Below are 237,187 nucleotides of genomic sequence, written 5' to 3'. Positions count from 1 at the left end.
AGCTTGTTTAGCTTATACATTAATTCAGCACTGTCTATGCTCTGAATCATCTATTATATAAGTTGTTTTGTTCATTTGTCTATTAAATACAAAGGCAATATTAGTCTACTCTATACCACTGCCCTACAGTAAGGAAATCTTGATTCTTCCACCAGTGTCCTATTTTTAGTCCTATTGTTGCTAGCAAGAAATAAGACAATAAGTGCTGCTACTAGTCTTGAGCACAACTGTTAAAATTTGTAGGTGTCAGCTTCAAACCCTCAGGTACCTGGCTTTTTCCTAGCTCTGGAACATGATTGATTCTTTTATTAAATCAGAGCCGAGTCATTAGTGCCCATTTCTGGTCCAAACAAAAATGACTACACAGCAAGATGCCAGCAAAAGATTGTATGCTGGAATAAAAGGGGCATTTAACCCAATTCTTCAACACTAAACACCTGGACAGAGACTAAATGTACTATTATTAGAACAGTGAGAAGCTTCTGGGACAACATGGCTGTTCCTTGTTTCCTTTGAATGTAAGAGCAATGAAAGCTGAAGATGTGTTCATAGTATCTTCTTTATTTACATGTACCCAAGCAGAGCCTCTTGGAAGCAAGCAGACTCTTAACCAATTTCCCCAAAGAGCAATTTGAACAGACCCTCAGCCCCAAGACTGCACACCCAGCTGAATCCAGCAAGCAACTCTCCAATCTCTGTCATATTTCAAAATGAAAAGTGCTACTTCTCTTGCACACCTGCAAAGCACAGGTCTCAAAGCCCACCTCTGCCATTGAATTATCCATTCAGGAAATCCTCCACAATCATTAATCAACATTATGAGTCTTTTGTGAGGTTTCTAACCACTCATTCACTATGAACAAGCCAGCCAAAGCAACTTCTTAAACGATAATGGAAGAGAAAACATATTTGGTGAGAGCTTTTCTTAACCACAGTGCATAACACATTCCCATGCTGTCTGCTCTTGGGATTTTTTTTTAAGACTGAGGGATGCAACGGAGCAAAAAATGTTAATTTGGCATTTTCAACTCAGTGAATTCAAGCAGGCACTTTCCCAAGCGTATTAAATGAAGGATTCTTTTTAGGAAACACATTTTTACATATTTACCAAGCGCTTAGGAAATAATTTTTTTCAACTTGTATTGTTGCATTTACATGAACTGACATTTCAAGTTGCCATCTAAGGATCCTCAAAGGGTTCCCATACTTTTACGAGTTATGCAGGAGGAAAATTAAAAGCCCCAAGATACAGTTTCTCTTGACACTGGAACTTTGTGCTGGGAAAACCAAACCTAGAGAAATTATTATACATTTCTTGTATAAGAAAATGGCAAAGTTGTCCTTGCCATTTTCTTTGAAAACAAACCAAAAAGACAACAAAATCATTGTACATTTAAAACTCACGCAAATCTAAGTCAACTGCCTGCCAATATTTACTAGAATTCTGCAATTTACCAATCCCTGTGAGCCCATATGCTATAGCAGTGTTTAGAGGACTGGATTAGGAGACCAGATTTTAATCCCTGTTTAGCCATGAAGTTCACTGAGTGACCTTGGGCCAGTTGCTGTCTCACAATCTGTCCTACAGTATTTCAGAGTTGTTAGAAAGAAGAAAATTCGGATGAGGACAACCAAATACACTGCCCTGTTCTTACTGGAGGAAAGACTGGCTAAAATGTATCTCTTGTAAACATTTTAAATAACTAAATTATAACACTGCACGGGACTGCAAATCCTGCTCACTCCACATATTCAGGGTGTAGTTAATGTGGTCCTAGCCTCTTCAAAAGCTGCAGAAATATATTTGCTGGGGTGCTCTGCTGGGGTGACTTGCTGTATCACTGTCTAGTTTAATTGTTATTTGTATACATAATGTAAGCCGCCTCAAGAACTTTGATTAGCAGGCGGGAGATAAATATTCCTAAATATGAATAATAATACATAACGAGTATAATGGTGATGTACAATGCTATATATGTTTTTCTTTTTACTTAAAAGGGTAAAGGGATGCATTAGGTAAGGTAAAGGTAAAGGGACCCCTGGCCATTAGGTCCAGTCGCAGACGACTCTGGGGTTGCATCTTTTTTTTTACTTATTTTTACTTATGGGATAACTAAAAGCCAAGACCAAGCTTTGGGGTATATGAATGAGATGCAACATTACAAGAGCCAGTGTCTATTTCCATAGTGAGGCTATTCTTTCCTCTCCTCTTCCCTCCAGACCCCTGTATATCTCCAAAATCTGGTCCAGAGAGTTGGGGGTCCTCTGGAATAAATGGGGGAGGGGTGCACAGGGGTTGCAGAAGAGAAGCCAGGACATTTGCTACAGGTAGGTGTTAAATGGATTGTATGATTATGTATACTGAAAAGTGTGATCATTATAAGGGGGGGGGGAGCTTCAATGACTCCCAAAAAGGCCACTTTCTCTCAAGTTAGTTCTCTCCAGTGCTTTTTTTCTGAGGGGACGCAGGGGCAGCGGCGAAACAAGCCGATCAGGCGCCTGGGGAGGCGCACGTGCCCTGCGCCCAGGGGCAGGGTCAGCCACCGGCCATGGGGCGAGGCGAGCCAGGGCAGGATGCTCCATGGGGCCTCCGAGGAATCTACTGCCTCCTCCCACTCAGCCACCCTACAGATGAGGGGGAGGCAGCGGGTGAACTGTTTGGGGCAGCGGAGAGCCTGCGGGCACTTAAGCACCATGTCACTCCCAGAAGAGATGTGTGGCTTGGGCGTGCTGCAGGCCCCATGGTGAGTGCCGCCCACCATTTTGTCACACACACCCCTCAGTGGTGAAACCCAGGGCAGGTGGCCCCACTGCACCCCCTTCCTCCGCCCCTGCACAGGGGGACGCATACCCCTAAACATTTTATGAATCTTTGTACTTTTATCCATTTGCGTTATTTATTTTCCCCAATTTGAACTATAAAATGGTGGTTTTCATGAGAGTACCCCTAAACATTTTTTAAGAAAAAAAAGCACTGGTTCTTTCTGTTAGTTTGTCCTGTATTTATCCTGGTCCCCTTTAATCTTCTCTTATGTTTTCTAATGCTTGCTTTCAAGCTTACAACTGCAGCCTGTTCCTTCTCATCTCCCACTGAATTAATAAAGAAAAAATATACTATAATGCTCCTCACCATCTTTTGAAATTTAAAAGGAAGGAAAGCAAATAATGACAATAAAAGCTTTCAGTGGTATCGTTCCAATTTACTTGGCATCTACTGCTATAGCATAAACAGAAAGTAGAATTTCATGACCCATGTATAAGGGGAAAGCACACCACAAACAAATTTGCTTTGAATGGTGCCAGGTAACCAGTTGCATTTACTTCAAATTCCCCAGTGAAAAACTGAATTATCTGCAGTATTTCTTTAGTGGATTTCAAATTTATAAAGGCAATCCTAGAAAATGGTCTTTATCCATTTAAAAGATTATAGGAGTTGTGGCTTTAAAAAGCATCTCTGCCTGTATTGTACAGAAGCAAGCAGATCAAATGAAAACTGTGCCTTTGAGCATTCTGGCTAAAAAAAATCAGTGGCTAGGATTTTCTGTACCTTGAGCATCCCAAATGACACAAGTGGGACCATGAGGGAGATCAAAGGTTGCTTTCTGTAGCACTACCCTTTGCTCAAAAAGCATTTGTTGCTTTTTCTCCTTTCTGTAGAATCAATGGCTCCATGCTGCCTGACATCTCATGCATCTAGATTCACAAATGCACACTTTAATTTACTTATAAGGAAATTCACAACTTGTTCCTTCCACCCTCGGAATGCCAACAGAAGTAGCAGCATAATAGACCCATACGGCTATGGGGGCATGAGTCCCAAAACCAGGCCTCTGACAGCTGGTCTCTGCAACTCCAGGATCCCAAACATAATGTACTGTGTTCTACTGAGAGGCGAGGGTGTCTGGTAGCCTCTGTGATCTGGTAGCCTCTGAGACCCCTAGAAAAGTAACCCATGAAACATGAGGATACGATGCAAGAAGAAAGCATCCCCCCCCCGCCCCAAATACATGCAGAAATGGGGAATGAGGCCCACATAGCTTCATAAAACCAGGGTTTGTGGCTCACACAGTTCGTACAACAGCCCCAAGGCTTACAAGGACTTAAATTACTTTTAAAATAAAAACTGAATATTTCTTTTAAGCTTTACATAAATTAATGCTCCTTTAGAAAAAAAACATGCATTATTTAAAATAAAACTTCTAAAGCATAACAGGAGTTTAAATATAGTAGCTACATCTGCACCCACATAGAGTCAGCAATGATGTCTGTATCTCTTGGAGCAGCTTTCCTGACATAATTACTTCTGCATTTTATTAATATTATTTTAATTGGAGTCTCTGATCACTTCAGGTTTGCAAATATCTTTGCAAAGAGGGTACACGGTTTTGTGGTTTGTAAGGGCATGAACTTGTTCTTGTGAGACTAATTTTAGGTTTTAATAAAGAGGAATAGAACAGTCGGGAAATGAATGGGACAGCTAAGATGTCTAGCAATGGGATTTAAGTAATCTCTGAGTTTCTGTTTCCACAGCAAAGGAGCAACTGCAGGGACAGCATGTCCTGATGAACTTTTGCTAACCTGTGCAGAACAATCCTATACATGCCTACTCAGAAGAAAGCCTGAATTACATAATTGTGAAGTTCACGCAAGCTATGTACCCACTCCTTCAGAGGGAGTATAACCCCATCAAGAACAAGCAACCTCCCCTCTGGTCTAGTGAATCTGGTCTAGAGAACCACCCACTAACCGTGCCTCAGCATTATCTGGATTGAGCTTCAGTTTGTTGGCTCTCACCACCCAGTCCATTACAGAGGCAGAACAAGGGTTCAACACATCCACTGCCTCACCTGCAGATGTAGAGAAGAAGGAGAGCTGTGTGTCATCAGCATATCGCTGACAACGTACGCCAAACTCTGGATGAGCACACTCAGAGGTTTCATGTAGATATTGCAAACAAGGAAAGAAGAACATATAAAAATGCCAACATACTTCAAATCCTTTTCATAGAATCATAGAGCTGGAAGGGACCCCAAGGTCATCTAGTCCAACCCCCTGCAATGCAGGAATCTCAGCTAAAGCATCCAAGACAGATGGCCATCAAACCTCTGTTTAGAAACCTCCAAGGAAGGAGAGTCCACCACCTCTTGTGGGAGTCTGTTCCAGTGCTGAGTAGCTCTTACTGTCAGAAAGTTTTTCCGAAGGTTTAGTCAGAATCTCTTTTCTTGCAACTTGAAGCCATTGGTTTGAGTCCTACCCTCCTCTGCAGACGTTCCAGCTTGTCAACATCCTTCTTAAATTGTAGTGCCCAGAATTGGACATGGTATTCAAAGAATTGATGCTTTTGAATTATGGTGCTGGAGGAGACTCTTGAGAGTCCCATGGACTGCAAGAAGATCAAACCTATCCATTCTGAAGGAAATCAGCCCTGAGTGCTCACTGGAAGGTCAGATTGTGAAGCTGAGGCTCCAATACTTTGGCCACCTCATGAGAAGAGAAGACTCCCTGGAAAAGACCCTGATGTTGGGAAAGATGGAGGGCACAAGGAGAAGGGGACGACAGAAGACGAGATGGTTGGACAGTGTTCTCGAAGCTACCAACATGAGTCTGACCAAACTGCGGGAGGCAGTGGAAGACAGGAGTGCCTGGCGTGCTCTGGTCCATGGGGTCACGAAGAGTCGGACACGACTAAACGACTAAACAACAACAACAACATTCAAAGTGTGGTCCGACTAAGGCAGAATAGAGTGGTACTATTTCTTCCCTTGATCTGGACGCAATACTTCTGTTGATGTGAATAGCATGGAAAAAAATAATTTTATTTAACTTGGGGAAAAAATAAAGAGAATGTGATTCCATGGTAGGCTTTATATGCAATCCACATTTATTAGTAATAAAATGTGTCTTCTTCAAGGTCATTAACTCCGTTATTCACAGAGTGTTTCAAAAATGGTTAACGCTAGTCACTAACGATAGAGAAAAAGGAAAGATAAATAGAAAACTGTCAAAATTATCATAAATCACTGTTCTATAGCTGTGGTTTTACTTCCCAGGGGCTGTCAATGAGTACCTTTCAAAAAAGAAAAGAAAAAGCAGCTCAAATATCAGATAAGAAGAAAGGAATAACCTTTTAAAGAGATCTACTGACCAGAAGAAATCTATGATTTCAGAAAAGCATTCAGAAAACCACTCCAAGGATATTTCATTGCCTCTTAAACCTATTTTCTGGGAGGGCACAGCCACTAATAGGTTTTGGTGTTTGGGGGTATTAATTATGTCCTACAACACACACAACAGATCTCATGATGCAGAGCCATTTAAAAGGGACGGGAGATCTCACAGGGCTTCTGCATCTTTAACAGCTGTGGAGAAGAGGACATTTCATACCAGGTGTAGCTTGCTGGGCAAGCTAGCCTCTTTCACACCTGAGCACCCTAATATAGGGGGCAGCAGTAATGATAAATGAGGGCAGGAATGTTGTCTGAATGGGACAACAACACTTTTTAAAGTGTTGGCACTAGGAACGGCGGGTCATCACTTCAGGCAGGAAAACATCTTGGGTAACATTGTTCAAGAGCATCTGTTGTTCAGATTATTATATTTAAAAAGCAAACCAATGCTCTAAAGATAGACTTCTCTTCTGTAAGTTAAAAACGAATATGGGATGTTGGCAAACAATTCTAGATAGTGACTAAAAACAAGGGTTATCAGCAAGAGGGTTAAGAGTGGGCTTGCAAGAATCTTACATGTGTTTATTTACTTTAATGTACATAGAAACACACACGTCCAACTAGTCAACAAGAGGTTTCAAGTGATCTTTGAGACCACTCTGATTAATACTGTAATACTTGTCCTCTCTGCATTTTTCTGGAGGAGAGCCCTCCTGGGCAGCCAAGATGAAAACTGCTTGTTCTGATCTCATGATGTTGCTCTAAACAGCACATATACAAGAGTTGCTGGGAACAACACTGGGAAGCTAGTGGGCAGATATTTAGCACAATAATAGAGAAGTGCAAGAAACTGATAGATGAAGTGGATGCATAAAATAACAACCATGCCAATCATAGAGTTGGAAACTGATCCACTGAAGAGCTCTACCAATGGTACAGGTACATTCCCTACCTCTATTCAGATATTTCCTCATGGAGGATGTAATTGATTAAAACCCACCTGCTTCCAGTTTGCTGAAACTACATCCATCTCAGGATGGTCTGTCGCCATTGCTGATCTGCGGGGGAAACCTTGGTCTCCAGTGACTCGGGGGGGGGGGTGAGCTGCACGAGTGACGCGGCCCCCTGGAGAACCCCCGGATCGTGCTTTCCAGGAACGTGGATACCCAGCAGAGCCCCATAGAGTCTCACTCGCTGCCCGGTAAGCCCCTTTTTAGGAGCGCCGAGAGCAGACTGAGCGGGACGGAGCCTTGGGTAGATTCGCTTCCTCTGAGGTGCAAAGCTCTGTGCTGGCGACAACTGTGCGATAGATGCCTCTTAAGAATAATTTGGACTTGTGAGTAAACCTTTTGATTGGGCTAAAAGAAGAATTTGGACTTGGGAGGGGAATTTAAAAGAAAACGTAGGTCGTTCCCCCCCCCCCCCGAGATACGAAAATGCAGTTACCGAGCCTGCAGCCATTGAGCTGGAACGGGACTCTGAATTTCTTTAAAAATTAATCTGGACCCCTTCCCTGTGGTGGCGGAGCCAAGGGAAGGAGAGTTTATTTTCTGTTGATATCTGCAAAAATTGGAAGTGCGTATTAACGAGCCCACCGGTAACTTGGGGGCAGGAAACTGGAAGCCTTGACTAGCCGCCATTGTGACGTCAGAGACTAGGGAAGTTTTGGATTATTGTGAACTCTTGAATCTTTAAAAGAAGATTTAAATTAATGGATTTAATAGGATTTGAGTTTTAAGAGACTTTGGAGTTGAAAAGGAAAATTGGAGTTTTTATAAATTGGACAAAGGAACCATTTCAGAGGGCAGTTTGGAAGTGGAATGTAAAAAATATCGCACCGTCTCTGACACAGCAGCCCACATGTCACATTGTAACATGAGAAGACAAAGGATACAGCCAGTCAAAACAACAAGTCATGAGCTGAATAAGAATTGGATACAAAGTATATTGGAGCAAGTTCAAGAAGTGGTGGTAGAACTGCATGAGTACAAAAGACTTACAAAGTCATGGATTGAAACCCAACATCAATTTCTTCCCAAAGACAATTTTGAGTCACAGGCTGAGGCCATAGAAGATAAGAATATTAAAGCATCAATGGAGAAAGAACAAGAAGAGCAACAAATTCTGAATGAAGAGCAATCTGTGAGAGAGGTTGCACAGGATACATATTACAACCAGGGAGCTCCAATTCAAGAGAAAACCCAGGATCCTGTTCTCCCAGTGGGAGAGGGAGAGCAGGTTCTTGGTAAAGACAATCAAGCAGTGGCAAAGGACAAAGATGTGTCCTGGGTTCGAACCTCCCTAGTGAGAGAGGGGAGGCAAGAACCAGGCGAAGGACAAAATATATGGGGGGACAAGAAAAAGGAAGAATTGGAGTGGGGTTGGGATAAGGAATGGGAACAGCAGAAGGAGGGGTGGAGAGAGGGGGGTGGGCTGGAGTGGTCAAGAGATGGAGTGGGCTGAAAGCTACAAGGCAATGCAATTAAGGGACGGATTAAATGGTCTGAAATTGGAATGTATGAAGGAGTTGGTCGGGGCATCCAGGGAACTGTCATCCAGGGGAAGGAGGGGGGCCCTAGAAATTGTAATAGGTTAGAAAGGAGGTATTAGATTTGGTAAGGTAGAATATTTTTTAGAGAAAAATAATAGGCTAAGGGGAGTATCTAGAGGGTGTATATATATATATATATAATTGGAAATTAAAGGCCAAGAGGAATTAGGTAAAATGTCAAAGTTATTATTTAAAGATTTTTATTCAAGTTATTATTTTAAGATTTAGATTGATAGTAATGGATTTGTTTAATTGTGAAAACTGCTAAGGTGGGGTATAAATAGACTCAGGAAGGGTGGGACGGGGAAGTCGAAGTTATGACAAAGTTATTAAAGTGAGATTGGTTTTTCTTTTTAGTATTTTTCTTTTTCTTGTGGTTTTTTTAGTTTTTTCTTTTTTTCTCTCTTTTTTAAATTCCTTTTCTGAATTTTTTATTGTATTATGATATGATATGATGTGATGATTTGTAGTCTTAAGCTGAAAATCCTAATATATTTTTAAAAATATATATGAAACTACATCCATCTCAGATGTTGTTTCTCGTTGCTTCTCTTCAACACCATGTAATAGTGCATAGGGTTCAATTGCCATAAATACTGCAAACAGTCAACAACTTGTAGTAGCTACAAGTCACAGGTCTGGCTCCCTCTGGAATTATTTCTGTGGACACCATACACATACCCAAATAGAGTGATGATTAACGAGGAATCCTAATCATGGCAAGGGAACAGTGAGGTGGAGCAGAACAGTAGTTCGACCATGGCACCCCAAGCCCTGTTGATCATACTGGACCGAATGGAAGGTGTGGAGTGGAAACAGGTTTGTAATTTTTCTTCTGCATGAGCAACAGATTGTTGCAGCAGCACAGGAGAGCAGTACATCTCTGGCTCATCCTAACTTCCTCCAACAGAAGGATAATATTGCTTGGTAACTGATCTCAACAAACATCTATTTTTGTTGCAACCAAATGAAATATCCCAAAATATTTCCTTCCCCCCCCCTTTTATTTATGGCCAAATCACACATTTCTTTAAAAGTATGATAGGCAAATTCCAACTTTTAAGCATCTTCCTATTTCATTCAAATAACAGCACAATCCTCCATACCGTCCTCTTAATACAAAACACATTCCATTGAGCTACACTGGGCTTGTTTCTGAGGAAGCATGCATAGGATTTGCACTGTAAGCCTTAACACTTTACTGAAAGTGGGCCTTCACAGTTTGTGATCCACTAAGGCACTGATGGGGAATCTATGAATGCCACATAGGCAGTATGCATTTAAAAATAACCCAGAGATGCATTTCAGATAAAAGGACACATTCTACTCATGCAAAAACACACTGATTCCAGGACTGTCCATGGGCCAAATTTAGGAGGTGATTGGGATGGATCCAGCCCCCGGGCCCCATTGTTTGCCCTTAGCTGGTTTAGCTAGTTCATGGGTAGAACTAGCTAAACCAGCTAAGGGCAGCCAATGGGTCACAAATCTTCATTGAGTTAGGGACTGTCTTTCAAGACAGGCGGATGCCAACTGAGCGCATCTTTGTGCAATTTAAGATCCTGCCATCACAAGGCATGTGGCATTTTTTGCCTAGGTTTTGGCCAAAGTAGAGGCTAATTGGACAGAGCTGGCAGACTTTATAGCATGGCTTTCTTTTTATATAATTTGTTTTGCATGATTACGGGAGTCATTTGACACCAGCTTTTGAAGTTTTGGGTGACAGATGGATGATAATTGTACATGGTGTCTGTACTGTATTTTTATTTATTTCATGGCCTATTGAATAAAATTAATTTATTCAGTAGGGTTAATGTTACCAAACAGATTTGTAAACTGGAGCTGTGGTTGAGATCTGGGTTGGATGTCTTAATATAAATTTCTTCATAATAAGAATACATTTTTGAAATCCTTTTTGAAAACATATTTAAAATAGAACAAAATGAATAGGAAGACTGAAATTAAGTTCTTGATTTGGTTTAATTATCAAACATTCCTGTATATGCATATGCTGTTTATATCTCTTTTCTGTGAATATGGACGATCATAGCAACATACAAATGACATACCACAAGCCTACTCTTGAATCTTCACTGTCACAATCAAATCAGAGAAAGATGAAAAACATGTCCATCAAATCCTATTTTCAAAGCCCACATATTCCCTAGCGATCTGGTTTTATATTCTCAGACCATAAGAAGGCTGGATGACAGCTAAACCACTCTAACAAGTATAAATATGCTTTCCCTCACTTTATCATTTGTGATCTCTGTTGAACCTCTAAAAGAAACAAAAAACACATACTATTTGCAGCTACCTAATACAGTTTCACAGAATCCATTTTTGTTTGAATTCCATTGAATTTTAGAAGAAAAATGCCCACAATGCTATTTGCAATTAATTTGGTGGGAAATTTCACATTAATTATGTAAGAATATGTACTATTTCTGTTCCAATTTCTTGATGTGTGGAGTTCGGGGACTGGGCTAGAGCGGGGACACAAAGTTGGCAGGGGGTGGTGAGATGTAGAGTCCTGCTTCAAACCATAAGTGCCATAAGTGAGCATTGTGCAAATAAGGCTAGTGTCATAAGCCCTGTGGCTCCATTGGGTTCAAGCATGGCTTGCATTATGAGCTGACAGGACACCAAGGACAGGGAGGAGGATCCTGGTAAGGTATACACACTGGGACAAGCTGAAGATGGGGAGGGGCAGGTTGGGGACTTATGAGGTACTCATGGGACAGCAGAAGACACCGAGGGGGTAGCACAGACAGTTCAGGGGAGTCAGGGGGAGAAGACACATTACCAGAACCAGAAGTACCCCCATCTCCGCAAACACGGTGGGCTCCGAAGTGTCAGGAACATCAGGAAGTGCACTCCAGGAGACTGAGGCAAGCAAGGGAACACAGCTCAGCCACTAGCGGACCAGGTGAAGGTCATAGGACTCGTTAGGTCTGGGAGGAGATTGTGGATTAGGTTCAGGGCAGGTGAGGATCACATGCTTCATCAAGTTGAGAAGCACAGGTGCTCAGCTGGAGAAAACACTGGTCTGTAAATTTATCAGGACAAGTTATTTGTTTACTGTTGTAGTAATTATGTTCATAAAATTTACCTTCTGTACTATGAAAATAAATAAAACCATTATTTTAAAAAATAAAAAAGATTGGGTAGGATTAAAGGGAAGCAAAGCAGAAACTCTTTGTCTGCTCAACTTTCTCTGTTAATGTACCACAGCTTGGCTGCTTCAGGAACGCAAGTGGACTATGACTTCAGGACTGACGCCAGGTGTTCCAACACAGGTTCTTCTGCAGAGGCAGTAACCTGACCTTACCAATTGTCTTTGGACGTTGCTTGTTGCATTGGACCTGACTGTTTGGACTGTCTGACTACTCTCTAGCGTTGTCTTTGGAACTGTGTGCACTATCAGGACTTACCTCTGGGGTATGCAGGGGTTCAGAACAGCTTGGCAGACTCAGGTGGTTGAAGAGGATGAAGAGGAAGTAGGAGCAGAGGTGAATTGTGGGAACCGAGGATGACTCCTTTCTGCCCCTCCTGTGGAGTAGAGAGCCTCTTTGGGGGCTGAGGAGGGCAATGACCAACTACTGGAGATGGCTTAGTGGGAGGTGGCAGAGGCCGAACTGGAGTCAGGAAGGGAGGGGGCAGCCTAGTCACAGAAGACCAAGTGCCACCTTCAGAGATGGGAACAGACTCACCCACCAGAGAGAGTGTGAGCTTATGAACCCAACATTCCTACAAGGTAAGAGAGTCTGATGAGAATATTGTCACCTTGTCTTTAAAAGCTTGGTGAGTGGCACATGAAAACTCACTGGGGCATCTTTATTGATTCCACCCAGTTTTGCCCATCTCCTGGACTCCTACTTCTAAACCTGCTGCTAAGTTATGCTGTTCCTTGCCTGAAGAAAGTTCTCTGTCTACCTCACAAGTATGAGCCTCTGTCGTCGTGTTTTGGGCAAGAGTCAGGACAGCTAGACTGATACTGCAAGTAGAAAGCTAGTATTTCTTCCTTTCCCTTCCCTTGCAGTGCATACTGCAACTTGTGAAGAAGGTCTTGGGTCTTCTGCCCTGCTTTCGCCAGCGAGTTGAGAGGTTGGGCTGAGGAGTGCAAGATGGCTCAATTCTCTTCTTCGTCGCATCCTCAAAGTCCCTTCCCACCTGGGCTAGGAATGAGGGGGAGGCTGGTGGCAGCAACCATATAGTAACACCCAACAGGCAGCATTGCAGGGCTATTATGCAGCAGCAACAGAGGGGGTGTGAGAGGCTACTTCCCCCAACTTCATGTTGCAGCATCATTACATGAGTATTTCTCTGCCAGTGCATCATGTGACTGGCTGCTAGGGAAGAGGAACACATACTGTACAACTTCAAGAACACAGGGCTGGTTGCACAACACATTATGTAGGAGGAACTGGACTGGGGGCTGCCATTTGGGAATCTTCCTTATGTTCCTGTAACATAGTTCTGCTGTCAACCACAGCATCAGACTCTATTCTGCTGGAGCAAAGGAGCTTCAAATGGAGACTGCAAAATGAAATCACTGGATTTTAACACATAAAGTGTCTCTGTGCCTCCACTTGTGGATTGAACTGTGACAATGGGTCATTATTTTTAGCACATTATATGTGTTAATTGGTTTAGCAATGACAGGACAGCTGTGTCCTCAAATACTGCTTTGGGAATGACCACTGTTAAGTATGTAATTATCATTGTCTGTTCTTTCCTGCATTTTGTTTCCCTCTGGTGTCACTTTTCACAATCACCCCATCCAAGTTCATGAATCTGATGAAGTAGACTGTAATAAACTTGCCATAATATATTCTACAATAAATTAGCTAGTCTTTAAATTGCCTCAAGACTCTAATGTTTTTGCTCTAAAAGACTAACATGGCTACATGGCTAACATGTAGTCTAAAACATCAGAGGGCAATAGCTAAGAGAGGCAGGATTAGATTATATAAATCCCAATGGATTTTGAATGCATGCTTCCACAGAGGCAGGTCTCTGCAAATATAAGATTTCTCAAGGCAGGATCAAACTCAACAGGTTTCTGTTTTTCCAAGGTGTGACGAACAGAATTAATTGACTCTTAATAACATTTCAAACAAAATCAAATACACTATTTTAAAGAATAATAACAACAAAATGGAAGAAACTTTCTATTCTACTAAAAACTTGAGGCACATTTCTATTCTTGTGCTTTCTGCTCTTTTGACTCTCTGTTTCTCAGTTTCTGGCAAATGTCTGCCCTGCTCCCATATCACAAAAGACAATAGCAAAGGCTTTTACTTGTTAAGTAATAGATCTTTATTCAGGAATGTACTAGTATAGGCTCAGCAGAAGCCACAGGGTCCAGAAGTCATCATTCCAAAGTATGCGAGTAAGACAAGATCTCTCCTCTTCAGGGAGGGGAGACTTTGCGGTCTGGGACCCGCTCTACGCACCAAGCAGGGGGGCGTGTTCAGCCCCCTGCTTTACCTATACCTTCTGCCGCACTCAGGCCCCTGGCTGCCCAAAAGCTGCTGCTTTTAAAACAGCGCGGCAGCATCGGTATCTCCCCTTCTGCTGCTGCTCCTCAACGGATCTCCTACCCACCCTCCCTTTAGGTCTTCCCTTAGTGTGTTTGCTTTGACCTTGCTATGGACTTTGGTTGGTCGCCTTTGGTTGCCCAAGGGGCCTGGTAGGAGTTTTTTATCCAATTGGCTAATTGGCACCGGCCTCTTGGTTTTTTCGCCTACCTCGTAGCAATTCGTCACAACTTTCTTTCGGTATTTGGTGGTAGGCATTGGAATATGGAGTTGTCTGGTTGTGGCCATCATCCAACCCTCCTCTTATAGGGGTATCCCCTTAAGGGATCTGGTGGTCGTGGATCCTGTCCGACGCCCTGCTGGGGGCTAGGGCCATGGCACGACCCCCGGTGACACCAGGGGGAGCTTTCAGTTGTATTTGCATCAACAGGCTCCTTCCTCGGGGTGCTAACCTGATTTGACCCCCCACAGAGCGGGGTGGAGTCATGCTTGCTAGGGAGTCCAATGCCTAAGCCAATACCTCTCACTTGTGGACTTATTTTACCCATTAACTCAAATACCATGTGTCACTGTGTCTTTATTTCTCGCAGGGGGCGGGTCGGGTCCTCGAACTGCAAGAGATTCAGAGCTGAAGGAAACCAATGACAATGTCTCAACAGTTGTCACACCCGTCCCTTCCAGCTTTTAAAGCCGAGGTGTGGTGAGCTCACTTGTGAGACTTAGTGACAAGACTGTGCCCTGCCTCTCTGACTGCAGGAAGAATTCAACATAGCACTCTCATTCTGCCAGCACAAGCATTTCAGCTTGCTAGATGAAACAGTCTCCCCTCTCCTCCCTCTGCGCACTGCTTTGGGGGTTCTCCCAAGCCCCCCCAAGCCAATTTGTAGCAGGAGAGAGGAAGCCTAGTTGCACTAGCAGAACTCTGCTAGCAGAACTTGTTACTTGAATCTGTAAAGGCTGATCGGACCTCAGGGGCATAGGGAACCACTAGAAGTGGTGATCAAGGTGGCACATAAGGAATCATATGATCCTTATGGTACCATCTGGATGGGCTTGCCAAGAAAAGCAGCTTTGAAAACATACTGTTAAATAAATATCCAACCACCAGTAGAACCATCTTTTGTACATGCAGTGGTGGCCATTCCTCATTGGGACTGGCCGGGCATAAAGCAAGAAGCCAACGGTATTGTCCTTCACAGCAGGCACCACATTGTCTCAGGCAGCCTGCTGGAGAAGAGAGTGCCCTGCCTACTTTTATCTACATGGAGAATTGTCTTCATACTGAGAGGTTCTTTCTCTTCACAAACTGCCTGATCCTTCTAAAGGGATCAAGGGCTGGATCTAGACACGTCAAATACTGTAAGCCAGGCATGACCAACAGGTAGATTGTGATCTACCGGTAGATCACTGGACGTCTGTGGTAGATCACCGGTAGATCAGTGGCTCCCCCCAAAGAAGCTAAAAAAATTTGGCTCCCCTAAAAAAGCTCAACATCTTTGCCCTGCACCCCTAAAATGACCTGAACCACCAAAACAGGGCTTTCTCTTCCTAAAAAAAAGTTCAACGTTGCTTTCCTCTTCCATAAAGAAGCTCCACAACATTTATATGAACCCCACCCCACCCAACATGGGCCTTCCTCCTTCCTAAAAAAAGTGCAACAACTTTTACCTGAACCCCCCAAAAAGGGGGTAGATCACTCCCAGTTTTTAACTCTGTGAGTAGATTGCAGTCTCTTGGAGGTTGGCCACCCCTGCTGTAAGCGATTCAGTTAAATGTGTTGTGAACTCATACAAGGAGATCCAGTAGGGAAAGACAGGACCAATCTAGCTGAGTCCAAGGACTAAACTTTGGACCTTCTTCTGCAGGCAAGGTTGAGTATGTGCTCTACCATTAAATGATGAAAGAAACACTGGTGGTATCTTGCAGAGTTTATTCCTCCAAGGTACTCTTTCTCTTCTGAGGTCAGTATTGGTCACTGCCAACCCTGACATAGGACAAGAAAAGGGGTCCCATTTACTTTTCTGGAACCCATCTGACTAAATTCAACCATCTGCTTATTTTTCCTGTCCTTTCCTCTGAAGCCCTTTTAAAGTCCTGCTCTGCTTCTGAAGCTAGTAAAACATCACTCACAGCATGTTGTCAATATGACCCATTTCTGCCACCTCTCTCGAGTAGACAATTTTCTTTTTGGGTAAGATCTATTTGATGTTCTCTATATAGATTTGCTCCCCACATAGCCTTCGCCAAGAGGTAGACAATTGTGTGTCTGCAATGGGTAGAGAAGAACCACACCCCACTGGAGCTGAATCAGATAGGATTATTATCTTTTATTCACATTAAGAATGAGAATTGTGCTTCTGGAGCTGGTCTTGAGACAACCCAAGCATATAGGTCCACACTACAGAACTTGAACCTAAGTCTTGATCTCCTTCACTCATCTTACAAAATCTCCACAAGGACTGTTTCATAACAATATACCCGGCATGGCCAACAGGTAGCTCGGGATCTACCGGTAGATCCCCAGGACGTTTCTGGTAGATCCCGGGTTGATTGTGGGTTCCTTAGTGATCGCAAGCCTAAAAGAAAAGAAAGAGCTCTCCCCCTAAAAATAACCCCTCAAGAACTCTTGTCTCTCCCCCACAAAAAAGCTCAATAACCATGGGCAACTGCAGGGAGAGCTCCTTCCCTCTTCCCGATATTGAGCTCACCAGTATGTGTGTGACTATGTTAGTGCGTTGCACAGAATGGCTGGATTGCTCCCCGTCCCTCTTGCCTGCCTAGAGCTCAGCGGCTCCTCCTCACTCATGCCGGCAGAGAGGGAGGGGTGTGTGAGAGCCACTGGGAGCCAGAGAGAGAGAGAGGTGGGTGGGTGGGTGAGTGGGTGGGTGCCCCTAGCTGAGGGGGTGGGGGGAGAAAGAGAGAGGGAGGGAGGTGGATGGGTGCCCCTAGCTGAGGGGGTGGGGGGAGAAAGAGAGAGGGAGGGAGGTGGATGGGTTCCCCTAGCTGATGGGGTGGGGGGAGAAAGAGAGAGGAAGGGGGTGGATGGGTGCCCCTAGCTGAGGGGGTGGGGGGAGAAAGAGAGAGGGAGGGAGGTGGATGGGTGCCCCTAGCTGAGGGGGTGGGGGAGAAAAAGAGAGGGAGGGAGGTGGATGGGTTCCCCTAGCTGATGGGGTGGGGGGAGAAAGAGAGAGGGAGGGGGTGGATGGGTGCCCCTAGCTGAGGGGGTAGGGGGAGAAAGAGAGAGGGAGGGAGGTGGATGGGTGCCCCTAGCTGAGGGGGGAGAAAGAGAGAAAAAGAGAGAGAGAGGGAGGTTGATGGGTGCCCCCTAGCTGAGGGGGTGGGGGAGAAAGAGGGGGGGGGAGATGGATGGGTGCCCATACTGAGGGGGTGGGGGAGAAAGAGAGAGAGAGCAACATTCAAACATGACAGATGAGCACCTTAAGGATTCCCTGAAGGATTCCCTAACACAGTACTCATCTGATATTGAACAGTTGGTTACCAAAATTGTGATGCAGGTTTAACACTAATAATGGATGAAGGCATGTATTTTTTAAGAAATCTTGATAGGTAGGTTAATGGAGTGGGTAAAGGAGTTTGTGCGGCGTACAGTTTTGTGAGTGCTTTTATGCAATTCTCTCCCAATAAATCTCTAAAAGTTTCTGTTGTCCCCCGTAAGAAAAGTATTTGGGCAGTGCTCCCCCCAAAAAGGTTACCAAATCTGGTCACCCCCCCTTTCCTTCTCCCTAAAAAAAGCTCAACAACTTTGAGCCGAACCCCAAAAAATGGGGGTAGATCACCACCAGATTTTAATTCTGAAAGTAGATCACAGTCTCTTGGGAGTTGGCCACCCCTGCAATATACTAAAACCTTGCCCAAAGAGTTTGAAAATAAATGAATACCATTTGGCCATAAGGAAAATCTAGAACACCTGTGAGAAGTGTGTTGAGAAACAGTCTTATAAATAGTGTATTTTCTTTTTAAGGTAGACAGATTTCATCTTAGTCATCATCATCTGTCTGATTAATTTGTTACTTGCAAATGAACTGTGCACAAAGTGCACTTGTATCCAAGTAATGCATCTGAAGACACTTTTTTTTGGAATAGAAGCATATGATTCAGCAGGTTCTTCTGAGAAGGTTTCACACACACACACACACACACACACACACACACACACATATATATATACAGAATCTAAACTTATAGACTTGCTCACTCTATGTGATTACATCAGATCCTGATGGAACTTTACAACAATCTGGCCTAGCTCTTGCAGAGGCAATGTTGCAGAGCTTTCACTCTCTGGTCTGATGCAGAATTCTGGGTGCATCTCACCTCTCATTCAAGTCTTTTATTATCATTACTCGTCCTTCCTTAGGAGTGCAGAATTGAGCTACCTCCTCTTTAGCTTCACAGCAACTCTGTGGAGTAGGTTATTCTGGGGGGAAATGACTGGCTCACTGTGCCTTGAACCCAGAGTTCACCAGTCGATGTCCAGTACTAAACCACACTGCCTCTCTTTCTTTGTTGTTTTGCATTGTTTAGGCTGCAAAATAGTGGTAAGTTATATGTCTAATTAAACACATAGTCTAGTTGTGCACAGACAATTATAAATAAATGCATCCACAATTTCCTGTTGATATTCCTCAGAGACATTTACATTTAGCTATTTTCCTTCTTAATGGGGGAGCCTGGATAGTTCAACTGGTTAAGAATGTGGTGCTTATAATGCCAAGGTTGCAGGCTTGATCCCTGTATGGGACAGCTGCATAGTTCTACATTGCAGGGGGTTGGAGTAGGGACTCAGCTATATTAGTAAACAAACAGTGATTTGAATGCGCTATAAACATGCAACACCAGGTGGTGCCAGAGAGCAGGAAATTTTAAAACACGATTTCCCATAGGGATTTTTAACGATCTAATTTCTGACTTATTCATAGCATTTCCCCCCTGTGTTTAGATCCACCCTAGATAATCTTCAGGGTCCCTTCCAACTCTACAATTCTATGATTCTATTTATGCATCCTAGCCCCTGAATATATTTTGTCACAGCCATCTAGTTGCAGGGGCCTTTTAGCAGGTTGTTTGAAAGTGTTGTGCTATTCTGTTATTTAAGTGTCTCTGTGTTGTCTTTTAAATTTTTTAACAAAGGTTTTGATGTACAGTAATTTGGAGGGCTATGTTTACATACATTATTATTATTTGTTTCTGTGTCCCTCCGCTTTTTGGTCCACGTGCGTCTCTCTGCAGTGCTATTTCTCATGGACACAGATCTGTAGTGTTCATATGAACTACACGAGGATATATTTAATAGGGTTTTTTGTGGCTCTGTGATACCTTCATACAGATTGGCCACAGGCTGTTGCATGGGTCGTGTGTGTTCGTTTATGCTTTTAAAATATTATTTCCCTGAACAACAAAGCTGTCTCTACAGGTGACCAACATTCTAGCTCTCTTACTTGGCCTTTAGGATACTGTCCAAGAGTCTAAGAGTTGACATTAGAGCTGAGAGATACTAGTGCTGGCTGCCAGAATATTTATATATACACATACCCACAAAAGCGCTTGCACTTGGGTTATATATATTTTTGGGAGGGAAATGCATTTACTTACCTTATATAAAACCTTACATTATGTAAAATATAAAACCTCCTGTGAAATGTACCTGAGAAATTAGCTTATCTGATATTCAGTTGCAAACCCTGGTGTGTGTCCCTGTTTTTTTCCTTTTCTCTCCCTAAAAGTGTAGTACTGAATGCAGTTTCACTACCTTCAAATCCATCTTCTTCCTTGCTATGAGATGGTTTAAAGCAGCCAATAAGCCACGCCTGGCTATGTAAAGATCACTGGAACTGAACAAATTAATGAGCTCTTGAGACGCCATATTATAGCAAGATAATGATTTAGCTGAAGTTTCTGGATCACACCCTGGAGAACTAAAGTATATTTAAGGCCTACTGCTGTGCTCCCAAAACTGTGGCATGTGAAGTGATGCAGAATAGTCTGCCGTATTTGGCAGCACTGATGATGGTGGCTACAAAGCTGCGGCCACCACAAACCTGCTGGGTTTTTATGAATCTGACCTCTAGTACTGGCCTGGCTGGGAATGACTCTGAAGTCAGAAAGAGACTCAGGAAAGACACATATGGCTTGAAGAAGCTAAAGAGCCAAGAAATAGCCAGTGGTAAACATGGTTTTAGGGACCCAGGTGGTGCTGTGGGTTAAACCACTGAGCCTAGGGCTTGCTGATCAGAAGGCCAGCGGTTCGAATCCCTGTGACGGGGTGAGCTCCCGTTGCTTGGTCCCAGCTCCTGCCAACCTAGCAGTTCGAAAGCACGTCAAAATGCAAGTAGATAAATAGGAACCGCTACAGCAGGAAGGTAAACAGCATTTCCATGTGCTGCTCTGGTTTGCCAGAAGCGGCTTTGTCATGCTGGCCACATGACCTGGAAGCTGTACGCTGGCTGCCTCGGCCAATAATGCGAGATGAGCACGCAAACCCAGAGTCGGTCACGACTGGACCTAATGGTCAGGGGTCCCTTTCTTTACCTTTAACGCCAGATGAGCACCGCAACCCCAGAGTCAGGGGTCCCTTTACTTTACCTTTATACATGGTTTTAAGGCATAAAGGTAAAGGTAAAGGCGCCCCTGACCATCAGGTCCAGTCGTATCCGACTCTGGGGTTGCGGCACTCATCTCGCTCTATAAGCCGAGGGAGCCGGCGTTTGTCCGCAGACAGCTTCCAGGTCATGTGGCCAGCATGACAAAGCTGCTTCTGGTGAACCAGAGCAGCGCACGGAAATTTATCTACTTGCACTTTGATGTGCTTTCGAACTGCTACCGGTAGGTGGGCAGGAGCTGGGACCAAGCAACAGGAGCTCACCCTGTTGCAGGGATTCGAACCGCCGACCTTCTGATCAGCAAGCCCTAGACTCTGTGGTTTAACCCACAGCGCCACCTGGGTTCTTAATGCATAAGAACGCCAAAAAAGCTATTTTGGATCAGACTAAACATCCACTTAGTCCATCCTGTTTCCCACAACAGGACCTGGTCCTACAATGGAGGGGCTGGCAGCATTAGCACCCTAAGGGCCTTGCTTCCCTCATAGCCACAGCCTTGGATTCAAACAGGAATCGAACATCACTCTGACTCTCTCTCCAGCTTGCTGCTTTTCCCTCTAACTCACATCACTGCAAAACTCTCTGCCCTCAACTCTTTGTCTTTTTAACTACCTGCCAGTTGAGGGAGAGGCCTCACCCATTTCTTTGTTCCCCTTAATGGCCCATCACCCACAAGATTCCCACATCAGGAAACTAGTGTGGCTCTCTGCATACAGTCTACTACTCCTTTTCCCCAAACTCCTAACAATATACCGTACTGTAATTTCTGAGGTGAGGAAACCAGAAACGTATGCAGCATTCCAAATGTGTCCCTACTATAGATGTGCATTATGGTATTGGCAATTTTATTCTCTTTCCCTTTCCTAATGCTCCCTAGCATGGAATTTACCTTCATCACAACAGCTGCTGCATACTGAGTTGATATTTGCAAACAAAAATGACAGAGAGGGACCCTTGAGACATCCGTGTGATATTACTGAATCTCTTGAGCCTGAAACTACACTCTCTCCCCTCCAATCCCCAAAGAAAACAATTTGGCAAAAGAAAGTATCAAACAGCTCACACCCCTACACATCTCTACTCAAAAGTCCCATTGTACTCATTGGGGCTTACACTCAGTTATAACTGTGTGTAAGTTTGCAGCCTAAAGAATGGAAGAGTACATTTTAACATTAGGAAAAATCAAAGGCTCCAATAATGAAGAAAGCAAGGAAGAACACCAGCTAGTATGTGAGACGTTGACATTTGTCAAAAAAGATTGCAGGAAGGTCGGCTGGGTACAAATGTCCACATCAAGATAACAAGAAACAGAACACCAGTTAGAGACAGTCAGTATGGGAAGATGAGATCAGATATAGAGTGCAGTCTAGCTCTTCAACATTGGGTAGGGACTGATGTCCAGTGTTGGAAGGGAGGGTGATAGGCTATTCTGCTTCCCAGGGGTGCTACCAGATAGAACAGATGCTCCTCATGCACACAACCTTTTCCCAGTATCCACAATACGTTACTTGCATAAAAAGGCCAACCTGCATTTAGTTCTGGATTTACCCTTTCTGTTTAAACAAACAAACAAAAAGAGTTGCCAATGACCCATTTACAATATTAAGCCTTCATGTTAAAGCACACCAGGTTACACCCAGCAGATGAGCAGAGGTATTTCAAATTCTACTCAAATTCAAATGGGATTGCAGAGAAGATGGGTGGGGTTTTATTGTGTGGTTTTTTTGCATCCAGACTTTACAGTGGAGGATGTAGGGCTGTGCCTGAACTAACTTTCTCAGGAAGGGAGTCAGAGGAACTGGGGAAATATTGGTGACAAGAAACTTTATTAACAAATTAAAAACTGACTCTTTGCCGGGTCTAGATGCTATTCGCCCAATAATTCTTAAATAACTAAAATGTGAAATTGATTATCTCCTAACAAATCTCCAAGATCAGCCTCTATACCTGAGGGCTGGAGGAAATTGGCAATGGAACACCAATTTGTTTTAAAATAGAAAAAAGTTATCTAGAAGAGATCCAGGAAATTACAAGCTGGTTGGTATAAGGCTGTCCCAGGAAATCTGGTGGAAAGTATTATTATATATAGAATTACCAAGCATATAGAAGAACCAGTATGGCTTCTGCAAGATACTTGTTAACCTTTTAGAGTTCTTTGAGAATGTCAACAACCATATAGATAGAGGTGAGGCATTTGGCATTGTGTACTTGCACTTTTAAAAAGCTTTTGGTAAATTACCTCACCAAAGACTCTAGAGTAAGCTTAGCAGTCATGGAATAACAGAAGAGGTCCTCTTATGGATCAATAACTAGTTACGGAACCAGAAGAGAGCAGGAGTAACTAGGTAGTTCTCCCTATGGATGGATGCAGAAAGTTGAGATATTGAGATGTCCTTTTTAACTTGTTCATTAACAACCTAGAGTTAGAGGTGAGCAGAGAGGTAGCCAGGTTTGCCGATAACACCAATGGTTCAGGAAGGATAAAATAAAAGGCGATTGCAAGGATCTGCAAAGAATCTCTGCAAAGTGGGCAAATGGGCAGTAAAATGGCAAGAGTGTAATTCAATATAAGCAAGCGTACATAAAGTGATGCACGCTATTGCTCATTTGGTATGTTGTGAGCCACTTCGGCCACAGTTTTGTGGGTAAGCGGCATACAAATTTAAACAAACAAGAAGTTCAGTGGAGTATTTTTAGCAGGAGTGTTGGACCCTTTTGAGCACAAGAGTCACATTCTATCGTGGACAACTGTGGGAATGTTAGGGATGTGGATTATATAATAATAAATAATAATTTATTATTTATACCCCGCCCATCTGGCCGGGTTCCCCCAGCCACTCTGGGCGGCTTCCAAAAAAACAGAAATTCTAAAATACAGAAATCCATCAAACATTAAAAGCTTCCCTAAACAGGGCTGCCTTGAGATGCCTTCTAAAGGTCTGGTAATTGTTCTCTTTGACCTCTAGTGGGAGGGCATTCCACAGGGTGGGTGCCACTACCGAGAAGGCCCTCTGCCTGGTTCCCTGTAACTTGGCTTCTCGTAATGAGGGAACCGCCAGAAGGCCCTCGGAGCTGGACCTCAGTGTACGGGCAGAACGATGGGGGTGGAGACGCTCCTTCAGGTATACCGGACCGAGGCCATTTAGGGCTTTAAAGGTCAACACCAACACTTTGAATTGTGCTCGGAAACGTACTGGGAGCCAATGTAGGTCTTTTAGGACCGGTGTTATGTGATCTCGGCGGCCGCTCCCAGTCACCAGTCTAGCTGCCGCATTCTGGATTAGTTGTAGTTTCCGGGTCACCTTCAAAGGTAGCCCCACGTAGAGCGCATTGCAGTAGTCCAAGCGAGAGATAACTAGAGCATGCACCACTCTGGAGAGACAGTCACTGGGCAGGTAAGGACTCAGCCTGCGTACCAGATGGAGCTGATAAACAGCTGCCCTGGACACGGAGTTGACCTGTGCCTCCATGGACAGCTGTGAGTCTAAAATGACTCCCAGGCTGCGCACCTGGTCTTTCAGGGGCACAGTTACCCCATTCAGGACCAGGGAGTCCTCCACACCCGCCCGCCTCCTGTCCCCCACAAACAGTACTTCTGTCTTGTCAGGATTCAATCTCAATCTGTTAGCCGCCATCCATCCTCCAACCGCCTCCAAGCACTCACACAGGACCTTCACCGCCTTTACTGGTTCTGATTTGAAAGAGAGGTAGAGCTGGGTATCATCAGCATACTGATGGACACCCAGCCCAAACCCCCTGATGATCTCTCCCAGCGGCTGCATATAGATGTTAAAAAGCATGGGGGAGAGGACAGAACCCTGAGGCACCCCACAAGTGAGCGCCCAGGGGTCTGAACACTCATCCCCCACCACCACTTTCTGAACACGGCCCAGGAGGAAGGAGCGGAACCACTGCATGACAGTGCCCCCAGCTCCCAAGCCCTCTAGACGGTCCAGAAGGATGTTATGGTCGATGGTGTCAAAAGCCGCTGAGAGATCCAGCAGAACAAGGAAACAGCTCTTACCTTTGTCCCTAGCCCGCCGGAGATCATCGACCAGTGCGACCAAGGCAGTTTCAGTCCCATGATGAGGCCTGAATCCTGACTGGAAGGGATCCAAATGGTCCGCTTCTTCCAGGCGTGCCTGGAGTTGTTCCGCAACCACTCGCTCAATCACCTTGCCCAAGAATGGAAGATTTGAGACTGGGCGATAGTTGGCCATATTGGCCGGATCTAAAGATGGTTTTTTAAGAAGCGGTTTAATAACCGCCTCTTTCAGCGGGTCTGGGAAGGCTCCCTCATGGAGAGAAGCATTTACCAACCCGCGAAGCCCATCGCCCAGCCCTTCCTGGCTAGCTTTTATAAGCCAGGATGGGTGTTATCAAGCTTCCAATATCAGCAGAGTGACATTCCCCTTTTGTGCGCAGCAAAAGTGTGCGTTCAGGTTTGTTAAAACCTCTACAACATTATACTTCCTGGCAAATCCCCCTTTTCCCTCTTAAAAGAAATACACGACACAGTGTTCATAAAATAAGATAGCGTTTACTCACATGACATCCTGAGTTAACAGCGTAATCTCAGAAAGGCAGGCTTACGTAGAAAAGTTACAAATATATACATTTGGAGTCTACTTAGTAGAGTAAGGCTCCATCTGGTCTCTCTCTTGGTAGCAGGCCGAGAGGGAGAACCATCCTAACTGGAGATTCTCTGGAGATGTGTTCCCATTGAAGAAGAGATGGCTAAGAGGGAGAATGGCTGCTGGCTAGGGGCTTTTATCTGCCAGCTAATCCATCTCATCTGCATGTCTGGAGGAACAGGAACTGAACTTAGTCAGGTGTTCCTCCAGGTGAGTTCCTCTTAGTGGACACTCTAGGAACTATTGTGACTTGTCTGCCCCAGTGTTCCATCCCACAACAACTTTTGGTGGCCACATGCAAGTGAGGTATGGCACCAGAGGCAAAAGTGAGTCCAGCAATTTTGCACAGTAGCTTACAAGTATGCTTGAGGCTCCACTCCAATCTCCATCTGGGTAAGTGAGAGGCATTACCACAGTTCAAGGACTCATTCCAGCCAGGCAAAAACTCTTGAGAAGGGCACAGAGCAGAGGTGTGGACAGGGGATAGGTAGCCTGTGTGTTGGTGTGGCCTGGAGAGTGTCTTAAGAGAGCTCCAGAGGGCATGAGAGATTCTCTACCCCTGGTGCATAGAACTGAAGCCCATTTCCAGGGAAGGACCTGGCAACCCTTAACTTTCATGGAAATGAGTTGGCAAAGAAAGGTTCTAGACATCATCAAATGACACTGTTCCTTTTCATTACTGTGAAGTCATCTGGATTTGGCTCAAAAAGGAGGCAGTAATAGAAAGAAGCTTGGATGAACACTGGTTTGGTCACATTACAAACACAGACATTCAAATAAGCCAGAGAGTCTGACTGTTAGGCAAGAGAGGATGAAAAAGGCCAAATGAATATGGACTGAGATAGAGGGATTGATCTAGAAAGCTAGTCAGGAATTGGCAAGTACCCTGTTTATGTTAAAAGGACAGATGGTCACAATGATGATTTCATTATTTTCACAAATGTATTTTCTAATGCTTCAGGATAATAGCCAAGCTGTCTATGCATTTGTGGTTATGAGACCAAGATTTTAAAGAAAGGTCAATTTTCCTTTAAAGGGTTTTTTTTTTACTTTTCTGAGGGTGTCTCCTGTTAGTTGTCGCTAAAAAAAGGGCATTGCATTGCTAGAATTATCCAATCCAGCATGTCAGTTGTTATGTTGATTTAGCTAGACATATTCTGCATGCTTTAAGTTGCCATATATTTCCCAGCTGTTGTTCCTGATATTTTTTTATTTAGTCTACAGAGAGCTTCAGCATTGTCAGACAAGCCCTTCATTCTGAGTGTCCCCTGCAAACAATAAAGGATCACACTATGCTATGTGATCAGAAGATTAACTTGCTATAGTGCCAACTCCTTAGAATGCAGATGCACCCTCCATCCGAGCAGTGTGCATGTTGATCCAAAAGCAAAAAAGGCACGCCCGTGAATTTTATTGACAAAAACAGAATTACTGCTATATAAATTCTAAAGGTCAAGATGTAGCACTTGAAAAGCAGGAATTGAATTTGTATGACAACCCTTTCTGTCAGATTTGGTTCTGAGAAATCTACATTAATCCCCATGATGGTTGATCAAAGTATATATATATAAAATCATTTGTCCCACAAAATACAGAAGGTTTCGGACTTAAATAAAGGGAAGTTCCACTGCAACCTTTTGTATATGATATAAATTTCTCAATTATCAGGACAAGCACTTTGGCCTCAGTCATTTATTCAGTTTATGGTCTTAACTGGGGTTCTGTGGTACATACTCCCTGATCTTCTCACTGCATGCAAAGTTACTGTCATCTGATTATCACTAGTCAGGTATCCAGGGCCTTATTCCCAGCTGAAGGAAACTGACAGTCTGAGAGAGGCAAGAGGAGCAAGGGAGAAGTTTGCATATGCCTGTACAATATATTGGCTTGGTATGAGAGTTGTAGCAGAAGACCAAGTATGACATAGAAAAGAGAAACTAGTAGGTCTTCAGAACGCAGCTCAGCTTAACACCATAACTCAGTGATGGGCAACCTTTTGAGCTCGGTGTGTCAAAATTCACCAAAAAAACGAGCATAACTCGGGTGGTATGTCACTTCGAGAGAAAAACCCCCATAATTTCTCGATATTTATAGTTTAAATAACAAAAATGTATAATTGTAATATATAACTGTATTTAATAAACCAAAAACTAATTATTTAACCAAACCAAACCAAAACCCCCTTATTTACCGGTATCACAAAGTGCCCAGAGTTGTTGAGCTTTTTGGGGGGAGCTGCTGACAAAAGTTTTGGAGGTTTTTTTGGGGGGTGTGTGCAAAAGTTGCTTTGCTTTTTTTGGGGGGGGGGTGCCCCAAAGCTGCTGCGCTTTTTTGGGGGGGGAGAACAGAAATAAATGACGAATAATACCTTTGCTGGAACTAACACGCAGCACCGACATAGTCTGCCAAAGCACCAGAAAAACAGCACTGAAAGGGTTACAAAACCAATCTCTGGCTACCAGCAACAACAACAACAAAAAAGGATCCGGGTTTTCACAGCGGAGACAAGCTGTAGTGTGAGTGGGAGAACAAATGGGGGGGAAACAACAACAACAGCGTGAATGGGCCGATGGGGTGCGTGCCAGCAGTGAGGGCTCTGCGTGTCACGTCTGACACGCGTGTCATAGGTTCGCCATCACTGCTTGGGAGCCATCAGGGCTGTCAAATCGGAGGTAGCTGTCAAATATGGAGGTGATTTTGGCTTTGCACGTGGTAGGTTGTCTTGTCCTCTTGCCCAAGAGAAACGGGCGAATTCCTAAGTTTTCCCTTAACTTGGCCAAATAGCCCCTTGGGCGTTTAAGGGGGGGGCAAGGGCGTACCCACCACGGGGCAAGTTAGGGCAGCTGCCCTACTCTAGAAGCAGGGCTGGTGGGCAGAGGCGGAGTACAGCCCGGCGGAGCGCGAGTTCGCCATTCCCGCCGCACCGCGCCGCACCCTTCCTCCAGCTCCCTGGCGCGCCCTCAGGCAAGGCCAAGCGCGGCGGGGAACCAGAGAGCGCGGTGCGGCGGGCGGGAACGCTGAACTCGCGCTCCGCTGGGCTGGGCTCCGCCTCCACCCACCAGCCCTGCTTCTAGGGAGGGGCACAGCCCAGCGGAGCGCGAGTTCGCCGTTCCCGCCCACTTTGTGGCCCCTCCCCTTCCGTGCCTTGGCCCCTCCCCTTGCCCCCCCCTAGTTTTGATCCTGGGTACGCCCATGGGGGGGCAGTAATCAACGTGGGGGCAACATGTTAAACCACCCTTCCTTGCGCGGCCCCGATCCAACTATCCCTGCCCTGCCTCCGTGGCTTGCGATGCATTTATATAAAGGCCAAACGTACATGCTGAACCAAACATAGTACCAGAACCTCAGCCAATTCCACGTGGGCGATCATTTCTGGCCACCCTTTGCTTTGAGTTCTTCGCCGGCTCCTTGCTCTCTCCGCCTTGTCCGTGCGCGCTCACACACACACACACACACACACACACACACACAGAGAGAGAGAGAGAGAGAGAGAGAGAGAGAGAGAGAGAGAGAGAGAGAGAGAGAGAGAGAGAGAGAGAGAGAGAGAGAGAGAGAGACGCGCCTTTGGAGCAAAGCAACTCAGACAGCTCTGGCGTGTTTGTGAGAGAGGAAACTCTGAATTTTTTCTTCAACTGTTTCGCCCTTAAACTTGGTGGGGGGTGGGGTGGGGATCCGCTTTAGGAAAGACTTCCTGACATTCGCAGTCGAACCAAGGGCGCACCCCAGTCGGCTATCTATCTCGGACGACGAGCTTCCCCTGGAGATTGTTTTTCTCGATAGTACTGGCAATTTGTTCAGGGGACACTACGTGTGCGGTGGCGCGGCGCCTCGGAGGTGGACTTGCACACAGCAGGGCGACATCGTGCGATCCGGAGTCACCCCCTCCCCGGCGCCTTTCCAGCAGCAGCAGCAGCAGCCACCCACTCCCGCCACCCAGCACCACCCAGCTTGACTGGCGGAGTGCGGGCTGGGCTGCGAGGAGAGGGGAGGTGCTGGTTCAGGCTCCGTCTCTTCTCCCTTTTTCCCCTCCTCTTCCTCCTCGCCAATCCCCTTTCCCTGCGGGAGAGACCGGTTTGCAAGGACAAGGAAGGCTCTCGAGTGCGGGGCAGACAAGGCGAAAACACCCGCCCCCCTTCCCTGCCCCGCGGTAAAGCCGGGCAGAAGCGCCAACCAGCCAACCAGCCAGCAGCCCCGGCCGCGCCACCGCCCTTTCTCCGCCAGGAGGCATGAGCACCTGCGACGCCAAGGAGTATCTGGCCAAGAGGGAGATCCCCCAGCTTTTCGAGGTAAAAACTCCCCTCGCCAGCCAGTGGAACCCGGCAGCCACTCATCTCTCGCCTCTGGACCCTGGGTGGAGCAAGTTCCCCCGAAGTCTAGGGGAAAGGGAGAGTCACAGGATGGAGAGGGCGAGGTTGTGGGATCTAGGGCAAGGTGGGAGAGCACGGAGCAATGACAGCAGCTCGGCATATTGAAGGGGCAAGGCTTGTTTCGAAGGGAGCAATGTCACTTACTCCAGACTTCGCCTCTGACCTCTTTCGCCTTCTTGTTGCACAGTTTCCCAAGATCTAAAACGATGGTTGCGGTCTTTGCCCCTTCTGGCTGGGCACCCGTGATTTGGGCGACATACGAGACCCTACAGGCAGAGAGGGGAATTGGGGTAGTTAGTACGGCAGGGGGAAAGGCATCCTCCTACCCCTGTCTGCTTGTTTTGGGTATCCAAATAGATGCCTTCGCTTACAGAACAGGTTGTGCATCTTCTCAGCCCCCTGCCTGCTTCCTTTTGCCTTGCCCACCTACCTGATTCTGCGGAGCAGAGGGGAGCTAACATTGTCCTCCCACTCTACTTTTAATGGATCTGGAAGCTTTCTTGCCTCCGGTTGCCTTGGCTTTTCTAGCTGCTTGTAAGGCAGCATTGATCCGACCTTGTGAGATGTGAATATGTGTGGAATTGGTGATCAGAAAAGCAGGAGGCAGGAATGTGTCATTTCCCATGGCATTCTCTGAAAGCTCTACATATCTTGACTCCAGGGTGAATGGATGGAGCATTCAGTGGAGATGCTGCTGCAGTTTATTTTCTCCTAGGTTATTTTCTCCTCATGTAGCCATGAATGTGGCTTCCTGCGATCAAACTGTGATATTTAAAAGGGAACATGATTGGGTAGCTAAAGTGAAAATACAAAGTCAGTTGCTTGTGCTACTTGAGACCTAAAGGGATTTGGTCTCAAGCATGTTCATCTGAACATCTTGGCACACTTAGGGTCGCAGTCTCAATTCCAAAGAATATTTTCATTGTCATTGAGTCAAATCTGTTTAATGAGAATTTTTAACCATAACATAAATTCTCCCTTCCCTCTGCTGGCGTTTTCATTTGTCTCATGGAATTCTTACTTTAGGGGATTCTCTAAGAAATATTTCTTTCTTTTCAGCAAATGACTGAAAATAACTAAGATGAATGCTGCATTTGTGAGTTGTTTAAATGGGTTAATTATAACTAACCCACTTGTAGTATCTGAACATAACAGTAAATCACAAATGCTACGTGCAGAGAAGTTTAGAAAACTATTAGAATTTTTTATACAAACACTATTTTTGTGTATTCAGTTATAGATTATAAATAGTAAAATTATTGATAAAATAGTTCTGGGGAGTGCAGTCCTATACATGTCTACTCAGAAAGTAGCTCAACTGAATTCAATAGAAAGTGTGTATAATAGTCAAGCTAACACCCTAATCGTTTCAAGGTGCCTATGGTATTGCTATGCTATTGATATGTTTTTAATCATTATACAACATACATGTATCTAATATCTAAATGCCTTACAATCTATATTCTTGCTCGTTGTCACAAAAAAATCAGTATGATAGGCCACTCTTACTCCCATTTAAGTGTTAAAAACATGAGGCAGTGGGATTACATGGGAGCTTTTGATGTTTGATACAGAAGGACTTAATTTGTGCCAGGACAACATAGTTTCTGCTGCAATTAAAAAGTTGATTCTGCTATGTACATTAATTCACACAAATGAAGGACATTTTGATATATTTGCGTGTTTTGCAAATATCCACTCATTATTTGTTCTACCTTCTGGTCATAGAGAGGAGTGAGAAACTAAGTAAGGGTCTACAGACCTGCCCAATAGTTATCTTGCTCAATTGTCTTACTATTCACCTATGCTTCTGATGTTTCTCTACACTTACGCTGTAAGGGCTGGAAACTTTTAAAAACAAATGCAAACAGGGACATTGACAGGATGTTGACTTACACACTGAATAGCAGAATACGCACAGGCTTGTTCATAATAGTTAGCATGAATTGTTATACAGATTTGACATAATAATTTGACAAGTTGCATTGTAGCAATCAAACAGTTTTGGCTGGGATGTGTGTGTGTTCTTTCCCCGCCATCCCTGTGTCTATCTATTATTCTCTGCAACATACCGACTTCTTATATACTTTAATGCAAGCTAGGTTCCATAGTGGAGGAGGATGTTAATCAATGACACAAGTTTAAACTTTTTTAAAAATTCAGTTTTTAAAATTCCCTTTGATTAGCATCATGCCCCCACATTTTGAATTTGTTGCCCAGGATATCTATTATCTTTCTGCTGGCAGCTGTCATCAGGAGATTTGAAGCAACTCTCATCTCGCTGTACCATCTGAATTGAGTCTGTGGTGAATTGACGCCTGCAGACACTCATGGTCTGGATGTGGGTCAATAAACTAAAACTGAATCCAAACATGAATTTTGTTTGGGATGGGGGGGCGGTCTCAAGACCAAGAATTGGTAGGACAGGCTGTTCAAGACAGGCAGTCCTCTTGGAGGAATAGATGCATAGCATGGGGGGTACTTGTGAGATCATCATTGTTACTTGAAGCCCAGGTGACCTCAGTAGCTAGAAGTGCTTATCCTCAAGGTGTCAACAAGTGTACTGATTACCTGTTTGTCTTCTGGGCAGGCAGAAGGCAGGACAGCAAAAGGAAAAGTAGGCTCCCTGGGGAGATAGAATGGAATATGAGAGAAGGGGGGAGGCAAATGGACATGGATATACAGATTATTATTATGATTATTATTAGATGACTTTCACACAAAAAGTGTCTCAAAGGAACCTGCATATTAAGCTACAAATAATATCAAAGGCATTAAAACCACATTTTAAAAGTCATAAATGAGAGAATATCTAAAAAAAGGTCATGCATCCATGTTATTTATTTATTTAAAGGCTTTAATAAGCCCATTTAATATTTTTAAAAAATTATAAGCAGGGACAAATCCTACCCACCCCACTACGAGATTAAGCATTACAGATAGGCCAATGCGCTCCAAATTAACAACCAAATGCCTGGGTAAAGATAAATGTTTCAGCCTGGTGTCTAAAACAGACAGTGATAGTACCAGGTGTGCTTCCATGGGGAATGTATCCCACAAATTGGGAGCCACCACTGAAAAGGCCTGTTCTGATGTTGCCACCCACCCTTCAGTTACCAGCATGTAGACAACAGAGGTTAGACTAAGCCTGTCTAGATAGGCTTGCAGCTGAATCACTAGCTAAAAGTGATGGAAGACAATTTGCACCATCTAGGCTATTTGACAGTAGTGGATCCAGAAGTTGTCCCAGGCTTTGCAGCTGCTCCTGTAGGGGGAAAGCACATTCACCACCACATCTGGAAGTGTAAAAGAGAAATAGAGCTGCATGTCATCAGTATATTGCTTACAGTACATCCCAGATCTCCAGATGATCCCACTCAGTGACTAATGTGGTCAGTGGGAGACCCCTGTGGGACCTCACATTGGAGCCAAACAACACCCCCCATTCTTATCAGTCATGAGAGGCAAGGTGCACAGCTCATTGTCCAAACCAAGCACCTGGTCTATATCCTCAAGCTGTACTAACTGAAACTCATCCAACACAACAGGGGCAAGGAATGCTTTGGATCCCTTTTAGATTCATCTGCTTAAAACCAGATTTGAGGTCCCGGCAGATGCAAACAATTTAATATTCAAAATGCTTTGCAAACAAGTCACAGCATGTTACTGTGTATTCTGCACCTCCTTTGGGCCAGAATGTTTTGATGGCAGACCATCCTAATAGGCCCTCACCCCTGTGGAGGGGGAAAGCTGCTGAAGGCCTAAATCTCAGCTGGAGTAGAGCCAATCCAACCATGAAAAAGGACTGATGTTGCAGTCCCACCCACAGTGAGACCCACCTTGCCAGAATTCAGATTGCTGGCTGGCGGGATCTCCTGTCACACTATGCAGCCAGCCAGAGATTTCCCAACTGCTGGCTCCCAGCCAGATGTTGCTCCTGGGGTGCTTGGGCCCCAGCACGGCTGGCCCGTAACCACTGCCCACCCCTGTACCAGGGAAGTGGCCATTACTATCCCAGATTACGCACTTTCTGTCCATTCAAGACAACCAGATTCAGACATAGCTGCCAAGATTTCCTTTTTCTCACGAGGAAGCCTATTCAGCATAAGGGAATTTCCCTTAAAAAAGGGGATAACTTGGCAGCTATGGATTCAGAGCGTGGCCTACCACATGCCTTGGGTTGACCTTTATTTATTGTACACAAGATACACCATAGTTATATCTTATGCAGTGTTTATGGGACAGATATATTCTTTGTACATATGAGAATATGTTTTGAACTTTAAAGTGCAAACTGTTCTTTTGAACTTTTCCGAAGAGGGTTGTGGTGATATCGCCCCTTTAAGACTGGTTTATGGCAATGGGTTAGAACAGGCATCCCCAAACTCGGCTCTCCAGATGTTTTGGGACTACAATTCCCATCATCCCTAGCTAACAGCACCAGTGGTCAGGGATGATGGGAATTGTAGTCCCAAAACATCTGGAGGGGCGAGTTTGGGGATGCCTGGGTTAGAACCTCAGAAAAAATGAGCTTACATACAGCTAACTCCCATTAAGGCTTCAAGGCCGGTGTCACAAGGTAATTGGGTGGTCTAAGTTCCCATAAACCTGGATTGGTGGGAGCTCTTGGCAGCCAGCTAAGCCAAGGTCAGTGTCTGTTTGGGCTTTTGACAGCATCTTGTTCCATTGCTCTGCCTACTGAGATTTAAGTGTGTTTGTTAATTAGTTGGATAAACTAGTGTTTGTTGTCTTCTTACCTTCTGAGCTATTTTTATCTGTGTAATTATTTATCTTTATCTGTGTAATTATTTCTACAAGAGAATTTCTCTCTCTCATAGGCTTTTGCTTTAGTAAAGCTGGTGTATGATTTTATGAAATTTGGTCTGGTCTGAGTTCCTGAACCCTTTAATTTTGACCACGCTTTTCGGACCAAGGGTCATCCACAACAAGGCTGCTACAGTGCTATGAGTAAACCTGCCAGCTTTAGTTTTGAGGCCACAACAGTTTATCTCTACTTCACAAAACTGTAACAGCAGTTATGTAAAGTGGTTGTTTAACAGATGTTGCCACATCATAAAAATGCATTAGGTTCTTCAGGTCACATATTTCTGGAGTTGCACATTTTTCTCTGTGTGTTACAGAGCACATGCATTTACCATGGAGCCTTTGTTTACTATGACAAATAGTGTGATTTACAAAGTGTTTACACATCTGTTCAAGTGGACAAACTGGCCTTATGTGAAAAGATGTCAGTAACACGCAACAGTTTAATTCTTTTATATCATGGTGACTTGAGCAAAATAAATCCGGGCTCACTGATCACTTCTCACTGTTTACCGTACACATCAGGGGTGTTTATATTTCAAGAACACCCTGTAGTTGTGATTTTAAACATACTTAAACCATTCAAACATTCATGAAAAGATTTGGCACTATCCACCAGGACCATATTGCTTTGGAATGCAAATGAGGAATCCTGTAATTGAACTATATCTCAAATCAGAAAGCTCCTGCATGTGGAATATTTACCCGATTGGGAAGATAATGAACCTATTCATTAATGTATTTATAATCCACATTTTCATAAAATATATCAATCAGCAAAAATAAAATCAGCAAAAAAGCATCCATGAAAACATCATTAAAAACATCAAACATCAATGATGCAGCATTCCCCACAGAGGAAGGATCTAATATGCAAGATCTTTCAAATACAAATTGCCAGCTGCCTTTTAAAGTGGTATAGCCCGTAGCCAACACTACTACAGTACATGCTTTTTAGGGATAGGAAGGTGATACCCAAATCATGTATTTCACAGAATTATATGATTAGAGGAGATCTAATGAATCATCCTGCAAGGATGTTCCTCACCAACATTCATGAATTCATTCAGTAACAGTGGTTTTTTTAAAAAAAAAATGTTGATGCATTTACTGTTGTATGGAACAGATGCTCTATAAAATGGGTATAATTTACTATGTCATTGGTGGGTAAAAAATGAAGTGAAACAAATAGAAAACATCCTATAATTTCCATTTATTTAAAATATTCTTCCAGGCATCAAGCAGGGCCATAGTGATGCCTTTAAGCAGCTTTTGTTGTCTATGTGATGAGTTATCCATATGTCTAATAAATCTAAATATAGTCATAATTGGAGTAGGCCTATTGAACGTAATGGGTATTACATTTATCATGACTAAAGTCCCATTGATTTCAGTGGTTCTTTTCTAAATGTGACTAAGTAGGAAAATAAATAATCAGGGAAACTTATTCCATAACAAGATAGCAAGTCTTGAAAATGATTTGCTATTCTATCACCAAGTGCTTCATTATACCGTATAATACCACATGTATAAAGGCACTGTGGGTTAAACCACTGAGCCTAGGGCTTGCCGATCAGAAGGTTGGCGGTTCAAATCCCCGCGACAGGGTGAGCTCCTGCTGCTCAGTCCCTGCTCCTGCCAACCTAGCAGTTCAAAAGCACGTCAAACTGCAAGTAGATAAATAGGTACCGCTCCGGCGGGAAGGTAAATGGCATTTCCGTGCGCTGCTCTGGTTCACCAGAAGCGGCTTAGTCATGCTGGCCACATGACCTGGAAGCTGTACGCCGGCTCCCTCGGCCAGTAAAGAAGATGAGCGCTGCAACCCCAGAGTTGTCCGCGACGGGACCTAATGGTCAGGGGTCCCTTTACCTTTACTGCTATCTGGGTGGGGAAGGGGATTTCTGAATTTTTATTGTTGTGTGCTTCAGCAATTTTATGAACCTAACAAAATATTGCACATAAGCCTTGGGGCGGATTTAAGAGTTCAGCCCCACTGAGTTGGTTGAAATAAATAAATAAATAAATAAATAAATAAGGGGAAACCAACTCATTTGGCAGTTTTGTACCTTAGCAGTGGTCCTGTAATACCCTAATCTACAAATTGATTTAACTGGTATGCTTGGATTGTTTCCAGGGTAGTCCTATTTAAATCAGTGGCATTTAACTTGCTTAGCTTTGTTGATTAAGAAGGCCTATGAGTACAGGTGACCATGTGTTCATTGGAAGCATTGCTTAATGAAAAATGTGCATTTTTCATGCTTTTCCTAAAAGCAAAAGGCAGCTAATAAATCAAGTCTTCATGTGCAGCAATGTTATGTTTCATAAGTCACACTTGTAATTCTAAGAGGCTTTTAGTTTGCCATAAAATGGAAACCTAAAATAACAAGGAAAAATGGGATTGGTATATAACAAAGATAATTGTTAGACTACAATCTTGTTTTCAACTTCACTGGCTTATAAATCACTTTGGGGCATTATGTTTCAGAGTTTGCTGAATGGATTAATGTGCTACAAACCCGATGATCCAGTCGAATACCTGGAAGGGTGTTTACAAAAAGTGAAGGAGCTGGGAGGAACAGAAAAAGTAAAATGGGACACTTTTGTCAGTCCAGAAAAAAGGACACTACCTGCACTGAATGGCAGCCAGTCAAGAAGATCCTTTTTCAGGAATGGTAAGATTTATTTTTGTATTAATTTTATGTTTCAGCTTGGATTCAGGTGACAAGATGAGTATAATGGGTAAGACACTGTATGATTGAAGGTGGTGGTGATGTGGGTGCATTGAACATTTAATGCCTTAGCGCATTAATTAGTTGTGATGTGATTATGATTTGCTGCCTTGTGGCTTCTGTTAGTGATATGTGGCCACATTACACAAATGGGAATCACACCAAATATAAATCAATCAACAGCTGTAGAAGGATCCATCTTCATTTCAATTTTGATTCTAATTTAGATTTACAGTATTGCTGAATAATCTTTAAGTAGATAAGTCTGTAATTCTATGCACTTATTTGGGACTAAGCCCCATGAAACAGAGTGGGCCATATGAATAAGCAGGAGTGGTGAGCTGAGGCCTCCAGATGTTGCTGGACTCCTATCATCCATGGCCATAGTTCTATGCTGGCTAGGGCTAATGGGAGCTGGAGACTAGCAATACCTGGGTGGGGGACAAGGAGGTAAGTGAGTGAGACCCATGATTTCTGCAGAAAAAATATGCCAGATTTGTTGGAATTCCAGTTGGAGCAGTCTTTACAGTTGGAGGAGGGAAATAATGTTTCTTCCTACGTAGCAACTTTCTCGCAATGAGAAGACTTATGATCTGCATATCTTCAGTTGACTGGTATTGACCAATCTGAGGAATTGTGGTGCTTTCTAAAGTTTGCTAAAGCTGTATAAAGAAATACTTATTTACGATGGGCAAAAGTGCAGAAATTGGAATGCTCTGAAAAGCCTTACTAGCGCCAAACATAACAAACAAATACAAGCAAGTGTATTTTCTCAGAAATGCCCAATGCCTAGTCATCATATACAATAACCTGATTGGCATTGCTGATATAATGAATATGGATTAGTTAGAACACCTAGAAAGCTGGGTATAAATCAGCTTGGATTTTAAGCCATTCCAAAAATCTGACTGGGATAACATACAATGGATACATAGGGAAAGTACCTAATTATTTTGCTGTTGTAAATGTTCCCATAAAGCTACTAGAATTCTATGCAATTTCTTGCTGTAGTTTCCCCTAAGCAATTAAGGCATTTCATGCCTTTTATGTGTTAAAGGCAGTAATTAGATTAAAATGTACACATAATGTGTGTGAAAAAAGCAACTCTGGTATGATGTCTTAACATAACTTTAAAATCAGACTTACAAAATAACTATAAGAAATTTATCAGCCTGGATGGGTTTTCAATTTGCCCACCTGCCTATATATGCTACATGTGATTCAACAACTGGAATAATGGGGTTTGGCAAGCTTCTTACCCAAGATGAATTGTTACTTGCTGTAGACTAATTTGCAAGGCATATCTTTAAGTTTCATATAGACAGCATCTTACTTACTAAACGAAACTGGAAAAATGTATTACCTTAATGTGCCAGTTGCTTGAAGTCCATCTAGGAAGCCCCAAATAGCAGGGAATTAAATTTGCAGGAAACCACTCACTCTCAGGGGCTTACTTCAAGCACAGAGTTGCTTAGTTTTAAACTTTGTGATGCCCAGTAAAAATTGCAACCTGTAGCTTCATGTGCTTTACTGTCTCTTCAGTATGGAAACTCTGTTTTATCCCTAGAGAGAACTCTATCTCTATTTCCTTAGGAAGCCATGGCAGTTTGCTTACCTTTGATAAACCATCTGTGATTGTCATTTAATCTCCATTTGTCTGCTGGATTCGCAGAACACAACAAACTAGGTATCGAAAGACCGCAGCCAAATATTTGGATATTGTAGGTTTCAAATTGTGTGGCATTTGTCAACTCTTTTTTCTGACCATTCTACAATGTGCTTTAAATTTACGGCATGTGTGTACATGGCCTTTCTTCCACTTTTCCTTAGGTCAGCTCTCCTTCTGGCTTCCTCCTTTGCCTCTGTTCATCACTCTCATGGCCTAATTTTCTTGGTTCAAGGGCAAAGAAAATTTTCCTTGTTCAGTCTGAAGCCATGGAGAGCTGCTGTCAGTGTGGACGTCACTGAGCTAAGTGGACCGGGGTGGTGGTGGTCTGATTCAGTATAAGCCACCTCCCTGTGTTTCTTTGTTGCCATCTTTGGACCCCTCCTGAAGCCCACACCTCAGCAGGGAGCCCACTGCCAATGTCTGGCCTCCCCAGGCCAGCTTCTGCTGCTCCTTTGCAGCCTCTGCCTGTCCATATACCTCCTCTAAGCAAGAAAGCTGCAACAAAGAAAAGGAGCAAGACTCTCTGCTCATCTTGCACACACTCTGTGAATTGGGGCCTAAGCGAGAGGCTGAGCCAATAGGCCACAATGGCAGCTGCGAGGAAGACTGTGGCCCACTCAGGGCCTCTTGTCCGATGGCTTCTCAAAACTACCTCCTGGAACTGCCTGCCTCCATCGGCTTCTTTTGGCCTGTTGGCTGCTTATTCTTCTGACACCTGTTTTGCTGGGCCCATGTTACTTTACGCTTCTTTTCCCTAGGCCAGGAAGCCTGCCTTGTTTATCTTCCTACTGTTGTGGAAGATTGGTCTAGAGTGGCTTCCAAGAGGAATGTTCCTTTTCATGGTTTGATTTGATGGGAGGCAGTTTTTTTTTAAAAAAAATTAAACTGATAATTGTTTCAGGTACTACAACATAACCGTTTGCCGTGAGGCATCTTTATATTCCAGCCGCAACCAGCTGGAACTGGTTCTGTGAGGAAAACGTAAAAAGTGGTATTTTACTCAGAGTAGCCTGATTGGCGTCAGCGGACCTAACTTAATCACATCCATTAATTTCACTAGCTCTGATTAAAAAATTAGTTGAATCCCACCCAAAGTTTTCTTAAAGGGACAATTTACTTTTCTAACAGCTTGAATGACGTGCAGTGCCTGCCTGTGAGACATTAGAGCAGCCAGTGCCTTTGCTGCCACTGCAAACATTAGCTTACTGCATTCCAGTACAGAAGGATTGAAATCATTATCTGACTGTATAAAAAATAAGATGCCCCTCATTATTGTTTTTAATTATTTTTTAGGCAGCCAGAATTTCATGCCAACAGTTGCATTGTTAAAATATTCCTGATTTTCATTACTGGTAAATGTAAGAAGAGTTCCGGTTTTCATATTTCCTTTTCCTTTCCTTTCTTTCTTTCTTTTTACTGTTATGAAGTGCTCCCAGACAATCCCAACTTTCCTTACCGGCGGTATGAGCGACTTCCTCCAATCCACCAGTTTTCCATAGAGAGTGACACGGATCTCTCAGAAACAGCCGAACTTATTGAAGAATATGAGGTATTTGATCCTGCAAGATCTCGACCTAAGATCATCCTTGTCATAGGTAAGACGGCAGGAAGAACAAATAGTTTTGTTGGATTAAGTGTGGATTTTTTTTTTTTAAAAAAACCATTTATCCAGTGGATTAACTGCTTGAAATGCGCATTGATTCATAGGATAACTTTGGAGGATGAGGGTCAAGTGATGTAGGCAAATTGACTGACCAGCATAAGCAAAGAATTGTTTGGAAAGTCATCATACCTGCCAAGTCTCTTGTGGACGCAACTTCCGGTGTCGCTTTGCCCATCTATGGGCACCGAAAATGGCCGGCGCTGGAAGTCGCGTCTACACATGTCCGGAAGTGCGTAGATGCAACTTCTGGTGTCGGCGCCGGCCATTTTCTGGTACCCATAGATGGGCAAAGCGGCACCAGAAAAATGGCCACCGACAGGAACCAAAAAATAAGGGAGATTAACGGGAGAGGAGCTGAAATAGGAGACCTCTGGGAAACGGTAAGGAAAAACGGGGGTTTCCCAGGAAATACGGGGTACTTGGCAGCTATAAAAACCATATTCAGCAAGTTGCCAGAATGTCGAAGTGTTTTTGTTTTGTTATTAGTGCCAGGGATGTAATAGGCAGAAGTCGCAGTGCCTCCAGCGTCTCCAGAATAACCAAAAAGCCTCTAAAAAGGGGAAACTATCAGACTTCATACCCAAACTTTTGGGATACCTGGGATAGTTACACACTATGTGCTTCCTAATAGCATTCCTCTTTCTGATGCTCCATACAGAATGGGCTGTTTCATTTTTATTTGGTAGGGGTCAAGGCTGCAACTGGGAAAACCCTTCAGGGGAGAAAGCATTTCCTCACCAAATATGGGGGGCAGTGTGGCACCCCTCCCTCCGCAAAGTTTCACCACTTTCAAACCTTTCCCTTTGAAAAGAGAAGGGAGCAAGTTGGTTATTTGGAGAGCAAGCAAGGGAGACTTTGAAAAGCAGTGACATTGGCAAGAAAGTTTTTCAATCTCCTGGTCTCCACTGATGGGAGAAGCCTTTGTTTTGTTTGCCATTCTTAAGGGTTCTGTTCTCATCAGAAAGAGTTCTTAGCTCTCCTTAGCTCAGTGGTTTTCAGCCAGTGTGCCGTGGCATGCAACACTGGCCTTCCTCTTTCCTTCCCTCCCTCATCGGGTGCCCTCTTGCATCTCTGCCTCCCAAAGGCATGCAAAGCTGTTTGTTGCAGCTGCCCTTGCTACAAGGTCCCCCAGGTGAATGGGGCCTTTGGGGCTGACCAGGGGAAGCTTCCCAGCCCCCAGTGTGAGGAGGCACCTCTCTTTGGGGCAAGGGGGGCAGCTCAGAGACCAGAGGCGGCGGCAGCGGCTGCCCGGAGGACTCCTAAGGAGAGGGATAGGAGAGTAGGCTGAGGGAACACTTTACAAGGGTATTCAAAAAAGGGTGAGATGCTGCCAGCTATGCAGGAAAGAGGTGACATAACTGGGCTCCTGAGCCCCACAGGGGTGTTGCAGAAAGAATGTATCAGGGGTAGGCAACCTAAGGCCCAGGGGCCGGATGCGGCCCATTCGCCTTCTCAATCCGGCTTGTGGACGGTCCAAGAATCCGCGTGTTTTTACATGAGTAGAATTTGTGCTCTTATTTAAAATGCATCTCTGGGTTATTTGTGGGGTGTAGGAATTCGTTCTCTTTTTTTCAAAATATAGTCTGGCCCACTACATGGTCTGAGGGACGGTCGGTTGAAAAAGGTTGCAGACACGAGGGAGCTATGGACTCAAAAAGGTTGAAAACCTCTGCCTTAAATGTTAAAAGAGCAATATATTTAACCCTTTCCTGAGGCTGCAGCTCAGTGTTAGGTGCTAAGAGGAGGATGAGGGATTCCCATAACAGGTGCTTGAACAACACATTTAACCTAACAGCAGTGTAGAGTGGCATTGCTTACCTGACTTTCCAGTGTCAAGTGTCTCCACCAAATACTGAGACTGGGAGGGATGAGGGGCCAGGTGCATTGGATTGCCTCCACTGCCACACCTGTACAGTGCTCCCCGCTGCCTCACCCTTCTCCCTATCTGCAAGTGATGTGCAACCTTAGGAAATGCCACCCTCCCTGTGCTGTCCCACCAGTAGCTTCTGATTTAACCCTTGGTTGTAGCAGTCAGGGAAGGAAAGAAATGAAAAGGATTCCCAGGACTATTGCTTGAGTAGTGCATTTAATTCCCATGGCTGCAGTTCAGTTGAAATCACACATTTTGTGCACCATTAACAAGTTTTTTTCTCTGTGGAACCCCTTGGGTTGCTTTGTAGCACTCCAGGGTTCCATGGGATGCAGTTTGAGAAATCTCCTATTGTGCAGCTAATTAGCAGTTTGGAGAATGTTACATTCCACATCTTTGGGAAAGATTTTGGCAGACTGGCACAGGTGGTGGGTAGTTTGCAATGAATCTGAGAAAACAGAATTGCTTTTTTCCCTTATAAATAATAGGTGGCCCGGGAAGTGGAAAGGGAACCCAGAGTCTGAAAATAGCTGATCGCTATGGATTTGAGTACATATCTGTTGGTGAATTGTTAAGAAAGAAGATCCACAACACAAGTAGTAATCGAAAGTGGAGCCTGATTGCCAAGATAATTACCACTGGAGAGTTAGCCCCACAGGTACAAACATGGCAATATCATGTTATTCGCTTTGCACAAGATTTTTGTATGCATTCTTAATATATACTATCAACAAACTAATAAACCTTCTTGTGCTTGTTTTTCACACTTCAAGGAAACAACCATCACTGAGATAAAGCAGAGATTAATGCAGATTCCTGATGAAGAGGGTATTGTTATTGATGGATTTCCAAGAGATGTTGCTCAGGCTCTTTCCTTTGAGGACCAAGTAAGATATTTGCTATTCAAGACAACTTAACGAGTTTAAAGAAAAATATGATAAGCTCTTTTTGTTAAGAAGCTGAATGGCAGAAAAACTAAATACTGTATTATTACTCTTTTCAGATCAGTAGGCATTGCCCCAAATTCATTGTAAATGCTTGATTATATGCAGATAAAAGGTTGTTTTCTTGACATACATTTTGGGAATATCATGATCCCATGCTCTTCAAAACAACCAGAATTCTGTCATGTATTGAACAATGACAGCACTTCCTTTCCAAAGGGAAGAAAAAGAGCCTATTTAACAAATCGTATTTTTCATACATTCCTGATTTTAAAAGCAAAGAGAAAAGGTTATTCCTTAATGGCACATTTTCAATGCTCATTAGGAAGAGCACAATTTCACCAGCATATTTTTTTCACAGAGAGAGGCAGCCTCAAGGTTATTATGGGCTGCTGAACTAGAATACAGCATTCATACAATAGCTTTTGTAAGACAAACGTGTTAGGTAATAGTACACCTTTTATTGAATTAGCTTTTTGTGTGATCTCAAATTTTGCTTTAACTCTGTTCACTTTGCTATTACATTTTTATTGTGCTTGAAAAAGATGTCTTGTGAAACTTGCTTGTCTTATCACTTAAGATGCCGATTCCTTAACACCTAAAATAGTTATTGAAAGTGATTTGTACTGCAGGACATATTGACTAGAGAACATCTTTGTACAAGCTGCTTTTGCAGGGAAAATGACTAATTCATGTGTAGAACAGATTCTTCAGAGTTTGTCCTTATTTTGAGCTCATTGGGATTCAATTCTGACATTTCATATTCTTGACCAAAGGCTACCCCAAAATACATTTTGAGAAATACAGTTGTTTAGTAGGATGCTTCATTAATGTATATGAAAGCAAGCCAAGTGCAGGAATACTTGTGATGAGTCAGATGGAACATAGATTCATAGCTGTTAATTTACGGATTGGAAAATAAGGGATCAGCAGCCTCACCCTGTAGCGCGGCACCGGAAGCGGCTTCCGATGCCTGCCTGCCCGTGTCCGCATGTCTGGGCACCGGAAATCGCTTCTGCGCATGTATTTGGTATTTGGGTTATTTTTGTTTTTGAGGATTACTTTGTTTGAAAGTTAAGTTATGAAAATCAGTGGTGAGGAGGTTGCGTGCTTTGGTGCTTAGAATCATAGAATTGTAGAGTTGGAAGAGACCACAAGGGCCATCCAGTCCAACCCCCTGCCGAGCAGGAAACACCATCAAAGCATTCTTGACATATGCCTGGTCTCCTTGCCCTTTTGCTAAAGTTGAAGACGTGCTTAACTCATCTATCTACTTAGCTGTTTGTCTCAGTAATTTGTCACTCAGACTGAGACACTTCATCAGCTGGGCCTCCCCTCAACTTCCTCATGTTCATAGATCCCAGTCAGACATGACTTTTTTGAACTCTTGTAATGTAGGTGCAACATACGGTAGTCTTCAATAGCAATTCATTTATTAGGCAAATAAATAAATAAACAAACCAACAAACCACTTGATTTTTAAAAATCTCCATAAAGTGTCCAGATAAAAGTATAGAAGACATGTCCAAAGCTATGTCAATTAAAAACAAACTTACATTGAATAATCATAACTAAATACAAACATAAAATCTGTAAAGCATTAAAACAAATACAAATAAGTGCCATTTTTATTTTATTAATGGTGGTACCATGGATAAGTGGTGCACAAATAAACAGTAAACAATAATCTTAATAAACTGAAACAGCAATAGGTTGGCATCATAAAAATTAATATCATAGATCTAAACAGGCAGCAGAAAGCAAAATAAAGCATTTTATATTCCCCATGTACGTTCTTATGTGACACACAATGCTTCTGTAATATCTATAGGGCACCTAAGCAGCTAGTTAATTGAAAAAGATCTTTGGATTCCTGGAACAGTTTTGATTAACTCACATATAATTTCTCAAAGTCTGAATTTTGATTTGTCCTTTCTTCAAAATCATTAGGTAAACAAACACTTACTTCTCCAGCATAACACATTTCAGAGAGTTAGCAAATATTAGGAAGCTCTTTAAATTCCAAATGCATGTTGGAAAATGCTGAGAAAGAGGTCTGGCTTAACATTTACCTGTCCTCCAAGCTGAAAGCCAGTGAATCACCTGCAAGCAAGACTAGCATATTAAATACCATCCTCTGCTCCAGTGAGGCCCTCTTCAATGTCAGCCAAGCATTCTCAAGTGGATGTGGGCTGACTATAGTTTTATAGCACTTTTCTTCAAAAGTTCTTACTCCAATCCCCCCATTCCTGTGTTACATTCATCCATGTAAAAGTCTGTATATCATAATGGGCTTCAATTTATTTACTGCTGCTATAGTTATCCTATATAAATGTGAGTGCGAAGAACAGAGGGCCCATTGTGAACCAGACAGCACGCAGCAGTTACTTACAAAACGATAAATTTTAGGGCTAATGAGGAGAAATAAACAATCTGTTCCCCAGTTTTTTAGGCAACACTGTAATAGAAAATATTGACAAAACCACAAGCCAGAGCATACTCCAATCTCCTAGTTCAGCTCCCCGAGGAGAGGCATGCTGCTTTGACCACTCTAACATATCATCTCGCATCATTTTTATTATCTTCCCACTTCTATGAACACATGGAGTTTCTATATCAGCAACTTTCCCTGTTCACCTCAATGACATAAGACAGCTGCAAGCTTAAATTCTTTAATGCATGTAGACTGCTCTATTCACTGTAGTGAACAAGGAAACCTTAGAAGGCAGTTTTTACCACAACCCCACACATGCAAGGAATCATTGACTAGGGCGTATGTCTGCATGAGTGGGACTGAGCAGAGTTTTTCCCATGCCATATATCCTGTTGGGGCAAGACTCTGTATTTACTATAAAATGAATCCCAGTTACGTAGGCAAACTACAAGGGAAGTCATGGCTTCTCATATTTATTCACGGCAGCTGTCAGCCTCTCTCTCCCCTGTTGGCAGCTAATCAGAGAATTTAATATTCCATGTCTGGATGGATTCACAAATTCATATCAACTGATTTATCAGTTGATGACTGCAGTATCAAGTCTTGACTTCCAGGCAGGAAAGATCTAACAAAGATCAAGCATCCTAGATATGAACATAAGAGTCGTCCTGGATCAGACCAGTGCCCATCAGGTCCAGCAGTTTGTTCCCACACCGGTCAACCAAATATCTGTGGGACTCTCACAAGCAGGGTATGAGTATAGTAGTGCTCCACCACTAATGATCCCTAGCAGCAACTGGTATTCACAGGCATATTGCCTCTGATATTTGAGACAACATGTAGCCATCATGACTAGTAGCCATTGATTGCCTTCTCTTCCATGACCTTTAATATTATTTCACACCATCTCCATTAATCATTTTCAGTGGAAATATTAACATATTCAGCTCACAGTTAACAAGTGCAGAATAATCAAATCCAGCGATGTATATGCAAAGATGAACTGATCCAGTTTGTTCGTAAGATAAACCAGAATGTCCACTTTGAGGGTGGTCATTTTATTCCCCCATATTTTATTAGCGGATATTATTTTTCTGGTCTGGCCCTTCTAAATAACTGAGTAGGAGTACAGTAGTTTCCTTAAAATGTATTTATTATGCATTAATGGCATTTATATACCACCCTGTAATTCTCTTGGTGGCTTATAATAAAGATTCTCTGAGTTGCTTACATTAAAGGTTGTGGGCTATCCACCTGTTTCTAAATTTCTCATCCAAATTTGAAAACAGTGGGAGTTTTAAAGTTTAACTAATTAGAAGTAATTGGTTGCACATAGAACATATAACTTACATAATTGCTAAGTATCACTACAATAAGCAATTAGGAGGAGGCTGGAAGCTTCTGTCTCCATGTTTATTAAGCATAGTTTAGCACTATGTCCAAAAGCCTAAGTAGTGGTTCATCTTAACTAAGGTTTATAGAAGGAAGACAGAACCATGGTTTGAAGCTGGCTTGTTTAAAGCATGGCTAAGAGACTATCCACAGTTTATCCTGCCTTGGGTGCAGGACTAAATTTTGATTAATCAGAAACTGAAGCAAACACTTCTGAATTCTTCCAACCATGCTCAAGGCTCAAGGTTTAGCACGGGCATATACAAATTCGGCCCTCCAGATGTTTTGGGACTACAACTCCCATCATCCCTGGCTAACAGGACCAGTGGTCAGGGATGATGGGAGTTGTAGTCCCAAAACATCAGGAGGGCCGAGTTTGCCTATGCCTGGTTTAGCAAGTCTCCCACTGTGTATCATATTGTAAACATGTAGAAGCTCCAACAGCTATAGTTATCCCTTTCATTGTTTTAGCTGTTCATTCTTTGGATTGTCATTTGATTCACCAAAGGAAAATGTCACCAATTTGAAATACTGAAGACATTAAGCTTATTTTAAAACGAAACAGTGACTAAGAAGGGATATATATATATGGAAAAGTGATTCAGTGGTACATTGAATGGTAACCTTTGCTGTGTGAATGCAAAATAGATTCTAATTTTTGCAGTGACTCCATTAATGTCACTGTTCATGCAGAATAGGAATATAAATGATAATTTATACTTGCTTAAGGAAATTTACTACAGCATGGTAGTCATTATAATTTCTTCTTTGTAAGCAATATCCTTCCCAGAAAGGGCAATGATATCTCAAATGCAGAGGTAAAACAAAAAACACCTTAGAAAGAAATGGAGTTCCATCTCTTGCCACACACAAAGTGTGCTTTCTTTTATTTTTGCTAGCTAAGGCATAGTGAAGACTTCAAGGACATACATCTCTGAAGGTGGAACACAGCAATTCATTATGGATGTAGTGTGATCTGAGAATAATCTACAGGTGACACATCTATAGGGCTATGTATGGAAAACAGGCCCGGCTCTAGGTGTAGCCCCGAGCCGGTAGGGGGGGGCGCTCGCGGCGAAGCGACGCGGAAGCCGTGCTGCGTGCTGCGAGGGCGACGGAGCGATCTCCGTGCCTCAGCACCAGGGCGCCCGACCTGCTTGAGATGGCCCTGATGGAAAATGTTTTGTGCCATTCATTTTTGTGTAAAGGTGAAGCTACCATGTGAGCACTGCAAGCATAGCCTTTCTTTTCAAAAAGAATTTGCAGTTGTGGCATCTAAAAGAAGGAGGCTTAATTCAGTTCCATTTTAGCTTGATGGTGAAGAGTCATTTTGGAGCAGCATCTCTGCAGGTGCCTTTCTGCAGCATGCATATCTTTGGGCCTGTACCACAGTGGGTTAATCTGTAGTGGGATGATAAATGCAGGGTCCTGCCTTGCAGCAATATGTCAGACTACATGACCTGCAGCATTCATGGGCAACCTGTGGCCCTCCAGATTTTGCTAGACTACAATTTACATCATCCCTGACCAGAACTGACCATGGTAGCTGGGCTTTTGGAAGTTTGGCTACAACATTCACAGCTTCCCCAACTACCCTGTCAAATAAGCAGCAAAATTATTAACCTGAACATCTTTTTATATTAAAAAAATGCTGGGCCTTTTAATTGTTCTTTGGAAGACCATTTATGGCTGCTAGTTTTTATCTGCTATTTTACTTCTCTTGACCTTTTGTAGTATTTTATTGTTACAATTATTTTCTTATTGTTTGCTGTGCTGTTTGTCAACATAACTATCTCCAGGGCACCTCACACTAATGCATGTTATTCATAAAATAAATAAAAAGTCTGAAGTGCAAATTGCAGTTATAAAACAAGAGTGGGATACAAAATGTATCTATACACTCCTACTCCAGATAACTAGCAGCCTATCTATATACAGATGCAGGAAACGTGGCTGACCTTATCACTACTTCCTTCCTATACAGATTTTTATTTTCTTAATGTGCATAGGTTACTTGAGAAGCAGCCAAGTCACTAAAACAATTCTAGTTTACAAATAGTTTTAAATCCAAACTATGTTATTAATGTTGCTTGTGTCAAGACTCTGAAGTGACGAGGACACCATATTGTGGACTGGAAAGACTTTCCTGATCTGAGCCTATTGCTGGTGATCAGGGGTCCACTGAACCTGAGGCTGGCAGGTCTGAGACCCATCGAACCAGAGCCAAAGCTGTTTTGGACGCATTGTTCTGAGCCCCAAGAACTGCAACACTAGTCCAACAGTGCAAAGGGTCATGGGGCACAGAAGTGCCAGAGTGTTGGTTGGCCCTTTAAGAATTTCCAGTTCTTCAAAAGGGGCAGAACATAGAAGCAGTATAGCAAGTCCTTAGTACTGTAGTGCTGTGAGCAAACACTCTGCCTTGCCCCATGGGCCTTCACTGAACCAGAGCAGGATAATTTGCCTTGAGTGCAGGCCATTGTTTTCAAAACTTGCCAGTGCAGGGGGGCTGACCTAAATAAGGATAGATGAATTAACACTTGCAACTTGAAGTGGCTCCAAGCTTGATTCTACAATTCCACTGGGGAACAATTGGAAGCTTTCCCCCCAATGCAAAGTGCAGGTGTGGGGTAGTGGAGGATCTGGAGCAGGGGCACAGGGGAGGAGGCAAAAAATATGTTAAAAACAACAACAACCCTACCCCTTTTGCTACAGTTCATGCAGCCTGCCCCTTCTCCAGAGAATATTAGCACTGTTGTGTAGCATATTCTGATTTTTCCAGTAATTCCTGTAGCTTCAGTTTTTATACAGGTTCTAAAAACAGTTTTGTGTGAAGTCCAAGTGTGTTACTTCCTATTCATTCCTATTCATCTATCTGTCTGTGTCACAGAAAAATAAATACATAGCAAGTTTTGTCTTGATGGTTTCTACTCAAGAATGCAACGCCCTGCTGTTTATTCTCTGTACTGTTCTCAAAGGTTTTCCTGTATGCATTATCAAAGTAAGCTTTAGGCCTGCTGTACAAAAATTATTAAGAATTCCCATTGATTTTGCCTGCTAAACTGAGAACAAAGGACATGATTGAAGGGGGAAAGGGTTACAAAAAGTAGTCAAATCAGATTAAAACAGTTCTTCTTAGCATCCCATGAATACTTTATATTCAGTAGGGAATGAATCGATGATACTCTGAAAGTGCTTAACAAACAATGGATTTGGATGAATCATGAGCCATGACAACTTTCTTGCTCGGCTCCCTAGGGAATTATTGTTCCTTTCACAACTGAAGAAGTGAAAATGTGTCAAAGAATCCCAAGTTTTATGATGCTCTGTAACATAGGTTATATTTATTTTGGGAGTTACCAGCTTTATATACTATTGAATCACATTTTCATAGGATTTAAGACTCCAGCATCCCTTCAGCTCAAGCCTGTGAATGAAAATCCAATGTTAGTTATCTCAAAATACACATTTCTGCATCCTTTCGAACAGAATTAACACTTTGCAGGTATAATTCATGGAGAGAGACACTATTTGGAAAGCCGCGCATTACACTATTGCAACCAGAGTAAGACTGTGTATCCATTATCAGCATAAAATCCAGCTAGGTTGTTCCTTTTTCTCAGTTTGGATCAAAGCTGGTTTGGGGAAAGGGGCATCAAAACCCAGTACAGTATTTCATAAGGAACAACAGGATAGATATGGAGTGTGGCTAACGTTTTGTGTATACTGACTCCCAAACCAGTGGTGGGAATGAACTGGAGGTAGAGTAAATAGGAGTTCTGTCAGACCTAGCACACATAATTAAGGCTGTAACAATGGCTCCGTGACCTGTGCTCCTATAATGGGCACAGCTGAGAAACTTCTTGGGCAGGCATCTCCTATTGTGTTGTCAAAGAGTGAGCCAATGTTTGGCCATTCAGTAGTAATAATAATGATAACAACAACAATTTATTATTTATATCCTACCCATCTGGCTGGTTTCCCCAGCCACTCTGGGCAGCTCCCAACAGAATTAAAAGCACAATAAAACATTGTGGCACTCCTTCTGATTGTGACCTCTTATTGGCCCATTTGAAGCTGCCCTCTTTGGCGGGAAGAACGCCCCTCAATCCTGCTGGGTGCTAACATGTTCTGGCTGCCGAGGATGGAGGTGGATCACAAGGGGCCGCAACCATCACCCCACCCCTGTGGAAGCGGTGAGCAGCCATTCTAGGCCATTTTGTCTTGAGTTACTGAGTACAGTACCTGGCAGCTGGCCCTGCAGCCAAGAAGATAACCTAACCAAGCCTTTTGACCTTCCATATTTAAAATCTATTTTCATTCTCAGAGCCTCCCCTTTCTTTTGAAATATCTAACAAAGTGGCTTGATGTGTGGATGGTCCTGAATCCACCCATCACTAATGCACTTTTAGTACATCAGTGACAAGTTGCAGAATGCATCCACGAAAACACACATGTCCAGTGGGGCCCTTTCTGGATTGAATCTCTAAAGGCTTGTTTACTAACTCCTTCGATTCCCTTCTGTATTGGTTTTGTGTTGGCTTCTATGATGTTACTGTTCCTGGTGTATAATGATAGGAACCCACACATACTGTTAATTAATCTGAAACTGCAGGATGCCAATTTTTCAAAGTGCTTTGTTATGTCTAATTAGGGCCATGTACACATTACTGGCTTAAAACGCAGCAAGGTCATTCTTTTTCTCAATTTGGATTAAAGTTGGTTTTAGGAAAAATTAATCAAAATGCAGTATTTCATGAGAAACAGTAGGATGGATGATTTTATTTATTTTATTTATAAATATTTTTATTTGTTGTTTAAAAATGAACTCAAAGCAACTTACAAAAACAAAGATTAAAAATAGATATAAATCAAGAATACGAAGAACCTAAAATGCTCACACTACTGTGCACAGCAAATATAGTTCAACCCCACTCCACTAAAAATATGCAGATAATTAAACTCCATAGGCCTGGGTGGATACAAATACTTTAACCTGGCAGCTAAAAATATACTGTTCATGCCAGGCACACCTCCCTGGGGATGGTATTCCAAAACTGGGAAGTCACAACCTAGAAGTCCTCTTCTAGGGGAGCCACCCTTTGTACCTCATCAGAGAAGGTGAAGATCAAGAACATTGGGTCCAGGTTGGTTCATGTGGGGAGACGTGGTCCTTGAGATATTGGGGCCCTGCACTGCATGAGACTCTATAGGTCAAAACCAGCATTTGGAATCAAGCCTGAAGAAACCAACAATATTTATAAACTTCTATAAGTTTCTGGTCAGACTTGTTCCTTCTATTTCCTGTGTTCAGATGCTAGTTATCTAGCCAAAACATTCCCATCCATTCCACAAGAGGAAGGTATCAGTAAGCTCCCCAAGATCTGCAGAAGTGCTAAAAATGTTTCAAAAAAGATATACAGTATAAGGGTTTGGGTCGTTTCATGCCTCCAGGGATTCTGTTACAAGCATAAAATAGAGGGAATGAATGTGTATATGTATACACACACTCACACACCAAGCTGTATAAATTTACGCAGACTGATATATATAAGCCGTAGACAGGGAATAAGGCTGCACGAGGAGGCAGTGTAAATGTGATACAAACTTCTCTTGAGTTAATTATACACGTTAATTCTGAATGTGTTCCCCTTTGTAATATTAAGTAACTTATGCCAGCAATCCACCCCCTTTTTAAACACTTCCTTTCCAAATTCTAATAACATTGACGTTGCTCTCCATAGGACATCCTCTGTGCCATATCCTCATCTTCCCAATTAAACAATGTGAACTAAATTGGGGGAGGAGGACAGTTCAGGGTGTTTTAATTATGTAGTTAACTAGGTTGTGCTGTCCCCTGCCATGTACACTTTAACCGTCAGGCAAATTATGTGCGACAGATGCCATATTAATAGTTTCAAAGAAAATAATTACTCCCACCATAGACAGTGAAAAGTAAATATCTGTCTTAAGACTTTAACACAACAATTATGCTGGTAGAAGAATAACAGTTAAATTAGGGTTGTTTATGTCAGCTGTGTATTATTATGAAGAAACTTTATTATTGAGGACAGGAGTGTCATAGTCGGTGATGGATGCCTTTTTGTTTAAGTGACAAGATCGCATTTCTGAAGCTTTATGGGTGTTCCTCTCTACCTCTTCCTATGGTGCAGGTCACACTGAATATTAATTTGTGTGCTCCTAGGCAACAAGTGGTATAATGTCCTATGGTTTCCATACTAGCTGGCACTGAATTTACATGAGAAAAAAGGCTCTTAAATTGACAAAAGAAAGAAATTGCATTAGAAAATTAACTTATATATATATATATATATATATATATATATATATATATATAAAAACAAGTTACAGCTCTGGAATTTTCTGCCATGTAATAGTACCGGTAGTACTCTATGGGTGTGGGGCAGAGAGAGAAAAAGACACTCTTCTCTTCTGTCTGCTTGCTCCCACTGTATACCCTACAGAACTAATTTATAAGTCCTAAATTGCTGAGGAGAATGACTCTAGTTAAGAATGTTATAAGTAGCAAGCAGACAGCATACTTTCACGTGAGAAAATACTGAGGTTTTCAGGATTCACAACTAGTTCTTAGACATGCTCAATTCTTGTCCTTCCCTCACAGAAATGAAACAATTGCTCTCCAAAAGCTAAGGTGAATCAGTCTACTAATTTTAATATTTAATTCATTGGCATAATATCTCCACAGATCTGCACCCCGGATTTGGTGGTGTTTTTGTCCTGTTCAAATCAGCGGCTGAAAGAGCGACTAATGAAGCGTGCAGAGCAGCAGGGGAGACCCGATGATAACCTCAAAGCTACGCAGAGACGCCTAACGAATTTCAAGCAGAACACTGTTCCATTGGTCAAATATTTCCAGGAAAGGGGGCTGATCATGACTGTAAGTCTTCAGTCAATGTATATGCTTGGTAGACAAATTGTAAGTGTTGTTGAATTCCATGTAAGTAGAGGCATAGCATTATAGCTAATGTAATGTAGGTCTATTAATTTCAGGTCTATGTTGATTAAATACCACCACACATATTCAAAAATAAGCCTTTAAAAATGCTTCTTTCTCTCTAGAAAAAAAAACACATAGTCATGTGCCTTTTATCTTACATTTGGAGACTTTTAAGATTTTCATTCATTTACAGAAGTATGTATCTTTCCATTCCAAATATAGGTAGTCTAGGTTTTGTAATGCTTTCTCTATCGTAGATAACTGATAAGGCTCCATATAGCGTAGAGCTATTCTGATGCTCTTTCTGTAGGAACAGATATGCACATTCATAAAATATTATTAGAAGTTTGTCTTTAGAAATCATTTCCCACCTTTGGGGAAAATATATCAGTATATTTCTGAAGCTACCTGTGGTTATTTTGCATTCTAAAATAGCTTTTGGGTGAAAATAATCATGGAACTTCTGGGAACATGTAGAGTGGCACTCTGTATTGGCTGGCTCAGAACTATAAAGGGTGCATCCTTTTCAGTTTTGCCATTGATTCACGTGTAGTTTCTCTGCTCAGTTAGAGAAAGTGGTAAAGTTTGTTTCAAGGCAACAATGTCATTTATTTGAAAAACCCTTGGGAAAATGAGTCTTCAAAATCTCAGAAAAACTTTCCATGCTATGCCAGGGCTAGTGATTCATCAGTTCTTCACTAGTATAAACTAACAGCATTTCTTTTGAGTCACTCAGGATGCATACTAAAGTGGCCTGGATAGCTCTTGCTACCATTTCTGAGATGAACTCTGCTTTCAAAGTAAAGTGACATCTATGCACCTTTTTTCAATATAAAAGTATACTGCAATGAAGTATACACTTAGGGCAGTGATCCCACACACTTACCTCATTGAACTTAGTAGCACTTGCTACTGCATTGGATTGCATAGTTAGCATGTTTCACTCTGTCATCCAAGAATACCCAATGTTCCCCATACTGCATGTTGATAGACTTCGAATTTATGTCATCTCTGGCCATTGGCCATACTGGCTGGACCTCATTGGAGTTGGTGACCAAAATCTAAAAGGCCACATTTTCCTACCCCTTTCATTGTAAACATATATAATATTATGGAGTAACTCCTATTGATTTTTAAAAAGTGATTTCTTATGTTGCCTGTGGATGAAGTAATAATTTTATGTAAGTTTCAGACTTGCTTAAAAATCTTTGTGAGGACTCTTTGTCACAGCCATTCATCTGATAAATATTTCTCTAGATGTTGGAAGTGAATGAATTTCATTTGTAGGCTCCATCAAAGTACAGTACCATCTTAACATTTACAAAAGTCCACTTAAGGACACTTTACATTTATGACTATACCAGGGGATTGTGTGTAATACCAATTTTATTGTGTGTAAATGTTAGGAACCCACAATTGGCATTGGGTTTCCAACTCTCATACATATATATGATATTTACACATGCATGTATATCAATGGTGTGTTTGACTACATCTGTGTAGGTTAAATTGCATACGAGAACTGGCACATATCAATCAACAAATGGAATGAACTGTAAGGCTTGGGGATGTCATAGTCATAAGACTATTGGATTTCTATAAAAGTTATGTATGGCAAAAAGCCCACAACTTGGATCCTAAAACAGTCTATTTTCACTTTTCTCTCCCCCCCCCCTCATTGCACTTGAAAGGGTTATATAGCTTATCTAAGTAATGTAACATCTGCTTGCCATTGCAATAATTTCCTGCAACAATTAGGGTATTATCAACTACAGCCAGAAGGTTAAGAAAAAAAGAATTGGCAGGTCTTTACAAGCTACTACTACATACTTGGCAGCTAAAACATCTCAAGCAAGAGAGGAACTGGAGCCATAATGTAGAATATTTGTGTGAGAAATTAAAGGAAACAGGAAAGAAATAATAATGTTGATCTAGTGCGTAAAAAGAGGTTGGCTTGCAGATAAGTAACTTCCGTTTAGTTATTGCACAACAATTATTTATTTATTTATTTATTTATTTATTTATTTAAGGAACTTTAGCATTGTACAGCAAGCAACTAAACTGAGCTCAGGGAAATATTATTTGAAAAATAAGGTGATTGCATGGCAGTTTTAGAAGGATTTAAAGAAGGGAGAATGATCTTCTGGGCGAAAGTATGCCCTAGAATATTTGTGCTCTGACATAGTGCAGTGGGGGATGACTTGTATAATTGGGGCTTCTGTGATGGGGGAAGAACTGTAGGGACACTGTCAGCACAATCTTGTCTTGTGGAAGGGCTTTTGTAGTTATCCCTGCATGCCAGTCCCGTCTTAAGTACCGTATCACCTGCCAAAGAAGGCAAATCTGATTCCAGGGTCACAACAGAGCTTTTCTGCTGTGGTGCCTAATCTGCAGAAACATCTCCCTGCCTGCCACTCACACTCAAAAACCAAATCTCCTGAATTTTCAGCACCTTCTGAAAATCTGTTTACCCCAGCATTTGTTGGTCAATTGTTACCAAGTCGTTGAGGGGTTGTCTCATTTATTGTGATTCTGTTGCATTTTATTGTATTCACTTTATTTCTGATATTTTATCACTTGTTCTGTTGTTTGATTTGTATTCTTACTGTGACATAAAATATTGCAAGTAAATCAATCAATCAATTTTTCAAGTATCTATCATCTATAGAATGGGGAAAACCAGAGATCTGTTCAAGAAAATTGGAGATATGAAAGGAACATTTCGTACAAAGATTACCATAATAAAGGACAAAAGTGGTAAGGACCTAACAGAAGCAGAAGACATCAAGAAGAGGTGGCAAGAATACACAGAGGAATTATACCAGAAAGATATGGAGGTCTCATACACCTCAGGTAGTGTGGTTGCTGACCTTGAGCCAGACATCTTGGAGAGTGAAGTCAAATGGGCCTTAGAAAGCATTGCTAATAACAAGGCCAGTGGACGTGATGATATTCCAGCTGAACTATTTAAAATTTTAAAAGATGATGCTGTTAAGGTGCTACACCCAATATGCCAGCAAGTTTGGAAAACTCAGCAATGGCCAGAGGATTGGAGAAGATCAGTCTACATCCCAATTCCAAAGAAAGGCAGTGCCAAAGAATGCTCCAACTACCGCACAATTGCGCTCATTTCACACGCTAGCAAGGTTATGCTTAAAATTCTACAAGGCAGGCTTAGGCAGTATGTGGACCGAGAACTCCCAGAAGTGCAAGCTGGATTTCGAAGGGGCAGGGGAACCAGAGACCAAATAGCAAACATGCGCTGGATTATGGAGAAAGCTAGAGAGTTCCAGAAAAACGTCTACTTCTGCTTCATTGACTATGCAAAAGCCTTTGACTGTGTCGACCACAGCAAACTATGGCAAGTTCTTAAAGAAATGGGAGTGCCTGATCACCTCATCTGTCTCCTGAGAAATCTCTATGTGGGACAAGAAGCTACAGTTAGAACTGGATATGGAACAACTGATTGGTTCAAAATTGGGAAAGGAGTACGACAAGGTTGTATATTGTCTCCCTGCTTATTTAACTTATATGCAGAATTCATCATGCGAAAGGCTGGACTAGATGAATCCCAAGCCGGAATTAAGATTGCCGGAAGAAATATCAATAACCTCAGGTATGCAGATGACACAACCTTGATGGCAGAAAGTGAGGAGGAATTAAAGAACCTTTTAATGAGGGTGAAAGAGGAGAGCGCAAAATATGGTCTGAAGCTCAACATCAAAAAAACCAAGATCATGGCCACTGGTTCCATCACCTCCTGGCAAATAGAAGGGGAGGAAATGGAGGCAGTGAGAGATTTTACTTTCTTGGGCTCCTTGATCACTGCAGATGGTGACAGCAGTCACGAAATTAAAAGACGCCTGCTTCTTGGGAGAAAAGCAATGACAAACCTACACAGCATCTTAAAAAGCAGAGACATCACCTTGCCTACAAAGGTCCGTATAGTTAAAGCTATGGTTTTCCCAGTAGTGATGTATGGAAGTGAGAGCTGGACCATAAAGAAGGCTGATCGCCGAAGAATTGATGCTTTTGAATTATGGTGCTGGAGGAGACTCTTGAGAGTCCCATGGACTGCAAGAAGATCAAACCTATCCATTCTTAAGGAAATCAGCCCTGAGTGCTCACTAGAAGGACAGGTCGTGAAGCTGAGGCTCCAATACTTTGGCCACCTCATGAGAAGAGAAGAATCCTTGGAAAAGACCTTGATGTTGGGAAAGATGGAGGGCACTAGGAGAAGGGGACGACAGAGGACGAGATGGTTGGACAGTGTTCTCGAGGCTACGAACATGAGTTTGACCAAACTGCGGGAGGCAGTGGAAGACAGGAGTGCCTGGCGTGCTATGGTCCATGGGGTCATGAAGAGTCGGACACGACTAAACGACTAAACAAACAAACAAAATCATCTATCTATCATCTATCTATCTATCATCTCTCTCTCTCTCTCTCTCTCTCTCTCTCTCTCTCTCTCTCTCTCTCTATATATATATATATATATATATATATATATATATATATCATATATCATCTATCTCCCAGTCAGGCGGAGATACTACCATACTACATAAAGTGTTCATGCTATGTATTTCCATGACAAGCTGTAAGATAAGACTGCCTCTCTATAAGAAAATTAAATAAACATGCTTTACTCCTTTTTTCCACAGCAATTTTTCCTTCCTAGAATTATACTTGCAAAACCCAAACAATACCATTAAATTGCAAAATACATTTGGTAGGCATTACTTCTAAGAATATATTTCCAGCAGTTATACATTTCAGTCTGCCAAGTAAAAGCCACGGAGATGGCGTTAGATTTCCCCAAGGACTCTCACTTCTCCTCAGCATTTCTTTGTGAGCTCTTTTTGGGAATATGAGAGCATTAGGCCTTTTAGTAATTCCTTTAATGCTATTGAACAGAAATGTGCATTATGATTTCTTTGTAATGTCACAAAAACCTATTTTGCTCTTGAAGTCTTGCTTCAACTTTTACAGATAAATCTAGCCCAACTCCTTCCCTTTAGTTAAATTTCAGAGTTTTTCTTTCTTTCTCATTTGGGATTCAGCATTTAAACTATACAGGTTTTAGCTCTGATTTGTGATCCCTCTGAACGCTATTTATCTTTTAAAAAGCAAGAATAAATAAATATACCTTTACTGTTCGGATAAAGGAAGCTGTAAGATTCTTGGAGGTTTTTTTAAAAAGTAAAGAGTGCATGTAAAAATAAATGAAACGCGACAGAAAACAGATGAAGAGAAAGTGACTCAAGTGAATGCTGAAAGTTTGACACTTTCAAAGAGGCGAGTAGAGATTGTGAGTTACCAAGTGAAATGAAACAATGTACTGTCTGCCTGTCTTGCTTTGTTTTGCCCTATCTCAGAACAGGGCACCAGTGATGGGTTGCATTTGTCTCAGGGCATCACATGTTGGGCAGGCCAGCCTTCATGGCTGGTAAGATAGAGTTGGCTTTTATTGACATATGTAAGAAGCAACACGCATCCATTTCCAGTGAAGATCATAGGAAAGGCTGAAATGTTTCCACCAAGAAGACTTCATATTAAAACTCAGATGATACATGCTGCGTTGTTGGGCTTAGAAAGGGTGGGAAATAATGTAGTCTTGGGTTGTTGGAAAGTTCCAATGAGTGAGTGAGTCCTGTTCAGGCTCACATTTCACTTCTGCCACAGCCAGAAAAGTACCGTAGACTTTTCAGCTGTTTATACAGGGTTAGGATGCACAGCATTAAGCTCTTAGTCCATTCTCTTTCATGACACCCAAGGAATGCCCTTCTCGTTTTTACAGCAGGAGTAGGCATCCTGGAGGGCACCACATTGGTTACCTCTAGACTTACAGGGTTAGCTGATGCTATGACAGCATCTTGCTCACCTTTGATGACGCCAGTACATAACTTGAGTCTAATGTACATACTTATTTTTGGATATTCCCAGTGCTTATCCGTGCTCTTTCCTTTAGCCCAGCTGGGTTGTATTTTATCAGTCCTACAGTCTGTTGGTATTGCTGTGCTGATACTTGCACCAGACCTTGAAGATTTGCCACCTGTCAAAATACACAGTATTGAGCTAGATGGATCATTGGCCTTTATGGCAGCTTTATAAGTTCATGGCAGTCTTCTGAAATGGTAATTCATCCACTACCTCCTCCTAGGTTTCTGCTTTCATACTGAGATTTCTTTTGTCCTCTGGGAAATTTGTCTCAGCTTGCAAACTTTTCTTGAGCCTTTATACAAACACTGAAGCCAAGGATTGATTTGATTGTCTTCTTTTATTAATGCCTCCCCTATTTCTCCCATCTGCTAGTGCTGTAACTTTGCAGTCCTGTTTTGTCTTGTTCTCTGCAAGTACTGGACGTTTTGTATGAATTTTACAGGGTTCAACACATGACTCCTTTTTTCATTAAAAGTTCTTAACTTTTCACTGCCCGTTCAGTTTATTACTCACCTTCCCTTAATCTGAAGGTCTAGTATGCCATTTTCTTAAGTGAACTTTTGTACTCTGGCCATATAAAGGCACCAGAGGGAGCACTCTAGATTGGCTCTGCTGCTTTGTCCATGCCCCCCTGTCGTTGCCACTGCCCCCAGCCGCCTACAGCTCTGTGCCAGTTGCTACTGCTAAAACCTCAGTTCCTACTGAATTACTAAAAATTGCATAGGATGCAGAGCTGACTTTGTTATCGTGTAGGAGATTGATATTGGCAATTCTGCTGCAAAAGTCTGGAGCAACTGCAAAATATTTTGGGTGTTCAGGAGATCGTTTCTGCAGGTCAACAGAATCTAATCCAGGCATCCCCAAACTGCGGCCCTCCAGATGTTTTGGCCTACAACTCCCAAGATCCCTAGCTAACAGGACCAGTGGTCGGGGAAGATGGGAAATGTAGTCCCAAACATCTGGAGGGCCGAAGTTTGGGGATGCCTGATCTATTCTAACCCAAAGCAGGCCTGTCATTGCCATGAGTGAAACCAGATTGGTTCTTTTGTAGTTAAAGTATGAGTTTAAATATGATTCCTTGGAAGATAATACAAGCAAAATTTATTCAGAGTTCTCCTTCATTACTTGTTATTTGTGTCCTTCGGCGAGGTGCAAAAATTCATTTTCTGATCGAACTGTGAGATCTTTAAATCCTGCACATATGATTGCTTCTGTTCTTTTGGGTTCTTTGTTTACCATTGCTATTAAACGGGGAGGAAAATAGCTCTCTCCTTATCTTTCTATTCTTATTGTGATAGTTACAGAGATTTTACTTTTTATCGCTGATAACATTACATTGAACATTCCTTGAATTCAACATGACTCAAGCTTGCACTGGCTGTGCATATACTACCAGGCCAGGTTCACGGTTTGTGTATTAATCCCTTAACAACTTGGGTCTAGGATACTTAAAGGCTGCCTTATCCATTATATCCCTTCTCGATCATGGAGGCTTTAGGGGGAGTCATTGCTCCCTTTAGGGAGAGGCCATTGCTAATGGCCACCCATGGCTCAGGTGCACAGCTCATGTCAGCTAAAAGCCACATGTTCAATACTGTGGACCCAATTTTGGTCCCCTGCCTGTTGAATTCTGACACCAATTGAAGACTTAAAAAAAAATCCAGCAAGTATTTAAACTGAATTCTGATTTTAGTTTAACTGAATTTTATTGCATCAAGTTTACTGTACACTGTTCAGAGACAAATATAATTAGGCATATATAATTTTAATTAAGCAAATATAAATTATTATTTAAATTGTTGATATAAAGTAAAAAATAAAGGCAAAGCAAAGCTGTATCTGTATGAAGTATCTCCCTTCCCTCTTCACTACTTTCCAATAGTCTTTTCCTTTTCCAATTATAGGATTTATCTGTCAGCAAAACAAAGGAGGTCTACGGTACCACGAAGGACAAATTGAAAATTGGTTTTTCCTTCTGTTTTGCCATGTGTATTTAGAAATACAGTTGTTGTTGCGAGCAAGAATAGAAGCTTTTGAAGCTTTCTTCACTAATTAGCATAAAACACTCATTATCTCTGGACTCAGCTAGATTGGTATAGAAAAAGTGTTTTATATGCGTTGGATATCCAGAAAGGAGAGGAGGAGAATGGCTATTTCAATTCCTGACTCAGCTCTGCAGTGAGGTGACCTGCAACATGGGAGCTATGAAATAACTCTCAAGTGGCAAAACGTTAGCTTCTAGCTACTGTATTTGCAAAGTGCTAGCTCACGTGGAACAGCAGAGGTGTTGAAAGCATGTGCTATGTATGAAAATACTCTACAAAACATGAAATTGCCATCAACGGTAATGGCTTTTTTAAAAAACAGAAAGACTGACCATTCAGAGCATAGCTGCCAAGTTATCCCTTTTTTAAAGGGATTTTCCCTTATGCTGAATAGGCTTCCTCGCGAGAAAAGGGAAAACTTGGCAGCTATGATTCAGAGTATTGAAAACAGTTGAGCCACATTTTCTTTTCTTGATGTAGATTCATTTATGGAATGAGATGTATTTCCATTAATACTTAAACACATTAAGGTTCTTTCCTCAATACTTTTGAGATACTGTTTCCATCTCTGTGTTCATCCAGTTATTTAAATTGCTTGTTAGGCTGTCAGCTTGTCATACAGGGTTTTAATTTCCTGCAGGCTTTGCTAATTTACTGCCTGTACAACTTCAGTTTAGCTGTCTTTGTTGAACTCAGCAAGGCTCCTCATAATTAAAAGTCAGAAACTACATACAGTCTTGCATTTCTAAGGTTAATAAATACGAATGATATTTTCATTGCCATATTCTGTTAAACTAATTAGTTAAGGTCTTGAGCACTCAATGCTTAAATTCACTATTTGATGGAGTATGGAAACATACACCTATACCAAGAATAGTGTAAACCATCCATTTACGTCATAACAGCTAGAATTACTTTTGCTATCATAAGTGCCCTTTTCCAAGCCACTATAATCACAAAAATGGCTGCTGAGATCCCTAAGTACCAGTAAGTGGACAGTTCACACCAAAGTTTATCTATGTGATTGTATACCTAAGTTAAGTGTGTCATCAAATGGTGAAAATAAACACTGGGGCTTATTAACTATAAGAAAACAGATATGGATTTCTAGATTGTGAAATGGTTTCAGATCCTGTAGTGGCAACATAAATTCGACTGTGTACACACCATAAATTTATAGCACATTTAAAGCACATCACTTACCTCAAAGAATCCTGGGAACTCTAATTTGTTAAGGGTGCAGGGCATTGTGCTCTGAGGGGTAAACCATGGTTCCCGTGCATTAAATAGATGACATGTAAATTATAGCAGTCTAAAACAGGACTAGGAAACCATGAGGGTAGGGAATACAGTCTACCAGGGCTCTCTGTCTGGACCTCAGGAATCTTACCTATTTCTTTACATTTATTTTATTATATTTATATCCCACCTTTCTGCCTAGAACCCAAGGCAGCACATGTGTAGTTCTCAGGCAGCCACCCATCCAAGCACCAAACAGAGCCATACCTGTTTAGCATCGGCAAAGTGGTGGCCTCATGTGCTTTCAAACTATACCCTTCAGACCAAGCCATGGGAATATATAGTGTGTACCCACCTTCTTTTTCCCAGCAATGTGGCTGGAATGTGTCCTTAAACTGATAATAGTTTTAGTAGTAGTAGTAGTAGTAGTAGTAGTAGAAGTAATAATAATTTATTACTTGTACCCCGCCCATCTGACTAGGTAGCCCTAGCCACTCTAGTTGGCTTACAACAGAATATCAAAGAACACAACAAAACATAAAAACATTAAAAGCTTCCTGATACAGGGCTGCCTTCAGATGTCAGTGCCACAACTTTCACTCCCTTTCCTGAGACTGCATTTTATTAACTCAGAAAGAACACACTCTCTTTAGCCTAATGCAACATTTAGTGTTGTTCCACTGGAATTGTTACCAGTCTAGTGGTTTACAGGGAAAATGTTAACTACCTAATCTCTTTCCCAATTTCATTTTAATCTTTCTACTGTGCTTTTCTAGAACCACTTTTCTGTTACAAAAACACTCGTTTTGCTAAAGAACAATGATTGCCTTATTCTCAGTCGTTACTCTCTTCCTACATTGTCCACAATATGATCATTCTTGCCAGATACACTGTAAAAATCGCAATGTATTCAGCATGTATGAGACAGCAGTTTTACAAGGTTGTTTCTCTTTGTGATTTTCCACTTCCCTCTTTAATATGCCTACTGCCAAGCATTTCCATCTTCGATGACTTCATCTCTCACTGAATTCCATGTTCATGGCAGTTTATGTGCCTTCAATTCCAGATTGCTCAGAATTTCCCTTCTTTAGGTGTCTTGAAATATTTGAGGGCTGTTCCCTTTTGACGAAGTCACATTTTGGTTCAGGGCTTATGTAGGTACTTTGCAACAAGAAAAAGGAGCAATTATATTTGTGGTAATTTGCAATATAAATTTACAATAAACCAAGAGCCCCTCTACACATACCATTTACAGTGCTGCAGCTGCTATTTGTTTCAGTGTTTTTTGAAGCTAAATTTGTATGTCGATATTTTATGGTATGTGATTGCCCTGTTTCTTGTCCACGCGAACTAGTAAGTGGTCAGAGTTATGAGCAAGGACACAGAGCAGTGATAGTCCTTAAAAACGGGGTTTGTGTGTTTGTGATACTGGGGTATTTAACACCTGTTATTCCAGAATTAGGGTTTTTGGGGGGGTTAGATGGCAAGAATTTCTTGAATTAATTGCTTTGGTCTGAGATATGTCAGAAGAGACTGATGAAAGGGGGAAAGTGTGAAATGGAAGTTGCTTAGGCCTCCAAAGGCCACACAAAATGTGGGAAATAGCATAAAACAGCTTCAACACAATGCAAATATTGCAGAACTATTTCAGATCTTTGACCAAAAAAATTTTGGCTAAAGAAGAAAAGATGTTTTGATGACTGCAATATTCCACAATAGTGATGGAATAATAACAAGGTCGTATGGAAGCGTGCAGAAAATCTTTAAAAAGCCAGCAACAATAGTGCTACAATTTATATGTCTGGAAGGGACACAAACCTCTTTTCAGAAACTCCACAATATAGGTTTCCTCCACCCCATCCACTGTACAGAAGAATTGTCTACTGATGCTTTCACTAATGCCTTAGCCTAGCCAATCTCTTTTCTGTTGCCTTGATCAAAGCACAGACTCTTTGAATAGCTGTATAATTCCTGGCCTCTTGTGGTAGAGCACGTAAGAAACCAAATGTAATCATAACCAAAATTGTTTTTGTTCAGTCAATATGAAAACAATATTCCATAAGTACTCCGGATGGCATTAAGTGGCCCGGAGCAACATTTTATGTTTACTTTTATGTTTAGTTTGCCTATTAAATGTGCAGAATCCATATATATATATATATATATATATATATATATATATATATATATATAATATGAAGGAAATTTAGCTGAAATTACAAAGCACTGCATATTTTCCCCTCACTGTCCCAATGCTAAAATTTGCCTCACTTGTTTCACTTATGACTATCAAAGAGCTTGCATTAGGAGGAAAGGGTATATACAATACAGGAGAGGCAATAGAAAATTAAGCACACCAAAGAGGCTCTGCTTTAAACTGTGTATTCTGCGAGCGTTTTATCCATTAGCTCTCAACAAGCTTCCTTTCCTCTTAGTTCTAGTGAGACATGCTGTGTTATATTGCCTTTGATTTCTAGAGTTCAATGCTGTCAAGCCACTGAGAAATTATGCAGTTTTCCACCTCCACAATAACAATTACAAGGAATGTAGTAACTTAATCCAATCACATTACTCCACTTTTTAAACAGCGTTACTTAAACATCTGAAGCCCTTCCCACACTTATGTTCCCTTTGTACCATATGATAAAAAGACAATATGTGTGATCCAGCCAAAGTTAAGCACTCTGAATTTCCATAGATACAATGGGAGCGTATTTAACATTTACAACATGCTTTACTTTCCCACTTAAGTCAGTGGGACTTTACATTGCATACCTACTGGCTTGATTGTACTTTTGATTAAAATAAAATAAAATACATTTAGTATGTACTTTTGGTTAGACAAAAATAACCAGCCAATTGTTCTAGATCAGCCTTTTTCAACCTTGGGTCCCCAGACGTTATTGGACTACAACTCCCACCATCCCTGACCACTTGTCTTGCTAGCTAGGGATGATGGGAGTTGTAGTCCAACAACATCTGGGGACCCAAGGTTGAAAAAGGCTGTTCCAGATAGTTATTGGCAATAAAAAATGTTCAACATGAACTGAAGAATTAATGTAAATAATGATGAAGTAATGTAGGCTATATTGTGGTTGGGTTAGAAATTTGCATTCCCCCCCCCCTACAGATTGTTTAGCTTTTGTAGCTTGAACTCAAGGTGGGGCTAGAAGTTATTAGCTTCTTAACACTCTCCCTGCCCACAGTTTTTAATACCCCCCTCCAAGCTGACTTTCAAAGGCAGAAGTGAGTCCAGCTATGGGATAAATGGTTGAGAGGCATTTGTAGGTGAGAATCAGCTGGTGAAGTAAAGATTTTGAACACAGGAGTTGTCCTCGGTTGAGTCAGGCCAACACTGACTAGAAGTGGCTCATCTGGTTATATTGGGAATCCTTCACAGTCCTACCTGGGCAGGGATCAAACCTGTGACTTCTGTATGTATACAGTAGCATGTGTTCCACTTTTGATGTATTGCGCTTCCCATTTTTCAATCCTCATATCTTTGCAAATTCAGGGATTGTAGCTATTCTTAGCAGAGAAAAGGAGGCATTGCAAAATTGGAATACAGAATAAAGATCCAACTGAGAGATGGTGTATTGCAGCCTTACAAGATATCAAGTTTCCAAGCTTTCAGTTTACACTGTTGTTGTTGTTTTGTATTGTCTCAGAAATAAGCCCTTGGACCAAATACAAACATTGCTATAGGGAAACAAATCCAATTTTCAAAGTCCATAAACTTTTTAAATGCCCATTATCTTTATTGTATTTATGAACCAAAAGGCAATATAACAAAATAGTTTAAATTGAGAATATGATTCAAGAAGCATAAACATAAGTTTGAACAAAAAAAATAGGTCTAATGTATTTTGGGGCATGAAAATGAACACTGTGGAGCTCTTGTAAACGATCTAGACATCAGTTATGAACCTGCAGTTAATATTTTTAAGAAGCAATTGTAGTTCGGTTTAAAAATCTTTTAATGCCTTTCTTCACTGACATAGCTTACCTAAAGGCATATAATCTGAAGATTAGGTTTTACTGTTGTAACTAGTAAATAGAAACAAACACAGCCAATAGCAGAAGGGCTGGCATTATCCTGCTTAAACAACCAAAGCTTGGAATTGTTAGCAGAGGAACATTTTGCTGGATACATACAAGGGAAGTGTGCTAGTTATTCATGATGGAACTGCATGGTATTGCAGTTCCATATATTAAGAAGCTTGTTTCTATTACCAGCAGCTGCACATAGGTTGCTGCATTTGTGCATTGAGGCTTAGCTGACATAAGAAATCTATGAGCTGATTGCCTATGTCTTTTTCTTTGCTTGAAAGTAGATTCAGGGGAGCTCAGTTTGGACTTCTCCAAAGCTACTGTTAGCCCCCTAGGGGAGGGGTGGAAAGGGCAGATACTATGGAGACTTATTTCAAATACTGGGCACCTGCCTTTTCCTCCCTTTATGACCAAGGGCAGTTTAGAAGATTCTGATAGAGAAAATGGCACTAAGATTAACCCCCATGCCCCAGCACTGTGATCCCAAGTTCAAATCACCCTTTCCCAATGGATGCTTCTAAGTAAAGAATAAGACATTGGATGATCCAATCACATCATGTCTAGTTTACCCCAGAGAGTTTAAGAAAATGTGCTTTGAAAAAAACCAATTAATGAATATTTTCACATGTACCAGTTTTTCCAGAGTAATTTATGGCCCCTCCCTTTAAAAACACCTCATTTTCTCTCTGCAATGCAATTCTTATATCCACTTTCTTAAATTCAGTGATCATTGAGTAAGGGAGTACAGTAATTACAATTAATATGGTTTTTTTCATAAGGAGGCTCTAACCCATGCATCCCCAAACTTCGGCCCTCCAGATGTTTTGGACTACAATTCCCATCTTCCCTGACCACTGGTCCTGCTAGCTAGGGATCATGGGAGTTGTAGGCCAAAACATATGGAGGGCAGCAGTTTGGGGATGCCTGCTCTAACCAGTTATTTCTGTCTGGAATAACCAAAGTAGTTACCTTCAATTGAACAGGCAAACTACCGGTATCTTAGGTAACCTTGTAAGCATTTGCCTCCACGAGAAAGCGATCTGACAGCAATAGGTAGATTGACCTACAAGTCAGTAATGGAAGAGATAATCTTTAAAGCTGAAATACCATACTTACTTACCTTGGAGTAAATCCTATTAAACAGGGAGGCTTACTTCTGAATAGACATGTATAAGATTGGGCTGTATAATATGTGGGGCATAAGCTGTTTTGCCTGATTAATTTGTGCTGCAAGTACTCTATTCAAGGTCCTGGGTTCACATATTGGGTACAGCTGGGAAACCAATGGCTGTTCCAGAGGCCACTAGATTAAACTCAGACTGTACCTTTTAGGGGCTATATAGCTCAGTAGTAGAGCACTTGCTGTACATAGGTTCCATCTTCAAGAAAAACACGTCAAATAGCAGCATCAGGGAGAAGGTTTGTCTGAGACCAGTCTGCTGCCAGATTGAACCATTAGACCCTTGGTCTGGCTCAGTGTAAGATGACTGACTGCATTCTTATGTGACTCCAGTACATTTAGTACACCCTCCTACATCTAGTTATTATTAGCTGTCTTGGAAAGTTAAGGATTCAAAATAAGGAGAGAAACTATGCTGAGTTTTAATACCTATACCACTTTCCTCCACCACTGTAATTCCCTTGGCCAAGACACATGTGTATATACTGTCCACTTCTATTATAGTTACTGATGACAGCCTGAGGGACAGAGCAAAACAACTTGACTAGTGCATCATTGGCAGTGCTGAAAAAAAAGAAACGACAATGCAGAACTTAAATGTCTAAGAACTGATTCAGGGAGGAGAAATGGAGAGGAGTAAATAGATTTCTTCTGTCAAAAACACTCAGCACAACTATCATTACATTTTAAAAGCAGTTAAAATGCAGTCATAAACCAGATTGACAGCATGGCCCTCCTCCTTCATTTTTTATCACATAATACTAACTGGTCACCCACTCAACACAAAGCAAACCTTCTCATTACTCACATATTAGCCTCACAGCAAGAGAACTTCCAATTAATCATGGCAGTATTTCTCAAGAGTATTTTGGGGTGGGGTGGGGGGAACACACAGCACTCATCCAGTTGCTGGTTTGTACAGAGCAGGAACATGTTTTAAAACTGGTTTAATGAACAGATTTAATCAAAGCAGTGTAGACCAACCCTGTTCATATTTACTTGAAAGTAAATATTGGTCCATTGCTCTGTGGACCTCCTATGTAAGTATGCAGAGGATTTCATTTCATTTCGGTGTGCTCAGCTATGCCTAACTCTGCATAGGATGGGACTCTAAGCTGTAGTCCTTCAGATACTAGGGAGACTTATTTTAAATTAACAAGTGGTAGGATGCAGTTGTAGGATGCAGTGGTAGGGACGCAGGTGGTGCTGTGGGTTAAACCACAGAGCCTAGGGCTTGCCGATTCGAAGGTCGGAGGTTTGAATCCCCGCAACGGGGTGAGCTCCTGTTGTTTGGTCCCTGCTCCTGCCAACCTAGCAGTTCGAAAGCACGTCAAAGTGCAAGTAGATAAATAGGTACCGCTACAGCGGGAATGTAAACGGCATTTCCGAGCGCTGCTCTGGTTCACCAGAAGCGGCTTAGTCATGCTGGCCACATGACCCGGAAGCTGTCTGTGGACAAATGCTGGCTCCCTCGGCCAGTAAAGCAAGATGAGTGCCGCAACCCCAGAGTCATCTGCTACTGGACCTAACGGTCAGGGGTCCCTTTACCTTTACCTAGGATGCAGTTGTCAACTACTATGCATCTGAGAGGACCAGTTTTATTCAGTGGTCCTTAGGCATCGCCTGCTTATTTTTGAAGCCAATACTCTTTCCCAGCTCTATTTGGAGATGCAGGGATTGAACCAGAGGCTTCTGCATGCAAAGCAGGTGCTATACCTCCGGGCTATGGATCCAAAGCTTTAACTGAGACACAACTCATTATTTTAGTCTCTTACCAATCGTGATTCATGAAAGATTGCAAGTTTACATTGACACAATGTTACGTGTTTGCATGCCTAGATAAAGAGATAATAGATGAGGAATTTGAATTTTTGGAGCATGTGTATATAAGAAATGTCACCAGCATTGTTTTGGATTATGTGACCACTATGTTAATAGGACTGGAGAAATGTAGTTGCCACCGGGTTAGGATGAATGCAGCTTAGTTAAATGATAATCTAACGTCATCAAGCAAATTATTAAACTACCACATAAGAAGAACTGATAAGAGTCAGTTCCTTAAATTATTTTGTGAATTAACTTTTAGAGAGAATGTATATGTACCGTTACAACCCAAATATTATGTTTATTATTTGTTAAATTGGTATACCGCCCTATACCTGGAGATCTCAGTGTGGTTCAGTGCACAGAATTCCAATATAAAAAACACAAAATACATAATACAACAAAAACAAAGACAATTCAATGACAAACCTACCTATACGACGCTGACACAAACCTCACACAAACACTATGTGAAAGAATGAAAGTATGCTACCCCTCTTCTCTCCCCCCCCTCTTCTCCCCCAACCTTATACTGTATACAGTATTAAAGTCTCACATCAAATATGACTGATCTATAGAAAGGACTTTATGATCTGAAAATTCAGTTGATTTTGGTTACTTTAGTAACCAAGGAAAATCTTTAATAAAAACATTTTTTTAAAATAACCCTCCCTTCCGCAGCACATTTTAAAAGGGCAAGGAAAGGGAGGGAGCAAGCCACCTAACTTGGCATGTGCTGCCAGAAAATGAACATTTTTAGGTTTCCTCTGTTATTTTGTTACTTTCAAAATATCAAAATAGAGGCATCAGAACATAAAGGTTAAACCAATTTAAAATGTTTATAAAGGTTTTCAAAAACAGGAAACATTTATTGTAATGGTATTTCTGGACCATGGGACGTGGGTGGCGCTGTGGTCTAAACCACAGAGCCTAGGGCTTGCCAATCAGAAGGTCGGCGGACTGGGTGAGCTCCCGTTGCTCGGTCCCTACTCCTGCCAACCTAGCAGTTTGAAAGCACGTCAAAGTGCAAGTAGATAAATAGGTACCGCTCCGGTGGGAAGGTAAACGCCGTTTCTGTGTGCTGCTCTGGTTCGCCAGAAGCGGCTTAGTCTTTATATATATATATATAATTTTTATTCATTTAATAATTAAACACAACCAACAACAAATAAAACAAACATATCACAAACATAAAACAACATAAAGAAAACTAAAATACAATAATCATTTTTCCTTTCACATTTTAAAAAGGGACTTCCTTGAGTTCCCCCTATCTGTGGTTCATTTCTACTCATCTTTAGCAATTCTACTTCTTAATTTTAAATCCTTCCAATTGATATTTTCTCAATATAACAACTTATATTGACCTACATTGGCTCCTACGGTAGTACGTTTCCGAGCACAATTCAAAGTGTTGGTGCTGACCTTTAAAGCCCTAAACAGCTTCGGTCCGGTATACCTGAAGGAGCGTCTCCTCCCCCATCATTCTGCCCGGACACTGAGGTCTAGCGCCGAGGGCCTTCTGGCGGTTCCCTCGTTGCTAGAAGCCAAGTTACAGGGAACCAGGCAGAGGGCCTTCCCGGTAGTGGCACCCATCCTGTGGAATGCCCTCACACCAGAGGTCAAAGAGAACAACAATTACCAAACCTTTAGAAGGCATCTCAAGGCAGCCCTGTTTAGGGAAGCTTTTAATGTTTGATGGATTTCTGTATTTTAATATTTTGTTGGAAGCTGCCCAGAGTGGCTGGGGGAACCCAGCCAGATGGGCGGGGTATAAATAATAATAAATTATTATTATTATTATTATTATTATTATTATTATTATTATTATTAAACATAATTCTTAAACCTGCAATTTCTATACTCTTCTAAGTCTACTCCTACTAATCAATTTTACAATATTTTTAAAATACATTTAAAAATCTTTCCAATCTTCTTCCACTGACCCTTCTCCCTGGTCGTGCAGTCTCCCGATCAGCTCAGCAAGTTCCATATAGTCCATCATTTTCATTTGCCAATCTTTAACTGTTGGTATCTCTTGAGTTTTCCAGTTCTTAGCTAGCAATACTCTTGCCGCTGTTGTGGCGTACAGAAAGAAGGTTACATCTTTCTTAGGATTTCTTTTCCGACTATACCCAATAGAAAGGATTCTGGTTTCTTGATAAATGTGTTTTTCACCACTCTCTTTAGTTCATTATAAATCTTTTCCCAGAAATCCTTTACTAACGGGCAAGTCCACCACATGTGATAAAAGGTCCCTTCTATTTTCTTGCATTTCCAACATTTATTATCTTGATTATGATAAATCTTAGCTAGTTTTACTGGTGTAAGATACCATCTATACATCATTTTCATTATATTTTCTCTTAAAACATTACACGCAGTGAATTTCATATTCTTCCTCCACAACCTTTCCCAGTCCTCCATCATAATATTATGTCCCACATCCATCGTAACCTTTTTTTGTTTGTTCATCTTTCGTGTGCCAATCCAGCAATAACATACATTCTGGAAAGAGTTTTTGTTTTTGATTCTAACAGTTCCGTTTCCAACTTGGATTTTTCTACTTAGAAACCAATATTTATATCCATTTTAAACACTTCATTAATCTGATGATATTGGAGCCAGTCATCAAGCTTATTCTTCAATTGATAATTGATGTCTTTAACTTAAACTGGTCTCCTTCTTCTGTCAAAATAGAAGCGGCTTAGTCATGCTGGCCACATGACCCGGAAGCTGTATGTCGGCTCCCTTGGCCAATAAAGTGAGGTGAGCGCCGCAACCCCAGAGTCGTCCGCAACAGGACCTAATGGTCAGGGGTCCCTTTACGTTTACCTTTACTACTATCTGGGTGGGGAAGGGGAAGGGGATTTCTGAATTTTTATTGTCATGTTCACATGACACATCTACACACTGCAGCCAACACACTAACATTTCACGGCACACAGTTTGGAAATCTTGGCTAAATAGTATTAGAAGTATAACAAAATTATTTAGCCACCATTATAAAATAAACCAATTATTTGGGGGGATGTTGCTTAGTTAGACACAATTCTTTCAAAGAATTATTAACAGAGTTCAACTGGAAATATTGAACTCTTTTTGGATTAATGCTTCTAAAATTCAGAATGTATTTATTACTTAATGACTTGGCCAGGTTTTATTGTTCATTTTGAAAGCAGATGAGATAAACAAGAGATGGCCCTATAGTTTAGTGGCCTTTCACATGCTGCAATTGTTGTGGTTTAATTCCAACCAGGAATGGGGGGGTCTCGTGAGTCCCACCAGCCCCAGCTTGTGTGGCCAATGGTGAGGAATGATAGGAGTTGTAGTCCAAAGGCATCTGGAGGGCAACAGACTCCCTGTACCTGATTTAAACATTTGGTAAGCTGTTGTAAGAGAAATGTACTTGAAAGTCATTCCAGCCAAAGCTTGCTAACCTATTTTCTTTTAAAGTAATGCAGGACAGGCAATGACTGAGTTTATGATGCAGCTGCCAGAGACGGCTATTCTCTGTAATAACAGGAAAGTAGTGACTCCATAGTGGGAGAATATGGCTCCATGGTGGGAGAATTGGAGTGGAAATACACAAGATTGTTCCTGTTCATTTGTGAAGTGTTGCAGAATATGATCATATCCTAGCAACACCTTAATATATGCAAAAAGGAGGGTTAAAACAAACAATTTTGCTTAGTACTGCTGCTAGCAACTATAGTAAAACTAAAGCTTTTTTTAAAAAGCACAAGACATTGCTTTAGACTGAGCACTCGTCTGTCTCTTCAACAAAGCTAGGCTTCAGAGTGTTGGGATTAAGGTCTGCATCAAACTGCACAGTGGAGTGTTAGCAGGAAAAGCAGGAGAGGCCCACTAAAATATAAATGAGCTGCTTGCCCTTTGGATTCATTCTTCATGAAACGAAACATTAATCCAAAATGAAGAACGACCTCAGGTATGGGGGTTCTGCCAGATGGAGTCAGATGGAAATTAGAGCTGCTCCAAGCTTGGTGGGCAAGGCAAACACAGGAAGCTAAGGGGTATTATTTTTGTCAGATGAAAGCTTACACAGCAGAGGACATGCATAGACCAGCAGCCTGATCTTGGGCAATTTTGCTTTGTGGAATGAATGAGACTTACTCTCAACTAAGTGTGCTTAGGGATTCCGCTTGAGAATAAGTAGGAGGTTGACTTGGGGTGGATTTATGTCCTGCTTCCTCCCATTCAATTCCTTGGAAAATTACTTTGACATTCTATGCTCCCTGTCTGACAGAAAGTGAGAATAAACACATTCCCCATCAGTTTGAATCTGAATTGCTCATTGATTGTTTTCACAGTGATTCTTCTGTTCACACTAGTTACTTAGAATACTGTTAAAAATGTGAAAGGTGTGATCTTTTGAGACTAGTTACCTGAAAGTATGACATTGACTATTTGTGCTGCAAAGGTTTATATTTTATTTTTTCATCTTAGTTTATTTTTTTCTGTAAGATTCATGTATTATATGGATGGACGAGCTTCAAGCTTGTGGGATCTATTTGTTTGCTTACTAGAGCCCTAAGATCCATCAGCTGGAGGACAAGTGTTTGCATAGGGACTCAGTGGGGGAGACATTCACTTAAATAATGGTAAAGAGGACATCTGAATACAACCTCCCCTAGGATTTTTTTAAAAAAAACAAATGTGAGTTCTTAGTTTTTCACATAAAAATTCACATATGGCTCCCCCCCATCTCCCTTCCCAAATTTCTTCATTTCAGTAGCATTTAGTCTTTATTTTTTATAATTTTCATTTATATACATTACAACAATTATTTAACCAAGTTTTAACATTTTCAAATTTGACTCCCTCCCTCCTCTTTCTACGGTTCCTTACATTTATTTTCATCCTTTCCTGCATACTTCAAATTGCCTTAATTTATTCTTTTAATCGTCTACTCTCATATATATCTCATATATATTTTTTTTAAACTGCAGGTTTTTACAATAATCCTGCCAATGTCTTGATCTGTTTATAGTTTGTTTATAAATACTCAATAAACCACTTCCATTCCTTCTAAAAAGTTTGTTGTCTTGATTTATTATTCTTCCGGTAAGTTTCGCCATTTCTGCATACTCCATTGATTTCTGCATTCAATCTTCTTTCATCAGGACCTCTTCATCCTTCCACTTTTGGGCAAATAACATTCTTTAATCGGTGCTTTTTCTGGGTATACTCAAGGGCATGCAGTACCAACACCCCTTTCCCCCCCCCAAATGGTAAAAGTGTGGCATTTACTGTAATAGCTTCATGGTGAGTACCAGCACTATTTTTTCTTAAAACAAACAAACCACTGTTATCCTTAAGGTAATACCTGGTGGTCACAAACCTTTGCTGTTCTCCTTCTGTCTACATCAGCCCCCGCACCTTCCTCCCCCAGAATACAGGAGCTTCTACTTTTATTTTTTAGAGGGGGGCACAAATAACTTGATGAAATCGGTGTGTGGGGCCATTCCTAAAGTATGCTGCCCATTGTGGTGGAAGGAAATGAAAGAGGGGGTTTGTGCTGGTTATAATGGATAAAATACAACATGTTCCCCACCTTGTATGGGCAAAATAGAAAGATTTCTTCATGAATAGACATATTTAATTTTGTTATAATATAAGTTTCTTTGGGAGCCCGCTGAACAAAACCAGTAAGGTATAATGGATAGAGTGTTCAACTTGGACCAAGGAGATCTGAGTTCAAATTGCCACTTTACCATGAAGCCCAAAATAAAATCATTACCTTTCAGTCTAACTTATCTCACAACATTGTCGTGAGAATATAATGGCACAATCGCAATGTAAATCATTGGTATCCTTAGTATATTCTTGGGAAGGTAGGTAACAAATTTAAACAATATTACTATTTGGGCACGTATTGAAAAATATATTATTCATATCAATAGCTTGCTATATTGTCATTTGAATCTAATGGCACCAACAATTGAAAAAATAAAGGAATATACCTGCTCCATCATTTAAATAGATAAGGAATGACTCAGAGAGAGGCAGGACAAGGGCTGTTGGGAGCTTAATGGCTAAGGCTTACATTTATTGTACTTCTGTAAACTGGCATGGGATTGCATTATTATGTCTTGGTACTTCAGCAATGCAAGAAAGCAAAACAGGTGTGCAGGCAATAATATAAGGATGACAATAGTAACTGCTGCAATGCCTCTGTCAGTGGATAATTGTCATTTGTTCTTGAAATGTTCTTTTCCCCTCTATTTGGAATCATGGGGCACTATGCGCCTGAATGATTTTCTGTAGCAGTGTCTCTCACAAGTCTACTCAGTTGGTTCACTACAGTACGTAAAACAGAAGTGTGATTGATGTGTTTTGTTGTAGAGAATAAAGGAAGCCAGTGCAGATTCTACTGTGGTTCCATGCTTCAATGACATTTGGTATTTATAGGAATATTCCTCCTGGCTCTAAAAGATTTTGCATAATACCATAACATTCAGATAAATAACCTAACCTATTTTGGAATGTCTGATTGTCTTCTGTTTTATTACTAGTTTGATGCTGAGAGAGATGAGGAAGAAGTATTCAAAGACATAAGCATGGCAGTTGACAACAAACTGTTTCCTCCTAAAGAACCTGTTGAAAGTGAGTTGATTATTAACCCCCAAATACTGTAGGCCCAGCCTTGCTTTCAAAATGTAACATATTTTCAAGATCAAAATATATTAATGCTTCAAAAAGTATATTAATAAAAAAGTTAAATGTCATTGTTTTTAGGGGGTTGCATGTCTATTAAGTATGCACAAATATGTGACATTTTCTGAGCACTATTAATGTTCTGTTGATATACAATATATAATGTATGAGACAGGGATGGTTCATATATTCCCAAATTCATACTTGAAAAGTGCTACCATAAAGGGTTTTTAAAACCACATTTGGATCATAATCTGTTAAGTGATCATCACACATTACAGTGTATAAGGATGAATTGGCCCATTTCTCTCCTGAATATGATTTCTGTGTAAGATTTAGCAGTGTGCAAAGCAGCCCACAATAGCAGGGACGCGGGTGGCGCTGTGGGTTAAACCACAGAGCCTAGAGCTTGCCGATCAGAAGGTTGGCAGTTCGAATCCCCTTAATGGGGTGAGCTCCCGTTGCTCGGTCCTTGCTCCTGCCAACCTAGCAGTTCAAAAGCACGTCAAAGTGCAAGTAGATAAATAGGTACCAGAAGCGGCTTAGTCATGCTGACCACGTGACCTGCAAGCTGTACGCCTGCTCCCTCGGCCAATAACGCGAGATGAGCGCCGCAACCCCAGAGTCGGTCACGACTGGACCTAATGGTCAGGGGTCCCTTTACCTTCTTCACCTTTAGGTGAAAACCAAATGGCCCGTGCCAATCTGCCAAGTTGAAAAATTCCTACCAGGCCCTTGCCACAAAACAAGCGACCAACCGAAGTCCCAAGCAAGGCTAAAGCACAGAAAACCAAAGAGGGCGGGTGGGCGGGTGTTCGGCAGTGCGAAACAAGTGGCTCTAACACGTTGCGCTACTGTTTATAAATCCTCCCCCTCCCCCAACCCACAAATCAATCTGATTGGGTGTCACAACTGGTGTGATCGTGGGACCGCCGCAGAAACAACCAGGCTATGCACAGCCTCTGGATGCTGTGGGGGCCCCAAGGTCCCATGTGCAAGCAGGACTCTCCTTGAAGAGGATCCCATTTGTCAAAATTAGTCAAACTATCATTTTAACCTCTACCTTTATTTTATTCAAACTATTTCTTCTGTCAAACAGAAATAAGATCTTAAAACGAAATCCTTAATTATGATTCTTCCTTTCCTTTTAGGGTGAGGGAAACCTATAAAAAGCTGGACAAAATAATTAAAAGCCAGAGAGCCCTTTGCTTACATCAAAGATTTTAATAAAGCAATATTTTAACTCAGTTACCTCCACTACTAATTTAATTTCTTCCTGCAGTGTATCTATTCCAACTTGCAGACTTTCAACAGAATGTTTTTGTAGCATATCCAAGCCTTTGCATCTTAAATTCCAATACTGTAATTGGTAGGAAAAAATGGTTTTTTAAAGGAAAAAACTACTTGCAGTCTTCAAAGACAATAATATATTCTTATTCATTGTTGCTTCCTAACGTATAATAAGGCTGTTGCTAAGGGCAACAACTTGTCATGAAATTCTGCAGTTTAAATATATACTTTTAAAAAATGAATTAGAAATACCTGAGGATAAGAATGAAGCACTTTTATCATTCTGATGCCAATCAATCTATAATAAATTGTTGTCTTAACAAGACAGCATCTTTCTGTCTTCATAATTTCAAACCACTTTTCTAGCATTCTGTGTGTCAATACTTTAAACTTTAAAGCTGTTTTTACATATCTCATTATATATTTGTCCATAAACAAAAAGGGCATATAGATGAGCAGTATCTCTCTTGGAGGTTATTTACAGTAGTTTTTCAAATCAAAAAATGAACAGATAAGATATAATTGAATACATTCCTTAAAGAATTGCTTTCAAAACCAGAGTATAAGCTACAAACAAAAGTAGTGCTGAACTGTGTAGGGCAAAATAAACTGGCTTTGTGTCAGGCAGAAATACACGTGCCAGTGATCATGAGTTCCCAGATGTATGGTTTCCAAGATTAATAAAAGGAGAATAAGCACTTACAGCAAAGGATTACCATGAAGGTGGAATGGTTACTCTTTCCTATCCCTGCCCATTTCCCCCACTGCAACTTCACCTCCGTGGTGGGCTTCTGGCTTGGGACTCCAAAGTAATAGGGACAAGTAATCAAAACAACCTGGAGAATATTTGCAACAAAATATTAGTAGCCAGGAAAAAGTTCAGCTGACTAGGTAAAGGTAAAGGGACCCCTGACCATTAGGTCCAGTCGTGACCGACTCTGGGGTTGTGACGCTCATCTCACGTTATTGGCCAAGGGAGCCGGTGTACAGCTTCCAGGTCATGTGGCGAACCAGAGCAGCACACGGAAACGCCGTTTACCTTCCCGCTTAGAGCGGTACCTATTTATCTACTTGCACTTTGATGTGCTTTCAAACTGCTAGGTTGGCAGGGGCTGGGACTGAGCAACGGGAGCTCATTCCGTCGTGGGGATTCAAACCGCCGACCTTCTGATCAGCAAGCCCTAGCCTCTGTGGTTTAACCCCCAGTGCCACCCGGGTGGAGAGTAATTATATATTAGAAACCAGGAGCTGTTGATACCTTTTTTCAGAGCAGCAGACTAGGGAGAGGCCCCTTAAGGAACACCTGGTCCATTATAACTCCCTTTGTTGCAACTGCATTTGAAGGGGAGCAGAGTCAGAAGTAGCAGCTGGATATCAGCCTGGGAGAGGAATCCTTGCTACTACATAGAAACAGATTGACCATGTGAAAAAGAGGACAGGACTCTTGCACATTAATTGTTGTGTAGGAGAGGGAATTTCAGCAGGCATAGCTGAAGGAGATAGGGCCAGTGAGTGTGTCAGTATATTTGAGGATTGTTTTCTGTTTGGTTTGTGGACTGGAATCAAACCTTTACTATCCATGGTAGATAAAGACAATTTGGGAAGCAGATCGTGCAGTTAAGGTGAAGTGATACAGTTATGGTAAAGCGATCTGTTTTAGATAGTAAAAGGTGATGAAGGTGATAGATGACAGCAGGCATTAGTGTCTGAATGGTGCTGCAAGATGTCTTAGAAATGTTAGCCCTAGCAGGGGAAGGGGAGTCCATTTGGTCCCTTTTTCGGGCAGCGACATATCTTGGCCTCGCTGCAAAGCAGGTCCCAAAATGTTGAGGAGCAGGGGTACTTTCTACATTCTTTCCCTTTTCACATTTGAACTCGTCTGACAAGAGAAGCAACATTAAAGCATGATAAGGAGTTGTTTGACCGAAGCATCTGTTCATGAAGATGTATCCTTGGTGACAAGCGTTCTGCAGCTGAGAAAGCAGGAGAGTGCAGAACGAGGTTTATGAAGGAGTGTTAGAGCTCCAAGCATGGCATGCAGCAATGCATGAGAACTAGCCCAATGCTCATAATGGTTGGCTGGATGAAGGAGGCTAGAAGGTTCCACACAGCAGGAACAAGAAAAAAATGATCCTAATTTTCAGCACAAACCTTAAGTGTGATCCTATCTGAAATGGCCTCCTTTTATGTCCTTTTAGGGAACTGATTATTTTGATAAATACGAAGCGGCTTGATTGAAAGAAAACTACATACTGAGAAAAATGGCTAACGACACAGAAAATATGTTCACTGTCTAAATTGACCAAAATCTCCTTCCTGACCCCCTGAAGCTATGCATATTTTGACTTGTACAGTCTTTACTTCTGTAGAGTAAAGCTGAGAACACAAGCAGTTCCCCTTGGCGATCAATGAGAATACTTTTTTTTAAAAAAAAGCCTTTCTGTGCTTCGCTACAATTGGAACTAAGTTTGAACAGTAGAAAAGCAGCCTGAAAAGTAAGAAAGAAAATTACCTTCAAAACTTTTATTTCTGTTAAAGATGTGAAGCACGTTAGTTATGAAATACATTATACAACCCAATGCGTGTTTACTTAGGACGGTGCAGTCCTTCAACCCTGGGTTGATAGGGACTGAAGGTAGGGTGTTACGTATTTTGCTCATCATCAGTCTCCACTGACAGAGCAGAGCATCACTAGTATATGTGGAGTGGAGTGGGGCTGTAAATCATGACATACATACAACCGTACATACAGTGAAACCTATCAATCCTTTTTCAGAAGAACCCTTTCTCTTTCCTATTTTAGGTCCTGGTGAAGTTGACCTTAATCTCACTGTGGACCTTGGAGATATTGCTGATAATGAATTTGACTTTGAAGACCAGGTAATGGATTTTATCAGTTAAAAGCTTTCTCTCATTCATATCATCTTTTAGGTCACTTGCTTTAGCTTCCGTTTTTCTCTTAGGTTGTGTTCACACCCCCATTTACTCTGCACCCAGTGTGCTCACAACACTGGTTTCCAAAGTGGTGCGTGCAGGACATTAACCACAATCCACCTCTGTTGTCCTTTAGTTTCTTACAAAATACTGCATTTTGATACATTTTCTCCCAAACCAGCATCAATCAAAATTGAGAAGAAGAATGAACCGGCAGTGCTTTAAGCAGGTGATGTGTACACAGCCTTAGCCTCCTTGTACACTAAAGGATAGACTACTGTGATATAGAGGGTTAAATTATTCATGTGACTACTTAAATTATTTCATTGTTCAACACACTGTTACAGATTTTTTTAAAAAAAAACTTGTGATATTTCTTAAATATAGGGGTGAAGGCAGACATATATTCTACAAATGATGGAAATAGTTGTGTAAACCACTTTTAATGTTGTTTTATGTGTACAACATAATAGATGCAGAATTCAAAGCACTTCCACCACACTTCAGAATGTATGTCATTCTTCATCACAAACATATTGTTATTATTCTGAACAAACCTAATGCTTCTCAGTACTGAGTTCCTATGTTCTTTGTATTCTTTTCTTTTACAGACTCCCCTCAGTTCCAAACAAATTTCCCCTTTCATGTTGCGCGATTTGTTCTGGTTTCTGAGGGGAAACACTGTCAGTTTTTATAGGCCAGTGAATTTTCAGAACACAAGGTTCACTTTCAATTCTTCCGCACAGCGATTGCATTAAGGCTACAGTCCTATACATACCATACTTACCTGGGAATGAGCTCCACTGAACTCAGTTGCACTTACTTCTGGGTAGACATGGCTAGGATTGCATTATTTCAGTCTATACCATCATCCCTCTATTTCCCAACTTCACCAGGAGGATGTTGTCGCTTATGGCCAACATTATATGATCCAAACACAAAAGGGAGGTATCAGTAGGCTTGGGGGGAAATTGTAGAAGAACAGGAAAAAAAATATTGGGGAGGTGTAAAGCCCTTGAAAAACAGCCCCATTGTTGCTTTTCTTTTTCTGTTGTTTTCCTGGAGTTTGCCAAGGTGCATTGTTAACAGAAGGATGTGCAACTGTGTGTTTAGATGTGCAAGGATTTAGATGTGCAAGGGATTCACTTAAGAACATTACACCATAAACAGCGATCTGTTTTTCAAACTGCCTTCAGTTGGTTATTATCCAAGGAACCCATGCCTTTCTAAGGAATTGCTGAATGCATTAGGTCGGAGGGAGAAAGGTTGTTTTCTGCTGCTCCAGAGAAGCGGACACGGAGCAATGGATTTAAACTGCAAGGAAGAAGATTCCACCTAAACATTAGGAAGAACTTCCTGACAGTAAGAGCTGTTCGGCAGTGGAATTTGCTACCAAGGAGTGTGGTGGAGTCTCCTTCTTTGGAGGTCTTTAAGCAGAGGCTTGACAGGCATATGTCAAGAATGCTTTGATGGTGTTTCCTGCTTGGCAGGGGGTTGGACTGGATGGCCCTTGTGGTCTCTTCCAACTCTATGATTCTATGAAGACTGAAAAGTAGGGTTGCGATATTCCCAAAAGTGAAAAACTGGATGGAGTTATTGAGCTTTATTTGGGGGGGGTGGCAGTGGGGTTTTTTAAATCAGAGTTGTCGAGCTTTTGGGGGGCTTTTCTTTCATTTTTTAAAAATAATTTTTTTTAAAAAATGAAATAGTCCAATTTGCCAAACGTCTGGGTTTTCTCGGACATTTTGCTGATTCAGCAAAAATCCGCCCGGACACCATTTTTCTGAGCGATCCCCAGACGTATGGCAGCTCTAATGAAAAGTGGAGTAAGAATTCGTAACATATGGTTGGCTCCAGAGCTTTCATAAGTAGGACTCTGCACATAGCTGCAGGAAGAAGGGGGAACTGGCAGAAGTTGCGGCCTCTTCTCACTCTCCATCCAGCAGGATCTTCCACTGGATCTTTACCCCTTCTGTTTGAGGAAGGAAGACCTCTGTTTTCAGAACCTCAAATCTGGATGCAACTTGATGAAATTATCTGGGAAAGGAAATGGGAACCAGAAGGCAGTGTAGAATTTTTCTAGTCGTCCACCAGTGACTTCACATAAAATTGAAACGTTGCTAAAGCTGCAGACAGTAACTTTACTTTCAAACACTGGAAGTTCAAAATAAGTGGGCGAGAACATGAAATTACCAGAGCTATGCTCAGTTACCAGCTTCACAGAATACATAACTTTACTAAAAGGGGCAAAGCCTAGCTTTGGTGGTCAATGTCTTTATTAGTATTCAGCTTTATACCCTGAACCTTGCCTTACCTTCCATTAGAAAAAACTTCTACTCATCAGTGGCGAATATGTAAATATATTTGGGGCACATCTCTTAGAAGTAGGTGTACAATTCTGAACCTTACAAGTCTATCATTGATTTACTTCTTTATTCATTTTATGTGTTACATTTATATACCACCTTTATCTTCCAAGGATCTCAAGGTGGTACACACAGTTCTCCTCCTTCCCATTTCATCCTCACAACAACCTGGGGCAGTTTTTCCTCAGTGTATGCTTTCTGTAAAAAGAACAATAAAAAAAATCAGTTTCACATGTTATTTGTCAAGAGGGCAACTACTTTCGTTGGTTTAGATTCCTAATGCATTTATTTTGAGTATACATTTTTCTTGCATGCTTCCATACATGCAAAAAGTTTGACTTGCATTTTGCCCAGGCAAAGAGGAAGAATACTTCTTCATCCAGAATGTTCGGTTTAGAGTATGATGCCATGGAACATTGTCGTACAATCCCTTCCACCCATTGAAAGATGGGTGTGATGATGACCGCATGGGCAAGTCCTGCTTCGACACTGTATGCGCTGACAGGCTTCCGGGTTCAGCGCCAGAGCCGATCGGCGGGGTTTCGTCTCGTATCCGAGACGGCCCGTCCCTGCTAGGAGTGGGGAGGGCAGCGAGAGCGACGCTGCGCCCCTTAGAACCTCGGGAAGGGCGTCCCGGGGGCAATTTGCTCGGCACAGCCCAAATCCGGACTCCCCAACTCTTCGGTTAGCTCTAATAAGAGCTCCGGAGCGAGGAGGGTAGAAGTCGCGGGGGCCATTTTGAGCGGCAACGTTATTCTAGCAGGGAGAAGCTTCAAGCCGAAGGCGGAGAGCGCTGGATTCTTCCGAAAATAAAACGATTGGAAAAGACTGTAAGTAACCTCATGATTTGGATTATAAAACAATTTGGATCTGGGAGAGAGGGGAGAAAAGAGGAAGCCACCCCCCCCCCACGGCAACAAAAGAGACAGTAAATAGAAACCCGAAGCCGTAAACAGAAGATTTGTAATTCAAAAGGATCCCTCAAAGGCATCAAAGAGAATCTCCCCTTTGATGCAGGGTGAAAAGGGGAGAGAGATTGTGGTTTATGACTGCCCTGCAGCAAGAGGTAAAGGCTAAGAAAAACCTTTTCTTTCCTCGGGAGCCGGCAGCCCAGACAACCCAGTGAGTTGATCAGGATTTATAAGTCAATTTTTATTCCACTTTGTATTTCTGGACTTTGTGGAATTTCTTTTTTGGTTTAAGTGCTTGTGAAATGTGAGTTCGAACTTTACTGTTAATAAGACTTGAAGAATGCAGCCAGCTTGTTAAAATGGAGTCGAGAAAATAAACTGTGATCATATTCCACCCCACGTGACAAGTTTTGACCTTGGCAGGATTGAATTATGTCAACAAAAAAGTGTTCCCCTGAGTTCCAGCGGTCTGTTTTGACCTTAATGTGGGAAACAAGAATAGAGCTATGTCAAGAGGAGACACGACGGCAAGAGTTACAGCAAAAATTTCAGATGGTGATGGCGGAATATGATTTTTTAGGAGATGAAGCTTTTGACACTGAAAAAGATGAATGCGAGAATGACAATGATGATGACTGTGATTCGGAAGGAAAAGATGAAGATGAGGACTGTGATGATCCAACACAAAATGAAGCACACCACGAAGAAAATGATGACTTTACTCTACAAAAAGTTGGATGGAGTGCCCTGCTTTTGAGGGGGGCACGATTGGTATTATTGGAACTCCAGAACGCCCACAGGGAAGAAGAAAAAAATATGCAGAGAAGAGAAGAAATCCAGGGGTCCTGTATGGTGGCCTGGATGGCAAAAGACTGTAAACAGGGGGTGGGGTGAAGGGAAAGTGATGTTGTGATTATAAGGATGGATTAACAGGTTTATAACTGGTCTGCTGATATTGGAATTTGCTGGATTGGGGGGGTGGAGCCGGTAATCGGGGATGTAAGGTTAAATTGAGAATAGTTATAGTTTTAAAAGTGAATGGATTTTGGAAAATGTGAAAATATGGAGGCTTATAGAGGGAGAAAAAATTAGGCACGGGAAGAGAAAATGGGAGTTTGATTTTTCAATGATTTGAATATTAGATGAAAATGTTAACAATTGATTTATAAGTTGTATAAGATACAAAGGTGTATTTTTATAAAGTAAGAAACTGCTGCAGATGATAAAAAAGGGATGAAAACCGGGGAAGGGGGGGAGGGGAAGCCCACAAAATATGGTTTTACAACTATGAATGCAAGAAAATTTTTTCTGTTTTGTATTGTTTTTTTTCTTTTTTTTCTTTTTTTGCCCTTTCTTTTTTCCCTTTTTTCCTATTTCTATTTTTCTCTTTTTTTGGTATGACAATAGATGGTTGGATGGATGGCCTCATGCGTACTGCCCTGGTTTGCTGGAGCTCCCTGGTGGCAGGGGGGGCCTTTGGGGTCAGGGGAGGGGGAGGAGGACTGAAATCCAAGCATAAAATGGACCATCTCTGACTGTTCACATACATGGGATACTTCTGTGGCAGGGGAGGACTCATGTGGGTGGGTAGGAAGGAGGTGGAAAAGGTGTTTACGTATGTACCGTCTTTTTTGTTTTTTTGTATTTTGTAAAATTAATAAAAAGTATGTATGCCGCTGACATGCTCCTTCAATGTACATGTGCAAGAAGGAATTATACTTGCATGCCAATGTATATGTGCTCCTCCACATGTGGACAGGCTGGGGCCCAATTTGGGTCCCTCTTTGCATAGAGGTGCTCTGCGCATCAGTATGTACGTATAACACCTGATGTAGCTCGAACTTTGCAGGAGAATGACAGGTGGTAGGTTAGCGTCACATCATTATAATTAGAATACCACCTGTTTACAGCCTCTGTCTGAATGAAACCTACTTGCAGCCTTTATATGAGCAATAGTAAAAACCCTTTCCCATGCTAACAGCAAATAAAAGTGCCCTATCTTCAAAGTTTGCTGTCGTTCCCTGAGTATATTGTGACTGTAACAGAAACTGAATGCTCCACTGATTTTCTCATTACTAAGGGCCATCTTCAAACTGTGAATTGTCCCAAGCACTTTTCTGCTAAGAATATCAAACAAGGAGAAGATGCGTATCTAGGTATCAGTGTGCCATATGTAGCTGAGAGTAGATAAAGCACCTGTCAGAGAGATGGGGCCAAGGGGGTTAGGTTTCCAAGCAACCATGTGCAGCTAAGGAGCTGAAAGCTAGCAGATATTATCAGAACACTTTGACAGCCAACGGAAGCTAAAGGCATCCATATGTTAAGCACGTGATGCTTTTAAAATATCAGCAATAGCAAAGCAGCAATTCTTAAACTGTATGTGGTACAGTACTACTACTAGTTACTGACAGGTTTAGCTCGTTTTCTTATGTAATGGCCATCATCTTGCTCCTTTAGAGGTTACAAGTACTTTCTTATGTAAACTAGGGCACATTTCCTCCCAGAACATAGTGCATTGGTGTGCATTGAAGGCCATTCCAAGTTTCAAGAGAAGCTTATAGAGCAGCATGGAGAATTCTTTCAGGAAGTTTCTCTGTGTACATGTACTTAATGGCGGTATCTTGGATTATAGCCATCATAAGCAACTTCTAACACCTGCCATGTACTCTCTATATAGTATATAGTATAGCTCTCTAGTTTTCACAACCTCATTGTTTATTTTCACAACAGCAGTTATCTAACCAGAATGCAGACCACATTTTGACTAGAAAATAAAACCCCCAGGGGACACTTATTAATGACAGCCAAGACAAAATACCTTTATAAATATATTATAAGGCACTTAAAAAAAACACCAGACCCTGTCCTGGAATACTAAAAGATGGTAAAAGAGCTATTAAAGTGCATAACCAATCTGTTCATCTTAAGTTACCATGGGAACTGGCAAGACAAAAAAAAAGAATTCTATATGCAAAGAACTATAGTTTGCCTTGGAGAAATTCTGTTTTTAATTTTACTTAGGCATCATAGTTTTGTGGGTTTAATATTTTGGGAGGATGCCTTTCCTGCATTTGCATTTTTGTTTTGCTCTTATTATTTATTTTATTTCTATACCGCTTTATATTTATAATGCTTTAAGGGTATTATAAAATGGGGCGTATCTGCTTTTCAATAATGACATCTTCCATTTGAGAGTTTGTTAGCAAATAAAGCATCATGTGGAATGAGATCTGTGCTTGAAATTTAGAATGAGAGATTACATACCAAAATAAGTTTTTCTAGTGGTGTTTGAGGTGATATCTTTACAGCATTGTTAACATTTACCACCACTTAGTGCCCTTCCTATATGGTTGTCTCCTGCACTTCATTGGTGCAGTAATGAATTGATGTTCTGATCCTGTGCATAGACACATAGTTCCCACATCATCACCTCCCTCTGCAAGAGAGCTACTGACACATGGCATAAGTTGCACAAGCATGACCCAGGCAATCCAGCATGATAACATACAAAGTTACTGGTGTGATGTAGGCTCTGTACACACGACACATAGCACAGTTGAAACACTTTGCCCCTTCAAAGAATTCTGGGCACTGTAGTTTACCTCTCACAGAGTTATAATTTCTTGAAACTCTTAGCAAACCACAGTCCTCATACTTCTTTGAGGGCAGAAATGTGCTTTAAAGGTTTACTATGCAGGGTCGGTCCTACGGCAAGGCTGGGTGGCGCAGAGCGCCGGGCCACCAGGGGGCGACGTACTGCGGCGCCCGCCAGACAGCCGCGCTGGGAAATGGGGCGCGGAGGGAGCTTCGCACCACGGCGCCAGGGCACCAGATATGCTTAAGACGGCCCTGGTAGTATGTACTGTACGCAGCTATGAAGGAGCAACTTGAACTACCTTTATGTCATGGTTTTTGTGGGAAAGCTGTTACTCCATATGACTCAGTGTCTGAATTAGGTCTAAAATAGAGGCTAGGGATCTTGAAGAGGAATAGCAGGAATCAAACAGTGACAGGGCAGAGAGCCAGGGGAATAATAGAGAAAGGGTAACAGAATGAGAAGCAGTCAGTTTGTTGGAAGCTAGTGTTTGTTTGTTTGTTTGTTTGGTTGTTGATGTGGCCATTTCTACAGGATCTTCTGCTTTTGAAAAATCCTATTATCTTATTTTTATTTTATTTTGAGCATACAAATAAAAACCACTTTTCTTCTATCATGGAACTCAAGGCAGCTCTAATGGTTTCCCATCCAGACAGTGACTAGATCTAGGTTTTCATAGCTATGGTGCCTGTATCAGGACCGTCATCCTATGGCCAAATAAAATGTATTCAGATGGCAAGATGAAACTATTGTTTTAATCCAAAGTTATCTGTAGAATTAGAGGTGGTTGTTATTTAACACAGATTTTTTTGTATCCTTCAAATGACACAATTATTGAGCTCAGAAGCATAATAAAATCTCTGCCTAAGGCAGACCTCCAACTATTTCTAGAACTACTAGCAACTAAATTCAAGCAGCTTTTCACTGTTTTGAAGTCAAATGCCCATGGGATTTGCTCTTATTATAACAAAACAAAACACATAGCAATGGGATACTAAATACAGATCTGTAAACAGCAGACTAAAAGTAATGGATGAGTTGAATGATAGAGAAAGGAAGCTATAAAACAGAGGAGGGGATGACTGAGAAGGCTAGGTTTAGAGAAAAGCCATTCTGTATTCTTTTCCAACTTAATAATGGAGGGAAGCCTTGGGTGCCTGAAAAATAGATTGGAGAGGACTGCCCTCATTGTCTGCTCTCATGAACCTGCATACCTAAATTTGAAAGGTGTATACAAAAGTGAAAGTAGAATAATGGACATTTATTTGCTAATGCTTAAAACCAGGGACCCAGGTAGCGCTGTGGGATAAACCACAGAGTCTAGGGCTTGCTGATCAGAAGATCGGAGGTTCGAATCCCTGCAACGGGGTGAGCTCCCGTTGCTCGGTCCCAGCTCCTGCCCACCTAGCAGTTCGAAAGCACATCAAAGTGCAAGAAGAGAAATAGGGACCGCTCCGGCAGGAAGGTAAACGGCGTTTCCGTGCGCTGCTCTGGTTCGCCAGAAGCAGCTTTGTCATGCTGGCCACATGACCCGGAAGCTGTCTGCAGACAAACGCTGGCTCCCTCGGCCTATAGAGCAAGATGAGAGCCGCAACCCCAGAGTCGGACACAACTGGAACTGATGGTCAGGGGCCCCTTTACCTTTACCTTTACCTTTACAACCTCTGTTCAAAACAGATCCATACAAGGTTTCTGCAAACATTGCATTTGTTTTGTGAATTTAGTTATGAGTCACACAAATCACCACTACTGACACCTCAGGGTCCCTTCCAATTCTACAATTCTATAATTCTATGAAACCAGCTATAACATCTGAGTGGTTGTATTTCATCTCACCGCAACATGTGTGACTTGCTCTCATTGTCTGGTTACAATAAAAGGCAACTCAAATTTCATGTGGCAGTTTAAAAAAGGCAGTACTATAAAGTATTTATTGTTTGTAAAAGTAAAGGGCTGGTTTATGGCCAATAGAAAAAAAATTCTGAAGCTTAAAATTTATTTTGTTATTAGGTAGCCAACAGTTCTTCTGCCATCCTCATCATCAGCATAACTGCAAAGACAGAATCATATCTATGCTGTTATTGAAATTGCACAGTTTACTATATACTTTTTTTTAACAAGGTCAGCTAAAGCTCTTGCTTCATACTTAATTTTTCATTTCTCTCCCTCTTTCTCTTTCCTTCCCTCATGTGTAAGCCTGAGGACAAGGCCTGTGTCCTTTTATTTTATGTACCTTCTTTGTTTTTGTACATGCTTTAGAATAATAGAAATAATAGAATTACTAGTAAATCAAGCCTAGCAGTAAGTGTAGACAGAACTATTCTTTTTATGGACGCTACTTCAGCTATTGGAGGAGAAAGTGCTCTGACTTTATGCTATTTTCAATAGCATGTTATCTATTAGTCACATTAAGGAACAATCATCAAGTTTTTTATAAGCCATTAGAAAGAGAGCTTGCATGAGAATGGTGAGAGCATGAGACACTAATTGCCCTTGCTTGTGTGATTTATACAAAGTTATATTTCTTTCACAGCTTTCCTGTTCAAAATTAGAATCATTGGTAGAACCAGGGTTTTATGTCTACCTTCAAAAGAAAAACATATACGGTCACAACATTAGGGGGAAACTATGGGCCATATTCAACTTAATCTTTGTACTAGAGGAACCCAATGCAATGATGCCTGCTATCTCCTTGGGCTACATGCCCCTTGTGTCCTCCCCAGGTCTGCTCCTGTCAGGAGAAACTCCCTACCCAAACAGCAGATTTTTTTTGGGGGGGGATAGAGGGAAGCTTCACTGATGGAGCAATCTCCTTAGCACTTTGTTGAATACATCCCTGTGCATTCCACTGCAAAGTGTCAGCTGGAGTTCATAAAAATGCAAACACAACTGAACAGATAAAATTATCCTATTGAAAACTATACAAATTAAGACTTGGAGAGCACCATAGTCACCCTTATTTTAATGTCAGCCCCTAGAAATTTTGTAGGCTGCATTAGTAGTGCCTGATTGTTTTGGTCTGCAAGGAGAAAAGTCACTTAGAAGTCAGATGTTTGTCTTGGATGAAATGATGATAATAATGATGTTAGCTATTTTATGCATGTGGTTCCATATGCAAATAGCAGTTTTAGCGAAAGATCAGTGCATGAAGCAGTGTTTCAGTATTTCCACCTGCACACAGACAAACACAATTTTGGGATGGAATTCTCTTAAAATGTTGAAGGCAGTACACTCTGTCATCTGTATTTTAGAATGGTTAGATCTTGTGGATTCAATACTGTACCATTGTATCAGGAAGACTAGGTCAGAAACTACCATACCAGGGACCTAAGTTTCTTAGAGCAGACAGATTGTTCAGTATCAAATAGGTGCCGCATCAATAGATTCCTTGCTTTGCTAGAATGGTAATGGTTGTGATGAAAAGTCAGAACAACATTGCCTTAAATTAGTGGCTTTCACCCAGCTTCTCTCATGTAAATCAATTATAACTTAGGGAAACTAAACAAAAGCGGATAAATTCAACTGAAGGAAATACTTAAATATTCTGAAATATTTCAGCCTGTGTGAAAATAGAGAGATAACCAGTTTCTGCTAAACAATCAGCTTTTGAAACACATCCTGGTATAGAAAAAAAAAGGTCTAAAGTGTTTAAGAATCTAGGTTCAAGCACTGGTATAACATTTTAACCTTTTGTTCAGAAAAATACATTAAAATTATGATATTCTGTGTAGCTTTTTTTTACCACATATTCCTGTTGAGCTAACCATGCTCGATATGATTGAAAAACTATGCAAAAGTATTTGAAGACACTAGGTGGTATAAGACAAAGCCATATTCGGAGACATCCCTTGGGTATTAATGAACTTAGATTAGTCACAACTAACCTAAGTCCATTGACTTCAGGGGGTCTGCTCTGCATATAACCTAGCCACATGCCCCCCTCTAACTTGTTCAATTACCTGTTCCTCCCAATTCGGTTTTATTCGAGAGGCAGGGAGTGACATATAGAGAACTTTGAGTTTTACAGTACAGTGGTACCTCGGGTTAAGAACTTAATTCGTTCTGGAGGTCCGTTCTTAACCTGAAACTGTTCTTAACCTGAGATACCACTTTAGCTAATGGGGCCTCCTGATGCCGCCGCATGATTTCTGTTCTCATCCTGAAGCAAAGTTCTTAACCTGAGATACTATTTCTGGCTTAGCAGAGTCTGTAACCTGAAGCGTCTGTGGTAACCCAAGGTACCACTGTACTTCACCTCAAGCTTTCTTTTTGACAGTATTCAGAAATGCTGCCAACAATTTTCCAGGGCCTGCTTTTATCAGGGACTGAACACCACCATCTGTGTACAGTACAGCAGAAACAGTTTTTGTGACTGACTTGGGCACATGATTACAGGAGATGATAAAAATACAACAGTGTTGTTGACATACAGATTGAACAGGATAGGTGCTTGTGCAACCTTGATGAAACCCTTTTGAGGATGGCAGAGAAGCTATCCTCTCTGACGTATTTTGTACCTTCAGACATATATTATTATATTAAAAAATAATTATAAGATGAGTATTTTACCTAACAACAGCAGAGTCCTATCTCAGCTTTCATAGTCCGTATATAGAATTTATTTTTAATTGTTCAGTTTAAATCAGTTTCTTTGATTCAAGAAACCTCTGGGCAGTCCTTTGTGGTTTTGCCAGATTAATTGCTTCCACACAGAAATTGCCAAGAGAAGAACATCACAAGATAGCCTGGCCCTTAGTTCTTAGAGGGCCAGGGGGGAAGGTCAGTCCGTGAACTCCAGTTGATAATGTTCAAATTGGTTGATACGTTTTTAAAGAATAGTACTGCTTTCAACTTCATAATACAGCAGAATGCAACCATACAACATGGTTGACCTAGAAACATCATTTTTTGCACTTTTTTGTGGGATGCTAATCATTATGCACACTGACTGCCTCAGTGCCACTCAATTGCACTGTAATAGACATGCTGGAATTTCTGACACGACACACACTGCAGTCATGCTCTGCAGCAATAAATAAGTATACTCAGCAGAAGTTCATTTGAAGGTGCTGTCTCAAAAAACAAGTACAGGACAGTGCAGTGGGATTAGCATTGTGGCCAATATGTTAAAAGGGTCTTTACTATTGATAAGAATAGATAATAGATGCTGATGCATGAAGATGTAAACCATAAATAACATTTTCCAATATGTTAATTGACAGGCATTTGACCAGTTATGCCTTTCTGGACCTGAGAATATGGGAGGTGAGTTTTACCAGCTATCCTTTAGACTACTGTAATAAATGTTGGCAGAACGTTCCCTGCGTCTGTAAGCCACAATTCATGAGAAATTTAGGCTGCATTGGAAGATCACACACTGCAGCTTCCACACTTCAGCATAATTATATTGTATTGTGGAAATTGGATGACTGTGGTTTTGGGTTGTTTTTTTTAAGATACAGTATATGTTTTAATGTATTAATCCATTGATTGTTGGTGTATTATCAGACAATGTTGCACATCACCCTGAGTTCCCTCAGGAGGAAGGGCAGTATATAAATATAGTAAATAAATTTGAGACAGTATAATATAATAACACGCATAGCAACCTTTAGAGCACACTGTTACATCAGACTGCTCCAGCATTAATACCAAGAGTTCCGTAAAGGTCAGAGTTGTGGGTGTCAGGATATGCACTTGTTGATGCCCAGTGGGACTTCCTAATTTGGCTAAAGAAATTAAGGATAAAATCTTGGTTCCATTCGAGCCTTCGAGGCTGCTTATGTTATAGTAAGTCCCTTTCCTTGTATGCAGAGGGTTAAGGTTTCTTCTGAACAGCTGTGGTTGTGCCTTTGCTTGGGTAAAGAATGAACTTCTGTTCAAGAAAAGAAAAGGCTGTTGTGTATAGATCTCTTTCGATACACTTGTCTGGAATGCAGCTAGTGACCAGTGAAGTCTGGATGTCAGACTGAACTTAAATCAAAAGCACCCCCCCAACACACACACACACACACACACACACACACACACACACACACACACAAATGTGACCAAATGAATATGAACTCTGACAAATGTAAACAAAGCTTTTTTAAAAGGGAGGCACAAACTACGAACTATTCTTAACTCAAGAACGCTTTATTCATAGATGGTCATTTTTCATTTTAATATTTGGTGCACACACAAAAGAGCTGTCAGTGTTCTCATGCATTAAATATGTATTTTATCACAGCTACAGTAACAGCTATAAAACTATGACTGTGAACTGTTCCTTCAATAAAAGAAATTTCTAGTTAGAAATACAGTACAAGCTTGGTGGGATTTTTTTTGTTTTTTAAAAAATATTTTAGCTGCATTTGTATATTCACTTGTCTGGGAGTAGTTCCCATTCAATTCAATGCTTCTGAGTAAGCATAAACTTATTATAAAGTGTGATAGATAAGCATAAACATATTGTTAAGTGTGTTATAATTATACACAGTTTTATATGTAGTGACACTTATTGCTAGAAGTCTTTCCCCTTCTTTTCTACTTAATTTAGGTTTTACAGAAGACCTGAAGAAATCAAAAATAATTTTTGTAATAGGTAAGTAGGAACTTCATAAACCACTCTCCCATAGGCAGCTAGCATTTCTGTTTACAAGTGCCCACCACCACATGTTAAAAATTATTCTGGCAGCTACTGCGAAATTATAGATCTACAGCTAGTTTAGATAATTAGGCATTTCCAAATGCTGGACTCTTTAGTGGTGGCAGCCCTCACCCTCACCTATCTGGGGGCAATACTTACATCATACAGTAGATGAATGAAACAAACTGCATCTGTTGGGGAATCGTATACATAATTTCTGAAAGGGGACCGTTAATTACATCCTAAGGGACATGTCTGGAACTTGTGTCATAACAATTTCCTGTGCTATTTCTAGAAAAAGAGGTGCTGCAACTCACCACGAACACCTCCCTTGTTCTCTTATAATGGCAGTGGCACCCACCTGAGAGATGCCGGAACTAAGTTCTGGCTGGGGAAAAAAATCCCTGACAATTTTCATTATACTACATTTGTGGGAGATGATGGGTGGTTTGAGGATGAAGCATGAGAAGGAAACAGAGAGCTTGTGCGGGGGTTTTCTGGAGGTTCTATATAATTATTCTCCCCCCCCCCCCGGAAAAAAAGTTTCCATAACTGGTTAAAAAAATGAATGCAATAGTATTGCTTTCTAAAGCCAAATTTACTCTGAGTTTATTGCTAAGGTGGTTAATAATTTCAGAAGTGATTGTTAGTAGTATTAATGGAAATTGTCATGGCTTGCAGGATTGGCCCCATATAAAACAACCAGATTAGCTCTTTTACAATGCAGGAATAGGGTATATTGAATTAGAACCAACCATCTCTCTGAACTATTTACACTGTGGGCGGCTTGACTACTCTAGGTTAAATTTACAGGAGAATTGTGACCATGTTGTGTCATTCCATAAATAGAGCATAGCTATTTATTTATTTTATAAAATTTATACAATGCTTGATTGTTAAAAAAAAACAAAACCTCAAAGTGGTTATGAAGAAAGAGTTATTAGTAGGTATTTTGATCAGTCCCCCCCTCCCCCCAACCAAGGCTGGCTATACGTTATGTTGCTTTTCAGCATTCCACATTTTTTAAAAGACAGAATCCAGACAGATTGTCCATGAATCATAAAAGTAAATATAACTTCATAACTTTTTCTGTGTTGTTATACAAGAGTGAGATACTCCACATGGTAGGTTTTTTTAAATAGCTAATAGGCAATGAACTTAGAACCAGACCCCAAAGTTTTGTTTTGCTATAAAGAATAGTTACTATATTAGTATATTAGATCCAGAGAATGAGGTCCAGTTCACACATGCATATGTATCTCCTGATTATTCAACATCGGATTGTTACCTGATGTTGGAGTTTGATATCATAACTATTTCTGTGGTGTTTGTTCTGCTTGCACACATATGGTAACTGTCACTGGATGCTTCAGTCATCACAACAGGCCTGCGACTCTGTTTGCTGTTAGAGAAAATGTCAAGATGGGCTTGCTTTGGTTGGAGAAGGCATGATTCAGAACCTAACTTGCTTCTTTCTCAAAATGCACCATGTGGCATTCATGCTAAAACTCTCAACTGTTCTTTTTTTTTTTGCTCCTCACACATTTCCACCACGATGCATCAGGCATACAAAGTCCTGAAAAGATGGGGAAGTTGCTATGGCAATTGCCAACACATTGTAAAGGGGGGTGGGAATATGCATCCCTTTCTTTGGAAAACACCTGAAATGCTGTACTATGCAGGAGAGAAGAATGGTCCTGGCTTTGCAGCATATTTTGTGTCTCAGAATGGAATGGGGGAAATGTTTCACTGGAACCATGTTTGCATTAGTTGGACGAAAATAAATACACATCTTTAGCAAGTAACTCGAGAAATTTCACCAATGAAATGTGATCCTGTCCCCTCCCCCTGCAAACTGTGTTGCATTTCTGCTTTAACTGAACCAGACTTATTTCCTTCTGAGTGGACGTGCACTGTTATTCTGTGAGCAATTCTGGCATGCATCTCGTGTGACTGGCAATTGCTTTTAATATCCAGATTTTTTAAATTGTTGTCTAGAGCAATCCAAACTCCACCCCACCCCCCCACTAATCCGGCATGGCTTTGGAGTGGCAGGGCCTTGGTCACACCTGCAGCCCCTGCTGTGCCCAGCAGCTGGAGTGCAAGGTGGGGGAACAGGCAGATCACTGCACCGGCCCAGAGTTGGGGCAGTGATCAGCCCCAATGCCATCACAACTCATGATGGCAGCAGGGCTAGCCAGCAACAGAGCATATGCCCAGGCTGCCCACGGCGGGCACGCTCCCGAGGGGGGCAGGGCGCGGAGGGTGCCCTCCCAGGTGCGGGATAGCCACTTAGGTGCATGGAGCAGTGTGCGTGCCCTGCAGCCAGGAGCTGAGTGAGCAGGCGATGGCAGACATTTGGCACGCTGCCTCCCCGCGACTCCCAAGTCTCCCCCGATCTGTCAAAACAAAGGAGGAAGAGGGGAATGCCACTGGCAAAGCAGCGCAGCTCCCCCCCTTTCCCTGACGGCTCGGGGTAGGCTTGGGAGTCATGGCCAGGTGGCACGCCACACATGTCAACCCCCCTCAGCTAAGACACCTGGGGTGGTCCACCCCCACAGCCCCCCTTCCCCAAGGCTGGAAAAGAGACACCTCTGCTCAACTGAACACACTGTTACCCAGTGCAAATAGGGTTTGGATTGTTTTTGTAAAATATTAAACTGCAACAGTAGCTATTTTGGCACATGGGCCATTTGAAGCTACCAGAACTCTTTGCTATGGTGACAGGCCCTGGGAATGCTGATGGCATGTGTTGCCATAGCAACTCACCAACTTGTTGCTGTCAACCACATTTTTAGAATGTTCTAGAATCAGCTTAGAATTAAAGTTCTGCTTTTTTGCCTCTCTAGTCAATCCTTGCTGGTCAGTTCTGGCCATTTCTCTTTGTTCCTGGTCTTGTGCATAGTTCCACATATCATAATGCACTGGAAAAATTGTAGCGCCAGTGCGGTGTACTGGTTAGACAGAGTATTAGGTTGGGATCTGTGCACAGCTTCTTGGGGCAGTCGCAGTTGAACTTCCCTTATTATTTATTTAGAAATTTCAATGTCTCCCTCTTCCACTGTTAAGCTTTTAATGCAGCTTACAGTATAGAAAGAACAATACAGAGATAAAAAATCCCAATGAAACTCAAGTAGAATAGTACAAGAAAAGAAAGGAGAAAAGATATTTCATTGAATGCTTAGGCAAATAAAGCAATTATAAATTGGCAAAGCTGGCGCTGCACAGACAGGATGCTACCAGAAAAAAGCCCTGGCACCCATTCCTCCCCAATTCCTCCCCACCACGGGCCCAAGCAGTAAAGGAAGTGGCTGTTTGAGCAAGACATCAGAAGCTAGTCTCAACAAATAGCTAGGTTTGTACAAGAGAAGGCTGTCCTTCATAAACTCTGATCTGGAGCCATTTAGAGCTTTATAGGGCAAAAAAACACTAGAAGGCAATGGTTTTTTTAAAAAAAATGCACATTTAAATTTAAGATAAAACAGTTGAGCAAAAGATTTCTTAATGAGATGCTACTTTAGGAAGAAGTTTTAAAACTAAGCTGATAAATATTCTTTCCCCCTTCCGGATGTAAAGGGAGAGGTGGGCTAATTAAAAGATTTGGCAGTAATTAACTGAAAATGCAGTCTAGGAGCCAAATAAATTAGGCAGCTATCCTGCTATTCCAGTCTAAGGACCCAGTGTAAAACTTGAAGCTGGAAGCGCAAATATAAGAGAGCCAATTATAACAGGCACATGTGTTCACGCACACAAATACAAATGTTCAAAGCTTGTGTATTTTTCCCTACTGTTTTTTTGTTAAAGCCCACACCAGAAAAGAGGAGTCGATTTCCCTCCCACTTATGCCTCTTTCCCCAATCAGCCAAGAATGCCTGAGCAGCATCACAAACTGCAAGCCAAAACAGAACAAACGCCTAAATTGGCATCCAAGCATGGTGGCTGTTGAGCTGCTATCCCAATCCCAGTCCCGATCTCAGTGTGTATGTAGGTGCAACTTCATTCCCAGAAATGTAGTGCCGATAGACCACATCTGTGCTTGGGTATGTGTGCTGTTAATCTTGTGTCCTGGGAGGGGAAAGGATTTGCCTTCACAGTTTAAAAAGTATCCTACTTTAGGAGTTGGGCTCAGAAAATACCTGCATGCACAAGGGCACACATTCCCAGAAGCCAATTCCGAACTCTGCAGTTCTTTAAACTGCTGAGGTGCAATTCCCCCTCCCAATGTCTCAGAGAACATGAATCTCAGGATGGGGAGGAATTGACCTGTGGGAATGTGCCCCCTCTGGTAGCTGCATATTGGTCTGTGTAAATATTTGCAGTGTAGTGCAAAGGCAAGAAGCAGCAGATCCTGTCAGTTTCGCGGGCCAGGGTCCCCCCCCCCTTATAAACAAGATTTCCCTACATGGTTCAGGAGTCCTCGCATCTAGGGATTACCCATGTTTTATGCACTAGTTGCATCTGTACACGCAGCATTCGCTTTACAAATGTCAGTGGGACCATCTATTACTAAAATAATTCCAATATAATTAGAAAGTTTGGGCTGGGTGCCCATCAATATGCAGACGATACCCAGCTCTACCTCTCTTTTAAATCGGTACCAGTGAGGACAGTGAAGGTCCTGTGTGAGTGCCTGGAGGCGGTTGGAGGATGGATGGTGGCTAATGGATTGAGGATGAATCCTGACAAGACAGAAGTACTGTTCTTGGGTGACAGGGGGTGGGCTGGTGTGGAGAACTCCCTGGTCCTGAATGGAGGAACTGTGCCCCTGAAGGACCAGGTGCGCAGCCTGGGAGTCATTTTGGACTCACAACTGTCTGTGGAGGCGCAGGCAAATTCTGTATCCAGGGCAGCTGTCTACCAGCTCCATCTGGTACGCAAGCTGAGACCCTACCTGCCTGCGGACTGTCTCGTGAGAGTGGTGCATGCTCTAGTTATCTCCCGCTTGAACTATGTAGTGCAGTGCACTCTATGTGGGGCTACCTTTGAAGGTAACCCAGAAACTACAACTAATCCAGAATGTGGCAGCTAGGCTGGTGACTGGGGGCAGCCACTGAGACTATATAACACTGGTCCTGAAAGACCTCATTGGCTCCCAGTACATTTCCAAGCACAATTCAAAGTGTTGTTGACCTTAAAAGCCCTAAACGGCCTCGGTCCAGTATACCTGAAGGAGCGTCTCCACTCCCATCGTTCTGCCTGGACACTGAGGTCCAGCGCCGAGGGCCTTCTGGCAGTTCCCGCACTGCGAGAAGCAAAGCTACAGGGAACCAGGCAGAGGGCCTTCTCGGTAGTGGCGCCCGCCCTGTGGAACGCCCTCCCATCAGATGTCAAGGAGATAAACAACTACCTGACATTTAGAAGACATCTGAAGGCAGCCCTCTTTAGGGAAGTTTTTAATGTGACATTTTAATGTATTTTTAATCTTTGTTGGAAGCCGCCTAGAGTGGCTGGGGAAACCCAGCCAGATGGGCGGGGTACAAATAATAAATTATTATTATTATTATAAAGTTATTGAAACCAAAAGATTAGATCTTAATATAGGAGCTGTAAAGGACAGAATATATGTAGTTTTCACAGAATGCTAATAATTCACACGAGTCATGAAAGGATCTGGAGTTCTTTGAAAGCTTTTTCTGGATGATCAAAAGTTATCTGTGCTTTCTTTCTTTCTCTTTCTGAAAGTATTTCCAGTGAGAAATTAATTGAGATGCTGTTGAACCAAAGGGAAGATTAGTGAAAGAAACTTTTAAAGCAGCCCACAAAGTCATCGGAAATATTTTTTTCTTTAAAACCTGAACTGGGCTATCTGTCAAGACAAGCTTGCTCTTTGTTTGAGAGAACAGGCTGTTTTGAGATGAGTTTGTTCAGAAAATATTTCTTTCCTTCTGCTGCTGCTTTCCTATCTCTTAATGATCAGGAGCCTGAATCAAGGAGTCAATAGTGATTCACTCTCAGCTGTTCTGCTTGGCAAGCATCCATTATGGACCAGCCGCACAAACTCAGCACCTTGCAAAGGAGGATATGCACAACTCTTGTCATTTTATGCATTGTGGCCTTGCCTGCTCCCAACACAGAACTCCATAGGAAATCATTTTAACAGCGTGCATAGCCTCCTAACAGAAGATTTCTGGAGAGTGTTGGGTGATGTTTTAGTAGTGTTAGTACAATCCAAAGACCTACTCTTGGATATTTATTTATTTAATTCTTGGAAATATTGCATTCCCACTTATAACTCCGTAATTGGGTTTATATGCTGGATGCTCAGTATTTTTAAGAAAGTAAATCTATTATCTTAGTTACGAAGTGCAAGGATTAAACAGTTGTACGTACTGCAATGAGAACCTGTTAATACTGCACATGGGTTCACCAACTGCCTGTTGCTTCCTTTCTGTTACCTAAAGCACAAGGGCATATTATTAGCAAAATCAGTTTTGATTGCTGTGGTCTGTGTAGATGCTTTTGTTGTGATTTCCCCTTTCTCGTGTGAAAGGGGCCTCAGATTTCTAGCACAGATGGGTATTGAATAAATAGAACATCATTTACCGTAGTTAACTGAACTACCGGAGAGCTATCCCTGTTTGCTATGCAGAGAGGTTTTCCTGGGTGCATATTTTCATGTTTGCCTTATTGATCACATGCATATGTTGGATGGTCTTGGGTCTAAAGCAGAGGATTGGGGTTTAGCCTTCGGGGTTTTCTTGACCCATGACCAACTGCAACTGCATGTTACAAACACTCAACAGCACTTTCCCCACCACACAAACCAGTTTCTTGATATGAAGCAGTGAGGTGGCTTAGCCTTAGGGGAAGGGGTTGCTTAAATATTTCTTTACTCACTGCTTCTCCACACCAGGTCAGAGCTATCCATGAGGATATAACAGAATAGCACCACTTAATCACTCCTTTAATAAAAGTATCACTAGGATGTTGATATAAGCAGGTATGCTTCTAATGGTTTACTGTATCATAAATCAGAGCCAAGGTTCAATCTAGACCACAGAAGGGAAGATAAGCAGAGGCTACAGAGTTTATGGTAGGTGGACAAAACCTCTCCTCCACTTCCTTTGCTTTGGAGAACAGCCAGAGCACAAATAACAATATTTGCAAACCCTGCAACACCTTTTATGTCTGTGGGCTGGCTTTTGCTGCGTGGGTGGAAAGCTGCAATAGAAGAGTGGGAAGATTTAATAGCTAATTCATTAATGTCACTTGAGCCTAAAAGACCCCCAGGGTTTCTTACAACAACTAAAACACAATTCAGTACAAATATCAATATGATACTATTAAAAAAGAGAGTTTACAGAGCAATCTTAACTCTGTGCCTGGGGAACAGCCACTGTTGTATCCAAAGTCCTGCCAACCAGGGGAAGAAGGTGGAATTTATTTGTTGCACCAGCTTCAGGCTTGGACAGCTGAGGGGCGTGAATCAGGTCCCTTACCTGGGAATGGGGCAGCATAAAGGATCCAGAAGATCTTTGGCTGGCCCATCTCTGCTTCTGCCAGTGGGAAGACCCCTGGGTAGAGGTCAGTTCTGCATTGCAGCAGAGCCTCCCCACCCCCCAGTAGTTCCTTCTCCCCCACCCAGCCATCAACATCAGAGGGTTAGGATGGCTCCCCTAATAACCAGTTTAAGTCTCCTTCATGGGTATGATTTTTTTTCCCACAGCAAAGAGGCTCAAATTAAGCATTAACTCATCAAAATCTACAACATTCAATACAGTACAAAACACATCAAACAAATTCAAATAGGACAAAATAATCAGTTCAGCAAGCATCAGATAAATTCAGTTACTATAATGAAATTATATATAATGTAACAAGAACAGAGCTTAATCAAAATTAACAGGCAATAGTCTAATCTAGACTATTGGTTGTAGCCTTGCTGCACTCCAAGAGACTGCAGTAGCCTTATTTAAATAAAGTTCAGAGCACAAGGAAAATGCTTGTTCTGGCTGCTAGTTTTCCTCTTACAAGACAGCATGACTGAGTCTCAGCTACTTAGCTTGTATATGAAGCAAGAAGTGAGGCATTAATTGTTGGTGTCTTTTATTTCCCTAGTGGCCCATTGTAATCTTACTGCCATTTATCACAAATGGCCCTCACCAAATGAGCTGCTCTGTCTGGGCCCAGAGCTAGGATCCACTCATAGTCTACCTTGTGAAAAAAAATGTGTTAAGGCATCCTCAAAAGTTATCGCACACATCACAGGAGGACAGCTTCCTTAACATGCTTGCTTGGCATGTCAAAGCTTCAGTCAGCATCATGGCAGCTTCCCAGCCAGCTCCTCTTCTTCATCCTTTTTGCAATTGTTTCTCTGCAATTGTTTCCTTGCAAAATAATAATATAGGAGAGAGCATGAAATGTATCAAAAACCAATACATGTTTCTACTTCATTTTAAATGTTAATCCGCCGTTAATTTGATTTCAGTGTATCATTTCTCATCCTTCTTACTTCTGTGCTCTCCTTTGTTGTTGAAGGAACTAAATCCAAGGGTGCGTTGCAAAATGTATACTACAACAGCATAGTATTCTATTGATATTTCAGATTCAGGTGAATGTCGTGACGAGTTTATTGGTTGGTGGTCATTATTCACACACTGCCATAGGAAGGAAATGCCGTATCTGCAACAGATTTCCAGCTGAGTTAAATCTTCAGAGCAGATGTATGCTATTTATTATTCATGCTTTAGTAGCAGCTGGAGACTGTTGTGCAGACAACAGCTAGTCCTCAATTCAGTTTGCAGGACTATGCTCACACAGCAGCATACCTGACAGGGACATCATACAAGGCCACCAGCAACCCGTTGCTTTTGCATAGACATCTTTATTTAGTGGTCTGCGTTCCTGAAACTTGCAAAGGAAACCAGGAGTGGCATCCGAATAATATGTCGCATCAGTGCAAGAATTTACACTTGCACAACTTTTGCCCTGTCTTGCTCCACCCCTCTTGCGTATTTTCTAGGGGTTCCCCATTTCAGCTGGCCTTAGAGTCTAAACCAGGCATCCCCAAACTGCGGCCCTCCAAATGTTTTGGCCTACAACTCCCATGATCCCTAGCTAACAGGACCAGTGGTCAGGGAAGATGGGGATTGTAGTCCAAAACATCTGGAGGGCCGAAGTTTGAGGATGCCTGGTCTAAACCTATGCACGCTTACTTTTCCTGGGTTCAACTTTCTAGTGGATACATGTAGCAGTGCAAGCTTGATTTTTCTCTAAGTAGGAGCTTTCCAAATGGGAAAGAAGAAGAAAAACCATAAAAGGGATCCTAGAGAAAGACAAGAGTCCCCGTGTCTACAGACTCCTTATCCTTAAAGTGGAGGGAAGCAGAAGATGCTGGCAAAACTGAGTAGGTATAAGGAATGCATCAGTCCTGTCATGTGACAACAGCATTCATCTCAGTCCTGCTGACCTTATTTTTAGTCAATTCATCCATCTTTGACCTCAAGCAATTCCAAGCAAGAGGGGGGTGAAAAGCTTTTAATAGAACATAGAACCAGTTTCAAATCCCCTTTGATTTATATTTCTTGAAGAGGTGGAGAAGGTATTCCATAACTGAAAAGTTGCATATGCTTTGCAGAAACAAAAAAGAAATGAGAAGGAAAGGTCAATTCCACAGCACTGACGGAGCTTTTGAGCTTATTTTAATCACATTGTGGATAAGTATTTTGGGCTCTTTTCTAAGGTACAGGTTATTATTACTGTAAAGGAACTGGCAGAGGGAACAAAAAACATGAAATAATTCTGTCTATTAGATCTTGTTTCTTGATTATCAGGTTCCTCATTTTCCAGAAGAGAAGAGGCAAGTTTTCACGTCTAGTCTTTGTAACAAGACATGCAGTAGGTAGCAATTAGCTGTCTCCTCTCTGCTGGTCTCCTTTTCTCATCTGGGCACTTGCAATTATTGGTTTTCTTATTACAATGCATCTGTCCAAGAGAGTAACGGGCACCAGCAGCCGCCCTATATAACCACCACATATAGACACAGTGACCATCATTTCTCAGCAAGTGACTAGTATTTATGGAAGTGTGTATGTGATTTATCACAAGTAAATGTATAAAAGGCAGTAATCTCTCCTCTGCTGGAACATTGTAAAACTGACATATGCAATAATTTTGCTCATGGTAATTATTGAGTAGACGTGTTTCTCCAGAGACGAGAATTGAGGTACCATAGAGAGTTACATAAATACAGCAGGGCAGTGTTTCCGCAGCTTGAATGAGCCCATGGTGACTGCCTGCCTCCGGGCCACCAGTCTCTTCTTCTGTCATCCATTCTGTTCATTGTTAAAATCCTATTTTCAAAATGGGTGGGAGGCCGGAGGAGCTGTCATGAGAATCATAGTCATTTTATTTATGTTCCACATTTTCCGCAAACACATTGTGCTCACAAGAGATGCACAATAAACGGACAATTTAAAAACAATAGAGTAAATACAAATTACGACGCAGTTTAAAGTTTGACGATTAGCAGTATAGTTAAAACGCATCAAAAGTCGGTTAACAACATCCAGTACTAAAAACACCAATGCTATACCCACACTCAATTCAGCAGTTCCTATGAAGAGAGCTAGCAAAAGATGCATAGCCCACATCATTCTAGTTGTAAAAAAGAGTAAGTTAAAACTAACAAAACTGAGCTGTCCTTTGCAGCAGCCTCCTGCCATGCCAAGCCAAACACCCTTTTTAAAAGCCCTATTTGGGTCTAGATGTGCACTCTCACACATTTTCACTGGGTTGACAGTCAGTAATGCATGTCGTGTTTCTTCCTTGTGGTTCGTGCTCTGAACAGTGTATCAGGCTGTTTACTGGGATTCACCTGCAGCAGCAATACTTGGCGCAGCTGACGAAAACAGTGATAGCGGCAGATTAGTGTCAAAATTAAGGCAGCTTTGCAGATAGGTTTTAAAAGGTTACTATTATTTGGAGTCTGTCAACAGCCTGGGTGTGTTAAGGGTGAAATAGGGGAAGGAAAGAAAGAAAAACTATAGACTTGTCTTATTATCATCAGTTTACAAAACTGCTTGCCTGGCAGCTATTCTTATTTCTTACAGACAGGCAAGTAGCTGTTTACAAGCCTGCTCTAGGGACCTCTATTTAGATATTGTTTGGGGCACTGGTATAGGGTTTTTTTTAAAAAAAAAAAAGTTTGATGGGCTTCAGTGGTTCAGCAGTTCAGGAGAGCTTTATTGCACCACTCCAAACACCATTTCGCAGCATCTTGTTTTTTGCTGATCTGTCTCATGATGAATTGGGTTGAACTGTCTCAAATTTAAGAACTTGTGTTTGCTCACAAAGGTGGCCCAGGCTCTGGTAAAGGAACCCAGTGTGAGAAATTAGCACAGAAGTATGGATTTTTGCATCTGTCGACGGATGGTCTCATCCAACGTGAAATGTCATCATTATCAGAAAGGAGCAGGATCATCAGAGATAACCTGGAAAGCGGCAAACTTGTACCAGGGGTAAGCTGTGATCCGGGGAGGTGATGGGTCTGACAAAGAATCTGTGCATCACAATGACACAAAACCCAAAGAAGCAAAGAACATTTAGTGCAGTTATGACTGCCAGCTGTTTGAAAGGATGTCAGGAATGGATTGTGCAGTGGGGCTGGGCCATTTACCTGACCTCCCTCTGTCCAAGTCACAGAGACAGAGAGGAGCAGGGGCGATATAGTGACAGTGCAAATGTACACTGAAACACTGGATTGGCTTCGCCAGTGTGCTTACACCACATTGACCTTGCTGCTGCCTTGCTTCTCCCCATCTTCATCTGACTGTGCAGTAGTGACTTGGCCAGAGGGAGATCAGGCAAGAGATTCAGCCCCACCACATTCTCTGCTACTGGAATAAGTCCTCTTTCCACAACACCTTTCAGAAGATCATTTGTTACTAGCCAAAGATTCCTTTGGCACCCTAAAATTCAACCACAGTATGGCACAAAAAGCATCCTTACTTCAAGGCATCATAGGCTTTTTTCCCCTCCTCACAGATTTAAGCTATTTTAGATGCTCTCTCAGCATACTATATTTACAAAGGTCCCATGTTGAGTCAGCTGTTAATCCAGCTCTGACTATGATGAGATTATTTTTTTTAAATCCAGTAGTTTGGTAACTAAGCACTTTACTTCCTGTGAAAATGTGCAATGAGGATGTTGGCGCATCCTCAGCTGGTAAGGGTGGGGGCATAGCACATGGGCCTGACTAGGATTGGGAGTTTTGTCTGTGTCTCACTCCAAAGCACTGCAGTGTCAAAGTGGTTTCTAAACAAAAATCATTTAATCTTCTTCCATTAAGGATATTGTTACGGATCTCCTGAAAGAAGTTATACTCGCCAATATGGGAGGCACAAATGGGTTCCTGATTGATGGTTATCCCCAGGAGATGAAGCAAGGAGAAGAGTTTGAGAGCCAGGTGAACATTTATTATTATTATTATTTAAAGATTTTATGTGCATTCTTTCTTCAGGATGTGCATTCTCTCTTTCTTCAGGATGTAAAGTCTTTCCTACATATCAATTACATTTGTTATGAGACATTAATGTTGAGTACAGTATAAGGTTAGGGAAGAAGCAAGTAGAGGAGAGGAAGAGGAGTGGTGAAACTTATATTCTAGGTGAGCATTATCACAGTGTGAAGGGAAAGGCTGCAGCTTAACAGCCGAGCACTCGCTTGGAATGCAAAAGGTTCCAGGTTCCACCCTTGTCTTCTCTTGGTAGGCCATGGGGAACACTTCCATCTGAAAACCCTGGAGAGCCACTGTCAGTCTGGGTAGATTGGCCTTCCCTAACCTGGTGCCATTCAGATGTTTTAGACTACAACTCCCATCAGCCCACCCAGCATGGCTGGGGACCACACTGAGCATGAGAGACTGATGATCTGGTTCAGGAAAAGGCATTTTCCTATCTTCTAATTAGGGCTGCCAGGATTTTTTTCCAGCAAGGGATCTGTGCCTCGTACTGCTCTGCAACATGCCAAAATTCATAAAAATGATGTCTTAGTATGCAGAAACTCTGCAGGAAAAGCTCTGCCTGCTGAACTCTTGTGTTTAATGTTCATACATTGCATATCACTTTTTATGCAGAGGGGCAATCAAAGCACGCAAAATATCAGTTTAGGAAAGCACCGATACAAAGTATTTAGAAAGCGATACATATGCAGTGCAGTTTATGTTTGCCATAGAATTGTTTAAAGAAAGTAGAAACCCAGATATAAATATATAGACAAAGACAGTGAGAAAAAGCATTGAGCTATTTCATTACAGATCCATGTTTTCCATTCACATTTTGAGTTTTCCCTTTTGCTGATGGGAGAGCTGGAACCCAATAGCTCTGCTGCATCAGGGCCTTCTGATCCAGTCCTCAGGTCGCACAGTGGCCAAACAGATGTCCATGGAAAGCCTGCAAGCAGGACCTGAGCATCCTTCCCACTTTTGTTCCCTGATAACTGGCACTGATAGCGTTATCCTCCACAAATCCCTTGTCTAATCCCTTTTAAAGCTGTCCAGTAGGTAGCACATTACTTGCCAGCTACTTCAAAATACCCTAAATAATTAGCTGAGATGGGTTGAGGGAGATGACGACATACATATTCCCTCCCCTCAGCAGCTCCGTTGAGTCTTATCTCTGTGCACCTGATGCTGACGGGATTCCATTTAATCCTTTAATTAGGAAATACCAATGAAGAGTGTTGTTATTATTTTTACATTGTCACAAAGCACTTTTTGTACAAAGTACTGAAGATTAATCCTGTCATTAGAACACCAAGAGTCATGGGCTTCACTTCCTCATCTTGGCAAAAATGGCCTCTTCCCCTTAATTAAGCGGCTCCAGGATATTATTAAATTGTTCTCTCGTCATTGTGATGTAACATTTTAAAATATGGCATAGTTGATTCCTCAGTTCACACCAACAGTGTTATTGTGTCAGAATAACTCCTCACTAGATCAGAGACTAATTTTTGGTACACTGGTGCCTCCTTGTGTATGAAATGAATTATGTTATCGTCTGCTATATAACACTGCACGGGAAGGTGTTTTTCCATTAAAACATAATCTCAGGGCTGATTTAGATGTTGCATTTTTGCAGCTTCAAGAGTCTCTGCTTCTACACTAGCTATTTTAGTTATTATTTTCTCAAACAGCAGCTTCAAATGCTAAATGGGCAAGCTTCTTTTGAAACAAACAGGAGTCTACAACATGGCAAGGGGCTCAGCTAGTTGTAAGAATCCTTTTACTTTACATAATATTCCACAAACCTAGAATCAACAAATTGTAGTTGAAAGGGACTCCAAGGGCCATCTAGTCTAACACCCTGCAATGCAGGAATCTCAACTGAAGCATCGAAGACTAGGCCATCCAACCTCTGCTTAAAAATGTTGAATGAAGGATAGTCCATCACCTGTTGTGGGAGTCTGTTCCACTTTTGAACTGCTGTCAGAATCTCCTTTATTGTAACTTGGATCCATTGGTTTGGATCCTAGCTTCTGGAGCAGCACACAGCTTGCTGCATCATTGCATGTGACAGCCCTTGAGATATTTGAAGATGGCTATCATATCTCCTCTCAGTCTCCTCTTTTCCAGGCTAAACATACCCAACACCCTCAAAAGGCTTGGTTTCCAGACCCTTTATCACCTTGGTTGCCCTCCTCTGCACACATTCCAGCTAGAGCTAGACAATATCCGTCTTAAATTGTGGTGTCCAGAACTGGACCTTGTACTCCAGATGGGGTCTAAGGCAGAATAGAATGGTACTACTGTTTCCTTTGATCAGGACACTATACCTCCGTTGATGCAGCCTAGAATAGCATTAGGGGTTTTGGGGGGTTTTTTGTTGTTGTTTTTTTGCTGCTGCTGCTGCACAACACTGTTGATTCGTGTTAGCTTATGGTCTACTAAGACCCATAGATCCTTTTCACATGTACTAGCAATACAGCTGCCCCATCTTATATTTGTGCAACTGGTTCCTGCTGCCTAAGTGCAGAACCTTACATTTGTCCCTATTGAAATTTATTTTGTTAGTTTTGGCCCAGTTCTCCAATCTATTAAAGTCATCTTTAATCCTGAGTGTCTTCTGTGGCATTGTCTTCCCCTCCCAGTTTGGGGTCATCTGCAGATTTGATGAGCATCTGCTCAATTCTTTAGATTGTTCTTGAGTCACCTGTCTGAATCTCTCCTACAAAATCCACGTGGATGTTGCATTCTGACCTCATTCCCATGAGGAAGAATGATATGCTGTGATCAGCTCTTATATTCAGTCAATTTTCTCATTTTTTCTCCCAGATTGGCGAACCATCTCTGATGCTCTGCATGGACTGCTCCTCTAAGACAATGAGCAGCCGCCTTCTGAAAAGAAGCCAGAGCAGCCAGTGCTCGGATGGCAGTGAAGAAGCCATCATGAAGAGCATCCAAAATTACTACCAAGCAACGGAGCCTGTGATCACCTATTATGAAAACAAAATTCCATTGTATAAGGTAAACCGGCTAGGGTTTGGAAGTGGACTATGGTACCACCTTCTTCTGAATACATCCAAAAGGCTAAGAGTTCATTCACATGTGCTCTAAGCTTTCCAAGAGGCCAAAATCCTCTCCTAGGTTTGCACCAGGGCGTATGCACCAACCACACTGTTCAGTTCGAATATTGGTTTGGCACTTTGGAAAACATTTTGTCATGGCCCAAAGCATTTGGGAGGCTGCCTGGTTCCTAAGAGCATATGAAGAACCCAGTGGGATCAGGCCAAAGGCCCATCTTGTTCTCACATTGGCAAGCCAGATGCCTGTGGGAAGCTCACAAGCAGCACCCTGAGTGCAGAAGCATCTTCCTCATCTGTGATTCCCAGCCACTGGGATCCAGAGGCATAAGGTCTGATTCCCCTTCAGTACTAGAAAATGAGGAAATAGCTGTAATTTTTTTCCTTTTATGACAGAAGTGGGTAACATTTGTAAGCATGCTGGCCCACCAACTTACAAGCAACTAGGTCTTAGGATTTTTGTGTTGGGCACTTTAGAAGTTAGGGTGGTGGTTGTTGTGTGTTTTTTAAGGAAACATCTTGTTTATTTTTGGTAGCTCCCAACCTCTAGCATAGGGGAAGGCAGTCCCTTAGGTAACTTGGTTCCAAGTTGTGCAGAGCTTTAAGAAAATCTTGAAAATGGCTCTATTGCCTGTTAAATGGCTCAGTACTTAATATACTCAGCTGACTTCACTAAAGCACTGAATAATGCCCTATTGCAGGACTGTTCAAAAAGGTCACGCACGAACATTCTATCCTGAAATGAATTTCATAAAACTTAACTAAAAATAAAAACCAGGTAAGCAAACTTTTGTTTTCTAGCTCACAGGGCATCTCGTGGCTACTGAGCATGCTCATTCCTCTTCAGGCTGTTTTGGTTTTGCCCTTATGATTTTTGTACTTCAACAGAATTGAAGGTTATCTCAAGCATGGTGCTTGTTCTCGGCAGCATTTTGACTAATCCTGTAGGCACTCACCTCCTGAATTTGCATTAGAGGGAATAATTATAGAATACCAGAATGGTTTCCTTTTTGAGCTTCAACTATCTGATGCAAAAAAAACAATATCTTTTTTTTTTAAACAGATAAATGCAGAAGGGACACCAGAAGCGGTTTTCCTGGAAGCATGTGCTTCTGTCGATGCTTTTCTGAAAAAGGAAGGAACGGCACCATCTCTTTCCGTGTAATTGCAATGCTTTCTATCTCATATGCACAGTCGGTGGTCATCAAAAATGCTGTCTAAAGCCACAGCTGCTGCCTTGAAAGATTAGTGCGTATTGTAAACTTTGAAAAAAAAAATCAAATCTGTATAACCCATACAGTACAGTAACATTCAAGTACTGTATGTTGTCTCTCATATGGTTTGCACTTTGCAGGTTAAAAAGCAGCATGGTAAACAACAACTCTAATTCCTAGAAATCATGTCTTGCATTTCATTATTACCTGGTATACTATACAGCATCCGAGTTTCTAGTTAACTGACAGTCAGCAGAACTGACAGAAATGTTTTGTTTCTGTAAACGAACAACTCAATTCTGAGACTATTCAAGCTTGCTTTTTTTTTTTCTTATAATGCTTGAAAAAATCTGTTTTCTGACATTTTATCTTACTGGTGGAACATGCCTGCAGTTAAGTTGCAGTCATTAACACAAAGCAGCAGAAGTTAAGAAATCTTCTGAAAAAGTGGTATCTTATTATACAACGTAAGTAAAATGTTAAGCAGTTAACAAATATGATTATGGAATCAGCTGCTGTGTCAACACCAAACTGGGTACAAACAGCCTATGTACTTAAATGTGATAATGTAAGGATATTGCGGTTTGGTTAAAACAACAACAAACCAGTGCCAAAATATTGCTGGTGCACTTAATGTATAAGCACTTATAGTATTTGAGTGTCAAAATACATATGTTGAGATAGCTAACATGCACCCTTTAAAGAATATGGGGGCATCACATCAATACATGTTGTTTACTGTTGTTTGACAAGTATTTCAACTGTAAATCTCAATTTTAGGTCTTTCATTGCCTGAGGAACGTGTGAAAGAGATGTGTTTTACTCAGCCTGTGTTTATAAATCTGCAAGCACTCTCTTTGCACAAAACACAATGGGTTGAGCCAAAGAAGATTGGGCAGGATGCCACAGATGCAGTGATGCTTCCCTGGCTCCCCCTCCTCACTAAAACCCCCGAGACACCCTAAAATTGACTCCTGATGCAGGATGAGACATAGGAGCTCAGGGAAATTAGAGGATGTTGGTAGGGGTGCCTTGCAAACGTAGAAGTAATTTTCCACTCAAGTCAAGGTATCCCTGGATACAAGTAAAATTGATTTCACAAATAAGTAAAAATGCTGAGATTTTCTGAACAAGATAAAAAACGTATTTGATTTCTTTAGAATTGGCTCCTACCTTCTCCTGGACCATCTACTATTTCTTCTTGCATGATTCATCTCTCTGTCAACAGTTGCATTTTGAAGCAGATTTGTATTTTTCAAGCTACTTTTCTTGTACTGAAGATGTAAAACAAATAAAATGTATGGACAAACACTAGGAGTAATAATTTTTTACTTTGCACTTTTGGTTTCATTAAACAAAAGCAACCATCCAGAGAAGGTTTTAAATATTTTTACTTCATTATCTGCAGATCCTTCTGCATTTTTCAACTTGCTTTAAATTTGCACAATAAACGGTTTGCTACTCTCTGAACTATCAATTGAGCTTTTCTTTTCCCTGAAACTGTGGATGTTCCTGATTGTTTCAGCCTTTTTACAAATATTTTCTGGAATTTTTACTAATGCAATATTATGGCAACTGCTGTGGGAACAAGTCAAGGCATGTGGGAGCAGTTTGTCAGGACATATAAGGAAGCACAGCACTAAACTTCATTGCAAATTTGAAGAAACTCATATAAAACATTGATTTGCACATTGATCTCTGCTACTTAACAAGGTTTGGGGAAATGACCACAAGGTTTTAAAATTCCAAAATAGGCCACCCTCATCTTGGTTTCATTTTATCTTTCATAAACCTTCAATGTACACGAAGTTTGTTACGTCTGGATTATCGGGGGGGGGGGGGAATAGTCAGAAACTTAGTCCCCCCACCCCCCAAAAAGCTGATTTTAAAATCTATCAAGATCATCCAAACACACTTAGACAAAGCTTAACTACCTATTCTATATGGCTTTGATGGGTATGCTGCTAACTTACACTTTCTGTAATATGCAATTTGAGCATGTACCCGGGCTTCTTAGAAATGGGTGTCGTCATGTAACAAATAAACCATTTATTTAATTAAAACAAAAGATCAAATAAGAGATTTAGTTGTGTTTCGCCCATTAGTTTTCCCCAGCTGTGTTTGGCACACCATGAAATCCCACAGGAAGTGTATTAGGGTGGGTCCAACATCAAATTGGCTGCCTTGCTTACAGAACACCTGCTCAAAGTGTGGTGGCTTACAGAACCAATCCCTTTTCTGAATGACACGGCTAATATGGCAACGGATTTCCCCCACACCAGAAACTTTGAATGTTGCAGTGTAAAAGAATTATCAAGGCTGATGGGTTACACCATTTGCATATGTAAAAAGGACATAATTTATATTTGCATAATTGGTTATTTGTCTTTCCCAAAGCAATTTGCCTTTGCTTTTGTTAAAGAGAAAAGTGAAATACATCAGGTGTATTCTTTTCCGTTATATATATTTTGGTTTATTAAATTTCTCAAAGAATGAGATATGCTTACAGACGATGTGTTATACTGCTCAGTCATTAGAAACGGTACTGCATCATCTACTCAATATATTTAAAAAATGCTCAAGCTCCTCTAACAAAGAGTGATTACACCTAACAAACACTGTGAAAATTAACACTGTGAATAAACAAATCAAAACTGCTATCAAATGCACCAGCCAATTCTTTGTTAGTTATTTACTGCCATATTTAAGTTAAACATGTACTCGAAGTCATTCTGAAAATTCAAGTTTTTTTTAAGCAAGGGGAAATCTATTACAGTTAAAATAATCATTATTTCTGAATCACAAGTTATACATGTCAAAATGATATATTAGCTAAAAATATGTAACAAATATTACAAAGCTTTTTCGATCATTGCTATATTTAGGCTACTAAAGCGTACCAAAATGCTTTTCCTTTTTACGCTGCAATTATAATACTGGGGGGAACGACTGCATCATAGTCATAGAGAAGCTACATGGAAGTATTACTTATTTGCTTGATACCTTCTCCCATGTAGTCAATCCAATCCAGTGGTTTCTTAAAGACATGGTAATTCTGACATGCACCCCAATGCGCTACGCCATTCATTTTAAAAGTATACAGTTGTGCATGAGCATTAACACATGTGCAAACCTACATCCTCCATCAAAGTGAACAGAGTAGCACATGCACAAAAGGTCTATCTCAAGTGGGAACAAACACGGCTCAGAACTGGGGTGTGCCAGGATCAGGGTATTTGTGCATAATCTTTGAAGAGGCTGCGTAAATAGCTGGGCAAAGGCTACCAGGACACACTGAGCCCCTTAAGGGGATCAGATGTCCCTTGAGTTTAAGAGCTAAATTATATTTTCAATTCTGAATGTTGGTTCGATAGTCAAACCTTAGAAAAAAGTCACAGTAAGCATTCTATATATAAACAGACTGTATCCACATAGTTTATTTCTCACAGTTCTCCTGACAATTGAACATTATTTAAGAACATACTGTATACACAGATAAGAAGAAACATACAAAATGTTTTAAATGATGCACAACAAAATCCAGCAGTATAAAAGAATGCATGTGAACCTTTGCTCACTGCTCAGGCTAAATTTAATCACTTGTTTAAATAGTAATAAAAATACAATCTTTCATGGATCTTGTGCATACTACAAAAGAGGAAAATTATTCCCATATATGATTTATATTAGGCAGTTTTCTTTGATGAGTTGCAATAACAACTCCAAATACAGAGGCAGAAGGCTGTGTATTTTACTTTATAAGAGTTAATGTTGGGTATTAGAGACTTTTACACAGTTACTACCACTGGCACTTTTCACCATATTTTTGTACACATCACATGGTCATTTTATATAACATTACATTTAAAAATATATTTGCGTGACAATTTTATAATATTCACACACCATGAGCTGGTTAAGGAAGCAATGCCACTGTTGCCTCCTGTAGTGCTTCACTGTTGGTAAAAAATTTTTTTGTTGTGGTAAAAAGAAAAAAAGAAAATGAAATGAAAGTAAAGAAACATCAACTTGATTAAGCAGCTCCAATTTTATAAAGGCCTATTACCGACCATCACAGAGACAGTGATTGTTTTAAGAATACGTTCTAGACGCAAACACTGTCTTAGGTTAAAACACTGCCTAAAGAAGTCAGTTTTCTGTGCTGCAAACTATTTTCACAACAAAACTGCAAACTACTTAACTGTTTTTTAATGTATGCAATTCATCATCTCTGCATCTCCTAGTAGTTCTTTGGACTATCTTTAATGTGTGCTTTCATTTCTGGCCACACTTTTGCAACTCCTCTCTTCAGATTAAACCAACTTACACACACACACACCTGCCCCAAAAAACTAACGCAGTGAAAAGAAAATCTCCCCCAAAAGCTTTCCGCACGCTAGGAATGTTCAACCTCTGTTCAGTTATCTAGTATCATGACAGGTCAGAGAGCAGGATTTTGATGAGGGCACTCGGAACGCTCTCATGCTGAGGATGACATTCCTTGGAAAGCAAACGTCTTCCCAAGGTGGACACAGAATCGTCAAGAGTGCCACAGTTGGTTTTCAGAGAGGATACTAAGCTTCAGGTTGCAGATTTGCTTTCCATGTCATCTATTTGCAGGAAAGTAGTTGGGGTCAAGGTAATTATAAGTGGGGCCTTGGGACATACAGTAGTCTCTATCTAAGAACATTTCTGCTCTGTACATAGGCTCCAATCGGTGACTTTCCTTGTGAATGTCTGTTTCATGCAGACTGAAAGAAAAGGAAGAAGCATTATTTGTTAAGTATGAAATTCCACACAAAGAAATCCATGGGTGAATTCCATTTGTCAAAAATTCTCACACTGAACATTTGTAAAAAATGCCCTACAAAATATCATAATTATACCCTATGCATACGATATTTTATCCTCAGCGAATTTATATAACTTTCTGGCACGCATTTCATATCACGATTTAAAATTGGGGTGGTGGTGGTTTGAAATTACATGTGATTTTAGTCCTCTACTCAGAGATAAGGCCAGGCACCCCCAAACTGCAGCCCTCCAGATGTTTTGGCCTACAACTCCCATGATCCCTAGCTAACAGGACCAGTGGTCGGGGAAGATGGGAACTGTAGTCCAAAACATCTGGAGGGCCGGAGTTTGGGGGTGCCTGGATAAGACCCACTGAGACAAATATGCACCGGATTTCCGTCTTAAGCTTACTGTCAGTAATGGTCATGGATGCATGTTGCTTACCAGTCAGAACAAGAATCACAGAAATCCAAAGACATTTCTGGAGGGCAGTCTCGGCAGTGCCACCGAATGCCTTGAATGGGATCGATTCCACAGTTATCGCACTGAAAACAGATTCAGGAGAGAACACTCAGGAAAACCATTTCCAAAAGCAATTTCCAAAAATGTAAGACTCTACAGGTTATCATTCTCTACGGAGAGGGCATCAAAAGTTGTAATTTAAGGAATATTTTCTCACCCTCAATACTGAAAGAACACATAGGGGAATATAACTGGCTGAGAGAGGAAATAAGTTGCTGTGCCTAAGAGCCAGGGGTGTAGTGTGGGGTGTGTGTCTGTGGGTGTGCGCCAGGGGGTTCGTGAGCACAATTTCTGAAGGGGCATGAACCAGGCGTGACCATGCAGGCACCCCCAGCACAGCCCAACCCAGTGCCCCTCTCTGCCCACAAAGGCCACATCAGTTGGCAGGGCTCCCCCCTGCACGGGCAGGCAGGTGACTCAGTGCAGCCCTGCGTTGCTCCAGTGGGGGTCGCTCTGGTGGTGTGGGCGAGGCTGGCACACACACACACACACACACACCCCAATCTGGCGTGCACCCACCCTGGGTACTGGCAGTCGACGCTAAACTGCTGCTAAGAGCTAGTTGCATCATAAACAGATTTCTCTAACATCTCCCCTTTCAGAACTATGAGGTAGGTTGCAATGCAACTATTATAGTTATTGGTAACTAGCTCTACAAACAGCTCAGGATCACCTACGAACGTCATCGTTTCATCTCTGACAATGTTCAAGGGTGGAAGCTTTTTCAGAAATATCACTGCCAGTGCAATCTTACTTAAGATTAAATAATAATAATAGTAATAGTACAGTAATTAAATTTATTACCTATCCTTCACCAGCAGTTCCCAGGGCAGCTTACAACAGTCTGGTGCAATATAACCAGTTTCTAACATGAAGGCTAGGTCCCGAAAACAGCTATACTTTTTCTCAATCTCTCTTCAGGTAAGTTTTACTCTGCTTGCATGGACCACTCTAAAACACTTACGCTTGTTCTCATCCAATGACACCGCCACCCAAGTTGACTAAAGCAGTGGCAGGAACTGGCTGAGAGTGGGTAGGAGAGCTCCCACTTAACCCTCCAGCTTTACTAACCTTAAAGCCTATGTGTTGCACAAAACCACTTTCGGCACGCATGTGCTGCAGTTTCTGCTTCTTCAGCTTTTTTAGTTCAAGCAGCTCTTTATATTCTGGTAATTCTCGATATGCTACAGGGATACTTTCTTCATCCTGTTAAAGAGGAGGGAGGGAGGGAGAATGAATAATATTAAGAATCCAAACCATTTAAGCAGATCCACAAATAGCTTGCTAAAGGAAAACAGTATTTTTGTTATTTTTTTGCTCTCTAAGACAAAATTTAAGAATAGAAATGTTAGAATGGCTTCATTACTGAAAATACATTTCCCCCTCTCCCTCTTAAAAATTTACATGAACTTGATTTTTAAGTTATCAGATTCATTCATCAGCTCTAAAAACACTTTGATGGCTAGGAATAGGAGAGAAATGTGGCTGGAAAGCTTTGAAGAACCATTGAGACAGGAAGAAACAGAATGTCCCCCGAAGGCAGAGATGCAACCAAGACAGAATGAGAAATTCTAATAGGGTATTGCATGACTTCTAATGTAATCTTTGAAATGTGATAGAGAACAGATTTGTTTTCACTAAAGATAAACCTAGCAAACAAAATCATTCAATACAGTTCTACAATCTGAAGTGCAGAATAGGAGAACATTTATGAGATTTATTTTTACCCTGACTTTTGCCTTTAAAAGCCCTCAAGATGTCTCATAAAACAAAATCACATTAAACTTGGATTTGTGTGGCTTTCGTCAGCCTCCTGTTCTATGTCCCCTTCCCAGGGTAGGCAGGACAATCTCTGACCAAAGTTGCCTATTACAAAATAAAAAAGTAGCCCAGCATGTACAAATGCATGGGAAGTAAGAACAGCAGTAGGAGAAAAGAGGATGAAGCAGAAAAGTAATGTTCTGAAAAAAGCCACCTGTCTTGCTAAGGGAGCCCTGAGAAACAACACACTTTGTTCTCCCTGATGGCAGAGTTCAATGGGGCTTATGCCCAAGTAAGTGCACAGAGGACCACAGCCTTGGAGATGCTGTGGCAGGTACATCCAGGAGACGCTACCTGTGAGGAAGGCCTCCTCTGGCTCCTCACGAGGGTGGGGTGAAGCAGAAGGGGCGGGCTAAAGTGGCCCTAGGACTATAGCAATGGCCTAGTTCACTTTTTTCTTATAGAAGCAGAACATCCAGACAGAAAATAAACTAATGCCATGAATGAAAACAATGTGCCTGGTCAAGCTGGAAAGATCACACCTAACCATTTCCAAGCTGAGAAGTTGTGGAAGATAAATTTCTTTATCTGACTACTGTTTACACTTGCATGCCACAGAATCACTGTAGGCAATCCTCACAGTAAAATTAGTGTCATCTTCTAATTACAGAGCTGTATCTGAGGGATGTGAATTCAAAGCTCTAACCGCTGAGTTATCCTGCTTACCAACCACAATAAATTCTTTGGAAATCATTCATTTGGCAAGTTCAATTGCAAAATGAGTACAATTTACATTGATATCTATGGGAATGTTTCTAATCTGTGATTTATCTGATCTCTCTCCCGCTCCCTCCAGTTTCTTCCTGAAATGGCTGCAGCCAACTAGCAAGAAAGAGACAAAAGGAAAACTGGTTTGTCTGATCCCTCCTGCTCCCTGATTTGTCTGATCTCTCTCCCCACTTCCCCCCTGCATGGTTTCTTCCCAGAAAATCAAGTAAGGAAGTAGGCAAACTCAAGCTGTTTGGATATCTGAATCTGTAGTGTGGTATAGCAAGTTTTGGGCATAATTCTTTATGTTTGGATAACTGAATTTTCGCATAGTGGGTGGGCAGATAGCAGGACCTGCATGTACAAAGAAGATCTGTCCTTGTCTGTTAAATAATAATAACCACCTCAGAAATGTACCAAGATGCTGACGATTAAAGCGGCAGTATTTTCAGCTCTCGCATGGGGGTTTGGAAAGGAAAGGAAAAATAAACAGATACACCTTTACCCAACACTTTTGGCACCGAAAACCTGTTCCTATTATATTGAAGATTTTCCTTTACTCAACACAGGCATTCTTTGAGCTGTCTTAACTCTCAGGACCTTCATGCATAATCATCTACTTAGAATAAAAAATATACCGATGATTCCTCCTCTGCCGCATTGCCTAAATGACTATGAAAACTTGATCTGTCATCATCTTCGTCCATATATACGGGAGGTTCATGGGATGTCATGAAAGTTGAGGGCTTGAAGAGATGTTTATTCAGAGGATGTTGCCTTCTACTGGAGGACTGCAACAGAAGAACACACCATCTATGACATGGTATTAAGAAACCACCATTGTAACATTTTAATGGTATCCAATGTGTTCTCACCATCAGTTTGGGAAGCTGTATACATACAGCGTTAGCTACAATTCATATCATGTAGTTTCTTGTTAAATACTGCATTTTGATGCACTTCCCCCAAACCAGCTTCAACATGAATTGAATACTCATCAGGAAAAGGCATCCTCGCCGTGTCTCGGCCCACTTCTGTGGACATTCACAGGCAATTTAGATACACATCAAACCGCTGACGAGTACAACAAACAAATGGTGTGTGAAATGCAATGAAAAAGAACCACCACATTACTTCTAATTTTTATTATAAAGACATTATTAAAACATATGGTCAAAACGCTGATGAATTCTGAAAACAAGAAATTGTTTTGCCAAAAACTGGCTGAAAATCTGATTAAGTAATTAAGTGAAATAGAACACTCCCGCTTCCCTGTTTACAAAATCCCACAAATAAAATGATTTGTGTAAGCGATCAACAAGGCAAACATGGTGCTTTAAAGCAAAATGTTTAATAACTGGTTTAAAAACAGAATTTAAGTAATGAAGATGGGAAAGTGCCACTATGTAGGACCCAAAGCCCCACAAATCCACAGAAGGAAGGTCCTCTCAGTCATACTAGCCTAGAGGTGGAGCACCAGAGGGTGAGGGGGTGAGGAAAAGGCCTCCGCCTTCTACCCTGGCTGGGCACAGTATGAAACTGCAGATCTGCTGCTCTGATATTCCACTGAATGTTCACTTTAAACCATTCGTTGGATATTTAATGGTAGCAGCCAGGTTGGTTATCATCAGATTTTGGGAAGGGATTGAAAGGAGAAACCAAATACAAGCTAGCTAAAAACAGCAAGGTGGGGAAAGGAAAAAGTACCATGGATAAATTTGTGTTGGAATGGTACAGTTTTATTACACACATGAACAAGACATGCAACAGTGGGCTTTCAACCATTATCTCTTAAACAAACTATGGTTTAATGTGAATACACAGCATATTGGTGACACACTACTGAAAATTTCCCAGTCCTCTGCTTCTATACCACTAGTCAAGAGTCTCGAAAATTAATCCCCCCAGATTAACTCTGAAAATTCCCTGGTTCTATCTGTCTGCAATTTGGTGGGTTTATTGCCCCAGCACACCTATATGTCTGTAAATTTCAGTCTAATTGTCCACAAAACACTAGGTAAGATGAAGTGATTCCTTTTTTAAGCCATCTGCTACAATTGCAATTGGATCCTTCTGAAGGTATCCTTCTGAAATCTGTTATGATTCATGGCTTAAAAAGGAGTGATCTTGTCTCCAAATTGCATCTAATTCCCACCCCCCTCAAAAAAATAGTTGATATTTGGGTTTTTTTAAAAAATCATAATGGTGTCCGGCAAAAAAGCCCCTAGACCAGTCTGAAATTTGGCACTCTTTGACCACTATGGAAAGGCTACACTTTCTGAAAATTTCTTCCAAAGCAGGCAGGCAGGCAAGCAAGCAAACAAAAAAAAAGTGCTGGTAAAGCACCATTCATGTTTTCCACAAATGTATTTGCGGATTGAAGTTGAATCCTGACAAGACAGAAGTACTATTTTGGGGGGACAGGAGGCGGGCAGGTGTGGAGGACTCCCTGGTCTTGAATGGGGTAACTGTGCCCCTGAAGGACCAGGTGCGCAGCCTAGGAGTCATTTTAGACTCACAGCTGTCCATGGAGGCACAGGTTAATTCTGTGTCCAGGGCAGCTGTCTACCAGCTCCATCTGGTACGCAGGCTGAGACCCTACCTGCCCGCGGACTGTCTCGCCAGAGTGGTGCATGCTCTGGTTATCTCCCACTTGGACTACTGCAATACGCTCTACGTGTGGCTACCTTTGAAGGTGACCCGGAAACTGCAATTAATCCAGAATGCGGCAGCTACACTGGTGACTGGGAGTGGCCGCCGGGACCACATAACACTGGTCCTGAGAGATCTACACTGGCTCCCAGTACGTTTCCGAGCACAATTCAAAGTGTTGGTACTGACCTTTAAAGCCCTAAACGGCCTCAGTCCTGTATACCTGAAGGAGCGTCTCCACCCCCACCATTCAGCCCGGTCACTGAGATCTAGTACCGAGGGCCTTCTGGCGGTTCCCTCATTGCGAGAAGTGAGGTTACAGGGAACCAGACAGAGGGCCTTCTCGGTAGTGGCACCCGTCCTGTGGAACGCCCTCCCAGCAGATGTCAAGGCAATAACTAACTATTTTACCTTTAGAAGACAACTGAAGGCAGCCCTGTTTAGGGAAGTTTTAAATGTTTAATGCTGTACTGTTTTAATATTCGGTTGGAAGCCGCCCAGAGTGGCTGGGGAAACCCAGCCAGATGGGCGGGGTATAAATAATATATTATTATTATTATTATTATTATTATTATTATTATTATTATCTAAACACCAGAAACAGATGTGGAATATTCTCGCAATTACCTTTTTGGAGTAAAAATACAAGTTTGGAGTTCTGCCTGGAACTGGAATACCAGCCTTAGTCAGTTTTATAAAATACTTTTGCACTCTGCTGGCAACCTGAAAGAGTAACAACAGATTTTAAAAAATACATATGGGCACTAATTCTAAACATTAATACCAATTTGTAAGCTATGTTTTGTATTTAAAAAGGTAAAAACACGAGAGATGGATGACAGCTGGTAATGTTACCTTAAACATTTAACAGAGACATAGTGAATATTATCTACTCTACAAATGTGCCACTCATAAGTTCCTAGCTGCCATGCTGCTCCATACACTTAAAGCCATGCCCTCTTCCCTATTCAGAACACTTCACACTCCTCTTCAAATCCATCATCAAGAACAGCTTCATTTGCAGAGCCCTTCCAGAGCTCTGTTTGCCCACTTGTCACTCACTTTCCCAGATTGCTACTACCGTGTTTCTCATAAAATAAGACGTACCTATAAAATAAGCCATGGCAGGATTTTCATGCATTGACAAAATATAAGACATACCCCCAAAATAAGCCGTAGTGGTGGGAGCAGGTCTGGATGGCGCCATGGAAGAGGAAGATGCCTGTCAGCGCCCGGAACCGGATGCTGCCGCCCCTCCAAAATGCCTAGCAGCCCCGACCCCACAAGAGCCGCAGCGCGCGCTGCGCCCTGACCCGGCGGTGGGACCCGGCAAGAGCCGCAGCGCGTGCTGCGCCGAGCCCTGACCAGGCGGTGGGACACGGCAAGAGCCGCAGCATGCGCCGCGCCAAGCCCCGACCTGGCGGCGGGACCCGGCAAGAGCCGCAGCGCGCACCGTGTGGAGCCCCGACCCGTCAGGACGCAGCAAGAGCCGCAGCGTGCGCCACATGGAGCCCCGAGCCAGCGGGACCCAGCAGCGCGCCCTGCTGAAGCACCAACAAAGCGCCCAGCAGCGCAGCAACAGCCAGTTCCAGGCGCCGAGCCGCAGCAGGAAGAGGAGGTAATTAAAAAAAATAAGACACCCCCGGTGAGTGAAATAAATATAAGACGGTGTCTTATTTTATGAGAAACATGGTACTCCTTCTCCCCAATCCCCCACTTAATTTTGTCTGTAACTTGTATAAAGACAGTGCCACCTCCATTTTCCGCAATATCTGCCCCATATTGCTCGTGCTTAAAAGCAATTAAATAGTGAACATACACAGTTGAGATACCAAAAAGTTATGGAATAAAGCTTTTTAATTTGCTAAATTAGCAAAGTAAGAGGTTACAGATTAGTTTTCATTCTGTCCTTCCTTCAACAAGATCAGAACAATGTATATTTAATTCAGGATTATTCTCTATAAATTCCTATTTAATAGGATACCAATATTTTCAGATTATGAGGAAACCTATTTAATGAATGTATTGTGGCTAGGAAAAGATCTAGGACATAAAATGTCTTAAGGGGGGAAGGACTAGGAGTTCCTAATATAATGCTACATTGCATTCATATCATAGGGTATTATTGGTCGCCTCTTAGTTGTGAATCTGGTTACAAAGAGAAAATATGGTTAAGTACTATTAAATTGTACTTTGCTCATCAGCAAAAGATGGGCTTTGGGGCTTCTTTTTGAGAAAGGTATAGAAATTTAATGAATAAGTGAGGAAAACGCACATTTCAAATAAAAAAAATATTCTAGATGTGCCTTCAAACTACAACATAAACTCTGGGAGATCATCTTTATTGTGATTTAGTGGTATGGATTCAACTCTAACTTTAATCAAAGGAGATAAATGGATTTTTTTCAGTCCAGGATAAAAATCCTTTTCACACATTTATAATTTTACTCTAGGTGCAATGCAACAACCTGAAAATCTGCAATTTGCCATTTTTCATGTACTTTTCAGACAAAGTTTACTAGACAGCTGGTACCATTAGAGGATTTTTTTGCCACTGATAGCATAACTAACTTGTGGGCAGCTGTCAGTCTCATGAGACAATGGAGTGCACCTCCAGGTGTGAAGTCAAACTGCTGCGTTAGCAGCACCTAAGTGACCTCCCTGGGGCGCAAGCCAGAGGAGTGTGCAGAGAGGTCCTGCTCAGACATCCCCCCTTGGCATATGTGATCTAAAGGAATGCAGGGTAATGTGTTTGGTACCAGCTTGGCTGCAGGAGTTGTTGGAAAGAGGTGTACAAAACGCCGTACGTCTTAGGGATTTGTGTAGGGTTCACGCCTTACCCTTTTCTTCTCCTGAAGATATCCCCCAAGGCAGCGAAGGGTTAGGACCAGAGTTTTCTTATTAATACCTCCTAATTCATTAATTAAATGGAAAGAACAACAAACTAATAATACTGGTGTTCAAAAACTAGGTTCTCAGTGGATGTTATATAGGAATATAATTCTGAGGCCTCTGTGCTATTCATATGAAAGAACTCTGGTAAGGTTTAGCTTTGATAGTAGCTCATTACTGGGAAGAGACACAATGATAATTTGAATAGATTTTGTTGAAAATATGGTTCAAGATAAAATTGATTGCCACCCACTGCTAGTCTTCTCAGCACTCCAGAAGAAATTGTATAACCAATGACACCAACTCTTAGCAAAAGAAACAGATGAGAGTCTGTTGGGGCAATGAGAAGAGAACTGAGCAGGAAGGCACCTGTTGCATTTCTTGAAGCTTGTACACCAAGGATTGGATAACCACCCCTAGCTCTCTGGCTTGTTTTACACAGGCACAGAACCCACCTGTTGGACTGCACAGACCTCAAACGAGTGTTGCTCCTTATTACCTGCTTTGCAGTTCTGTTTCCCAGTTCATCAGCTATTTTCTGCCATCGCCGAGATTCTATTTCTTCTGGTGGATACTTCAGGAGTAGTAATTCAAGCTTTTTCTGAAGCAACCATAAAGTATGTCATAAATACCAATTAATGTTTCACAGAAGAGCGCTCCACTTATTCATTAATGGGGGTAGGCAGGGGTGGGGAATACAATGCAAAAGCCAAATGAACATTATAGAATTGTATGATTCTGCTAGCCTCGTTTTCCATTACCTGCTCTTCTGTACTCCACAGCTGATTAAAAGTTTCAGGTTTGGTCTCATCACAAAGTCGCCCTCTTATCATCTGCTTAAATACAGTACATAACATGGAACAAGACTTTAGAGAAGTTCATTTAACTGGATTTAATTCAAGCAAAACCAGAGTTTGCTCAATGAATGACAAAGCAAATCATCTAATTTTTCACATTAAAATAACTATTCCTAATGGCAGGTATTTGAATTCATTATAACTATCAAAAATGATGTTTTATAAAATCCTGAAAATAGCTTCTGTCTTATTTTTGGTAGTATTTACCTGCGGACGATTGTTTGCTGAAGCTTCTGGACAATCACTGAAAGGCAATACAGAGTATGAAGTGGCCTCTCCATCCTTTCTGAGATCCAAAGGACTTTTTGGTCTTATAGGTAAACCTACTGAAAATAATAGAAAATAATTATTAAAGAGCATTAGAGTGCCCCACCACCATGACATAGTTATTTATTTACCTTTATCAAAAATAAGTTTTGCTCGTCTACTGTTACGCTTTCGGTTTTTGAATTCTCTTTCAAAATTCCCAAGGCTTGTAGTATATTGGTCCCAGGATATCTCTGGCAGCTGAACAACTCTCTGTGGATATGGAAGCCCTACGTCAACCTGAAAAAGTCAAAATTAAGAAGAAAAGGGTTCACAAATACACACAAAGCACACTTTCAAATGATGCAATATGAAACTAATATGAGCCTATTTTAAAGTAAGCCATGTTTTACTGTATTTCCACCACATTTTAAAAGGAACTCATCCAACAGTAATACAGAGGAAAGCATATAAAATATGTAGGGGAATGGGAAATGATGGCTTGTTGGAGATCATGTTTAAAACAGTTACAGTCATCTCCTCTTACTGTCTTTTGTTAGCTAAATAGAAAGCATGATTTCCCACCAAATTTTAGTCTGTGAGCAAATATAGCATATTAAGAGAGACAGGGAGGAGACCAGGAAATAGAAATTAAAGAACATACCACAGTTGGTCAAAAACATATTCAGAATGTGTGTGGATATTTACCCCCACAACTCACTCACTATATGTTCTTCCCTTAATAATTCAATTGTAATCAATGGCAGTTTGTTCCACAAAAACATCTATAGACTGGCCTGAAACAGACACTTCTGCTTTCTCATGACTGCATCATACAGCTCAATTGCTAGTTCTCTTTGCTAGGACATCTAAACTTTCTCTGCAAAATCAGAAGTAAATTAATTGTCAATGACAAGCAGGAGGAGTTATAAAGCTGCAGCATACATTCAACTAGGGGTGGCAAATGACCCCAAAACAGTGTTGTGGGACATTAGTGTGAGCATACAACCCATTCCCCACCTTCAGATAGCTTTCAGTGTGAACCAAATCCTATGCATGAACACCTGGTCACATGGAGATGTTGCATTTTTCTCTGCAGAAATTTTGCAATGAGAAGCCTGCTTCAAATGTTCAGTCTAAATATGTGAGGGCAAGGGGAGCAGAAAGAGACTACCGGTTAGGTGTGTGTACCACCGTTACCTGAAAATCCTGAACCATGTCAAGAGTTCCCATTCCCACCACACTCGTCCTTTTAGCCTTTAGCACAGAAGTCTGCAAGGGGCTTCCATTCAGGAACCTTACAATCGGGAACCCTGATAATATCGATTTCCTGGTTGAGGGGAGGCATCTAAGCACATTCAGCTGAACATTTCTGCAAGTTCACTGCAGATCACTGTGCTAAACACTAGGTCAGGAGTAGAGGAATGAGGGCCAGCAAACATGCCTCTGGCCTCCTACGCTTTTTGACCTTAGTGTGCCCAGGCTGTAAGATCAGGAGTGAAGGGCTGAGTTTACACTGAAAGCTATGTAGAGAGGGACATGGATGTGGGAGGGCATAAACCCCATTTTCTACCACAATGTTTCAGTGTCACCCCTGGATGAATTGTAGCTGGGGTGTTAAGGGACCCTTAAAAACCCCAACAAGCACTGGCGCTGTCTATAGCATGAAAGGATATGGAGGCCACTGAACATGTCACTGATGGTTGAAGGGAGGTATCAGGTCAGGAGAAATGGTTGCCTCTGCGGAGAGTGGTGGCTTTTATAGACAGTTTAATTGAAACTGCCAAACAAACTGGGAGTTGGGCACAGTATGGAGAATTTCATACCTTGGCTACCTGAGTGCATGGGAGGCTCTGAATCAGAAGAACCAGCCCCAAGTGGGGAATTTGGGGAAAGACAAGTTAAGGGAAGAAGAATGGAAACTCTTGCCCTTATCTATCAGATCTGACAGGCCCTCAACCAACATTACAACCTCATTACAAAATCTTCACAAACACAGTTTTGAACAAATAATGTATTTGAGAAGGTAACAGACTCAAGAAGACCTAGTTGCCTGTGTCTTATAGAAAGGCCATGTTTTCCCCTAATTCTACCATTTACACACACTTGTCTGCAGGAGATGAATTATTCGTTATCAAACATCTCTCAGGAGTGCTTACAAATTCCCACTGCAATACCTTCTTTTGGAGACTCTCCACAAATCCAATGGGATCTTTCAGCGCTTCTCTCTGGTGTCTGCCTAAACTCTCAAGATCTTGAACTGCTTGAGTGCGCTGAGCCTCGAGTACCGCAATCGTCTGTAAGAGTCTCTGATAACTACAGAGACAAAGGGAAACAACTCACTACAGATTTCTATGCACAATAACCAAAGCAAAAGGAGGGGGGAAACCCCAAAACCTCAGCACCCAGCACACTTATCTGAAAGACTCAAACAAAGCATATTATTTTAAACAGGACTGCATATATTAAAAGTAATTTTTAAGTACACCAATAGAATGTGTGTCAGAAGTTCTTTTTTAAAAAAAATAGTGGTAGGATTGACTGCTTTATAGAAATGCCAGCAAAAACACATAATGAGTATAAAAAACTGGATGCTGAGTAAGCCACAAAACAATGACTTTTTCTTCTTGCTGCACAGTATGTTTATTTCTACCTACCACTATAAATATGGTTCCAACATACTAGACTAGTATCACTCTAATACCTGAACAAAGGAAGTATCTAAGTATCTATCTACCGGTATCTTTCTTATCTATTGTAGTCAATGAGGTTAATCTAAGTTAATTTTCCCCCACTACCACAAATATACAGTACCACAAAACCTTGCCTGGCAAAAGGTTTTGGCATAGCTAGGGGGTGGGGCAGACTAAGTGAGCAAGCACTGGGCAGGCTGTGGACTGAGCCCCATCTGAAAGCGGTCCAAGGCCTACTGCAGGTCTCAGTCCACTGTTTGTGTTTCTTTTAATGATAAAGCATCCTCAGACTCTGTTATTCACATTTGCATGGATGGTATACTTCACTTTTCAGTGATGCAATTCATGTCGATATCTTATTTATGCTGAAAGTTATTATCTCTTATTTCTTTTGCTTTGTCTTACCAAAGACATGCCTCAAGTTCCTTCCTATCTGCATCATTAATGTTTTATATCTTCAGTATTATTGTGAGTGTATGTGTTCACATCCACACAAATGCAGAGTTCTGACATGTGTCAGCACTGAGGTCCAGCTCCAAGGGCCTTCTGGTGGTTCCCTCACTGCGAGAAGTGAGGTTACAGGGAACCAGGCAGAGGGCCTTCTTGGTAGTGGCGCCCGCCCTGTGGAATGCCCTCCCACTAGATGTCAAGGAAATAAACAACTATTTGACTTTTAGAAGACACCTGAAGGCAGTCCTATTTAGGAAAGTTTTAAATGTTTGATGTTTTATTGTATTTTTAATGTTTTGCTGGAAGCCGCCCAGAATGGCTGCGGAAACCCAGCCAGATAGGCAGGGTATAAATAATAAATTATCATCATCAACATCATCATCTATATTAAGATATTATTTCCTAAAGCGTAAATAATGAGTTCTTGCTTACACTGCTGTCTCACAGAAAAAAATTCGGTAAGTCTTTTGCATTGACATCTTAGGAGTTCATACATGCTCGCAGGATTTTATTTTTTTAGCAGAAGGAAAGCATTGTTTTTGCTTAGCGATACTATTAAGCACATTAATAAAATCAGTACTTAACTGGCTTAATAGGCACAAATCCCAAGAGGATAAATGTTTTTCTAACAATATGTTAGACAACAAGCCTTGCAAATACATATTCACAGAGGGTAGCTACTTTTTATAGTTTATACAAACATATACAACTCCTGTGTGGGCAGGCCTGAATAATTATGACATTGAAGCAACAGGAAAAGAAACTTATATGTGCATAATTGTTCCTATATATAATTGTCTAGGCATATGAGAAAACAAACCCAACAGGGAATGCATACCTAATGGTGCAAAAATGGAATATTTCCGTTACTATTGGAAAAAAATCAATATATTTACATATTAGGCTGAATACTCAGGAATCTTAAGTGTGTTCATTGTAGCTAGATAAACATGAAGTACTTCCAGCTAGAAATGTTTTATGCAACAATTTGATTTCTATCTCATGTGAGAAGAAATATGCTGACATTTGAATGGTTTTCCCAGACAAGCTACTGGGCAAGTCTTTGCCAAGGGTAGTTAATTTAAATAACTAGATAAATTCCTAGTATAGGCATTTACTTCCTTCCATAGCGAGAGCAGTAAACAGGAAAGGAAAAAGTGAATCACTAATGGGAGATCCTGAAATTGTCTGAATGTAGGATATGCCTGATTTTCACACTGGACACAGAATAATGAGAAGAGGGGACTAAGAAGAGATGGCAAAAAATAGCCAGTTCTGGATATCCATACAAGGTTCAATCCTTACAGAAAATACTGTCTTACAAGGTCTATATGGGAATTCATGCACAGCCTCTCTACATGCACATTGAATTAGTTACTCACTAATATTTGCACAGGGGTTTTGCACACAGGGATTCTGAAAGCAATCTTAGAAGTAACACCATCTTCTTTGACTGCTTGTTATGAGCAGTACCACAGTCCTCAGGTCTAACAACCCATGAAATGATCTATGGTAGTAAAGATTTCACATATGTTTTGCATTTTTAAGTCTTTGCCTTTTAAATATTTGAAAGATCATATAGTCCTTTTTTACAGTCAAAATTCCAACATAGTTTGCAGTGGAAGAATTAGTTTCTCAGCTGACTTAGTTCAATAAACTATTTTATGTGATTTATATTTAAGCTGTTGTGGGTTAAGCGGTCTATCATGCAACTTTATTTTTACAAAGCAATCCGTCAGTCCAAATAATTAAAATCTGTTTATAATTAGTCATTTTCATTATACTAATAATTTCAGATTGCCCCAAGGGCAGATAGAAAATGTGTTTACTTCCTGGAGCCAAAGAAGACAGCTGAATCTACACAGAAGCACAAGGCTACATACCCAGTAGGCATTCATACATAATTATTAATAATAATAATAATAAATTTTTATTTATACCCTGTCCTCCCCAGTGAGTCAGGCTCAGGGCAGCTGACATCAATAAAATTACAATAAAACGTAAAAGAAAGAAAAACAATTGATTAAAATGCAGATTAAAATACAATTTAGATTTTAAAATGGTTTTAAAATGCAGCCTCATTTTAAAATGGCCCAAATCAAAACCCAAAGGCCAGGCGGAACAGCTCCGTCTTGCAGGCCCTGCGGAAAGATGTCAAATCCCACAGGGCCCTGGTCTCCTGTGAGAGATCGTTCCACCAAATTGGGGCCAATACTGAAAAGGCCCTGGCCCTAAGTTGAGGCCAATCTAGCCACCTTATGGCTTGGGATCTCCAAAATATTGTTATTTGTGGACCTTAAGGTCCCCCGCGGGGCATACCAGGAGAGGCAGTCCCGTAGGTACGAGGGTCCCAAGCCGCATAGGGCTTTAAAGGTCAAAACCAGCACCTTAAATCTGATCCCGTACTCCACCAGAAGCCCGTGCAGCTGGTAAAGCACTGGATGAATGTGATCCCGCGGCCATGAGCCAGGGGACTCTTGAACTATTTATTGCCACACCTTGGAAGCAAGGTGGGCCGGACTGGATCTTTTGGCCAGGTTGCTACAGTAAAGTAGTGCTTCCTTTAAAATGTTCTTACACTGCTGTCTACTGTTTTGTGGACCCAGGCACAGTGAGGCAGAGGTGGAGTGCACAGACAAAAGAAAGGGAACAGGAAACACATGCTAGATTCAAATTAGGCCACAACTTTAATGATTATAGATGCAACTGGTTCAGCATAGGCATTGGGTGTGTATTGCAAAGATCAACCACCCTACCTGCTGGTGATGAACCATTGAGGTTAACAACAAATTAGAAGTCCCCCTGCAGTGGCTACCACATATGGAGAAACCCTAAGTGATCCCCAGTGTGGTGTGGCAGAAGAGGAAGATTGCAGAAAAGTGTGAAAGCATCTCTGTAAGCAGAGATTTTCCACAATCTTTCCTCTTCGTCTCCCATACCACATCCAACCCCATTCAGCAGAGGAATTGAGAAGCCTTTCCAGAAGACTGCCTGGGAGAGGATGGGGTGGAAAAGTCACTTTCCACCTCACCCATGGGTTTATCTCTGGATCCACCCCAAATATACATACACACACTCATATGTATTGAATACTAGTAACCTCATTAGTATTCTAAATAAAATTCTTTTTTAATCCTAGGCAGGGTTTTCAATCTTACAATTGTAACACAATTAACTTTTTTGCCAACACAAAAGCTAACAAACTTAATCTCAAAACATTATTTTGAATACATATATATTATGCCATTCCACCACACGTCTGCGACAGGTGGATCACATAACAATTAAATACTAATGCAACTGAAACAAAGTTTAAAATACAAAATACTTAACTCACCACAACTGCCTTTTCTCTTAAGAGAATCAAAATCCTGCCAACACCAAAAAAGAACAACCATACATTTGTAAGGGCTGCTATGAAATTGCATGGACTCATAAAACTACTGCTATATTATCAGCAGCACAACTGAATTCTATGCTTCACTTTCTGATTCATATATTTATGTAAGGAAATATCACAACAGGACATTTAAATAAGTCTTTTTTCTGTCTCATCATGATAATAGATGATAGATGAAAAACCCATTTAAAAAATGCTAAACACTATCTCCAACAAGTAAACGCTTCAAAAAATTTCTTCATACTGATAGTATGAAGTTAACCTATCAACAGCAGAACTGAATGCCCACTTTTATAAACCTTTGCTTCTCTAGTCAAGAAAAATAAGATTATCCTCATTCAACATTAACAGAGTAAAGGTAAAAAGTAAAGTACCTCTGGACAGTTAAGTCCAGTCAAAGGCGATTATGGGGTGTGACGCTCAGATAAGACTCTATATTGTTAAAATATTCATACTTCATAAATCAGAAGTTAGGGTATAACCTGTTTTGAAAATGCAACATATGAATGTCTATTTTAATTCTTATTATGAGACCAAGCGTATTATAAATTTAAAATGGAACAAGCATAGCATCTTTTGTAATACACTAACAGGCTAATGTGACACATTTAGTGTTTGTTCTGATAAAGCACAGAGATGGCTCACTTAGAACATAAGAGTCATGAACTTCCTGCATAAGTTTATACAAGGCACATCCTGTATCTCAAGGGAAATGTTTCATTATTTTTTAGTTGATTCTGCTATTTCAAGCAATTATTTTGTTTCCTGCTGTGGAATCACATTATTAATTGTGTATACAGTACTTATTAATTTAACACACTTTAAAACCGAGACTGGAGAACAATAAGCAACGAGATCAAGGTAAAACATAAAATACAATTTGTGGAGCATTTTAAGAGGATGATAAACCACTGGTACCAGGACATACATAGTGTTCCTGATCCCTTTTCCATGTTTGTGAGACTGAAAGCTCCCAGTAGGCTCATTCACCTCTCACACCATTTTCTATCACACCAAAATCCCTTCCCTCATTCCCTTTTCAGAGATGACTTTAAGGTTGCATTCATGATAATAGCAACCATAGAGAGCTCAAAATAAGAGATGAAAGCATACACATGATTAGAGGTGGGATGTTAGAATTAACACCAGTATAGACATAATTCTGAAAAGAGAAGTGAGGGGAAGTTGCACACAAGTGGTAAAGGTATGTAGAAGCCTATGGGGTGTCAATAATTTCCTAACCATAGTTAGAAAATCAATAACATTATGTCTGAAGTCGGTTTTCAAAATTTAGTAAATATATATCAGTTCCAGTATTTTCCAGACAAGCATTACTGGTTATCGGAAAAATAAACCTGTTAAATGCATGTCTGTTGAAGAAACATTGCAAATTGGGCTAGGGTGGGTTGGGAGCAGAGCTCGTCCAGGTGTGATTCTGTCAGTTTTGCTCAGGAGGAAGTTGGGTATTTAGTCCCAAACCCTGGAAGAATGCTACACTCCAGCACCAGCACTTGTAAACAAGAACTGGAAAAGGTGTTTAAAAGTGATATGAGCTGGTGAAGAGCAGAGCTCAATTCCAGGTGTAGTGGTCTCTCTGAACTCAAAGAAATTTAGAGAATGATTCAGAATATAGAGAGCAGATATATAACCATCCAAAGCAGGCTGTTGATCAAGGCAACATATTTATGTGATATTTACTATTCTAGAGTCTTTTAACACTTTAGTCAGCAAACTAAGTTGGACTTGCCTTTGGGAACTTTTAGTAGATAAGTGGAATAAGAATCAGTCATTATTAGTCACAATAGATAACTTATTCCAAAGCTTTTTTCCTATGAGAAGATTGGCTTCATTAGACCCAAAATGAGAATCCTGCCATCCCCAATTATTTAGTTCTGCTATTGCATTTTGTTCATTTACTTATGAGAAACAAAGTACTCTGAACATGTTTAAAACCATTATCCTTTTTATTACTTCATGTGTTTCAAAGTGAATTCTGGCACACACAATTGGTTCTAGAGTTGGGTTATTGGGAAGGAGAATCTTTGAAATTAATCCAAGAATGAAATGAAGTAACAAGTCTTCTTCAATTTGCTATTCTTCACACACACACACACACACACACACACACACACACACAAGTTACTTTTACAAAAAAAGCATCTTTTTTCCATCTAGAGGAAACAAAATCAGAAAAAAGGATTTGGCCATAAAAAGTACACACATTTTATTCTTTTTGCCTTCTACAGAGCAGCCAGAGCTGTTGTAATGGAAATATTCCAAAAAGTATTTATGTATAAAAAATACTTCTATGGTGATTTCATTAAAAATATCAAAACAGTTTACAACAATTATATCTATACAATAAAAACCATATAAAAATTTAAAATCACAGATAATCAGCTATTACAAAAGATGTATTAATTGTCTTCCTAAGCCTAGTGACATAGAAAAGTTTTCAGCAAATGTTTAAAGGCTAAAATAAAAGGTGCCTGCTTAGATGGCTATGAGATATTAATCCATATGTATCAATGTATCTAAAAAGCAACAGCTACCATTTATCCAACCTTTTAAACAATTCAACAATATCCCATTCCCGGGCAAGGTACTAGAGTATCTCAGGCTCTAGGGGTTTCTGGATGAGATGGAATACCTAGATCAATTTCAATCTGGTTTTAGGCCTAGTTATAGGACAGAAGCGGCTTTTGATATGCTTCCCTTGTTTAATCCCAGTGTATGTCCCAGTTCGTTCTGCTGGACCCTCCTGGGCCACCTTAATGGGATAGGATTTGGAGACACTGTTCTTTTTCTTCTTCTTTTATTATTAAAGGTTTTCTTGATTTACAAAGATATGTGCAATGCCTCTCATAACATTTTTACAAATCAGTTTCATTTATTGAGACATTGGGAAGAAAGGGAGGAAAGGGGTAGATGGGGGGAGGGTGGGTGGGTGGGGTGGGGTGTCTATGTTTCTATTTTGCTTAATATATGTGGGATTTTTTGTCAGTGTTGCTTGTGTAGGTTCTCTTGTGTTGCTTTGGTGGTGAGAGATGCTGGGGTTGGCCTAGGATATGGTTGGAGACACTGTTCTAAACTGTCTCGGTTATAAACTGGTGTGCCATCAGTAATGGAACTTAATCCAGACAAGACAGAGGTACTCGTGATCAATCGGAAGCCAGAACAGTGAATATGGATTCAGCCTGTACTGGATGGAATAACAACTGCCCTTGAAAACTCAGGTTCACAGTGTGGGTGTGCTTCAGGATTCAGTCCTGAGCTTGGATGCCCAGGTGGCCAGAAGTGCATTTGCAGTTAAAGCTAGTGCACCAGATACACCCACTCCTGCAGATGTCTGATCTGGCCAAAGTAAGACACACACCTTATTTGCATCGTGTTTGGATTACTGTAGCACACTCTACGTGGGGCTGCCTTTGAAAAGTGCTCATAAACTCCAACTGGCCCAAAAAGCTGCAGCCAGGCAGTTAACAGGGGCCCAGTTATATGGAACATATGACTCCCTTGTTACAATAACTCAGGCATCCCCAAACTGCGGCCCTCCATATGTTTTCACCTACAACTCCCATGATCCCTAGCTAACAGGACCAGTGGTCAGGGATGATGGGAATTGTAGTCCAAAACATCTGGAAGGCCAAAGTTTGGGGATGCCTACAATAACTCCACTGACTACTTTCAGGCACTGGTCTGCTTTCAGACACAATTCAAAGTGCTGGAGTAAGGTTTAGGTTAGCAATAAACCACCTGGTGTCAGTGAAGTTAGCTCTTTATTCAAATAAACCAAAACAGCCCAGCCTAGTGATCACAGCTACTCTGCCCAAGAGGCCTTGCCCCAATGAGGCAGTTGCAAGGACTAAAGGTCCCTACCTTCCCATTGCTCTCTAAGGCTCCTCCCCTGGTTACTTCCCCAGCAGCCTAAGGTTCTGTCAACTTGTCTCTCTTTGTTGTGCCCTCTTCATTTCTCTGCATATTCTGAGAGACCGGGGGGATAACTATTATCTTTCATATGCTTTTAGCTTACTATATTTTTTCTACTTACAGGTAGGTAGCCGTGTTGGTCTGACGCAGTCAAAACAAAATTTTAAAAAAATCCTTCCAGTAGCACCTTAGAGACCAACTAAGTCTCTAAGGTGCTACTGGAAGGATTTTTTTATTATATTTTTTCTGTGTTGTTTTAATTTGTGTAAGCCACCTTCAATCCCAGTCTGGGAGAAAAGTGGGATATAAATAAATATAAAATCATCAACAACAAAGGTATACCAGTAAACACACAAATCCCTTGGTGACAGCACAATCATCAGATATACAAGTGCCAGCTTCACCAAAAGCAATGCTTTTGGCTTGGAACAAATTTTCAACTTTTATGTGTTGATTGAATATGTGCCAAACAAAAACAAAACAAAAGTTTTTTGTAAGGTGCAACACTGTTCTTTAAAAAAATAAACATAAAAACAACTTCACTTTGTCAACAACTGTTAACCACTAAAATATCTCTAGCACACAAACAAGGTTTGATATGGCCTTTCAGTCCACATCTGACTTCTAGCAGTTCATTTCTGTTTCAAAATTATGCATTCACTGAGAAAAGATCACAATGGGGAAACATCCATTTACAGAAAACTTAACTTAAAAATAAGGTCAAGCTGTGAGTATGTTTCAAATTCTTATGAGGAAAAATAAACTGCAGCCAATTGTTATTGCAGTTATTTCCACAAAACGTTAACAGGAAAAAAACACTATTCTAATCCAATTGCTTTTATTCAAAGCACATTATCTAATTCCAGCAGTAAAAACATCCATTTTAAGTGATGTGACTCCAAAAGTAATAGTACAGTCACTGATCCCAGAGATTAGAGACAATCATCTGCTACTTCTGCGTCACAATGTTCATATAGTTACAACTGAGTGTACAAAACCAGATTTTTTGCTAGTAAATTATCATGTTTCTCTTTTCATCAGAAAACTAGCTTTTTAACTGGCCTTTAATACTTTAGCTATTCAGTACCCAGAGTGCAACTAAATAAACTGTGACAAAATGTTTAACTCCAAGAACAAATAGGAAGAAATTCTTAACATACTCCAAATCTCAAAATTACATATTAATTCAAAGTAACTTAATATTTCTTGTTGCATAAACAAGGTCTTGGGTTATTTACATATGTGACTACTCCATTATACAGGGGCCATCATTTAAGATCCACAAGCTAAACCTCTCTCTCCCAGCTGACATTAACTGTCTAAACCACTACTCATCTAGACCACAAAGCCTACCACACTTTGCTACTTCATCAACTTTGCTACCTCATCAGCCTCCTGCACCCAGCAAAGGCTAAATGTGGGCAGGGGGGCGGTTAAGAATAATTCACTGTTGGATGTTTAGCTGTTGAGGATTCACATGGAAAAGCACTATCTATATACCTTAAAGGTTATATGAGTTCACAAACCTTCCCAACCTCCACCTGTCAAAATGACAAGCAATATATTTATACAGCTAATAATGTATTAAACCTAATTGATGAACCATATTATTTTATTGCGAGAGGGATTCATATACGAAGCCTGATCAGCAGAAGTTCTGTTTGCACAAATGGGGACTTCCACTTGTGCAGGGGGGCTCCCCCTCTCTACACCCCACTGCATGCACCCCAAAATTGACTTGTGGACGTTGAAGAACCCCAACAGCGCACAGGGAGAGAGACGGGATTGTTTCATCTGTGCAAACTGAAATTCACAATGCTGAATTCCATGCAACATTACTAGATTTTACAGATGAGAGTTTTAGAGTAAGTTTAGAAACTGCTACAAGGTAAATTAGCAACGTAAACCAGGTTACTTAATTTGAAGCTTATATAGATTAATCTCTTTTGCAATACTGTGTAACTGCCATGGTAACTAACTGACAATTTATACACCCTGCTATGTACACTAATAACACTATTCTACAGAATAAATTGTATTTAGCATACTAATAAAATGAAGTTTTCACTCAAACGTTGCAATAAAACCTGAAATGTAAAATTCTAATTCTGAATTAGCTTTCAAAAACAAAAACAATGAAATTTTACACTGCAATTCTATACATGTCTATTCAGCAATAAGACCCATCAAGCTAAATGGGGCTTGCTTCTAGATAGACAGATATAAGATTGCAGCCTTAAAGTCAACTTCCTGCTATATTCTCACACTAAAATAATATACTTAAATCAGTTCTTGCAGAATTAAAGTGTCTTCTAAAGAAAACTATTATTTAAATGAAAGGCAGATGTAATAGTACTTGAAAAACTACGGGCTTGAATAACAAACAAAAAGCAGAATCCATGGTTACCATAGTTACACATACTCTTTGTTGTGTTTCAATGCCACATGATCTGATTCAAAGAAATACACATCAGGCTCTTCCTCTTCATCTTCTACAGCATGAAGATTGGCACTCTCTTTGGCAGATGGTAGGGATCCAGTAACAAGTCTAGCCTCTGGGGGTGGTTTACTTAGTCCTTCATCTATATATTCCCCGGAATCACAACTTCTCTCTTTCTCATTCAGAATATCTGTTTTTACAGAAGACCCATTGATATTGGTAATACTTGATTCTACATTCGTTTCAGCGGCACTGTGATTGTTCTCCTCAAGCTGTCCATTTTCTCTACATGGAGAGTTATGTTTAGTAGGGCTACCTTTTGCTGTGCCCACCCTCCATGGTGATGTTCTCAGTGTGTATCTGTGTTCTTGAGGTTCTGACACAGATGCAATTTGAGTGGAAACACAGTCCAAAACAGAAACTGATGGTTCAGGTTCACCTGAGACTGATGTACTGTCATGACAATTGCCCAGGTTGCTGTTGGTTTTTTCAGACTGTTCTTTTGAGGCACTGCTATCACCCACCACGTCTACTTCCTCCTCAGAATCCCTTAATAAAGTTGACTGGATTTCAGAAGAGGACCCCGTACCCGTACCTGACTCATGTGCCTGATTAGTAGTTTCCTCAGGCAAACAGTTGTTTAGTTGTTTGTGGTCCTCTAATGTTAACTGTTCTTGTGAATTTGTGCAAGGCACACTGTGGTCAACAAAACTGTCCTCTTTATTTCTGTTGAGAAAAAATGATGAGTGGGCCAATGAATTTCCATTTTCTGCAACATCTTTTTCCTTAGATGAACAGGAAACAACATTGTTTTGTGCAGTATTCCCATCAGGCTGACAGTTCTCACACTTTGCAGCATTTGGACCTCTCCCATCAACTCCATTGACAGTCTGACAACCTGCAAGTTCTTCGGATACTGAGAAACTGTTAATTTTTTCTGCACAAGCATTCACTTTTTTAACTTCCCTTTTATCACTATCGTCCAATATAAGACATCGACAAGCTCGTTTAGCCCCTGGAGTGACTGCAACATTGTCTGGTACTGAACTCTTGCGTTCCAATCGTTCCTTCCCTGTTTTAGAAGACAACACTTCTTCTGAACTGTTTTGTCCCTCTGAACGCAGGCAGCGCTTAACTCGCTTTAAAACTGGTGAATGAGGTTCCCCTTGTTTCTTCTCACAATTGTCCACAATTTGTTTCTCAACACTATCCTTTTCTGAAGCCGATAGTCCCCTTTTTCGAGGGCTTACCCATGATTCCCTAGAACTTTGCTGTTTCACATCGTTACTTCGTGCACTGTTATTTCCCTTTTGAGTCTGCAGAGATTCTGGTTTTTTCTTTGGTGATCTTGATCTTACTTGTGGAAGAGAAGAAACTTCCTCTGGATGAGCGATGCTACGATTTCTTAAAGTTCGGCCACAAAAATTTTCATCCAAACCATTTAACCCTACTGTTGATCTTGTGACACGAGTAGATCGAGAAGCAGCCATACTATGGCAAGTCCCTAAAGTATGTTCCTCATGATCCACTCATTCCGAAACCTTCAAAGAAAGGTAAATAAAACAATGAGAAAAAGCATTGTCTGTAGTAGAAAATATGCTAACATTTCAATTTTATGACTAAATAAGGATCTCTATTATGGTAGTTTCCTTGTGACAGCAGGGCAATCATCTAAATTTCTTAGCATATGTTAACACTAACTGCTCAATATTGACATTACTATTTATATAGCAGAGGGTCAGAAAAAGGTTTTGACACTAAAGCAGGTTTATAAAATGTAAATCACTTTCTTTCCGCTAAGCCAAACAGAAATGTTACGGTACAAAAACCATTGTTTCTGGCATTAAATGAACAGGAAGGATTTCTAATGCATTTGGAGAACATACAAAAAGGTCCTATCTAGTTTCAACAGTATTTTTCAATTTATAATTTAAAAAAGGACTAAAAATCTACAACTCAAGCAGTGGATCATCTACTTCTACACTCATAACCCAAAAGGATATCCTACGACTAAAGCAGGAGTTGAAAATTTTGTCCAGAGGCATATTGCATGTGACTCCTTGTGCCTATGAGTCCTATGCTGTCCTATGGTGTAATATAAGAAGCCTAAGACCATGTGGGATATCCTATCACATCTTTTCCTTGTGCCAAGGTCAATCCTTGGATAACTGAATTAATGCTTGTGTCAGGAGGAGCTGTTGACAAAAACAAATCAACAAGTCAACAGTGAATGAGTAGAAGATCATACTGTATATGTCTCTAAAACTTGTCTACTGAAAATAGAAATAAAGACTGTGGGAAAATAAAGCAAATGGGGCTAAATAAATTATGCACATTTACTCAGCAGTAAGCCTCATTAAACTTCGTGAAACTTGCTTTAGGGTAAACCTGTACAAGATTGGACTGTTACTATTTTATACCACGGTCTCACTCTAAGTTAAAACGGATAAATATCAAGATGTACTTAATTGATTGAGTCCATGTACAAAACAACTGCACTAAAAACCAAACTTAATGGATGAAATAATTTAGCAGGATAACACTCAATCATAATCAAATGGAACATCAAGGTTTTTTTTAAAAAAAAGCCTAGGAGAAACTAGGACTGGATTCTAAATTCCACTGACTTCAATATCTTATGGAATAAGATGGTAGTTTCTGCTTCATTTTCAGAAGGTTTTATAAGCTAAATAATAAAAACATATTAAGCAACAGACAGGCTCCCTAAACCACTATTGACTTATAAATACCGGTGCTAGATTTATAAGAATTTTGGAATAATAGTGGAAGTAACTTATAAATTTAGGGATCATGGATCTGTACACAGACATAAGCAAAACCAAATTCTAATGTAAAATAAATTATATCCACTTCTAAACTGTCCAAGCTTTAAAGCCATTTCCTATTTTTTCCCATTAAAGAGATGGACTGCTGGGAAAACAAAAGTTGAGGCTCATGATTTCGATCTATATGATATAACTACTCTCATACCCCTTTTCAGGAGAAAAAACTGTGATGAATTATGTCCTTTTAGTGGGAACGAAGTAGGCCCTACAAAAACAACAACAACCCTTGTATATGAATGCAAAGAAAACAGCTAATATAACTCCTTGCAAAAGAAAGGAACATTTGTTTCAAATTATCCAGTTATTTAAGTGTTTTAAAGGAGTATTCTGCTCATCAATGTAAACATGCTTCAAAAGCAAATTCTAAAATACTTAATGCAAATATTTTATTTGGGAGGATGAAATGTTTGTGTTCTTATCTTCCAGAAAGCCATGATATCAAGGAAGCAAAGCCTAGATGAGATAATCCTAAATGTCTGGTGCACGAAGCAGACTATATGGCAAGGATGGACAACAAATGACCCTCCAAATGTTGCTGGACTATTACGTTAACTGGAACTGGTGAGAGTTCAACAACATCTGGAGGGCTACAGGTCCCCATCCCTGCTACATGGAGTCTAACCACACATGGGGAATATTCTTTGTCCGTAAAACTTAGAATATACATTATTCATGAAAATTTGACAAGGGATTCTGAACTAAAGTTACTGGGTTTGGCTATAAGCAAATGCTACGGTGTTTTGATCAAGAAAATAAATTGTTGTACACTTCAAATAGTCTACCCTTAGTAATCAAGCTGTAACTGAATTGGAATTCTGGATTTATCGTGTCACACCTTTCCAACCTTTGCAGTCCCACAACCACTGATGCATTCCATGAAGAATGTAATGACACAGGGAAGACAAGCGTGGCCCAGCCATCTGCATGGTGTTGACTTCTCTGCCAGAAGAACACTTCACTCTGCTTTATAATTGCCAGTTGTCCAGCAACTGCAGGGCTGAAGGGAAGCATAATCTAGCCTGATCCATCAGTCTAAGGACAACTGGGATGTGTGTGCATTGGGGAGGGTAACAAGATACCATCACCACATATAGGCTACCATTAGCCAGCTTCAGGATCTTCATTGCAGAAGCCAGGGCACAAAGATTCAAGTAAATCTCCAAAGATGACATAATTCCCCCATGATAGTCCGTTTTGGAAATGTGGAAGAGACTAGTACGAAAATGAAGTTAAACCCCACTTTAAAGACCCTAAAGATCATCTAGTCCAGGGGTTGTCAACCTGGTCCCTACCATCCACTAGCATGTGTGTCAGGATTCTAGGTGGGTGGTATGGGGTTCTATGGCACAAGCTGAATCCTCCTTCCATCGAGCACTGGTGGGCAGTAAGGAAATTTTACTATCAAGAAAGATGCATTAGTGGGCGGTAGGTATAAAAAGGCTGACTCTAGTCCAACCCTCTGCAATGAAGGAATATGCAGCTGTCCCATATGTGGATCAAACCTACAACCTTGGCATTATCAGCACCATGCACTAACCAACTCTAACATTACATAGCAAAGAGCATGTGAAGGTTCTGCCCTTAGAACCAACTGTTTCCTTCTTTTATTATAATCCATTCTTTTTGAAAGATACCTGATAAATTTAAAGTCTTGGATTGCTTTCTGTCCATAAGGAACAATGCCCAAGTAGAGAAACGATGTGGAATTTATAGGGAAGCTCTATGACACAGAACTGGCAGATACTGTATTAACCAAATTAAAATAAAAACTAGTTTTCATAAAAAGTTAAGACTATACCATAGTAATTCATATTCCACACAATTATATTTTATGAAGGGCTGGTTCAGATATGTTGAGATGTGAAATAACTATCTCCATGCAGGTGTTCTTGGTATAGATACACCCATAAGCAAGCAGCAGCATGTGGATTCCTATGAATCCATAAGCAAGCAGTCACATGTACAGTAATTCCTATGATTGCTAAAAGTATTTCTGAAGCCGTCACAATCATGGCAATCTCAGCAATCATGGGTAACAAGGTACATACATACTGTATCTTCATTTCACAATGTAGAAAAGCACAAATCCCTAGACATCTGTGCAGAGGTAGGTGCTACACGTAATATTTCCCTGAATGGATATAATCGTGTGCTTGATACAACAGTGCTCTCTCAATTACATAATCTTGTTAATACTGTCTTCTGAATCAGCCATTAATTTTCAAAATACTACTATGTCTCCAAAGTAGATGCATCTCAAGCATTTAGTAGCAGAGGGATGCAAAAGACTTAGTTTTTAAATTAAATTATAGATAAAAATAAAATAGAAAGTGGTGACAAAAGAGTTTTAAGTCACCAGCCCTCGAATATTATTTATTTATAAGCCAATTACATATGCTGCTACGGGTGTAAACTGGAAAACCGGTCCTGTGTGCAGAGCAACTATTTTCCTTGGACAAGTAGCTTCCGTAACAATCTTACATGCAGAGAATCATGCAGTCTATGTATGTGGTGCAATGGCTTATGCAATGGCCTGCACATCAATATATAAAAAGGCATGAGCACTATTGTCTTGCACACAAAAACAACACTTTGGATCAAGCCTAGGTCTTCAATTAGTACCAGAGACAAAAAGCAGGGTAGTGTGACATAATAATGCTAAGAAAGCAATACGAACCACATCCAACAACTTCCAGTTCCCAGGAGTACACTCTGCGCCAGGTAACTAGTGCCACCTCCCAGAATTATAAAGCATAGCAGGCAGCCTACTACAGAAACTGGGTGTAACATATGTCTGAAGTTGTTACAGTTGTACCTCGGGTTACGAACACCTCGGGTTACGAACACCTCGGGTTATGAACTGCGCAAACCCGGAAGTATTTTCGGCCACGATCGCGGTCTGCGCATGCGCAAAGCGCGAAAATAGCGCTTTGCGCATGCGCAAAATGGCCGTTCGGGTTACGAACTTTTCGGGTTACGAACTGCGACCTGGAATGGATAGTGTTCGTAACCCGAGGTACTACTGTACTTTGCTAAACTTCTCTACAGTATACTCAGTCTGTTCCAATACATTTTTCGTTGTACAGAAAAGCTCAAAATGATTTTAACAGCCACAAGTCTAAAAATCCTGGCAATGTAACTCCTTTCTAAAAAGTGACTAATCTCATGCAAGAAATGCAGCCTTTCTTCTTAACATACCATGCCTTTAAATATTAGAGTTAAACAGCAGGCAATACAGATTATCAATTATGATCCAAACAAATTAAAGCTTATACAACGCCATACACTGGGGATCTTCCTTGGGATAGGTATAAAAAGAGATTCTATTTCCACTAAAAATGAAACAGAACAAAGATAAACAGGTTGCCACCTTAAGTAAATTATGGCACTATGTAGATTGAAGAAATATCTGGATTATATTACATTGCATTATAAATTCTAGCAAACAAGTGAAACCTGAAACAAATTTTTCAGTGCATCCTCATCTCCTAACAGGAATGATCCAGGCAGGGGTTCTTGCTAGGCAGGCATGACCTCCTCCAGGATTCCAAAAGCTACAAAGAGCTCCTAACTCAGGGCATTCCTCTTCTCTACTAGTCCTGTGCGATATCTGGTTTTCAACATTTTGGTAGATCACTAGCTAAACATCATCATACAGTGGTACCTCGGAACTCGAATGGCTCCATTCTCAAAAATTTCAGCTCCCAAACGCCAAAAACCCGGAAGTGCTCCGGTTTTCAAACGTTCCTCGAAACATGAAAGTCCGATGTGGCTTCTGCTGTGCAAAAAACAGAGCTGTCGGCCAATCAGAACCTGTGCCTTGGAACTTGAACATTTCGGAAGTCAGACAGTCTTCCAGAACAGATTACGTTCGAGTTCTGAGGTACCACTGTATACTGATATATCATGATTGATGTCTGAAATAAGGATGTAAGTATATAGAGGCAAACAGTAGAGCTGGGTAATACAGTCATACCTCGGGTTATGAATGCTTCGGGTTGCGGATCACGCCAAACCCGGAAGTACCGGAATGGGTGGCTTCCAGGTTTCGGCGCTAACGCATGCGCAGAAGTGCAAAATGACATCATGTGCATGTGCAGACGTGCCGAATCGTGTCATGCGCGTGCGCAGACGGGGTGCTTCAGGATACGAACGCTGCGGGTTGCGAACGTGCCTCCCGCATGGATCACGTTCACAACCAGAGGTATGACTGTATCTGGTTTTCAACATCGCAATTTATCACCATGTCTGAAATAAAGATGGAGCTATTCTAGAGGGACTGGCTGGCCTCATGGTTTTCCTGCATCGTGATTTTTGCATAGTGCATGTGTGTACACACACAGAGAGAGAGAGATTTATGGTATATTGCTGGGGCAAAAATTATGAAACTGATATAACTATATAGACTTCAAACCAGTTTTGAATGATATATTGATATATCGCCTAGCCCTATTCTCCACCATACACCCACACATTTTATTTTCCAACTGGTACAGTGGTACCTTGTTTTGAGTCTGGGATCCATTCCAGAGCCCTGGAAGCCTCCATGAAAGGGACACTCGACAAAGCGCCGCTCTGTGCATGCGCACAGAGCGGTTTGCACTTCTGTGCATGTGGCAAACCCAGAAGTAGCCTGTTCCGGTACTTCCGGGTTTGCTGCGGACGTTCGCCGAACGTATTACTGTACTCAATTTCCAATGGTTTCTGAGCATGGGGTTGGAGTTTTCTGCCCCTTGGTTCTGCATGGTTCCCCTGAGCATGTCAATATATATTCTCCTTGTTTTTCAGTGGACCCATGTTCCCTCCGTATCTGTCAGCACTCACCACCTGAGTTTCAGCGGCATGCAGAGTCACTGATTAACCCAGTGATTTACAAAATACGCGAGTTTACTTGCACCGATATATATACACAGACTCCTAACATGTTCCAAATAGTTAGGAGTACTGCAGAAGTCAATCATTTATTCTATACTAATGGTCAACAATGGTAATTCAATATTATTATTATTTTTTTAACAATGTATACAGTACTTTTTCACAAATGTTCAAAGGCAGTTTACAGAAATCAAGATACCACAAAATAAAATAAAACTACAACCTAAAAACAAGACAAAATGTCTAATTATAAAATATCATAATTATTTACTAGAGGATATATCACATCCCAGGGGTGTCTGGTTTCAGACTTCAAAAGATTCACCCATACACTGGAGAAGAAAGTGGTTCATAATACTAAATATTCGTTCATTTTTTATACATGTAGGTTTCACTACCTGAACATAATGCGTTCTCAGGAAATTGTTTGTTGGGTGAGCGTTCGCATAATGAGTCAATTGATTCCTATGTAACAATTTCTAATGTGTCCCCAACCACTAAATTTTGACCCCAAAATGACAAGAAAATCTGGGAAAAACCCAGGAAAACATTCTGAAACTTTCAAAATGCAAACAAGGAAGGGAAAAAAATGCTCTCTTATTTTTCTGAGTTCTCCCCCTCCCTCCTTCCCACCATGGTTTCTGCTGAAATGGCTTCCGAGGACCAGCAAAATGCAAAAAGTTAATCTTGTTTAAGACTGCTTACAGTCCTGCATGCAGGTCTGGCTGTTTGGATATCTGATTCTACAGCAAGTTTTGGATACTAATTGCTTGTGTTTGGATAAGTGAATTTTTGTATAATATGCATTTGGATAGCGGGACCTGTATGTATATGTAAGTTGACAGGTGTGTGTGTGTGTGTGTGTGTGTGTGTGTGTGTATGTGTGTGTGTGTGTGTGTGTGTGTATATATATATATATATATATATATATATATATATATATATCGTATCACAAAATGTTTGGTGTTTAAATCTAACTGGTCATTAGAATAAATGCAGTAACATTTAAAAGATTTAATTGTACAATAAACCACAATAATTTTAAACAAATATATTTCAATTATTTCCTACCATTGCAAAAATGAATAGAATATGAACTTCTCTTCTGAGCTTTGAGGAATTCCAGTGTAGCTCCACTAAGCTTAATAGTCACCATTGCTAACGTCCATGATGCATGCCAGACATCATTTTCAAGCAATTTACATTTCTTTTAACAAGGATACTGTAAAAAAGAGACAACAGAATTAAGAAAAAGTCAGTGTATTTACTCTCCATATGGCATGGCATACGACAACCTTCAAAGTATTCACTCTTTCCTATTTGCAAACAATGTAGGTTAAAAAGGAGTATTGGGGGGGACTTTTTAGGATGGTTCTACACTAACCTACAGGGCCAATTCCAAAATGTGGTCCCATGGGATTTCTGCTTTACCCCACAGCATATTTGCTGATCCCACAAGGTTCCATCTTATCCCCATGGTGTTAAATATCTATTTGAATCTGCTAAGTGAAGTAGTTCAAGGAGTTGGAGTGTATTGCCATCCATTTACAAATGATACAAAGCTCCATTTGACATTCTCTTCAGAGCCTGGTGGGAATAGACAAGTGTCTGGATGCAGAAGTAGAATGGGCGGGGGCAAACAAACTGAGATTCAATCCAGATAAAACTGGCAGAATTTGTAAGAGGTTCCTCAGCCTGAATGAGTGGGATTCAACACTGCCTTAGAATGACCAAGGACCAAGGCTGAGGTTGCCACTAGAACCATCATTTTCATTGAAGGTTCAAGTGGCACATGTGGCACTGAATGCCTTCTAACAGTTTAGGATGGTATTCATTAGGACATCAAATGCAGGCGGATAATCTAGTTGATAATCCACTAGTTGAAAAGCAGTGCTCTATATTATCACAATCATGCTTTAATTGTTACAGCAATCAGTTAGCATGGATACTTGGTGTGTGGCGGTATGGGTATGGGTATGGGTGTATTTATACATACAGTACATGTGTTTTTTCCTAGAGTGAACTTGTTCAATTCACCAAAACACAGTATTTTTATCTTCCTATTACATTTATAATAGTCTTAAACCAACAAAAACCTCTCACTACAGGAGAAAAACATGGCATTTGGCCTCTCAGACTATCACACAAACAGAAAAGCAGTTATCTCTAGCAATATCTTTAGCAAGGAGACCAAAATTCCCTGCAATTCCTCTAATAAGTAGCCTCATTAGAGAGAAAGCCTCTCACTATCATATGACTATTCCCAGAGAGACTCTTGCCAAAGATACTATCATTTCCTAAGTGGTGTGAAATATACATAAATCACAGATTTGATAGTTGAGGAGGAAGCATTATTTTTTCACATGTCCATAAATGGATTGTTTTGATTCTGTTTTCCTTACCACCAATTAGCAAAGGTAGCCTCCATGCTACCTAGAGTAGCATAAATACTGTACATTGCTGCCTCTAGTTACGTACTTAATTCATTCCGGAGGTCCATTCTTAACCTGAAACTGTTCTTAACTAGAGGTGTGCTTTTCCTCTTGCTGCCACTGCACCGGCACACAGTTTCCATTCTCATCCTGGGTCAAAGTTCTCAACTCAAGGTAACTCTTCCAGGTTAGTGGAGTTTGTAACCTGAAACATTTGTAACCTGAGGCATTTATAACTCGAGGTAACACTGTAAATCACACAACATGGCATTCCTTGTATTGCTAGTACAACAGGTTCCAATATATTCACCCCAATAATGTGTAGAAGGCTTTCTCCTCTTTTCAGTATTCAGCATAGTCAAAACCATGACTAACAAACTTCCTGCTTTTATCAGACATATCACAGGTAGCACAAACACCACAAATTTGTGCCATGCCAGGACAGGGGTATGGCATAGAACTAAGCCAGTATTCTACTATCCCAGTGTACCTCTCCCTGCTCCCCAGCCAGGCCCGGCTCTAGGTGCAGTCCCGGTGGCGCGGGGCGCCAGGCCGGCAGGGGGGCGCTGCACGGCGAAGCCGCGCGGAACCGTGCTGCCGCTGCGAGGGCGGGGGCACCGGAGCGATCTCTGCGCCCAACCTGCTCGAGACGGCCCTGTCCCCAGCTTAGAGACTAAAGGCAAAGCTACATCAAGGCATATGGGGCTACCCAAGTACACAGTGCGCACTAGAACTGTGTAAGTTTGGAAATACTGTAATAAGCTACAGTTCTTGAAAGTCATGTGAGTTTTTAAAAACACCCTTTCTGTTACTTCTCAATTCATTTAATATGCAAAAGCATAACTTGCCTAATTCAACAGGTATTTATTACTTTATTGTTGTTGTTTGGAAGGGGGAAATCCCTAGTTTTCATGCTTCATCAATATGAAGAGTATAGATAAAGTAAGGTTTGCTTCATCACCTTCAAGAGCAAGAGTCTACAATATTCTCCTGGAAGTAATGTGCATAACGGTTGCTGGCAAAAACTTGATAACTACATTTTTACACCAAGTCAGATGAGGAAATAAGTTGTGAACTGTCAATGGATGGTTTTGGTTTACAACTAACATGGATGGCCAACTTGTGTATTCTCAAGAATCACTATTTTATTTATACTTAATGAATTTCTAAATCAGCCCAGAGAAGCTCATTGACAGGATTACAACCAATGCCTCTTCTATATATCCTAAGGTAAAGAGCAGCCGTTACTGGAAGAGTTTATCTATATAATCTATTATTATAATCCAAAAATCAGAACCTGGAAAGACAACAGATGAGAATGGAACAAATCAAGGATCGGGAACCTAAGTGCATCACTTTTGCTTTTGTACCCACTGCTGGGCAAGATAGGTTTATACAGGAGTAATGGTGGGCTGGGATTAGTCACATTCTGGCAATGTAGCTGGCACTCCTTAAGATTGCCTGGGGGATTTTTTTCTAAAATATGCTCATCCTATGGTAGTGCTCTGTTTCAAAAGATAGTTTTGTGTCATACATTCTAAATGTGAGAGAAGGAAGGGGGAAAATAAACATTATTTGCCATAATAAACCAACATAAGAAATCAATCATCCAAATTCCACACACTTTAAAAGTTGAACTAGAGTTTAATTCAATTCCAGCCTCTTTTGCCAGAGACTCAATAGTATAGTTATACCTCGGGCTACGGCCGCTTCAGGTTGCATTTTTTCATGTTAAGAGCACGGCAAACCCGGAAGTGTTTACTTCCAAGTTTTGCTGCGCACGCATGCACAGAAGTGCTCTACCGCGCTTTTGCGCATGTGCAAAAGCGCTGCTCTAGTTATAGACTTTCCATGGTGCAAATGGCACCCTGGAACGGATTGAGTCCATAACTAGAGGTACCACTGTAACTCATTTGATCTTACAAAACATCTAAGTATTTTTTAGTTACATTTTCATGCCTTTGTGTGATTCAGTGGGCATTTATGATTTTTTAAAACTCATGTCAAAGTTTCACTTTCAGCAATGTTATCATAACAAACTGGCTATTCTTTGTTTTGCTTTGTATTTTCCCCAAAACAAATGTAAACGTATATGTAAATGTAAACCAACATAAGAAATCAATCATCCAAATTCCACACACTTTAAAAGTTGAACTAGAGTTTAATTCAATTCCAGCCTCTTTTGCCAGAGACTCAATAGTATAGTTATACCTCTGGCTACGGCCGCTTCAGGTTGCATTTTTTCATGTTAAGAGCACGGCAAACCCGGAAGTGTTTACTTCCAAGTTTTGCTGCGCACGCATGCACAGAAGTGCTCTACCGCGCTTTTGCGCATGTGCAAAAGCGCTGCTCTAGTTATAGACTTTCCATGGTGCAAATGGCACCCTGGAACGGATTGAGTCCATAACTAGAGGTACCACTGTAACTCATTTGATCTTACAAAACATCTAAGTATTTTTTAGTTACATTTTCATGCCTTTGTGTGATTCAGTGGGCATTTATGATTTTTTAAAACTCATGTCAAAGTTTCACTTTCAGCAATGTTATCATAACAAACTGGCTATTCTTTGTTTTGCTTTGTATTTTCCCCAAAACAAATGTAAACGTATATCAAATAGCCATTAGCAACGTTCTGAGAAACATTCCTCACAGGTGCAATATCATAGCAAGGGAACACACTGACATTTTATTGACATCTTTTAAGATACTTTAATATCAAACTTATTAATATTAGCTGAGACTCTGGAGACCTATATATGTTTTCAGAAGGCTGAAATCCTAAGTACAGTTACTTGGGAGTAGCTTCCATTAAATACACAAGCTATAAAAAGTTGAGAGAACAATGCAATAGCCAAGGCCAAGAACTGCTGCAGCAACAAATAACTACTTAGGATAGAGTACAATAACTTGTTTATGAAAATTATACAATGAGAGCTACAAAGTGCTTTTCTACAGTACAAAGTGAAATAAAGAAAGCAAAAATATCTTGTAGGAATTGAAGCCTAACCACCACCAATCCAAACATTTTCAGTGAACCTGGGTTAAGAAACATAGGAATTATTATATGCATTTGTATGTAACCTTGCATTGGCTCCTAAAGATCCACTCTTCCACAGAAAAAAGAGTGGGAAAAGAGCAAATTGGACTGAAGAAGTACGGTAGGGGAATGAGATACTTAACACCATCTCCCCTCTCAAATTTCTTCCCCTATTCTGCAAGGTGAATACTATGTGTGTTTGCAAAGAAAAACATATCTAGAACAATATTGTGTTGGTGGGTCAAACTTAGATAGCATACCAACACTGTATGACACTTATTTAAAGAATTCGGCTAGCTTTTAGAACTCTAGCATTCTCAGCATTCCACTATATCAGGCATCCCCGACCTGCAGCCCTCCAGATGTTTTGGCCTACAGCAGAAATAGAACTGCAGTTACTGGTAAGTATACTTGCTAATGAAGCTACTGTAAAAGGAATGCAATCTGCAAATTCAAGTTGAACAAAAAAATTGTGCTACTGAAATCCAGTCCTCAAAATACTTAATTTGCAACTAATATGCAACATGTGCGAAAGTTAAAATACATTGCAAAGAGAAAATGAATTATTTTGAACTTCCCTCACAAACTTTATATAAAATTATACTAGGCATATTTTGTTTGTCAGAGGTAAAATCCCAATCCCAGGAAACAAAGATCTCAAAAGTACAAGATAATACAAATGATCTTGTTAAAAAAATCACATTAAAACTTGTTAGGGGATGGAGCAAAAGAACTGTTTGGGGGGGGTAGTGCTTAAAAATGGAAAGTGTAATGCTGGTGGTCAACAAAAGAGGTTTTAGGACTCTCTCAAGGCACATCTTAAAAAATGTAGTATGAACACAAACAACTGGGAAACACTGGCCTGCAAGCGCTGCAACTGGAGAACAGCCTTTACCAAAAGGTGTCATGGACTTTGAAGACGCTCGAACTCAGGAGGAAAGGAAGAAATGTTCTAAGAGGAAGTGGAAGGACATGTGGATCCAGAATTGACCTCCACAGTCACTTGCAAACTCACTGTTAAGACAGTGTTCATGAAAGGTATAGTAATCTTACTCGGCTATGAGTAAGAGCAAAGGAGATTAACAATCCAGGACAAACCGGGTTGACTGTGCAAGTTTACAGAGGAATGCACAACCCTGCACAAGCGGTACCTAAAACAAAGATTTGTAATGAATCGCAGCATGTACTTTGCAGGCAAAAACCCATTTCATCAAAGAAAATGGTGTCTACAAGTAGAACCATGTGGCTCTGCAGATGTTCCTAGACTCAGATCAGGCTGTCAGCATGGCCAGGGAGTTGTAACACAGTAACATCCGCAGGGCCACAGGCTCCCATCGTCTTCTACTTAAAATCTACTGTGGGTAATATCCTGCTCGGCAGTCAACAGCCAGTGCTGCAAAATATGCTTTCATATTCAATAATGTACTCTGTCAATCTGCTTACCTTTGCTTTTTCTAGAATACCTTATGGCCTTAAAAAAAAGTTTGATAACCAAACTTGTGAAGCAGTGCAGCAGAGAACAGGATTGGCAAACAGGGCTCCAAATTAGGGGATGTTGCGTGGTGTTTGTTTTGCTGGGTCTAGTTTTCCTAAGGAACTTCCCTTGCAGGCCAAATTGTCTCCCAAAGATGATCGTGTCAGTTACAAGTCCGTTAGCACATAACAGCCAATACTATAAGATACTCAGCTAAGGCAAGTGGGAAGTAGCTACCGTATGTGGTCCTGACTAAGGTATTTTGAACCAAAGGTGGGTATTGGAGGTGGTCGAACTTTGCGGGAAGAGGTTACATGGAACAGTTTTAAAGGGCTGAGGAGCCAAGTGGGCTGACCCAAGAAGCATCAATAAAAAGGTGGTATGGGGGCGCCCTCAAGACTATGTGGGAACCTGTGGTGAGAACCTAAGACGCGGGGGGGGGGGCGCCACGGAGCGTCAGTTTCGACTGTGGGAAAGGCGCAGGGGGGAGGGGAGGAGCCCGACGCGCACAAAACTCTCGCAGGTCTAACTCCCCGTGACGTTCAGCCCCGCCCCCACGCGCGTCGTCGGACTTAAAGAGGCCGGGCCTAAAGGAGCTCACGGCGCGCCGCCCCCTCTCTCTCTCCCTCCCACCCACCTCGCTTCCCGGTTGCCCGTTACCATTATTACCCATCACTCTCAGCGCAGCGCCGCCATCCTGCCTCCGGCCAGCTCCCACGGGAACTAGGGCTGACCTCGCGAGAACTCCCACCTCAACGCGCGCACAACCCTCGCCCAGACTCCTGCGAGCCCAACATGGCGGAAGCGTCGCGCACGTGTCCGCGTGTCCCAGATATACTGTATATACACAACAGCGCCCGCAGTACGCCGTGCGCGCTCCCCCGCGCACGTGGAAGATGGAAGAGAGGGAGAGTAAAATGGTCAAAGGCTGAGGGAAAGGAGCGGTTACGTCGACGCGCACGCGCACGACGCACCCTTCGGTTCAGCAGCTGAGATTCGAACGAGGCGCGCGAGCCGCCTCCTCTCCCGCTCCCGCACGCGCAGGTCACATGGGGATATAATACCTCCCCCTCCTCCTCTTGTTCGCGCTCTCTCCCTCTCCGCGCTCCTTCTCCCGGTCCCCTCCCCTCACCCGCTGCACCATCCGGGTCTCTCCAGTTTCACACCCCCACCCCCCGCGCTCGCCCCGAGGGAGGCGGCCTGACCTGGTTGCTGAGAGACGCGAAACTCAGCCCGGTGGGACCGAAGCAGCGGCTTCTTGCTCACTTCGGTCCCTCTCGGCGGCAGCCGCATCAGACGTCAGCGCTCGCTCGCTCGCTCATCCGCCGCCCCCCCCCTCACACACAACCCAACGGCCGCTTGACTCCCTTCAGCGCCGCGCGGCGGCGGCTCCGCTTCCGCTTCCTTCTCTGTCTCCCTCCCTCACCCGCCTCCCCCCCCCAGCCCCATTCCCTGCGCAGCCCGCGAGTGGGGGCCGCTCCCTGCAGCTCCGCCTGCTGGTAAACGCTGGGAGGCGACAGAGGTGGGAAAGAGGCTCGGGACGGAGCCGCCCTGGAGCCGGTGGGATGAGCGGTTGGGGCTCTTCGTAACTCTTGCCAGTGGCCTGTTTTCAGTATTACCAGCCACCCCCACCCCCCAAGAACCTGGAAGCACCCCAAGATGGCAGATATTTGGGGCGAGAATCCTCCCACTGCGCCGCAGTTTTGTATCCACCAGAAGTCTCTCTTGGCCCCCCCCCCCGCCATCAGGTGGGTTATGGAATGGGATGGGTACTTTTTTTGACGAAAATGGGGCAGAGGCGTCTCCTACTATTAACATAGGAGCCGAAATATGTTGATAGGCATTGCCATTCATATAGTGTGCACGCACCCTGTCCTGTGTGACGGGGCTTTCCTCCCCCCTACCCCAATATTTTATTCAAGTTGGCACCCCTGTCCATGAGCCACTTCCAGTGGGGCTTCGTTGAAACCGAAGTCTCTGTTGCCACAAGGGAACATCTGGTTGCTCATTTAGGCAGGCACAACTGGAAATCACCCGCTGATTTGAGAGAAATGCCTGTTTTGGATAGCTCCGTAATAACAGGGAATGTTGCCAAAATGGTGATGAGATGATGCTCGCCGCTTTATTGCAGAGTTAGATATTAACTAGTTTGTCCCGATTAACCGGCTCTTATTGTTTGGGATTATGAAAGTCCGGGTTTAAAGTACTTGGTGTCTGCAAGTTGGTGTCTGCAAGTTTTGCCCCCAGAGGAAATATTGCCACATGATATAGAATCATACAATTGTAGAGTTGGAAGGAAGCACAAGGGTCATTAATAATAATAATAATAATAATAATCTAGTATTTATTCCCCAGCCACTCTGGGCGTCTTACAACATAATGTACTGTATTTTTCCGTGTATTGGAAAAAGGTTTTTTGACTCAAAAAATCACGTCAAAAAACAGTGGTTGTCCAATACACTGATAGTGGCATGGGGGGGGCAAGCAAGGCGCCACCAGCCACCCCCCAAAATAGGGGGGGCTTATACATGGGGGTGTCCTATAGACGGAAAAATACAGTATATAAAACATAGTAAAATATCAAACATTAAAAACCTCCCATTACATGTTGTCCAACCCCTTGCATTGCAGGAATCTTTTGCCCAATGTGGGGCTTGAACCCACAACCTCGAGTTTCATGCTCCTATTGACTGAGCTGTCACCAGTAAATGGTGGTGTATAGCAGGGGTCACCGGCCTTTCTGGATGAGTGGCACGTAGAGTATTGAGGGAGTGCTGGGAGTACCTGTCACAAAATACTACCATGGTGAAGCTTTTCCCCAAACTGTATTTACATACTGTAAGAGTTTAAGCTGTTGAACTCCTGCCTGCCAGGCACCTCAGGTGTGTAATTTGTTCCACCATAAAATTAGGTGGCCTCACTGTTAAGTTGCACATCATCGCTCCCAAAGTAGCAATATTGATCCTATCAGCCTGAAAGTGAGGCAGGACTTCTAACCTGGAACCATACACATGCACCTTTTACATGGGTTGCTACCATTTCAGCTACTTTCTGCTGTTCACATAGATCTAGCTATGCATCCTTCTGTAGTAGAATACCCTCTTCCAATAATTTTTTCCCGTAACAATTGAAATTAAACAACTGTGTTTTTCAGGATTTGTTAATACATTTCCAGAAAAACAACTATTGAATTTTACAGTTAATTCAGTTGTTAAATACAGACCTATCTACAAAAAGGGTGTCAATGCAACTCTAGTGCTGTTCTGCTGTTGCTTTCCTCACTTATGAAGTTTTCTGGTTTTAATTAGAACAGATGGTCACAGAGAGTAGAACTAGACATACTGGGCAGTATCCAGCTAAATAGCTCCACTACTGCAAGAACTTTGCTGTTTGATAAAACTTCACCTCTCCATGACCCCCCCAACTGTTCATTAAATATTTGCTGGGGGGGTGTCCTCCCAACCCTCCAGAGCAGATTTAGGGGGTGTGCAGGAGAGAAGGCAGGGAAGTTCCATTATACTGTACAGCTAAAAGTTAGCAGAGTGGTTTTATTGGATAGCGTCTACTTCAAATAGCTCATGATTTAAAAATACACAGTGACTCTGTGACACTTGTTTGGCTGCTGCTTTTGTAGGGAAAAACCTCACACTACAATACTATATCACTTTAATTTATTTAATATAGATTAGATATTACTGGGCAATAGAAAGCAAGGCATTACATCTGTTGGGACATTTAGTTAGAACATGCATCTACACTTTGCATCAATCTGTTTACTCTTCCTCTCTTCAGATTGCCTCTTTACTAAGGAACTTCATTGTTTGTATTTATTTGTCTGAAAAGAAGCTATTGAAGTAGCCTTTAGAATGGCAGAAGTGTGGTACTGTACTGTGACCCATACAGCTCTCCCCACCACCACCAAATATACTGTTACATAAATGAAAAACCTAGCATTTGGGGTTCCATGACTTCAAACACACAAAATTGCAGGTTGAAAATGCAAATTGCTATGTTTGGATGCTGATGAACGCTTGTGTCATGAAATTAATTAATAGAAGCTTTGATGCTTACAATAAACCATTCTGGCATCATTTTAGTCTCTTGTATTTGGTCTGTGTTCTCATTCAGTAGTATCATCTACCTAAACCAATTCTACTTTAAAGTCAATAAAAAAGTATGCATTACAACTTTTTCTTAGTTCGCTAAATACAAAATTAACTCTGACACACTGTCAAAAATCAAAGGATACTTTTAAACAATAGATCAAAGTTTCAATTCAAATTTTGATTCATAGTCACTGTTTAACCCACAGAATGAAACAGCATTTTAGCAAGCATTAAAGAGTAGGCTTGGTAATAGGATTTGATCAAAAATCTTGTGCCTGTTTTTGTAGATACTTGGCCCTGGCTAATGATGAAGGAGTGCAATATTTCAGTTTGTTTGATCTACCATTTGAAAGTCGGGGAGAAAGGAGAGGGATGTGTTGCTATGGCAACAAGGACATCTGGATTTTAAATACCATATTATACAGAAATGTACCCAGAATAGGTAAAATAGGTTAAGGTAGAATAGGTTAAGCCAAATAAGGAATTAATTTTCCTGAGAAATCTTCATACATTGTATGATGCACAGATAACCCAATAATCCTAAATCTTTTTTGGTCATATTTAAAAATAGCAAGCACATCTCAAATTTCATTTTATCAAGCCTAAAAGATTTATGAAGCCATTTATTTAAGCAAATGCTTCTGGCTTCATGAATTACTTACACCCAAAGCATTTGGGTACATACATAAATTACTATCTACATTAGATAAGGCAACTATGTTTTGCAAATAGTCATAGTATTTGCAACTGGCAAAGGCTATTTCTACATTTTTTTCTATAACCATAAGGCTAACATATGTTCTGTGGGCCAGAAGCTTTGTTTTTAAGTAAAACGTGAGTAGTGCTTATGAATATGTACTAACTTTCACACACAAAAATCTCGGGGGCTCTAAAGAGAAGGTATAAAGCAGGGGTCCCCAAAGTAATAAGGCCCGGGGGCCGAATACGGCCTAATCGCCTTCTCAATCTGGCCCGCGGATGGTCCGGGAATCATCATGTTTTTACATGAGTAGAATGTGTCCTTTTATTTAAAATGCATCTCTGGGTTATTTGTGGGGGCTGCCTGGTGTTTTTACATGACTATAATGTGTGCTTTTATTTAAAATGCATCTCTGGGTTATTTGTGGGGCATAGCAATACGTTCATATTTTCCCCCAAAATATAGTCCGGCCCCCCACAAGGTCTGAGGGACAGTGGACCGGCCCCCTGCTGAAAAATTTTGCTGACCCCTGGTATAAAGTTTCCAAGTGCTACAAGAGAACCTCTTGATAAAAAAACATGTCCTAACTTTACACTGTAATGACCAAGAACCTAGAATTAAGATGAGACTATGTTACAAATAAGGATAAATGGGAAAGTCAGAGTCTTGTTTCTCAAAGTTTGGGTTCTCCAGAGGCAGGAAAATGATTTAGTCTACCCACAGCTTCAATTCTCAGCATTTCCAGGTACGACTGGAGAGCCTCTGCCAGTCAGTGTAGATAATACTGAGGTAAATGGTCTGACTCAGTATAAGGCAGCTTCTGATGTTCCATTTACTAGAATGAAATTATTGTTGCACTTTCATCCTCTGGACTGCCATTTGTACTGTAAGTAAACCATTTTGACTCAAAGGTGAGCATGCTTTTGAAGGTTTCTCCAGTCAAAATAGATCTCCCCTTTCATTTCTGAAATTGTACATTAAAGCACAGCAGCAACCTATAATACATATTCCTAATATATGCCTTGAAGTTAAAGTTCAATCACTTGCTTAAAGTTCAAACACGTTATCATTTTACCATTAGTTTTTATTGAACTAGCAAATAATAATATTGCTTATACGTTAGCAATATTCAGGAAGAAACACATTTGGGTGACATTCAACATTTCAATATGAATAATCTAGAATGCTTTTGCAGTCTTGCTTAGTGTTATCATTCAACATCTGACATCATAAATCATGCCAATGAGCATTGCAGAACTGTACAATAGATTTTTCCACATTAAACTATTGATGCTTTTAATTTAAAAAAAAGACTAGAAAATTTTTCAGGTGTGCAAGCTGCTAACATACCCACTTCATGCTCTCAGAACACACACTCCTAAAGACTATGGGTTTGTTTAATTACACATACTATTGATTATACTAGCTTACATTCAACAACAACTTATCAGACAGTTTAAACAGTAGGAAGTTACTTATACGCTGCTGACCAAAACCAATGTTTCATCTGAATCATTAGTATATATGACACACTCAAATAAGAAAATTATTTAATGCAAAGTTAATTATGTTTTTCTATAGTGCAGTGCAAATAAAAGTGAAGCATAACTTTTCCTGAGTTTTCTTAGGATGTTAGAACCATTTTGTACAATCTAACAGCTTAAAATATTTATATTTCATTTCGTTAATATTTGCTAAATTGATATCCCATCTTTCCACCATGTGGTGTTAAAGACCCTTTAAATCTTGTCTTGACAAGACCCGATATGAAAGAGCCTAGAAATTCATAGAGATATTGAAAATAACAGTTAAATCCATCATCTCTACTTTGCATATGTACAGCTAATGTAGAACAAGGAAGTTATCCTAGGGTCTCTGATAGATTCTAAAACATTTTTAGAATTTATATATTACAAGTCTCAATTTGTTTCTCACAGACAGAATAATGCCCAACCTCCCGTTATCTCACAGGGAAAACAAAAAATAAAACAGAAAAACAGACAAAAAAATCTTAGGAATGTATGTTGTTAACTGGATGCTATCTCATTAGAATTTATCCATGGGTTGGTGGCTACAGACCACGTGTTTCTAATTCAATCTTATCTTCAGTTTGTAACGATTCAGGTTCAATTTGAGCAACAGGTGGTCGCAGGATGATTTCCGGTCCTCCCCCATAGATGGACTGTAGAAAATTCCATGTTTCTTCAGAAATCTGTCCCGAATCAGCTCCTAAAAAACATTTTGGTGAAGGTGAAGCCGATATTCAACTAATGATTTTTGAAAACAATCTGCTTATAAGTGATATATTTTAATACCAAGCTCCAAATCTAAGCACAGCAAACTGTGCAGATGGCATTAACTGGATGAGGGTAACTATTTAAGATTACTTTAATTTTTGCAACAGTGCATGCAACTCAAGCCAATTACATTCCACATACTTGGCATTTTGTTCTTACAAGTAAATATTTTATAAAACTCGAAGGGCTTGACATTTACAAGGAGACTTAATGTTATAGAGGAATTCTGCTATGCATAAACTTCACTCTCACTCTCTCATTTTTAAGTCAACATCTTGGAACAGCTACCCACATATTTTCAAAGGTTTTCAACCCTTCACCCCCTTAGTAATAATGTGGACTAAAAAGCTGCATGTTATCCAATGGATTGTACAGCAACTGATGGTAAATCCATGCTGCACAGACTTTTAGATATGAAGTTTCACACTCACAGTCCTTAATTTTTGCCTTCAACATAAAATGTCATTTTAAAAAACAAAGACAAAAAATAGAGCTGAAGTACTACTGTTTTAAATGGAAGCTAGTAATCTTGAAACAACATACATCTCAAAACACCTCATATATGTGTTCAAAGTCAGTGCAAGTGTGTTTTTAATGATGGAACAAAAAAATTTTAAAAGTGCCAAGTTTTGATATTTCCTAAGGTTTTATTGACTTTGTTTTTTATCTGTATCTGTTTTATCTGCCTTGGGAGGTTATGTAAGGCAATAAATGAACAGAAATAGAAACAAAACTGTAGAAAGACATGCAAGCAGTCACTGGCAGAAAAAGAAAAACTGCATGCATAAGAGATTGTATCTGTAGACTCATACCTTGTTTCAGAACCACAGATCCACATTTATTGACAGCAATTTTGGCATTGTCAATGGGCCCTGGAGGATCTAGAGATACAAAAATGTTAGGATGTAAGGTAATAATGAAGTGATATTATTTAAAACAAAAACATCTCAGAAAACTACTCCAGTGCTTTCTTCATCTTCCATTTTTTCTCCTTTGGAGATGTAGCTAATAAAACATTACACACTTAAAAGTTATTAGTAGACAGCATATCCAGCATACCCAGGAGCACAATTCAAAAACTCATCTACAAGAGCAAAAGAACTGCCCATCTTCAGATGGGCTTTTGCTTCCTTTTTTGGCACAGCAACCACCTTGCACTGTAAACAGCTTTTAAAAATACATCTGAATCATCTCCCAAAACTTTAGATGATATTTACAAGCAAACTATCCATTAAAACTGTTGTGAAGTCTTCTGAACCGATCTCTAGAATCATGCTTGCAAATAAAGCAGATTCTCCTCTGGTGCCTTAATACCTAGCTAGTGTTGTAGCTTCCTACATGCTGTTGCATGCCAACAGCTCTATTATGTCCTATTCACTGTGTGTTTGTTTTTTCTGTACTAAAACAGGCATCCCCAAACTCGGCCCTCCAGCTGTTTTGGGACTATAACTCCCATCATCCCTAGCTAACAGGACCAGCGGTCAGGGATGATGGGAATTGTTGTCCTAAAACAGCTGGAGGACCGAGTTTGCGTATGCCTGTACTAAAAGCTCTTCATAAGAGTTGGTATCTGCCTTCTGACAGGTGTTTTTTTTTTATCAGTAAATTACTGTGATAAAATTCTAAGTGCATGCTATAAAAGGTACGTCCTGCCTACTTAATAAGAATTTTGAAATCTACTCACCACTGTCCTTGCCCTTCACAAACCCTTCCCATTCTCTGAACCACTGCATACTGATGCAATAGAATATGGATGGAAACTCCTCCTCTTGGAAGGCTCTGTTGAGCTGAGGAACACAAAGCAATCTCTAAAGCACTTGATTAAATTGTGGTGCCTTCTCATGAGAAGCAACTGAAATATTCTGAACAACATTTTGACAATTTAACCACAAAAGCACACATGAGCTTGTATCTGAAGCATTCTGTGAATCCTGACCCAATACTGAAATCTCACCACCGCTACCCCACACTCCAATGTGGATGCTATGTGAATATGAAAGAGTCTTCATGAAAATATAATATCCACCACTATAAAAGGCTAACTTTTCTTCAGTACAAAAATATTGGATTGGAACCCGAGTTGGCAGTCTTTAAATGTATGGGCTCCTTCCATTTTGGAAAGCTTCTTAATCTTGCCGGTGAAGTGGGTAGGGGAAGATATTATTTTCACTCTCTCCCTTCTGCACACCCATGCCTCCTGCCACACTGTCCCAAAAGGGCATATGCCTTGCCAGACCAGATTTCCAGAAGGCTCAGGGGTTGCTGGAGAAAACCATGGGAGTTTCTTGTGAGCAAAATTCCACTCACAGGTTCCGGATCACTGTTTTTATGAAGTTTAAAGAACTTAACAAGGAGAAGGAATGTATTACCCGAATAAACATTTCCAGTTCTGTCTTCCTTCTTTTCTCTATTTTTTCTGTTTCCATTTGACAGGTATGACAAACATAGAGATGATTAACAGCTGGTCCTCCACCATACCTGCAATCACAGAATATTAAATATTTTAGAAGGGTCAAAAGCTGTGCATTGAACCAAGTTGTTCTTTGCTTGAACAATAAATGCTGTAATTTGCTCAGCACGTTTCCTACTTAAGTAATATTTCATCAATAGGAGCAACGTCCCTGGAAAATAAGCCACACACATTTTAGTTGTGCACAAGATAGCTTCTCTCTCTCATCTTGGTATTCACTGGTGTAATTCTGTTCTTGGAAGGCTCTTTAATCCAGCAAAGGCTTAAGTGAATGGAAGGCAGGGATATTATTTTGCCCATTCTTCCTTCTTTCAGCATCAGCTCATGCACTTTTCTGGAGAGTCAGATTTTGGGGAGCAATGGGAGTTGCGAGGGGAAGAGATGATGATGATAATAGTGATGATTATGATGATGATAATAAAGCACTCTCCTTCTGTACACAGAAGCTTCTGCTGGATTAGACCATACCATGAGCAAACCACCATTACTGGATAAAATGCAAAATCTGTATCAAAATGTGAAGAGGCTTTATAGACAAATAACTTCCTGCATTTATGTACAGTGTATGGACCAAACATCAAAAGCAATTCATTTCATCTTGTAAACAACAGCTTACCTGCTATACAAGTTGTCCCATATATTTTGAGGTAGCACTACTACAAGGTCCTCTATAGAAGTAGCCTTGTGTGGAGGAACTCCTGAGGAGCAGACATAGTAAAAAAAAATTCAAGCAAAACTATTTACTATATGTTCATGTTAACTATTAAAGAATATCATATGCTTCAAAAAGCCTTATCAATGGATACAGTTTGAGCAGGGGAGAGGGAATACAACTTCTGTCACAACCAGCTTTTAGCAACTTGTGCAATTTAATTGTCAGAACAAATGCATGCTATAGCTTTCCCAGAAGTGAGAAGGGAGATCACGCTAGATATGAGCTTGAAAAGCAGTTATGAATGAATGTGTATGCAAAGATTCAAAATATCTTAAATTTGCACAATAGTTATCAAATTGCAAAACAGAATATTTCAAACAATTGCACAACAGGTTTCCTCATCCCTAACCTTTCTCTAGTATCTACCCTTTCTATTTTCATCTTCAGGTTGCTCCTGTATCACAACTATGCCTGTCATTTATACCTGGAGCATCTAGCAGGACCCCCAGTAAGTTTTAAGTGAAAGTGGTTTCCAAAATCTCTCACAAGAAGGGAAAGCCCTCTTAAAGGGCCGTGGAGATATGGTAGCATGGGTCAATCCATCTCATGAGTGTGACACCCATTGCTACATTTGTGGGTGTTTTGACAACATTTGCAGAAATGGTTCAAGTCATTGAAAGGTAGTCACTGCTTTCCACCTTCCAAGGTTACCCACAGCAGCCACGACAGCCCATGGGTTTTAAGGGAGGATGCAGGTTGTCAGAAGCTGTATCCTTGGTTAGTATACTCTGCCTTGCCTGTGTAGTCCGTCTTGCTACTTGCAAGTTGAACCCAATAAAACTGTGTTGTGCCTTTTCTCAAAAATTAAGAAAAATGTCCCACACCTATTTTTCACTCCATCTCAGCTCTCTTCCTACCCCTGTGAACACAAGTAGATATACATTTAAAAATGTCCTTCACATCAACTTTTGATAAACAGGTGTCTGATTTTCAAACTTTAAACAAAGAAATTATGACCCGAAGCGAATGTGGAAGCTAATACTGCTTTTCCTTAATATTATTCCACAGAGAAGTGTGTCAATCCGTCAAAAGAACAGAAACAAGTTATCATGTATGTAAGATTCCTTATGCAAATACCAGCCATAGCCAATCTGAAAACTGATATGATTTGAATGACTTTGTAAGAATTTCAGGAACGGGGAAACAAAATCAAGCAAACTGTTCCCCAAATTCAAGCTTTGATGGCAGCAGGATAAAGAATGATTTAAAGAAATATGTGTATTTAGGAGCTCACAATTTAAGGATGCCTTGTATTTTTGTTCTCTAACGTAAGTCTAACCCCTGCCAGTTTTATTGTCAATCTGCTTGAAAATTAGAGGGCATGATCATCTTTCAAATGATTTTTAGAATGCAAAAACTTAAAAGACCCAAATAAAATCAGAAATGTTTTGCCTGTCAATGCCTGAAGCAGTAGGAAGGAAAATGGAAAAAAGAATACAAGCAGTAAATAATGTGCTGATTTTATTATGGGTTTCAAATTAAATACTATTATCAGTGAGTCATTGCTGGCAAGTAATGATATACCAACTGCTGCACCATTCAGCTAGCAAGCTAAACAACTTATATCTATGGTTGTAATTCTTAACCAGCAATATCCCTCTTCACATTTCAAAGTGAGCGACTGGGGAGGGGGTCCCGCCCGGGAGGCTCTCACCCCAGCCATTAAAACAGGCAGGCGAGAGCCCAAAGGGGCGCAGTCGGGGCTGAGCACCAGTTCCCTCCCCTTTCAGGACTGAAGAGGTTAAGCTCAAACAGAAGCCATTTCTGAAATAGATACGACCCAAGGGGGAGTCGGGCTATGACTGCCAAGTAGGGAGTCAGGAAGTTGTCACACTACATGATAAGATAACTTATTAGATAACATACTCAATTATGTATGATGCATAATTGTGCTCTCACCTCCATGTATGCAGAGGAAATCATTATTTGAAATAGGTCCTGGTTCTGCAAAAGTCCTGAATTTGTTCAACCACTGTCTGGAAATATAAAACTGGAGAAGGCTTGGTTCCATTATATTAAGGCTTGATACCTTCTGTCTCTCTTTTTTAGCTTCTTCATTGCTTTTTCTATTACAATAATGAAAAGAGGTAATACTGAGAACATTAAGTAACATCAATAATCATCATTATATCTATATGAGATTATTTCAATTTGTGTGAAATAAAATGCAAGCTTACACAGTATGATAATTGTAAGTCACTGGAAAGATCTGCCAATAAAATAAGGTGCAGTGTTTCAAATTTGGATGAGTTGCAAATAAAAAAATATTTAGGATATAGTAACTGGAAATATGAATACCCTAACAAGCTAGCACATATTTATATTTGTGTGTGTACATCAGAAGCATAGGTAACCCCTGAGCTTTATTTTAATAGAAGGAATTGATCTGCACACATTACTGGTACAGATGTCAATTAAGTACAGTTGCAATTAATTTGAAAATTAGTTCCCCAGTTTATCAGAATCTATGTACTTGGGGTCAACATCTAGGTCTAATGCTTGCAACACAGAACAGTTTCCCTAATAACATGTTTAGCTCTTTACATAATTTGGCTACTATTTATTTGTTCAGAGGTTAAATTTATTGTCCCATTTATTAGAATGTCTTTGCTCTTTAGACTGGAAGAGTAGTTCCCTCTCTCCCTGGCCCTATTCACATTTCAATAAAAGCTCAGCTGCAGGAGCTCATAAATTTCAAAGTACTACAGTGAATCCCTTTGTCCTCCAGGTTTCAGCTGCTGAACTGTGAAGTGTTCCTTCTTCTACAGTTGAATTCTATCTGACTCCAGAATCCTTCCTATGTGCATTCTCCTATGAATTTAAATGAGGAAACACCAGCTATTAATTCAAAGTGAACTATGCACAGTGTCCAATTTCACTGTGGCAACCTATCTGTGAATTTGAAATATATTACAATTTATTTGAAATGAAATGAATAATATTCAGGTTTTAAGTCACTTTAGCTTACTTTCTAATTTTGCAATAAAATGCATGGCTGTCAAAACAAAATTTCCAGATATGTTAGAATCTGTGGTCCTAGATAATATTGTACTAATCCCATCCTCCCTGACTACTGCCCAAGCTGGCTGAAGATAATGGGAGATGGAGTACAAAAATATCTGGAGGGCCACAAATTCCCAGTTCCTATTATAAATAAATACTACAGAAGAACAGAGGTGTCTATTTTTACAAGGGTTGATGTTAGGGCCATGGTTCAATAAGTTTCAAGAATATTGTATTGTAAAAAATGCTCGGAGGGGAGCTAGGAAAAATTAAGTCAGTAGAAAGGCCCAGAAAAAGAAGAACAATGAGTTGAAAAACGTTAGAACTGTGGGAAAATACACTACCTCACTGCAAAGCAGCATCTTAAAAGAAGTCAAGCTTTCTATATTGGCCCACAATTACAGTTGATCAGAAACTCTATCCAGCTCTTTGGAATACTCTCTTGAAACTCATGCAGGCAAGAATTAACAGCTAATATGGTCAAATACCATGCACTGGGTACTAACAAGAAATTTACTCAAGACAGTATTTTAAATCCTTGTCCCTTGTTTTCTCACCTGTAGAAGAGAACATAAGCTTCTGCATTTTGAACTGTTGATTCAGTGACTTCTGTGACACTCTGATCATCAAACTCATACCATCGGTTATTTAAGTTGTTCCGGCAATAAGCTATATAATGTCCATCTAAATTCAAGAACAGTTAAGATAATTTTCGTCAAAGTACTGTAAGGCAAGTCAAAACTAAAACATATTAACACAACTATTTGATTCCACCCCAGTTGCATAATATGGATCCAGAAAGAGAATATATACTATATATACTTACTGATGGCAGTTCCATGGTGACAGATTACTGATAAGAGATCATACATCACTATTTGAGTTGGACTGTCCTTGGCAAGAAAAGGTTGAAGATCAAGTCCTTCCAAGGGAAAGGATACATGAGTCCCAATTTTTGTGGAAAACATAAGGTCATGCCTGAATCTTTTGAGATGAATGCACAATATCTATAAAGAAGAGTTGACACTCATTCAGAAACTGATGCTTGACAACTTAATACTAAAATAAGAGGCAAACATTTTACTACTGCTACCATGTTATTAAATGTATTGCGTTCTGTCCTTTCGCGCTCTCTCTCTCTCTCTCTCTCTCTCTTTTTTTACAAAAAAGGGATGTTCTATGGGCCACTTTATATAATACTACCAAAGATTTGTGTTTAGTTCAGTGAATAAAGACATTTTCCTGCACAGGTGTACACTTTGTAGAAAAAAACCCCATGTAACTGGTCATAATGGAATATTATGGGTTGCATCCAATGCCATCTATGTGAAAGCAGAATGAACTTGCACTATGGAACTTCACCTTCCTCTCCTCTCCCATGCAGCCTACCACATGCCCTCAAAATCTGCTGGATGGTTAATGGACACTCTGGAGCAGATTTTTGGGAGCACAGAGGTAGCCGCAGATGCTTTGTAAAAATATTTACTGAGTGCCATGCAGTTGCATCCATGTGCCTGAGGAACTGATATACGCTTGTGCAATCGGCTGGAGGATGCTACAGATCTGAGTACATGCAGGGGGTGTGGGAGGGAGAGTACAGGAAAGCCCATTGTACAAGTGGATATCTGATCACACATCATCAGCTTTTAGCCTTTTGTGTAGGTGCATCACCATTTTTAATATCTTCATCTGAGTAAGTGTGCAAATGTGACTAGATAAAAGCATCTTTTGGGAAGCCAGAATGCAGCTTTCACACTATATTCACAATTATCTATTATGGAAAAAAACAACACTATTATTTTTTTAAAAAGAAAATAAATACCTCAGGAAAGTGTTGAACTTTGCAGAATTTTACTCCATTTCTTAACCTAAAGCAAATTTAGTAAAGTTGTAAAAAAAAGTATCCAATGCAAACATTTAAAATAATGATGTTTTAAATATTGTACAATACCCTGGATATTTCAGAATTGCTAACTAGAAAAAGGGCTATCATCTTCAAAAGAAATCACAAGGTTGGAAATGATCAGAAATTAATTAGATCTTATTTTCACAGACACAGGGCATGGATATGATCAATCTGCACATCACATGCAATCATTCCTTCTTGGCAACCAATGTAGTCAGCATATATCAGAAAAGGCAATGTGAGTCTCCTGTTTATTAATACAGTTCCAAAAACATGCAGCAAATGCACACTCAGAGGAACATTAAGCACAGCTGAGGAAGGAGAAGTCACAGCATGCCCCCAACTAGCCTGAGGGGCATTCAAGTTTTACTCAGAGTAGTCATACTGAAATTAATATGTCTAGGTTAGATCATTAATTTTAAAGGTCTCCTTTGAGTAAAACTTTATTCTGAGGAAAAATGGGGAAGGACATTGTATTTGACTGCAGGCCCGGAATCAAAGTGGGTGGATGACCAGGGGTTGGACTAGATGATCCCTGCCAATTCTACGATTCTACAATTCTATCTTTGCTTCTGTCTGCAGCCTTTTGTCATATATTTGGTGCTGCACCAGTGTCCCTACAACCCTCATGAACCTTGGGCCAGGGGACAGAAAAGAACTGAAAGGAAGCCTAGAAAATATTTCTGTATATATCAAAGCATCTGTGCACTTATGGACATAGGAAGATGCTGTATGCCAGGCATGTCCAACAAGTAGGGTGAGATCTACGATCCAATATAAAAACTGGCAGTGATCTACCACCCAGGGATGGGTGCATTGCTGGCTGCTTCCCCCGAGGGGGCAGGGATGGGTGCAGGGTGGGCAGGTAGGCGCTGGCTGCTTCCCCCGAGGAGGCTGGGATGGGTGCAGGGTGGGAGGGCGATGTGGATCCTGCCTTCTCCCCCTTCCTTCCTCCACCCCTCCCCTGTCAAAGAGAGCCACTCAGGTGATTCCAATGCCGATCCTGCCTTCTCCCCCTGCCTCCCTCCACAGGCGATGCTGCTGCTGGCCCTGATCTCGCCTTCCCTCGTCAGAGACCTGGCTCCTTCTCGCCTGCCTCCCCCCCCCCCAGCACACATCTCTCTCTCTCTCTCTCTCTCTCTCTCTCTCTCTCTCTCTCTCTCTCTCTCCTCAAATCAGCTGGGTTGCGGAGCTCTTTCATGCCCGGCTTTGGAGCCATTGTCTTTCTGGCTATTGAGGAGCATGCTGTGCTCCAGCTGCCTTGGGCCCGCGATCGACCCAGATCAACCTTCAGGTGTCTTCTAAAAGTTTTATAGTTCTTTATCTCCTTGACATCTGATCAGCAGACAGATGTCCTGTACACCTTGTCAAAATCCTTGTGCGAGGAGTGCAGAAGTGATGGGAAAGGGAGAGGCCACTTTTCCTGCACTCTGCCTTTACTTGCAAAATGCTTCTTCCCACTTTCTGAAAAGAAAGAGGTACTTTGGATCCTCAGGCTGTGTTTTGTAGGCAAAGGCAATGGAGACTTTCGCTGCAAAACAAGATTTGGGGGAAGTGGGAGGAAGGGGAAGTCCCACTGTATCTGCTGCTGCAATTTTGGATCTCATCCAACAGCTTTTAAAGTAACCACATATATCAAATTATAAGAATTTAAGAACAGGCCACTTACTTTTTACACTTTTCACAACTGTACATATTGTCACCTGCAGACATTGCGGGAAGGAAAGCACAACCATTATTCTAAAAACATATTCCCACCACAGCCTGCACTGAGCTTTTCTGATTTTGCAAGACACTAGGTATTCAAGATATTCTAGCATCAGGAATACATGCACTACATGGACTTTCACTGATTAGATATCCGCCCAGGTAGCTTAAAAATATTTTTGTTAATAAATTGTAAGATTGGGCCATAGGAAGCTGCATTATACTGAGTCTGACTACTGGTCCATCAAGGTCAGTACACCAACTACAAAGGCTCTCCGAACCCTACTTGAAGATGCTAGGGATTGAATCAGGGATTTTCTGCATTCAAAGCAGATGTCCTACCAATGAGCCACAGCCATTCCCATCAATTAAAAGTTTAAAATGAGATTATTTAAATTAAAGGGATAAAATTTCTACACTGGCTAATTTGAACCTTTGCTCTGAACCTTTGCTCTGTAGAAGATATTGTCAACTGATGGTTCTGCAACAGTGCAAAAGGGAACCTTTTCTGGACCTTTTAAATATGAAAATAGGTACAAAAAGTAAGAGGTATGGTGGTCATATTTAGTAAGACATGTGAAAAATATGAATTTCTTACCTTTCAGTTCATCTCTAGCAAAAAAGGCAGCAAGACAATCTTGTAAGGTTACTGTTGGACCCCAAAACCAGCTAGGAACACATGAGACAACAAACCTGAAATATCATTGACAAAAAAACAGCAAATGTTCTGCCAGTACAGCAGAAACATCAGTTTAAAATGTTCAAGCAACGCAAAGAAACAAACCTTTTGAAGTATTCCATGAAAAAGGCTATCCAGCCCTGAGGAGCATATGCTTCACCACAAGAGCCTGCCTTTATAAGAGAGGTCTGATGACTTGCCGAATGCAGCTTAGCAAGGTCTTCCTTGCCTGGAATAGGCAATGACAAGTCCTGGAAAGTCTCCAGGGTCACTGACACCTATTGCCAAACCAAAGGGAAGATGATTAGGCCAACACCACCTTCTTTTAAATTGACCCAATAACAATTCTATATTTTAAATTTGGTTCTTAGGAATTATCAACATTAAATTCCACTTGTGGCTAATTACAGTGCTTTGCTCCAATAATACCACTAGATGGCAAACTACAGGCAATCACAGGTAATTCACAACTTTCACGCATATAAGGTAACTTGTGCACATTCAGCTTTACGTACTTGGCAATTAAAAAAAAAAACTTAAGAAGGGAGTGGGCTTCCAGGAAAAAAAGACTTTGGCATTCCCATTCATAACCCAATGTGTTTTGAGTATACACAATTTTGATTTTAGGCATTTTAGGCACTATGCCCGGAATGTAACCCCAAAGTAAGTCGAGAGTCGCCTCCACTGTATGCATGCATGTATGCATCCACTGTAAAGTACTGTAGTACCATGTGAACATGAAAATTAACAGTAGCTATTTGGGACTAAACTAAGCTGAAAAAACTATTAAGAACAGGAAACAGACCAGCCTAAAACTATGAGGACGTCCAAACTAGAATATTCCAGGAACTGTTTGCCTATTTCAAGTGGATGAATAAATATATTCATGCTTCATTTTTAACAACTTCTTTTACCATATAAGGGAAGAGAACTTACACAAGTACCAACGGTGTATGTAGCAACATTTATTTTATCCCTTCACTTACCCGGTCACATGTTAGACACTGTACTGAACTTATGATAGTCCCATCAAATATGTCAGAAATAACACTTCTGAATTTTTTGTGTTTCTTCTTTTTGGGGGAACATATGGTTGGAACTAAAAAGAAAAAGAAAAGAAAATTAAAATCAGGACAGAGTTGAAGTACAGTAACTTTTTATTCTACTCTTCATCTGGTCTCTATGGCACAATGGATCACTGAATCTGGCTGTTAACCAGAAGGTTGGTGGTTCAAGCCCACACAGGGATGGCTGTGGGCAGAATTCCTGCATTGCAGAGGGTTGGAGTAGATGACCCTTGGGATCCCTTCTAACTCTACAATTCTATGATTCTAAGAATACCAGACCTACAGTTAATTCTCACTTTCTATTACTATTTTTGAGAACCCCACTAACAAACATTCAGAAAAATAACTTTAAGAGCAGAACAGAAGACATCTGAAGGCAGCCCTGTTTAGGGAAGCTTTTAATGTCTGACGGACTACTGTTTTTTAATATTTTGTTGGAAGCCGCCCTGAGTGGCTGGGGAAACCCAGCCAGATGGGCGGGGTATAAATGATAAATTAAATTAAATTAAATTAAATTAATTAATTAAAGTATTATTTTAAATATACAGTGAGCCAATATACAGTGAGCCAAAAAGCAAATCCACTTTATTACAAAACATTGCTTATTGAGCTGGCCGGGTAGCAGATTCTTTAATATAATTCTACAAGGGGAGAACTTATATTAAGTAAGTACATTTCACATTAACATGGGGTCTTTGGCACAAGACCTCACTGCTCCCATGCCACAAATCTGCATGACAGATGGCGATAAGAACACAGCCAACTCTTTGACTATTCTAGACAGGGCTGTCCCACAAAAATTATATCTAATAAGGAAATTTGGTATAGACAATGACTTAAGGATTCTATTATGACTTCTGCAAGCCTTCTGGCTTTGAACAAACCATTGGATCTTTCAGATTTGATGGGAGACAAAGGCCTTGCCTTGTAGATGCAGCAAAATATGATAGCAGAACAGACTGCACTACCGCAGGTTGGAGATAAACCTTTTTAAGTGTTCCTCTATGTATACACCCCCTGAAAGTAGAAAACTAACAGATTCAGGGAAAAGATTCTGACCTAGCCCTCTCCTACTGTGCTAGTTTTCTATTTACAAAGACACTTAAAATAAATTCAGAATGTGATTCTGCACCTGCAGCCTGAACTGGCACAGTCATTCTATCAACTCAGCCATCCGCCACTAAATTCTCACCTCATTCTGCTGCATATACAGACACAAAGAAAGCCTCACATGCAGTGTCCACAGCACAATCCAGAGAGACTGTATGTGGCTCAATCCCTACTACTATGTATGTCAGAAGAAGAAAACTCCTGTGTCAAGCAATGGGGATATAAATGTGCAAATGAAACAAAAGACAGTTTAAATACAAACTAGAAGAGAATTTTCTTAACTAGCTTTTTAAAGAACTGGCTACATGAAAGTATGAAAAAGAAACAAAGCAGATGAAGGAATAAAATGTGACTGGAAAACAATAGGATATTTTAAGCTGCTCTGACAAATTTGCCAAAATGATGCAACTCCCCAGAGTCATGCAGTAAATAAATAGAGGCTTTGGTGCTGGTGTTTGGTCCCTAGATAGAAATCTTGTGTGCTTGCCGTTATGTTATTGTCTTAGCGTTTTGTTGATGGAATGGCATACCCAAAGCCCTCAAAATAGTATGGGGAATGGAAACAGATAAAGAGTTCTTAATGTCCAATCTCACTGCTGGCACCCACCCACAGTGAAATACTGAAAGACCAAAATTCATTTCCAATATGTATTGCTGAAAGGGGGTGGGTGAATCAAATAACTTAATGTTGTTATTTTAATCACTTAAAAGTGTTAGCACCAATACAGGAAAAAAGCACCAAGTAACATTAGGGAACGCTATACCTTTTTTGTTCAAGGGTGCCAGTCCAGACCAGAAAGTACCTGATTTGGGAGGGCTGGTTGATAAACGTGCATTCCCCCCATCTTTTGAAGGAAAACTTTGTGGCATAGACACATCATTCATATGGACATCATTGATATAGTCTGTAAAACACATTTTAGCCAAATAAGTATTACTAAATTAAAATGAACCAAGAGGATGGAGTTAAAAATTAACTCTGACTGTCCAGAGTCCTATTTGTTATTAAGTTTAAGAAGCAGAGTCAAAATGCCCTTAAAAAGAAAAAGAAAACAACTGGAATCATGAGCAGGGTAGAAAATGAACAAAGGAAGACTAGGAAAGGATGTGAACCAAAACTGCCACAATGGAAAACTAAGCAAATTAAAAATTATAAATTGCAAAGGAAAATAGAGCAGGGACTAGTCAAAGAAGAGGGACACTGTGGAAAAATTGTTTAGAAACTACAAAAAGTGTGCATTTTGCCACATTCAAGACATCATTCAACTCAAATGTTTTAGCCCATACAGACAAGAACAGCAACTTTCATACTGGCTAAAATGTCTAGCCAGTTGTGTTTATAGTGATAAAATTAATAAAAAATATTATTTAAAAAAATGTCTAGCATCAACCAGATATTTCAGCAATATTGCCATGGGTCACCACACTCTTTAATCTTAACTTAGAGAAAATGCATAGCTTTTGCTGTGAAAAAATGCACACACATAAGTTTGCAATTTCTGTTTGCAAAGAAAAGCTCATCTCATTACAAAACAACTTTCCATTTCTGCCAACACATGGGGGTAGAAACTGTCAAGTAAATGAGCAAACACTCATTTCTCTAATACGCAAATGATCACATACAACACTACTCCGTTCTAGCCCCTTCTCATGCCAAGTAGTTTACTTCACTCTTAAAGTGCACTCATCCTTAAACTGAAACAACATGTTGAAACAACATGTTGCTATCACTTGGCAGAGAAACATGAGAAAGCAGTGGCAGCACATGCCACACCTGCAACAGAGCTGGAAGCAACTTCTTCCAACCACTGTGGTCAACTAGGTTCAGGTAGGTAGCCGTGTTGGTCTGATGCAGTCGAAATATAAAAATTAGAGACGAAAGCTTATATCTGATATCTGAGGAAGTGTGCATGCACACGGAAGCTTATACCAATAACAAACTTAGTTGGTCTCTAAGGCGCTACTGGACAATTTTATATATATATATATATATATATATATATATATATATATATATATATTTCGACTGTGACCAACTAGGAACTGTTCTGGAAGCCCAAGAGACCTTGGAGTGCCTTTAACCAGCTTTAGCTGGTAAAGCAGCTACAGTATCTGGATAGTGTGGTGACTGCAGCCCATGCACTGGTACTGCATTACTACAAGGTGCTCTATATGGGTCTGCCCTTGGGAAGAGCTACCGAGTGCAGAATGAAGCAGCTAATATCCCAACGCAAACACTGAGCTCCAGTTCAAAATTTCGTCATTGAATGCATACACCAGACACATTTTATTAATTTTACCTGGAGGAGTGCTGTTAGTTCCTCTGTGTTACAGAGGCCCAACTGCTCTCAACCAAAGTCAAGCACTTAAGTGTCTTCAGCAGGCATCCTTGCTTTTAACTTTCAGGCATCTCCTGAAGACTTTGCTAGCTGTTGTTTATATATATATATTTAGTAGGCTATCATTTTAATCATTGTTCTATGCTGCTTTCAGCATCTTTAATGTTTTTATATCGCCATACACCAACCTGATATTTTAGGAGAAGGCAGTGCAGAAACACTTGCATAAATAAATAAGGGAAAACCAGAGTCACTATCACTTGCTTTTGTTGCTGGTAGAATTCAGACAAGTGCCTCCCCCCCAAGTTGCCTACCTCCCCAAAGTCTTGTACTATCTGTTCTATTACAGAGTGACAGAACTTGGCCATTTTAATATAAAATTGCTGCACCCCTTCCTAATAACAGCTGATCAAACAAAAACAAATGGTCCACTGCTGCAAAGTCAACAACAAATTCAAAAATATTCTATCCTGTAAGAGCTACGAAGCGAGATCAAAATCAGTAAAATAACATTGTAGCATGGCACAGTAGTAAGGTGGAATTGAATCTTGTAACAGATGTGACTGAAATATTACCCAACACTTTTTCTAATTAATAGCCATACAATCACCTGAGTATCTGCTGTGTATTTGCACCTTCACTGTTTCCTGATTGTTCAAAAATTCAGCCGTTTCAAAGAAATTGTATATGTCTTTTTCTATGTCTTCCACTGAGCTTGTTTTGTTCATCTTGGTACACAAGGATTTCTCTTTCTGATTGTCTTTGGATGCATTTTCATCATCCTGAATTAGCATTGTGTCCTCTGCTTGCTCCTCTGCCACAGATTTTGACCAAGCCTCATTTTCTACCTTATCAGTATTATTGCATGATTGAAAGTCTACATCTGATTGACTCTTCTCTTCTTCCATGCTCTCTTCATTTGCTGGGATACTATCCTCTATTGCAATAACAGGCTCTTTTAACTCTTCATGTAGTAAATCCATCAAACAACGCAAGAATTCCTGTGCATCCTGAAATTTAAAATGGTAGGTACAGCATTGTGCTTTATTCAGATGAGTACTTCAATGGTGCTAGCCACTGAATAACACTAAAAACAACTTTCAAACAGCTCTTTGAGTTTACAGCAGTGATTCCAAATCCCACAAGCCCCAGATCATTTGAAAATTGCTGATGGTCTTGGCAGACCAGTTAATGATTTTTCTGCCTGTTGTAGCAAATGTAATGCATTAAGCTACACACTGTATTACTTTTATTTGTATTGCTCTGATTCTTATATTTTATTTTATTACAAAATAAAAGCTCCTAGTACCCTATTGTGGTCTGTATCTGGATTTAAACTGTTCTAAATGTTCACATTGCACTTTACGGGTTGTATCCAATGATGCACCTGCAGAATTCTGCTTGTGCAATGAGACTTCCTGTTCCTCTCTCCACATATCTCCAAAATCTGCTCTGGAAACTCCTCTGGAGCAGATTCTGAGGGTGTGTGGTGGGCCAGCAGGGGAGATGAGGGGAAGTTCCATTGCTCATGCAGACGTCTGCTGCAGTAGCAGAACAGCGAAGTTGGATATGACTGTAATTTTGGACCTAGGCAGAATTATATCAACTACTCTTATTCATAAATCAAGAAGTGGAAAAACAGCATGGATTGTAAACATCATCTAACAGCTAGCCAAGAATCCGAAGTGAAATGTATTATTTTACCTGCAATTTTCATTTCTTTGAATGCAACTTTACTAAATAAAATTTTCCTGTAGTATGCATAGAGGAAGCCTTAAGAAAAGCTTACCTGTTGAGAATAGCCTCGAAATGTTGGATTAACTGTTTTAATTCCTTGAAACAAATTTGTGGGGACAACTGCTCCAGGTCTGGAAGAAAAAAATATTTAAGTGCACTTACAACTTTTCAAATGGTTTAAATGTTTCAGTTTCCTAGTACAGTATTCAAATTGCAATAGTTTTTAAACCAACAAATCAAAATGCCAAGAGGTTTCTAAAACTGCCTTTGGATACAAAATCTGAATTTCATCTCTCAGCATCCTGTGACATTATAGGCCTATTATCACCTTTCTTGATTCTGTGATTGATTGGGTACACTGTTTGGGATAGTATTGATGTCTCAATATGCCTTTCATGCATCATGAAATATTCATTTCATGCATCATTTTTTTATTCCTTTCACACAAGACTGGTGTCTGAAGAAGTGTGCATGCACACGAAAGCTCGTACCAATGACAAACTTAGTTGGACTCTAAGGTGCTGCTGAAAGGAATTTTTTTATTTTGTTTCGACTACGTCAGACCAACACGGCTACCGACCTATAACACAAGACTCTACTCTTTCATGTGTACATCTAATTCTGTACCATACACATAACTTAAGAACAATCTAAGAAAGACACAAAATCTTGCTTGCTTGCCACAATCTTTTATATTCTGAGTCAAACTATACCAAAGTAAACAATAAGAATTCTATCAAGGAAATGGTGAGTTTCAATTACAGGCATCTTTTTAGTTAATTGCTGAAAGCTGTGTGGGGCACTAGAAGTACCTTGTCTGACTTCAATAGGTGATGCCCCAAACTAAAGACAGAAAAAAATTACAATGCACTCAAATTATGACCCATTTCAAATAGAGGTCATATTCAATAACTCAGCCAAATCCATACGAACATGCTAATTGCTTACAGTAGGCCTTCCATTCAGGTGCTTGATTAATGTTATATTATCATAATTATAATTATTGTGGGATAATTTACATGTCATAACCCACTATGGAACTGAATAAGCAGATGTAAGATTGTCATTGGGAAGATGACTCCAAGAGTGTGCACATTATGAAAAATACAATTCTACTTCATGTTTTCTGCTAAACAATCATTGAAACTCTAAGATTTTCAATGTTCACTAATTACCAAGTATTCTACTGAAAATATATTTGTGAAAAGCTGATTTAGAAAAATTATACCAGTACAGAAGTAGCACAATACCTGCTTTTATGCCAGAGTTCTGTCATCAGTTTGTAATAACTTCTGCAGATGGCTGGTTTCTTATCAGTACGAGCTAAACTCCCACAGTCAAGGAAAAATTGGGTTAATGGTGGGCTGGCAAGAAAGGGAAAAAGACCATTAGTTTTTTGAGACAGTGCTAAATATGTTAATATTACTTCAACCCCAGTTATATGGTACAGCTCTCCTTTTTAGATAAGCTCCCTTTTTCTAGTAAGAGACACTTTGATTCCATAAGGCTGATACCATCTTGCACCTTCAGCATCTGATTGCAACAGTAACAGATCTGTTTAATAATATATTAATAAAATGAGATGCAGTGTAACAAAATGACCACACTGCTTCTACACCAATAAATATTGAAGAAAAATAAAAGCCTTTTCTAAACTTTTGGTTTTTAATCCTTCTCTTTGCATTCATATCATCAAGAAATTGGATACACTTGAGTTAGCAGAGAAAATCAGGGAAAACAGGAAAAGAGTTCTGTATTTCATAGGATAACTATGAGAATGTAAAATGAAGACTCATATTAATTTAATTTATGAGTTTGAGGGCCTTATGAAAGGGCATATGGTCAGGATGTGCCTCCTGCAAGTTCCATAGGCCATACAACTCACATAGTAATATTTATGCTATAACCTCTACCCTACACAGCTTCTTGCTGATCTGGAATTTCTAACAACTGAAAGGCACACTGCCCTACAAAGAGGACTGTTTTTCTTACCAATTTGAAAGAGCTTGTAAAGCTGCATTCATGTAACAAGTGTTTCCAATATTTTTCAAGCCTGTCAGACCTGCAAATAATGAAAAACTGCTAAGCAAGCAAAAAAAAGGTTACAATATGTGTAGTAGGGAGTTTCTCACAGATATTTAAAAGCAACATTTTAGCCTGTATATATACATCAGGGGTCCCCAGACTTACCGGGCTTTGAGCCGGTGCCCGCTGCGCCGACCGCGCGGCGGGCCGGAGGGCAGGGGAGTGCGCGCGCAGCGGGCCGGAGGGCGGGGGAGTGCGCGCCCGTGCGCATGCGCACACGGTCGGGGAAAATCGCCGAAAATCGCTTGTGCGCATGCGTATGGGCCTCCCCCGACCCGGAAGTGCATCGGAAATGACCTCTTCTGGGTCGGGAGAGGCCCATACGCATGCGCACAAAGGATTTTCGGCGATTTTTTGCCGATTTTGAAGATCGTCGCCACGCCGCGCGCTGTAAGAGCGGGCGGCGGCAGCGGGTGGCGGGGGTCGTCGCGGGCCGGATTGGGAGGCCAATTGGGCCGCATCCGGCCCGGGGGCCGTAGTTTGGGGGACCCCTGATATACATAGTTGCTCAAAACTCAATGAGAGATATCCAAAATCAGTCAAACAAGCCAATTACTGTATTTTCAGTGGATCTACTCTGGGTATGGCTTATTTGGCTATCACCCAATGAGACTACCTTCTAAAATATGTTTATTATTATACCATCCCAGTAAGAAGTGTGGTCTCCAAGGATTGGGTGGTTAATTCCAACAATCTGTGAAATTCAACCCCCACTCACTGCTCTTATAAATTGAATAAAAGTGTGTCCTCATTTCTCCTCACATTTTTATCTTGTCTTTAAGTTATATCACTGACAGCAGTCACCACAGATCTAAACAAATTCTTGCATTCCCTCCAAGACCCTTAGAAACGTCCAATTTCTCTCTCAACCCAGCTTCCTAGATGTCCCGCTGAACACGTACATTTCAACAGAGACAGTAGGTAACTAATTAGGGTCAGAAAACTGAGATGTAAGGGTAAATGGGACCTATAAAACAATTGTGTGAAAGAACGTAAAAACACACATGAAACCACTGATGAGATAGAATTTCAATGAAATTATGAATATGGTACTAACAATTTGTGTCAACTAACAATATTTTGGTGAACTTTTCAGTTATATTACCTCTTGCCTTGAATTCATCCTCTTCATCTACTTGTACATCAAGGTCATCAAATGTTGCAATTAGAGGAATTTTCAGTGTAGGGATACTAGGTAACCTAATATCCTTTGGGAAAGATTAAGATACAAAGCATGTGAAGCCTTGTGTTGTTCCTGCAAATCTTACTTTTATTTGTATATCATTTAAAATCAGCCTGTGAACATTATTTACATCAAGTTCTAAAGCATGTTTTACATGCAAAGCCAAGAGTTTACTGGCGTGTATATGTCACAATTTTTTGAAATAACTTATCAAGAGCATAGGTTTCTTATAGGAAGATAAGAAATATGAATGCTTCTGAGGGCTAGTTGCTGAGATCACAAGTGGGGAGAGTGTTGATACACTCAGGTCCTGCTCAAGGGCTATCGCCATCTGGTTGACCACTGCAGTACCACTTAATGAAAGCAGCCATGTTCAATTTTTCCATTTCACTTTTAAAATTAATAGTTGTTATGAATGTCAGTATATTAAGGACATATTTTCATAATTCTTAAATGAAGTTTCCCAGCTGAGCTTGAATTCCATTTCTCAAGGTAGCTCTGAATGCTATATGGCAAAGCACTTTCAAAACTCAGGGGAAATTCAAAAGCAATTTGCATCATTTTAAATTTTTTTAAAAAGTCAGAAATCCCACTGGGTATGAGCAATGCCTAAAGCATGCTTGAAGTGCCTCATTGGATCCCCATGAGTGATGCAACTGATCACTTTATGAGTGATCATAAAGTATTAAAATATGCACATATTACAATATCAGTTTTCAAAATTAAAACACAGGAACAGTGTAATCCTTTGTTTACACAAAAGTAAGTCCCACAATTCAAAAGGTCTTATTCCCTAGCAAACACACATAGGACTGAACCCTAATAAGCATTTATATAGCCCTCTGAAGGTTTTGAACCTCTTGAATATAGATTCTAAAATTAATTGAGCCTTTGGCATGGCTCACATGACGTGATAAGCCAAACCACAAACAAAACTGGCTACAGCTCGTGGTTAGTGAAGAGAGAGCTTAACTATGGACCTGAGCTTGGACAACACACTAAGACTAAGCCAAACTGTGCTTAACTCAATGCAGGAGCAAAATGGGACTGTAGAAGAGCAAAGTGGGTACAAACTGTTCTGCAAAAGCCTGCATGTTTGTGTAGTTGTGTAGTTGGTGTAAACCATATTTGGTTTACACTGCCATGCAAACTGATGTAAAATCATCAAGAATTTAGGACTCTATAGATGCAAAAGCAAAATTACTGTACTACAAGGTTTGTTAAAAGCTTCCTTAAACATATATTTAAATTATCTATTGAATGTTTGTGTAGAAGACTAAAAACCTGATTTCTTAATTGAAACCGCTTATAAACCATAACCATACATAAACAGCAAAAAAAATATAAAATCCCAGATAGTGAACTTGTCTAATTACCTGTATGATGTGAGACAGTCGAACATTTTGCAGTGAAGAATGAGACTTCAGTTTTCTATCAAGAAACACTTCTTTGCTACATGCATAACACCAGACACGTAATGTGGTAAGGTTAACCGTTAGACAGTGATTTGTTTCCTAGAAAACAAATGCAGAACTAAATCTTTTTAATACAGTAAGAACAACTGTAAGGAATTGGGTCTTGCTTGTATGGACTGTTGTATTTTACTTGTATGGAAATGTGTATCTTTGTTTAAACGTAATGTTTCCACAGACTGTTATAGGATTAACTAGCTACATCCTGACATTCTAAACTTAGGGCAATGAGAACTCCATTGTATACATGAGAGGCTGCACATCCATCACCAGCTGGCAGGAAAATAAAAAACTCCGAACTGCTTTGAAACTGTAACCCAAAGGGAGTGGATTATGATTGACATGTGGAGTTTATATATAGGGATACGCAGCTGAGAAGTGGTGGCACCTGGAAAAAAATGGGGTGAGGGGACAGAAGAGACAAAATATATTTCTAGGTGGGCAAGAAAGAAAAATAACAGCAATGAGAGCAATTCAGGTATGGAGCAGGGGGTAGAGCTCATCCCCCCGCCACCCAGTGCTGCCTATGCAACTGGGAGGCAATGAGTTTAAGGTGGAACTCCACATGATACAGACAAAGGAAAAAGTGTTTCCTGGGCTCCATGGAGACCACTTCAGCTCTTAACAGCAGAACGGTAAAAGAATGTGGTTGTGCTAGTTCTTCACGTTAAAGGTGTTTTGCAACTGCATGCTTCCTCTCCATATCAACTTTCTTCCGTAAAATGAAACCCAAATAGATTTTGGAAATACATTTTACTTAGAACAATGCCTTTGGCTTTTTATTCCCAAACCAACTACTATTTTCAACAAAAATTATGAACAAAAACATTATTTTAAACTCCAAAACTTGGATATAGTTGCTATTTACCCTGGTATAAAATACTAGCTGTTGCATCACATTTTCCTACACCATCTGCCAATAAATGTAACAATAAGGTTATCATGAACAATACAGTTAAATGCTGGAATCTAAATTATGTATTCAGCTATTAAAGGTTCTGCTTATTGAAAAAGACATCATTGTTCATATTTGCCAAAATTAATCAATTATTTATTTTAAATTGAATCTAACCTCCCTGTTTATCAACCATACATATAAGTAATCTCTACACACCAGAAAGATTTAAAAGTAAAAGATGCGTTAACTTGTCAAAACGCTGAAGTATTTTTACATACATACCTCTGAATGTATGGTACTGTGATCTATATGAGACTCTCCACAACCAACATATGAGCATCTATTCTGTCAAACAAAACAGAATCATTAACAAAATGCAAAATACAGTAATGTAGTTGGCACATAATTCAGTCCTCAGCAGGAGCAATTCACAGTATGATACAAATGGGGCGGCACTTTATATTATCAGCTCGAGTAATTATCCCACTTCACCAAGAATGCTTCTTCTAAAACTTAGGGTAATGGAACATCGCCAAAAGCAGCTTTTGATGAGGCATGATGAGTTGCTGTTGAAACTATTAATGTAAAAAGGTACACAACAGGGCTCTCTAGATTGGATTCTATCGACATAGCAAGTCAGTATCAAAACTCTACTTGATGTTAATAGTTCTACAGTGCAACCTTTCAGGCTAATTTCAATTCCCAAGTAAACACCTTTTACTGATACTTGCATAAATAATTACCTATAGTTAAAGCTGCAAGAAATACAATTCAGAGCTGTAATGCTAAGTGTGTCAATGCTGCTGACCAATAAGCATTGCAGAGGTAACCACTGCTAAACTGCATCCTAAAGTACCTTCAATTCGAATGGAAAGCTAAGAATTGTGAAGCAGAGTAAGACATTTAAACGCACAAACTGAAGCAACTTTTCCTTTATAATAGTGATTTTAAATCAGTGTGCCGTGGCACCCTGGGGTGCCTTGAATGATGGTCAGGGGTCCCATGGGCAATACTAGCCTCTGTCCCTCTTTCCTCTGATGCCAACTTGAGTCTCTGCCTCCCAAAGGCTTGCACAGTTGTTTGTTGCAGCAGCCTGGCTACAAGCTCCCCAAGCGAATGGTGCCTCTGGGGCTGGCCAGGGGGTGCTTCCCAGGCCCCAGTGGGGCAGTGGGGGATGGCAGCTCAGAGCCCAGGGACAGCAGCTGCAGCTGCCCAGAGGACTCCCAAGGAGAGGGGAGAAGAGAGCAGGCTCCACAAGGTGTGCAAAAAAGGGTGAGGGGCTGCTGGCTCTGCAGGTAAGGGGTGACGTAATGGGGCTCCTGAGTCCCACAGGGGTGCAGCAGAAAGAATGTAGTTGGTCAAGGGAGCTGTGGACCCAAAAAGGTTGAAAACCTCTGCTTTATAAGAATGAAGTCTTGCATCCAATGTTGTTACTCAGCTGTTGGTAAGGCTTCCCTCAGTGGAACAGGGAAGAAAGGTAAGCCCTGCCTCTCCCAAATCTCCTCTGAAGGGTTCCCCAACTCTTAGGAACAGATTTAGTCGGGGTGGGAGGCTGCATGGAGGAGGATAAATCACTTAAAAGTGCTTCTCCCCATTCTGCTGATGAAGGCTTACTGTCAGCTGAGTGGTGACATTAGATACAACCAAAAACAAAAAAAGTAGATATTGTGCAGCACTAGCTAGTCAATAATGTAGCAACTGTAGCTATTTTTCCTTCAGATAATGCCTTAAATAGGGTTAAATAAGTTGCTTATTGCAACAACTAGAACACAATTAAGATGGATTGTATAACCTACATTATGAAACCTTTATTATTATGCAGACCACAGAGCTCTAAAGGTTTTCAGTGCAAGTAAGTCTAGAATTACAAGAGCTAGTGCAATGGCATGTCTTGCTTTCTCAAGCCCTTACAAATCATTTTCATTCAGTTTGGTGGATCTACAAGTAGTTCAAACAAGAAAATGTATATAATTATGGCAACGCTTTGTAGATTACAATAACAGTGAATGTGATTAGTAATTAGGCAGCACAGCAGAAATCAAGAGCAAGCAGCAGATTGCTGGAGCTCCTTTTTGGATCTAAACTTCTAAAGAAAAGCATCCACACAAAAGGCAGGGACGGTGTCCAGTGACTTAAGTGGCACTTCTTATGCAGGAACAACTACACAGCTTTATGCTTATATGGCAGAAAGCTGACAACTAACTTATAGTATACCAAACATTTCTTTCTAAAGTGAAAATACCGTGTTTCTCACATTTTAAGACACTGTCTTATATTTATTTTACTCAAGGAAATAAGCTTATGGTTTATTTTCGGGGGTGTCTTATTTTTTTTTAATTACCTCCTCTTCCTGCTGCGGCTTGGCGCCCGGAACTGGCTGCTGCTGCTGCTGCTGCACTGCTGGGCGCTTTGTTGGCGCTTCAGCAGGGCACGCTGCTGGGTCCCGCCGGGTTGGGGCTCCAAGCGGTGCACACTGCGGCTCTTGCTGGGTCCCGCCGCCGGGTCGGGGCTCGGCGTGGCGCATGCTGCAGCTCTTGCAGCATCCCGCTGCTGGGTTGGAGCTCGGCAAAGCGCGCGCTGCTGCCTTTGCCAGCTCCCGCTCCGTCGGGGCTCGGCTCGACGTGCGCTGCTGCCCTTGCCAGGTCCCGCTGGGTCGGGGCTCAGCTCGGCTCGGCACGAGCTGCAGGTCGCGCAGGGTCCTGCTGGGTCGGGGCTCGGCGCAGGGCATGCTGCAGCTTCTGCCGGCTCCCGCACTATCTGAGCTCCACGCTTCCGGCAAGGACAGGCATCTTCCTTTTCCTGTTCCTTACAGAAGCGCCATCCGGACCTGCTCCCAGCACGGTATAGTGCCGGTACCCCAGCATCTCTTATTTTGGGGGGATGCCTTATATTTTATTGCCTTGAGAAAATCGTGCCATGGCTTATTTTTTAGGCACGTCTTAAAATGTGAGAAACACGGTAGTAGGTGAGCTTTTACCAAGAACATTTATTTATTTGTTAAGTGTTTGCCAGTTTTTTCACCTATCACTCCCACTTTGTCAGCCAACTGCATTCTCCAAAAAGGGATTTTATTTTAACAAACAGCATTTTTATTTAACAAAATGCAAAATATTATATACACTGTCCCTGCCAAAATTATCTTTGAAACATGTTTTTCTCAAAAGGGCATGCATGGAGGTTGTTTAGCATACTCGCTCAATTCTGGTATTTGGTGTGAACTGCAAGTTTAGGATAGAATTAAAATCCAACATGTGGTTCTGCGGCCAGAACACTGGACTTGAACTCACAATTGCCGAGTTCGAAGCACAGCCCAAATATAGTTTCAAAGGTGGCCTTTGTTAAGGGAACAACCTATAACTCACAAGGACACACTGTAGAAGACGCTTGAAGAATCCACAACACAAACACAGTTCCCACTACAATCCAGCCAAGCCTGGTGGCAGGTGAATACTGCTCTTACCATTGAATTATCAGTTTTAAACTTAAGGTTCCATGAAAACCTCTTTCTTGTTGCATATAATAAATGGAATTTCAGCTTACCTCTAAGCATGCCCAAAGATTTGGTCCTTTCACTTTACAGTCCTGGCAAGTGCCCTATTAAAAGCAAAGAGTCATGTGGTTAGTTAATAAAATTAGTCAGAGGAACAAAAGGGCAAAAAGCTCTATTCTCATATTAGAAAGACCAAATATCTGTTCATTACTTCAGAGAATCTGCAATTTTTATATGCTTACTCACACAAAAAATTCTGTTTCTACAAAATCAGTTGCTGTTCCACATCTTTGGTGCCACTGATACAGGTTATTCTCTAAGACCCCCTGCTCTATATCCATATAAAAAGGACTATAGAAAGCATGCTCAAAAGTAAACACAACTAAGTTAGTTGGGACCTAGCCACAGGAAAGTGTGTAGGACTACAATTAATAAATAGAATGTTTAAGCCTGTATTACATGTCTCCCAATCTTAAACTCTTTATCTGTTTGTTTTCTACCACAAAAAACTTTAATAAAATTAATTTTAAAAAAAACATTTTTAGCAACTGCTTCAAAATCCTATGCCCATTTAGGCACATAAATATATACCTAAACTCCTACCCAAATAGATTAATTTAAAAGGCTTCTTCCTGTGGTCATTCTTTTAATGATTATGCTAGCTACCCTGGGGTCCTTTTAGAGGAAGGCAGGATATAATAAAATCTTATTAATAAAACAAGCATGCTGCCTGTTGTAACACCTAGCACTAAAATGTATTGCACAAGTGATACTTTATTAATTGAAGACAAAGATCATTAATTCAAAAATAAGTCCATGTTAATCCATCAAGGAATGTACTCAACAGAAACTCACATGTGACTTGTGTATTAAGTCTTCTTTGGTTATTTCACCAACAGACTCCAAATGCGAACAGTCATTGCTTAGTGCTGACATTTTAACAGTGGTCTCTTCCAAATTCAGGTTGTATCTACATCTTGAGAGGGAAATAGTGATTGTACTGTGAGACATCTGTGCAACCGACAGCATGCAAAAAAGCTTTAGTAAAGGCGAAACCACATCGTTACAACTTATGCTAACATTAAAAAATGAATGTGAAATAACAAAACAAAATACAGTGGTACCTTGGTTTATGAACTTAATCCATTTCGGAAGTCCATTCTTAAACCAAAACCATTCTTAAACCAAGGTGCGCTTTCCCTAATGAGGCCTCCCGCCGCCGGTGCCCTTCCACCGTTCGGATTCCATTCTTAGACCAAGGTAAAGTTCTCAAACCACGACACTATTTCCTGTTTTATGGAGTTTGTAAACCAAAATCATTCTTAAACTGGAGTGTTCTTAAACTGAGGTACCACTGTATTGAGGGAAGTGGTACTGGTGGTGTCCAGATTACAGATAGGAAGGAACATACTTATAAGAACATAAGAAAAGCCTGCTGAATCAGGCCTGCTCTCACAGTGGCCAACCAGATGCTTATGGGAAGTCTGAAAGACCTGAGTATAGGTCCTATTTTAATTTACACTAAAACCAATAGGTGGTATCCAAGTTGTGCTCCTCCAATGAAGGGAGGCATCCAACAATGGAATGGGGAGGGAGGCAATTTTTGGTAATTCATCTTATCCCAAGCAACCTTTGGTGTGCACTGTCACAATCTAATCCAGAAACTCTCCTAACCCTCTGGATCAGATTGGGGGGATGGAAAAGGCAGAATCACTCAAAATTGCCTCTGCTGACAAATATATTCTGACAGTAGAGGGAAACCAACGGGATACAACCCAGTTCAATCCCTGCTTCCCTAAATAGACCAAAGGATTATTTCATACTTCCTGCTATATACCATGACATCTAATATAATTCTGAAAGACATGTTTAAATGATGCAAAGGCTGAGATTAAAAGTTCATTTGAAACAGGATGTCACATTGTGAGGGGTATCGTAAAAGGTGCTGAGTTAACCAGTGTATATTTAATAGATTAAAACATCCAAATGCCAAATAATCACAGAAGCTAGTTTTCAAAATCATTTGAGAAAACAGCAAATATGTGTTATTTCTTTAACAAAGGAAAAAATGGCGAAGGAGATTACATCCCAATCTAAATAATTTAGTGAGCAGAAAGATCAGGTATCAAAAGGAAATTTGACATCTTGCATCCTGAAAACCATAAGAGCTTTGCCCCCTCAAATTATTTGCTACTTACTAGAAATAAACTTTATTTAGACTGCTGTATGACAACCAATAATGTTACATGAAGCCTCCCAACAACTGTAATTTATTATTTTCATCATATAAACAGGATCTGCCCGGGATATAAACCAGAAGATATAGAGCATAAATTATTGTAGTTATGGTCGTGATGCATAATTTCTCTCTTCCAAGCTTACAATGATAAAGATCTATAATTTTTTGTACGTTTACAATGGGTTGCAAACATATACCCCTGACACAGAAACTATTATCAGTAATGGACTCTTTTACTTCATAATATTGTTGTTTCTGGATTATTCTTAATAATATTCTATGAAAGTGCCTTTGTCTCTTGGCAATTTCACAAACTCAGATATTCAACTCCTAATTACTATTAAAATGCTAACCATGTTTTATGTTTAACACCCAATAACCCAACTGTTGTTCTCTTGACATTTTTGGACAAACAGAATATATCATTTCATCTTTTCCAAATATATGTCCTCTTAATGAGAAAGAGAGCGAGCACATATGCATTCAGTTTTTTTGTGTATCATTTTCAGATTTAAAAAAGATATATTCATTGTATTCAGCAGAAAATCCAATTGCACAGTATGTTCAGAGGTATTTATAAGGGATGATTTCATTATCTCATATTAATATTCCTTTTGTTTTGCAAAACTGCAATTAAAAACTCAGAAGAAAAAACTAGGAAGCAGCAACTATAATTTATTTCCTTCTGAGGACATTTATCCAAGCTGATTTCTTCTTGCTCTCTTTCTCTAAAAAGAGCTCACTAATATAAAATAAACACAGAGTTTGCATTAAATTCTACAAATGCCTCAATAACAACATTTATTCCAAGTGCTTATGTACTGTACATAACATTAAGAGGAACCAGCAGTTTCTTAAATACAATCTGCTTCATGCTGTCAGAGTCCTCACATTACATCCTTTAAGAATATTTTAAAAAAGAATTGGCTGTCCCGCAGCATATTCTGCAGATTGATCTTTTTGCAGCAGAACTGCTGTCCCTGCACTACTGCAAACTGCAGTGGTTTGTCAACCATGCTTTCTCTCTATGATGCTCTGCAGCAAAGAATAGATGTCCCAATTATTTATTAAATGCAGTATCTGAACTGTAAGTTCAGGTACAGTATAATATATAAGAAAAAGTATCACTCCTTTCTCTTTTCCTCTCTTCTCCTCTCCTCTCCACCCCAACACAAACACACATTTTCTTAATGGCCCTTAAATAGTAATGCATAGCTGTCAAATTTTCCCTTTTCTCGTGAGGAAGCCTATTCCGCATAAGGGAATTTCCCTTTAAAAAAGGGAGAACTTGACAGCTATGGTAATGTCACATTTTTCCTAATTTGCCCCTTCTTCCAGATTACAATGTTCCCTAGGGCATAACAGCACATATTATGTCTAGACTGTCTAGCTTTATCAAAAGAGAACAGAAGCCTACATTTTGCTTTTGTTTTTAAGTTTTGATCCAACAAAGTACAGTATCTATTCTATTTTAAGGCACGTCAGCACTTTTGAGCTTCACAAATCAAACAGCAACATGATATCCCTTAAAAAGAAAGCTACAGGCATAGCTTTTATTCACTTTTCAAGGTGGGAGAAATACCTGGATGCTGATTAGTTTGGAAGTCACTTTCTGTGACCTGGAAGCCCATTTCTCCCTTACTACAGCTATACAGGGTTAGAGGGGTCTTTCATATAATTGGAGAATTGGAATGGACCCCAAGGGTCATCTAGTATAGGCATCCCCAAACTGCGGCCCTCCAGATGTTTTGGCCTACAACTCCCATGATCCCTAGCTAACAGGACCAGTGGTTGGGGAAGATGGGAACTGTAGTCCAAAACATCTGGAGGGCCGAAGTCTGGGGGTGCCTGATCTAGTACAACCCTCTGCAATACAGGAATCTCAACTTGAGCATCCATGACAGATGCCCACCCAAGCTCTGCTTAAAAACCTCCAAGAAAGGACGGTCCACCATCTCTTGTGGGAGTCTGTTCCACTGTCAAACAGGCTCTTGCTGTCAGAAAGTTCTTCCTGATGTTTAGTCAAAATCTCCTTTCATGTAACTTGAAGCCATTATTCAAGTCCTACCCTCGGGGAGCAGGAGAAAAACCTTTTCCATCTTCCGTGTGCTGGCCTTTTAGATATTTGAAGATGGCTATCAGACTTCCTCTCAGCCTCCTCTTTACCTGGCTAACATACCAAATTCCCTCCACTGTTCCTCATAAGGCTTGACTTCCACACCCTCGATCACCTTGTCTGCCCTCCTCTTGCACACATTCCAGCTTGTCAACATCCTTCTTAAATTGTGGCGCCCAGAACGGGACACAATATTCCTGACCGATACAGAGAGGGACTATGACTTCCCTGGATCAAGACACTATGCTTCTGTTGATACAGCCTAGGATAGCATTGGCATTTTTCCCCCTCGAAAGGACCCCTGTACATGTTCGGGCGCCATTCTTTCATTTTCACTTCTTTAAGATTCAAGACTTATTTAAGACCCAAGACCTGCTGGCACCTGGGGGGGAGGGATTCCAGGACCAATCCTTGGCTTACAGCTAAGGAGTGTTCAGGTGTGTGATGTTAATAAAAAAATCGAGACTACTGAAAGAAAGAAAGAAAGAAAGAAAGAAAGAAAGAAAGAAAGAAAGAAAGAAAGAAAGGGATCAACATCTCTCGAAAAAGGGACTTCAGCTCTCCACCACATCCAATAGGGGTGGAAGCATCGATAAACCCACGGAGGGGCCTCAGTCCTCAAGACTGCAATCTCAAGACTGCAACCCTATACGCTTTTACGTCAGGTGTAATAAACCCCACTCAACCGAATGGGGTTTACTTCTTCAGGAAGGTTAAAAGACCTGGTTCTTCCGCGAAAGCAGCCCCGGCGGATGGATACCTCCTTCCAGCTTCCAAGCCAACTTGCGAGGCCGCTTTCCTCGCATCCCAACGCCCATTCCCGCCCTCCCGCTTCATTTTAACGGCCGCTGCGCCCTCGCCCTTTTCTCCTCACCTGTCTCCCACACGGCCAACCTCGCCAAGAGATGGAGGTCCAAGAGAGGCAGGCGCCACCGCCGCCTTCCGCTTTTTTACGCCTCTCTCTCTGGGCCGCAGCCTTCCGCACCGCTCCAAGCCGGGCTGTCACTCGCAATGGGCCCCGTACCAAGATGGCAGCGCTCGCTTTCACTTGTGTGGAGAGATGGCTGAGAGGAGGAGGAGAAAAAGGAGGAGCGATGTTGCCCTAAACAAACAGGGCGGCGGTCGACTCACCTTCTTATACGCGTGCGCGCCTTCAAGAGTACGTTGTTCGTTAGAGGTGGGTGGGGAAATAGGGACCATAGATATAAGAAGGGAGGGGAAAGGGAAGAGTGGGTTTCTGCGGGGGAAGTGGGCGTTCCGAACTGGTTTGGCCTTTTGAATGTTGTGGACTGGAGAAAGTTCGAATTGGGCTTGAAGCCTGAGGGGTGGCGAAAACACGTGGTTCTGTTTAGGCGAAGATTGCTTAGCGGCGCGTATGGGCTTGTGGGGAAGGTGCGTCCTGGTTTCTTCGTGTTTTTTTCTTCCCTTTGACCTCGGAAAGATGTTGCAGCCCGTTTTCCTTCTCAGCAAACTAATGAACCATAGACGTAAAAAATACTAATGCTGATTCCCACACCGCACACACAAAATAGGTATGTGGGTGCTAAATGCCTGGGCTTAGTGAATGTTAGAATTTTATTAAGTTAACTTTAGAGGTGCTAGAACCGGGAAATAGCGTGACTTATGTGTGTTTAAGATAATTTATGTGTGCATTTGACCTGTGTGCTAGACACTTCTAATCATTTAATTAGCATGTATGAAAGCTAATTATGCTGGGCAAATTTCTGGGCAAATTGTTTATTAGATACTTCTTAATCCTAGGAAATCAACATGAGTTGAAAGGTAATGGAGTCATCCTAATTTCCTCTGCTGTGATAGCCAGTGTTAAAAAAGGCAGAGGCAAGGAAAGCTTAAAAGGAACAGTGCGATGCAAGCAGACAGAAGTGAGTTATGGGTTAGAGCAGTGTTTCCCAACGTTGTGCCTCCAGATGTTTTTGGACTACAACTCCCATCATCCCTAGCTAGCAAGACCAGTGGTCAGGAATGATGGGAATTGTAGTCCGAAAACATCTGGAGGAACAAGGTTGGGAAACACTGGGTTAGAGAGCACAGCTTCTTGCTGTTGGGCTGCAAGGATGCAGTCCAGAGAGGAACAGAAACCTCATGGGAAGGGATTAACATTGCATCTTGCAAATCCGTAACATTCTTTGGTTTCAAATAAACAAAAGGTGCCTTTTGCAAGCCACTCTCTTGAGAACTGGACGGTTGGAAGGGACCCCTGAGGGTCCTCTAGAGTCTAGACCAGGGGTCCCCAGACTTACCGGGCTTCGGGCCGGTGCCCGCCGCGCCGACCGCGCGGCGGGCCGGAGAGCAGGGGAATGCGCGTGCAGCGGGCCGGAGGGCGGGGGAGTGCGCGCCCGTGCGCACACGCACACGGTCGGGGAAAAATCGCCGAAAATTGCTTGTGCGCATGCATATGGGCCTCCCCCGACCCGGAAGTGCATCGGAAATGACCTCTTCTGGGTCGGGAGAGGCCCATACGCATGCGCACAAAGGATTTTCGGCGATTTTTTGCCGATTTTGAAGATCGCCGCCGCGCCGCGCGCCGTAAGAGCGGGCGGCGGGGGTCGTCGCAGGCCGGATTGGGAGGCTAATTGGGCCGCATCCGGCCCGGGGCCATAGTCTGGGGACCCCTGGTCTAGACCAACCCCCTCCAGTGCAGGAATCACAGCACAAGCATCTCTCACAAAACAAGTTTGTTCCATCTTCCCTGTGAACAACCCTTCAGATACAACAGAACCATTCACAGAGTTGGAAGGGCACCACCAGGGTCATCTAGTCCAACCCCCTGCAATGCAGGAATCTTTTGCCCAACATGGGGCTTGAAACCACAACCCTGAGATTAAGAGTCTCATGCTTTACTGACTGAGGTTTGTTTATGTTTCCTGTTTTCTTTTCCCAAGCAGAGATAAAGTGTAAGCGTGGTGTCAGCTCCCTAAAAAAGGTCAACAACTCTGGGAAACCTTGGGGTTCCCCCCCCCTAAAAAAAGGTCGACAACTATGGGAAAGGGATCTTTGCACCACTGAGCCGGATATGCTTAAGACGGCCCTGTAGGAAGGAATGCTGTGGACTCCTCCATGTAGGATTTAGGTTGCATATGTGTAAATAAACAATATAAAGACACCACTGTGTCCTCTGTGCCTCATTGTTCCAAAGGACCCTGGTTTGCGCGCTTGGTACCCCTGGAATCTCGCACTGCTCAGAGATTGAGGTGGTGTATAACAATATTTAAAAGTGCACAGCAGCTGCATGCATGTCGATGGATGGAGAGTGTGAGGCTCTAGCCCAGGCATCCCCAAACTTCGGCCCTCCAGATGTTTTGGACTACAATTCCCATCTTCCCTGACCACTGGTCCTGTTAGCTAGGGATCATGGGAGTTGTAGGCCAAAACATCTGGATGGCCGCAGTTTGGGGATGCCTGCTCTAGCCCATTTGGGCAGGGGGGAAGTCATAAGGCAGTAATTCCAAATTGATTTTCCACATTGAACTGTGTTGGGCTTACCTCTGAGTAGACACATATAGGATTTAAATGAATTGCCCTTTTTCTGTAAGCAGGATGTTTATTTTTTTGCTAGAAATTAAAACCAGCCTTTATTTTCACAGCTTTTTAAATCCCGAAGAGTGACAAAAAAAAGCCAACTGCTCCTAGGAGATAATGGAGAAATCTAGAAGTTTATAATTGCAGTATTTTGACAGCAGCAAGTCTCTTGCCACCCAGTAAATTTTCATGTGTAAAAATAATAATAGAATGATTTTTAAACTGTTGCAGCTTGGGAGAGTGGCTTATGACAGGCCTGCCATGTGGTCCAGTCTTATTAATACTGCAGGTTGGAAAGAACACTTGTAACCTCCGTATCGTCATCTCCAATTTCAGATGGGGTGGATGGATCAGAAGTTAATAGATTCTCACAGTAACACTTTTATAAAGGTGTTCGTAATGGTGACCTATAGATGCCATTTCGTTAATGGCAAAATTGGCAAATTAATCGGTCCTTAAAAAGCTAGAAATTCTATATCCTTGCCTTGCCTGCAATTGGCTATGTCGCTCACTCAGGTCTTATGTATACCGGTGCTTAAACATTGCAGTGTTCAATGTGGTTTATGCCCCAACTAAGCTTGCATGAAATCATAGCCTTAGAGAGTGATGGCAGCACGCCCTGTTTGCAAATGAATGGAAGCACAATGCGCCAGCAGCTCCCGCAAAGCACGCGGCGAAAATAAACCTGCTAAGATTCTCCCCTCCCTGCCTTACTCAACTCAATGGTGACGCATTGGCTCTTAACACCCTAATGGAGAGGGAACCCCCCCCCCCAAATATGATCCGGAAGTATGGGGAGGCACACGTTACTCTACAATTTCCTCTCTATGATCTCTCTCAAACCCCACCCCCGCCCCACTTTTGGGCAGCAGGAATCGCAGCTGGTGCAAAGGAGGAACCGGGTTGCTTCGCGCTTGGTGTTTGCGGTGCAGCCCCGAGAAGCCGCCAGGTTTGGTTTCGGTTCCTTTTTCGTTATTGTTCCGTGGAGGCGGTTTATTTGGTCATCCAGGGTGAGAAGAAGAGCTGCTTCCAACCCATCCTAGCAGGTGGGGAGGCCGTGACCCTCTTGCCCGAGCCCCACCCTTGCAAGTGCTCAAGGAAAAACGGGGTTGGTCTTGTGGTCTTGTAGCAAAGAACTTATATATAATATAGTAAAGAATCAGGGTGCAATAAGAGGCAGCCATGGGGTGGTATGGTATTGTGGGGATTAGGGACGCCCAAATGGGCCTGTGAAGGTTTTGGATAACATGCAGAGTAGGACATTATAACAGGATAGTTCAGTCGCAGGATCCTTTAGAAGCCATTCTGTGATATATTACTGCAATATATTACTCTCCTGTTCTCTACAAACATTGTCATGTCATCTGCTTCCCCCTGCCCTTGCAGTTATGAAAGCTAGATGTGGAAAAAATATTCAATTGGGTTTTAAATACTAATTGTAATGTTAAGAACTATGTCTCTCTCCCCCCTTCCCCCTCTTAATGGCAATACATGTTAAAATAACAATAATTAGAAATCCAAAGTAACCGATTAAAATCTGTCTTGGCTCAGTACCATAAATAGCACCTCCTATCAGATATGAGTTAAGGGAAATTCCCCTGTCATCCATTCAAAGAATTATTATGTGGTTCGATTATACCTACCACTTTAAAACATTTCCCCACTTTTTTGTTTTTCTGCACAGAAACATTTACTCTTATTCATCTTTGTATTTTTTGTGTGTATGTGTAAGCTTGTTAAAAACCTTTGTGTGGAGATAAGCTACTTTGCAGGCTTTTTCAAAATCTGTTGCACGGTTTTATTTTTTTAAGTGCTCCAAATATCTCTAGTTAACTCACAGGTCAGCCAAATGGCAATTATAATTCTTAGGAGTAATCTTTCTGTTTTGCTGTGTTGTGCTTTGCATGTTTTCAAAGACAAACAAAAAAGAATAACACACTGGAAAACTCCATAGCTTTCTCAGTACTGTACAGTACTCAGTACTGCAGAGCACTTACTCATTAGCACTGCAATCTTATTCACATCTTACTGAGTTGAATAGACTTTACTTTTAGGTAAGTGTTTATAAAGGTAAAGGGGCCCCTGACCATTAGGTCCAATCGCGAACGACTCTGGGTTTGCGGTGCTCATCTCGCTTTATTGGCCAAGGAAGCCGGCGTACAGCTTCCGTGTCATGTGGCCAGCATGACTAAGCTGCTTCTGGCAAAACCAGAGCAGCGCATGGAAACGCCGTTTACCTTCCGGCCAGAGCGGTGCCTATTTATCTACTTGCACTTTGATGTGCTTTCGAACTGCTAGGTTGGCAGGAGCAGGGACCGAGCAATGGGAGCTCACCCCGTCATGGGGATTTGAACCGCCGACCTTCTGATCAGCAAGTTCTAGTAAGGCCCACTGAATTTGATGGCACAGTTAGGATATTGCTGTTAGTATTTACACTAAAATGGAAGGGTGTCCTCCACAACATTCACTGTTCCTCTGCAAACTATATTTGCTGTTTGTACCATTGGAACTCTGGATGGAAGGGAGGATGTTTGAAACCACAGAGTTAACTTCACAAAGCATGAGGTGTATAGACCAATATCTGTCTCTCATTGGCAGCCTATATCCAACATCGCCTGCAAGTAATGTTTTGACTTAGGGTCCCTCAATGATGCTGTGGGAAAGAAGGAGCCATGTCAGAAGACGCTGCTAGTGAGACACGTTTATCTTTGAAGACAGCAGCTATAAGAGTATTTGATCTTCCTCTTTCCTGGTATTCTTTTCTAACCCAGGTAATCCTTGCATCTCTTTAGTGCTTTTTGAAGCTAACATCTAACAGTGTTTTATATAATGTGCTTTTATGCAATATGTATTTGGTTAAGATGGTTTATGTAAAATTATTGTTGAATGTAACATTAAAAAAATATTGTTGTGGATTCCAGTAGACTTCATTCTGTTACATGTACTGGACTGCAGAGGCTCCTCTGAAGCCTTTGCAGTGCCATACATCTCAATTGTTAGAATGATTACAACCAGTACTGCCTATCTTGTTTTTTCTGTTTTGAGTCGAAGTACATTATTTGATGTATTGTGTAGCCAGTTTCTAATTATTTTCTGCCTTTCAGTGTAAAGTTTTTTATTGAGCTCACTGATATCAATAAAGAATAAACAATAAACCCTTAAGAGTAATATGGGTAGTATACAGCTAAGTCATATTCAGAGCAGACCTGTTGAAATCACAGAAGTTAGCGGCAACTAATTTTAATTGCTTGATTTCAGCAGGTCTGCTTGTAGTACAATTTAGTCAGATATCACCCTTTGTTTGGCAGTTTTAATAATTATAAAATAGAGACTACCTCTTAAGAATATATTGCTAATAACCACACCCTATGTGTATGTTTTCTTGCTAATGCAAGTCACAGAAGGCTTTAGACAGTATTTTGTTTTTTAAGATTTCTACAAATTTAATCATGTTGCTGTCAGTTTTGTCCTAATTTACAAGATGAGCATTTACAGAGGGTTGATACTTCCAATATTTAGCATGATCTGCAGAATCAGGAAGACAGAATAATCTAGATCAGGCTTTTACTGTGGGTGGTGGTGGATAGGACATACATCTGTTTCTAAAGCAGGGAAGGGTGGGGCCCCAACTGCCAATAACATTGCTGCACCATAAGAGGGGGTGGAGTGGTGAAAATCCACAGAACAGAAATAGACAGTGTTGGACTGAATTCTGTTACATTGATGTCAATGTGCTCCACTCCAGAAGAGGAAATTTGTCTCAATGACAAAAAAAAACCTCTGCTAGTTCCATCAACTAGGAAAAAACCTGAATGTATAATGTATCTCTGTCGGGGCCCCAATATGAACAGAGAGCCTGAAAGTTTGAATATTGAGAAACACATATTAGGAATGTGATCCAGAGGGTCATTTTGTGCAGATAGAACTTGTATATAATGCAAGCATAGTGACATTTGTCCGGTAACAGGCAAACCACATGTAGCCACAGAATGCTTTGTGAGAATGTCTGTTGCACACAGGAAAACTACTGAAAAGGTTGTAAATTCACTGTCTTGAGCAGCATACTTTGCTTGTGTTGAGGATCTGCACAAGTACAGCAGATTGCCTGCTGCTGAACTAATAGAAACCATGCCCCGTCCTCTGGTGACCACACCCCAGCTACTTTCCCCTGAGTACCTGTTGATTGGGAGAAAGCGCCACAATTACTCCTGTATCCTTAGATCAATTGAGGAAGACAAAAAATCAGTGGAGAGTAGAAATCACATCAGATTCTGCTATTTTCTTTTAAATAATGAGGCATGTGTGGGCGACACATTCGGCAGTGGCTGTAATGTTATGTCTGGTGCAAATAGTAATGTGATTGCCAACTCTATGCTAATATGTTTGTTCATAAAGTTCATCACAGTGCATAGCTGCCAAGTCCGGGTCGTAAAGATCCGGGATCGGCAGCGCGTGCATGACCGGAGGTTGCGTGACCAACTTCCGGTGGCGCTTCGCCCTTCTATGGGCATCAGAAAATGGCGGCGCCAGCGCCGGAAGTCGCTTCCGCGCATGACCGGAAACACGTAAAAGCGACTTCCGGCGCCGCCATTTTCTGATGCCCATAGAAGGGCGAAGTGCCACCGGAAGTCGCGTCACGCAACTTCCGGTCATGCGCGAAAGCGACTTCCAGCGCCGGCGTCGCCATTTTCTGGTGCCCATAGAAGGGCAAAGCGGCACCAGAAAAATGGCCGCCGGGAAGAAGCGAATTTAAGGGAGAATGCCGGGATTTAACACCAAACGGGAGACCGCCGGGAAACGGTAAGAAAAAAGGGGTTTTCCCGGCGGATACGGGATACTTGGCAGCTATGTCACAGTGTACCAATTCTTAGTTGGTTCCAGGCTACATATTCTAATGAGATGCCAGGTGGAAACCTTTAAAAATGTCTCTACAGTAAATGGTTGCATAGCAAAACATAGAATATGATTAATTATAGAGTAGGACTAATGCACTTAAACAAATGCTTTAATTAGCATACCATGTTCTAAAAGTAGCTAATGTTGGGCACATCCAGTTCTGCTTCCAGTAATATCAGCTTACTGCTCAAATTCCTGGAAAGAATCTGTGTTGGTCTTTGGGAGCAAAAGAAATCATTTTAACTTGTGGGCAAGTTTTCTCTAGGCCTTCGGATTTGCTAGTGGGAATCCAAAGGCCTGTGGTCAAAATGTAGAAATACAGCATCCAATATAACTTTCAAAATAAATGCAGATGCACACTTTCCCAAAGTTAACATAAAAGTATAGTATTTTATCCTATTGTGTGTTGTTATTATTTTACTGAAGTTATTTAAGATTTATGCAAAATAACTTGCATAGAGTTTCTTGGATTGATGTAGTGTTCAGATTTCAAATGTTAGCTTAAACCTATTGCATCAAAACTGAATTATTATTTTCTCCTGTAGAACATATGATATAACTTACTTTTTAAAATATGTGTTTTAAGGTTAAGGTTTCCCCAGGTCTCAAGAAGTTATTTGTAATAACAGCAGTGGGTGCAGTGTCTGTGCTCTTTCTTGCCCATCACTTCAAAAGAAAGCGTGGGAAGAAAACCAGGAATGTATCTCCATGGGAGCCAGGCCACGTGGTGTTAGACTATATAAAAACACCTGCATCAGAGAAAGGTAGGTGACACGATGTCTAAGGAAAGCCAAGATTCTATACACACCTGGGAGGAAGCCTCGTTGAACACAGTGGGGCTTACTTCTGTGCACACCTTCATAGACTTGCACTGGCCAGCTTTAGAAGTACATGGAAGTAAGTTGGAAAAATTGGGGCTTAGTGCCAAGCAAGCAACCTGAGACTGGGGTAGAGTTTTGTTAAGTTCCTCAGCTTGGTCTTGCACTGAAACATGTACTACATGCATGCAACAGTGTGTGTGCACCACAACTCTGCCCTTAACAAATCCCTAAACTGCCTCTTTATCGCTTAGAAATATTTTTTTAAAAAAACCACAATAAACAGTTGGGAGGCTTAGCATAGCCCTTATTGGCCTGCAAGGAGATGGACACGTGTAGCACCTTTTCCCCCAGCAGCAGGTCCAGCATAAACCTGCCTGTAGCCTTCCTTGTTTATTTTCCCATCCTCAAGCCTTGCTGACTGCAAAGTGCACATGCTTGTCCTTCCTTATAGAAAGCAATAGTTGAGAGCTTAGTGATTCACAGCTTATACCGTCATTGTACAGCATTAATAGCATTCTAGAATGTTACATTACTTTCAAAATGATAACTTTAAGAGTTGCTTGAAAAGAGAGTGTTACCCCATCTTAAACAATTATTGCTCAAATACAACAGAAAATTAGATAGTGGTTGTTCAATGAAAACCCTTTGCGGTCATGCAAGTGACACTTGCTTCAATGGGGGTTACTCCCAGGTAAGTCTGCATAGGTCTGTCACTTTGATTGTATTATCTTCCTCTTCAGGTTCCAGTTGTTCCAGCAGCAGACAAAATCTAACACTTTCGTTGAGTTCAGCCAAAGAAAAGGGTTCTCAATCCTATATCAATGCAAATGGAGGCCTTTTCAGTAAATATTCGGGTTCAGTGCAGAGTTTGGCCTCGGTAAGCATATCTTATTATTTTCATGCAGTTTGCTGATAAGCTGTTGAATAGTGATCCCTCCCCCCCAAAAAATTAACTTGCATAGGGGCAGGAAAGAGGCTCTCTTCCTGGATCAGTGCTACTCTAGAATGTGTGCCATTTTTATGCTGAATCTCACCTTGCTTTTCCTCCTGTGCAAAATGAACCTTAAAGGCACCTAGCCTGAAAACCCTTGGGCTTATTTGTCTATCTAGCATGTTTCTTACTTAGGGGCACCTCTGTGCTATTGTCATATAAATTGCCCACAAAACTATGGGGACATCTAGTGGATTTTTTTTAAAAAACTTATCCCCGAACTGAAAGACTGCCCTTCCAGGAAAGCCATGTGAGCTAAGCATCCAAAATCCGTCACCTGTACATCTTCTTTAAATTAGGTCCAAAGTGCCGCATCCTGTCCTAGCTGTGCTTGTGTCAATTCTAGTTCCTGGGACAAAGCAGATGAAGATGATATAAAGCTGGTCAATGTTCCAGTAACTACTCCAGAAAATTTATACTTGATGGGTAAGTGAGCAGCTTCCTTACATGCAGCATTTCTTGCTGCTATTTTTAAATGTTTCTAAGTTTAGGATTTAAAGGAGGAATTAAATTTAATTTAATTTAAATTTAATTAATTTAATTTAATTTAATTAATTTAATTAATTTAATTTAATTAATTTAAATTAAATTAAATTAAATTAAATTAAATTTAAATTTAATTTAAAAGGAGGAATTAAAGAACCTTTTAATGAGGGTGAAAGAGGAGAGCGCAAAATATGGTCTGAAGCTCAACATCAAAAAAACCAAGATCATGGCCACTGGTCCCATCACCTCCTGGCAAATAGAAGGGGAAGAAATGGAGGCAGTGAGAGATTTTACCTTCTTGGGCTCCTTGATCACTGCAGATGGTGACAGCAGTCATGAAATTAAAAGACGCCTGCTTCTTGGGAGAAAAGCAATGACAAACCTAGACAGCATCTTAAAAAGCAGAGACATCACCTTGCCGACAAAGGTCCGTATAGTTAAAGCTATGGTTTTCCCAGTAGTGATGTATGGAAGTGAGAGTTGGACCATAAAGAAGGCTGATCGCCGAAGAATTGATGCTTTTGAATTATGGTGCTGGAGGAGACTCTTGAGACTCTTGTGCAGAGCAGATAACATAAGAAAGTTAAGTCACAACTATGTTGTGCATTTCATCATCAAGAAATGAAGCATGTCTTCAAGGAGTCCCAAGCAGTGGTTTCTCCTTGTGCCCATTTCAGCCTTCTCACAACAACACTATGATCACAGTGCTTACGGGGAATAGTAGTAGTACTATATAAAGAAGTCTTAAGGGGGGAAACCAAAGTAGGCAAAATTGGCTGGAGAGATGTTTTTCTCCCTTTCTCATAACGCTAAAGCCTGGAGTCATCCAATGATGATGTTTCTGCCAAAACATGTAGTTATGCCCATCAACCTGGATGGTTTTAAAAGTGTCTATTAGCCATGGTCCCATCACCTCCTGGCAAATAGAAGGGGAAGAAATGGAGGCAGTGAGAGATTTTACTTTCCTGGGTTCCATCATCACTGCAAATGGTGACAGCAGTCATGAAATTAAAAGACGCCTGCTTCTTGGGAGAAAAGCAATGACAAACCTAGACAGCATCTTAAAAAGCAGAGACCACCACCTTGCCGACAAATGTCCGTATAGTTAAAGCTATGGTTTTCCCAGTAGTGATGTATGGAAGTGAGAGCTGGACCATGAAGAAGGCTGATCGCCGAAGAATTGATGCTTTTGAATTATGGTGCTGGAGGAGACTCTTGAGAGTCCCATGGACTGCAAGAAGATCAAACCTATCCATTCTTAAGGAAATCAGCCCTGAGTGCTCCCTGGAAGGACAGATCGTGAAGCTGAGGCTCCAATACTTTGGCCACCTCATGAGAAGAGAAGAATCCTTGGAAAAGACCCTGATGTTGGGAAAGATTGAGGGCACTAGGAGAAGGGGACGTCAGAGGACGAGATGGTTGGACAGTGTTCTCGAAGCTACCAACATGAGTTTGACCAAACTGCGGGAGGCAGTGCAAGACAGGAGTGCCTGGCGTGCTATGGTCCATGGGGTCACGAAGAGTCGGACACGACTAAACGACTAAACAACAACAAGTTTAGGATTGTTGGCTATTACAAAAATAGTGTTACTTTCTTTCAAGGGCATGATGACACTTGTATTTAACAACTGTTAAAGAAAGATCTATTTGTTGCCTTAAGTCCCTTATAGGCCATATAACATACCTGTCTGCATGAACACAAAGCCTGCCACATGCAGGGATCAGAAACAGAAAGAGCATGTGGTGTGTAGTTTCTGTAAACAACAAAAGTTTTACAAACTAATAGAAACATGAGACCTTCCTCATCTACAACATTGCTACGTGCATTCACAATATGTTTGCTTATTGAATATTAAAAGAATGTGTAGCTTCACTTGGGGCAATTGAATTGGAAGGACTCGAAAGCTGTCTCATCCATTCCCCTCTCACAATGCAGCATTCCTCCTGATCAGTCAATGAAGTACATGGCTTGCTCAGCTAGAGTGCCAGTACATTGGACTGATTTATTTGGCAGGCACCTTTCTACAAAAGGTTCAAATGCCAAGCCATGCCACCTGGTACAAGGGAAGGCAAACTGAAAATCTGATACAGGGTTGTTGCATTAGTAAACCTTTCTTTCAGGAATGGAACTATTTGAAGAAGCTCTTCGCCGATGGGAGCAGGCACTGACCTTTCGTAACAGGCAAGCGGAAGATGAAGCCAACTGTAGCGCCGTCAAACTTGGAGCAGGTGACGCTATTGCAGAAGAAAGTGTAGAAGTAAGTAAATGAGTTGCTGTTTCTTCAAATAATTTTCCTGCCTGTTTCTGGATAAAATTCCAGCTTCTAGCAAAGAAACTAAAGAGAACCTGGATAACACCAAGGTTGCAGGTTCAATCCCCGTAAAGGACAGCTGCATATTCCTGCGTTCCAGGGGGTTGGACTAGATGATCCTCAGGGATCCTTCTAACTCTTATGAAGCTGAGAAACTCTATGAGTCTCTTGAATGCCTGCAATATGAGCAACTGCTTCCCCATTGACCTATTTCTTCTTCGGTGTCTTTCTTCCTTCAAAAGTTTTAAATATATCATAGTACCATATTGGCCCGAATATAAGCCACACCTTTAAAATTCATGGGGGGAGGGGAGACAATACCCAGATATAAACCGCTCCCTTAAAATTCTGCAGGCACTCACGCCCATTCCGTTTTACCGTATGTCTGTTTCAGCAGCGATATCATAAATGCCCATTTTGGTAAGGTCACAAATTTAAGCCGTTCTTTAACTTTTCATGGTCGGAATTTGGAAAAAAAATGAGGCTTATATTCAGGCCAATACGGTACTATTAAAATCAAAATTTATATAAAAATATCTCAAAATTATCTCATTGCAAATCCTGGCTAGGATGAACTGCCACGAGCTTAATAGGATAACATTAGAAGATGATTCCTATATTCTTTTATCCCCTACTTTGGCCATCTAAGAATGCTTCACGTTGAGCCCACATTGGTTGGACCCTCTTCCATTGGTTAGTTAACTTTTAAAGTGTTTCCTTATTCTCTTGAAGTACCCATCTGCCTTTCACTTAGCTTCTTTAATTGGGCCTGGGATTTGGAGAGGTGTTTGCCCACTATCTCCTGTACCTAAGTGGAAGCACAAAGAAATGCAAACTGAGACAGATAACATAGCTTGTAGTTCTTTCTCCATGGACTTCCTCCCTGGCCAGGTAGAGAAAACAGGTGGGGTAGAGGCACAGATGATAAGAACAAAGTTTGCGCAACTGGCCAACCTCACAAGGCAGTTTCTTGTACAGTGATCTTTATATGTCCACAGTGATGGAAACCCTAAGTATTTTGTTGCTGAAAGGCATGAATTTCACACATATTTTAAACTCTCTTTTTGTACCCAGTTGCAGACATGTTTATGTGGAAGTTCCGGGGTGGGGTATCTGAAATATATGTACATAGAATTGCACATTTAGTTTTTCTGAAGTGAGCTTCTTGAAATAAGCATGCTGCTAGAGTCCAACTTTCCTAATCTTAATAGGTTAGTTTCTGTTCTAGGTAATGTTTTCAGGTCCTGCTGATTTTTGCATGTGGCACAGTATAAATATTTGATATAAATAATAACCAAAATAGTGTTTGTTGATCCTTGGCACATCTCAGAATATCCATGAGCTGAATAAAATATTGGTGACAGAACGTATTTGCCCTCTGCAACTTCTGTTTCGCAGGATATCATTAGTGCTGAATTTATTCATAAACTTGAATCCTTGCTCCAAAGAGCTTATCGTCTTCAGGAAGAATTTGAGGCTTCTCTTGGGGCATCTGACCCTGCTTCCTTTGCCAATGATATTGGTGAGTTTGTCTTGGCTTTAAACTTGCATGTTTCTTGATAATATGTGATTGCTAATCTTGGAAACTTTTTGGGACATGGCAGAAATAGGGGAATGAGAAATTACTTGTGATTTGAGTTGCTCCTCTTGTACAAAGGCTCAGTTCCACAAAGCTGGTTTAGCTGCCGGCTCATAGTAGTAGCACAAGGAGCCTGTAAAAGGATTTTTTTAATCCGCATGTCTACATATTTGGACTGAATTTAGACCCAGAGTCCCTGGTATAAAGGGTGCTCTTGCAGCTGGCTAGAAATCACAGCAATGAAAGTAGAGCTTTGCGGGGAGAGGCGTATAATTCTTATGTATTGTGTAAGAATACATAGCAAAGCAGAACGTGGCTACTTTGCTAACTCTGTATTGTAAGCTAGGTCTGGCCAAGTAGTTTGCCAGCCCTTGGCCACATCAGCATGTGCGAACAGGTAAAAGGATAACATATTTGAACTTGCTTGCAAGTCAGACTTGTACCGTGCTGGCATTTTCAACTTTAATTTTTGAGGTACTTCTGTACAACTGACTGCAGTGGCAGGACTGGTAATCTGTTCTAATAAATCACTCTTCTCCAAAATGAGCCCTTTCTTCCACAACTTTAGAAGACTGAGCTTGATTAGTGCCAGTCTGTCGTTTCTGTAAAAAGCAAGGTTGTGTGGAGCTGTTGAGAATGTATGAAACTGCATTATATTGAGTCACACAGTTGGTCCATCTAGATCATTGCTATCTGCACTGACTGACAGCACCTCAGTCCCTGGTCTCAGACAGAGGACAGTCCTAGCCCTATGTGTACATAACCCAAGGTACCACTGTACTAAGGACCTTGTTCATGAAAGCTGATGCTCTACCACTATGGCATATCTCAATTAGAACCTAAAAAATATCCAAGTTAGTATTTGGATGCCAGGATGATCATGGATCATGCCTAGAAGGTTGGTATGTTTTCCTTGATAACAGCTGTAAAGTTGAAATACAAATTGCTTCATCATGTGATTTGCGTAGATAACGCAGAAAACTTTGGAATTGGGGGACACCAAATATCTTTTAAGAAGATTAAATACTGCTGTATCTCAGAATAACCGATTTACTGAAGAATGTATGAATATGAAAGTTGAAGTGTGTCTATGAGTGTGAGGTGAGACTGTCAGTTTGCGCTTCTTGGTGCAGAAAGTATTGATCTGATGTGTAGAGATCTTTCCTATACTGCTTAATTCACAAGGCTTCTGGAAGCTTCTCTGTGAAAGAAGCAAGCAGAAGGTTCATGATGTTTGGGTTATACCTTTAGAGAAGCTGAGTACAGCTGGCTTAAACTGGTTCTGTGATCTCTTTCAGTCAAGATCATGCTGACTATAAAAGTAATGTTGAAATTGGAGTTCTTGGTGCAATCAGGAAATCAAATGAAAAGGTTCCAAGAACTCGGGCCAGAAAGGAGATTAAATATGAATTCTTCAAACTGTTTTTTGCTTAAGGTAATGAGGCAAATTCCAGTTGAAATGATTTTCAAATCCAGGACAAGGCCCTGTTTCGTTTATTCTTCATCAGCTATAGTTATAGTTATAAGACTGTATCTTTAAAAAGGGGAAACACGGTATGTTGGAATTCTACTCTGGGTCAATATTAAATAGAAATTCATGACAGAGACTTCTGGCTCCCTGCTCAATTATTAACTCACTAGGTGACCTGAAGTAAGATATTTAGTCTTCAATCCCCCTCTGCAAAATATGCATTGTTACTGGCCTACCTGCCAGGGTTATTGTAAAGATTATTGAGAAAATATATGACGGCCTTTAAAGTGCTATAATAATCATAAACTGTTTGTTTTAAAACTCCTGACAAGTATAGAAAGACACTATGAGAAATTGATTGAAGGGTGAGGCAGAAATCCGTATTATACATTCAGAAATGACAGTGTGCTGTAACAAATCAACACTAATTTCCTGCTCCAAACCACTTAGCAGCAGCAGCAGCAGCAGCAGGGGGCAGCATTGGACATTAAATTCATGACACCGTGTTTATTGGGAAGCTGAGCAGCCTTATATATTCTGCATCCCCAGGAGCTAACTAAGGCAAACCACTGTCTCCATTGCCAAGTAGATTTATTGGTCACAACTTGTTCCTGGAAAGTGTGCATTTTAAGATAATGGCAACTGTCCAGCTCTAGATTTTCATGGTGTTAAAGTCGGAGGGGCATGCTGCCACTGCTAATGTGTACAGTAGATAAGATTGCGACCCATTTTCAAAGCTATTGGCAATTCTTAAGATGGTGTAAATGAATAACTTGGAAATGGGGGTAATTGATTGCATATTTGAATTATGGATAGAAACTGTTTCCCCCTCTGAAACATGACATTTGTGCTTGTTCCAATATTGATTTGCGAGTTTGAATCACGGATGCCACCAGGGGTCAGTCTTCCAATGGCTTTTTAAAATCCTGTTCTAAGCATGCTTCCTGGGAACTTGCTAGTTAATTTTACTGTAGTTTTCTGGCACATTTTTCCCACAACACCTGCTACTGTAAGTCAGAACACAGAAAGGGGCTTGAATGTCAGCTCTGAGGTTAGAAATCACACTGATATACATTGGCATTGGCATATATATCTGCATACCAGCTGTTGGATGTCAATTTCCTTTTTATTTTTTCTTCCTTGTAGAGAGTCTGTCAGCTTCCATAGTTTTCAAAGGGTTAAATTAATTTATATGTGTTTTTTTTACAGCTCAGATAAACACTTACTGTTATATAAAAAACAATATTCAATAGTTGATTCAATGTGGCAAAATGTAGAAGTCTTACTCGGCTTTCAATGAAGGAAAATGGTAATTTCCAGGGCTGTCTACCCAACAAGACTTTGATCCCCACCTGAGCATCTCCAAATTATTTCCACAGACTGTGGTTCCCTCAGTCATTGATGTTTTCTCTGTACTTAATTTTGTGTGCCAAGTAAAAACCGAGGCTTGAGTTACCTGTCAGCCAGATACATTCCTCTCTTTGAATTCAAATCTTCATTAAAATTCTTCTTGTTGGACAAAGGACCATACAGACCCTCGACCACACCTACCTTTGTTGTACTCCACGCTTTGTAACCATCGAATATTTAGCTGAATAGTTGAAGAAAGCGAGTTGGGAATTAGCAATAGTTTCCTGGGACTGCTTAAGTAGCTGAACTGTGCCAAAAGCAACATAACCTCAGACACAATAATGGGAGGATGGCTTGGCAGGAAGGACTAGGTAATATTATGGTTGAGCTGAGATGTAAAGTAATACAATATTTTAAGGCCTTCTGTTTTCCTCAGATTCTCATCTGAAGGAGGAATCTGCCAAAATAAGAACAGGAAAGAGGGAAGAGATAGCTGAGGTGTTAATTCTATTAGAGGAGGCAGATCGACTGCTGTGCAGAGATGGTATAGACCAGAAAATGAGGGTTAGAGAGAGGAGAAAGTGTGTTGGTATCCAACAGCTCTCCCACCCACCCGAAACTAACCATTGAGTCTTTTTATTTTTAATTAAAACAGCAACCAAGGAATAGCTGCCATATTTTCAGGACAAAGGTATGCTGGTCCTTAAAAATGAGGCTGCTATAGATACTGGTATGAAGAGTATTGCGTACTCTTCATCCTTTTCAGACCCAGGAATCACCTTTAACCCCAGCATCCATTTTGGAGCCCATTTCTTAGTATTTTTTCTACCGTGTCTTCGTATGGTGGTAGTGTTGTTGTTGCAACTCACCTTGGATCAGACCGTGAGTGGTAGCTGGTCCTGGCGAACCAGTTGAAAAGTGATCTAGTGTTTGTGTGTATTACGCATGTATTGGTTGATTAAATGAAAAAGGGCCTGTTGGCTTCCTATCCTCTCTCCCTCCCTGCGATTTCTCTGTCAGAACTGGTGGAGGATCAAGTTCTATTAATTAGCTCCTCGCAAATAGAAGTTAAATGCCACTTGAAAAAGAAAGAAAAAGAAAGAAAAAGAAAATGCACTTCCTGGTGTCCTTAGGTGTGAAAAGTCAAAAAAATAAAAAGCGTAACACTCGCAGGGAGAGGCAGGTCCTTCTACAAATCCCCTCCCAGCTTAGGGGACCCCCACACATCTAGTGCTCCTTTGTCCCCCTATGTCATGGGGCTTCCAGTCAGAAGTACTTGCCTATGCTTATGGACATGTTTGGGTGAAAGTTCCATTTACAAATGTATTTATGTAATAAATAAAGAAATGTATTTATGCACCTTTCGCAATGGTAGAAAACAGAGAGGTGGGGAGGGGGGTAACCTGGTGTTTTTGAGCCCAAAACCAAAGGCCTCCACTTGCAAGAGGAAGCAAAATGCCTTTAATATGGAGCTGTGGAAAAGCACTTTTGTTTGTGCAAGGCAGCCATCCTGCTGCAGTCTTTGAGCCCCATTCCAAAGGTAGCAGAGGACTGCTGCACCCTCTTGTTGGATGACCAGACTTTTGCTTGGATTTCTCTGGATCCAAAGCGTTTAGAATTGAACGTAATCAGGATATATTGGGGGGCAGGGGACCTTAATCATACTACTTGCTTCAGGAGTACAATACATCATGGTAAGAACAAGCGGAGAGGTTTGGGTATCTCTCGGGTACAATTTATTATTGTGATTTTTCAAATGGGAGATAAGGAGTTGGAGTTGGAGTCCTCCTTCCCTATCTTAAGGCCCGTTCAAGAGCAAAGAGGCACTCCACCCCTTTCAGTGCCCCCCAAAATAATACAGTGGTACCTCAGTTTAAGTACACAGTTGGTTCCGGAAGTCTGTACTTAACCTGAAGCGAACTTTCCCATTAAAAGTAATGGAAAGTGCATTAATCCGTTCCAGACGGTCTGCGGAGTACGTAAACTGAAAGTACTCAAACTGAAGCGTACTTAAACTGAGGTATGACTGTACTGATTGCGAATTTTTCACAAGTCCCCTCTTATAAGGTTGGATCCAGCAGAGGCTTCTCTAAATTACTATGGAGAAGAGATAATTTTACTGATTTCTTCCTGTGCTACTGCACTGCTCTTGTGTATCTATTTGCTGAATATTTATTTTCAATGTTGGATAGCCTTTCGAGTAGCTTCCAGTGTACAAAAATAAGTTAGAATGTAAACTGACTATGTCTCTTTCTATAGCTTAACATCAAATGACTTTGCATTGCAAGATAACTTTGCCATTCTTCAGCTGTTAATCACTGTAACATAGACCAGTTAGAACTATATTAATGCTTTGAGTTTTATTTGGATTCCTAATTCAAAGCATGTGCTCAGTTCCTCTGACGCCGTATGCGTCAGTCATTGACATTAGTCACAGCTTAAAGATAGGCATATGAGTTGGGACATGAAAATTGACACTTCCTCATCATAGAATCGCCGAGAACTAGGGACTTAACAATAACCTATACTTCTTGTGCATGCTGACCTTGTAGAAATTGGAAGAAGGCTATAGAAGTTTAAATTCAAAACTACGTGGAATTCTCATTAAAAAAAACCATTTTTTTCCTGTGAAATTAACTTTTTCTCTGAAGGTCACCATTTTGGCATTAGCTCAATCAAGCGATTGCTGCAAAGGCATTATAATGGATTAGGCACAATGGCTTTAGCTACTATGGTTCATAATTACGTGGAGTTTTTGGTATGGGTCACCATATTGGTACAGGAAATAGCAAATTTTATCACTGAAAAGTTTCTCTTAATGCAGTGTCAAAATGACAATATATTGTAGATATGAATTATGTTCCAGAAATTCTGCTTTGCTGGAGATAGCAAGAAGAACAGGAGATGAAACACGTGATTTCTGTTCATTGTCATATATAATTTTTGAGTTTATATGTTTTTGTTTTTCATTGTGAATTGCTTTATTTCAATAGAAAAGCCGAGTTTTAATGTGAAATCAAAATTTTAATCCAAACTTGTACGCCACAATTTCGTGTGTGGTGTGTATATAAATAAAACACAATAAATAAATAATATAGTGAACTAAAACACAACTACCTGGCTGATTGAAAATTTTCAGAGTTCTGAAAAACTAACCTGCATTGAAATAACATCAAGGTATGGTCCGGACTTCTTCTCCCGCCTCCCAGCTATTTTTTTGTCTGCTTAAGTGTTTTAGCTTCAGATGATTTTCTGCTTGGGTTTAAGTAATAACATGTAGCTAGGTAGATAGTTTCTTGCCACACACCAACTTTCTGCTTACGTAGCCTCTTACCTCCATGGACCTAATCACCCTGTATCTCTTGCAGGATACATATGCTGCAATTGAGATGTTTTCCTGAAGCCAAACCAAGTTTCCTACCTGTCTCTTAAGTGGCTATACTGATTTTGCAGCTCTCCCTGGCATCTTCCCCATTCCTGTTGCTGGAATGTTAATGAACATTCCATGACATCAGAACAGCGCAGCCAGTAGTGAAGAGGGGAAGTGTGCAGACAAGTTTAGATGAAAAGGGGGAAAATGGCAATAATAAGAAAGCTACATCTGTTTGTGCTTATCTGTTGCAAGATCCAAATTCAGTTGCAACTAGGAAGCAGTAATGTTGAGTCTTAATAAGGCTAAACTAAACAAATGAGTGCAAGAAAGCTTTTTTTGTTTATTTTAGATCTTGACTTCCTTCCTGAATGTGATGACTCAGTGCTAATCGCACAGTAATATTGCTCCATTAAGTTCCAAAGTTCTGACACATTGGGAAAGAAATAGGAATGCTTTATTTTGCTGTCCCTAACCTATGGACACGGGTGGCGCTGTGGGTTAAACCACAGAGCCTAGGGCTTGCCGATCAGAAGGTCGGTGGTCCGAATTCCCGCGACGGGGTGAGCTCCCGTTGCTCGGTCCCAGCTCCTGCCAACCTAGCAGTTCAAAAGCACCTCAAAGTGCAAGTAGATAAATAGCGGGAAGGTAAACGGCGTTTCCGTGCGCTGCTCTGGTTCACCAGATGTGGTTTTGTCATGCTGGCCACATGACCTGGAAGCTGTATGTCGGCTCCCTCAGCTAATAACGCGATATGAGCGCCACAACCCCAGAGTCGGTCACGACTGGACCTAATGGTCAGGGGTCCCTTTACCTTTACCTTTAACCTATGGCCAACTTTAAACTTACTTTAGACTCCAAGCCTAATTTGCATGCCTATTTCTTTTCTAACACAACACATATTACTGTGTCACACTTTGTTTTTTATTTTTAGTTCTCTGTGTTTTAAAAAGCTGGTTGTGCTAAGGTAGGAAGGTGTGTGGGGTGCATGCATACTTTGGGGCCTCTATGACCCACAGTGTGCCCTCCTTATTCCAACACCTTTCCCCACTGAAATTAGGCTTTTAAAATGGGTTCTAATAATAAGAAAAGAATATGAGCCTAATTGCAGTGCCGGGGTTCATTTTTGGAGAGGAGGGTACTGCTGGGGAGGGAAGGATTAATCTTGTCCTCCCCTTGCCCGGTGTTCCCTCCCTAGTGCCAGAAGTGTCTGCTTTTGCAATTGGGAAAAAAACCCAAATTTTATTGCCTCCAAGGGAAGCTTTCTTCAAGCCCTTATTGTTGAGACTGGCATCAAGACAATCCTGCTGGAGACTGTAGCTGAGAAAGTGAGAGTTATTCTTCCTTCCCAATTACAGTCTCCTCAGAAGATCACACACCTGCTTTGGGAGTTAGGTTTAGAAAAATCCAAATACTGCTTTTTGGCTCTTATTGCTGGTAAGGGGAAGTGTGTGAAGCCATCTCCACTTTTGGCATGTAGTCCTTGAAGCGGTTGGCCAAGGGATAAGGTGCTGCTTGATCCAAAAGAGGTTTCCTGTTGTTGTTGTTGTTGTTGTTAGGTATTGATGGAGGAGTGGGAAGGGAAAGAAGGTCAAAGTTTAGAAAGCCACAAAAGGGACTGATTGCAAACCAGGGAATCTCTTATTAAAAAATCTCTCAAAGTTAGGGGCAGAGAATGAGCAGCCCTGCAGGGTCTACTGGACTCCAACTCATCATTGGCCATTGGCCATGGTGGCTGATGGGAGCAGAGCCCAGAATCCCCATCCCTGTACCTCATTGAGTTGATAAAAAGACATGAGATTGCAGCAGTCCTAGTTTAAATTTTGCCTTCTTTGCGCTTTTCACCAGTATAAAAGTACCATGGCACTGATATGTGGTTTGAGACTCAATGGGTTGCTGGAGGACTTCAGTAATGCAAAATCTAAGACTAATTTTGTACAATTCCACCAGCAGCCACATACTGTGTGCCCCATCCCATGTTGTTCAAGAGGATCAGACTTCAGGGAGGCTTTTTCAGGGGCTTCTGTGGGGAGTGGAAGTGTGTGTAAGTTTAACTTCTCTTAGGAGACAAGCTCATGTTTCTCCATAGTGTTAGCTAGTTGACATCTCAGAGTAGTGGATACTCCTATATACTAATTAATACATCAGCATACCAGCATGTGCACCTGCATTTTTCAGAAGGATTTCCTGTTAGAATAGCCTTTGTAAATCTAGAGGAATTGGCATGCGCAATTATACAACAAAATAGTGCTTTGTGTTATGTTTCTCTTCCCACTCTCTTTTTTTTAAAAAAAAGTTATATCCAATTCCCCAAACAGCTTTTCAAACTTGTGTTCATAAAAGCTGGTTAGAAAACTTTTGTAGACATAAACCCTCCCAAAAGAATTTTGACGTGTGAATTTATCATATGTTATACACATGTTTTACCACTTGGATTGCATCCCAGATCTGTTAATTAGTTATTAGATTAAGTTACATAATATTCCCTTTCCCTTTCCCCCCCTTTTTTTTGGTTATGAACTTCTATGTTTCTATGACTTAACCAATTTGAATTAACTTGTCCTGCTTTTCCTAAAAGATGAAGAATATGAGTAAATGTTTCTCTGATTTTGTTCACACTCTGTGAAGCACGAAGAAAGAAAATGCTAATTATTACACCTTGTTCCATTTTGTTTTCGCTTACTTAGTTTTCAGCAAGTGGATTAAGTTTTATTTTCCAAAGATTACGGTACGTTACTGTGACTGATCCTTACTGAGACTTTTTACATGTACATAGCACGATTAGAAAGCTTTCCAAGTGTGTAATCAAGTCTTCCTTCTATGTTATATGAATTTCAGCTTTTAATCAGCTATAACAATTAAACAGCATGGTTTTTCTGAGGGTTGCTATGGTGCAGTGATAGGAAACCTATGGCCCTCCAGATGTTGTTGGACTTCAGTTCCCATCAACCCCAGCCAGCGTTGGGAGCTGTCGACCAGCAACATCTGGAGGACCAAAGGTTCCTCATCCTTGCCATATGATGTCTGACAGATCAAGCAGCAGAGGGAATAGGTAAAAATATAAAAGAACATTGGACAAATTTGTCCATGAATTGGACAAATTCCTGGCAGCTAAGGCTACTAATCACAAAGGCTTTATGCATTTATGGGGGACAAGAGTGGGAAAGGGACTTGATGTAGCTTTGGTCTGATTTCAACAGGACTCATGTTATGGCTACAGAAAGATAGTGGGTTCCTAATTCGATTTTTATTTTTCCCAGTCTGCCCTTTCAGAGAGCCCCAGCACTTCCCTTCAGTCCAGGAGGTGGCAGGCAGTGGGCGACATGAGCTTTCAGCATAGTCTGGAAAAGCTGGGGAATGGCCTGGCATAGTGCCCAGAATGATGCTGTGCCTAAAGAGGAAGCTGGCTGTTGAGAACAGGTGGGCTGGGGACCGTGATCTGGCTGGCAATTTTAATTGTGATAGAGGCTGCCAAGAAGAGAGACAGAAGCGTTTTGTTCAAGGGCACTTTTTGAAGAAGATAGCAGAGTGGTTTCTGTACGTTTCATATTTATTGAATTGCTATAGCGCCTTCATCCAATGATCACCGGACGGTTTACAATATAAAAACACACGCACAAAAAATATACCATCATAACAAACAAAAACAAATCCTCACAGTTTAAAATGCCATGGATTAGCCAAAGGCCTGGGGAGAAGGGTTTTGGCATGTTTTGGTCCAGGTACCTAAAGAAAATGCTTTCTTGAGAATGCCCCCCCTTTTTTTTTTGCTTCTGGATACTCCTACCTGAAGCATGATGGTAGAAGAACATAAAGCAGGGGTGGCTAACCATGCTCTCTCCAGCTTATGGGAGCCACCTCTGTCTTAAATGGGAAAGGAAAAGAAAGGGGGAATCGTAATGGTTGAGAAAAACAATCAGCCCAATAAAATCTACGACCCCAAATTAGATGTGTTCAAAAGGAAGCTCTTAATGTGTTAGAAATAAGGTACATATTTGATTTTTTTAAAAAAAAACATACACACAAACACAACAAGAAATCTCTTTCAACACATTGCATTTTACATTATATTTATACTTCGTCTGGATCTGTTTCGTTGCTTTTATGCCTGTTTGTAAGGACAACAGGTGTGGTATGTTTTCTATTCCACTATCAGTTTACTCTCCTTTTTCTTCAGAATGCCTGCTGAGAATAAAGTAGCTTGTAATTTGGAATGAGTCCTTGCTCGTTTTTGTAACCAATTGGGGTGGAAGCCAGAGCCACTGTTGGAGTTCCTAGACTGCCTTGTTGAAAGCCAGCTGTTTGCAAGAGTGACAGGGCAAAAAGTATGGTGCAAAGGGCACACTTGGTGTTGTGTTTGAGCAAGGACTGGGGCTTTCTTGGCGATCCACCACTTTTCGCCGTGTGCACGGTCTGCGCATGCGCAGAAGCACAAAATTGCGCTTCACGCATGCGCATAATGGACGCTTCGACATCCGAAGGTTTCGACTTATGAAGAGTGCCGCAGAACGGATCGCCTTCGTAAGTCGAGGTACCACTGTATTCTAGTTACAGGTAGGTAGCCATGTTGGTCTGCTGTAGTCAAAAAATTTTTTTTAAAAATCCTTCCAGTAGAACCTTAGAGACCAACTAAGTTTGTCATTGGTATGAGCTTTCGAGTGTGCATGCACTCTCGACAACAAACTTAGTTGGTCTCTAAGGTGCTACTAGAGTATTCTAATTACTAAGACTGCAATATGAAACCTCTTTTCACTGGGTTGGAATTGGGTTTAGCGATGCTAGTGTCATTCTGTCAATGCAGAGCTCCCTGTTCCCTTCACTGAGCAGGTAGGACTACTGGCAGCAGGATTCCCTATAACTATTAAGGGGTTTTGACTGGTTAGGGTTTACTATTTGTGATTCATTACATAATTTTTCACATTTCTTTGTAAGATTATTATATAAATTATAATACTGTGTTTCATCGTAGCATTCTAAATGTACGTTTTAAATTTGTTTTAAAACTATAAAGAAGTAGTTAATACATTAGAAACTGTTTTTAAAAAATCAAGTATGAAATTCACTGCTACTTAGTACAGTGGTACACTGCAAACCCGGAAGTAAGTGTTCCGGTTTGTGAATGTTTTTCGGAAGCTGAATGCCTAGCGTGGCTTCCGCGGCCTCCAATTGAGCACAGAAAGCTCCTGCAGCCAATCAGGACCCGCGCCTTGGTTTTCGAACCGTTTCGGGAGTCGAACAGACTCCCGGAATGGATTAAGTTTGAGAACCAAGGTACCACTGTACTTGGGCTGAAAAAGTCACGCCAGGATAGGGAGAAACACCCTTGTATCTAAGGTTTGATGCTTGAATCTTCTATTGCGGTTTTATTCTTCAATAGCTTCAGGCTTTGTGCATTAAAGCTAAAGCCTGTGGCTGCTTCTCTGCTAAAGTGTAAATCACTCTTGTTTGACTTAAGAAATCCAGCAATGCCTAAAGACAAGGCAGTCTGGAAGGACTGTGGTTTCTTAAACAAGTATGTTGAAACATATAAGAGAGCCAGTATTTCAGGCTGTTATGCTCTGGGCTTCATGAAAATGAATTGGGCGGCGGGTGTATCAAGCAGCTGTGCATTCCTGGAGTTTTCATTGTGCTGGTGTCTCCTCTCTCAAGCTGCTCTAAACATAGTGTGTGTGTGTGTGTGTGTGTGTGTGTAGAAAAAAGTGTTCTGTAATGAAATGCACTTGTCACTATGTCTTTGGGTAAACTAGTTATTGTATGCCAGACATTACATTTGTGCATTGAAATATTTGCTACCCCCTGTCTGTGGTTTGATTGCATTTATTTAACTTTCTTTTCCTAGCTCATTTTTGTAAGCCTCTTGTGTAATATTTTAAGAGCAGATTTTCAGGGGCCACAGGAGTCTGCAGAGCCGAGGTGGGTGAGAATTGGTGGGGGGGGGGAAACCTCATTTCCTTCTCCCCATCCAGTGGTTGTGTCCTGTGAAACTCTACTTGGCGGGAAGTCTGGATCCAACCCTTTGTCTTTCATCAACATTAGCTGGCAGTATAATGAAAATCCACAGGGTGTTTTAATGAAAGGTTTTTCTCTCTCTTTATAAGATAAAGACACCGATATCACTGTAAAGGATAATACCGAAGAATGCAGCCTGCGGGATACATTAAGCATTGGATCAATAGAATCATTTGTTTCAGCTGCTGAGGTATGTTGGAAGTAGTGTTTGCTGCTTTTTTGCGTAGCAATCATACCACTTCTGAATTTTACTTAAACAGGAATGACTTTCTCTTAGAGTAGAATATCTGCAAAAAATGCATACAAGTGCACTGCGGTCTGCAGACTGATTGTAGCCTTCTGACACTAAATAAAAAGGTAGATAAACAGTTAAAAGATGCATGAAGTCATCACACATAATGAAATGTTTACAGCTACACAGTTCCATCCTTTCCCCTATACTTTTTCCATGTAGGAAGCTTGTAGTGTCTGAAGTTGAGGATAAAAGTGATATTCTCATGAATTCACCAGAAAGGCAATATGATCATACTCTGGTGGTGAGCACTGCTTTAATAACTTCTTGCCAAGAAGTATGACACTTTTTGGAGGCCCTGGGCCACCCCACTTCTGGAATCTGAAGTCCCCAACTGATTGAAAGCTCAGCACCCACTCCTCTCATTTTTAGCCTGAGACAGCTGTGTGTTGGATGTTATCTGCCACTTATTCAACACAGAACAGTAGCATTAGAGGATGGTTCATATGCCTGATGGTGAAGGAGGGCTGAGTTGTGGGGTAATGTTACTTTTGGTCCGCTTGTAAGGAGCACAGATCTCAGATAGCTTCCCTTCATAATAGGAATCCTGGAGTGAGAGTTGGATTTTGAAGGGCTGTTGTGCAAATATAGCCTGGCCAGTCACTTAAAGGATCTTAAATGGGAGTAGTTACACAATGCAACAGGCAGCATTCTAATCTCCCTGCATCAGAAACAATGGTACGTTGTTGTTTAGTCGTTTAGTCATGTCCGACTCTTCGTGACCCCATGGACCATAGCATGCCAGGCACTCCTGTCTTGCACTGTCTCCCGCAGTTTGGTCAAACTCATGTTCGTAGCTTCGAGAACACTGTCCAACCATCTCGTCCTCTGTCGTCCCCTTCTCCTAGTGCCCTCAATCTTTCCCAACATCAGGGTCTTTTCCAGGGAGTCTTCTCTTCTCATGAGGTGGCCAAAGTATTGGAGCCTCAGCTTCATGATCTGTCCTTCCAGTGAGCACTCAGGGCTGATTTCCTTAAGAATGGATAGGTTTGATCTTCTAGCAGTCCATGGGACTCTCAAGAGTCTCCTCCAGCACCATAATTCAAAAGCATCAATTCTTCGGCGATCAGCCTTCTTGATGGTCCAGCTCTCACTTCCATACATCACTACTGGGAACCTTTGTAGTGGACCTTGCGGACCTTTGTCGGCAAGGTGATGTCTCTGCTTTTAAAGATGCTGTCTAGGTTTGTCATTGCTTTTCTCCCAAGAAGCAGGCGTCTTTTAATTTCGTGACTGCTGTCACCATCTGCAGTGATCAAGGAGCCCAAGAAAGTAAAATCTCTCACTGCCTCCATTTCTTCCCCTTCTATTTGCCAGGAGGTGATGGGACCAGTGGCCATGATCTTAGTTTTTTTGATGTTGAGCTTCAGACCATTTTTTGCGCTCTCCTCTTTCATCCTCATTAAAAGGTTCTTTAATTCCTCCTCACTTTCTGCCATCAAGGTTGTGTCATCTGCATACCTGAGGTTGTTGATATTTCTTCCGGCAATCTTTATTCCAGCTTGGGATTCATCTAGTCCAGCCTTTCGAATGATAAATTCTGCATATAAGTTAAATAAGCAGGGAGACAATATACAACCTTGTCGTACTCCTTTCCCAATTTTGAACCAGTCAGTTGTTCCATATCCAGTTCTAACTGTAGCTTCTTGTCCCACATAGAGATTTCTCAGGAGACAGATGAGGTGATCAGGCACTCCCATTTCTTTAAGAACTTGCCATAGTTTACTGTGGTCGATACAGTCAAAGGCTTTTGCATAGTCAATGAAGCAGAAGTAGACGTTTTTCTGGAACTCTCTAGCTTTCTCCATAATCCAGCGCATGTTTGCTATTTGGTCTCTGGTTCCTCTGGCAGAGGAAACAGTGGTACACTTTTACCTTAATTGGGACGCATGTTGAGAGATTTAGCAGTAATAGCTTCAATTAACCTCATAGATAAAGGAGTGTTATCTTGGAGTCGCAAATGCTTTGACGTTTAGATCACAATCCTCAACCTCATTACTGGGAAGTAACTTCAGTTTATTTCAGCAAGACTTACTTCCAGGGGAACATGCTTAGGATTTCAGCCAAAGTTTGTGTTACTGAAATGAGACTCCATTCCATGTATCAGTGGATATATTCTGCTCCAGAGTAAACAGGTTTTGGATCGCTGTAGCCTTCCTTTCCAAACACTGGGCTTTAATTTGCGCTTCTGAATACACCACCACAAGAAGGCTAGTAGCCTTGTGGTATGTGTGTGCAGGTTCAGTCAAGGTGCTACTCTCCCACAAGCCCATTCCATCCGTGTGAGAAAACTTCTAGTTAGATTTCTGTTAGCCAGGCACCAGCATTCTCATATGGCCATATGCAGTAGGACAAATGGTGGTGAGTAGGGCTGGGCGATATCTGGCTTTCAACATCGTGATATGTCACCAGCTAAAAATCATGATATCTCTATATATATCTGCAGCAGCGGAAGGCCTTGTTGGGCCTCCCCGCGGCGGCAGAGGGTACTGCTATACCTCCCCATGGCGGCAAAGGGTACACCACGCTTCCCCGAAGCAGTAGAGGGCTTTGCTGCACTTCCCTGTGGCAGCAGAGGGTTATTCTCTGTGCAAGGTATTTTCCTCTCTTGGGCAAACGTACAAATCGGTGCCCAAGTTTGCTTGTTTTCTTCTTCCCTCATCTTTTCGTCGTTGGCCTTACATAAGCCACTCTGGGAGTCACTTTGGCTAAAAATGCTTTCTGTAAATGAAAGCATTACTTGCAGCCTGCTACTTGAAAATACATGGCTCTTGCAACACCATGAACTTTCATTTAATGTGAAGCACATAATGCATGTTAAAACATTCTAGAAATATATTGTGGCAGTGCTGCTACTGGTTATTGCACCCAGTAAAAGGTAAAGAACCCCTGACAGCTAAGTCTAGTCACGAACGACTGGGCTTGCGGTGCTCATCTCGCTTTAATGGCCGAGGGAGCCGACGTTTGCCTGCAGACAGTTTTTCCAGGTCATGTGGCCAGCATGACTAAGCCGCTTCTGGCGAAACCAGAGCAGCACACGGAAACACCGTTTACCTTCCCACCAGTGCAGTACATATTTATCTACTTGCACTTTTATGTGCTTTCGAACTGCTAGGTGGGCGGGAGCTGGGACTGAGCAACGGAAGCTCACCCCGTCGTGGGGATTTGAAAAGCCGACCTTCTGATCAGCAAGCCCTAGGCTCAATGGTTTATACCACAGCACCACCCACGTCCCTATTACACCCAGTAGCAGAAACCAAATAGAAGATTTTGAGTTTAAGGGAACTGATTTCTGTTGTTGGTAACAAACATAATATTGGTGTCTGTAGGTTGTATGAAATGTAATTTTGAGAAGACTACATATGCCAATAATGCAAAGTTCCTGTAGAAATCACTGAAGTGGTTTTGAAGGGCCCTTTCCCTGTTGACTGACAACTTTCCTTGACGACACTGGTTTTGGCTTTGCTTGCCGCATCTTAAACTTAATTTTCTTATGGGTGTTTCTGCAACAGCACATGACTGAGCTGCACTATGGACATATGGTTGTTGGGAGGAGGTTGCATAGTCCCTGCCATCATGAAACATGTTGCTGTTTGAGTTTTCTTTTCAGTTTAAAACTGCCCTCCCTTAAAATGCTTCAGAATCCTATTACTGTACTCTGTTTGCAATTCCTCCCTTGGTAAAATATAATTAGAAGGTGGCTTGTAAATTATCTCTCCCCTTCCTCGTACGTCTTGGCTTTTCTGGAATGTGCCACAAAAGCAGTTGGGCACTCACAAGCATTCAGCTGTTGTTGCAAAGTGTACTCCGACGCAACAGCTAGTAAAGACTGTTTTAATACTATATGATGACAAAGTCTCTTTTTCGTGCTTTGCACATTAATAATGTCCGTTATAAATGGGAGATGCATTAAAAGTTCTTGCCTTGTGCAAGGCAAACTGTTAGTTGGGCTGGTGTTCAAGTGACAAGCTATGTGGTGTAGCCCTCAGCTCTGGTTTGCCTTGCATGGATGCCAGCTATCCCTTTTTGCTCCTCAGGGAAATGATTCAGCAGCAGGCCTTTGTCCCAGTGTGTCGCTGTGGCTTTTCTTTGCAATCTGCAGTACTGGATATTTATCTTTTAAATAATGTTGAAAGAGATGGATCTTGCATAGAAATACCACAAAGAGCATTTAGTTCTTGATATTTGTGAAAGTGTTTCAGGATGTTAGCCAACTGATCTTGAGAAGGTCTCCCTCTTCTAGCTTGCAGAACACAAAGAGAGCCGAAACTCTTATAATCTGGATTCGCTGTGCCATTGCCCATTATACGAAGAAGCTATGCACCTGGCAGAAGAGGGCAAGATTTATTCACGAGTCTTACGGTACTAAATGTTTTGTCTGCTTTCCCTAATATGACTTGCACATTTCCTAAAAGCTAAACAGTGCTTTGCATGCAATATTTTTTATATAGGCTTGAATTAAAGAGCAAGTCAACCGTTAAGTTTCAAGTGCCTTTTTGTTATTGTTACATTGTCTCTGTATATAGGACTGATATGTTGGAGTGTCTGGGGGACAGCGACTTTCTTGCTAAGCTCCATTGTATCCGCCAAGCTTTTCAGGTAAACGTTCAATCATCTCCTTAAGGCTGACCTCCATACCACATAGGCACAAAACTCCTGTGGCAGTAGGTTTTCTAACAGATCAGCCAAACTGCCCAATCATCAAGGGTAATTGTGATTTATACCATTGGGTTGTATTCAATATAGCTTCTTAGTCTAAGGTTACCAGACGTCCCCGTTTCCCAGGGACAGTCCCTGGATTTACAAATCAGTCCCCTGACAAAAATCCTTTGAAGTTGAAAAGTGTCCCTAGATTCATTGAAAAAAATCTGGTAACCTTATCTTAGTCACATACTATTTAAGTTCTATATATATGTCAGGATGACACCAGCAACAGAGGCCTTGACTCCTACCATGAGCGAGCATCTCCCTTGTTCTCTTAGAATGGCAACTGAGTTCTGCAGTCGACAAAATATAATATCACCATCTGTAAACAAACATTAATGTCCATGAAAATGGCAAAAGTAGTTTCTTTCTCAAATAGATTTTATCTTAAACAATAGCAAACACAGTAAATGAAGAGTCCACTTGCGATATACCAGCGGTTCAGGGCTCGGGTGTCATTTTGGTAATTCGACATTTCATCGCTAAAGAGCTTAGTCATCTGCTTGTTTCCATTGGGAGGAGCATAGAAAGAGGACAGTGTCCTTCAGTTTGTTCTAGCTGAAAAAAGCCCTGGTTGGTAGAATTAAAAGAAATGTTGTAAGCTGCCCAGAGTGGCTGGGGTAACCCAGTCAGATTGGCAGGGTACAAAAAATGTATTTATTTATTTGTTATTAAGACAGGTGAGAATGTAAGTGATCTCAGATGGGTAATACCTAGTGATCCATTACAGGTAATCTTTTCCAACACTGCAAATAGAATATTTCTTGCTGAAAGTGGAAGAAAAATCTTGTGCGCGCTAATCATGAGAGCTAGAAAGGTAAAACACTTTTGTTTAATAATTTGTATGGTGGATTTAATGTGCAAAAAAGCTTTATAATCACAGGCTATAATCCTAATGCCACTCGCCTGAGAATAAACACCATTGAATATAATAGGACTTACTTCTGAGTAGACATGATTATTTCCCCGTAGTTGCCCCCTCTCACTGTGAAGTAAGCAGCAAGTATTCATATTTGGCAGACCTGATTCTGAAAGGTGGTACCTTTCTTCTGTAATTGTTTGCAGCCATGGATTTTGATTGCCCAAACAAGAATGTCCTTACAAACACATTCAAGTCAATATATATGCTAAGGTGCAGTCCTGCATCTGCATTGATCTCAGTTGCAGTGACAGCGCTGTATGAACATTCCAGCCTTGCTGACAGAGCTGCTCCAGTTGAAATGAATCACAAAGGAGCTCCATGTGTTCTTCAGAGCATTGGACTGAAGCCGGTCTTTCTGTTTCTAGATTACTCAGGCACTAAATGGAAGCAATTATTATCTCTAATTAAGAACTAAAGAGACATGCATAATTTGTCTCCTGCTTGTTGGTTTTTACCCCCACAGAACCCAAAGAAGTTTGAGGAAGTATTTGATGAAATGATCTCTTTCTTAGAGCAGTCTGATCATTGGGCTAATACTGAAATGGAGCTTGCTGCTTGGGGGGTAAGTATATGTTGTAAAAATGGGGGGTAAGTATATGTTGTACTGTAGTTAAATAGTTTGTAAATGTTATATCTCCCTGGCTAGACACTTGCAATTCCCTTATTTTTCTTTATTTTGTCTCCATTCAGGGTGTCAGTTTTATTACTTTAATCCGTCTGCTTAGACAGTTTATTAAACAATTTCACTAAAATCTGTTGTTGTTTTCAGTGTCATTTAGGCTATTCTTATAGACCTAGAAGTTGTATAAGTGAGCTCAGTAACTTTAGAAATATTCTGATGCTTTGCAGGTGAAACATCTAAATTTCTATGATGTTGTTCTGGACTTCATATTAATGGATTCCTTTGAAGATTTAGAGAATCCTCCTATGTCTATACAAAATGTGGTCAACAACAATTGGCTGAATTCCTCTTTCAAAGAAACTGTAAGTGGCTTTGTTTGGTTCCATGCTTTCATAGGGTGGTTGCAGAATATTAGGACAGATAATGATTGCATTCCCCTGAACAATATTTAAATTTAGAAGAAATTGCATTATGGTTGGATAATCTGTTTCAGATTCCTTTTACTCATTAAGCAGTTGTGATTCATACCTGCGAGAACCTTAATTGGCTTTCTGCAGACTACTAATCCAAATAAAATTTAGCTATGAAACTCACATATTTTGGATCAAGTCGTAGTCTTAGTACTTTGTATAATAAAAGGAAATGCCTGCAAGAATGAGAATATATTAATTTTTTTTATCCACACATCTAAGCCATTAAAAATACATTGTTGTTTAGTCGTTTAGTCGTGTCCGACTCTTCGTGACCCCATGGACCATAGCACGCCAGGCACTCCTGTCTTCCACTGCCTCCCGTAGTTTGGTCAAAAACATGTTCGTAGCTTCGAGAACACTGTCCAACCATCTTGTCCTCTGTCGTCCCCTTCTCCTAGTGCCCTCAATCTTTCCCAACATCAGGGTCTTTTCCAAGGATTCTTCTCTTCTCATGAGGTGGCCAAAGTATTGGAGCCTCAGCTTCACGATCTGTCCTTCCAGGGAGCACTCAGGGCTGATTTCCTTAAGAATGGATAGGTTTGATCTTCTAGCAGTCCATGGGACTCTCAAGAGTCTCCTCCAGCACCATAATTCAAAAGCATCAATTCTTCGGCGATCAGCCTTCTTTATGGTCCAGCTCTCACTTCCATACATCACTACTGGGAAAACCATAGCTTTAACTATACGGACCTTTGTCGGCAAGGTGATGTCTCTGCTTTTTAAGATGCTGTCTAGGTTTGTCATTGCTTTTCTCCCAAGAAGCAGGCGTCTTTTAATTTCGTGACTGCTGTCACCATCTGCAGTGATCAAGGAGCCCAAGAAAGTAAAATCTATCACTGCCTCCATTTCTTCCCCTTCTATTTGCCAGGAGGTGATGGGACCAGTGGCCATGATCTTGGTTTTTTTGATGTTGAGCTTCAGACCATATTTTGCGCTCTCCTCTTACACCCTCATTAAAAGGTTCTTTAATGTCTCCTCACTTTCTGCCATCAAGGTTGTGTCATCTGCATATCTGAGGTTGTTGATATTTCTTCCGGCAATCTTAATTCCTGCTTGGGATTCATCTAGTCCAGCCTTTCGCATGATGAATTCTGCATATAAGTTAAATAAGCAGGGAGACAAATACATACCGTATAGCAAACTCTATCCCAGGCATCCCCAAACTCGGCCCTCCTGCTATTTTGGGACTACAACTCCCATCACCCCTAGCCAACAGGACCAGTGGTCAGGGATGATGGCTGGAGGGCCAAGTTCAGGGGTGCCTGCTCTATCCAATTTGCCCACCTGGGCCTTCATGTCACAGAGAGATCTGTTCAGTAGTTGTTGAAAGTTACTTTCTCAAAAGAATTTGTTACACTCCATGATTGGTGACTAACAAAAAATTTGTGCAAGGATACATGCATTCATAAACACTGGTTTTGCTTGGATTCAGCTGACACAGACACCCGTCAAGAAGTGCAAAGCAGTGAAGTTTGAAGAATAACTGCTACCTCATTTCACAGTCTGAACTGATTTAATGAATGAAGAATGGCACCTTAAAGTACACAGATGAAGCATGTCATTTTAAGAAATTGCATTGCACTGGTCACATATGTTGGAACCTCCAGGCCTAATGCATGCGGCAAGGGTGATTGCAGTTGGGCCACCTATGGAATAGGGTATCTTACTTGGTCTTTTCTTGGAATGAGGACCCCTGTAGTTTACCAGTATGTGTAAAATTTGCAACACAACAGTGCATTCTAAGGATCTGTTTATAGTTAAGACATAATTAACTTGTGTGAAGTGATCTCGAATATGCAGCCAAGTTCAGCCTTCTTTGTAATAATTCCACATCACTGAGAGTGCAGAAACTTTCTTTGAAATGCTGCTTTTTAAGCTCTCAGGCACCACTTCCTTCAAATCAACATGCCACTCTAGAATGACTTAGGATGGTCTAGCGATCCTCAAATATTTGGTACCATATTTTTGGTGTGGCGCAACATTTCTGTAAAACAATTCTATAAAATTTCTACAAAATTGTCCTGCTGTGATGAATTAGGTGTTCCCAAAGCACCAGTTGCCACAGCCTAGGAAAACAACCATTAATAGTGTAAATTCCACACAATTTCCAGGGATTGGCCATGTGAGGAGCAAACATTGGTAGCATCAAGTCATTTTGGGGGGGGGGGAATCCCCCTGGGATCTGTAATTATTAAGAGTGCAAACATGAGTCCCAGAATCTCATATGATACCTCCAGCCCAAAACCTTGTACTTCTGGACACACCTACCACAGAAGAAAATGGTTCTCGCTCACTTGGCATATTTCTTCCTGCGCTCAGCAGAAAATCTGTTATTTATGTGATGCATTTTTACTGATGTCATGTGCCAGCTGTGGACCTGTTTCAACATGGATTAATGGGTCCTGGCTGCTATTGTATGCATAGGTATGTCCCAATATCTGAGAGAAGTGCTGCTGGCTTTTTTCCCCCAGAGTTGCTATGGTGAATAATATTTAATATTCTGCTAATAGAATCCTTCAACTGTTGCCTTGGTGTAAAACTGACTTGATCCTTCAAGATGGTAGCTGGAGATCAATTTTGTCAGTTCATTAGGATTACAGATTGGATCTTCTCACCTTGAGTGGTTGATGGTCTAGGTCTATGATGAACCCGATGAGACCAGATACTTCTGCAGCCTAAGATAGAAAAAGTCTGTGGAATTTTCTCCCATGAAAGGTGATGATAGCCACCAACCTGGATGGCTTTGAAAGAGGAATAGGCAGATTTGTGGAGGATAAAATGCTGGAAATGATGTATACACGTGGGAGTCCCTGTTGAGAAAGTTATACATGATGGTCTCCAATCAATGACAACTTTAAGCACAGAGTTAAAGTTGCAAAACCCATTAACTTCAATAGGACTTGAGGGTGATTAGCTGTATCTGGACTGAACTCATTGGAAATGGAAGTAATAAAACTATCATCTATCTATCTATCTATCTATCTATTAAAATTTGTATACCGTCCTATACCCCTGCCCTATAAAAAAACCTAGATGATAAAAACAATAACCCAATATCCCCCCTCCCCAACACATTTTAAAAGGGCATCGGTTTTCTACTTGTCTTAATGTCTTGTTTTGTTTTTCCCTTCTTCTGTTGGATATATGATTAGATAGACACACAGAGACAGACTTTTTCTCAATGGAATTTTGTCAGTGTTTTACCTCCCAGTACTGAAGTAGCATTGCATTCCATTCAAATTCTGTTATGCCCTATGGGAGACAAAAGTTTTTGCCATCTGTGTATTGTATTATTCCAATCCTTATTAGGACAAAACTGCTTAGCTGTGTCAAAAACTATTTTAAGTATGTTTTTTTTCTCTTAAGTGAATGTGTTGGGTTTTTTTTTTTTTACAGTGTGGTCAAAACAAAAGTATGTGGTTTGTTCTTTGTTTTTATGGTCACAAATACTTCTGGCTTTAAAACATCTTTTGGCATTTAAATATGCTGGGGATTTTGGCTTGCATTTAAGCTCTAATAGTATTAAAATATGAAAAGCAGAAAGGATTTATTTACAGCCATATAACATAATACAAAAGCTATAGATTTTAGAAGGCACTGGCGAAAAGGTCTCTTCGCCAAGTTGGCAAGGAGGACTGTTACATAGCTGGGTGCTTGCTATTGGAGCAGTTAATACTGACTAAAAGTATCCACATTTCTGAGTTCAGCAGACCAAGAAGAAAAGCCTTATTAGCAAGCTTATGTACAAAATAGTAAGTAATCTAACCTTAGAAAACAAAGTTCCTAAGCAGAGAGAGAGAGAGAGAGAGAGAGAGAGAGAGAGATTTGGTCTAGCACTTTATAAAGTGCCAAAGGAATGCTTCTTTTTTAGTATACTGAAACATTCTATGGAGTTTGGAAGCTAGCATAAGAACAGTTGTACTGTGTCAACTGAGCTGCCCTTTGAACCCAGCTTCCTGCCTTTTACAAGTAGCCAGATCAAGATGCTGCAGAAACTATAGTACCAGCTCACTTTGCTAACAGACAATTTAGCAGAAGACATACACAGACACGCACACATGAAAATATATCCATATTCATTCACTGCTATGGTCGGAGAAAAGAAATATGGCGTAATGGTAATGTCCTGATTTCATTTGGACTTCTCCTGGTCCTATTGATTTCACTTGACTGTCCAACAGAATAGCAACCTGATTCAGAAGCTTCCTGTGACTGGATGCTGTTTTGCATGTACCAAGAATATGTCCAACTTTGAACTTTTCGAGCAAATTCATACAGTATTAACAATTGTGTGAGGAGGTGCAGCCCATCCTTGTCCCATGTCTTTGCTAAGGTTCCCACTTTCATTTTGTGTATGTGTGTGTGTGTGTGTGTGTGTGTGTGTTTATTGCGTGTGAAATCGTGCACCTCATTAAAAAGGCATAAGTCTTTCTGTGATTGACATGGACATATGTCTTTTACTCTCTCTTTTCCCCTTGGTTGTGGTCCTACCTCTCCTCGATTATCACACTTTCCCTGCTAATAATCATCAACGTGTACTGACCTCTTTTCACCTATAGACCAGCCTAATTTATTTTAACATAAGTGAAGCCTGTCAACTTGACAATCAACAACCCAATAGTAATTTAAAAACCTTAAACTTAAAATAATACAACTTCAAAATTAGGAAAATTACCAGTTGGTTTTATATAATGGATATTTCTAAATAGGTAAGTAAAGTAGGGTAGAATCGAACACTGGATGAATGTTAGCTTGCACAAAGGTCCTCCATCATCTTCTGTTCCCCCTGCCCCATGGCAATCCATGCACCCCAAGAATATGTTCCAGAAGTTCCCCCAATCCCACCAGAGCAGATTCTGAGAGAGTGCAGGTGGGAGGAGAGGAGAGTGAAGTCTCATTGTGCAAGTGGAAGTTTGCTCTGCTTGGGCACACAGTGTTGGATACAACCCTTACTTCTCTTCTTCTGACTCTTAGGCTGTGGCTTCAAGCTGCTGGTCAGTTCTAAAACAAAAAAAGCAACAAATGAAGGTAAGCAGGTTTTACTTATTTAAATACAGTACTTTTGTAGATATGGGTGGTCTTCTCTGGCAATCCCTCGTAGCTGCGTAAGATTGTCTTCCATGAACACGGTCTTTAAAATGACTGTGGAGGCCATTTCTGTATCCACACGTCCTTCCACAGTGGGGGCATAGGTTTCCGGAGTTGGGAGTTGATCATGGTTAGGGTTTGCCAAGCATGCCTTCCTCTTAGCACGTTTCTCTCTTTCATCCTGAGTTCATATCCTGAGTTCGAGCATCTTCAAAGTCCATGACACCTTTTGTAAAGGCTGTTCTCCAATTGGAGCACTTGCAAGCCAGGGTTTCCCAGTTGTCTGTGTTTATACTACTTTTTTTTTTAGATTTTCCTTGAGAGAGTCTTTAAACCTCTTTTGTTGACCACCAGCATTACGCTTTCCATTTTTAAGTTCGGAATAGAGTAGTTGCTTTGGAAGACGATAATCAGGCATCCGAACAGGTTTTACATTTTAAAATACTTTTCTAGATATGGGTATCTAAATTATGGCATGTAATGCTATGCTGTAAGTTTTGCAAGGCCACTTGCTAAACCAGCATAGTTATAAATTTCTATACCCTCGTTTGCAAGTAACATATATAATTGGGTAAATTATTAGGAATGTGAAGAGAGAAGTGGGAATCATATGCGAGGGCCAGCTTTTATTGTTCAGCGAAGCAAAACTGGAGTGCCATGGCAATAGGACAGGGGTTGAGATACGGCTACTATGGGCATGACCCAGCCCTTCCAGGAGGCAAATTTATGATTCCACTAGATAACTGGTGCATCCAGTGAAATCTGAGGGGATCTTTTAGAAGTAGCCACCTCATATATCGTGACACTGTAAAATCCACAACTTAAGAATTGAGAAGGGCAGGGGGCCTTGGTGGGTGGAGTGGTGCCCATAGGTGCCATACTGGAGGCTCCAGAAATAGGAGAATGTTTGCCATTTTGACATCTAATGGTGAATATCCAATTAAATATAACTTTAATTCCCTATTAACCAGTAAAATAACAACTCACTCTTCCCAAAAAATTGTAACGTATAAAAATGACAGTGGATCACATGGTCATGGATTGCCAATGTTAAGAAGAGTTTGGATTTGATATCCCGCTTTATCACTACCCGAAGGAGTCTCAACGCGGCTAACATTCTCCTTTTCCTTCCTCCCCCACAACAAACACCCTGTGAGGTGGGTGGGGCTGAGAGACTTCAAAGAAGTGTGACTAGCCCAAGGTCACCCAGCAGCTGCATATGGAGGAGCAGAGACGTGAACCCGGTTCCCCAGATTACGAGTCTACCGCTCTTAACCACTACACCACACTGGTGTAGTTGGAGATAGTCCAACGTTCTGTTATGTCCAGAAGTTTGTATATGTATTGGTTTATTTAGAAGCCTATTAAAAAATAGTGTGGACAAGCAGTGAGTTGGGGGGGGGGGCTGTGGTTCCTCCAGATTTCATTGGATTCCCAACTACTAGCCAGGGATGGTTGGGAGTTATAGTTCCAGCAACATCTGAAGGGCACTAGATTCTCTGCCCCTGGGAAACTTTGCCATAGTGAATCACTTGCTGAGCAATTAAAAGTGAAGCCTCCCTCCTCCTTTAGTGTCTTCATTTGACAGAACAGTTATTCATACGTGGAAGCAGGAAGTGATTTACCTTTTCTGCGCTGATTACATCTCCAGGTTCCTGATGGCTTCTTTGCACACTTCTATGCTATTTGTGAACACATCAGCCCTGTTCTGGCATGGGGCTTCCTTGGCCCCAGAAATTCTCTGTATGAATTATGCAACTTCTTCAAGGTATGCTGCTTCATTACACCAGGGGAGCTTGTTGCTAATTTGATACTATTACCGATTTTTTTAAAAAACAGGCAAAACGAGAAAGAAATACTTCTGTATTAAATCTCAGAGCCTGACGATTATCACAAATATTTCGTGTTTGTTTTTTTTACCAGGACCAGGTTCTTTATTTCCTGAAAGACATTTTTGACTTTGAAAAGGTGCGGTACTCCACTATAGATAACCTATCAGAAGACCTTATGCAGTTGCTGATTCGACACACCGATCTTCTCTTGGCCAACCTCGGAGCCGACTCCCTAAGGCATTCCAGTGGCTTTGTTAGTGGATGCGGGGACACGGCAGCCGGTGGCATTGTGGAAGCTAAAGCACAATAGGTTTCTTCTTAATGTGAGCACAATTTTTTGCCATTTTCTCCCTCGAGGAAAGCTGCCATCGCTTCGGCTTCGTTTTTGGTTTCTTTCTTTCTTTTTTCTCTTCTTTTTAGCAAGTACCTGAAATCTACAATGTTGTTAAATATGGACTCAGGGAAGTTTAAAAAAATGAAAATAATTGCTTGGGAGGAAAGGACACTGCATATGTTTGGAGCAGGTAGTTTAACCGTCACTGGATTTATATGTAATATATCCCAACATATATATTTTTTAAAACGGCTAAGTGAAATGTATTTGTGGAAATACTTTGAATTTCCTCTGGTGTTGTTTGTGACAGAAAGTGATGCAAAGAAACGTGGTATATAGTATACAAGTATACAAGTTTGTCTCGAAGGTTTGCACTGTTCGAATTACCCAGTACAAAGTCTCAAAAGCTCTACCTGACCCTGGCCACACACTTGCCAAGTTATTATTATTTCTACTTAAATGAAGTGCAATATAATGACACTTAGAGTGACAAATGATTTAACTCTGCCTTGAAAATGTATTTTGTGTATATAAGCCACAGCTCATTATGTAGCGAAATAAATCAGTGCATTCAGCCTTTGGGCAGCAATGCCGTTCTATAAGCTTTTTGCTTTTTTTTCTTCCAAAAAAATAATAATAGAGTTCGAAGCTCATATTTTTATGTAAATTACCCTTCACTGATATTTTACATTGGAAATCACAGTGTGGGGAGGCCTTAAACAATGCTCTTAAATAATTTAATAATCGGTTGAATCCCCTCACACCTTTAGAGAGCTTTTAAAACTTTTTACTAGTTGTGAATAAGCTAGAATCTTGTCTTGTTTGAATGTATCATTTACAGTAAAGTATATTTTTCGGGGGGAGGGGAATGTTGTGTCAAAAACGATAATCATGCAACAGACTTAAATACATGTTCCTTTTGTCATTTTAAATTTTGTCTTTGTCTGTTTTGACAATTCTGGGATTCAGTTTACGAAAAGACTCTTAGAAAAAGCAAAATGTCACATCTAAGCTTGCATAAGACAACCATAAAATGGGATATCAGAATAAAACGATACTACAGTAAAATATTGTGAAGGCCTGGGCATAAGAAAGGATTCCACCTGCTTCTGGAAAGAGAAGGAAAATTGCACCAGGTGAAGCTTTTCTGGGGCGGGCAGGGGGGGATGTTAAAGACAGCAGAAAAGACTCTTGGTTATCATCACTGCACCTCACAGGGTGGCAGGACCTGGAACAGGACCTTTGATGCTGATCTGAATCCTGTTTCGCTTGCAGGGAAAGGTAATCTGGCCCTAAACTGTTTGGGGCTTTCTAGGTCAAAACCAGCACTTTCTTCAGAAATGGACTGGAAGCCAATTTAACTCTTTTAAAGAACTGTTGAGCTTTCCTTCCAATCAGACAGTCCCATTACATAACTCTCCTGCACTATTTGCAATAACTGTACATCCAACAGTCTTCAAAAGCTATCATCCCACAGTAATCTAAATGATACAGTGGTACCTCAGTTTACGAACTCAATCTGTTCCAGAAGTCCGTTCTTAAACCAAGGCACGCTTTCCCTAATGAGGCCTCCCGCCACCGGTTCCCTTTCACTGTTCAGATTCCATTCTTAGACCGAGGTAAAGTTCTCAAACCGGGACACTATTTCCGGTTTTGTGGAGTTTGTAAACCAAATCGTTCTTAAATCGTATTACCAGTGTATGGGTAACTGTGATCAGGCTGTAGAGATATAATAGCACCTTCCACTAAACCTTGGGCATGTTCAAAAACAGGTTGAATACCAGTCCCACCAGCCCATGGTACTTCTGCATTGTCTGGATTCAGTTTTAGATACTGTGATCATAGTTTGTTCAACTTGAAAGTCTGCATACTATTTGTGACATTTTGGACTCGCCTAATAAAACGTATTGCCCTAACGCGGATTTGGGGATTTTGCTTTTCGTGTTGCTTTTTGTTTTGTATATCTGGGCTGAATCCAAGGTGCTGGTCTTGCCCTGAAACACCTACAGTTTAGGGGACTTCTCTACAAATCTCCATGGTTACAAAGATCTCTGGATAAAATCCTGCTGTAGGTGACTTGCTTGCTTGTACTTGTGGCTGGCATTCACTAGAGCTGGTATTGCCAACACGGCTTCCATGGGTGCACATGTTCCTGGTGTCTGCAGGGTCCCTTCTTCAGATGAAATAGACTCGAAAGTAGCATTGTGTTACAGCCAATAGATTTTGTGTGTGTGTGTGTGTGTGCACGCATGTGCATGCATGCTGCCCATGCCAATTTATCCAGTTTGAAAATGTGCCCCAGGCCCAGAAACATTATACTGTACTAGAAATAGAACTTTTTGCTCATCGGATGGCCTCTCTGAAGTCTGCATGTTCAACTTCTGGAAGCCAGCCAAAGCCATTTTCTTTCACTGAGGCTTTGGTAAGTAATTAATATATTACTTCTTTTACCCCAAGCCATTCTTCCCTCTGCCATATAAAAATCATGAATAGCTTCATGTTTCCTTTTTTTAAATTTTAATTTGGATTTTTTAAAAAATTATTTTACACTACGTCATGGGCCCCTTTTGGGGGGAATGTAGGGCTGGTATATGGTATTAAAATTCCACTTTTTCTCTAGTTGCAGGCTGCCTAAATAATCAGTTTCTCGTTCAGCCAAGGAAGAAACCTACAGGATTTGTAGTCACTGTTCTGAAATAAGAGTTGTGACAGACTTTCTGCATCAACATTCTTATGTTTAGGTTGATTCCAGTTATAAGCTGGTTAACTTACAGTTTGCATGTATGCAACATGGCATGGTCATCTGTATTCATCTTAATAAATGGCTCAGATGTATCATGGAAGTTGAGGCCGACAGTGACAGTCATGGGGCGAGGAAGTCAACATGATACAGAATTAGCTGGCAGCTGTTTCTCTGAACTGCCTAGTTCATGCTAATACTGATATGTGGGGAACTATATCTGCATACAGCAAGGGAGAGAGAAGACCTTTTTTCAGTCCAGGGGCCATGTTTCGCCGTGGGGAATTTGCTGGGGGCTGCCTACCAGTGGTGATTGTGGCAAAACAGCATCTGTGGAGCAATTGTTGTGATCCTTGCCTTTGTACAGCAGGCTACATTCAAGCTATGCTCAATTCATGTGTGTTTTTACACAGGTACCTCTCCAAGCAAGTAAATGTGATGTAACCGCCTCCCCGTCCCCGTCCCCCCCTTACAGGGGCAAAATTCCAGCCAGGCAAAAGTATACATGGGGACAGGGATGGAACCAGAATCAGCAAGGGAAGAAGCATGGCCTGGATGTGTGGACTCAAGGGTCAGATAGACTTGGAGGGCTGCATTTGGCCCCCAGGCCTGAAGCTCCCCATCCCCCAGCACACATGAATCAAATAGGTTTATCCATCTCCCTGTCCAGTGTTTCATAATGGCAAAGTGCACCAAAGCTGGTACGATGAGCTGACAGCAGTTGGTAACACATAGGTGAACATTGGAAGTTGCCTTATACAGTATTGAGTCAGACCACTGGTTCATCTAGCTCAGTCTTTCTTCCACTGAATGGCAGAAGCTGTCCAAGGTTTCAGCCAAAGAGTTGCTCTCAGATGCTTTCTTAGCCCTACCTTGATGCTCTTACCACTGAGCTACTTCCTTCTCTACAGCTGCGCCCTCATTCCATTCACACAAACTGTCGCTGCAGAATGCTATCTGTGACTGACAACAGCTATAAGGTGGGAGTCTGAAGCCAGCGAACAGAGGTAATAATGGAAGAAAGCAAGTACAGTAAGCCTGCAACTTATGCACATATAACGTGTGTGCATTCAGCTTTACATGCTTGGCGGGGGGGGGGGGGAGATTAAAAAAATTTAAAGGGGTGTGGTGGGTGTCTAGGGGGGGAAAGGTTTCGACAATCCCACCCACCATTGAACCCAATGTGTTTTGGCTATACTGTATGCAATTTTGGCTTCAAGCGCAATCCCGGTTACTGTAGTCTAAACAAAAGATAAGGAGGGAGGGAGGGACAAGGGAAAGAAGAAGAAGAAAGCAAGGGACCAAGGAGAAAATAGAACTCGTGGAAGTTGAGGTCGATGGAGAGGAAGATGGGTCAAAGTCTGCTTGAAGCAGGAAAGGGAAGCGGAGGTTGTTAATTTCAACTATAGCACATTTATGGCACTGGTGCTGTTCAGTCAGCATCTATCAGCTGGGAATTGGTTAGAAGTGTGGAATATCATGGAATCGGGGTTAAATGCCACAACCAGTTATGCAACACACAGAAGGTTCCTGCTCTTTTCATACAGATAAAGGAGCAATAGTCTTGGATGTGCCCCACTACCGTTTAGTAGTTTTCACTGCAGCCTGGTTATATGCTTTTAACCTTGTGTTTAGCCCTGTCCATATAGTAACTGGAAGTATATTGACTATTTTTTGTCCACCTTGCATTCTCAAGGAATCAAATATTATTGAACAAATAAGTAAATAAAATTCCTCTTTATTTCTATAGAATAAAAATAAAAAATTCCTTCAGTAGCACCTTAAAGACCAACTAAGTTTTTATTTTGGTATGAGCTTTCGTGTGCATGCACACTTCTTCGTGCATGCACACTTCTTCAGATACCTGAAGAAGTGGTATCTTCAGATACCTGAAGAATATATTCTTCAGGTATCTTCAGATACCTGAAGAAGTGATACCTGAAGAAGTTGGTATCTGAAGAAGTGTGCATGCACACGAAAGCTCATACCAAAATAAAAACTTAGTTGGTCTTTAAGGTGCTACTGAAGGAATTTTTTTATTTTGCTTCAACTCAGACCAACACGGCTACCTACCTGTAACTAGATCTATAGAATAAGATATTCATAGCTGCCCCCAGTGTATTGTATTGTGTGAGAGAAACAGAATGGAAATGAGTGGAAAGAAT

At 41.1% G+C, this 237,187-nt stretch overlaps 4 protein-coding genes across 33 annotated transcripts; 2 read left to right on the top strand and 2 right to left on the bottom strand.

Annotated features, from left to right (window-relative positions):
- The first annotated feature begins 29,030 nt into the window (after positions 1–29,030).
- Positions 29,031–113,272, top strand: AK5 (adenylate kinase 5). Its single transcript, XM_035121631.3, has 14 exons — positions 29,031–29,801; positions 37,192–37,378; positions 40,532–40,699; positions 43,126–43,295; positions 43,411–43,524; positions 54,132–54,323; positions 77,201–77,291; positions 81,436–81,512; positions 93,661–93,703; positions 94,980–95,024; positions 106,365–106,528; positions 107,359–107,475; positions 110,341–110,532; positions 111,652–113,272. Exons 1-14 carry the CDS (start codon positions 29,742–29,744, stop codon positions 111,751–111,753), a joined length of 1,722 nt encoding a protein of 573 aa, XP_034977522.1. The 5' UTR covers positions 29,031–29,741; the 3' UTR covers positions 111,754–113,272.
- Positions 113,273–115,206: 1,934 nt separating this feature from the next.
- Positions 115,207–155,299, bottom strand: ZZZ3 (zinc finger ZZ-type containing 3). Of its 14 annotated transcripts, none has more exons than XM_035121625.3 (13): positions 155,077–155,299; positions 148,000–148,150; positions 139,190–140,748; positions 128,472–128,610; positions 126,447–126,594; positions 126,256–126,374; positions 125,953–126,027; positions 125,691–125,792; positions 122,927–123,022; positions 120,286–120,438; positions 118,190–118,324; positions 117,041–117,141; positions 115,207–116,553 (listed from the first exon to the last, which is right to left on the bottom strand). In XM_035121625.3, exons 3-13 carry the CDS (start codon positions 140,695–140,697, stop codon positions 116,409–116,411), a joined length of 2,721 nt encoding a protein of 906 aa, XP_034977516.1. In that variant the 5' UTR covers positions 140,698–140,748; positions 148,000–148,150; positions 155,077–155,299; the 3' UTR covers positions 115,207–116,408. The 14 variants fall into 14 exon arrangements, with proteins under 14 accessions (XP_034977516.1, XP_034977518.1, XP_034977520.1 ...); XM_035121627.3 differs by having other exon boundaries at positions 125,953–126,024; XM_035121629.3 differs by having other exon boundaries at positions 126,256–126,371.
- Positions 155,300–159,740: 4,441 nt separating this feature from the next.
- Positions 159,741–192,244, bottom strand: USP33 (ubiquitin specific peptidase 33). Of its 8 annotated transcripts, none has more exons than XM_035122529.3 (24): positions 192,065–192,244; positions 187,691–187,811; positions 186,886–186,939; positions 183,628–183,690; positions 182,352–182,489; positions 180,898–181,000; positions 179,700–179,769; positions 178,958–179,071; positions 177,760–177,838; positions 176,581–176,980; positions 174,396–174,536; positions 172,441–172,553; positions 171,560–171,732; positions 171,374–171,468; positions 170,738–170,771; positions 168,985–169,030; positions 167,989–168,169; positions 167,720–167,846; positions 166,059–166,225; positions 164,061–164,142; positions 163,344–163,452; positions 162,659–162,761; positions 161,787–161,855; positions 159,741–160,906 (listed from the first exon to the last, which is right to left on the bottom strand). In XM_035122529.3, the coding sequence occupies exons 2-24, from the start codon at positions 187,769–187,771 to the stop codon at positions 160,749–160,751; spliced, it is 2,700 nt and encodes an 899-aa protein (XP_034978420.1). In that variant the 5' UTR covers positions 187,772–187,811; positions 192,065–192,244; the 3' UTR covers positions 159,741–160,748. The 8 variants fall into 8 exon arrangements, with proteins under 8 accessions (XP_034978420.1, XP_034978421.1, XP_034978422.1 ...); XM_035122530.3 differs by having other exon boundaries at positions 171,374–171,444; XM_035122531.3 differs by having other exon boundaries at positions 174,435–174,536.
- Positions 192,245–192,459: 215 nt separating this feature from the next.
- Positions 192,460–234,204, top strand: MIGA1 (mitoguardin 1). Of its 10 annotated transcripts, none has more exons than XM_088673222.1 (16): positions 192,460–192,722; positions 197,329–197,501; positions 200,213–200,390; positions 201,188–201,324; positions 201,738–201,864; positions 204,046–204,182; positions 205,635–205,758; positions 218,105–218,205; positions 222,551–222,669; positions 222,834–222,906; positions 223,742–223,828; positions 224,397–224,495; positions 224,783–224,917; positions 230,003–230,056; positions 231,768–231,884; positions 232,040–234,204. In XM_088673222.1, the coding sequence occupies exons 2-16, from the start codon at positions 197,403–197,405 to the stop codon at positions 232,256–232,258; spliced, it is 1,806 nt and encodes a 601-aa protein (XP_088529348.1). In that variant the 5' UTR covers positions 192,460–192,722; positions 197,329–197,402; the 3' UTR covers positions 232,259–234,204. The 10 variants fall into 10 exon arrangements, with proteins under 10 accessions (XP_088529348.1, XP_088529345.1, XP_088529344.1 ...); XM_088673219.1 differs by lacking the exon at positions 192,460–192,722 and adding an exon at positions 195,588–195,679 and having other exon boundaries at positions 197,369–197,501; XM_088673218.1 differs by lacking the exon at positions 192,460–192,722 and adding an exon at positions 195,588–195,679.
- Positions 234,205–237,187: the final 2,983 nt, after the last annotated feature.

The sequence above is a fragment of the Zootoca vivipara genome, chromosome 7, assembly GCF_965207765.1.
Source record: "Zootoca vivipara chromosome 7, rZooViv2.hap1.1, whole genome shotgun sequence".
Lineage (NCBI taxonomy): Eukaryota > Metazoa > Chordata > Lepidosauria > Squamata > Lacertidae > Zootoca > Zootoca vivipara.
Note: the sequence above shows the minus strand (reverse complement) of the source record. Positions and strands in the feature narration are given on the sequence as shown.

Coding starts and splice junctions, on each gene's coding strand:
- AK5 (XM_035121631.3), top strand. CDS start 29,742: ATGAGCACCTGCGACGCCAAGGAGTATCTGGCCAAGAGGGAGATCCCC. Junction 54,324..77,200: donor AAAGGGGGCTGATCATGACT/GTAAGTCTTCAG, acceptor TTTTATTACTAG/TTTGATGCTGAGAGAGATGA. Junction 93,704..94,979: donor TGGACCTGAGAATATGGGAG/GTGAGTTTTACC, acceptor TACTTAATTTAG/GTTTTACAGAAGACCTGAAG.
- ZZZ3 (XM_035121625.3), bottom strand. CDS start 140,697: ATGGCTGCTTCTCGATCTACTCGTGTCACAAGATCAACAGTAGGGTTA. Junction 125,793..125,952: donor TGTGGAGTACAGAAGAGCAG/GTAATGGAAAAC, acceptor TGGTTGCTTCAG/AAAAAGCTTGAATTACTACT. Junction 123,023..125,690: donor GAAACAGAACTGCAAAGCAG/GTAATAAGGAGC, acceptor TTACTCTTTCAG/GTTGCCAGCAGAGTGCAAAA.
- MIGA1 (XM_088673222.1), top strand. CDS start 197,403: ATGTCAGAAGACGCTGCTAGTGAGACACGTTTATCTTTGAAGACAGCA. Junction 201,865..204,045: donor AGAAAATTTATACTTGATGG/GTAAGTGAGCAG, acceptor CCTTTCTTTCAG/GAATGGAACTATTTGAAGAA. Junction 231,885..232,039: donor AATTATGCAACTTCTTCAAG/GTATGCTGCTTC, acceptor TTTTTTTACCAG/GACCAGGTTCTTTATTTCCT.
- USP33 (XM_035122529.3), bottom strand. CDS start 187,771: ATGTCAGCACTAAGCAATGACTGTTCGCATTTGGAGTCTGTTGGTGAA. Junction 177,839..178,957: donor GAACTCTGGCATAAAAGCAG/GTATTGTGCTAC, acceptor TTTTTCTTCCAG/ACCTGGAGCAGTTGTCCCCA. Junction 172,554..174,395: donor GGCACCCTTGAACAAAAAAG/GTATAGCGTTCC, acceptor TTTTCTTTTTAG/TTCCAACCATATGTTCCCCC.